Below are 288,358 nucleotides of genomic sequence, written 5' to 3'. Positions count from 1 at the left end.
CCCATCAGCACCCCCCGTAGCTGCTACTGGGGGCACGGTGGTGAACCCTGGGGTGCAGTAACGAGGGGGGATCCACCGGAGCTAGTCCAGGGGCTGAATGCAAAGGAACCTAGCAGCAGCGGTTGGATCTAGAGCACAAGATAATCATTCACAAGAAGTTGTTTCCCCAGTTTTCTCCCAAAAGGCTTACAAAGAGATCTGAGAGCATCCTCCACCCCTTCCCTTCTCTCTGTTCTCACAGAGCCTTCAGGGCTACCTGCCTCCAGCTTTTGGTCTAGTCCTGAACCCCTAAAATTCCTCTGAATTTAGGGAAACCCACTTTGGGGTGGGGGATGTCTGGGAAGCGCCCTTGACATACAACACTCACTGGAAGATCCATCTCCTCTTAGATCATAATCATAATCATTATATGTAGATAATACTTTAAAGCTTACAGATCCCTGTAATGTACAGTCTCAGGAGATCTGCTCAACAGCCTGAGAGGCAGGTGCTGTCCCCTTTCTCCTTTTAGAACTGAGAGTGAGCTGAGAGAGGCAGCTTTTGCTGCTCGGTTGTAAAGCTAGCAAGCTCCCCCAGTGACTAGCATAGTGCCTGTTTGTTGACTGACTAGTTGATTACATGAGATAAGATGCAAACACTATTTAGATGGGCCGGGAGCCACAGGGTGGGTATTCAAGGTCCCCAGCCCTTCAGGATTCACATGGAGAATCCAAAAGGCTTGTCCTGGGCACAAGGGACAAACAAGGCAGGGATTTTGGTGCTTGTCAGTCAGGGCTCAGTAGGGCCTGAGTCACAGAAGCACTGGAAATACTAAAAAAAAAAAAATCTCCAAAAAGAGAAATGTCCTCTGGGGTCCACAATGCCTGCGGGAAAGACTAACAGAAGGTCAGAGTTGGAAGGAGCCTCAGAGGTGCCCTCCACCAGGGCCTTGTACCTGAACAAGCATCTTTTCTCTACCTTACCAAGGTAGAGACAATAGTCACCATGTCTCCCTAAGTCATCTTAGAAAGGACGAATGTCACAACTTTCTTTAATGAATCTTCAACTGTGAGTTTTATTTTCTGAAACCCCAAAGTAAGATTCTCCATTGGGATCCATCCTGCTGCACAGGGGTTCTGAAAAGCCTTGGATCTCAGGCTCTCGCAAGCCCACAGGCCCACACTCACTTTGGGGGCTCTTCCTTCTCTAGTTCATGGTCCCAGCCAGGAAAATCTGGGGAAATGGTTCTGGTTCTGCTCTGAGACGCAGTACCAGCTCTCTTTGCCAGTGAGCAGCTCGCAAGAGACAAGTTTGACAGAGAGAGAAGGAAACCACTAGAACTGACCACAAAGTACCTAAAACCGGCCCTCTCTGAGGATGAGCCCTCCGCCATACCCTCTCTGGACCCCCAAAGACAAAACAGAAAGGCTGGTGGGCCGCTTCCAAAGAACTATCATCAACTGGAAATATTTCCAAAGTTTGTTGACTTTTATCAGAAATTTATGGAAAACTAAGACATCCAGAGGTGATAGAAAGATGGTCTCCAAATTTGGAAGATCCATAGTCCTATGACTCCCCTGGGTATGATCACAGATCATCTGCTCGTCATTCTGGGTGGAAGATGAGATCACCTGACTAGTGCCTTCATGTCTCTCTCTGACCGTGTCATCCTCAGGGCCCCTCAACCCTATCCCCTTCCCCAGGGAAAGACATTTTTATAAGGAATTAAAAGCAAAAGTGAGTAAGGTGAGACAAAGGGGGTAATGAGGACTTGGCCCCCCGTTGCCTCCTGGAGATGATGAAAATGAGCATGTGTGCCCCAGTCTCCCACGTTGGGTCTTTGCTGTTCCACACAGATGCCGACCTGGATGACTCGGGAGCAGTTTTGTTCCAGGAAAATGACAGCTCGATTCAATTCAACAAGCTACACCAGGAAAGGGAAAAGAAGGGGAAAAACTCACTAACAGGAGGCCCTGTCCTAGAGGACCTGCCATTTTGGAGGGATGACAGTCACTGGAAAACAACTAATTCACCAGCGGGGGGATTCGCCACCAGTTGTGGGATCATAACTCTAGAACTCAATGGGACCTTCATCTAGGTCATTTATGAAGGAGGAAATTGAGACCCAGACAGGCTATGGATGCTGTCCTAGGTCAGACAGGCAATTAGTGACAGAGGCAGGAATCAATCTGTTATTGAGGTCTTCCCATTCTAAATCCAGGGATGTTCCGGTTCTATCATGACCGAGAAAGGTCCTCGGGGCATCCAGGTAAGGAAGACCGGAGGGAAAGTGACTGGGGGCTGCCTCGGACTGCCTTGGCTACTGGTGGTAGTCCCTGAGCCCACTGGATCCTGCTTGTTCTCCCTCTCTGCAGCTGACTTGGGAGGGAGTTAGAATGGATCTGTGGAAAGCTGCGTTGGATCAGGAAACCGAGGATCCAGATGTGTTCATCTATGAGGGAGTAGGGCCGAGTCCCTACGAAGAAAACACATCTTCATTCCTTACTGCCTAGAGAGCAAGTGGTTGGACCACCCAGGGAACAGGGGAGTGTGGCTGCAGAAGTGTCTAGTCACCAGGCCCAGGCTGTATACCACCCCCCCCCCTCACAAATCACCCAGATGGCTAATCCTGGAGGAGATCCGGGGCAAGGATCTCCCAAGCTAGGGTTCTGACAGAGACTGAGCCTGGATGTGGGGGCCCCCTCGGGGTACGAATGCCTCTGCGCTTCCCTTGATCTGTTCTTGGGAGAAGAAAGAAACCGTACTGGGGGAGCCAGCTCCTTGTGCCCCAGCCCTCCTGGTCCCCCTGGACTGGAAGCAGCAGGGATGCTTGTGGGGTCCCGGGTGGCCCGGGAGTCTCTGGTATCTGTGGCTCCATCAGCCGCCGACCAGCTCAGTCAAGGAAGTAGAAAGGGAGCAAAAAGGCTCACTGTAAACCGGTTCTGCCAAACGGGCCCCAAGAAGAGCTGTGGCTCTAAAATAATGGCCAATGACTTAAAACGTTAACAAGAACTGGAGATGATTGGGGTGTGAGGGTCAGGGGATAGAAACAGCCAGGCTGTGTCTTTTGCCAACAAAATCCTGGTTTCCCTTCCATGATGGGCTGTCCAGTTCTTGTTAATGTTTTATGACAACTGACACAGTGAGGTCCTGGTCCCCAATGACATGGAGGTATGTCCAGCGAGGGAGAATTGGGGAAGAAGCCTGCCTTACACTCTTACCTACCATGTCACCCTGAGCCTGCTACCTAAGGGCCCAAAAGTGCAGTCTCCTTTTCTGTAAAATGGGGGTGATAATATCTATGCTGTTTACCTCATTTGAAATGATGATTATTAATTATCATCACTGTTGTAAGGTATGATGGGAGTTTAAAGGCATTCAGAGATGAACTCAAGTGCTTCTCCCAGGTCCGCACAGCTGGTAGCTGGGAGGCCGCTTTTCTGCTCCCCTAGAGTGGAAGGAGAGCAGTTTTAGGCCCAGCTGACTCAGGGTTAGTGAATTCTTTTTATCTCTTTCCCCATCCAGGAGACACAAAGTGATCCACATATCTCAGTCACATGACACAGAAAGTCAGAACCAACCACCAGAGTGTCTGAAACCCCAGCTAGGGAAGCCTTTGCTGGGAAGACAAAACTTTGTCTGTTTCTGTCTCTGTCTGTTTCTCCCTGTGTCTCTGTCTCTGTCTGTCTCTGTGTGTATATCTCTGTTTCTGTCTCTTTCTATGTGTCTCTGTCTCTCTATCTCTGTCTCTCTCTGTGTCTGTATCCATGTCTCTACATCTCTCTGTCTCTGTCTCTGTCTCTATGTGTCTCTCCCTCTTTCTCCTTTCTCTCTTTAAATGTACCCACACATATGTGTACGTGCACCTACATGTACCATACACACATGCATGTATCCATATATGTTATCAGAGTACGTTTTCCCCCCTACAAAATATCCACAACACTCCTCCGACCCCAAGAGGGAAGACAGGACAAGGGCTTTATGGCATTTCCAGATGAGGAACCAGGGCCTGAGTTCACTTAGCAAGTCATTAGTGGGACTGGGTTCAACCCCAAGCCCGCCCTCCCACTGGGAATCCAGATTCCTCCCCAGACCTGGCTGCATCCCCTCTGGCCCTGGGGCAGTGGAAGCCCCCCAGCCCCACGAGGAAAGGGGCCCGGCAGAACTGGGCCAGCAGCCCATCCCACTCAACCCACAAAGACCTTCGTATGCTAATTGGCAGACGAGGCACTAATGAGTCATAATTTACAAGAGGGGGATGTTGTTGTAATTATGATCCAATAAAAAAGCCGCGGTGGATTAATTGCCTGCCCAGCCCAGCCCAGCCTAGCTCGGACCCTCGGCGGCCGGGACTAGAAGCACGTGTGGTACACAGCACACATTTGCTCCCCATTGTCTCTGGGAAGCCCGGTTCTCCCGCCGACCTCCCAGGGGGATATCTCCCAGGAGGCAGATGGCTTTCTGGCAGTCTCCCTGCACCGATACCAACCCTACACACTGAAAATTAATAAACAAACACATTAGGAACATCCCTAGATCCTCTTATGCGTGATGCTCAAATCTGTTCGTTTAAGTCATTTATTAACAATTAATTTTGGGGGAAATGGAGATGGCCCCGAGTTCAAGGCCGGGGCCTCCGTCCTTCCAAAGGCAGCCCTTCCCGATGGGCCCTGTCATCCCCACCATGAGCGCCGGCAGCTCCCCCCTCCTTGGTGCATCAGAGCCCCACCCTTCCTTTCGGGGGCCCCCAAGCCATGTGGGAGCTGCCTGGGTGGTAGCTAGCCGTACATGTGGGATCACTGATTCCTCAAGTGGAGAGCGCTCCTTGGCAGGCTTTGAAGATAAAAATATACATCTCCGAGGACTCCGATTTAATAATTGGGAAAATTTCACAAGAACTTTTGGCAGACGAGTTGGGAGTCGACGTTAATAGATGGAGCCAATAATTTCCATGATGGACTGTAATGGCTTTGGGTCTCTATTCTACATATAGATATCCATGTATATGTTTTATTAAGGTGCCAAAAGAGAGATTTACAGACTAGAGAAGGAACCAATTATAATTTATTGAGCTAAGAAGCCTCAGCTCCAACATGCGTATGCATTCATTTCACAATATGGATTTCTCAAAGGACTTGTTACAGCCTATTAAGCCTAGAATAATAAATCCTTGTTTGGTTTGCACCAAATAGCTCATTTTTAAAACTCGGGGGCTTCCTTTTACCAGACAAACAAAAAGGGGGATGAGGGAACCATCTTGTTTCTCCTACTGAGAGCCAGAGAGGGCTCCTTGCTACCCGGAGAGCACAGGGAGCTTACCCAGGAGGAGTGGCCCTCAGGTAGTAAGCAGGCCTTCCCCAAGGCCGCTTCCGGTCCCAGATGTCTCCGGGGGTGCCGGAATTACCCCTAGCCTAGGAGGGAGCTCTCCGGTCAGGCCCAGGAGCCCGCGCGTGGCCCCCCCGAGGATCCCATGAATCACTGGTTATTCCCAGGTCCTGCTCCTGCTACTCTTCCCTTGGGTCCTCAGGTACCTTGGGAATCAGGAGGAGGAGAGATGGGCAGTGAGCTGCAGCCCTCTGCAGATTCCGCTCCACGAGCTGGGCAGGAATCACAGAACAAATGATAAAATAGTGAATCACAACATGCTCGCCAAGCAGAAGAAAGGGACCATCCAGGACAGCCGGGGGCTGAATGCTTAGCTCCTGGGCACAGCATCAGGCCCCCGGGGGGACAAGCAGGTCCCCTGAAACCCCACCCAGACAAGACTCAACTCCCTCCTCTGAGAGCAGGGAGGAGGTGAGGCAATAAACTCCCCCCAAAGCCTTGTTTCACAGAGAACTCTGGGAAGTGTCCATCTGCTGCAGACAGAGCCATTCCCTCCTCCCCCCAAAACGCTTTAATCCCTCCCTCTTTTCAGATCCCACGTTCAAAAGGAAGCCCCCGCCTTAATTCTAGTGCCTCCTTCTGGTTATCTGATAGTTTATTTTATAGACAATTATTTGCTTCCTGTCTTCCCCATTAGTTTGGGATCTCCCTGAGGGCAGGGACCCTCTGACCTCTTTTTGTATCTCTGGGGTACAAAGCTGGCATGGTGGAGCCTGAAGGTGCCTAATAAATGCTTATGAAATTGAATTGAAAAAGTACTCAATTGTTCTCTGCTCATCCTCTACCCCTACATAAGGAAAATCGAATGAATCATCTCCCATAGACCCCAGTGCCTAATTCTGTCTTTGCTTCCCAGGTGGAAGAGGTCTCCAGATGGTCCCTGACCTGCCCAGAGGTCACTCCCAAATCTCCCCTTTTGCTGCTGCTTAGTGCTCCCTACCACTAACTCCCCCAAGATGTGGTGCCGGCCTGGGCCTCCCTACCCAGGCCACTGCACCTCTACCCAGGCCAGTGCCATCCTGGGTCTCCCTACTCATGCTGCTGCCAGCCTGGGCCTCCTTTCTTGGGCTGTCCTGGGAAGCTCCTTTCTCACACTGATGCTCTGGGTAAGAGTCAGAAGAGTTTTTATTATTAACAAAGACAGCCAGGCCGGTGCTATTATCCACATCCCCCCTGGGAGTGCCCAGGGGGTACCTTGAGCGCTTTCCTTGCCCCCTCCCCTGGGGCACCCAGCCTTTACTACTGAGCACTCACACCCTCCCTTTCCTTGAGGAGAAGGGCCCACCCTCTGCATCTTTCACTGCAGTTTTCTGGGTTGGACAATCCCAAGAGCTCTTCCCCGGGTTCTCTTGACTTCTGTCACCTGTGTCTTCACCCTCCCTCAGCCAGATCCCTGTCACACACTAACTGCTTTGCAAAGAATTAAAAAGTTACCCACCTTCTTGGGGGAGCAGCAACAGGGAGGCACCGGCTGTTTAAAGGCACCCCCCATCATGAGGAGGAAGCTGCCCTAGAGCCCCCCCACCACAATTACACTATTAGAGCCCCAGGATCATCAGACTGGCCCTGCTCATTGGCTGTGGAGCCCAATTAGTGACATAATCTAAGGGCCTAGAGAGGTCTCCCTCATCCTGCCCATTGACCTGAAGCCAAGGTTTAAACATCCCCCATGAAACCCCTCCTGATGGCTTCCTTCCTGGGAAGGGTAACCGGTGAGCCATTCTCAGCCACCATCCCAACAAGGGAGTGGGTTTGTCTGCTCTTGAACTAGAGAAGCCCTTTATCCTGGGAGCTCTGAAGCCTATGGGAAGGGCTTTCCCTCCTCACTCCCTGACTCCTCCCCTCAGCACCCAGTCAGTGGTTTGGGGTCACCAACTCCATTGTCTCTGGTGGGATGGAGGGCCACTATTCCTTCCCATCTATACCCGAAGGTTCAAAACCTCCTCATCCCTGCCTCTAGACTCCCATCCAGTGCTTTAGGAGACTTCTGGAGGGACCCTGAGACCCCTGGGGCCTCGTTATCCACCCTGACCTTTTCATCTGCTCTTTGGGAACTGTCCTCCTCCAACTGGCGGCTACTTCTTAGAGCAAGGTCTATACTTTTATATTTCTAGCACTTAGCACAGCCCTAACAAATGCTTTTTCTTTTTTATTGAAGTTTTTTTTTTCATATGCAAGGGTAATTTTTCCAACATTGACCCTTGAAAAACCCTGTGTTCCAATCTCCTCTCTTCTCCTCTCCTAGATGGCCTGTAATCCAATATATGTTAAGCATGGTAAAAATATATTTTTGCATTCATTTCATTCATCCATTTGTTGATTAGGAAAATTGCTGAGAACAGGATTAAGAAGAGGACTGAGGCTCAGAGGGCCCTTCCTGGTCCAACTTAGAGAAGCCAGAGGGGGACCCTGGAGCCCAGAGTGAGAGCCGTCGGTGAACCCAACCCACTGGGGCCAGATTTGGACCCAGGCGCACTTTTATAGCAACTAATAAACAAACTCCTGGCTGATGAGTGTTATTTACAGTGTGCATACCCCTTTATATCTGTGGTTTCGAGGCTGTGAGATATCTGAGCATCTTTGTTACCTCGGACGAGGAGGAACCAGCCACGTGCTCACAGTGAGACTCAAACCCACCCGGGGAACCCACAAATGAGATGCAGAGTGAAGTGTCCTCCGTCCTCACCCCCTTCCACAAGGAAGCCCACTGGAGATCCGCGAGTTTGGGGCTGACGCCGGGGTCACCGTGCAGCCACATCCCCTTTTGATCACTTACCATTTACTTTCATTTTCCACAAATTTCCAATTTCCTGAGGATTCTGGGAATCGCCATGGATCATGCTATAGACGTGCTTAACAGCACCATCTCTCCTCCATGGTGGGTAATGATTCCAAGCCACACAGGGTAGATAAAACAGGCCCCAGAGATTTTCTGCGGAGGGGGATTCCCAACCAGTAGCAATGCTCTTTGTGAAGTGGAGTTCCCCGTGGTGAGAAGTGAGTGGGCTGCCGTATCTCCCGGTCTCAGGGGGGAGCAGCCACATGGATGAAGCTTCCCCAGGAGAATGGACCCTGCTAGCATCTCCCCACACTGTCCCCCCCAAATTGAATCCACAGGGAGTCTCTTTTCATAGTAATGAATGGTGGGACCCCCTCCCCTATCAACAGCTCCCATTTCCAGCCCCTCCCTACTAATGTCAGTAATGGGTGAAATAAGTCTATCCCAAGTTGGACCAAGGCCCAACTTCTGATTCTAATTATTTTTGCTAACTAGGTGCTAAATTTGATTTTTTCCAAGCAGCTGAAGGAACATAAAATGAAATCAATACTCGGCATCCAAATTTGGGCACCTTGGAGTCAACGTTTTAGTTACTCTTGGAGTACTAGGAGAGCAGCAGAGCTACAGATACTGGAGGCAAGTCAGGCCCCCAAGAATAGGACCCCCCCCCCAAGAATTAGACATGGCAGGGAGGGAGTGTGAGAACTCAGTCGCCCGTGGTGGCTCTGCTTGGGAACAGAGATGGAGTCAGAGTTGGAAGAACAGCTAGTCCTCCATTTTGGCTGAAATGCACTTTGGATCATGGGGAAGCAGCTAATGTGAAATGAGACAGGTGCAAGAATCCCATCAAGGAAGGTCTTAAATGTCAAGGGGAGAGGTTTGTATATCACACAGAGGGAACAGGGACCCCCATAGGCTTTTGAGTCAAGGATTAACTAAGAAGACTAAATAAAATTATATTATAAAATATTGTTAAGTATATAGAAAAATGTATATTTTATATACTTAAGATCTACATAAATATATTTAAATGTATTTATGTTTATATAGGACATGTATTATATTAGATATAATATATTACATGTATTGTAAAAGCTGGGCCTGTAGAATGTGCCTCTGCCAGGGGCATTCAGCAATATTGGGGGATGGCTAAAGTTCTGTGGGTGAACCTCTGCGACACATGTGTACTCTTTCTTTGTCTGTCTCTCTCTCTCTTCCTTTCTATCTCTCTTTTTTCTCTCTCCATCTCTCCCTCCCTTTTTCTCTCTCCCTCTGTTTTCCCTCTCTCTCTCTTTCTTCTTTCTCTCCCTCCCTCCCTCTCTCCATCTCTCTTTTTCTCTCCCTCCCTCCCTTTCTCTCTCAATCTTTCTTTCTTTCTCTCTCCATCTCTGTGTGTGTGTCTCTCTGTGTGTGTGTCTTTCTCACTTTCTCTTTCTCTCTGCCCACACTGGGACTTGAGCCTGCCCAGAATTCCTCTTTGTGACCCTGCCCAATCAGCCCTGAGTAGTTTCACTTTCTTGAAATCCACCCTTCCCACCCTAGCCCTCCAGCTCCAGTCTTATACCCATTTTTTCCAGCTCTCACTGAAGCACAAAGTCACAGAAATAGAGGCTTGAAGAACCCTCAGTGTTCTGTTAGGACCTAAGTGACAAATGCTGGCTGCCCACCCTTTGCTCAAAGACCTCCATGAGAGGAGCCCATTGCATTGTGGGGCAGCTCTAATTACCAGAAAATTTCCCCAGAATCAAACTTAAAATTGACTCTTTGCAAATGCAGTCCTTCACTCTGCCTTTGTGGCTAAATGGAAGCAGCCTAACCCTCATCCCTCCCAACCCCACCAGGCCTTCAGGAAGAGGACAAAAAGCTGTCGGGCCCCCATTTCTCTGATATGTGTGTTGTAGACATGGGATCCTGGCTGGACTCTCAGGACAAACGGCAGGTTATCCATGTCCTTCCCAACAGGGGCCACCCACAATGGGACCCCCGCACCTCTGCCTTTCTGGAAGCTCCGCCTCTCAATGCAGCCTGAGGTTGTGTTTGCATTTGTGCCAAGACCCACCTGGAGCTTGCACTCCACTGAGCCCCCCAGATCTCTTTTGGACAAATAGCTCGTTCACCAAGCCATCCGCATCTTCCATGTGTGAAGCTGAATTTTGTGTGTCCCAGCACAAGCCGTTAGACATGTATCCCCACTGGTGAGGTTCATCCTATAAGATTCAGTCCAATGTGCTCTCTCTTTCAGGATCCCACTGAAGGGAGCTTTACTGCACTGGTTCTGCCTCGGTATCATTTTTGATAAACAGGCCATCTATAACTTCAACCGAATCATCGATAAAATGTGCAAGCTGGCCCTGAAGTCAGGAGGACCCAAGTTCCAATCTGCCCTCAGATACTGAATCCTTCCTGGCTGTGTGACCCTGGGCAAGTCACTTAACCCCAATTGCCTCAGGAAAAAAAAAAAAAAAAATAAAAGTGTGTAAGCTGCCCAAGACCACCTCCAGATCCCTGTGACCCCAGAACCAAGACCTCCTTCCAAGGTGAATAACTACCAGGGCCACGGGACAGACCTCATTAAAAGATTGGCCCAAACCTAGGTAAATCCTATGATATTCCCCTCATCTGTAACCCACCCAAAGGGGTCACAGCTGTTCTCCATGCAGCCCAGGAGCTCGTGGCCGACTCTCTGACCCTTCTACCTGTTTCCCACCCATATCCCCAGTGATGAAGTCCAGTTCCAGGAATTGGAGGCAAGTGCTGGCCCACAGGATGCAGTCTGCTCTCTTCCCATTTCTGACAATCAGAACCCCGCTTATCAGTCCCTAGTCACGTGGTCCCTCCCCCATCTTGCCCAGTCTCCCCATCACACTGACGGCGGCTCTGCGGCCCTTCTGCCTGCCCTTTCAGGGGCTGACGGGGCTCCATCAGGGGCTCTCTCCTTTTAGGTCTCATGCTCATCCATTTTAGTTGGTCATTTTCCCTGCAAAGGGACCATTCTCCTGGACGAAGAAAACTGGGAAACAGAAGGAAAATAAATGAGGACTTCTGCCTTCCCTCCGTTGTCAGTTCACGTTCATTGATCCGTCCACATGGAACTGAGACTGGTCTCTTCCCTGCTCTTTCCTCCCAATACAGCACAAGAGTAGGAGTGCAGGGGACAAGGAGAAGGTCCCTCTGTTCTCCAGTCTCCTACCTCCACAAGGTAGGGAGACGGACTAGGGGGCCCACTTCCAAGGCCTTTGGAGCTCCCTGAAGAGCAAACTCCCCCTGTTAATAGCGGTCAGCACCTCGTCTGGCAAGGAGGCTCAGGCCCTTGAGTGACCTGTTGGGTCACATCGTCTATGCATCCCAGAGGGAACCTGGAGACTCGGCTGTAATCCACATCCCTTGTGGCTTGCCTGTCGCCTGCCAGAGATAGACTTTCCCAGCAGCCCTGGCCTCAAGGAACCTACTTACACTGGGAACAGAACTTCCCCATCCTATATTCCAAGTTAAGGCTCGTCGGTTGGATTCAATAAAAATCCACTTGTCAAACCTGATGAGTTTTGAAGAAGGGATATTTTCCCTTGGTATTGCAAATAAACCCAAAGTTCACAAGTGCACACACATGCATTCACACACTTACATGTGCACACACTTGTGCACACACTTACACATGTGTAGATACACTTATACACACATAAGTTCACGCAGTACATAAAGACGTCTATGCAGACATGTATATGCATGGGATAAAACGCATCCAGAGGGAGAGGCCCTTGGAAAGGCCTTTTTATCGGACCAAAAGCCTCTGTTGTGCAGAAGTGCCCTCCTGACTCAGCCCCTGATACGCATGGATGCCCCTGTGCATGCACTTACACACACATACTTGCACACTCACACATGTGTACACACGTACACCCTGATGTACTCCTAAGTGATGCTCAGGAATGATATTATCACCTCGGTACAGGATGGGGAGGCTGGGAAGGGAAATTTCTGAAGCGCATATTGTAGCCTGACCACATCCTGGCCCGGACGGCCGTGGGTGAGCCTCTGTCTGAAGCGCCCTGACACCCGGAACCCTCTCTGGTTGTTTACTTTACAAGGGGTTCCACCTTTGGACTTTTGAGAAAATTCTCTCCCCCTGCTATCAGGGCATCTCCAGTGAAGCCAGCGCCGGGAGTTTACAATCCCCACCCACACAGATACAGTGACTCAGCATGTGTGTGAGTTTGTGAGTGTGTGTGTGTGTGTGTGTGTGTGATTGTATATGAGTGTGTGTGCATCTGTGTGTTTGTGAGTATGTGTGTTTGTGAGTATGTGTGTGTGAGTGAGTGTATTTGTGAGTGTGTGTTTGTGAGTGTGTGTGTGTGTTTGTGTGTGTGAGAGAATGTAAGTGTGAGTGTGGGTGAGTGTGTCTGTGATTGTATATGAGTATGTGAGTGTGTGTGTCTATGTATGAGTGTGTGTGTTTGTGAGTGTGTGTATTTGTGAGTGTGTGTGTGTGTTTGTGAGTATGTGTGTGTGTGTGAGTGTGAGTGTGTGTAAATGTGTCTGTGTATATGTGTGAGTGTGAGTGTGAGTGTGTGCTGGGGGAGGACAGGCACCAACTCTGACAGGAGCACAGAGTTTGCCACGTGCAGCCCTGCTGCCAAAAGACCTACTTCCAGTTCGTGCCGCCTTCTCTGTAAGACCCAGGAACAAAGTCACGAGGGCATTTCCCTATCCCTGAGGCCTTTGGTCCAATAAAAAGGCCTCCTCAGGCCTCTTATTTTTTTCAATTCCATTCAGTCAGCATCATTTAAGCACCTATGAGATGCTTAAAGACACTGCAAGGAGCTGGGGATACATAGACAACAGTGGCAAAGAATTCCTGCCTCAAGAACTGCATGGAGGGGCCGCTGGATGGCACAGAGCATAGGGCGTAGAGCACTGGCCTTGGGATCAAAAGGGCCTGAGTTCAAATCCAGTGTCAGACACTTAACACTTCCTAGCTGTGTGACCTGGTTCAGTTATTTAATCAATCACCAAAAAAAGAAAAGAAACGAAATGTATTGAGTCTAAAAATAAAATTTATAATTCATTGCCAACATATGGGATGTATCCATGGACAGCTATGATTCAGGTCACGTATAAATGGGTTAGGGATATGTAAATGCTAAGAGGAGAATGGTGGTGGGCTTCCTGGAGGCCATGGCACTTGGGTTGTCCTTTAATGGCTGGGCAGAAATGGAGAAGATGCAGAGGGGAAGGCAGGGCATTCCAGGCACAGAGAACAGCACGGGCAAAGTAACAGAGGCAGGAAATCACCGGCTGTTTCCAGAGGGTGGCTGTGTTGTCCAGTTTAAGCACAGCACAGAATGGGGGGATCCCAGGCCACGAAGCATAGGAGTGCCCAGCTACTGTCTTCCCCTGGGGCTGTCAGCACCTCACAGCGTCCGCCCATGGCAGGGAAGGAGGCCCACTGCTTCCTCTCAGTCTCCAGATCTAATCATTGGGTCCTTCTAAACCCCCCCGTTTGCTGTGCTAAGGAAGTATCGGTCATTAGACCGGGAGCAGATGGGCCAGTCTAAACAGAGCGCCCTCCATTGACGTTCATTGATGAATCCCGGGTCATCTCATCCAGCACCTCCAGCCAACTCGGAATAATGAGCCCCTGGTCTCTTCTTGGGGCCCTTTGAGACAATATCAATGGCCCAGCCTTCTATTTAATTACCATATAATATTATTTACACAAAATAATGTATATTATTACATACTAAGGTATGGCTTATTACTGTGAAGATTCAAGATGTTTGTCTCTTCACAGCTATTATAACCTAGAAAAAGCCATCAGAGCTGCTCCTGAATCCAACATGATACTCTAATCTGTGTCACAGTATCAGGTGGAGGAACTTGGTTGGCTGAGGCTGGAGAGGAGAAGACAGTGGGGTGGCTGAAAATTGGCTGGGTGGATCTAGAGAGCTGATCTGAGGAGGGATTTGATTTCTTTTGTTTGACCCCAAAATGGCGGGGTCAGAATGGTGGGGAGGAAGTCACAGAGAGACAGACTAAGACTTAATGATATTAATGATCTTAATAATAAGACCATGTGGCTGAAAGTGATCCTTCGGGAGTGGGCAAGCCAGTTAGATCTTAAGGATCTGGGACCCTTGAGCACTCATTAGAGTGGGGAAGAAAAACCAGGAGAAGAGTATAATTCTTGCTCCAGCTCAAACCAATAGTCTAAATTGCTGATAATCTGATGAAGAAGAACCTTCCTTCAGAGTGTGCCTCAGACTTGGGGCAAGCAGGAACTTGAAGGATGTTTTGAGGGGATAATGAGGGAGATCAGGAGATAGGAGAATATAAGGTCTTTCAGGACAGGGACTCATTGACTTGTTTTTGTATCCCCAGTACCTTCTTTCACAATAGCCAAGAAATAGCAAGTCATTTATAAAGGTTTATTGAATTGAACTGGATTAAATTGGGTCAGGTGAGGGCAAGGATTGTGAAAATGCTCAGTCTGAGTCTCTCAACCATCAGAACTCTGAATTGGCAAAAGCCATTTATGTGTAAGACATACATCACTTCTCCCCTTTTATAGGCTGTGTTCCACTATCTTCCCAACACGATGGCCTGGTTAGCATTCAGAAAATGAGCAAATGGCCACAATTGGACTAGAACTCATAGAAGCGGCCTTAGAATCAACTAATTCAGCCTCATTTACCAAAGAGGAAATTGAGATCCGGAGTGAAGAAGTGACCTTTCCGGGGTCACACAAAAAAGGCCCCAAGCAAAGTCTCACAATTCATTAAAGTCAATAAGAGGTCCATCATCTACACCATTGAACAAGGTGGTGTCAAAAGCCACCTGAACATCAGAGAGCTGAATTCAAATACTGCCATGATCCTGGGCATTCTGGCTGAACCTTGTTCTCCATTTTTCCTGATCTGCCTTAATTTCTATTTTAAAAAACGAAGGCAGGTTAAATAAGATCCCTGACCTACTAAAGAAAATGATGGACAAATGATGAAAAGAAATATGATATAAACGGTTGGGAATATTGAATATTATAGTGACAAACTCAAAATCTCAGAGTGGGAAAGGCCTTCAGTGACCAATGAGCATTAACAATAATCTTCCCTTCATTATATCTGAGAGATGTTCACCCAGCTTCTGTTCCCATGAGGGTGAACTCAATGTTGTCTGAAGCACCCACTTGTCTTTTGGATCATCTGAATCATCAGAAAGTTCCTCCTGCTTTCAAAGTCTAACTCTTCTTCTTCATGACCCCAACCCCCCAAATTCCCCCTTACCCCAGGCCCTTCTGGAGCTAAACAGAACAAGCTTTAACCCTACTCCACAAGACAGGCCTTCCAATATCTGAGACAACTCATGTCTAAACATCCCTTTTTCCCTCAGCTGATCCTTAGAGGGTATGGAATAAGGGAAATTTCTCAACTATCTTGGGCATGCTGCTCTGGATGGTTTTGAATTTGTCAAATTACTTCCTGAAATGTGTCAAACAGCACTAAAAAGGGGGTGGAGGAGAGAGAGATACACACAGTCAGAGACATAAAGACAGAGAGATAGACACAAAGGGGAAGCGAGAAAAACAGAGAGGAGGGAGGAGATAGAGCAAATTACTTGTTCTACATTTCCTACTTTTTTTTTACTTCATGGAAAGGAAGCTGGCTCCTTTCTTCTTTCTCTGTCTTTCTCTGAATCTGCTCTGTCTCTTTTTGTTTCTCTATCTGTCTGACTGTCTGTCTCTGTCTCTTTCTCTCTCTCACCTAATCTACTTTCTCTCTATCTCTGTCTCTGTGTCTCTATCTCTGTCTCTGTCTTACTCTCTCATACCTAATGTATTTTCTGTCGCTATCTCTGTCTCTGTCTCTCTCTATCTCAGTCTCTCTCTCTCACACCTAATCTACTTTCTCTCTATCTCTATCTCTGTGTCTCTCTGTCTCTCTCTCTTTCTATCTATCTCTGTCTCTTTCACCTAATCTATTTTCTATCTCTGTATCTCTGTCTTTGTCTTTCTCACCTAAACTACTTTCTCTCTATCTCTGTATCTCTATCTTTGTTTCTGTCTCTGTCTCTCTCCCAGACATGCTCATACACATTCACTTTCAAAGTTACAATAGAGTTTGCATAAGATGGGAAATTTCTCTCCAACAGAACTGTCTGCACATTAGTCGGAGTCCAACAGGAGCCATGTCCTGCTCATACAGGCTATTTTTGGTCCTTCCTCATTCTTCCTTAATCATGTCCTTCTTCTGCTGTTGGCAAGAGAGAAAGTCGTTCTCGAAGCCATGCTTCCCCAGCCACAGAGCAGACCACAAGGTGTACTTTGCCCCTTTGGGGGATGTCAACGACTTCTCACTTCATTGGTAACAGCTCAGGACTTGGGTTAGAAAGACCCCACTTCTCTCTCCAGTTCTGTCCTGTAATCCCAGAGAAGCTACTTCACTTAAAAGCCTTCTGTTTCTCCCTATGTCAAATAGACAGAATAACTACAAAATCTTAGAACTGTACGAGACCTCAAAAGGCATTTGTTTGAACCCATATCTAAAGCATGAATCTCCCTTTTACCAAATTACCCACAAGTGATTGTCCAGCCTCTATTTGAAGAACCCCGATTACCCTTATCAGATCTCCTTCTCAGAGTTATGAGGATCCAGTGAGGGAAAAAAAAAGACATGAAAATGCTATAAAGTGATCACTATACATCAGCCCTGGGATGATACTTCCACAAAATCAAAAAAAAAAAAAAACTATAAAAGAAGCAAAAAAAAAAAAAAAACCTCACCCAAAAAACAGAGAGACTTGTTTGGGGAAGAGATCAAGAAAAACACAATTAAAGACCAATTTGAGACTCAGCATATTTGAGAAAACAAAGAGAGAAAACAAAATCTGTATAAGACAAAGATGACAAAGAAATGCAGAATGAGAAAGAGCCCACCACTCATCTAATGTGAACCATACATGAGAAAGATTCCCTGGTATTATGCATTTGACAAGTGGTTATCCAGCCCGTACTTGAAGACATGCTTTCCAACACATCTCACTCCCTTGTTCCAACAGATTGTGTCCAACGGATTCCCAGCATTTTCCTGGTGTTCATACATTTCAGTAGAATACAAATGACTTGAATCCAGAAACTAAAATTTTTCTTTGTATCCCCTTTGTATTACCTAAGAACACAGAATTGTGCACATATAAAATGTGTCTAATATTTGTTTTTTTCATTGCCATTTATGCTGGCGATCAAACATAGCTCTTCTCAGGACAGGATATAATGTAACAACACCAACAACATAATAAAATACAATAACCATTTATTAAGCACTAACTATATTCCAGACATTGTGCTAAAGGCTGGGGATAAAAAAAAAAGAGGCAAAAATCAATCCTTGTCCTCAAGGAGCATACGTTCTAATGGGGTAAACATTAAGATAAAACATTAATGGGAGAATAAGAGTCCTCAATTCATTTTTCCTATTGACAGTGCTAATGAGAAAATAAAGTAACAATGAATCAGAATCGAGAAGCATCTCAACAACTTTGAATCCATGGACAAATCTGAGATAAAGCCTTCTCAGCTATACAAGCAGAGGGTAGGAAAGGTACAAAAATAGCAGTTCATGGGAGTAAGACTGCAAAGTGCAACAAAGCAGCCCCAAACCCGAACCGGGTTGTATCAAGCACTGGACTCTGCCTTGGTCAGGCCACAGCTGGCGTCCTGGTCAGTTCTGGAAACCCTCTCTTAGGAAAGGCAGGTCATACCTGAGCCCCCTGAAGGAGGGAGATGTTTATCCCAGGAAAGAAGAGACATAGTCACTTAGGACATGACAGTCATCTCAGGAAACTGAAAGCTGTGGTGTGAAAAGTTACACTTGGTCTTCTTGGCCACAAAGGACAGAATGAGGAACAATGTTTATAAAGAAAGAGAGGTAGGTTTGATGTAAGGAACACCTCCCTAACAGCTAAGGAGGGCTAGCTAAAGAAAGAAGCCACCTGTGAAGTAAGAGTCTTCAAGCACACTACGGCTGTTTCATAAATGCTTGTTGACTGATTGATCCAAGTGGAGGCTGTATGACCGCTTGTCAGGGATATTGGAGAGGCATATTGTCCAGGCATGTGGAGAACTAGATGATAGTCAAAATTTGAGATTTGGGTATATAAGTTAGCTAAAGTTGCTACCAATGATTTAATTCCAAAGAGATCTTTTCAATGGAAGTGAGTTCAGAATTATAATTGTGGATAATTGCTGTTAAATATGAGTTGCCTGAGTAATGAGGCTAGATTGCTGGATAGACAGACAGGATAGATAGATTATAGATAGATAGACAGACAGACAGATAGGACAGATAGATACACAGAGAGATAGACAGACAGGATAGATAGACAGATAGATAGATAGACAGACAGATAGACAGATAGATACACAGAGAGATAAGCAGACAGATGGATAGATAGATAGATAGATAGATAGATAATAGATAGAAAGAAAGAAAGACAGATGGGTAGAGAGATAGATAGGTAGATAGATAGATAGATGATAGACAAGATAGATACACAGACAGACAAGCACACAGACAGATAGATAGATAGACAGGTAGACAAGTAGACAGATAGATAGACAGACAGACAAGTAGACAGATGGATAGATGGATAGATAGACAGAAAGAAAGATAGATGGACAGATAGACAGAGATAGATGGACTAACAGATAGCTAGACAGACAGATAGATAGATAGATGTCAAACACTTACTACATGCCAGGAACTGTGCTCTTTCATAATAATAATTAGCTTTGAGCTAGGGTCTACAGCTATTATTCCATTCAAACCTCACAACACCCCTTCCTTGTGTTAGTATAACAGGTCTTATCATACTCATTTCGCTTGGAAGGAAATGAAGCTAAGAATTTAAGTGAGTGAAGTTACCCTTCTTTATACAGTTAGTAAGTGTCAGAAGTGGAACACAGGATGTCTCTTCCTGACTCCAGGCAGACTCAGCTCTGCTGCCATTCACCTTCTGGACATTGGCTTCTCTCAGGGAACTTTAAAATTGCAACTCACTTGCCTTGACTGACATATCATACCATTGAGTCATATTGAGCTTGTGGGCCGCTGAAACCATTGAAACCACTGAAAAAAGTGTGTCTTTTTCAGACTAACTGTTGTCTAGCTATGACTCCCCCATCTTTCACATTTAAAAAAAATTCATACATAAGAATTCACTTTTAATGTCGAGTTCTAAGAGTCACATTTTAAGAAGGACACCAACAAGAGATAGTATTTGGGATAGCAAGAGACTCGTAATCTTATTGGAGAGGGATAAGTAGGAAGAACTGGTGATAGTGCACCTAGATTTCCAACAGCCATGTGGAAAAACAATCAGATCTATGTCACTTGAACCTCAGAGTACAGAGTAATGTGGGGAAGTGACAGAAGAGGCTTTCTCCGAGGCAAGACTTCCTAACACTCCACAAGCCACATGGGCTCCTCATAAGGAAGGAAAATCCTTTCTTACTAGAACTCTCCAAGCAAAGCCTAAATGACCAGATTTGGGGCCTGTTGCTGAGGGTGGGTGAGATTAAATGGTCCCTTCCAATTCTAAGGTTCATTGAATCTAAATTTCATCTACTTAAATTCAGCTCTATTGGGATCTGTTTAAATCCCAGTTCTACCTTCCAACTTTTAAACTGGAATCTTAACCAGTCCAGGACCACTTGGACTTTGCTCTAAATTACCACAATTGAGAGGCCACAAAAATTCAACAAATGCATTCTAATGTTTAGAAAGAGTAAACTTAACCCCTAATTAGCAAGACTAATTAGATAAAATAGGGACTTTTCAAATACCCAATTCCCCTTTTTGATCAACTGAAAGTGTCTTAATCACATATTATTTTCATATCACACATTATGAGGGTGCTTGTGGCAAAATTACTAGGTACAATTCTGGCTTTAATCATTTCTCCTAGCTTCACATCACCCACAAATCTTATGCAAATGTCATCTAAACCTTTGTCTAAATCGTTGATAACGTTACTCTTATTTTTGTGAACATGGTCAACTCATTTAATTTCTCTGAGTCTCAGTTTCCCCAGCTATAAAATGAATAAATTTAAGTCCCTTGCAGTTCTAGTTCTATGATACTATGTTAAATGGTACAGGGTCAAACATAGATCCTAGGACACTTGACTAAAAGATCACTTGATGTCATTCAGTTTCAATTTCATCTATAAAATGGGCATCATAATAGCCCATAACTCACATAGAGATTCCAAAGAATAATACGTACAAAGTACTTTGCAAATCTTAAAGTGCCATATAAATTCTAGCCATTATAATTTTTTAAGTTCAAAAATTAACACTCCAAATTGACATTCAGCCATTAATAAGAATCACTTAGGCTTGTCAAACTCAAAGCTTCTTAAACGGTGGGTCGCAACACCATAACTGAACGTGGGAGTCGCAAAATTTTGATTTATTATCAGTAAACCTTTGATTTGTATATCTAGTTTAAATACCTATATGCCCAGGGTTGCATAAAAATTTCCTGGGCAAAAAGGGGTCCTGAAGGGAAAGAACTTAAAAAGCTCCAATGTAGCCCATATCTCTTTACTATGAGACCAATAGGAGGAGCATTGAACATTAGGCCAAATGCTTTAGTAGAATTGAGATAGATGACATTCAGAGCACTCTCCTGATCTACCGGTCTAATTAACCCTCTTTAAAACACCCACCTGCGCACACACACATCAGTTAGCCCGGAATGACCTGGTCTTGTTGCTCACTATTGCTTTCTCGAGTGTCCCAGAGATCTGTCCAGGGCCATTATGGTATTGGCCATATAGTTTGGATCAATCAATCAGCAAATCTATAAGCATTTATTAAGTGCCCATTGGATGCTGGATGCTGGGAATATTGGCCATGTTGGCTCATTACTGCTTTCTTGAGATGCTCATCCAGCATCCTTTTAGTAATAAGGTTTTGGAATTTTGTCAGAAATGGAACTCAGTCAAGGAGTGTGTAGACCCCTCCTTCCCTGAGCAGGGGTTATCAAGAAGGGAGCTATGAGGTGCTAATCCCCTGGTTTCTCTACACTCCCCGGTTTCTCTAAAACCTCACAGGTAAGGGGGATACTATTGCTCCTTCCTTCCCAACTCCAGAACAAGGATCAAGCCACTGTTTTCTTCCCAGCATTCTTTTCTAAATGACTATTCCTTAAAACACTCACAGTCCACATGCCCTAGGTGCTAATCGTGTCCCTATACTTAGGCCAATCCTGAACTTGCCTCTCCACAACTTTCAGCCATTGTTCCTAGTGCTGTCCTCTGTAGCAAAGTCCAATAAATCAATTCCTCTTTCACATGAAAAATCCCTCAAACACAATTCTCGTGCTCCTTATGACTCTTTCAGTCTTTAGACAGAACATCCAGTTTCTTCTTCCCACACCCTTCCCCATCCTGGTTATTTTTCTCCAGACTTTCTCCAATCCACACTGGTCCATCTGATAATATTTCCAGAGCAGAACCCAATGTCTAGAGCTGCCATCATCTTCCAAGCTTCCAACATTCTCCCTGTCCAGCAGCGGTTATTTGTGTGTTATGGTTGCTGTATGATGGCCAGCCTGGAGTCCATGAAAACCCTCAGCTAGTTTTTCCCTACACTACTGCTGAAGTCCATTTTGAATGCAAGTGTAAGACTTGACATATTTTCATCTTGGCAGATTTGGACCCCTGCTCTGGCCCGCTGAACTTTTGGCTTTTGTTGTTTTAATCTTGGTTCTGGAATCAAACATGTTAGCCATTGCTCTTGTTTTGTGTCAATTCAAATTTGACATCTGTCCCTTCATATTTTGCTCCCCTTCCTGCTCCCCATGGTCCAGGCAAACTTTACCTCTCTCTGTTGTTCAGAAGTGAACCCTCTTCCCCAGCCTCTTTGCCTCTGCGCTGGCCGTCCCCCAAGCTTGGAATGGTCCTCCTTGGTTCTGCCTCATGGAATGCACCTCCTTCAAGCTGCAGCTCAAGAATCATATTTTACATGCTCCCTTTCCTGCTCCCCTAGCTGCTGATGACCTCTCTTCCTCCCTACCTTCTATTTTACTAATTAAAAAAAAATTATCCTGTATACATGTATTCTGTGTGCAACCAGGTCCCCAAATTTGTACAATGTAAAGTTCTAATAATGTAAAATATAATTATTGGTTGTAGTCTAATGGAAATAGGTATTGCATTGTTTGAATAAACAATGTTTATTGATCTAGATAGTGCATCCATTGATAAAACGGGCCTCCTCTGGTTTAGAGATGCTTTCCTAGTTCTGATTTTATATTCCCAGCATAGGTACTTATAATAGGTACTTAATAAATGCTGATAGATTTGCTGATTGACTGATCCAAGCTATTGGCAAAAATGTTCAATACCATATGGCCATGGACAGATAGATCCCTGGGACACTCATATAAAGTGACCTTCTATGGTGACCTTGAATCATCAAAGACTGTTCTTTGACTCCACCCACTGAACATTTCTGGATCCACCTAACTGCTATGATCCTAGTTTCCTATTGTCTTTTAGGATGAGAGCATCTGTCAAGTGCTTTGCTAAAATCAAAGCTCACCTACATCTACAGGACTTCCTCGATTTTCCAGTCTAGTAATTCTATCAAAAAAGGAATGTGGTAAATCTGGTAGGACTGATGCTTGATAAAGCCACTGGCTTTTTGTGATAATTGCTTCCTTTTCTAGAAGTTCACTAAGCATCCTTTTAATGATATACTTTGGAATTTTGCAGCAACTGAAGTCAAGCCCATTGGACTATGGGTTAGACTCCTACCTCTTCCCCTGATCCCTAAAGATATGGGTCCATATGCCCATCTGCAGGCTTGCAGCACCCTTCCCATTCTCCACTGAGAGGGGTCCACAATCATATCCACTAGTGCTTTCAGCCCTTCTGGCCCTGGTGACTTCTGGATGTCCCTACTGATCCTGGGCTTCAATTCCCATTTCTTTTCCATTCTTTCCAGCCCAAAGTCTTGGACGACTCACCACATGGAACTTGAGGGATTGTGGTTTGACTCAGTCCATGGTTAACTTGGGCAAAGCAGTCAAATTAGTTGCATGCAAGGACAAATGTGTTCACATTATCCTCCCCAGATGATTTATCCTGAAGCTGCTCTTGACACTGATCTTAGCAGATATACTAATTTGGGGGCCTGAGAATTTATTTCCTCTACCATTGATCTTCAGACAGTGCATCAAAATGACCAGATTTGAGGTTCTATCCTTCCCCCCACCCAGGAAGTGACCAGGGCCTCAGAATAAAAGTTTCCAACACTGCCCTGTTTTGAGTATTTTAAATGATTTTTGGTCCAGTTCCTCATTTAGTTTATAGGAAAGAATATTTCATAGGCTGTGATACAACCCTCTTCTTACACAATTTTCATGAGAGTTTTCATTTCCTTTATTTGCTGATTAACATTTCCTCATAAAGAGCTCTTTTGAAAATGTAATTTAGGGGGAGTTTTGATGTGGAAGTTCTGCATAATGGAAAAAAATTAGAATAGACAGGAAGAAGGCATATCAACTGGAAAACCACCATGCAGTGTGAAACTGTTAACCAAAGGAAAATATTCTTGCATGCTAAATTCAGTTGCATTCATGTAAGCTTGACCTGAACTCCCCAGGAAAGTAAATTCCATCTGGATGTTATAATAAAAGAAGGCAAAATGATATGGTGAAAAAAATCTTTGGATTGGAAAGAAGTCACAAGACTTGATTTTGAGTTTTGGTTCTTCTTAGATGTGTGAAAAATCTCAGTTTCCTAATTAAGTAACATAAGCATAATGTCCCTAATACTCAGAGACTCAACTAAGGCAAGTCAACTGGGGCTTTGCCTCTGGGTGCTGGAATTGAGAGGGGTGCTAAAAATCACTTTCAGTCACATAGAAACTACTGAGCTTAGCACCTAGCACCTAGCAAGAATAATTCATTAAATAGGAAGTGAGCTTCCTTCCCTTCCAACCTTGGCTGTGCCCTGTTGCTCTCTTCCCTTGCTCAGTTCCAATCCTGCTCTCCAAACCTCAAAGGCATACATAAGCATACATTTTTTGGCAGCACGATTTGCATTGACTGCTTCAAAAATTGCTAGTTGTCAATTCTACTTATACTATTTCCCTTCTAGAATCATTGTGAGGTCCAGGTGAAATAATGGACGCTAAGTGTCTTGCAACCAAAAACATGGAATATTTTCCTTATTCATGGTGATAAGCTAATGGTCTGAAGCCAGATTCTTATACTGGTACATTACTGTAGAGGAAATCCTTTTATTTCCCTCTGTCAATCAAGTCTCTCCTCATTATTCACCAGTGGAAAATTAGGGAAGATGGAGAATTGTTGAGTCTTAAGGCTGACCGGTCCTTAGGTCCTTAAAAGATCAGCTGGTCCATTTGGCTGCCATAAGGCAGATCAAGATCCAAGCTGGCTCTAGTTAAAACAGCAATAGAGAACCATCCCCCTCTATCACTTCTGTCTTTGTTTCCTTTCTCACTCCTACTGAAGAAGAGAACTTGATTTGACATGTTCTTAATCTAGTATCTATGAATGATGGGTTCAAGACATCCACAAACTTACATGGAGAAAAAGTTACATTTTAATTTAAGCATAATTATTTTCCTTACTAATTCTAGGTATTTTTTTAATTAGAAGCATCATTCTGGGAATGGGTGCACGGGCTTCATGGGATGGCCAGAATGACCCAAAAAAGCTTAAGCACCCCCGCCCTGGCTGTTCATCTTCAGAGCTTTTATGTGTGCACTTATTTTAATTTACATGTCAAACTCATTTCAGTGGAACTGTGATCTCATCAGTGGGATCCTTTTTGGACCAGCGGAGGTTGGTTATACCCCATTTACAACTTTCCATCAGTCTGGTTCTTAGCCGTGTCTTTCCACAGACTCACCACCAAGATTGTACAAAAATACTGGGAAGTTTTCCTCTGGTTCTTTTAATGTGTCACAGATACCTGTTAGCTCCGGCTCACCTTATCTGGCCTGCCCACTGCCTTTTCCAGCCACACATGTCCCGAGAAGTTCCCTTAGACAAGCCGTGGTGGGAACTAAAATCCAGCCTACACAACTCACAATACCACAGTGCCCTCTGCGTCACCTGCAATTTTAAAGAAAGACATACAGCAAAACAATGGGATTCTGTAAGCGTTGACACTGGTCAATCGCCTCCCCGTAAGATCTTTTCTCCCTCTCCTTCTTAAATCTTCTTCTGTCACACATACATATATCCTATTATTTTTCTGTCCATTCTGACTCCCAAAATCCTTCTCTTCCTTTGGGTTTCAATACCCTTTTCTCTCTGATGTCCTTTTCCCCTCTCCCAACTATTTCTTCCTCAAATAATTCGAGCAGAGTGATTAGGTGCCTCAGTGCTACTATTTGAGCTCCTCCACTCCATGTATTATATTGCTAGGAGAGCTTTTCTCATCATGGGCTTATTTCTTTGATTTTGGAAGCTTTACTCTTTGAAACTTCTGCAGAAAATACTTTTGTGGGGTCACCATCATAGGGTTCTTTTTATGCTCCCCCACCCCATTCCAAGGTATTCTTCCAAAGTGGCTGTGTGTCCTTTTCTTATGTTGTCAAGCTGGAAGGGTGCCAGAGAAAAGAAAGAGGTTTTTATTTTTTTTCTTTATTTAATAGCCTTTTATTTACAGGATATATACATGGGTAACTTTACAGCATTAACAATTGCCAAACCTCTTGTTCCAATTTTTCACCTCTTACCCCCCCACCCCCTCCCCTAGATGGCAGGATGACCAGTAGATGTTAAATATATTAAAATATAAATTAGATACAAAATAAGTATACCTGACCAAAACGTTATTTTGCTGTAGAAAAAGAATCAGACTCTGAAATATTATACAATTAGCTTGTGAAGGAAATCAAAAATGCAGGTGGGCATAAATATAGGGATTGGGAATTCAATGTAATGGTTTTTAGTCATCTCCCAGAGTTCTTTTTCTGGGCATAGCTAGTTCAGTTCATTACTGCTCCATTAGAAATGATTTGGTTGATCTCGTTGCTGAGGATGGCCTGATCCATCAGAACTGGTCATCATATAGTATTGTTGTTGAAGTATATAATGATCTCCTGGTCCTGCTCATTTCACTCAGCATCAGTTCGTGTAAGTCTCTCCAGGCCTTTCTGAAATTATCTTGTTGGTCATTTCTTACAGAACAGTAATATTCCATAATTTTCATATACCACAATTTATTCAACCATTCTCCAACTGATGGACATCCATTCAGTTTCAGTTTTAGCCACTACAAAAGGGCTGCCACAAACATTCGTGCACATAGGTCCCTTTCCCTTCTTTATAATCTCTTTGGGATATAATCCCAGTAGTAACACTGCTGGATCACAGTTTGATAACTATTTGGAGTTTGGAGTAGTTCCAAACTACTCTCCAAAATGGTTGGATTCGTTCACAACTCCACCAACAATGCATCAATGTCCCAGTTTTCCCGCATCCCCTCCAACAATCATCATTGTTTTTCCTGTCATCTTAGCCAATCTGACAGGTGTGTAGTAGTATCTTAGAGTTGTCTTAATTTGCATTTCTCTGATTAATAATGACTTGGAGCATCTTTTCATATGACTAGAAATAGTTTCAATTTCTTCATCTGAGTGTCTGTTCATATCCTTTGACCATTTTTCAATTGGAGAATGGCTTGATTTTTTATAAATTAGAGTTAATTCTCTATATATTTTGGAAATGAGGCCTTTATCAGAACCTTTGACTGTAAAATATTTTCCCATTTATTGCTTCCCTTCTAATCTTGTCTGCATTAGTTTTGTTTGTACAAAAACTTTTCAGTTTGGTATAATCGAAATTTTCTATTTTGTGATCAGTAATGATCTCTAATTCTGCTTTGGTCATAAAGACCATCCCCTTCCACAGGTCTGAGAGGTAAACTATCCTATGTTCCTCTAATTTATTAATAATTTCATTCTTATACCTAGGTCATGAACCCATTTGACCTTATCTTGGTATGCGTTAAGTATGAATCAATGCCTAGTTTCTGCCATATTAGTTTCAATTTTTTCCAGCAATTTTATCAAACAGTAGTTCTTATCCCAAAAGCTGGAATCTTTGGGTTTGTCAAAGACTAGGTTGCTATATTTGTTGACTGTTTTATCCCTGAACCTAATCTATTCCACGATCAACTAATCTATTCCTTAGCCATCAAATAGTTTTGTAACTGCTGCTCTATAATATAATTTTAGATCTAGTACAGCTAAGCCACCATCATTTGATTTTTCATTAATTCCCTTGAAATTCTTGACCTTTGTTTTCCATATGAACTTTGTTATTATTTTTCTGAGTCATTAAAATAGTTTTTGAAGTCTGATTTGTATAGCTAAATAAATAGATTAGTTTAGGTAATGTTGTCATCTTTATTATATTTGCTCGCCCTATCCAAGAGCATTTAATATTTTCAATTGGTTAGATCAGACTTAATTTGTGTGAAAAGTGGTCTGTAATTTTGCTCATAAAGTTTCTGATTTTCCCTTGGCAGATAGATTCCTAAATATTTTATATTATCAGTAGTTACTTTAAATGGAATTTCTCTTTGTAACTCTGACTGTTGGATTTTGTTAGTGATATATAAGAATGCTGATGACTTATGTGGGTTTATTTTATAACCAGCAACTTTGCTAAAGTTGTGGATTATTTCTAATAACTTTTTAGCAGAATCTCTGGGGTTCTCTAAGTATACCATCATGTCATCGGCAAAGAGTAATAATTTGTCTTCCTCATTGCCTATTCTTATTCCTTTAATCTCTTTCTCAGCTCTTATTGCTATAGCTAGCGTTTCTAATACAATATTAAATAGTAATGGTGATAGTGGGCAACCAAGAAAGAGGTTTTTAAAAAGAGAAAAGAAAGCCCTGCCCCATCCTCTTTTAGGTAGCCATTCCTAGGTTTAACCAGGCCCACTTACTCTCTGTCTGTGAAACATTTCATGGAGACTATGATGGAATCAAGATCCAAAAAGGTCACAAGTGATAGATGAATTGAATTAAATACTCAAATACAGCAGGAACAAATGTAAAATTCCCAACTGAAAAATCCAACAAGCCTTTTTACATATTTGGATGGTCAAAATGAATTCCCTTACCCCTGATCATGTTCAAAAACTGGCTGTCTCCTTCTGCACAGAGTCCATCGTCCCTTGATCAGGAGCTGGAGAGCAGACTTTATCAGACAGACTTGATTCTGAAATCACAGTTGGTCACTGCAGCAATTGGAGTTCTAAAGTCCTTTAAATGATTTGTCTTCTATCAAGCTGCAATACCACCACTAGGTTCATAAACCAAACGGATCAAAGAAAAGGGAAAAGGACCAATTTGTACAAACATATTTATAGTACATCTTTTTGTGATGGCAAAGAACTAGAAATTGAGAGGATGCACACCCATCAGAGAATGGCTGAACAAGTTGTGATATGTGATTGTGGTGGAATAGTGGTGTACCATAAGAAATGATGAGGGAGATGGTTCCAGAAAAACATGGATTTAAAGGAGAACATTGTACACAGTAACAGCAATGTTGTAAGGATGATCAATGAGGAAAGACTTGGTTACTCAGTCCAAGAGCCACAACAATTCCAAAGGACCCATGATGAAAAACATTATCCATCCCCAACTGAGAAATGGTCAAAAGATATGAAGAAACAATTATCAGATAATGAAATTAAATCCAACTATAGTCATATTAAAAAATGCTCTGAAATACTATTGATTAGAGAAATGCAAATTCAAATAATTGAGTTCCACCTCACACCTCTCAGATTGGCTGAGATGATAGGAAAAGATAATGACGAATGTTGGAGGGGATGTGGAAAAACTGAGACCGTAATACATTTTTGGTGGAGTTGTAAGCTGATCCAACCATTCTGGAGAGCAATTTGGAACGATGCTCAAAGGGTTATCAAACTGTGCATACCCTTTAACCAGCAGTGTCTCTACTGGGCGTATATCCCAAGAAGATCATAAAGGAGGGAAAAGGATCCCATGTGCAAAAATGTTTGTCAAAGCTCTTTTTTGTGGTGGCAAAGAATTGGAAAATGAGTAGCCCATCAATTGGGGAATGGTCTCCTCCAATAAGATGCTATATGAAAGTAATGGAACATTATTTTTCTGTAAAAAATGATGAACAAGCTGATTTTAGAAAGGCTTGGAAAGATTTACACAAACTGATCCTGAGTACAACAAGCAGAACCAGGAATACATTATACATAAAAACAGCAAGATTGTGAGATGATCAAGTATGAAAGACTTAGTTCTTCTCAGTGGTTCAATGACCCAAGACAATCTCAATAAACTTTGGATAGAAAACACCATCTGCATCCAGAAAAAGAACTGTGAAAATTGCATGTAAATCAAAACACTCAATGTTCATTTTCTTCTGTTTTTTTTTTCTTGTGGTTTTTCCCTTCTGTTCTGATTTTTCTCTCTCAACATGATTAATAAAGAAATGTACATGTATAGCCAAAAAAAAAAAAATTTAAAAGAAAAAAGAAAAACGTCACCGACTGCTTGTCTTCTCAATGGTTGGAGGAGATATGGGAGAGAGGGAGAGAATTTGAAATTTTAAAAAAAATTTTTAATGAACTTAAAAATGCTAATACTTCTTCCTCTATATCAGCTTTTCAGATGGATGGCTAGTTATGGTGGTGCAGTGAACTGAGTCCTGGATCAAGAGTCAGGAAGATCTGGATTCAAATCCAACTTTAGATACTTATGGCTATGTGTCCCTGGGCAGCTCTAATTGTCTCAGCTGCTTCAACTGTAAAAGGAGGATAATACCAGCACTAAACTCCCAATATTGCTGTAAAGACTACATGCTTGGCAAGCTTTGAATGTTTTATAGAGTGGCCCCTTGGAACCTAGCAGTCATTAGTTTTAGAAAGATGGGATTAAGGCTTTCTTTTCAATACTCACTTTTTTTTGTTTGGGAATGGAAAAGTCTCAGGAAGAAAAAAAAATGAAGCTCATTATTTGAAAAAAATAAAAAAAGTTATGATTTCACTCTTGTTGATAATAAAGAAAAATTTGTCATTTTTCCTGCCATTCATTACCCTCCTTCTGTGTTGCTTAAATTCAATGCTGCTCAGAATTATCCATTATTTTTCTTTGGAAGAGTTTACAAATGAGTTTATATTCTAACATGTCTTTGGCAGTCATTTCTCTATGCTTGATAAGTAAAATATTGGCTTACTAAGACCCTTCTGGGATGTTTTGCTTTTCTCATAAAGGCAATTTATAACAGACCTTTGCTAAACAAAAATGATTTTAATCAGTGTCAATATCATTTCTTTCATCCATTTCTTAGATTTGACTTTCAACTACTTGTTGAATAGTTTAAAACTACAGTCTGAATTGTACGCAGTGTCTTTTTTTCTCATTATTACTCTTTGTCCTTCCTTTTTACTAATTCTGATCATAGCTCTGACAAGTTGACAGTCTGTTAGCACACAGACAGCTGGTTCAGAGATAACTCCCACATCGATAACAAATCTTTTCCTGTTTGTTAAAATGTAATCTATTTAATTTTTTACCATGTTATCTGGTGCTTATCGTTTCCAGTGCCTATCAATTATTTTCTTCAAGAAAGTCCGTCACCAAGCATTTATAAGCACTTATGTGCCAAGCACCGAGTTGAGCATCAGCAATACAAAGAAAGGCACAAGTGTTCCCTTGCTATAAGGAGCTCACTGTTTAATGGAGATAAATAAGATTTCTGTTATAAATCAGAGCTAATTGCAAAGGAAGGCCCTAATATTAAGGGTAACAGGAAAGGGTAACCAGGCAGGTAAGATTCAAATTGAGATTTGGAGGAAGCTGGAAAAGCCAGAAGGGAAAGATGAAGGGGAAGATTCCAACAATGAGCAAAGGCTGAAAAGCAGAAAGGGATCATCAGGCAGGTGAAGGCCTTGACAAGCCAAACAGACATGTTTGATCCTCATCCTGGAGGAGACACAGGAGCCATGGGAGTTTTCTGAATAGGGAAGAGACGCGGTCAGTTCCTCACTTTGAGGACTGAGGAGACCAATCAGAAGGCTACTGTGATGGTCCAGAATGGTGGTGCTGAAAGGCAGAAGCAGTTTCAAAGCTTCCAAAAAGTGGGTTTTTAATCCAGTTCTCAAACACTTAGAGGGGCCCCTTGTCCTAGAAGAATTTGGAAACTTTTGATATCTAGTCTCCAAGTATGACAGTAAGACATTGTTTCCCCTTGAGATAAATACTTATATTTGAATCCTGGCTCCAAGGTTTCCCTGATGCATGATCTTAGACAAGCTACTTATGTTTCTAGAAAGGGGTCTCCATGTTTCCTTCAAATTGCTGAGAGTTCTTCTCAATCATCCTCAGGCCTGGACTTAATAAGAGCAATAAGCATAAGGGTTTATCATATCTGGGATATTAATGGTGCTTATCTTTCCCAGCACTGAAGTGAGGTTATAAATATAAAGAAATAAGAAATGATAAAAATTGCATTTTTGTGGTTAAAATATCCTCAGTGTCTGCATCTATAAAATGGATCTAACCAATACCAACACTCCTTAGAAGCCAGAGCTCTTGTGAGAGGAGCACATTGTAGACCATGAGCCACAGAAGCAGGAGCTGCTTTTATGTATCACCTCTGCACATGGTGTGAGCAAATGACTCCTGACTGGCTGAGAGAATGTGGAGCCAAGATACCGTGTGAAGGCAGAATCTGCTAAATTCCCTTTTATTGGATGGACTTCAGGACTTTGACAGAGATAGCTCAAGAGGGCAGCAAGGTTTGTACTTTTGAACGAAGGGCTAGACACCTGAGCATCGGGGAGCCAGGGTTTGAGACCTGCAGCCCAAATACTGAGGACAGCACAACACTCGGGGCAAGAGAATTAATTCTCTTGTCTTGGTGGAGCGAAAAATCTCTCCATCATGGCTAAAGCACTCCTATATTCTCAGGTGTTCTTTAGCACATACTCCTGTGGTTTCCTTTTGCTGCTTTCTTTAATAAAGAGGCTTCCCAGCTGTTCCCTAGGTGATAATCAAGCTACATAAGCTCAGATCCATAGACCTTCAGAGCGTACCTGAAGCCTTTGGGACACGCCATTAAGGAATCCAAATAACTTACCTATAAGCCAAGTCATAAGACTGAATTTCCAATCCCCTCTTTCCAGCCCTAGTTATTGTCATTTACTCACTGTGCAGCTTTGAAGGAGTGACTCTGTCAATCTGAAGCTCAAATTACTCATCTGTCAAATGAGAAAAGTGACTCTTGCATCCTGTTCCTCAAAGAACTTACAAGAGGAAAATACTTGGTAAACCTTAAATTTCTATAGAAATGAAGTTTGTTCCTATCAATCAGGATGAAGTGAGAAAGAGGCCCGTGAAATGATTTAAATCTGTAATTTAAAAAGTTTTTTAAATTGATTTTGGCTTAAGCCATTCTAAAGACAAGCGGAGTGCAAGAATGACACTTGAATTCTAAAACTGGCTTCATTGAGAAAATTTCCCTCTATTTGATACGTTTTATTTCATAATCCCAACGGAAAGGAAATTCTGAGATAGGACACTCACTGTAGTATTTCTCTTTCATTTTTTTGGCAGAGAAAGTATTTCAAAAGCCATGAAGCAAACAAACATTCCCCCCAAAAGCATGTGGTAGCCTGTCATGAAGGCATTCATTCCCCTTCAGAGAAAAGAGGTGACTTCAGGACAATCATAATCTTTCACACCGAGTTTAACAACTGCTGGCAAAAGTCAATGCTCAAGGTGGCTGACAAATCTCCTCTCCTGGATTTAGGTTTCCTTGTTTTTAGCTCTTAGCAAAGAAATACTGGCTACCTCTCACTTTGAAAAAGTGAACACCTAGACAAAGGAAAATGGAAACTGTTATTTCCTGAGGAAGGTTAGAAGTATGTTCATGCTCTTCAGGGTAATGAGCACTAGAGTCTCTAAGTCTTCTCTCCTGGCAGAAGGAAAATGAATCCTGGATAACCACAAAATATGGAACTCCTCACATAAAACTGGAGAACGGGGAGAGGGGTGATCCCTCCCTGGAGACGGGGCAAGGGCTGTTCTGCAAGGGCTGGGGAGCAGCAGAAAGCATTCTGACAAGAGAACAAGAGAAAAATCCATGGTGGTGGCCAGATTTGACCACAGTTAGACTGAGATGTATCTCAATGATCCATTAGAGTTATGGCATAATTGGGGGACCTCCCAGTGGAGGAGCTTGTGAGAAATAGGAAAAGTTGGATTCCCACAGATATTATTAAAACAGGAAAAGGGGAAAGGTGAACTATCTTGTTAAGATATTTCCAATCACCTGAAAATTAAGGAACCGGTTAGACAATTAAATTCTTCACAAAGGGGGTTTAGGGTTAAATTGACCCAAATCAACTATGGTCAGTGACAAGACATAAGACTTTTTGAGGGGAGTGTAAGCTAACCTAATGGCCATTGGGCTGGTAAATCTGACCAATTGTTACTTTGATTGTAATCCAACCTAGTAGTGATTGGGGTGGTGAATCTGACCAACTGTAACTTTGATTATAATCCAACCGAGTTGTGATTGGGATGGTGAATCTGACTAACTGTAACTTTGACTGTAATGCAACCTAATTGAAATTTGGATAGTAAATCTGACCAATTATAATCCAAATGCAATCTGGATAGTAAGTCGACCAGTTGTAGCCAATCTTGACTGTAAATCTGACCCATCTAAACCTTGAAGGGATGGGTAAAAAACCAAGCTACTAATATAAAGTTTGTTCCCTCAAAGTACTCTATGTGTCTCAGATGTGAGTATACCTACTTCTCATAAGAATAACTGAATATTAGAGTAAGAATCTCTTATTCTAAGGAGCACTGGTTGTAACACTACTTACTCCTGGACTAGCTTGCAAATGGGGGACCAATGGACAGTGGCAGGTGGTTCCAGGCTTACTCCCCTATCCTGCGGAGTTCCACAGAGTCTTTTGATAACAAGCTGGAGAAGTCTAGAAAAGACAGTCAGGATGATTTCCAGAAACTCAAGTTTCTGCCATATCAGAAGTTGAAGAAACTGGACAGGATCAGGATGAGGGATAGAGTGGCAGATATCTAAACTGAAAAGGGAAGACTTAAAGATGACATAATATTCATCTTCAAAGATTTGAAGGTCTATCCCATGAAACAGAGGCAGTTAAGTAATGCCAGAATTTCTAAAGGATAGGGTTTGGAGTCAAGAAAACTCTTCTTGATTTCAAATCGAGTCTCAGACACTAACTAGCTGTGTGATCCTGGGCAAGTCACTTCACCCAGTTTGCCTCAGTTTCCCCCTCTGTAAAGTGAGCTGGGGAAGGAAATGGCCAATCACTCCAATATCTCTGGTAAGAAAACTCCAAATGGGGTCACAAAGAGTTGGCCACATCTGAAAAATAACCAAACAAAAATACTTAATAAATGCTTTTAATTTCATTCATTCATTTTCTTCTAAGATTCTAAGATTCTGTAATTTGGGAGTTGTGAACACCCTGCCAAAGGAGCTAAGGGAAGGCCTGGAGTCTGACAAGATCTTTCCAAAAAAGGAAATTCTCACTAAAATTAGCATCAAAATACAGTTAGGTTTTAACTCTGCAAAGGGGGAGGAGGGAGGAAGGAGATTTAATTTCTGACTGCACCTGACTTGTCTCCAGGCTGTTTCCCGAAATTCCATCTTCTGAGACAAGAACAGAAGAAAGATATGAAAGAAGGGAGAAAGCTGGAGAGAGATCCACTTGGGTGTCTCTTTCCAGGCATTCAGAGATCGTACTAACAGAGTTTAATGGAAGCAACTGCCACGCACTTGGCCTTGTGTTTAGGAATTCAGTGTCTGATGAAGCAGACACTTAGTTAATAAGCATTTAGAAGACTGAAGCCCTATAAGGTAGCTATTCTAGGCTTTATTCCCATTTTACAGAGGAGAAGACAGAGGCTCAGCAAGGTAATGTGAGGTGTCCATCCTCACCCAGCTAGAAAGCATCAGATGAGGAATTTGAACCAGAGCCCTCTGCACTCCAAGAACAATACTCTATACATTGCATGATGTTCCCTACAAAGCATTTTTGCCTTTATTAATACCAGTCTGATGCAGAATTAAATGGCATTTATTGAGCACATACCCACACATGGCAGAGAAGGAGGTCAGGAGCTGGGGGGATGCTCGAAATAGAAAGGACACATCCTGTCTCTGAATTCAGCCAAAGAGTCACAATAGACAAGAATATCATGTCAACCAAAATCTGCAGCCATAAATAGACCCATTATTCATGGGTACTGAGATGGAGAAGCTGTGGAGTTATCAATTGCGTACGTGTGTTAGAAATCAGTCAGAACAGATGTGATTTAAACATGTGTTAAGTGCCTGCTGTTTGCTGAGCCCTGGGCCAGGCCGGAGAGAAGGAGATACCAGATTCCCACAAGCTGAAAGGATGCTGGGCTTGAAGAGGAAGACCTGGGCTAGAATTCACCCTTATCCATCATGTTGCTTTGCTTCTCCTGACTCAGTTGTCTCCCCCGTGAAAAGAACAATAAGAGTGTGGACCCCACATTGTGGTTAGGGATGTAGACTCAACCGATCCTTTCACTGATAAAGGTTCCTCCTGGATGAGGAATAATCACAGGGGTGCTTTCTCCACCACTCGGAGCCTGAGAGAATGGCCCAGTGCACCCCAGGAGGGCCACCCAGTCACTATGTATCAAAGGCAGGATAGGAACCAGGCTTATCATATCAAGAATCACTTAAAGTAAGGGGCAAGCTGGGAAATACCTAATGAGAGAGTGGGAGAGCCAGAGAAAGTTCCTATCATACACTTTTGAGCTTTAGCCGCATGGCTAACATTTTCCTCATCGCTTTCTCCAAACTGGACAATGAACAAAAAGACAAATCAAGCCCTAATTGGTGGCTTTTTCGTATACCCAAGATGTAAATGCTCACATTCAAAATTTAATAATAGGCTTGAAAACTGTTTGGAACTGGCTTTAGCAAAATTCCTGCTTCAAGCTCCATATAGCTGCTGACTATTAATATTACCATTATTATAGCATCTTTTCCCTAATGGACCTATTGGTCCTATAGACATATGGGTCTGTTAGAGAAGAGAGGTGTTAGGATTCGGGCCTAAAGGGACTCTAGAAACTGTTTCATCCAATTCCCTCGCTGCGCAAATGAGGAAACAGAAATCTATGGAAAGTAATTTAGCCAAGATTACGAATAGCAGTTAATGTTCGGATGGAGTTTGCTGATTCTGGATTTATGTTTTTCCCATGGATCCAAAATACATCACTCAATTTTCCTTTAGCTTCTTTAGCTCCATTTGGCCAAAAGAACAGCTTTCATTCCTTTCTTGCTCTTCTCACCATTTAAGTCACCTCTCTAGGTCAGGCCCTCACCACCTCTCACACTGATTGTGACAATGTCCTCCTAAATGGTCTCCCTGTCTCTAGCCTCTCCCCTTCAAGCCATCCTTCATACAACTTCCAAAGAGATCATCCCTAGATGTAGATCTGACAACATCTCTCTTCTAATCATTAAATTAGTGGTTCCCCATTGTTTTTTAAGATAAAATATAAAAACCTATATTTAGCCTACCATTTACCTTCTTAGCCTAATTTCATATTTTCCCCATTAATCCTTCGGATATAATCAAACTGACTTGCTGTTTCTCAACCTGTCACCTATAGGGCAGGCAAATCAGCATAGCATTCTGAAGGAGAGATGGAGGTAGTATGCTCCAGGGGTGTCAAAACACCCCATCTGTCTCCCACCATCCCCAAATAAAGACATCCCAGGGATTAGAGTCCTAGAATCCTGGGAACATCAATGCCTCCAATACAATGATCCTTGCTTCCATCCTAGCCATAAGAGCCATCATTAAGAGAGAATTCATCACAGAGGAGCCCACCTTCCTTGCCACCACAAAAATTAATCATTGACCAACTAGCACTGATGAAAAGGAAAGTCTGAGAGCCCTGGAAACTGTCTGTCTCCCCCAGATCACCGGCTTCCAGCCCAGCAATCACAGCCTCATCCTAGGAAGTAACCCCTATGGAGATGTGGCTTCTGTGGGTGCTGCAGCCACAGCTTCGGAGAAGAAAGTACTCACCACCACAAAAATCTTTGTCAACCAGTCCAAAACAGAAAGTGCCATGATTTTATCAATGGAAGGAAGATGGAAGAAAAATCTGCTTTTCTGCTGTCCCCCAAAGACCACCAGACTTTTCGATCTGATGTGCAGCAGAAGCTTCTTTGGGGTGCTAGCTCCTATTAGAAGTAGGAACTCTCTTGCTCTTCCATTTGGATCCCCAGTACTTAGTGCAGGCTTGGTATGTGGGAAGTACCTAATAAATGCCTTTTTATGCATTCATAAACTGTGTTACATCTTAGACCTCCATGTTTTGCTCAAGTGCAACTCACATGTTCCTCCTACCCATCAATCGGCAATTACTTCATAGATAGATAGATAAATAGATAGATAGATAGATGGATGGATGGATAGATGGATAGAAAGAGATTTATGTCTTAGTTCTCCCCACTAGAATGTAAGTTTCTTGAGGGTAGGGACTATTTCATTTCTGTCTTTGTGCTTGGAGAGCCAAAAATCTCTGACAATTTAGGAACTCAACAAATTCTGGTTTAGTTGAATTGGCTTGAATGAATTGGGCCAGTAATGAAGGGTCTCTAGATCCCACCCATCTTGGGTGTCAGAAGAAAAATAAACACAGGAATAACATGACCACCATATTCAAATCTCATCAGGACAGCCAGATGGGAGAGGAACAGATGGGAGTATTGGCCCCAGAGGATAGAATCAGGGGTAAAGGGTAAAATGTGCAGAAAGGTTGGTTTAGGCTTAGGGTAGGGAAGAACTTCCAAACCACTAGAGCCAGCCCAGTGTGGAATGAGTTGCCCCAAATGGAAAGCGTTCCCCCTCTTGGAGGTCTCCACACAAAGGCACGTAAGAGAGGGGAGACTTGTTCTGGCTTGGGGCGACCTTGAGTCTGGTTACATGAGGTTCCCGGAGGCATCAATAAGGAGTGCAATAATACACCCCATGTAGGGGTGAACTGACCTGAAAGCACTTCAGAGCAAATCTGCCAAGCGTCCTTTTCTGTTCCTGGTACTTGGAAGGATTTCAAGCAAGACTGTGTAGCACCCAGCATTTCCCTTCCTAGCTATAATGAAAGGAAAGACTATACACCATAAGAGGGAGGACGGCATAGTTCTATGCCCTCCTTCTGGCATATTCAATCAATAACATCCTGTCGGTAAGTTTCTGTGGTCTCACGTCAACTCTGGGAACCTGAATGAACGATCAAAAATATCACTTCCTTTCTTGTCGAACATGCTGATTTCTCTATTCCTTTGAAAGAATAAAAACAAAACAATTGCTCAATTTTTTCCTAGTTCAGAGAGGTTATATGTAAGTTGTGAAATACATGAAGTGTTGGGTAAAGAAGAGTATTTTTAGATTGTCTGCAGTGGGTCACTATCAGAAGGGGGAGGAATTGATTCATGCTGATGGGTAATTCTTCATAATTGCCCTTCATATCAGTAATGGGATTTCCAATCTGGACCCTTCCACGGAGCATATGGGTGATTTGGGGAAAGTAATTTCACTTCTTTGACCTTGAGAACCTTTTCTGTAAAAGGGACAGGTTGTAAATGGAGAACTTCAGGTCCCTTCCAGATCCCAACTGTGATCCAGAGCTAATGTAGCATTTGGCAAGTGACCTTTTCAGTCTTTTTTCCGGTAAGACAACAAAACAAAAGCTGGTTTGAGGGCTTGCTTGTGTTCACCGGAGAAAGGGGTCTCCACAGCTTCCAGAAGTCCAACGTGGGCTTTTTGCAGGATGTTTATAAAGTCTGCTTGGCCTTTGGAACTTTAATAAGTTGGGATATATACATACTGTTAAGAAAGCCACCTATGACTGTTTATTCATTAAAACCAAGCTCTTCAAAGGGATGTTGGCCAATGGAGGGAATTTACCAAATCGCTGCAGTTGGAGGACATTTTTGGCAAGTAGACAGCTTGGAGTAGCCAGAGATCCAGGACCGGAAATAAAATCTACTTGCAGTTTCCTACATTCCTTAGAGGGAAAAGATGCACGTTTCAACTTCCTCAAGGAGCTATTAATGAAATGACATTGCAGAGAAAAGGATCACTCTTTCCACGAGCTAAGCAGCCAGATGGGGAAATCTGAGAAACTTGGGGGAATGCAAAATTGGGTCACCAGCCCAAAGGAAGCCCCACCTCCTGGACCTGCATCTTGCTTGGGTCTTTCTAAACTCATCCACTTCTCTGACTAGTCTGCAGTCAAGAACCCTGCCTAATCCAGCAATGAATAAGCATTTATTCAGCACTTATTAGAGTCAGGCCCTGAGCTAGATACTGAGTACATAAAGGCAGAAATAAATGATTCCCTGCCCTTGAGGACCTTACTTTCTACTGGGGGACACAAGTACACTTATAAGTAAAAGGAACAAGGGAAGGAATGGCTTGTGATTTCAATGCTATTGACAGCTGCCAAAGAAAAAACAAAGCAGAATCAAATGTCTGTAATGGTTAGTAAGAACATTTTATTAGTGAGTCCCCATGAAAACAGCCAAAATGTTTTGAAAGACACGTGCTAGTCAATCCCAGCTGTTTTGTTGGAAGATGCTGCCCAGGAGGCTCATCCGTCTATCTGTGAAAGGAACACATACGAAGGACTCTCCTGAAGCAACTGATCTTGACATTTCTAAGAATTTTTTTTTCTTTTTTCTCTAATGGCCCAACATGAACTAAAAAATAAATAAATAAAGATGCATGAATAAGGATTCTGTGGTAATAAATTTTGGGCCTGCCAGGAGACTTGGTATCTGGTCTAGTTGGAAGGAACCTTAATGGCCATCTGTTTAATCCACGTGAGCATCTCATCTACGTCATGTTCAGCCTTTGTTGAAGGCCTCTAGTCAGAAGAAATACAGTGGCCTGTTGCTATTATTAGGTAGCTTTGATCACTGGGAAGTCTGTCCTCCCCTTAAAACTTATTTTGTCCACTGGCAATTTGTCCATTGACCCTAGTCCTGTATTGTACAGATGAACAGAAAAGGTCTCATTTCCCTTCCTCCTGAAGTTACAGGTCCCCACTAAATCTTCTCCAGGCTAAACATCTCCTGCCCTTGTGCCAAATAGGTCTGTAACCTGAAGCAAGTAATTTAATCTCTTTCTGCATTTTTTATTTGTACAGCAATGAAACTTGTGGACATCACAAGGTCTCTGTAAGAATCAAGTAAATTAGCTTCTGGGACCTTAAAAGCATTTGAGGGATCAAACACCAGGTTCCTGTGGGGAAGGGAACCCAAACTAAAAAGAACAATGCAAAAGCGAGCTAAAAGAGTGCAGAGAATGTTAGATTTGGGGCTGGGAAGATCCAAGTGTAGGGCCTGCCTCTGGATAACCAAGACTGAGCAGAGTCATACACATCAGATGCAAAGTCTCCAACTCTAAAGTCCCACACAGATGTGAAAAGTTCTTCTGCTAAGTTCACTTAGCCTAAGGAAGTCTCAATTTCTCATCTGTTAAATGGGTATAATAATGCCTCCTTTGCAAGGGATGGAAGCATTCATGGAAAGTGTTTTGCAAACGTTCGAATGGTCTAGACATGCAGCCTAAGCTCTGTCAAGTCCCATCAAGCTGGAGAGGCTGCCAGGAGGAGTCTGGCCACAGACTCTGTGTCTGCTCCTTTAATCAACGGAAAGGTAGAAATGAGGTGACGGGGGTTTGGGCAAGGTCAGGGAGGAAAATGTCTGCAGAGAGTCGAGGACCGTGACCTGCACAAGCAAAGGCCGAATCCCACCAGGCTGACATCTCCCAGACCACATGAAAATGTATCTGTGACATCCCAAAGGACTAAGATCACGGAGCTACTAGGTAAAGAGCCTAGCCTTGAGGGGGACAATGAGCTCACCATATAGGGAAAAGGGGGGAGAGCAGAATACTTCTGGGGTAACTGCCATCTGCATGTCAAAGAAAAATGGGGAAACTGATGCCCAGAAAGACTTAGGCAAGTAGAAGTCCCCCTGCCTCCAAATCCAGGATTCTTCCCACCATCTCAAAAGGAATCCTTGTATTATATATTTCTCTGTTAAATCTGTGTCATGAGGGGCCCAGACTCAGACTTGGAGTCTGCTATGGAGATCCCCATGCACACTGGACCTCAGGTGCCTTAGAACAGCTAGGTGGTACAGAGCACCAGACCCAGGGTTAGATCTATCTTCAAATCCAGCCTCAGTGCTTACTAACCTGATAATCCCAAGTCATTTTATCTGTTTGCCTCAGTTTCCTCATCTGTAAAAAAAAAAAAAAAAGGATAATCATAGTATTTGCCTCCCAGGCTTAGTATGAGGCTCAAACGAGATGCTATTTGTCAAGTGCCTGTCACACGGTAAGCTCTGTCAATGTTAGTTATCTGGCTATTGTTATGACTGTCCTCTGCATCTTAGGCACGGCAGTCCTGCAGCTACAACTGGACCATCCACTCCGGGAGGTGGAGAATCATGTCTCCTTAGGATCTCAAGAAGAATATTCCTTGTGCACTGTAGGGACTCAATAAAGCATCTGCTGAGAGGTAGATGGGCTAGACTCTACATCAAAGCACTCAATAAATTAAAGATTTCTGAAACTTTGGGGATAGAAAGTCTTAAAGGATCTGTAGTCCAGGTCTATGGGGAATGGTTTGGTTTTAATTAGCTGGCACCATTGGAATGCCGCGACCCCATTGTTAGAAAGACACTCTGGACCCTGAAAACCAGATTTTGAGGAAATTTTATTGAAGAAGAATCTTAAGGAATTGTCTTAAGATTTCTGGCCAGGAACAGAGTGACTCCTCTTTGGGAAGAGGGAGCTCCGGACCCAGAAGTGGGAGAACCTTTATATTTACTAATTTGGCACAGTCCCTCCCTTCAGAAAACGGCTTGGTCCGTTTCTTCTGGGTTCAAGTCTTTCTGATACACCTCCTACGTGTTTCCCCTAAATATGTGTAAACATGTCTCCCCTCCCTCCCGTGTTCAAAAATGGCAACATGTGGGGATATGAGGAACATGCGCTGGGCCTGCAAGAGCTTTCTCCTGCCATCAGGATCTGCCCACTGTTCCCCAGCATGCCCAGGCGCCCGGTATGATTCACGGCCCTGACTTCACGGCCGTGTTTATTCTCACCTTGTCAGCTGCTTTTGTGGCTGGTTAGGGCTTCCTTTGGGGACAGGTTGGGGTGATATTACACGGCTCTTTGTAAAATGGGTTGGTTGCTTTAAAAAAAAAAAAAGAGGGCAAGACTAGAGTGTAAAGGTGGTTTCCTTCTTTTTAAGATGATGAGGAAATTTTACTGTAATGGGGTGTCTGAACCATTAGTCAGTGGAGGATTTCTAGCCACAACTTATCTAGCCACAAGAAGCCAGTCCACAGGGGGAGGATGTTACATAGGATTTGGTTTGATTTGGTTTGGTTGTTTTTTTTTTTTTAAAGAAAAAGAAAAACCCTCAGAATTAATGTTTACAATCTCAATTCTTAGGGTTTTTTGAAGGCAACAATTACAATAGAATAGGAAAATTCTATATTTCTGGCATGAAGAGCCTAGTCCAATCTCCCATTCATCAACGAGCCCCGTGGAGTGCTCTGGATTGGATCATTATCCTGGGATTAAGGATTGTGGGTAGATGGGGGGGGGGGTCCCAGTGGTGAGATTTAAACCAACAGCCTCTGGATCAAAACCTGCTCCTCCTGCCACTGATCCAGGTTCCAGACTTCCCAAAGAGGCCGTTCTTCAGTTCTAATATGTGATGAGAACATCCCCTCCATCCCAGGACACAATATCTGTAAATCACTAAGCACAGTGCTGCACATAATGGGTGCTACAGACATGCTAATTGTTATTGTTAATGATTCCCAGGTCACAAAGTGTCTTTGAGATTCCTGCACGTTTTGGGGCTGAGGGAGGCAAGGATCCTTCATCTGATCTCCTCCATTTTTCAGCCACTGCAGGTCCAACTTCAAGTGACAGCATGGAATGAATTAAAGAGGTAAAACGAGGCTGGTTAACCATTATATTTCAAGGTCTAGGACCAGCCAACAGTTCTAACCAGCTTTCTAGGATTTCAAAATGGAAGAGACTCTGGGAATGATGCATCTGGGGAAAAACCCCACAAGCCCATAGATGGTTTAGAGCATTCTCAATGGAAGGAAATTATCCATATCATTTGGATATGGGTAAAAATCAAGATATCATTTTTTCCCAATCAATGCTCACAGACTCTTAGAAATCCAGCCAGAGTTCTTAATCCCATGACAAAATGATACAGCCAAGTAACTCCCTCACTATTTTTTTTACAGATCTCAGTATCATAGATTGACATGTGAAAACTCTGGGTTCTCATCCCAGACTTGTGTGACTTATCTCTTAATCTCAATGGGCCTGTTTCCTCATCCATATAATGAAAAGGTTATACCAGAGCAGAGCTTCTTAAACTTTTTTTTTTTTATTTGTGACCCTTTTTCCTCCCTGAGAAATTTTTACAGGACCTCAGTTATATTACAGGACCTTAGTTATATAAATAGGCAAACAAATCAAACATTTACCAATAATAAATCGTAATTTCACAACCCCCACATTCAGTTATTAGAACCCCATGCAACAAACTTTAGTTTAAGAAGCTGGGTACTAGATGGTCTCTCCTGTCTCCTTCACACAAATCTGGGATCCTAATTATCGGAAGGGATGATTGTGTAGGTGAAGTAACTGAGGCCTGGAAAGGAGGCTGTCAGGTGCTCTACAAAGGCCCTCAGTGGAGGAATTTAAGACTGAAAGTTGCTTGCTTCCTTCCAGCTGCTTCAGAAGCCATATTTCTTTCATTCAGGATTTGCAATTCAGTGGTTGCTTCTAGGAAGAATTCTTTCACCACCTCACAAATGTAGAACTGAAGGGATTAGTCCAGGCTCCTACCACAGCCCCCAAGTAATCCGGCTTTCCCAGGGTCGCCCAAGCAGAAAGAGGAACATTTGGGCTTTGAAATCATGTCCTCTGACGCTGGTTCCTGCATCCTGCCCACTTCCATTCGCACTGGGGTTCTATGAGGACCTGACAGAACCTGAGGAAATGGAACTTTTGTGCCCATTGGAACTCAAATGACCTCTGACTGTGAATTATTAGTATAAGTCCTTCCTGCCTTTTAGTTTGGTGAAAAAAGAAGGAAATCTCTTACTCTTTACTACCTTGTAACTAAAACACAGAAATCCCAAGACTTAGTGGGACATCTGGTGACTGTTCTATCTAGAGCCCTTTTACCCAGGGGTGATGGAGGAAAGGGAGAGCCCAGGATGGTGCCCTTCCATACCAAGGCTTAATCAATGTTTACAGAATTGAATTCAGTAGCAGTCTTTTGAGTTGAACATTCCCTTTCCCATCAGCCACTTGGGGTGGCTCTGATGGGGTCAGAGGCGCAAGTCATGGATTCCCTTGTCAAACACCTGGATCTTCTTCTGGCCTCAGATCCCAAACCACAGCTACAGGCTCACCTGGGAACTTCCCTCCCCCAAGCTGGCCTGGTTGGTGAGGATCCTGAGGTCCCCAAGCAGGGCAAGCTTCCTCCTTCTCCCTGCTCTGTTTCTCACTTCTGACTTTCGAGTCCTTCGCCCAGTCCAGATACTCCCCATCCCTTTTCCTTCCCTTTTTCTATACTGTCTTTCCACTTTAGATTCTAAACTCCCTGAAAGGAGGGCCAGGTTCTTGTTTATTAGACTTATATTTCCAGGGCTTAGAACGGCGATTGGCACAGAGTGAGCCTGGCATAAAGGCTTGCTGCTTTGCCACCTGTCCAGATGCTAGGGAGATGGAGACAAAAACCAAGAAGAACAATCATGGCCTTGGAGGACCTTACATTCTGCCATGCTGTTTTGGGACCCTTGGTGTCCCTCTTTATATCCTTGTGGCTCCTGGAATACAGCTGGCCCTGAATAAGTGCTTGATTACTGGCTCCTGGAAGGAAGTAGTAGGTATACAGATGACAATACAGAAAGGCAGCAGAATAAATTCTGGGGAGCTGGGGAACTAGCCCTAAAACACTGGGGAGATCAAGAAAGGCCAGACCCAGAAGGCAATATCTCCTGAAGGAAATCAGGGATTCCAAGAGGCAAAAGGGGGCATCCTTGCCTCTATAGTAACTCTCTGTAGGCTCATAGAAGCCAGAAATTTGTCCCCTTAAACAGCAGCTGAGGGATTTTCCCCCCTTCCTTCCTACAGTTTCTGGAGGGCGTCTCACTATGCCTTGGGGAGCCGGAAGGAGAAAGAAAATTGGGACTTTATCTGTTCTGTTCCCTTCATCCACTAATTTGGCCAAAAATAGCTCTCAGGTTTGTCCAGCACAATTTGACCATCATAATTATTCGTGTGATTATGGGGGCCCATTAGAGCCTTCAAAGCACTCTGAACCTAAGGGGGCCTTTAAACATTCTGCCACCATAAAAACCAGCTCATAAAAAGCCCACACATTTCACATAGGCCTTTGATAATCCATCACACGGTAATGACCTTGAGTAACTAACAGCCTGTACTACATTCAAACCAGTTGCCTGAAGGTAAGTTTTTGTATCTTATTATCATCAGTCAGAGTCATCGGGGCCCCAGAAGAAAACAACTTCTTTTCTTTTGGCTCCCGCTGACAAATTCCATGAGTCACTAGAAATGGCCTCTCTCCTCTCTGCCCATTGCTTTCTCCATGCCAGTTTGACAAGGCACCGTGGCACTTGTCTGGCACAGCACGGCTAGTACCTGGAGAGCTTATCTGGGAGACTAGGATGAGAGCAGCTTTGAGGGAAAGTCATGAGACTTAGGAACATAGCCCTCCCATCATTTTAAAAATAAGGAAACTAAGATAGAGAATTTGAGTCACTTCAGTCAGCTCTAAAACATTGGAGTTTTCCTTGGGAGAATGACAGTACCCAGCAAAGGCTATGTGTGGAATAGGCAGCTGTCAAGGGACTGATGTTTGGGGAGGGAAGACCTCACCCAACTGATAACTTGACAAGGTCTTTCCTTGGGCCCCGCACTTTCCTTGGGCCCCACGCTTCCCTTGTGGTACTCTATTGCCCACCTCATCTTAACCACCTTAAATCACTCATTCAAACAAAGCTGAAGGTCTTTTTCGATTGCACTGGAAAAGCTACAAGGGACAGCTGGTAAAAGGTGTTCATTTGGTGGCCACTAGCTAGGCTGTGACAAGCTTCCTTTACCAAAAGATTTCCTCTGTCAGGGAACCAATGGTTAACTCCCTTTGGGGCCCCCTTCCTTGTCCACTAAAGCAAAGGAAGGGAGGAAGGATATTTGGTCTTAGACGCAGCTGGTGTGGATTGCCTAGCTGAGTTGAACACCATGGATTGGATGGCTTTTCTGATTTGCCACCGTTACCGCACCAGAATTTCTGTGAGCTGATTCTCCTTGTCTATGGCAACCCAGTTTGGGGCCTTGTGCTGATTTCCTGGCCCTCTAGTTCTAACTGGACCACAGCCCACCATTACCCTTCCCACCAAGCACATCCTGGTACCCTCTGCTTCATCTCCTTATCCATCATGTGTTTGAACACTGAGAAATAAAGCTCTGAAAAGAAGCTGACCCTCATTCAGCCTCTAAGCCTCCAACAGTGGAGGCTTAGAGGAGAAAGGAGAAAGCCTTAGGGGCTTAAGAAAGGAGAAAAGCTTAAGGAGAAAGCCAGGAGAGGGAGGGAAAGGAGTGCTGAGCTTGACTGTGGCAGATCTGGAGCTGCCATTGATAGCTGCATTATCTCGGGGGCAAGTCCCTTTCCACTTCCCCATCTTCAAAAAGAGGCTTACTAAGATCCTTCATGGTTTTACAGCCTAAAATTTTCCCCGTCACCCACTCTAGGACCCAGCCCCCCCTGGCCTAGCAACAGTATGCCTGGAGCAACATGCCATCCCGCTCTGCAGCCTACTGGGTGGACCACACTCCCTTCCTTATTCATCTCCATCTCTTAAAATCCTGAAAGTTCCACCCAATCACCTTCTCCAACAGCCCTTCTCATGGTTTTTAGCACACCTCCCCTCTCTTTAAGTTAGAAGTAGAGGACAGCCAGGTGGTGCAGTGGAGAGAACACCAGGAGGACTCGAGTTCAGAATCTGGTCTCAGACACTTAACACTTCCTGGCTGTGCGACCCTGGGCAAGTCACTTAATCCCAGTTGCCTCAGCAAAAATAAATAAATAAATAAAATAAATTAGAAGCAGCCAGGTGGCAGCAAATATATTTTGAGGCAGGTGTCAGGAAGACCTGAACTCAAACCCAGCTTCAGATACTCATTAACTGTGTGACCCTGCATAAGTCAGTTAACCCTGCACATGGGTGTTCTCCCAATAGAATATAAGCTCTTTGAGATCAGGCACCTTTATATTTGATATTTCTATCCTCACCACTGAGTGCAGTACTCTGCAATTTAAACCAGCAAAAAGTGACCACCGGATTACTAAGGGACTGTGCTAGTCCATAAATGTTTATACAGAGTAGGTAGAACTTGGGATTCAAACCCAGATCCTCTGGCTCCAATCCTGGGTCCTTTATTTCGTGCCATGAAGACCTGGTAGGGAGGCTCCTCCTGGCTTAGAAGGAGATCCTCAGGCTGGGGACTAAATGAATGCATCTCATGGGTTTTGCTGGCTGTGACTATGGAGATTCCAATCTGTTAAGGGTTTTATTTTTATTTTTAATGGTATCTTTTATTCTGACATGTCGTTCACTTCCAAACACCCCCTCCCCAGCCCCGGATGTTGGGTGTGAGCCACAGAGGAAGCAGCTTCCAGAGGATGAAGGTTTCGGGGGCTCCGGCAGGGCCAGGAGCTCTCGGGGACACAGACACCATCCCAAAGCAGCAGGCAGTGCCCGCACTCTGAGGTACAGACTGTACAACCCTAGGCACCCAACCATGGCACATTATCTCTGAGCTCTTGGAAAAAAAGGTCTAAAAATAGCATTTTATAATTTCCAGAAATGTCCTGGGCGCACAGCAGTGGGAGTGCCCACAACCCCCCCCCCCCCAGGAACACCAGGCGACAGGTTGGGTGAGGGGAGACGCAGCTTTGCTAGAAAACAAGGCCTTGGAGATGGGAGATTGGCTTCCAGTCCTGACCCTCCCACAAACTAGCCGGGACTCTGGAGGGGCCATTTTTCTTCCCTTAAACTTCAATTTCTTCATCCCATTGTTTATATGTATCATGTGCCCAGGCCTGGGCAGTAGGGATACAGAGGCAAAAATAATGCCGTCCCTCCCATCGAGGAGCCTCCCTTCTCCTAGGGAGACATGGCAAGTCTGCAAATAAGTAAATACAAAGTGATTTGAAGAGGAAGAGAGAAATGGGGGTAGGAAAGGCACAAAGCTGTGCTTGGAAGGACTCTAAGGGCCCGGATAGACCTGGGACCCATTTACAAACCAGGAAGTTAGCCATATTTTCTGTCTTGGCCTTCCTAGAAGTCCATGGTACTCCACACCATGGTCAGAATTCAGTATTAGAGGATCCCAACTTAAGGCTGGCTCTGCAATTTACTGCTCGAGTCCCCTCAGATGGGGGCGGCTGGCTGGGCTCGTGGGCAGCCTACCGGGCTGGGAGTTAAGAAAACTCAGGTTCACATCCTGCCTCCGAGTGCTACTGGCTGGGTGACTGGGAAAGTGCTGACTCCCATGGAGAAGAACATGACATCACGGGGGGCGGGGAAGAGTGTTCAGGCATGCTATGGTCAAGGGTCATCTTACACAAGTCACCTGCCTGCCTGAACGTGTTTCCTCATCTACTTCATGAGGGCTTTGGCTAGTCCAGCCCCAAATCAAGCATCTCCTCTTCTGGCTGGCCCAGGGTCAGAGGGCTAAGGAGTCTTACCCAGGATTAAAGAGCTAAAAAGTCTCACCCAGAGTCAGAGGGCTAAGGGGTCTTACAGCTGCCATACTAGGCAATGAGGACAAGTCTCCATAGACAGCTAAGAGAATCATTTAATGTCGGCAAGTAGGATTAAAGAAATAATCCTAGGCTGGCCAATCCTCGCTCCCTGGAGCCAGGACCCTGAAATCCAAAGGGAGAAGCTCCAGAGCAGGTAAAGGAGCGTCTGCCCTGAAAGAATGGGCTTGTGGATCCCACGGTGAAGGTCTGGGCCGCCAGCCACACAGAACTCTTGTTTAAGTCTAGACCTGAAATCAGGGCTCTCTGGGATGGGATGTGAAGGCAGGTTCTGCTAGCACATAAGCAGCACCAGGAGTCACCTGGAGCTCCGGCTGCTGGACCTGGAAAGCTGAGACTGATGGAAAGACATAAGTCACCTCCTGCTTGGCCTATCTATCTCCTCCCTTGTTTATTTCCCAGTTGTGCTTTATGACACAAGCCTTAAAAAAAAATGGGAATGGCTGTGGTCTTCAAGGGAGCTTCTCTGATTCCCCTGTCATCTCTAGGGCAGGGCTTCTTCCCCTGGGCTCCATGAACTTCTGCATCTCATTATTGTGATAGCTACATTTCAATACCATTGGTTTCTCTTGTATTTTGATGTGCATTTAAAAATATTATTCTCAAAGGGAGTCTGTAGGTTTTATCAGCATGCCAAAGGAACCTAGGATGCACCAAAAAAACCTTTAAAATCCTTGTTTTGGAATAAAATCACGATTCCTCCTCCTTTCGACCTGTGAGGCTTTGCTATTTAGCTGCAGCCCTTTGCTCCAGCCCACTTTCATGCTACTCCTTCCATTCCAGCCCATAGATCCTATCTCCAGCCTCGGTACACCCTCCCTCCTTACCTCTGCCTCTCTTGGAGAGCTCCATCTCAAGGGCCACTTCTCTGGCTCCTCTGGAGCCACCATCCCCAATTAATAGACATTTTCTATTTACTTAGGCTTTATTTGTGCCCGGGAGAATGTAAGCCTCTCCTGGGCAAGGACCTATTTCATCTTTCCTTCATATCCCAGAAACTCCCACAGCAACTCTCTAACCCGTGGCAATAAGCGCTTGGGTAGAATCGAAGGGACGTTCAGCCCAGTGAGCATAATTATTCCCACCATGGCACCTAAAAACCTCATGCAGACGTCACAGGGCTGAGAGTGGGCTTACAGGTGGGAAGAGAGGGGGTGAGGGTTGCCTGGGGCTCTCGGGCTCCCCTTTCCCTGGCCTGGTTGGGCCTGAGTTAGGGATCGTGCTTGTTAGAAGCCAATTACCACAGCTGTCCCATTCCCTGCTCATCGTCAACATGACTGTCTGGTTCTTGACAAATTTGCTGTTAAATGAATCACCCTGACACCGAGAATAATGAGAAAAAGATTGATGTCCGTCACATAGGTTCACGTTGCCGTGGGAGAAAAGGAACCTGCCCTCCTAGTGTTGGCTGAGTTTGCCATTTTCCTGCGCCTTAGAGGCAGCAATAATTCATGGCAGCTTCTAGTTCCTTACACACAGTAGGGACTCTACTGAATGGTTGTCCTTCTGGCCATTTATTCACACACACACACACACACACACACACACACACACACACACACACACACACTTTTACCTCTGTTTCAGAATTTGAGACTGAACTACTCCAAAGGAATGAATCCAACTAAAGGAGCAAATCAGCTCTTCTAGGATCCAAATAAGACCTTAGTTCTACACTATCCTTTGGAGCCAGTCCCCTACCTCCCTTTCCCCCCCTCCCAATCGGAGGCTTTCACTTGAGCTGTGTCTTCATACAAGAAATTAGATCAACTGAATTTGCTTTTTAAAAAATGTTAAAAGTGGCTAAACTGACTCACACGGCCCCCGAAAATGGCCCGGCTTGCAAAGGAAGGTCACAGTGGGGAGCTTCAGAGAGGGCCGTCAGCTGAATGAGAAGAGCTGTGTCTAGGAGGATTCTATCCAACCGAGACTTGCTCCTGCAGTCCCCAACAGCCTCCAACACCCACTGTACCTTCAGAGCATTGTGGCCAACTCGTGAGGGTCAGAGGAAACAGCTCAATGGAACTGTTCTGGCAGGGAAGCTCTGAGGCGTCCGGAGATCCTTGTGCTGGGTAGGCTCACAGTGCTCCGGCATGCTCCCTCTGCATCCGTGTCTGGAAAACACCATCAGGCAGCTTCCCAATATGTTCCGTCTACCACCCCTGGATCCTACAGTTAATTACCCCCTAGCTAACATGGTATTTCCAGATGTGGCTTCCCGGGGTTAGAACCATGGGCTTCTCCTTGGTGGATGCTGTAAAGTGTCACTGGTGTTTACAATTTTAGAAAATTTGTGATTTGAACTGTGTAGCTAAAACATTCACAGGAGCTTGGAAACAAAAAGACCCCTGGCCTAACGTCCACCTTTTTGTTTTTAAACTGAGATGGGATTGACAGGGACCTTAAGATAACATCCGGCCGTTCACTTGCAGGTTTGCATCTTAAAATCACAGAACTTGAAAGTTAGGAGAATTGGAGAAGTCATCGGATCTCATCCCCTGATGAGTTTGAGAGGCTAAATGACTTGTCAAGGGCCCCCACCTGAGAAGCCCAAGTCCTGTCTCCTCCCCAAGGGTTTCGGCCCTCGTCCCTGTGGCTGGAAGGCCTGTGTCCCCATCCTTGGAGCACAAGAAGGGCAGTCGTGTCAAAGAGGGAAGAGATTTTTGTTCTGCTAAGGTCCAGAGGGCACAAGGAGAAACAATGAGGAAAAGGGGAAAGAGGGGTTTGGGTCTGAAGTAAACAAACCCTGAAAATCCAAGCTGCCCCTCAGGGGAGTGGGCTGCTCCAGAAGCTGCCAGGAAAGGCCTGTCCATCATCTGTCCAATACGATTATTCAGAGACAGCTCTGATTGGACAGCCACTGAGGGCCCTTCTACCTCAGAGGGCCCACAGAGTTTCACTTTCCTATTTAGCAAAAATAAATATATAAATAAATGAAATAAATCTATTCAGTGTGAGCCATGTTCCTTCTAACCCTCCTCCTGACCTGTTTACTCCTCCATCTCCAATCCCACATAAATAAGCCCTTGTTAAATTACAGTCTTCAAGCTCCACTTGAACCTACAGGGTTTCTTTGGAGGAGACAAGAGTGTGATCAGACAGCGGTTTTCCTGCTGAGAACAGGTCCCAGCATCTCTGGGGCCATAACGGAAGAGCCTGCATGGCTCTAAGGAGGCCAAACCCCCCTCGAGCTCCGAGGGGAGCAGACACAGGGACTCTGCCAGGAACCTGGCCCAAAGCTACCTGCAGGGAGCACCCCATACCCACAGGGAGCACCCCACACATAAGAGAAAAGCCCCACAAGCAGCAGGGAGCCAGAGCTGGGGGTCCCATCTCTGTCACCTCTGGCCTCCAAAGCTGAGCCTGCCTTGCTCTGGACTCTGAATGGGCTCCTCAGACTTGTGGGAGAGGTCTCATACCTGCCCCTTTTACTCTGCACACTAGTAAATACTCTTTTATAAAACCTGATTAAGTGTGGACAGCCACTGATAAATGTGGAGAGGAAGCGTACAGATGGGGCCTACCACCATCACAGAGCCACTCCCCAGAGACACTTCCAGAACCTGTGGGGAGGGAGCAGCCGTGCTTTGGAGACTGGGCCCACCAGGGAGACTGGAGGACAACCAGCATGACAAGAGAAAAGTGCTTGGTGACCCCACGTGGGGTCTGTTTGGCAAAGCTCCAGGAGTGACTTGCCATTTCCTTCTTTGGTTTTTTACAGATGAGGAAACTGAGGCAGGCAGGCTGGCTAAGTGACTTGCCCAGGCTCGCAGAGCTAGCTGAGGTCAGATGTGACTAGGTTTTCCCAACTCTGGTCCTGGCTGCCCAGGGATAAGGAGGAAGCAGGAGAAAACTGGGGGTGAAGAAAAGCCTCTGGCAAAAGGTGGGATCTGAGCTGACAAAGACACCAGGGCAGCCAGGAGGTAGAGGGGAAGGGGCAGCCCAGTCTGGGCCAGATCACTAAGGAGGCAGATGAAGGGCTGGGGGTCAAGGACCGAGGGCAGCCAGGGGAGCTCCCAGACCCAGGGACTGGAAGGACTTATGAAGGACTTGAGATACTCACAGAGGAGATTCTAGAGTATCCCAAGGCCTGGGTGGGGAGCCAGAGGCCACTTAGACAAGCCTGGGCTTTAGAAGCTGAGCCTTGGGAGCAGAGCAGGCTCTGGGGTACCCAGAGACGTGAAGGGGGAGAAAGCTACCCAGGGAAGAGAGGATCCCTCCTTGGGGCCCATCCCTGACCCTGGGGACTCTGGAGAGCCCAACCCCCTGGAAATCTGCTCACCCTGAACATCCCAACCATCTCCCACTGAGGAGCTGCCTTGGAAGAAGCAGATTGGCAGGTTTTCAATACCCTCCCAGCCCTGCCTTCTGTCCCTTCCTCGTGGGCAGCTGGGAGCTGCCCCAGTGGAGTCAGACCAACCAAGACGCTTACCTGCTGGGTGAGCCTGGGCAAGTCACTTCACACTGTTTGTCTCAGTTTCCTCATCTGACAATTCCGGTATCTTCACCAAGAAAACCCCAAATGAGATCAAAGAGCTGGACAAGTAAACTACTGAACAACAACCTTGAGATCCCTCTTCTATTCAGCTCTCCTTTGTGCCAGCCAGCTCCCAAGGGAATGTCAACTCCTAGAAGGCAGGAACTCGCTCTTTTTATTTATATTTGCATTCCTAGTACTGTTCCCAGCCTTAGGAAGCACTTAAATACTTCTTTTCTTCCTTCCTTCCTGTTTTTCAGGCTTCCTTCCTACCCTTTTTTCCTTTCTCTTTCTTTGGTCCCTTCTCCTTCCTTTTCTTTTCCCCTTTCTTCTTGCCATGGATATGACCGATCTTTCCTAGTAAAGAATGGACATTTCAGTTCCTAACCTGAAGGTCTAGTAGTCAATAAGCATTTACTAAGCCAGTAAAATAGAACTAACCAATCTGATGTTGCTGAGATGTTGAGAAAGAAACAATATTCAGAGGATGGGAAAAGGGGGAAAAAAAAAAAAAGAGCTGATCATCCAGGTAACATGAATAATGTGAAGGCAGTCAATTTGAGATGAGTGGAAGGATTTGGCCAAGCTGCAAAAACATTGGGATTTTGCTGGGGATTATATTTGTGGCTAATGAAGCTGCCTGATTGTGAGACTTTTGAGTACTGTAGAGTATTTTCACCAGTATTTAAGACAGTGTTTTATTTCAAGTCCCAAACAGCTTTATTAACCTATATTATTAATTATTATATATATTATTACATATATTATTAGGTGTATTTAGGTATATATCTATATATTTAATAATGTATTATATTAATATATTGTATTAATTATATTATTATATATGTTTACATATATTTATATGTAATATGTAAATATATTTTATTATATATATTATAATGTAATATATAACATTAAGTATATTGCTATATGATTATAATTGTTATAATATATAATAATAGATCATTAAATATGTATAGATATACACCTAAACATATACAGTTTACATATATGTGTATTTCTCCTCCTTACTCTCCAAATTCTCAGCTGAAACCCTGGCCTCTCACCTAACTGCAAAAATTGAGGTCATTAGCCAAGCATTCCCTCCCTCCTTCTGCTATCTTCTTCATTTCAAACTACCTTGACTATGTCCTCCTTTGTTGAAGGGACAGCCCTTCTCCTTGCTAAGATCAATCCTTCTCCATACACCTTCTGCATTGCCCCCCCTAATATTCAACCCCTCCCCACTTCCTATAAACAGGCCTCCCCTACGAACAGCCAGGCGCACTAGGGCTTGCTATCCCCTTAGCAAGCATCTAAACCATCTTCTTTCTCCTTTGACCAAACTCCCAAAGTGGTCTGCATCTCTGCTCCATTTGCTCTCTTCTAAACCCTCTACAATCTGGCTTCTGACCTCATCACTTAACTAAAACTGCTCTCTCCAGAGTTACAAATTATTTCCTAACTGCTAGGCTTTTCTCAGTTTTCCTCATTATTTAACTCACCGCCTCTCCTGAGCCTGCTCAGTGCTCCTGGATGCTGTCTCCTCCAGGTTTTTCTCCCATCTGAATTCCTCCTCAGTCTCCTTTGATAGTCTTCATCCATGTCACACTCTCAAACTGGGGCTGTGCTTCAAGGTTCTGAGCTGTACCCTCTTTTCTCTATCATTTGGTGACCACACCAAGTTTCCTGGGTTGATTAGATCATTTCAGATGACTGCCCTAGCTCTAGAGCTCCAGCTTCTCATCACCAAATGCCTATTGGACATTTAAAACTGGATGTTCCACAGGCATCTCCAACTCGATATTTGCAAAATAAACTCATTATCTTTCTCTGAAAACTTTCCTCTTTCAAACTTCCCTGTTCCAAGGGCACCTGTATCCTTCTAGTCCCCCCAGGTTCACCACATTGGTGTTATCCCTAACTCTTCAATATCACTCATTCTCAGAGCAAATCAGACGCCAAATCTTGTTTCTGTCTGTCCAATAACTTTGGCAAATGTCCCCTACTTTATCCTCCCACAGACACCACCCTAGCTCAGAGCCAAATCGCTTCTCTTCTGGACTACAACAGCTGCCTAACAGACCTCCCTTCTCCAATTCTTCCTCTTTCAGCTGCCATGGTGAAGTTACTAAAATTCATGTCTGATCATAGCATGTCTCTGCTTCCTATGACCCCTAGGGTCAAATAGAAGGTCAGCTGTTTAGCATCTGGACCCTTCCTACCTTTCCAGATTCTACATAAACCTCACTCCTCTCCACACACTTCTCAGTCCATCTATCCTAACCTAGACCTCCTTCATACAAGATACCCTTATTTCCCTTCTCCATTTTAAACTTTTAAATAATTTTTATTTCTATAATTTATAATAATTATTTAAAATAATTTAAAGTAAATTGTCCCCCATCTTGGCATTGTTCTTCACTGCATCTGGAACCTTTGATTTTCTTCAAGATTCAACTAACTCCAATGTCATCTTCATGAGGAGATTCAGCACTTCAAGGAACTGATGTCTTCCTCAGAGGTTGTTTTGTGTCTGTTTCATGTGGATTTTTAATATACCTATATATGAACGTGCTGTCTCCTCCATGAGAATGTTAGCTCCGTGAGGACACATTCTGTCTCATTTTTGTCTTTTGTATCCTTAGCACCCAGCTCACTGTAGGTGGTTAATAATTGCTTATGTATCCCTAGCACCTGGCTCACTATAGGTGGCTAATAATTGCTAATTGATTATCAGCTATTATTTTTCCTGCAAATGACATTTTTTAAACTGTGCTGTTATTTATGTGATTTGCTTATAATTGAGAACTCATCTTATGCTGTCCCAACCCTCAAATATATCTTTGACATAATAATGGAAACTGGAATGCAGAAAATTGTCCATAAATTGCTTCCAAGTCGGCTTTAAGGTATATAGTTGTTTAGTTGAGGGGTACCTGAAATCCATATGTAATCATAATAACTGACATTTATAAAGCATCTTAAAATATATAAAGTACTTTGCAAGCATCTTACTAAAATCTTATAATGGCTCTATGAAGTAGATTTTTATCCTCATTTTATAAATGGGAAGACTAAGGTTCTTTACAGAAGTTATAAAACTAGCCCATGATGACCTAGCCAGTAAACATCAAAGGCAGAATTCAAACTCAGCTCTTTCTTGCTCCAGTCCAGCAACGTTACCACAAGGCCATGCTTACTCTCTCAAGCCAAAGTTCTGAAGCTGCCCCCCAAGAGTAACATGTGCATTATTCCTGTCTGGGGCCAGGAACCTTGTATCACATTGTGTTTATAATATAACAATGTTTGTTCTTTTGTGACAACTTACTTGCAATATTTAGTTTTTAGAAAGAACAGAATAAGCAATGGGATATTGTTACACCATAAGAAATGACAAACGTGAGGAATACAGAAATACCCAGAAGACCCTTGTATGAACTGATGCAGAGCGAGAAAGCAGAACCAGAGGAATGGTACATGGAATAACTAACTACAATGATACAGACAAAAAAATTACTGAACACCAAGGAATTCATAGTAAGTGTTGAGCACAAAGAAATAAAACCCTCTTTTGCTTTAGTTAAAAGACAGGCAATTATAAATATAGACGTTGCATATACAGACACTTGAAGTGGCTATGTTGGGTTATCAGGAGGATTCAGTAGCAGAGGATGATTTTTAAAAAGATTATGACGTAAAAACAAAAGGCTCCCCAACTTTAAAGAGGAACAGAATATCAGTGTGTAAGCGTTTCAGTGAAAGATCCTTCAATCAATCAGCAAATTTTTCTGATCAAATTAATGGCTACTAGCAGTTGCTGCTGAGAAACTGTTGCATTCTTATTTAGATTTGAAAACCATTTCACTACCATAATCCCTAACTTGTAAATGAGCCATAAAAGGGAAAAACAAGGGTCCCAAAATTAGTGGAGAAAAGAGGATGAAAGTCCCCATTTCTAAACCAATCCCATCTTTGCTAACGCATTATCTCTTTCATAACTGTCATACTATTTGCTGGTACTGAGGCCCTTCTTTCCAGAGGGCAAGAGGTCCTTTTTATCCCAAGAATATAAAAATTCTCTTTCATGACCTTTCTTGGGTAAATGGGAGAGCCTTCCCACCTTTTATTTCAATCCCATACACAAATAACTTCTATAGAGATCAATAAATTTCTAACCTAATTCTATGGAGGAGGAAGAAGGGGGAGGGGGAAGGGGAGGGGGAAGGGGAAGGGGAGGGGAAGGGGAGGGGGGGGAGAGGGAGAGAGGGAGATAAATTTAAATATTCACTATGTTCTAGGCAACTATCTAAACTAGAAGATATTAAAAAAACAACTAACAGTGTTGTTTCCCCTCTACTCACCCAGAGGGTTTCCAACTTGGTTCCTTACCATACCAGGTCTTCCGATGTCTTGGGCACAGCTTACCACCCTGCTGCGTTTTTCCTCACAGAACACCCATCACACCAGATTGTTAAGCACAGCAAGCGTTTATTGCCACTTCATCCTTTTTCTCTCTCTTGCAATTCCTCCTCCTCCTCCTCTCTCCCTTCTTCTATATCCTCCCCATGGCATGGTTACAATTACTTATATAGACCCCATCTGTGTTATTCCCCACCTGAATTGCCTTGATAAGTTACAGGCCACTCGGAGTTAATCATCAATTTCTGTCTTTACTTAATACACATCTCCTGGCCCTCTGGCCCCTCCATGCCATGTACATAACACAACAGAAACCCAAGTCCACCCCTACCCTCAAGGAGCTTTCATTCTGAGAAGGGAAAATAAAACCTAAGGGAGTTAGAAGGGAAGTGGGGTGGAGGGTGCCCCAGGGTGTAGAGATAGATGGAGCAGACAGGAGGAAGAGATGAAAATGGAAGGTGAGCAGCACAACCTAGACTTCTCGTGATAAATGGCGGCTGCAGACAGGACCTGAATCACTGAATCCTCATCCAAGCAGAATTGCCCCCAGGGAGCCGGAGGGCCTGTCCAGAGGTGGAGCAGGTAGAAGCAGGAAGTACACGTATGTCCCTGTGGATGGTTCTCTGAGAAAGTCCCTCAGCTAATAACAGAGTCAGGGTTCTTCCTACAGACTACAGATTCCAGAGTCCTTCTTCAATTTGATTGGTTATAACACGAGGTAGGAAAGCTTTTGTCCACAGATGCCCAAATGTTTGATCTGGAAACAACAGATGGTGCATTGGACTTGGTGCTTGGCCATCTCTTGTTTTAGGAGAGACATTTCAAAACTAGAAAATGTCCAGTGGAGGCAATCAGCATGGTAAGGGGGGTCAAATCATAGCATAAGAAGAAGGAACAGGGCATGATTAGGCAAGGGAAGAGAAGAGCTGAGGAGAAGGGTGAAGTGGTGGCTGTTATGAAATACTTAATAGGTTAACAAGTTGAAGAGATCAGACTTGTTCTTCTTGGAGCCTGAAAGTAGAATTAGAAATAATATCAGCAGGAAAAAGACTTTGGACCTTGGACAAGGAGCCATGGATTCTCCCCCTGTAACTGACCAAATTCCCCTTTATAGCCGCCATGATGAGAGGACATCCAGTCTCTGTTCGAGGCCCTTCAAGGAGGGGAATATACTACCCACCTCTTGAAGCTCCCACTCCATTTTTGTCCAGCTCTGAATCTATTAGGAAGATTCCCTGCACATAAAGCCACATAAGGTTTGCCTTCAACATTGCTCCCAGTATGGTATGACAAGTCTTGAAGAATCAATCTAATTCTTCCAACTTTGTTCTAGTAGTTTATATGTGTTCATATGTTTTATGTGCTTTATCCTTTGGCTTTTATATAGATTAATACGTGTGTGTGTTTGTGTGTGTGTGTGTGTGTGTGTGTGTGTGTGTGTGTGTGTGTTTTATCTATAGGTTTTATCCTTGGGCAGAAGTCCAGTTGATTCAAGATCTGTCTCAAAGGTTATCTCATATCTGGCAAGACTACTTAAGATTCTTTTACCAAAAGCAGTGGCTGATGGCCACATTAATTCAAAAGTCATTCTCTCTGTGAATTAGATGTCATTATATGTAGCATCTGGGGGATAGAGCTTTTGATGGAGAAATGTCAGAGAAATAAACAGCTTATACTCAGACAATGTGACTCAGACAAATTTCTTCTTTCTGGGTCTCAGTTTCCTCTGTGTGAAAAGAAGAAATTGGTCTAGATTGCCTAGAAGAGCTCTTCCAGCTTTAAGTCTCAGAGAACAGACAATACATCTCTGTTCTTGGTCATGACCAAAACCCCTGGTCCTGGGAGGGACCCACAAATTCACATGAGGGGTAGATGCAAAACAAAACACACAATTGTTGCAAAAAAGGGTCACCCCTAGTGGTCATACCCACCACTCTGCCATCTAAAATCCATAGTGCCAGCAATGTAGGCAGTAGGCCGGTCTGAAATGCAAATGACTATTCATATTCTCCCAGCTACCTGTCTAATAGATGGGCATCAGGCTCCAAGTACCGAACTGAGAAAGCGAGCACCAGGGCCTTCTGCAGTGCTTAGAGATGACAAGCTGTCACTCTGTGGGCCAAGGGCTGCCATGGATTGATTCATTCACTCATTTACAACCATTTATTAAGTGTTCCAGACACAAAGCACCATTGAGTCAGGTGACCAACCACTGCCCCCTCAGCAAAAGTCTCCATTATGGACCCTGGCCACAAGGAGAATCATAAACTCAGCCTTAGAGATGGTTGAGTTCACGATCCCCCACTTGAGGGAGTTTGGGCCTGGGATTTCATTGTGTAGGGAACCCCTGATGTGAAAAATTCCTCTCTTTCAGGACAGTCTGGCCACTCCTTCATAACCCTGAGCCTCAGAGAGTCTCCTGGCCCACTGAGATGTTGTGAGTTAAGTGTAAGGGTTCCACAGCTAGTGAGTTTCAGAAACAGAATTGAACCCAGATGGTCCTGACTTTAAAGCTGGCCTTCTAGACACTTCGCCATGTTGCCCCTCATTATACTGATGAGAAAAGGGCAGATCGTACAGAGGAAATGTCCTGCCTGAGCTAACATATTAAATAAAACCTATACCAGACTGCTGTTTCCTGATGGGAGACTTGGCTCGCTCTCCCTTAGGCTTGGGAATGCTAGACCTCTCGAAAAGACATACATGAGGTCCATAAATCAACTGGAGAATGGAAAGGTCTCCTTCAGACTTCAGGCCATCTTCCAATGCCTTTCTCTATTCTTTCTCTTAGGCCTTCCCTAGATTTTTAGCATCTCACTCTTAGCATGTACAAAATCTGTCAACGTATCAGCCGATATTTCCAGGAAAACAAACAACAAACATGTGAGTGTCAAGAAACAAAGGTGACCCTTGAAGGTGATAGGCTGAAAATTTTGGAATCTCTTTTCACCTGCAAATATTATAGCTGAGGACAACAGGGCAAGTATAATGACTTCGGTTTGGGAGGGCAACTTGTATACCATCACAGGGAATGTCGCTCTCAAATATTCCAGCACAGGGACAACTTTTTTTGACTTCCTGCAAAAGCTTCTGGGACTACACCCCTATCCCATGAGTTATAATGTCCAACCTCATGAGTTAACTGGATCTTATAGTAGTCGTGACATTTAACTTTTGGCGTCATTCAAAACGGAGAAGTGGCTAATTCCAATGCCATCCAATGAACCCAATTTAAATAAGAGGGCCTTTTGGAAAACCAAAGCTCACCCCTAAATGCACAGAGCAAACATTTGCATTACCTATTTATATTAAAATATGCAGAAATTTCCCAAGCATTCAGCCAACTTATAAATTTTTATAACTTCTCTGAATTGTTAGCATTTTTTTAACACACAGCATTATTTCAGCTTTGTGCCGAGCTCAATAACAATCTTTCTGGTCAGGAAAAAGGAAAAGAACATTAGAATAAAGAATGCCGAATAAATAAAAACAAAACAGAACAGCCCGTACATCCCGACATACAAAGACAACTTTCATGGTGAGCTATAAGCAATTATAATAACACAATGAGCTGCATGTTGATTTCACCAGTGAAAAGAATTTCTCAAGTTATTGAAGACTTTCCTGGCGGAGTTTCCAAAAACAAATCGGACTCTGTCCCAATCTGACTTCTAGGCAATGCGAATCATGCACATTTTAGGCACTGATAAAGAATGTGGCCATTCTTCTCTGAACTGTTAACAGCTGTAGAAACTATTATAAACCGCATCAAAACATGTCTGTGTAGTCGATATTCTCCAGACACTTAGCAAGCCCAAAGCTATTCCTGGACCTCGGCTCCAAGAGCCCCGTGGACACAAAGTTTTGATTTATCCTGGGAAGGAAACAACAAACTTCTGATCTTTCCTCTAAATGGCCCTTCAGATGACATGAACACTGCGTGCTTCAGGGAAGAGCAGAGGACAGAATTTACAGAAAGGAAAAGGAGAGAAAAACTTGGTGTGGCCACCCACAGCTGCCTTAAGGGGAAGGGTCCTGGAGACCTCCGGAAGCAGAGAGAGCAAGACAAATAGCAAAGGCATGGAGTAGGGCCTCGGGCAGTCCAAGTCAATCCAACCAGATTGGGGATCTGGGGATGGGGAGATCTGGGATTACAAAATTCCAAATTTCAGAAAGCAGAGGATAGTCACTACCGGGATCCCGACTCTGTTACTGTGATGTGTGTGCATGGGGATGCTGTGGGACATATGGCATTGCAGTGTTCCATCCTACCTGTTAGAGAGAGGCTTCCTCTCAATAAGTCTTCTCAGCTGAACTCTTTGAAATAACCCCCCATTTTCTCTTCTTTCATTCTCTTCCACAATCCTAGCCATATGCCTTCCACTCCTACTCTCCAATGCTACCAGAGATCTCTGGATCATCAAGTTTAATGGGTCTTTCTCAGGTCCTTCTAGACCGTAGCATGAGACTGTTGTTCACATTCTAGTCCTGAAATCTCTCTCCTTACTAGATTTTCACCATCCTTCTTTCTCCTGGTTTTCCTCCTATTTTCATGGCCATTCCTTCTCAGTCTCCTCCCTTGTTCTCCTTTTCTGCCAGCTCATTAAACACAGATATCCCCTAAGAATCCGCCCTGACACCTCTTCTCTTTTCCCTCAATCTGAGGTCCAGGAACTTGTTTTCTAAAAATGTCTTGATCATTACTGTTTGACTTAATTGCTTCCTTTGTCATCTCATGTATTTTATTTTATGAGCTGAAACACAATTATTCCCAAAGGAGCTGCTAGGAGTCACCAGCTGCCAAAGGGGTCCATGAAAGAGAACAAGATAAAAGCACTATTGCACTATCTAACTTGGTGATCGATCAGCTGCCAGGAGTTCAATTGTCAACTCTATGCACACAGTTACCAGAACTATATTCTTAGCTCTAGTCTCTCTCCTAAGTTCTAGTCCTATGTCACCAAGTATCTTCTGGACATCTTAAACTGGATGTCACGTAGGTGGCTCAGACTTAACAGAAATCATTCCCTTCCTCCCAAACCCTTCCTTCTTCTAAATTTCCCTCTTACTGTCTAAAGCCCCATCATCCCCATCACTCCCGCCCAGGATCCCAGCCTCAAGTCCATCCTGGACTCCTGGTTCTTACTCATCCCTCTCCTTGTCATTTCTCCCTTCACAACATCCCTCATATGAAACCCCTTCTCTCCACTCCCATAGTCATCACCTAGTTCAGGCTCACACACACACACACAACATACAATGTGAGGTCCTTGAGAGTAGGGTCTGTTTCCTGTGCTATCCTCTGCACTTAGTATGGTCCTTGGGACATCATAAGGGCTTAATAAAGGCTTGTTCACTGACCAACTGACTGCAGTCCTTTGAAAGAATTGTCCCTGCCCAGGCAGCAGGGTGCAAGTGGAGCCGGCTTAGGCTTTGGTCAGCAGAGCTGAGTCTGAGTCCCAGATTGGCCACTTCCTGACCCAGCGCTTGTGGGGGAATCCTCTCTCTCTGATAAAGGAGCTGACAAGGTGGACTCTCACTTTTGCCTCTAGATCCTATAAAACCATATTGTGCCTCATATGCTTTTATGGGAAAAGATGATAATAACTGTAATGATAGCCAAGATTTATGCAGCCCTTTAACATTTGCAAAGCATGCTCCACTCAGGGAATAGTAGGTACTTGATGGATATTTGGCAGATGCCAGGTCTGGGCTTCTTGCTGGGCTAACTAGAGGAAGCTTGTGATACTCCTTCAATCCATCCCTGCCTTCTGTGTGTCTGGTGCCAGAGAGGGAAACAAAGGAAATGAGATCTACTACCCCCTTTGCCATCTGCCTTGAGGAGGTTCCCAGGCTAATGGGGCTTCATGTGGAAAGGAAAGAACATGAGATTTGGAAACCAAAAACTTGGGATCAAATGTTAGCTGGGCTTTTCACCCCTCGAGTGATCACGAACAAATCCCTCAGCCTTTCTGGGCCTCAGTGTGCTCCTCTGTAAAACCAGGGGGTTGGGTCACATGTAGGGCCCTTCCAGCCCTCGCACGCTGGATCTGATGCTCATCAGCATATCAGTTTTGGCCGGGTCTGAAGGGCCAGCACCAACGGCAGCACATTCACTGAGGGCAGCCCGGGCTGTGAGCACACACCATACACAACCTTCCACAGGTTGCCTGTGGTCACAGGTCACAACCTGACCACAGGAGCCATCAGAACACCCGATGCAACCTTAGGTGTGGTAGAAACCACCTCAGAAGCCTCTCCAGGCTCACCATTGTGAGGCCTCCAGTTTCCACCCCACCTCCCACACCCACCGCCAACTGTCTCATTAACCTTTGAAATGCTCTGCATTGCTCTGCTCACCAAGTCACAGATGGCAATACAGCCTGGGGGCCTTGAAAAAGATGTTCCGTGAAAACGGAGGACGCCTTCATTGAATATCTTAAACAAGTGATTGAAAAATGTCAAAATACAAAATTATGGTGTCAAAACATGGATCCACATTACAGGACTCCCTCTGATTGTTCCAGAGGGCTACGTGCAACCTTTCTGGGGGTGCTCCACTAAGGGTCTGCCCCAGGAGAGAGTTGGGGGATAGACGTGGACACAAGGAGACCTGCCTTCCAATCTTACCCCTACACTGAACTAGCTATGGGACCCTGGGATCTACAAGCCTGACTCACCTGCTTTTGCCTCATCTGTAAGATGGGGTTACTGATACCTCTAGTGCCAAGAGAATATGCATCAAGGGCTCATAGGAGGGATTTTACTTCTGTCTCATGGAGGTCCACTACTGATTCTGGACACGACAACCCAGAGCAGACTCTGGGCAAACTTAGGAAGCTGGAAAGGCTTTGAATATAATCCAACTTCAGATACTTACCAGGCTGCATGATTCTAGACAAGTCATTTAACGTCTGCTTATATTGTGTGTCTACACATTACTCCCATTATGCTTATAAAATGGGAATAAAAGCAGCCCCTATCTCAGAGGGTTGTTGTAAGGCCCAAATGACATAATATTTGTAAAGTGCTTTGGAAATCTTAAAGCCCTCTATCTGTAACTAACTCTTATGATGATGAATATATCAAGTGAGTTAGACACTCCTGCGTGTTCATGAAGAGATACATGTATCCAAAATTTGTATAAATTATACCTCGGTGTGGTTACTGTTTCATAAAAGGTTTCATTCCAGATTTCCTTTAACCTGGGATCAATGAACTTAAAAAAAACTATTGTGATAACGGGCTTCCTTTTTAACCCTTTGAGAGAAGGGAGTCACCCAGACCATGTGCCCCAAGGCATCCTGGTACCCAGTGGGTTCAGAGTCCACCCACCCCCAGCTTTAGCATAACATAGGAGCACCCTACTCTGGAAAGCTATTAGGAAAAGGTAGTTGGATTCCCAAGCTTGAGGAGATGGGCGAAACAGTGCCAGAGGAGGAGGAGGCCCTGGGTTCAAGTTTCCCCTCTGACCTTTTCTGACCCTCTGACCAACTCTCTACCTGTGTGTCAGGGATTTAGCTTATCTGAGCCTTGGGCAACTCTTTAAGACAGTCAATTATACAGAGGCTGTGATCTGCCTCAGGGGAGACAGCTCTGTTCCCACACCAAGGAAACCACAGGTCTTTGATGCACCAATTCACAAAACTTCAACATGCACACGTTTTTTAGGAACAAAGTTATCATATACAGTCGGGGCATGTCTGCTTGCTTATTAAGTGGGGGAAGTGTTACAAAGGGGAATCAGAGGCCATCCTTGAAAAAAAAATTTGTTTTAAAAGAAGCTCCCCCCCCTTTCTAACCAGAAAACTTTTGGAATAATAAAAATAATTAAGTAAAACTTACTTGATAATAAATTAAGTAAATATTTTTAAATTATTAAATAATTAACTAAATAATTAAGTAAAAATGCTTGGAAACAAGAACTCTGGGAAGGAACGTGTTAGCAAGAAACTGGTCAAGGCCCAGTTTGACCAGGACAAGTCTCAGGTTCCTATGGCTGGGATGAGACCTTGAATTAAATAAAAAATGGGACAGAAAGAAATTCAGGTAATTTGTGTTGCTCTATTGGCTCTTTAGCATCACATTTTCTTTCTAAGCTAATATGAACTTTTGATGAGAGGCAATGTGAGATAGCCAGTCCAATCAGGTGTAAAGCAGTGATGGAGGGGCTGGCTTAGGAATTAGGAAAAGCTGGGTTCCAGGCCTGCCTATGAACTCTACAAACTAGACAACCATGGACAAGCCACCCAAACTCTCAGCACCCAGAAGCCACTCTTTAAAGCTACAACCTCAAACTTACAATGGGGTCACCAAATTATCTCAGCAAAGGGAAGTCCACACTGGAAGTGTCCTACACTGATAAATACAGTGTATCTGCACCCAAAAACGTATGTAAGGTAGTGGGGACACAAAACCAAAATCAAAAATGGTCCCTGAGCTCAAAGGGCTTACAAAGTATTGGAGGAGGCAATATGTAATAGAATCGGAAAGGATCTTGGGACCCATGTGATGAGCTGACAATGACTGACTAATTCTTATGGATGATACCACTTGTTTGTGGGATTCCAGTGCCTTCACTTCTGTGAGCCTTTGTTTTCTCCTCTATAAAATGGCGGCATAAGTCTCAGAGTATCCAATCATAGGGTGGTTGTAAAACCCCATAACAGATGTAAAACACTTTCGGACTCAACAGCACTAGGTACATTTTAACCCTTGCCATTGTGAGGATGAGAGCAGATGGAATAAATCTATCCATCACCCCGGCCCACCTAAAGTAACTCACAAAATGCTTTAGGCCCGGCACCTTTGTCAAGTGAGAACATCGCAATTGAATCAACTAAGCAAGGGCCTGAATCAAGTGCAAAGAATCCAGTTAATCAAGTTGGGAATGCTTCTAGCCACTGAATGAAACGAAATGACTGTTTTGGGATTAGCCAAGCAGGCACAATCATATGCTCTATGGAACTGCTATAAAACAGCAAGCCAGTTCATGACCCAGCATGACCCAGAATGTCAGACCAGTCGTTCCAGTGCATGGGGAAAGGGGAACAAGGTCAAGTCCCTGTCTCCTCCACCACCTTATTAATTTTGAAAGTTCTGGAAGGTTTCAGGCTGCCCATGGGCAGCCCAGCAATATCCACAGTGATGGCAGGATTTATATGGGAAGCTGGGGATACATCAGATAGATGGATGAAAGACAGCTTTAGGATTCTACAAGGAACCCAGCAAAAGCTAGACCATGACAGGGGAGGTTCATAAAAGGAGAAAAGAACTACAAGTTTATTCCTTTACCACGTCATGTACACTACACCCGGGCCCACTTTCCCTTGGACTTCACATGTTCTTGGGAAAGTGTTCTCTTAGCTTGTTCTTAATATGCCATGTTAATAAGCATTAATAATGTCTAGCTCACTGACTGATATCAACTAACAATTAATGGGAGAAGCATACGAGAGCCAGGACTAGAAGGAACACCCTTAATTACTCAAGGTTTGCCCCTGGAACCAGTGAGACCCAACACACCCATGTGAATGAAATTGGGACAGTTGTTCCAGACCCGGTGTCACATTGTTAAGGAAGAATAAGGGAGTATTTGGACTTGAGAGTTTGCAGGTTAAGACATATTGATATAGAAGCCAAGTCAGAGAACCTGAGTTTGGCTTACTACCCAGGTAATCTTAAATAAATCACTGAATGTTCTCAGAGCTCCATGTTCTTGTCTTTAAGATAAAGGGTCACTGCTCTGGAGAGCTCCCTAAATCAACTACAGAAATATGATCCCGTGATATAAGGTCTGGCCTCCTATGTAGTTCCTGTTGTTTTAAAACAAATTTACCAAATGTCAAGAGCCAAATGAATCCTGGGTTTCCCCATCACCTGGGGAAATGATGCATTTATCCACACAAGCCACTGTTGCTTGGATCATTTTAGGAAGTTCTCCATTTGGAACTGCCTTACCTGCCAGTAGAACCATTTTCTGTAACTACTCTTAATGGTCACAAACCTTTGTCCTTTGAGAATGAATTTGATACAACATTCTATGGACAAGAAAAGAAATGTGTAATGAATGATGTGGGTGATCATGCTAAGTAATGCTGTTTGTTTCTATATTCTATAAATGTAGAAATATAAACATAGAGAGAAAGAAATATAAAGAAAGAAAACCATCATCTACCTAGAAGAAGTAGGGAAAGGATCACTAATAAGAAACTGAAACTCAAACTAGTGAAGAGTGCAAGAAAAAACAACAACAACAACAACAACACTACTTTCAATGAGATGAAATTATCAGTTCAGATGAATTACTTCCTAAGGCAGATGTGACTGAACAATGTCAATTAGTAACCTTTAAATAGACGTGCAATATGGACCAGATATCAGAAGAATGGAGATGGTGGAATGTTAGGAGTTTCAAAATTCAGGAAACTATATGGAACAATAAACTATAGGCAACCTTGACATTAGCTCTCTAGCAGAATTCTAAAATGGGTTTTTAAGTAGGTGACTTCTACACACTTAGTCAAAAAGTAAGTGATTCTCAGGAGCCAGCATCAATACATTATAATTAAATCATGATTTACAAACTATATATCCCTTATTGATGGTCCCCTGGCTAAAGTAGGGAAATAAATACCTTATATGAACTTAGCATTATTTTAATTCATCAAATATGTGACATCTGGACTCATGATATCTTTCTATATAAAATAAAGAACAAGGGTCAGTTGTTATTGTTGTTCAGTCATTCTCCAATCAGGTCCAAGTCTTCATAACCCTATTTGGTGTTCTTGGAAAAGATACTAGAGGAGGTTGTCATTTCCTTTGGTGAGGCACCTGAGGCAAACAGGATTAAGTGACTTGGCCAGAGTTACATTATTAGTAAGCATGTAAAGCCAGATTTGAACTCAAACAGATAAGCCTTCCTGACTCCAAGCTTCGATCTTTATCCCTTCACCACCTAGCTGCCCCAGGGCCAGTTAGATGAATTTACAACCATTGAAACACAGAGAATTGGTTAATAAATAAGTCAGTATTAGCCTATTTCATTATAAACTTCTTGAGGGTAAGAGTCAAAGATAATTTTTGTATACCCTACAGGATGTATCATATAGAGTCAGATAGATAGATAGATGGGTAGATAGATAGACAGAAAGATGATTGATAGATAAAGTATATAGATATATATGTAAGAACTCAATAAATGTTTGTTTAATGAATGAAACCTGGAATGAAGTTATTCATGAACCAAAAGTCTCCCATTGTACTTCTTCTATTAAAACATTATCAACTAGAAAATATAGATTAAACATATATTGTGTGCAAAGTGTCATGCCAGGAATTGGAGTAGATATAACAAGGAGACAAGGTAAAATCTCCTCATGAAACTCACAGTTCAGAATGGAAAAACATCCTTAACAAATCTTGAGATGATACAAAATGCAGAAAGGGAACCGACACTCTGGATAGCTGGATGGACTCAAATTATTTTCAACAGAGTGGCCATGTCACATAAGAATAAGAGACAGAGGGGGAGGAAGGGGAAGACAGAGAGACTGCAAGAGACAGAAGGAGAGAAAGAGGGAGAGAGACAGAGAGACACACATAGAGAAGAGAGAACTGGAGGTGTAAAAGCTAGTGAAAGAAAGAAGCATCAGCAAGGTAATGATAGTTTTCAAATATCTGAATGTCAGTGATAGAGGAGCCTTTTTTTACTTCTATAGAGGACATAATAAAAATTGGAAGGCAGATTCTGAGCAATATAAGCCGAAATGATAGCTGTAGCAGAATAGAACAGGTTACCTCAGAAAATAAGAAGCTCCTCGTCGTCCTAAGAATTCCCAGTCTAGGTTACCTTCTCTCAAGGATTCTGTAAAGAAAGTTACTGCATCATATAGGTTGTTGGATCCACTCACAGCTATCCCTCACAATGCCACAATTTTGTGCTTAGTAGCAAAAACTGAGATGACTAAATATAAAATCAGGGGGATGGTTTTCTCCTTTGGTTGGTGAACTGGTTTTGAAGGCAAATGCAGTAGGAGTTCCAGAAATATTGGAACAATGACAGTAAGATTAAAGTGTGTAGCTCCCCAAGTAATTCTGAAACCACTACTAGGCCTATCTGAAAAAATAAATAAATAAAGCCAAAAGGAACCCATATGTATAAACATTTTATAGCAGCTTTTTGTGGTGGCAAAGAATTAGAAAGTGGGGGGGTGTTCATCAACCAGGGAATGGCCAAACAGATTACGGTCTATGAATTTAATGGAATACTATTGTGCTATCATAAGGAATGATGAAAAAGAAAGTTTCAGAGAAACCTGTGATGACTTGAATGAACTGATGCATAGGGGAGGGAGTCGAACTTAGAGGATAATTATACAGTAGCTAAGGCATTGTAAAAATGAATAATTGTAAAAAGACTAAATGACAGATCAATGTACTGGCCAACCACAATAGCAGAGGTCTCCTAATGTTCTCCATCTCCTAACAGAGGCGATGGATTCAGGATGTAGATTGAGGCATCTTTATGGGATATGCTCAATGATAGAATTTGTTTTGTTTGATTATGCATATTTGTTATGAAGACCTGTTTGTCTGTTTCCAATGGAGACAGTGGCAGAGGTGAAGAAGAAAGAAAATAGATTAGTGTTCTTTGAAAAAATAAAATTCAAGACGTGCATTTTCAGATATCAGGGATTTGTTTTGTTTGAATATATATATATATATATATATATATATATATATATATATATGTATTTGTTAAAAGTGGTTTTTAAAAGAAATTTTTTTCTTTCCCAGTAAGGGTGCAGGAGGTAAGACAAAAAATAAATACTTGATAACTGAAAAGAGAAAATTGAATTTTAAAAAAAGAAAAGCTCATTTGAATGTTTGTCTCGTGACTTTAGAGTCATGTCTCACGGGTTTAGAATCATGTCTCACATGATGTGCCATTCATAAATTTATCACCTTTCTTATTACCCTTTAATACTAAGTTGGCCTTACAGGATGTTTTAAAGTTCAGGAAGTGCTTTATACCCATTACCTCATTTTACCCTTACAATAACCTTGGGAGGTAGGACAATTGTATTTTCCCCCATTTTTCAGATAAGGAAATTAAGTTTATAATCATTAAGTAACTTGTTCAGAGAAATACAGCTATTAAGCACCAAGCAGAACCAAAATTCAAAGCCAGGTCTCTGCAGCTATGGTCACCCAGAGTTCCTTCAACCTTATCACATAGCTACTTTTCTTCCCTCCTATGGTTCCAGCCCATAAGTTCTTCTCTAAGTTCTTTTTGATCTTCTCTAAGTTCCTTTTACTCATATGCCAGTCCTAAGACTCCTACCTACAGAAATCCTTGCTGGCATGAAGTCTCTTTCCAGTTTTTCAGCCCTCTCTTACCCCTTCCAAAATTTTTCTTAAAAGTGTCTTTACCTGAGCTCTTCTGTGTTTAAAATTGGCAATACTGACCAATTTGGGCATTTGGGGTGGTTTCAACATTCTCATATTCCTTAATCTTCCCCAAGTTGCCTCTTTATAGTTCATTAGATGCTCAGCTGATTCTAGAATTGGCACTGTGCCCAAGCTGGGGTTTCCCCAGACCCAAGGTGTGAAAAGCTGTATCACATATTGTGGCACTGGGGAAATCCCAGGGCCCCCAGGGACTTGAACCAAAATTGAAAAGGAAGAGAAGCTTGGCTAGTGGGTGTGCAAGAAAGGGGGATTTTCAGTTTTAAATATTATCAGAATTTGGCTTCCTATTGAGATACTTTGCCTCTGGAAAAATGGAGAGGGGAGAAGAAGAGAAGGGTGAGCCAGTGAGAGAGACAGAGACAAAGAGACAGAAAGAGATGGGAGATGGGGATGGTCCAAAAGAAAACTTTATTGCTGTGTTCTTCAGTGAATCCTAAAAATCTCTGGCTGCCTACGGGACTAAACTGTTCTCTTCTGCTTTTTCAAAGTCCTATAATGGCTAGTTATTATATAGTGCTTTAAAGTCTCCAACTTCTGAAATATTTTCATTACCCCATCTTGCAAATGAGAAAACAGGCAGAGATAAGAGGAGGGATTCTTCCTCAGCTGCCAAGCTGTAAGCATCATGTAAGCATCTGAACCCAGGCTTCCCTCGTTCCCAGTCCAGCACTCTTCTCTGTGGGGCAACAAGCAAAAGGCCAGTTGCCTAGATTTCTCCAAACTCTAATAGATATAGCTCTGGTCTATATAGTGATGGCAAACCTAAAATTTGGCAAAATCCCAAATCAATTCCATCCATAGAAGTTTCATGAGAAAATGTCCACACACACGTGCGCGCGCGCACACACACACACACACACACACACACACACACTGGGGTAACCATCTAGGGTATTCAGTCTATGTCTCAGGAAAACCAGTGCATCCACATGGATCATTCTATTGACTTCCAATAGTTTGTGCTTCATTCCGACTTTCTCCATTAGCTATAATGAAACTGAAACAATTATCAGAGGCAGACTTATTTCAACTGTCAACCCGTGGGGGACCAAAAGACAAAACAAAGCAAAAAAGAGGTTTAGGTCATTAGCAAACACAAGGAAGGTTCTGGAAGGAAGGAATGGGAGAGAGGAGAAGACCAGAGATGGAAGAAGGCAGAAATAGACTCTGAATACCAGATTCAGCTCCCACGAGGACGCACAGGCTAAGATATCAGACACTGCTAGGTACCAAGCCAGTGTCCAAAATCTTCCAACTTCCTCTTTGCTTTTCTCTCTACCCTTTGTTACACGTAAATGAAAATCATTGATTTAATAAAGTTGGCTCACTGCTTTTTACTCCAAATCTTTCTGGGTTAAAGCAACAATGGGAAAAGGGGATTTCCTTGAAGCTGACACATTGAATAGTGAGGGCTAACAGAAGGAAGAGGTAACAGTCACCAACGGAAGTCTGGGAGCATTTATTAAAGGAACCGTCAGTCCCATACAGTTTAGACAACAAGAAAACGTTCAGTTATATTCAGTGAATCTATTTAATAAGGGAAAGATGGATATAACACGATTTTTAGACTAATTTCTGCCAAGTTGAGTGTTGGCTCAGGAGCCAGAGGGAGTGAGTTCAAATCCAGCTCCCATATTTATTAGGTGTGTGGCTTCTGGGACTGTTTCTTCATCTATAAATAAAAGGCTGGATTATAGGCGTCTCCTTCAGCTCTAAGTCTAAGGACCCGTGAAGTAAAGCTAGGTGAGAACGCATATATTTCATTTACATGGTACTCATGGCAGCAAACATCTGCAAAGCCAGCTACGAGAAAACTGCTTCGGCTCAGGAGGTCTGAATTGCGGTAGGCTGGGTGGGACCAGCGGGTGTCCACACCAAATCTGGGCATTTTTTCAAAGATGACAGGAAGTTCTGAGTTCAAATCCTGCCTCGTGGACTGTGAGACCTTGGGCTAGTTAGTCATTTACCTTATTTGCCTCAGTTTCTTCAACAATAAAATGGGTATAATAACAGCATCTCCCTCCCTGGGTTGTTGTTAAAGATAGAATTTTTTTTCCTTCCTTCCTATCTTCTTTTTTCTTCAAATATGTCATGAACATCCGAGCAGTATCCAGCTGTCCTTCCGCATTGCTGCATGACTGGCCTACTTTCTTCTTCAACCAAACATAGCTTTATCTCCTACAGGTAGCAAGGGGGTACAAGGAACAGAACCAGAAAGACCAGAGTCTGGATCCGGCCAACTGCCCATGCTGGGCTTTGGACAAACCAGTCAGTCTCTCTGAGAGCCTCAGGTTCCTCATCTGGCCTAAGAGCACTTCCCTCCCAAGTTCATTGCAAGGATCAAAGGAGATAGCATGTGTAGAGCACTCTGCACTTTTAAGTTATACACACACATTGACACATATGTGCACATATACATTGTAATTCAGGCATGTACACATACAATCACATACATGTACATATCATATATGTGCAACACATGTGCATATACATGTATGCATATGCGCAAGTCCACACATGTGTGTGTTGTGAACTCCCTGACATGGTTTGTTCTGGTTCCTGAGAAGGAGCACACAACTGCCCCAATTCTAACTCAACTGTTGTACCTCTTTATTGGTGTTTTCCTTGGACATGTGCAAAGTCATCTTGGATATTACAGCTCCCCAGCGAAGCCCATTCCCTGTCAGTCAGAATTCCAGACCACTAATTCCACCCCAGGGAGCCATTTTCTGCAAAGACCATAGGCAACTGAGCCTTACTTCAATAAAATCCAATATTTTTAAGTTAAAACTAGAAAAAGCTTCCCAAAGTCCACAAAGCCTTTTCTTTTTTTACTCCAAGCATCTCATCCACCCACCTTCATATGCTAAGAGTTCATTTCCCCCTTGAAATTGTACATTGGCCCATCAGTCCTCAGGAGTCATGCCCTGAATATACTGCCTGGGACCCTAAAGTAACCACTTGCCATCAACAGCATTTCTGGGGTCCAGCAGGGAGGATATTTCCTTCCACTAGAGTCATTACCTGTCTAATTCCAAACCAACTCCATCATCACACACACACACACACACACACACACACACACACAAAACAAACACTGCCCTGTGAACCGTACTTTGTGAATTAAATAATTAGGAGCCGGATACTGAAGAGCCAAGATAAAAATAGCAGCCTCAGTGGAGCTGCCCACGTTCTTTATGGTAGACTAAGTAGTACAATCTGTGTTTGACTCCAACTTAATGGAAAATTCATTTTCACCAACCCTGCTCAGTTGGGCAGAAAAAAAAACCTCCTTATCTTAGCCGTAGAAGCTCTGAACCTGCACATTATCTGCCATCTCCTTTCCCTGTCACCGAATATAGCTTGCCAAACAGGGACTCGATGATTGCTCTTGTCTTTCACCTGCAATAGGTGTTTGTGTGTGTTGCTCTTGGAACAAAGACCTGAATGGGAGAGTCCATACAAACTGCTTTAAAACAAGAGCATGCTGGGAAAACTAAGGTAGATTTGGCTGAATGACAAAGTTCACTAGGTGACAAGATAATGAGCAAATCTATTTCCTCCTGGCTGCTAACTAGAGATAAATTCAACTTAGAATAGGGGGTCTGAAGCTGCAATCCACAGATTCCCACTGATACACTTGAGGGATAGAAAAAAAAAGATTCCACTTTTATTTTCACTAACCACTAACTGAAACTTAATATTTCTTTCAGTTATTTAAAAGCATGATTCCAAGAAGGATCTGTAGTAAGAGATCTTAACTAAGATGGCTGAGAATCCATGGGCCTAAAGAGATAGTATGCTCTCACAAACACGTGAAACTTCCCAAGATCAGTCAAATCTACCAGACTTTTATTAGGTACAACTATATAGATTAGACATTGTGCTAGAATTGAGAACCAAAGACAAAAAAAATTCAGTCCCTGTCCTTAAGGTGGAAGACAACATTTATACAGATCAGTAAAAAATAAAATGTACATTTTCATGACATTCACCTATAGTGAGAAACATTTAAAGAAATCTAGCAAGTCTTTATGGCAAAGGGCAGGTACTACTGTATCCAAGAAAGACCAAGGGCCCACATTCTTATTGGAACCTTTTCCTAGAAAAGTCATTGCCCTTGAGACCTCAAGGAGTGCCACTGTAGCAGAAGCCCAAGGCAAAGAGGGCTAATGGGCAAGCAAGAGAGGGGTTTTGCTGCCTGTCAGAGAGGATGCTGGGAAGGGACTGGCCAATTGTACCAAAACAAGTGAAGGCATCCAAAAGGCCCAAGATAGAGAACTGTCCCTTGGAATTCACAAAAGCCATTGTAGACATTTCATAGAATCACAGAATTTCAAAGCTGGAAGGAATAGGTGAAATGCTTTTCCAACTCCTTTTCACCAACTCATGCCAACTACTTCTTTTAAGAGCTAGAACAAGACTGAGCTCTGCTGGGAAGTCAGCCTTAACTAACCTGACCCTGGTCAATTTATTAGAATTCACTTCCTCCCCTGTTCCACTGGCATAGCCATGGAAATACCAGCCTCACCTTTCAGGCCAGAAATGAGAGGGAGGCTTATGGAGGAAATGGCTCTATATGGAACTGCCTTAGCCTTGCCATCACCTTTGAAGGACTTTTGAAAGATGTCCTATTTTTACTTTTACTAAGTTCTTGCCTTTTTTGTCTTAACCCCCAATCATATACTCCTACACTCCTAAAAGCAAAAGCTGCCTCTTACTAATGACTCTTTTTTGTAGTTTCCACAGAACCTACTCATTGATTGATTGGAGGGGGGATTTAATGGATGTTTGTTGAAAGACTGAATGAATGAGAAGCTCTTCTGAATTTTGGAAGAAAAAATGGCTGAGCAATTTCACCATTGAAAAGCCAGCAATCCTTTTAATAATCTAAAATCAGAGTTGACAGTTTGGGGAAATTAACTAAAACATAGAGTATATACAAAGGGGACCAGCACACATCTTTCTTGAGGCCAAAGGGCTTAAAACTACTTCAGCCATCTGTGTACCAAGATAGCAAGTGACCTCACAGTAATGTCCCTTCCTATTCTTCTCATGTCCACAACTCTGGGCCATACATAACCATTTTATGTCTCAATTATAGAATAATTCCCAAGCTAGCTTCTCTCTGATCCTTTCTACACCGTGTGAGATTCAATTTGTGCAAATCAAAACATAACAAAGGGCTCATCCAACTCTAACCCCGACAGCCTGTCACTTCTATTTATTTGGTATAAGGTGCTTGGTTCTCTCTCCAAAGCAGCAGAGGTGAGGGAGCACAAGGCTGAGCAGCTCATCAGTCATGGAGAAGAAATAGGGCAAAGGCCCTGGACAGATGGCACAGGTGTAGGTGAGAAGAGGCAACACTAAATGTTCCTGAAGTCTCCTCTGAGGTCAGCTGTGGCAATAGCAAAGCCCAGGGCAGGGCCTGGGGTAGAAATCAATCTCTATTGAGAACAATGAGCCTCGGCCCAGGGCAGAGCCTTGCTCTTTGGCTGTGTCTTGCCAAATGGCTTCCCCTCAGTTTACTTCCATGACCCAAATTCAGACCTCAGATTGTACCTTGCAGATCAGCTCATCTCTAACCATCTCTAACCAGTATTTACAAGGCTGTCAAAGGATATTTACATTCATTTCCATGCTGATATTTGGTAGCGATTTATGTTGCCACCTGCTAAAGATAATATAAAGCCTATGATAGAAGACTCCAAAAATATAACTCAGAAAATGCTATGAAAATCAAAATTGTTTTTACTGGGCTTAGTTCTTCCCTTGCTATGAAGGGAAGAGGTCAAAAGAAGAGTGGACTGATCATTCCCAACCATGATGGGTGAGAGGTATTCTCTATACAGGGCCCTTCACAGGACCAGAAGGGAGACAGAGGGTCGATTCCACCCTGATCCTCCCCCACTCCCAAGACAGAGGGCAAATGCATTCCCCTCTCAGCCTTCTGTCTTGTTTTCAGGTTGGGCAGTGACAGTACTCATATCAAAGATGGCTCTGAGTGTAATTCTCGACCAACACCCACTAAATTTCAGCTAGCACCACCAGAAATTAGGGATGCTATTGCTGTTCACAAATTCTCCTATTAACATTTCTTTGAAGTTCCATATGATTTTATCCCCTTCCCCCCAACCTAAGGCTCCACAGCTGACTTTCAGGAATCTAAGATGAATCATTTCTAATCCTTCTTTTTCTGGAAGAGAAAGGGAAGTAGAAAGGGGGGGAAAGGGAAAGTCATACATAGTTTATACTATATCAGGGTAGCATTTTCTCATCTCTCTGGCTAAGCATATTTTCATCCTGGCGATGGATCACAGCTGTATCTAGGAGCCCATTTTCTCATCTCTGTGACATTCTCCCCAGCCTCCCGAGCTGTCCCGTAGTACAGTAACCATTCTCTATACTAAGAATCTATCCCGGAGGATGTACTGGAAACATTCAATGAGATATACTTGTCAAAGACATTGATGAAAGGACTATATGCATATGGCTCCCATCCTAAATTGTGTACAATGCAAGTTAAACAGATGCAAACCCTGTTGCTCCCAATCCGAGATATGACTTTTGTCTTCTCTGTCTTTGCTGCCTCTGATGGGGAGAGATGCTTACAGCTGTCCTATCTACGTCCCTCCCAAATACTATCTGCCCCAAATCACAATTTTGGCCAGATCCCTGCATAGCCTCTAATTTCTGTAGGCTCAGTAAAATCTCCCCAGCTTGACCACAAAATCACAGGGCTGAGAGCTACAAATGATTTTACATATCTTATCTATCAACTATTTCATTTCACCAATTAAGAAACTAAAATCAGGCTACCAGCCTGAGATGGGGAAAGAGATTAAATGAGGGCCACTGAGGGCTCCTCCCATCTACCCCAGTGGGTGAAAAAAAAAAAGACAGTTTCCTTTTATCTCAGCCAAGACAAAGCTAAAAAAATTTTGGTTTTTTGTTTTTCTTAATAGTATTTTATTTTTCAAAATACATGTAAAGATAATTTTCAACATTAATTTGTGTACGATTTATTGTTCCAAATTTTTTCTCCCTCCCTCCTTTACTTTTCCCCTCCCCAAGACAGCAAGAAATCTGATATAGGTTCCTCATGCATAATCATTTTAAACACATTACCACATTTGTCATATTGTGCAAGAAAAATCAGACCAAAGGGGAAAAAACACAAGAAGAAAAAGCAAACAAACAAAAAAGGTGAAAATACTATGCTTCAATCCACATTCGGTCTCCATAATTCCATCTAGATGCAAATGGCATTTTCCATCCCAAGTATATTGGAATTGTTTGGGATCTCTGCATTGCTGAGAAGAGCTAAATCTATCATAATTGATCATCATATAATCTTGATGTTATCATGTACAATGTTCTTCTGGTTCTGCTCACTTCACTCAGCATCAGTTCATGTAAGTACTTAAGGGGTTTTTTTAAAAAAATAAACAACTAGGAAACCAAGAAAATAAAAACATATAAAGAATGAAAAGAGGTTAAGTTTACAGAATATAATATGGTGATTCAAATTTAGCTAAAATTTAGACACTGATGAGACTTTCCATCCCAGTAGAGTGTGTCACCATGCACTGAGGTTTGGAGAACCCCACCTCAAAGTCCCCCTTTTCTTATTTACAGTGGTCTCTCCTCCCACTCCTGTGGTTCTGCTCTCCGTTCTTCATGTAGGCCACTGTATTTTAGCGATTCAAAACAATACACTATTAATTGTTCATGGGCCATCCCCACTGAAAAAAAGAAGTCATGACATGTCAATAGCTAAATATTTTAAATATGGAGATAAGCTGGTTGTAGGTGCTTAGGCAGGAGGTTCTTTGGGTCTCAATAAAGGATACAGGAGTCATTTTCTAGGAATCTGATAGCCTAAAATTCTTTTTATTTATTAATTTTTTACATATTTTTCCCAATTACATGTGAAACCAACTTTAAACATTGTTTTTTTTTTTAATTCTGGGTTCAAATTCTCTCTTCCTCTTTCCCCTCTCCCCTCCTTGAAAAGACCAGCAATTTGATGTAGACTATCTATATGCAATTAAGCAAAACATATTTCCATATCAGGCATATTGTAAATATATACACACATATGCACAGTTTTTTTTAAAACTATACTTCAATCTATATCCAGACTCCATCAGTTCTTTCTCTGGAGGTAGGTATCATTTTTCATCTGTCTGTTCTCCTGGTTCTGCTCACTTCATTTTGCATTAATTTATAAAAGACTTTCCAGGTTTTTCTGAAACCATCCTGCTCATCATTTCTTATAGCACAATAGTATTCCATCATAATCATATACCACTTGTTAAGCTAATCATCAATTGGTGGGCATCCCTTCCATTCCCAATTCTTTCCTACTACAAAAATATCTGCTATAAATAGCTTTGTGTATATATATATGACCTTTTCTTTTTTTTTTATCTGGGATATAGTAGTAGTAGTAGTAGTAGTACCTAGCCTCCAATATAATAGCATTATATCCATACTTCTTTTCATGACTATATGAGCCTTCAAACTTTAAGAAATTCAGTTTTTCTATGCATACTCTTTGATCCAGCAATGCTGCTGCTGCTACTGCTACTACTACTACTACTACTACTACTACTACTACTACTACTACTACTACTACTACTACTACTATTGTAAGTGTCCCAAGCAGGATTTGAACTATTTTTTTCTTTTTTTACTTTCAGGTAGGACACTTAATAACTAAGTTACCCTAGGTAAGTGACTTTAACATACTTGGCTATAGTTTCTTCATCAATAAAATGGGAATAATAGTATCTATATCCCAAAGTTATAAGGATAAAATAAACATTGTAAGGCATTTTGCAAATCTTAAATGCTTATTAAAATTAATAACATATTAATATTTAAATAATTAATATTACAGGCCATTATTACTATTGCCATGAAATGGAGAATATACAAAATTGAAAAGGAAAAACTTGGTAAAGAACAATTATTTAACACAATAAGAAATAGTTCAGTTATGTACCCTGCCCAAAAGGATTCTCAAGTAAGAATCAGTCCCATGGTCCAAGAAGGAATCCTATTTTAACAAAGATCTTCACTGAGGGCTAGGAAGGCCCTCAGAGGTCATTGAGTTGAACTCTCTGGGCTTACAGATACACAATTTGGCTAGTCGTACTGATAACAAGAAGCAGGCCAGGATCTATACCCAAGCTTCAGAAACTCCCCAAATTCAGCAATGAAAGCAATCTCAGACATCCACCGGGCCAGCCGATATTTGAACTAGCATCACATCTACGACACCAGAATGAAATTTGCCTCTGTGGTTTCTACTTGTGCTCCAAACTGAATAAATCTCACCTCCCTTCTCCCCAACTGCCCTTCACACACCATGTTATAATAACTCTTCCGTTCTGCCTCAGTCTTGTCCTCTGCAGGCTAAGGCAATTGTCACAGGGAATGAAGGTCCTGTTAACCACAGGCCTAGCTACCCTTCTCAGGTCACTCTGCAGCTTCTGAAAGGCCTGCCTAAATTGTGACAGCCAGAAGCAAGCCCATTGTTGCAGATGGGGCAGGCTTGCCTGTCACCTCCCTGGGGCTCAAGGGCCTTTTTAGATTGTGCCAATCTCCCCATCACTCTATCACTCTCTTGACTCATATCAAGCTTGCAATTTGCTAAAAACACTCAGATCATTATCAGATAAACTATTTTCTAGCCATGCCTTTCTCCATCTTGTACCTGTTAAGAAATTTTTTTAACCCAAGTAAAAAAGAAAAAATTTTAACCCAAATTAAAATAAAGGGCTTTACATTTTTCCTACTAAATTTCCTCATCTTAGATAACTTACATTCTATATGGTTGAGATGCGTTTCAGTCCTGAATCTATCATCTGATATGTTAGCTACATCTCCCAGAGCACTATATTCAGGAAGACCTGAGTCAAATACAGCCTCAGATACTTACTACATGTGTGACCCTGAGTAAGTCATTTAACCACTGCCTTTCTCAGTTTCCCTAACTGTATAATGGTGATAATAGCACCTAACTCCCAGAAATGTTGTGAGAATTAAATGAAATAAACTGTTAAGCACTGTATCTGACACACAGTAAGTACTTAACAAATTCTTGTTCCCTCTCCCACCCCAATTTGCTAAGCATTTTACCAGTGTCTTTATTCAAGTTATTGGTAAAAGTATAAAATAACAAGATGAAGAACGAATTCCTGGGATACATTGATTGCATCTCAAATATATTATCATTTTGCCCATATCTCTTGATCTTTTCCACAAGACTAGAATGAGAAGCTATTAAATGCTTGGCAAAAATCAAGACAAAATCTGCCTATACGTTTCCCATGATCTCTCAGTCCCATGACACAGGAAAAAAACAAAGGGCTGTGGTGAAAATGAGGTTATTCTGCCATTATTTGTTCTCAATAAAGTCAGACTGGCTCTTTAAGATTATTAGAATTTAGAGTAAGGAATAGAAAAGCTGTCAAGAAAATTCAAGCAAGAATTAGAGATGTCCTAAAAGGGAACATCCCTGCTTCGGGAGATGATGGGTTCCCCCTCAGTAGATGTCTTTAAGAAGAACCTGGTTGCCCTCATATTGGGTATGAGAGGAATGGAATTCTTTTTACATATGGGCCGGATTAGATGGCCTCCAAGCTAAAGGAAGTTCTCCCTACCAAGTCCTTGGTGTGATCAAGTGGTTTAATATTAGAATTAGATTAAAATTAGAAGTGGTTTAATATTAGAACAGAAATGATGTCTTCAGTGGAAATGACATTAAAGAAGATGCAGTGCCATCTGCTTTGCTACTGCCCCGTAAGGGACACAGGACCTTTCCATCTGACTTGTAGCTGAAACTTTCTCTAACTGTTGTCTTCCTCTATTAGAATGGAGGATTCTTGAGATTAGAAACTATCTTGTTTTTTAATTTCTATTCCCATAGTTTAACACAGTGCTGTGCATACAGTAAGCACTTAATGCTTTTTCATTCATTCATTCATCCATTCTCTTCCAAATCTGGGATTTTGCTATTCTGCAATTACCCAACAGGTTATAAAAGAGCTCTGTATACTCAGTGGAGTGGGTGTAGTTGGAAGCTTATCCTTCAGTGCCTATGATGGAATATATTTTGAGCACAGTTTGAATCTGAAGAGGATGGTATGTGAAAGCAGGGAGAGTGATTAGTTCATTAACTTGAATGTGTGCAAGTAGTGGGGGCATGAGTCAGTGCACTGTCAGTGGGGTGTGAGTCAGTATATGTGGGTGAGTGGGGGACGTTTTGGGTGCAGAGCTCAGAGCAATCCAAGGGTACATTTCAGCTTTTTATGTATGGATCTCCAAAGAGTTTACATTTCCTATGGTAAATCTCCATTTCAGGAATATGGAGGTAAATGAGATATTAAGGCCGGTGCCCCTCAGCTGAGTCCAATCAATGAAATAGAGAACATATTGAATATCTCTATAAAGCAATCCATGGACAGATTTCAGGGAATCCATGAAATGACATATTTATTTTAATTTTTCCCAAAAAAACCCTCCAATTTATTTTTTTCAGCTCCATATTCTTTTCCTTACCTTCATCCACTGAGAAGATAAGAAAAACAGAACCCATTACAAACAGGCATATTCATGTAAAACAAATTCCCACATTAGCCAAAGGAAGAGAAACACACATGTGCACACACATAGAGTGGGGGAGGAGAAGAGATGGAGAGACAGAAAGAAAAAGAAAGAGAGAAAAATATACTTCAATCTGGACTGAATATATTTCATCATGCAACATTTGGAACTGTGTTGATCAGTTACTAAGTGTTTCATAGGTGATTATAATATTGCTGGTACTGTATAAATTGTTCTCTTGGTTCTGCTAACTTCATTTTGTATCAGTTTATACTAATCTTATCAGGTTTTTCTGATATCACTTCCTTTATCATTTCTTACAACACAACACTATTCCATTACATTTATATATCATAACTTGTTCTACCATTTCCCAACTGATGAGCAACCTTTAAGTTTTCATTTCTTTGTCACCACAAAAAGAACTGTTAGAAATTATTTGTGTGTATATATTTGTTCTTTTCCTTTTCCTTTGATCTCAATGAGTCAAAGGGTAGGCACAATTTAATAGCTCCTAGGACAGTTTCAAATTGCTTTCCAGAAGGGTTGGCCTAGCTCACAGCTCTATCAACACTGAATTACTGTATCTGTTTTTTCATATCCCCTACAGTATATTGCTTTTCTTTTTTGTCCCTTATTCAATCTGATGGTTGTGAAGTGATATCTCACTTATTTTAATTTGCATTTTCTAATTAATACCAATTAAGATAATTTTTTTCAGATGGCCATTGGTAGCTTAGAGTAATCCTCTGAAAACTGCCTATTCATATCCTTTGACCATTAATCAATTGAGAAATGACTCTTGCTCTTATAAATTTGACAGTTTCTTATATATCTCAGAAAAATACCTTCATCAGAGAAACTTGTTGCAAAGTTTTTTTGAGGTTTTTTTCCCCCAATTCTCTGCTAATTTTAGCAGTACTGGTTTTGTTTATGCAAAACTTTTTCCATTTTATATAATTAAAACTATTCATTTTACTACCCAGAATTTTTCTATCTCTTGTTTAGTCAAGAACCCTTATCCACAGATCTTATAGGTAAAATTCTCCCATGCTCTAATAATTTGCTTATGATATCACCCTTTATATTTTTATCAGAACATTTTGAGCTTATCTCAGTATATGATATGAGTAGTTGGGTTAACCCTAGTTTCTCCTAGACTACCTTCCAGTTTTTCCAAGAGTTTTTGTTGAACAATGAGGTCCTTGTACCAAAAGCTTAGATCTTTGGAATTCTCAAACACTAAGGAACTGTGCTTATTTGCTTCTGTGTACTGCATACCTGATCTATTGCACAATCAACCTCTCTATTTCTTAAGCAGTAGCAAATTATTTTTGACAATTACACTTTTATAGTATAGTTTGAGATCTGTACTTGGAAAACCTAGGAGTACAGATCTCAAACTATACTATAAAAGTATTTTAATTTTTTCAATAATTCCTTTGATATTTCATTTTTTATTCCTCTTGATGAATTTTATGACTTTTCTATTTCTACAAAATAATTTTTGGGAGTTTGAGATGACACCAAATAAGTAAATTAACTTAAATAGAATAGTCATTTTTATTATATTGTCTTGGTCTACCAATGACCAATTAACGTTTCTCCAGTTATTTAGATTTGGCTCCATTTGCGTGAAGTGTTTTGTAATTGTGTTCATATGGCTCTTATGACTATCCAAGTAGATAAACAGATACTCAAGCATTTCAAACTGTCATAGTTACTGTAAATGGAGTTACTCTTTCTTTTGTTGGTGATATATAGAAATACTAATGATTTATATGAATTTCTTCTAAATCCTACACTTTTGCTTAACTGTTTCAGTTAATTCAACTCAACTTTCTAGCTGATTCTCTAGAATTCTCTAAGTAAACCACTGTATCGACTGCAAAAAAAAAAAAAGTGATAGCTTTGTTTTTTTCTTTCTCTACACTTATTAATTCAATTTCTTTTTCTGTTCTAACTGCTAGCTAGAATGGTCAGTACAACACTGAATAGCAGTGGTGATAATAGACATCATTGCTTCATTCCTGATTTTACAAGTAAGGCTTCTAGTTTATCTCCATCACAAAAAAAGTTCTTAGTTCAATCAATTAATAAACATTTATTAGAAGCTTAGAAGCTTAGTATGTGCCAGGCATGTGCTAAGCAAAAAAAAAAAAAAAAAAAAAAAAAAGTCTCTATCCTCAAGATTATAATCTAATATTTTAAAGAAATGTTTCTTACTATATTTTGTGGATGTTTCATTATACTTTCTAGTATTTTTTTTTATCAGGAATGGGTGCTGCATTTTGTCAGAAACTTTTTCTGCATCTGTCAAAATAATCTTATGCTTTTGTTGTTTTACTAATACGGCCAATTATGCTTATCCTTGTCCTAATATTGAACAGTTCTCTATTTCTGGCATAAATTCAGCCTGGATCATGGTGTATGATCTTTATATTATTGTAATCTTATTGTTAATGTTTTATTTAAGTTTTTTTGCACCAACATTCATTAAAGAAATTGTTCTATAGTTTTCTTCTTCTGGTTTGACTCTCCTCTATGGCTTATCTATCAAGAAAATATTAATGCCATAGAAGGAAATTGATAAGAAAAATTTTTTACTATTTTTTCAAATAGTGTATGTAGTATCAGAATTCATTGCTCTTTAACTGTTTGGTAAAATTAATGTTTAAATCAATCTATCTTCTGGTCCTCCTCACCCCCTTTGGCAGTTCATTTACTATTATTGAGTCATTCTATTCATGACTCTTAATGACCCCAGTTAGAATTTTCTTGCCAATGATATTGGAGCACTTTGCCATTTTCAATTCCATTTTACAGATGAGGTGCTAAAGAAATAAGGGCAAATGACTTACCTAGAGTCACAGAGCTACTTAAGTGTCAAAGGCCAGATTTGAACTTAGGGAGATGAGTCTCCCTAATTCCAAGTCCAGCACTCTATCCACTACCTTATTTAGTTGTCCAGTTTATTTATGGTTTGTCTAATTTGTTTTCCTAAGTTAGAGTTTTTTAATACTTTATTTTCTGTTTCTCTGAGCAACTAGTCTTATAAACACTCATCCATTTCATTTAGATTGTCAGTTTTATTTGCATATGGTTGGACAAAATCATTTTTAATAATTGTTTTTATTTCTTTTCCAGTGGCTCTAAATTCATCTTTTTAAAAAAATTGATACTGGTAATTTGGTCATCTTTCTTTTACTAAACCAAAATAGCCAATGGCTTATGTATTATTCCCCACCCCAACCCCCCCAAAAAAGCCCCAGCAGTTTTTAATTTTATTAGTTCTGAGAGTTTTTTTTTTAACTTATTTGGTTAATCTCTCCTTTGCTTTTGAGGATTTCTATTTTGGTGTTTAATTTCGGTTTTTACTTAGTTGGTTTTCTAGGGGTTTCTGGTACAATTTACTGATCTGCTCTTTTTCTCTTTTACTTATATGAGCACAGGTGATATAAATTGTCCTCTAAGTACTGGTCTAGCTATGTCACACAAATTTTAGAATAGTTACATTTTTGTTCTTATCTTTAATGAAATTATTATTTCTATGATTTGTTCATAGAACCATTCATTTCTAGGGTTACTTAATTTCAAATTAAATTTTTTAACTTCTGCTTCAAAAATATTTTATTGACTATAATTTTTATTGCATTCTGGTTAGCAAAGGATATACATGATATTTCTACATTTGTTTGTGAGGCTTTTAATGCCCTAATATGTGGTTAATTTTTATGAAGGTGACATCTACAGCTAAGAAATAGGTGTGTTCCTTTCTCTTCCCTTCAGTATTTTCTTGGTTTATTATATGTAACTTTTCTGAAATTCTATTCCTTTCCTTAACTTTCTGATGTATTTTGTGGCTTGATTTATCTAGCTCTAAGAGAGGTAAATTGGGGTCCCCCAGTTATATTATCATGCTATTATTATGGTTTTACCACATATTTCGTCCTGTGATATATTTAACTTATTCTTTAAGAATTTAGATGCTATGTCATTTGGTGCCCTCAGTATTGATATTAATTCATTGCCTATGGTCCCTTTTAGCAAAATATATCTTCTGTTTATCTCTTTTAATTAGATCTAATTTTGTTTTTGCTTTGTCTAAATTCATGACTACTACTCCTGCTTTTTTTTTTTTTTTTTACTTCAGTTGAAGCATAAGAGTCTATTCCAGACTCTTAATTTAACTCCATATGTATTTCTATTTCAGGTGTGTTTCTTGTAAACATATTATTGGATTATAGTTTCTACTCCATTCTACTATCTTCTTCTGTTTTATGGGTAAGTTAATTTCATTTAAATTGACAGTTATGATTGCTGTTTTTCTCCATTTTATTCTTTTTTTTTTTCCTTTTCACCTTTAGGAGTCTTTTTCTTTCCACTAATGCCTCCCTTACTCTACCCTCCCTCTGTTATTCTCTCTCATTTCTCTTAACACTTTTCCTTCCTACTTCTCCATTGGATAAAATGAATTTATGCATGTGTGTATATGTATACACTGCTCCTCAAAGCAGTTCAAATTACAATGAGGATCAAGCACTGTCTGCTCTTGACTGCTCCCCACCTTGTATAAACTTTTCCTGTGCAACCCATTAATATGAGGCAATTTTTCCTATTCTTCCTCTCACTTATCTCCTTTCCACTCCTCTAGTTTTCTTTTGAGATCATCCCAACATAAAAGAATCTTTCTAATTAGACTTCTTCTAAGACCCTTGCTGATGATAAAGTTCTGAGGAATTACACATCTCATCTCCCCATAATGTAAATGTAAATAGCTTAACCTCATTTAGTCCCCTATGATTTCTCATTCATGTTTACCTTGTTATCCTTTTCTCAAGTCTTGTGTTTAAATGCCAGATTTTCTACTTGGTCCCAATCTTCTCAACATAAATGCTTGAAAATCCTCTATTTCATTAAAAATCCATTTCCCCCCTCCCATAGAATAATACTCCATTTTACTGGACAGGTTATTTTTGATTAAAATCCTTGATGTTTTATATCTTAAAATATCATAATCAAAGTGTCCCTCTCCTTAAAAATAGTGGCTGCCAAATCCTTATTGTGATGATATAGTACTTGAATCCTTTCTTTTTGATTATTTTCAGTATTTTTTTCACTGACCTGAAAGATCTAGAATTTATCTATAATTTTCCTGGAAGTTTTCATTTTGAAGATTCTTTCATGAAGTAACCAGCAGATTTATTCTCCTTATTTCTTGAATTATGCTGTCCAAGCTCCTTTTTTTGTTATTGTTCATGGCTTTCAAGTAGTCCAATGATACTTCGCATTTCCTCTTATTGTTCTTCAGCATTTCTACTTTATTTTGTTATTTCTTGATATTTATAGTATTATCGGGTCCATTTGAACAATTCTAATTTTCAAGGAATTATTTTCCTCAGCAAAGTTTTGTACCTTTTCTTACTATGCTTGTTAATTGTCTTTTCATATCATTTTGGCATAGTTCTCATTTTTTCCTTCTATTATTCTTTTTTGGTTGTAACGATAATTTTTTTGCCATTTTTTTACTTTTTCCTTAATGACTTGGGAACTTTTATTGGCTTTGTTTCCAATATACTTTTTCTTTAAGATTTTGCCTATAGATTTTTTTTTCAAGTCATTGCATTCTGTGTTTGTCTTGAGATTCCCTTTCATTATTCTGGTTCTTTATATTTGGGTTCTTTTTTTGTTACTCACTATTCCAGGATACTTGTTGATTTTAGACTTAATGTTAGTGCTGAGGTTCTACGCAGTCGGAGATGTATCTGAGCTTCTGTCTTTTGATGTCTTAATGCTCTCCAGATTAGCCTAGAAGGCCTACAAATTTTCAGTCCTAACAAAGTGGTGTGACCTAGGGAGAAATGTGTTCACCTCCCTCCTGGTCTAAGTTTTGAAAGTTTCTAACACAAGTTTGGAGTCTTTTGATTTTTTTTTACTTTTCTTTTTTTGGTTATACATGTACATTAATTTTTTAAAATATGCATTTCTTTATGAATCATGTTGGGAGAGAAAAATCAGAACAAAAGGGAAAAACCATGAAAAAAAAAAAACAAGAAAAAGAAAAATATGAATATAGCATGTGTTGATTTACATTCAATCTCCATAGTTCTCTCTCTGAATGCAGATAGCATTTTCTATCCAAAGTTATTGGAATTGCCTTGGATCACTGAATTGCTGAGAACCAAGACTTTCATAGTTGAGCATCACACAATCTTGCTGTTACTGTGTACACTGTATTCCTGATTCTACTTGTTTTGCAAAGCATTAGTTTGTACGAATCTTTCCAGGTCTTTCTAAAATCAGTTTGTCCATCATTTTTATAGAACAATAATATTCCACAACATTCATATACCACAACTTATTTAGCCATTTCTCAATTGATGGGCATCTACTCATTTTCCAATTCTATGCCACCACAAAAAGGGCTACTCTCCAACATTTATCATTATCTTTTCCTATCATTTTAGCCAATTTGGGAGGTATGAGGTGGTACCTCAGAGTTCCTTTAATTTTTATTTCTCTAATCAATAACAATTTAGAACATCTTTTCACATAATTAGAGATGGCTTTATTTCATCATCTGAAAATTGTCTGTTTATATCCTTTGACCATTTATCAACTGGGGAATGACTTGTGCTCTTATAAATTTGATACAGTTCTTTATATATTTTAGAAATGAGGCTTTTATCAGAAACATTGGTTGTAAAAATGTTTTCCCACCTTTGCACTTTTAAGTCTTGTTTGTGTTGGTTTTGTTTGTGCAGAAACTTCTTAATTTAATGTAATCAAAGTTGTACGTTTTGCATTTCATAATGTTCTCTAGTTCTTCTTTGGTCATAAATTCCTCCCTTCTTAAAGATCTAATATCTCAACTATACCTTGTTCTCCTAATTTGCTTATGGTATCACTCTGCCTAAATCATGGACCTAGTTTGACTTTATTTTGGTTTGGCATGTGAAATGTAGGTCTATGCCAAATTTTAAACATTATTTTCCAGTTTTCTCAGCAATTTTTGTGAAATAGTGAGTTCTTTTCTCAAAAACTGGAATTACCAAACTCCATCACATCACAGAAGAAAGATATTCATGACAATATTCAAAACTAGATTAAACTTTGCACTAGGAGAGTTAGGGATAAAGGCAGTCGTTACCACTAAAAGCTCAACATGAATAGAATACCTAGTTTTCTAGGTGTTAGGAAGACCTACATCTAAATCCTGCCACAAACACATACTAGTTGTGATGCTGGGTAAGTTATAAGATCAAAAAGAGAAAATGAAGGGAACTGAAAAGTTATCCAGTCCAACCCCCTCATTTCGCAGATGAACCTTGTGGGAGTGAAAGTGTAGGTGGCAGAGAAAGGATTCAAACAGCTTTCTGATACCTATTATTTCCCAATGACAACTCCTCTCTCAATCGATCAATAAACATTTATTAAGTGTCTAATACATTTCAGGCACTGTGTTAAGTGTTAAGCTTACAAAAAGAAGAATAAGAAACCCTGCCCCCAAATAGCTTACAATCTAATAGAGAAGATAACATACAAACAAACATATACAAAGCAAGTTGTTACAGGATAAATTGAAAATAATTAACAAAGGAAAAGTAATGGAATTGAGGGGTTGGGGAAGGTTTCCTAAAAAAAAGAAGGGATTTTAGGTGGAACTCAAAGGAAGCCAGGAAGGTCAGTAGGGAGAGATAAGGAGTTAAAGCATTCCAGCAAGGGAGATAGCCACAGAAAATCCCTAGAGTCAATAGATGAGGTACCTTTCAAACAGGTAGATCAGGGTTATTGAATCTAAAAGTACGTATAAAAAGACTGGAAATAAAGCAGGTTAGGTTATAATGGGCTTTGAATGCCAAACACAGCACTTGTTATTTGACCCTGGAGGCAACAGGAAGTCAATGGAGTTTATGAAGAATGGACTGGAGTGGGGAGAAATTTAAGGTAGGCAGATAGACCCAACAGCAGGACACTGAAAGAATCTAAATGTGACTAATGCATTGTTAGTAGAGTTGTGAACTGATCTGACCATTCTGGAGAGCATTTTAGAACTAAGCCCAAAGAGCTATCAAACTGTGCCTATCTTTTGATCCCATAGTGTCACTACTGGGTTTATATCCCAAAGAGACAATAAAAAAGAGAAAAGGGCCCACATGTGCAAGAATGTTTGTAGCAGCCCTTTTTATAGTGACAAGGAACTGGAAACTTATTGGATACCCATCACTTGGGAAGTGGCTGAATTGTTCTATAAGAAACGACCAGCAGGATGATTTCAGAGAGGCCTAGAGAGACTTACATGAACTGATACTCATTGACGTGAGTAGAACTAGGAGATCATTATACAAGGCAACAACAAGACTATATGATGATCAATTCTGACAGACATGGCTCTTTTAAACAGTGAGGTGATTCAGGCCAGTTCCAATGGTCTTTTGATGGAGAGAACCATCTGCAAACCAGAGTGGATCACAACATAGTATTTTTACCCTTTTTGTTGTTAAGCTTTTGGTTTTTTTCTCATTTTTTTCCCTTTTTGATCTGATTTTTCTTGTACAGCATGATACATGTAAAAATACATATAGAATTGCACATGTTTAACCTGTATTGGATTACTTGCTATCTAAAGGAAGGGGTAGAGGGGAGAGAGGGACAAAAAAAATTGGGACACAAAGTTTTGCAAGGGTGAATGTTGGAAATTACCTATGCATATATTTTGTATTAAAAGCTTACAAAATAAAAAATAAAATAAAATGATTGTATATTATAATCTATATCAAATTGCTTGCTATTTTGGAAAGGGAAAATGTAAGAGGGGGGAGAGAAAAAATTTGGAACTCAGTAACATACAGAAATAAATGTTGAAAACTATCTTTTTCATAAAATAAATATACTATTTATATTATGTTGTATATAAAATAAAATACTATTGAAATGAAAACAAATATATATATATATATATATATATATATATATATAAAATCTAGATGTGAGATGATGAGGGCCTCCATCAGAGGGGTAAGGGAGCAATATCAACAGAGAAAAGAGGATATATTCAAGAAATGTTGACAATGGTATAATCAAAAGACTTTAGCAAAATATTGGATATGGGGGTCAGGAAGACCCCTACGTTATAAGCCTGAGGGACTAGGAGATTGGTGTTGCCTTCTACAGTAATAGGAAAGGGGGGAGCAAAGAGAAAAAGGGAATGAGTTCTATTTTGGAAATAGTGAATTTAAACCATCTGCCAGACTCTAATTCAAGGTATCTGAAAGGTAGTTGGAAATGTGAACTTTGATGTCATTAAATCCATTGATGCTGATGATTTCACCAAATAAAATAATATAGAGGGAGAAGAAAGGTAGATCCAGGATAGAAGCCTAAGAAATATGTAAGATCAGAGGGTATGATAGAAGAGGAACCAGCAAAGAATATGGAGAGGAAGAAGTCAAATGGGAAGGAGGAGACCCAGGAGAGAACGATGTCACAAAAACTTAGGGAGAAAAGACATTGAGGATGAGAGAGGAAACAGTAGCGTCAAGGGCTGTAGAGAGGACAAGTAGAATGTGGATAGAGAAAAGGTCATTGGATTTGACAAGTAAGAGATTATTAATAACTTTAGAGAAATTTATTTCAGATGAATAAGGTCAGAAACCAGACTGTCAGAAGGAAGTGAGAAAAGGAAAGTGAAAGTACATATAGAAAAAGAGCAGAAGAAATCTGGGACAATAGTCAGCAGAGATGGAAGAATCAAGTGGAAGTTTTTTCAGGATAAGGGAGATACAGGAATGTATGTAGGCAGTAGGGAATGAATCAGTAGAGAAAGACTAAAAATAAGTGAAAAAATGAGAATAACAGGAGAGCAACCTGTTGAAGGAAATGGGATGGACTGAGATCACTTGAACACATAGAGAAATTAACCTTGGTAAAGAAAGACCACTTCATAGTGTGAGATAGGTGTGAGGGACGAGTGACAGAAGGTACCTGTTGGGTATGAGGAAAAGGGGGGAAGAGGGAGCTCAAGGTGAATAGCTTCCATTTTTTTCTGTAAAATATGAGGCATAGTTTTCAAGTGAGAGAGTGAAAAGGAATGGAAAGATTTGAAAGGACCATTGTGTGAAATGCTATAGTGAGATGACAAGGATGGCATTGTAGGCTTGCTTCACAGTAGTAAGGGCCCACTTGTAGTTATGTAGTGGGCCCAGTCAGAACTGTTGCATGATTTTCTCCATCTTCATTTAAGAACTCACATACAAGAGAAAAGGTAGCCAATGGTAGGAGTGGACTGGGTGCCCTAATATGACAAAGGGACTAGAGATTCAAAAGAAGAGGACATCATAGAGTTCAAGTGGTTCACCAAGTTGTCAAAATGGCAAGAAGAGAATGGTAATGCTGGAGAGATAGCCTAAGAAAGAACTAAAGAGTCAAGGGACTGCTATCATGACATGTAACCTGGGTTATTCAAGAGAAGGCAGAGGGAGAGATGAAAATCTCTTGATTGAATTGACTTGACTATTGACTGAAAAGTCAACAGACCATGGCTGGAGAATGTTGTTTCAGAGCCCTTGAACACAATAGCGACCCCAATGGCGGCAAGAGCAAGATGACCGTATCTGGGTGTGGCTGGGGAGACAAAGGAGCACTTGTGGGGAGTAACTGTGTAGCCAGGGCATCTGAGAGAGTCGGCTACAAGGGCTGGAGTCAGGGAAGAAAGAAAAATAGTTGTGCACTAGTACATTGAGGAAGTCTGCCTTAGGCGGTTGGTGGATATGAACAGCGTGAGCCTCAGGAGCGGACATCCAGACAGCACAGAGCTCAGGCCTGGAGTCCTGGATGCTCAAACAGGCCTCAGACCCTTTGCAGCGTCGCCCCGTCCGCCTCAGCACACCTCATCTCTGCCGAGGAAACCCTGAGCCTGGTCTTGAAGAGCCTGAAACAACAGGACAACAACAAAGGAAGAGAGGTTGGCCAGGGATACCAGGTAGCACCTTCCCTCAGATCTGAGGCTAACTCAGGACCAGCGTTTTACAATTATAGTCTCCTTTGATCTTTACAACGATCCTTACAGATTATGATCCCTATTTTACAGATAAGGAAACTGAGGCAAAGAGGTTAAATGACTTATCTAGGATCACACACTTAACATCTGGGACAGGATTTGAACTCGGATCTTCCCGATTTCCAGTCCACCCTCCATCCACTGCCTAACCATATGAGACAACAGTGATTGTAAAGCGTTTTTCAAACCTGAGAGAACTACATAAATGCCAGGCTGCCGTCCTGGTCAGTCAAGGCTAAACTAGGGAAATGAAGGCATCCTGGGCCCAGAGAGCCTCAGGACTCCACCACCACCAGGAGCTAGGAAGCAGCAGAGCTAGGATTCAGAACCGGCTCCACAGCTTTCCACACATAGCCTCTCCAGGCTCTTCCTAGTCCGGAGCTGCCTTGTTCTTCCCCAGCTGCTCTCCTCATGGCCAAGCTCAGCCTTGTCAATGTTCTTCCTCAAGTGCGGCCTCCTGAACTTCCTCACTCTATAAACTTTGTCTCTGAGGTGGGCAGACTCCTCACCCCCAGACTCCCATTTCCTTCATTACAGTGACTATACTTCTATCTGTGCCTTGATGGCTACCTATCAAAAGCTACAGGAATTCCAACAGCCCATGAACTTATTTATTCATGTGCATTTTCTTGAGAGTGGGCTTCTATCCTCAACTATTACACTCAATCTAATTAAGTAAAAACAGATTGGGCCTTGGGAAAAAAGTAGAATATCAAAGAGATAAGTTCACCATAAAGGAGAAAAATCATAGCACAGCCAGAATCTCATTAATGTGGAAACATTCCTTCTAATGTGTGGAGAAGGAAATGGCCAAACACTCGGTATCTTTGCCAATAAAAGCTCATAGACAGCACTGGTGCAGCCTTGGTCCAGGGAGCCATGAAGAGTCAGAGACCAGTGGACAGCAATATTCCTTCCAATGAATGAGTGTGCAACCTTCTGTGAGGAGAAATACAAATGAAAACAGTTCTGAGGTACTGCCTCATACCTATTCTATCCAATAAGTGTGTGGCTGGGGGAGATCATCTACTGATAACCATGATCTCACAGAGAACTCTTGCTCCAACTCCTGGAGATATTTATAGGGAGATCATTTCCTTCTACATCTCAGAGAAGAGGGTAGGGAGGAACAGACTAGGGCCTACCAGTGCCTAATCACAAATAGGATAGAATTTGGTCAATGGAACCTGGGCATATATACATTTTAAAAATTAAAGTTTTCTAAGTTTAATGATTTTTGAAATTTATTTTCAAGACTCTGATTCTGAAGAAATTAACTCTTTAATAAAATAAGATTTTGGATTGGAAAAGGAGTGGCTCAACTGTGGAACATGAAAGTAATGGAATATTTTTGTTCTACAAAAAATGATGAAAAAGCTGATTATATTTCTATACCATATAGGCCTTTTGGCCTGGAAAGATTTACATGAATTGATGCTGAACGAAACAAGCAGAACCAGGAATACATTGTACACAATAACAGCAAGAATGTGCAATGATCAACGATGAAAGGCTTGGTTCTTCTCAGTGGTTCAGTGATCCAAAGCAATACCAATAGACTGGGGACAGAAAATGCCATCTGCATCCAGAAAAAGAACTAAGGAGACTGAATGTAAATCAGTCCATGCTATGCTCACTTTTTTTTGTTTGTTTTTTGTTTTTATCTCTCCCATGGTTTTTCTCTTTTGCTCTTATTTTTCTCTCCCAACATGATTCACAAAACAATGCGTATTACAAATAAATAAAATAAAATAAAGACAACTCTATCAGAGAAGAATTGGGGCTAATAAAATATGAGTTTTTAAAAATCTTATGACAATATTTGACTAGTTTTAGTTATCTAGCATCTTTATTATAGAACTTGTGATCAAACTATTGTGTGGCTCACTTGAAAATTATCAGGACTCCCAAATACAGTTAGCAATTCTTTTCTATACTGTAAAATTTCTGAGTGAGAGAAAGTTCTAGAAGGTAGATCTTGGTATGATATAAACAACAATAATAGTAAAGATGTGTGTATCAGAGTTTTTGGAGTAAAAATAACTGCATTTCAGAAGTTAAGCTATTTTCTTACCATTTCTGGGACATCTTAATCCTCTGTGAATCATTTAAACTGTTTTTTAAAAAGATATAAGTGAATAAAATGGAGATGCAGTTTATAATTAAGTTTTTCTTTTGTTGAAATCTAAATTTTCATTAAAATTGGCATTTCTAGAATTCTAATTGCAGTTACTATGGTGTAAAAAATGAACTTACTTCCAAGACCAGCCATATGGGGAATCTCAAGATAAGAACTGCAAACCAATGTTCATCTTCCGGTCAAAGAAGATATTCCAATTTAACATTTAACATTTTGGTTGTATTCATTAAACTAATTTTTAACCTGACATTATGGAGCAAGATGGAAATTAGCTAATGCCTTGTTTTCCAACAAGGGACCTGATTTCTCAGACCGATCATAATACATACAGATACAACATAATTTCAAAATGAGTTTTATATACAGTCAGGGCCCTATAAGTTCCAAAGGGATCAGCTGGTAGCAAATGCTATTCAAATAGTATTTCAGATTCAAGTCTAAGGAGCTCTTTAGGATGATCTAAGCTTTTCTAATGCTTCAAAAGCAAAGGAATCAATCAATCAGCAAGCATTTCTTAAATACCCACAAAGATAAACATTACTCCTTGCCTAGAAGGAGCAAACATTTTTGAGGGGAGAGACAGCATGTTCATAAAGCAGCCAAAATAAAACCTATACAATATAAATACAATATAATTGAGAGGTGACTCAGGAAAGACTTCATGCCCAAGGGTCAAGGAAGGAGCAGACTCCAGGCATGGCAGGGCAGTGTGGGCAAAGCACAGAGACTGGATATGGGGGTCACGGGTGAGGAACCACATCAGCTAACAATAACAGTGGTTAAGACATAAAGGAAGCCAAGGAAAATAACACACGCTGGCCCCAGAAAGGCTGGATGAACGGAGCCAGCTTGTAAAGGGCTTGGTATTCCAAACAGAGGAGGTTGTAGCAGACCTGAAAGGCAATAGTTCTTTTGCTTTTTGGCCATGATTGTAAGACATTTTGCTTTCTTCTGAACTGGATTTCTAGTGGATGGTATATTTTGAACACAGAGGGATAAAGGGATTCTTAAAACAGTGTTTTAAGAATGTCATGTCAACAGCTGAGTGAAGGATGAATTGGTGAGAAGGCAGACTATGGTAATACTCTGGAAAGAGGCAAGGAGGACTTGAACTTGGACAAGGACCATGTGCACAGAGGAGAAAGAATGGATGTGAAAGGTGGTATCAAGGCACAATGTCTGGAGAGGAAGAATGAGAAACAGAGAATGGTAGTCAGATTACCATGGTAGAGCATGGCAGAGCTCTGGACAAAAAAGCAAGAGGTCTTGGGGAAGATAATGAGTGTAGTTTGGGGCATGCTAAGTTAGTGTTTTCCCCACTTAATATTATATATAATTACATGTAAAGATAGTTTTCTTTTTTAATCATCAATATTTTTTAAAATTTGAATAATTTTTTTTATTTTCAAAATACACACAGATAGTTTTCAACATTCACCATTGTAAAATCTTGTGTTCCAATTTTTTTCTCCTTTCCTGTTCCCCATCTCCCCTCCCTAAACAGCAAGTAATTCAATCAATACATGTTAATTAAACATGTACAATTTAAAGATGATTTTCAACATTCACTTTTATAAGATTTTAAGTTCCAAATTTTTTTCTCCCTCCCTTCTTTCCTTGCTTCCCTTCTCCTTCCCTTCTTTCTGATATGGATTATACATGCATAATCATATTAAACCTATTTCCACATTAGGCATATTATGAAAGAATAAAAGTGAAAAACCACAAGAAAAAAAAAGTAGGACTAATATGTTTTGATCCATCGTTCTTCATAATATGCTTCAGACTTCATAGTTCTTCTCTGGATGTGGAGAGCATTTCCCATCATAAGTCTTTAAATTGCCTTGGATCACTGTATTGTTGAGAAGAACTAAGTCCATCACAGTTAATCATCACATAGTCTCACTGTTACTAATGGTCTCCTGGTTCTGCTCACTTCACTCAGCATCAGTTCATCTAAGTCTTTCCAGATTTTTCTGAAATTGTCCAGCTCATCATTTCTTTTAGCACTATAGTATCCATTACATTCATATACCACAACTTGATGGGAGGGCATGCTAAGTTAAAGATGCATAAAGGGCATTCAGTTCAAAATCTCCAGTAGGCAATCGATGTTGCAAAGCTAAAGCTCAAGAGAGAGATGACGACCAGGAGTCATCTGATGATCATTAACTCCATGGAATCTGATGATATCATTAAAAGGACATAAACAGGGAAGAGAAAAAGGGACAGATGAGAGCCTTTAAAAAACCCACAGGTTCTAGGGATGATCTTGCTGATAATGCAGGAAAGGAGATGGAGAAGAAGTCACAGGAGAGGAAGAGAACAGAAACCCAGAGAAGAGAGAGGATCTGGCAGAAGAGCTTGGGCAAGAGCCAGAGACTACTGCTATGAAAAAGGATGAGAAGATCTGAGAAAGTCTCTTGGATTCAATAGTTACGAGCTCATCTGCTAACTGATGAGGTCAGAAGCCAGAGTTGCAAAGAGTTGAAAAATAAAAGGAGAGGAAGTGGAAAGTAGACAACTCTTTCTAGAAGTCTGGCTTCGAAAGCAAGCATCACAGGACAGCTGTGTAAGGGATACAAGAGTCAAGTAAAGGTTTTCTTAGAAGAGAGACCAGAGTGCTTGTGTAGGCAGCAGAGAAAGAAAAAGAGATCAAAACTGAAGAGTCTAAGAAAAGGGACGGTCATGGGGAAAGGTGACCGACAGAAGATGAGGAGATGGAGCTCCAAGGAGACAGGAGAAGGGTCAGCTCTTCATCAGGGTCCCAGCAGGGGAGGTGACACCAGGAGGTTTTCAGAAAGAACCTAACTCCACATGGTACAGACTTAAGAGTATGGCTACTTATGAAAGAAGGAAGTTTTTCTTTGGAGACTGTAGTTCTGTCCCCTCGCCTCTGCTCCTTTCCCCTTCCTTCTTTCTGATTCCCTTTTTTTATTTCCAAAATGACAGGGAGATGGAAGGAGCTGTGGGTGGAGAACACTCCCCTTTTAAATTTCTTTTAAATTTAAATTAAATTTTTCTGGCCTGGATCCCCTTTGTCTTCATCCCATGACAGCGGACCACGTCCTGTCCCACAGGCCCCAATCCCCAAGTGGACCACAGGCTACTCCAGGATGAATGGGGTTAAGAATCAGGGGGCATTCTTTTTTCTTTTTTTTTTTTTATTCTTTGTGCCCACTGTGCCTAATACTGTGGCTTGTCTGTAGAAGAGGCTTAATACTCATTCAATTGAAATGAAACCAGTCTGGTGATTTCCTACCTCCTCTCCAAACTGAAGGCCTAAATTTCAATAATAATGAAAGTGTTCTTTAAAAAAGGAAAGGAAGCTTATTTAGTTAAGGGCTGTCATCTATTAAACTGGACTCATTTTGTGACTTCCCATGGTTAAGAGCACTTAAGAGTCGGTAAGAGACACATCATGAAAGCCAGAAAGCTTCTCCAAAAGCCTCCAATTGTAATAGACTTTGGGGGCTTTTTCAGTTTTCAGCAGCCAAAGCTAAGCCTTAGAAAATGAGGCAAATGGTACAAAAGGAAGAGTGCTGGGTTTGCAGCCAAAGGACCCTCCCCTTTATCCCTTCTGTGTGACCTTAAGTAAACCACATCACCAAACATGGATCCTGGCTTCCTCATCTGAAAAATTAAAAGGCTGGACTAGAAGCCTCTGATTGACTCCCCTTCTAGTTTGACATCGAGGAAACATATGTGAGGAATAATCCCTTTCTAGGTTTACCCACAAAATAAGCCTATTATACCAGTATAAATAAGTAACTACTATGGTTTTACCAAATTTAAAACACATTTGGGGAGACAGAGGAAGGGAGTGGGTATCTTATTTTTTAAATTAATATCACACTCTATGAAAAATAAATGCCATGATGCAATATAATCATTTAATATATCTCCCAAAGTCCTGGGTTCCTTAATCTGGCATCTGGGTCTTATCACTTCCAGAATTTGTTCTAATGAGTCGCTACTGTGAAGGCCTAAACTGTCCAGCAGAGACAGGGTAAAGATAGCAAAAGATCCATAAAAGAAGAGAAATTGATATAATAACCCCCAAATCTTCTTAATTTCCTGGACATTTATTATCAGCTAATCTTGGCTAATCATCTAGTTGAACCAGGTCCTTTTACTGTAGGATTATTATTTCATGATGCAGGGATATTGGTTCCAAAAATCTGGCTGAAAAGCATAGACCTTATTCTGCACCAGGACTTATATTAGGTGCTGGAAATACAAGATAAAAAAGGACATCCTCCTGATCCTTATCCTTTTTCTCAAATAACTCAAGAAGCACAAAAACTGGGAAAATCAAGAGAGAATATTTATGAAGTACTTAACATAGAATAAGTGCTATCCAAAAATTGGCTAACATTTGTTGTAAGTAACTTAACCACCCCAACAGACCAGGTATTTTTCTGGTTTTATATTCCTGATACCTGGAACACAGTAAGTGCTAAATAAATGCTCACAGTTTGTGAGTTTGGTTTTTGCTTTGTCCAATGGCAGTTTAAGATAGTCTCAATATAAAACAATGCACTGGGTTAATGGAATCAAAGTTGCCACTAAAATCTACTACAACCTAACTTAAGAAACAGTCATTTTGTGGAGAAGGCAATGTCTGCTTGATTTGTTTTCCCTAGAGTCAGGGAAAATCAATGTCAAAGAATCACAAAATGTCCAAGTTGGAAAAGATTTTAGTCAAATTAAGAGTAAGCAAATAGAGTTGCTGGAGAGAGAGAATGTGTGTGTGTGTGTGTGTGTGTGTGTGTGTGTATACACACATACATACATATGTGTATGTATATATGCATATGTATATAAATGTATATATGTGTATGTATATAAATATATATATATAATTGATTGTACTTTCTCATAGTGTTTTTAAGACTAAAGACAAATGGCTACCACTTTTTAGGAACCACTATTTTAGGAAATAGAACTATTTTTCAATAGGAACTGATTTAATTATTTAAAATTACAGTGATAGCTTTATAAATTTCTTGAAGCTCATTTTTTAAAGACCGAAAACAAAGATATTATATAGTTCAAAGTCCTCATCAGACAAATGAAGAAACCAAGGACTCGAGAATTTTATCCTTCAGTCACTGCTCATTAGTAGCAGTGTGACATCAGCACCCAGACTGGCTGGCTCGCCTGGCTTCCCTGGCTGGTACTTTTCTCTAAGTGGTACATGAATTCCCTTGATATTCCTACTATGATAATTAAATACAATAGAAAAAAAAGATACATTTTATATACCAAAGTGTTCCTGCCACTATACTTGGAAACTGCACTGTTATTCCTCATATTTTCATAACACTTTAGGCCTAGAAAACTGGAACAGAGGAGATTTCAACGTAAATATCCAAAACAGCAGGGTTGATTTTTTTTTTTACTTCAGTTAGAATTATTTCAGGGATACGCATGTAAAAATGTTCTCTTTAAAGCCACTATTACATAACCTCTGACTTATTTTATATGGGCCACCTTAGACACTGGTAAAATTAAGTTTCTATGAACATAACCAGGAGAACAGGGCAATCCTACTATTAAAGCAAGAAGATTGCAAGGGCCTTCAGAAACCACCAAAGGCTCTAAAGATCTCTCCCCACTTCCAAGGAGGTCTAAGAACAGCATGTAGTAGTAGGGTCAGAAGTCTGTAAACTGGCCTTCATGTTGCAGTTCTGTTGTTAACCTAGACTGTGTAAACAGAAGGACCAGGCAGGAGTTAAGTTACCTGGAGGGTCTGTGTTCACCTTGGGCTCTTCTGTAAGACGCTGGAGGTGGCAGGCATGGGATGCACCAAGACCAAGAGACTGAGCCCAGGCCGAAGTCTCTGACAACTCCACCTTTGTAAACACTGCTGGGTCCTCATTTTGGTTGTGGGAAAAACTCCTCTCCTGTTTATCCAGCTAGTTTTTCTCTTGTCATTCTTCCAGGACTAAAGTATTATAAAAGGTATAGTCTTTGGGGCATAAAATATATCTTTTTTTAAAATTTCTATTGTTTCTATTGGAGTCTTGGCAATCAAAAGGGATTCTTACAGACCTTTAGTTTTGAAAAACTGAGATTAATTATTTGCTGTGAATTCCATAAATCAGAAAGATAGGAAACTCAAGATACTTTGATTCTCCAAAAGGTTCAGCAATTAAACTGGATACTAACTATCCAATGTAGACATTTCAATCAATAAGTTCACTCTAATTACTTCCCCTGGTGATATAAAGATGGCTTTCCCCCTTCCTACTGTTGTCATGCCATGATAGTATGGGCCTCCTCCACAGTTCATCTACCCTGGCCACCGTCAGACTTCCAACAAGCAAGTGCAGATCAATATATAACACAACTCTTCTCTGTCCAGCATAAAAGGGGCAGCCCAGTTCTCTCCTGTAACTGCCTGCTGAAGCTGAATGTCAACTGTTTCACCATTTGTGATTCAACTCGATTAATTAAATTAAATATAAAGCAAAAAGAAAAAAAAAAAAACTCTCTCCTAGCCAGGAGGGATGGACAGATGGGAAAGCGGGGGAGGTGGAGAGAGATGGCTGATGTCTTCTAGAAGGAAAAGAAAAAACAAGAAGCACAAAACAGGGAAAAAAATAAAGTTAATTAAGAGAAGTAAAGGGTGTTTGAATTTAATTTACAGTTCAAAACTATTTATGGCTGAATAATTATTGCATTGCTTAACGGAAAAGAGAGAAGGGAAGCCTCTCTAATACTAAAACTGTGTGGATTATTCAGATTCCACAAAGAGTTATTAAGTACCTGCTGGGGACCTAGATCTATACTGGGCACTGGGGGGAGACAAAAAGTTTAGATAAGATGAAGTCCTTCTAAGGGCTTCCGACTGAGAGAACATATATATCAACATACTACAAAACAGGATTTCAGCAGGGCTCTGTGTTTATATCTCTTAGTGCTTAGGGCTCAAGATGTCTAATAAAGTGGGGGGATAGGAAGTAGAAGGTATGGGAAAAGTGAGGAGGAGCAATGATAGAATAGGTAATAATGGACATTAAAATGTTTATAAGAATTCAAAAGGCTGAGTAAGGAGGAGGGCAATCTAGGTATAGGGAACCATTAGAGTGAAGGTACAAGGTTACAATCCAGGTTAATATAATGAATGTGTAGCCAAGAGGAGCAAAATCTAAGGCTGGAAAAGTAGGAACATGGATTTGAAGCTGGAAGGAAACCTAGAGGCTAACCCAAGTTCCCTGAAGTAGCTTGCCCAAAGCTACTCTGTAGGTGGCTGAATCCAGACTTAAACCCAGGTATTGACTCCATTATGTCTGTATAGAGACACTGTGAATGTCAAGCCAAGGAATTGAAGTGTATTCATTAATAAAAGAAAAGCACTGAAGAAATGATTTCATAAAGGAGATAAGTATGACAGCCAAGCAAAGAAAAAATTGGAGAAAAAAGAAAAGAAAGGTGGGAAGGCTTGTTAGAAATTCAGGAGTACAGTAATGAGTCTGTTACTAAGGTGCTGGCAATGGAAATAGAAAAGAGACAAATTCAATTGCTCTGACAGAGGGAGAACTGATAGGGCTCAGGAGCTAACTAGATGTGAGTAATAGCCCAGAAGGAGGAGCCCAAAATAAAACCAAGTAGAGGAGGAGAGGTACAAGCTCAAGGGGGAGGCGGGGGGTAGGGGGTGCTCCAAGCAGAACTATCTCAGAGGCAGCCCCAGGTAGTCATGGGCAGGTAGAGACCTCCCACAAGGACCTCTAGCTGAACTTCAGTCTCAATCAAGGCTGCTGGTCTGAGTAGATTTCAGTCTCTTCCCCACTTTATAAGTGGAATTTCTGAACACACAAGGTTGTTCTCCCTGGCTTTCTCTCCCTAATGTTCTTGTCTGCCTTTTTTTTCCCAAATCCTCCAGTGGGAGACAGATGGGAATGGACAGAACTATTTTAGGTCTTTCCAACCCCACCCTTCCAACCCACTACAAATACAAATGTTTGGAATTGTCATTGCAGTTTAGCGCTAGGCTCTGCTAGTTATGCTGCCTTAAACCCAGCCCTTATCTTTGAGCTTACCGAATAGCTTATAAAACACTTATCACTTCTGAGATGGAAGGGGATCCAGTGATCACTTCTTCTAATTCATACCTAAACAGGAATGACTTCTCTATCATTGTGGAAGTGTCAACCAGCCTCTGCTTGAGGGTCACTTCCAAAGAGGGACAAGTCACTATTTCCCAAAGCAACCCATTTTATAGTTTTGTTAGGAAGACTTTTCTTACATCCAGTCGAAATTTGCTTGTCTACAACTGTGACCTCCTGCTCCCAATTCTGTGTCCCAAGCCCAAGCACAATAAAAGTAATCCCTTGTTCACATGGCACTTCTTCAAATTCCTAATGGCAGCTAATCTGCAAAGGGGTAGGAAGAGCACATCCCAACTCCCATTATCAGGTTTTCTCCCGTCCAATATCACTGGTTTCCTCAACTGATGGTCTCTCTGTATATGTTCTAGATGGCTATGTTCTTTCCAAAATGACACCCCAAATGGAATGTGTTCAATCAATGGACAAGCATTTATTAAACATTTACTAAAGTGCAGGGAATACAAAGAAAGAGCAAAAATATTCTAGTAGAGGAGACATGTATATAAATAGATCCATAAAAGATCCACACATATAATAGTTGTTCTTCGTTCTTGAAGAGGACCAAAATGACATCACTGTTAGTGTTGAGTTACAGTGTGTCCAACTGTGGCTGATCGAATTGCTCTGCCAGAGGTCAGACACAAAAGTCCCTATGAATATTTGGGATGGCTTCTCTAATTTTGCATATTTTGTGTTTCTTTTGGGCTAATTCAGTTCTGCTTTTCTCCTACAGCACAGCCCCTTCTCTGATGAGGGCACACCTTGGGTCCTGTGCCAGTGTCTCCCATGTCATACAATCGATTCTAAAGTTTTTAAGATATCACTTCAGAATGTCCTTGTATGGCTTTTTCTGACCATCTGGTGAATGGATTCTAAAGGCCTAGGTGTCTGGTACCTTATCCTGCCAGGTGATTTTCAGAATCTTCCTGAGACAATTCAAATGGAAGCGTTTCCATTTCCTGGCATGGCACCGGGATGACATCCAGGTTTCACAGGCACATAACAATGAATGGTCAGCACAATGGCTCTGTACACCTTCAGTTTGGAAGCCACTTTAATACCTCTCACTGTCCCACACTTGGTCTCAGAGTCAGATGTGGCCTTACTCAGCAGAGTACAGCCAAGGGACTGCCTCTTCCCAAGTTCTGCAATGCCTTGAATAATGCAACCTAAAATCAGGTTAGCTTGGTGGGGAAGGGAGCGCACTGGGCTGTCATATCACACTGTTGACTCATTCTTAACCTACTGTACATTAAAATTCATCACCAAAAAAAGTCAAAATAATTGTTTAAGCAAAAAGATCAGGATCTAAGCCCATGGACAAAAAAAGAAATGGGGGAAATCTATTTACATATGATTATCTGAGTTCTTTTTGGCCTACGTTGTCCATAAAAATAAATTGATTTTTTTATTTTGGACTAAGGGTACCTGGTTTCTTTGGCCTCCTGAGAAAGGTTCTCCTCTAAAAGGATAAAGACACTGGCATCTTCTCTTTAGAACTTGAAGGGATCTTACATATTAATCTAAATTAGATGAGCAAATTAAAGTACAAAGAAATCATCATTTGCCCAAGTTTGCAATTAGTGGCAGAGCTGAAAAGAGTCCAGGTCTTTTCTTGGTGTGTTTTACCTCCTAAAAACTTAATCTGCAGTATACCCTGATAATCATATAATATGCCTAAAACTTGGAACTATTCAGGCAAAAGGCTTTTTGGAATAATGACACTGCATCATTAAAAGTATTGATTATAGAGCATCAGCTCTGAAGTCAGGAGGACACTTAACATTTCCTAGCTCTGTGACCCTGGGCAAGTTGCTTAACCCCAATTGCCTCAGGGGAAAAAAAAAAGGATTATAATTAGCACTTTAAAAAATAAAAGTTTCTTCTTTATGTTCATTCCACTGTTTAAAAAAAAAGTTAGCCAGAGCAAAGCCTTGGCATATGAGGATTCCCAAGAAATCTAAAGATGGGGAAATTGGAACCTTCACTCTCCCTCAAAAGGAAAAGAAATTGTCTATCAGTAAGAGTTCACAAACATTTATCTATTTCTAATCAGTTTATAAAGGACTTGTGTTCCCAGTAGAGCTTGCTAGATCAAATGAATTTTAAGAAAGGATTTGAACAAGTTAGCAGCTTTGCCTGGTGAAAAGAGGGAAATTAGCCCGCATGAAGATGAGGTGGAGCCAGGGTAGAGGATGAAGGAGGAAAGAAGCTAGACGATAATCTTATAAAGAATGAAGAGCACATAAGAGAGTAGGTGGAGGTGAGAAAAGCGATGTAGGCAGGGGGCTATTCCAGTCCTCCCCGGTTCCTGGATAATTAAACAACTATAAGAAAATCTCAGCTTTTCTCATTCTTCAATGTGCTTCCCCCACTGCTAAATGTAATACTTCAGCGTGGGTGGGAGGTGGGATTAATTTCTATCAGTATTACCTATCACCATATAACTGTCAGCTTGTGAAATAGAAAATGTAGGGGGAATAAATATAGTTTATAGGAATAAAAGATTTCAGAAGGAATAGCTCACAGCTGTCTGTTCTCATCTCTTCCCTCCGTGTTTTCCCACTGTTTTCCTGACTCTAGTAAATCCCTTCTATGTCTTCTTCTTCCCTTCCCTGAACATTCCCAGTGTTCCCTCCTACTCAGCAACAGCTGAACCTAGTGGAGGCTGGAGTGAGGAGGAAGTCGGTAGTAATCTCAGCCCACTCCTTGTGGGGCATCTGCAGAGGAAGCCCCACCATGATCCAGCTTCCATGAAGGTTTCCTGTTTCCCCAGGGGAAGATTGTCGGACCACATGCAGAGAGGAGCAACTCCCAGTATACAGCAGCCCACTCTACTTACTATAAAACCCTTTCACACATTCCATGGCCAAACAGTTGGGAAATATTCATGAATGATCCATGAGAGAGGAGAATATGGTGTCAATGGAAGAGAAAAGTTATCTCAATTTCCATTTTCTCCATACTCTGAAGGCAGGATTTGGCTTCAAGAATGGTACTCATTACAAATAAATGTAAGTTAGAAGAAAGGAAGTTAAATCAAAAATCCATTACCAAGCTGGCCTAATAAATAAGCTACTTATGAGATTATGCTCTGCTTTAAGTTAAAAAAACAAAAACAAAACAAAACAAAAAAAAACCAAAAACCTAAACCCAGGAGAATGAGAAGTTGCTTGAAGACAATATTTATTTCTCCCATTACCTGTCTTCACATTTCAGGTTACAGTAGCAAACTGCACAAAGGACACTTATTATCTGCTGAGTAGATTTTTAAAACAGATGAGGTTATTTTTTTCCTTAATACAGGTTTTGTAAAGGGATTTGTCATTTTAGGGCTTCATAGAATGTACTAGAGCATTTATTAAAGCCTGACTCCCCTGACTAGCAACATGTAGATTTTAGCAGGAAACACCAAAATGCTTGGATAAAGGTCTTTGTACAGCACTTCTTCCTTGACTGTCAGATTGTTAAGGATCATGCCTAAGTGTGAACGGGTGAGTCTGTTCTCCCAAAGCCCCCACCACTGTGAATCATAACACACTTCAAAGAATTTCAGATCAGATCAGCCTTGTGATTGGGAAAGAAATAAATTGGAGGCAAGAGGGAAGAGGAAAGAGGTCAGCGAATGCAAAGGCCTCTCAGTCTCCTTGTATCGTTATCATCCTCTCACACAAAGGGATCTACTCTGATGGCTAGAAGTAGATTCCCAGCAGCCATTAGCAGGTGACTCCCATCACAAGAAATCATGTTTTGGGCTTGGTTTAAAGACTCATCTGTTTTTATAGGATTTGACCTTTAGAATTCATTCCCTAAAGTTGTGGAGGACTCTGCTGTATTCAAAAAGATACACCTACTCAACTAATCTCAAAGAAGACTTCCCTAAAAACGGCTGCTCCTCTCATATGTCTAGAGCATCTTTCTAACTTTCAAGTTCTTAAAAAAAAAAAAAAAAAAAAAAAAAAAGTATGTCTTCATTTCCAAACAAGTTACTCATTACTCTGTTCCTTACACTTGGTCTCTGAACCCCTCCACCCCCACCACTCTAACTGAAGTTTTCTAGAGATCCCATCCTTAATCCTCATCCTCCTAGACTTGGCTGTTCCACCAAACACCCTTAAGATACTTACCACTATGCTCCTTTTGCCTTTCACAACATTGCAGTTTCACAGTTTCTGTCTAGCCTCTCTCACTTTCTACAATGGGACCACTTAGCAGTTCTAAAACACATCTTTTAAAAGATACTTTTATTTTTAAAAATTACATATAAAAACCAATTTAATTTTTAAAAATACATGTTGAATTCCAAATCCCATCCCTCCCCCATTCCCTGAGAAGGCAAACATTTTGATATATTCAGATTATACATGTGCAGTCATGCAAAAGGTATTTCCATATTAGCCATGTTGCAAGAGAACAGACCAAAACACAAAGTTTAAAAAGCATGATTTAATCTGCATTCAGACTCCATCGTTTCTTTCTCTGGAGGCAGACAGCATTTTTCCTGCTAAGTCCTACAAAATTGTCTTGGATCATTACTGAATTGCTGATCATCCTATAATGTTACTATGTATAATGTAAAATGATCTCCTGGCACTTCTCACTTCACTTTACATCTGTTCATAAAAACCTTCCTAACATTTTTCTGAATGCAAACACAGTGTGAGTTTCTCAGGTCAATTCACTGGTGTATATATAGTTAGAAAGCAAGCTTGGAGGTCCTTTACCTCACCACCTATTGAAACTCTTCCCATCCTTTTAAGACCCAGCAACTGTAACACTCTCCCCTCTAACAAAAGCAATCTTTCCCTCTTTCCTCTGGACAGACCTTCACACCTCTCTTAGGTCTCTTCTACTTCCCTCCATCCCCATAACTTATTTGTGCGTTCTAACTATTCCAGTAAACGGTAAATTCTTTGGGGGTAAAAATGTCCACTCATCTGCATGTTCCTCCCACCCTCTACAAACTCAAAGCATGTTTTCATTTTAAATCATTGAACTGAGGAGGAGTGTGGCTGGGAACCACCTCTTCGTGCTTGTGAATAACCAGGCAACCATATTATCGGAAGGCCGCCTGGGGGGCACAGCGTTTACGGGGTCCCGGGTCTGGCCCTGGTAGTTAGGAGTTAGCCTCTCCGCTCCGGACACTCGGAACCCGGGACAGAACGCGTAACGCCGCCTCGGAAACCTACCCCTCTCTGACAAGGCCGGCAGGGTTCGGTGGGAAGCTGATGCACAAGGGAAGAGGCCCAGAATCCAAGTCCAGTCCCGCTCTAACGGTGCCGCCCTGGACGGATCATCCCTTCTTCCGGGACCCGGAGGATTGTCAGCGCGCTGGCCAGCGCTAAGATGCACTGAGTCACTGGGGGGGAGGCAGGTGGAGGAAGGAAAGCACGGGGGTCCTCAGGCAGGAGTGGGGGCGCTCTTACTGAGGAGGGAAGCAAAGGGCCTCGGAGAGCAAGGGGAACAATCCGTCTCCACGGGTGGGGGAGGGGCGGGAGGCGGAGAGAGAACTTCCAACTCTGACTTCCCGGGGAAAGGAGAGTTATTGATCCAGGATCTCACAGGGGTCCGGGCGCCAGCGCAGGGCCTCTGAGCAGATGCGTGGTCGCTGCGGACCGCGGGGCTCACCCCCCGATCCCCAGGGCCTTTGCCAACGCTAGCGCTGTGCCAGGCACACGGGAAGCTCGTTGTAAAGGCTTCCTTAGTTTATTCCGGGCCGCCTCCCGGTTGTGGCGAGGCGGGATGCCGGGGTGCGCTCTTTCCCCGAGGAGAGCTCCGAACCAGGAGCGGAATGGAGCTGGACGGGGCCCACGGCCGGCGCTTGGTACCCTGGGAGGCGGCCCAACTAGAGCGCGCGCTCCCCGAGGGCAGGGCCTGCCCCACGGCACCGGGCACCGGGCACCCAGCAGCCGCTTAACAAATGCTGAGAGACCCGCCTCCTCGACGGGTGGGGGAGGGGCAGGAGGCGAGAACTTGGAACGCAAAATCGTTAAAAACAATTATTCAAGTTGTTAAAATCAAACGTGAAATGCCAGCAGCCAGACGCTCGGGAGGCGGGAAGGCTGGGGCTGAGCTGGGCCGGTGCCCGGGCCCTCAGCCCCTCCCCACCTCCCAGGTCAGGGCGCTCCCTACACGCCCTCCGGGCCCAGCCAGGGTCGACCTTCCGCAGTCGCCCGGCTCAGGAGGTCATCCACCCTCGGGCCTTTTCCTTTTCCCGGCCACCTCCGCGCCGATTCCTCCGGCCGCCCGCCGGAAGCGCGCGTCGATCGGCGCCGCGCGGGGCGAACCGGGAGTTGTAGTGTCTCTCTCTTCCCCCCCTCCTCCCCGGAGCGGGGCGACGAGAGGGAACACGGGGCCTCTGCTCCCTGGGTCCGCTCGGGGAGGGACGGGAGCGGCGGACTACAAGTCCCAGCAGGCGCCGCAGTCGGCCCGAGTCTGCTGGCCCGGAGCGACATGAATGGAGTAACGGGCTCGAGGTGAGAAGCTCGGCCCGCGCGGCCCGCTAGTCCGCCCGGTGGCCGCGCGCCCCTCCCCCACGGCTGGGGGGGGGGCCTTCGTGCGCCTGCGCGTGCGCGTGCGCGACGGCGTGAGCGTGGGAGCCGTTGAGGCCGTTGCGGCGCGGCGGCGGCGGCGGAGGTGGCGGCCGGCGGGCCCGGGCGGCGGCATGCCGCGGGACAACATGGCCACGCTCATCCAGCGCATCGCCCGCCAGGCGCGGCTAACCTTCTGCCGCGGCGGAGGCGGGGGCGGCGCGCCCGAGGCCGGCTTCCCCGAGAACCTGCAGCAGCTGCAACAGCTGCTGAGCCAGCTCCGCGCCGAAGACCTGAACATCAGCCCGCGGCGCACCGCGCTGCCCTCGCCGCCGGCCCGGCCGCCCCACCTGCCTCCAGTCACCTACATGCACATCTGCGAGACGCCCGACTTCAGCCTGGGCGTGTTTCTACTCAAGAGCGGTACGTCCATCCCGCTGCACGACCACCCCGGCATGCACGGCGTGCTCAAGGTGCTCTACGGCACGCTGCGCATCAGCTGCCTGGACCCGCTGCCCCCCGGGGCGCCGGGAGAGCCCAGCGCGCCGGGGGAGGGGCCGCCGCCCCCGCCGTCTGCCCCGCCGCGCTTCGAGCCGCCGCTGCGCCCCGGCCAGCGCGCCGTCGTGCGGCGGGCGCTGTTGCGCTCCCGCGCCGAGTACACCGAGGCCAGCGCGCCCTGCCTGCTCAGCCCGCAGCGCGACAACCTGCACCAGATCGACGCCGTGGACGGGCCCGCCGCCTTCCTCGACATCCTCGCTCCGCCCTACGACCCCGACGACGGCCGCGACTGCCACTACTACCGGCTGCTGGAGCCCGCCGCGCCTGCCTGCGCCGGCGCTCCCGGGCCCGGGCCCGCACCCGCTCCCGGCCCGGCCGCGCCTCCGCCCGTGCCCCGGGAAGTGTGGCTCCTGGAAACGCCCCAGGCCGCCGACTTCTGGTGCGAAGGCGAGCCCTACCCGGGCCCCCGGGTCACGCCGTGAGCCGCCCGCCCCGGCGCAGCGTCCGCGCGCCCGCCCCTCGCAAGCCATGTGCCCCGCTGTCCCTCCTCCGCGGGCCGCGGGGTCCGATAACCTAGGTGCCAGTAAATCCGTTGCGGAAGCAGCCTCCTTTTTTTCCTTTTCGTTCAACGGGACGGGGAGCAGCCCGCTCTCGGCCGCGGGGTGCCGAGGGGTGGGCGGCGCGCGTCCGTCCCCCTGGCCCCGCCGCGTCTCTTAGGCTCCCGGGCGACTGAATGTAGTTCTCGGCCTCCCCCTCCCCCCCACGCCGGAGCCGGGGGGGGGTGGGGGCCGGGGCCGGGCTCCGGGAGAGGGCCCCGGGCGGGGAGCGCCGGGCCGCGCCGGGGCCTCTGGGCTCGGGGGATTTTTTTTAAACTGGGCTACTGAGCAGCTTCTTTGTTATTCCGATGTCGGAGACGTAGCTCGGGGCGTCTGGAGCCCTGTTGTTTCTCTCTTTATACTATTTATAGAGTTTACTTTTTCATAAAACTTTTAATAAAAACGAGTTGTAGAAATAAACTCCTTACAAACCTGCCCGGCTGTCGTGTAAGCAGTCTTGATTGACTTGCCCACGTGGGGATGTGCGAGTTCCAGCCTTGCTAATAGGGGAAATATTTTGTAGTGGGTGAAAGCTGGTGTTCATCCTGCAGGGAAACTCTGTGCCTATACCTCCCTATGCATACCGGCTCACCCAGGCCCAAGTGCGGGGTCCCGATTCCAAAGGGATCCCCTTATTTCTTACCTTTTAATGCCTGCTGAACTTGGCGGCATGCTACTGCTCTGGGACTCGGACACATCCCCACGTCTTCTTTCCCATGAGGACTAACTGTGGCGGGGGAGCTCACGTTGTGTTCAGATCTTTTTTATTGTAGTCTGATACCCTAGTGTGTGATTTAGGACACCTTTCGACCATTCGGGGCAGCTCTTTACTTAGCTCAGAAAGCTCAACTATTAAGTACAATAACTGCTATATATGCAACTCAATTTACTTAACAGAAGCATTAACATAACAAAAACGTGTTCATTTGGTATTTTTTGGGCACAGTGATGAATGTATTATGGTATGATGATGGCATACCTCCTTTTGGAAATACATTGTAGAACAGAAGCCATTAACTTAGACAAAGTGTTACTCGTAATTTATGTCACGTTTTACGGTAATTCAACTGATTGTTTAAAAGTGACTTTCGCTAACAACTTCTGCTGTGGGACTGTTGTGACGGCTGGGTTCTGCCTTATTCTTCAGAATTCCATTCAGTAAATGAATAATAAGGTTTTTTGACAAGCAGCAGCTTTTGGAAAGGCTTGAGTGTTTTCCCTAAAATTGCCATTGGCCAGAAAAGGATGAGTATTGCTTGTTTTGGGTTTTTGGTGGATGATTGTTCTATGAGATGGACACGGCTTGCCCTTGGTCCTCTAGAGCAGTGAGTGCTTCAGGTGTGGTCAGCAGCAATGACAACCAAATGTACCTTTCTAGAGCTTCCTGGGACTGAGCAGGCCACTGAGGAAGAGAATCCTTCCTTCACTGAAGACTTGAGGGCCAAAGGATTGGGCTGACACCTTGAGGCACTGAACTGACTCCAGATGCTGCTAATTCGTGCTCCCTCCAACCACATGGACCGTTTTAACAACCAGACAGAAGCTTAAATGTGGTATCGTGGACAACACCTACCCCTCAGAAGACAGGGTGTTTCTTGTTCATTAAAACATAAGGGACAATGAGCACACAGAAATGAATCGTTAAAACTTTTTTCTGTTTAATACAAAAATGCAATAATTTCCTCTTACGGGTGAGAAGTATTCAATATAAATGTTTCAAAAGTTCTTCCTCTTGAGTGAAAGAGCATATGTATACTTAATCTTTTGCAAGAACTGTCTTTAATAAGCATGCTTTGCATGGATTAAAATGTGCCTGAGTTGCTATTTGTTCATGAAAGTGCAGTATATTCAAGTAGCATGAATGTTCTCTGTAGAGTGGATTCCTTGAACTTTGATATTAACAGTTGTAACTTCCTTGAGTCCACCTGTTTGATCTCTTTGACATTCATTTTCCTTAAAACTGCTTCAGCCATGTCAGTACTTGCTGATCCATTCCTCTTGGTTCTGTGACATGTTGTGCTAGTTCTACTGCCCAGAAAAGAAGCAATATTTTATTTAATTTAGAACATTTTAGCCTCCAATGTTCCACTGTGATCACACAGTGGAAGCTGATGCTACTCCACTTTAATGATCTAGGAATGAGAGCTTGGAGATTCCAACCATTTCAAGAGTAGGTGACAATTAGGATAGAGTGATTGATTATTTACAATACACTGAAGCATCTGGTATCAAACACAAACTGCTGAGTCCATCCTAGATTCTACTGCTTCTAATGGGACTGTTTGGAGTTTCTGGATTTAAGTGTTAGAATAAATACTCACCATATCTTTTGGCAAATAGAGATGTAAAATGTTTGACTTGTACATTTTAATTGCTTATTAAAGAATGCTTAGACCAAGGGTTCTTAACCTTTTCTTTTCCTGTCTTGGACTCCACACAATAATGTTTTTGAATGCATAAGATAGATAATGTTATGACCAAAAAAAAAAAAAAAAAAAAAACGTGATCAGTTGACAAAATTTTTTTTAAAGTTCAGGGATACCAGGTTAAGAACCCTTAGCATAGAACATAACTTCATGTGGGAAAACCATTTCCCTGCCCAAATAACATCAGCTTCCATAAAACCCATCAGACAAATCCTTCAAACTCTAGCTTTAAGATATCAGATGAAAACCAGCTTAGACTGCAATTTAAAAGCACAATTATTTGCCTCAACAGATGAGACTTCTTTTTTTTCTTTCTATTTAACAAGAAATCTGTGTATCATTGAAGAAAGAAAATGACTTAAGTTTCTTTCCTTCTCTCATTTTGCGCCGTACTCCTCCTGAGACCAGGCTGGCTCTTTGCATCTCCCGCAGCATAGTGCTTCCTGCTGACCAGCTTTCCCACTCCCTCCCCCCATCTCCCTTAAAATGGCCATCAGCTGGCATGCCAGTGTGAATATTTACATGCCAGTTTAATTTCTTCCCTTTTCCCCAGCTGTTGGGATGCTGAAATAAAGGAGCATACTGGTTTCAACTCTTCAAAGCTTTTATGTTTTTTTTAATGGGTGGGTTCTTCATGTGCACTGAACCATCTCCGGAGCGGTGTAAACGTTCTAAGGGGCTTATTGTCTGGAAGCAACATCAGCAATCATATTCGATAAAACATTTACAAGTTAGCAGAAAAAGAAAAAGTCATCTTTAATGGTCTTCGAAAGCTAAATAGAATCCAAAATCCTAGTAAGGCTTATTTGCTCCCATGAAAACCAAATGTGATTAAGTTAATAGCTAGATACAGTGTAATTAGAAAATTTGGAAAAGTGCCTTTAAGAAGTCTACAGATGTGGGGGGGGGGGAGGGGGAGAGGGTTACATTGGACATGAATTCAAACTCAGATATTACCTTGATGTGGAAGTTGAAGTCACTTTTATTTTGTGGTGGGGTTTTTTTTTAATTACCTATTTGAACATTTTTTTAAATTTTATTTTGATTAGAGTTGCCGACCTAGGTTGAAATTGCGTGCCCTAATTACATTGTAAAATCATACGAGACTCATTTTATAGTTCTAATTTAGTTGTCATAGAAAGCGTATACTATTATTTTGGGAACAGAATTTTTAAATTTATGTTTTTAATTTTAAAAGAATATTTGACATGATCAAATTACCCCCAAAACAGAAGAAATGAGAGACCAGTAGACGAGGCAAAGGCAGCAGGCCAGGGTTGCCTTTTCCTATTGGGAAAGTATCCCATATGCTGGCCACCCTAGGAGCCACCAAGAGAATGATGCTGTTCATCCTTGAGGAGACCTCCCTAGGAGGAAGGCCAGATAAGGAAACCAAAGGATTATATTGCTAAAAAATGGTTTGTAGAAGCTGTAGACTCCAGTCCGTCCCTTTAGGAATACAGCTAAGATGAACCAGAAATAAGAATTTGAATTCTTTGGCTGACAATTGTATCGGACTTTGAGTAGTAATGGTAGAGCCCCGGACCAAATTACCTGTTTGTGAAAACACACTGTAAACTGCTATTTTTTGGAAATGGAGTTGTATTTAAAATTCACGAGGAAGTCCCCAATTTAAAGAAACCCAGCGGTGAATCCTTTTGAATGGCAAAGAGTCCTTTAGCAATATGAATAACACCCCTAATGGGTTCCAATCCTGGGGTTTTGTTGGGATGGTGGTGGTTTTCTTGAAAGTGCACACCTGTAATATCCTCGGGGTACTAAGTACTCAGCTACTCCTCCCAGAGCCCCATTAACCTCTATGACCTTGAGCCGGGGCTTCGTTCCCCCATAGCCCCCGTTTTCCACATCTGAAAAGGGATCAGACCGAAGTGTGGCCCCTTCCAGCGCTCCTGCGTTCAGAGGAGCGGCCTCGTCCCTTCCCAGCTCCGACTCCTGTGCTCCCTGGGAAGCACGAGTAGCTGGTGATGGCCAAGGGATGCCTCCCGCAGGAGGACAGAGCCCTCGAACGGGGAGGGGGGAGGGCGTAATTAATTGATGACTGAAAGACAGAGAAATGAGTGCTGGGGTAATTCCTGTGGCAGCCCACTGATGCTGTCACTGGCAGTGTCTGAGCACGCTGATCTAAATAGCAGATAAGCATTTTTCAAAAAAGTTTTCTGTGGTTGTAAAAAGACTAATCCTGGAAACTGAAAGTTGTTTCCAGCCTGCCCTGGCCACAACACTTTCCACAAAGGCGCATCTCTGAGCTCCAGCCTCTAAGGGATCATGGTTTTGAAAGTGTCTCCAATGGAGTGGGCACTTGTTTGTAAGTATTTATTTTCCGGGGCCCACTCAGGCAGGGGGGGGAAGCTATAAACTGTTTTAGAGCACGGAACAATGAGTCAAAACGCCCGCCTCCCCATTTTGACACTAATGCATAGGGGAAATACCCACAGCCCTAACACTTGATTATGAATGGAGATTACTTTGGGGTGAGAGGGCAATTACGTCCTGGAAAGGAAAACTTTGGGGTCTTAGGCTGGGCTCAGCAATTTCACTATTTTGAGGAAATAGCTAGTCCATTTACCCCAGAAGAGAAAACTGTTTCGGGCCTTCACCAAAAAAAAAAAAAAAAAAAAAAAAAAAAATGCTTTTCTGTCTTAAGCACACGAATAGCCTCAAGATGCCAGAGGCTAATGGGGGATAATATTGACTACAGCAACCCTCCCGACCCCTACACCACCTCCACCTCCCTCTTCACCTTCCTGTCTGAAAAGATTTGTGCAGCAAAGCTATTGTTGAAAAGTATTTATTTACACTAGGATCACAAACCATCCATTATCCAAATTCCAGTTAGTGGTTGTGTATTATGGTGATGAACAATTTATCACTCCACAGCTATAGGGAAGCTTATAACCGAAGGAGTCAGCTCTTTGAATGTTATTTACATCTGTATTTGACATTTTACTCCAAAAGTAACACTTTAAAGTCACAAAACAGCGTACAAAAATATAGTTTCTAAAAAAAAAAAAAATCCAAATATTAATAGGCAGAAATGTACAGGCATATACTAAAACCAGGGAGTGATTTTTCAGTAATTAATAAGGCAACCCATTTACATGCAGACACTGCAACATTGTCTACATCACACAAGGCACCGAGGACACGTCAACACAATCGCATGCATCCTAATTCAGAGAATATATGTACATCCCCCCCCCCCCTTTTAAATAAACTATCCTCTGATTCTTGGTCCAATAGATCATAAACGTTTTCCTTTTTCTTTCCCAAAAGTTGAGATCTTGGAGAACAGTGCACATAAAAAAAATACACTAATATCTGAGTGAATATACACTGGAAAAATAGCCATTTACAATTTCCAACTAACTACTGAAAAAGCATCAGTTGCCAAGTCAGTCTATCTCATCAGATTGCACTTCTGTTCTCTGTTAGTTTATACTACATATTGCTCAAAGGGCTGAAACCAGATGAGCTCTGATCACTGTTCAAGGCTCCCAGAACTGGATTTTGAGTCTGTGTTTGGCTCACCATACAGCCCCCCCCAAAGCAGCCACCATGCTAGATAAAGTGCACATCAGTTTGGGTCTTTCGGGTGACCCCACTTTTCTAAGGCATCAGCATCTCCCAACCTACTTCAATGGGGTCCCACATCAACTCCGATGCCCACAGTCAAGATGCCCTCACGGATGCATCAAAGCAAAGGGGAGAACAGAGAGGGGGGCAGGGGGTCCAAACTCCAGTTCAACAACCCTTGTGAAAGGAGGATAGGAAACCCCAGCTTCCGGAGGCCACCGATCCTCCTTCCCACCCCTTCAGATCCACCCTTGTACCTTTTGGTCAGAGTCATCCCATCTAAGGAGAGACCCAAATGAGCCCAGTTTCAAGAAGGACCTGTTTCTCAGCTAAAAGGGGAGCAGCGATGGGATCCCCACCCCCCAGACCCTTCCAGATTGTTTTGAAGGGAGAAGTGAGGAACCAATGGTAGTGTTTGTGCAGCTCAGGTTGGAAAGGGCCCAATGGCCCCTCAAGGAGCTGGTCAGGTCAAGAGTCTCTACTCAGGGTGTCCGGGTCCGAGAACCACAAGAGGTCAGGGGACCCCCACCCAGAAGGCTGCTGCCACTGCTACTGCCCAAGACCCCCCCAGACTGGGTCCCTCCTGGGCAGGAGGAGGTGGAAGAGGTTCCTGGCCCCGAAGAAGAAGGGGGGGCGCTGCTCTTTCTCTCCTTCTGCCGGAGATGGATCTTGGTGTGGCGTTTGCGTTCGTCACTGCGGGCAAACTTTCTGCCACAGTAGTCACAAGCAAAGGGCTTCTCTCCAGTGTGGGTTCGGATGTGGGTGGTGAGGTGGTCACTGCGGCTAAAGTTCCGCATGCAGATCCGACACTGGAAGGGCTTGTGTCCGGTGTGGATTCGGATATGTCTGGTCAGTTCATCGCTCCTGGAGAAGCGCCGGTCACAGCCCTCGGCCGGGCACGGGTACGGTCGTTCGTGAACCGGTGTCTTGCTAGGCCGGTTCGGGTACTTTCTCGGGCGAAGTATGGGACGAAGAGGCAAGTGGTGGGGGTTGTAGGCGGCGGCGGCGGTGCTCCCGGAGAGCCGGGGACCACCCTCACCGCCGCTGCTGCCCCCGGGTCCGGCAGCCCCAGCACTGGGGCCTCCCAGAGTAAAGTTACGGATGGTGGAGAGTGGGGTGAGTGGTGGTGGGACCCGCAGAGAATCCAGGGGGCAGGAGAAAGGCTTTCGGTCTGGGCCTCCTGCCCCGTGAAAGTCCCGCTGGCACTGAGGCGGGAAGAAGCCCGGGTAGTCTGGGATCATGGGGAAGAGGCCTGGGTCTGTGGCAGGCTTGGGAGAAGGATAGGAAGGGGGCGGCGGATAGGCCAGGGCAGAAGAGGCAGTGGAAGTGGTGGCGGAAGGCAGGAAAGCCGAGGGGTCCTGATAGAGGTCTCCTGTGCAGCCTGTGTAAGGAGGGGGAGGGGGAGGCGAGTAGAGGTGGTCCAGGTCAGACTGGGTCTGGGACATGGTGCACACACCCAGAGGCGCCCCCGCCAGGGGGTTGGGAGAGGCGGAGGACGCGCTGGACGAGGTGGTGGTCGAGGCTGGGGCTGTCACCCCCTGCAGAATGCCCGCACTCACGATGTTGATGATGCCCTCTGGGTAGCAGCTAGCACCAGGGTACTGAGGGTCGATGGAGAACTTGCCCATGTAAGTGAAGGTCTGATTGCGAGGGGCGGAGACCGGAGCGAAGCTGCTGGGATAGGGCAGATCCAGGGACCTCTTCTCTCCAGTCATGTCAATGTTGATCATGCCATCTGGAAGCAGAAGGGGACAGTGAAGAGGAGGGCTCCAGGGAAACGGGCTCATCCCCAGGGGGTCCCCCCAGGGAAGGGAAGCCGGCCGTCCAGTATCCCTACTTCCTAAGCCCCCTCTGCAATCAGAAACAGCCCTCGTCAGCCACAAACTTTCTGGAGCTTCTCCTTCACCTGTGGGACACGTAAGTGGGCGCTTCAGAGCGATATGCCCAACAGCTGATCAGAGAGGAAGCCGCCAGAGCCGGCTGGAAGGGGCTGGGGCAAAGGGGAAGAGCCTTAGATACTTCCCCGCTCCGGGGACGCCCCAATCGCTCCCAGCCTGTCTCCTTTGCCTCATCCCTCCCTCTCCTACTGAGGATCAGCGATGAACCAGGGAGGGAGCAGGGGTACCGCAGGAAGAGAAATTCTACAGGTCTCTCCCCCTCTCCCTCTTCCCTTCCTCCAGTCCCCAGTCCCCAGCATCCCCGACCTTGCCCTACAGGCACTTGCGGAGGTGAAAAGAAATTCGGGTGCCTGGAGGAGCCACTGGTTTCCTCTCATTGCCTGGGAAACCAGCCCAGCGCCGGCCTCCAGAGGCAGCCTCCTTACCCCCCTTTCCCTCCGCCTTTTCTTCTTACACCTCCACGTCTGTCTCCCCAAAGCCGCAATCTCACTAATTCGCCAGGACTCGGCGGCCCCAGCGCCCAGCCGCGGAAAGGATCCCTGAGAGCGCAGGATCCTTCGGGCCGCTAGGCTGATCGCTCGGCACCCTGCTTCTCTCCCCAAGGCTGGAAAAGCTTTGATTCTCATCCTCTCTGGGGTTCTCCTCCCCCTTTCTCCCCCAGCCCCTAAATTTCCCATCACTTTGCGCCTCGACTCCAGGGGAGTGGTGGCTAAGGGTACTGAGTGCAGGGAGGGTCTGGGAGGCTGAAAAAGCCTCCGGGACTCTTGCATCCCGACTCCCCGCGCAAGGTAGGTACACTCTAACGCCGGAAACCGCTTAGCCCGGTACCTGGCACACGGCAAGCCCTAAATAAACGTAACCTATCCTCCGGTGCTACAGCACATCTCTCCTAAATCCACTCCCGCGGTGAGGGGCAGGGCTGCCGGGCCGCACCTCCACCCAGCCGGGCTCCCCTGCCTCTCCCCAGTGTTCCCCAAATCCACTGTCCCCCTGAACAGCCACTTCCTCCCACTTCCACACAGACGCCCAGCCCCTCCATCTACTAGCCCCAAAGCGCGCCGCTCCCGGAGGCAGAGCCGGAAAGGATGAAGGCGCCGTCCTTACCTCCCGTCACCCCGTTCATCTGGTCAAAGGGTCCTCCTAGATCGGCATTAGGAAAGATGGACACCGAAGTGGCTGCAGTGGCGGCGAGGTCCTCCACCGGGTAGATGTTGTCGGACAGCTGGTGCACAAAGCCACTGAGAGTTACTGGGATTTTGTCTACGGTCTTGGCGGTCATCATTTGCTCCAACTCACAACCTGGAGACCCAACTCCCTTGCTACCTGGATTGCCAAAGAAGCCGTTTTGGTGATGGGGCAGCCCCGGGGATCCTCCGTCGGTCTCTCCCCCCTGCTACTCTTCAAACACCCCCTCCGGAAAAAAAAAAAAAAAAAAAAAAGCAAAAGCCCCAATAAAAACCGGCCAGCAAGTTTCTGTCTGTCTGTCTGCTCCAAGTGAAAAAAATAGGTGCCGGCCCCCGCTGTCCTGCCCGCCCTGGCTGCCTGCCTGCCTGCGGCCCCGCCGCTGAGCCCGGGAGGTGCCGGTGTGGTGTGGTTGTAACAGTCAGTGGGTCCCCTTGCCGAGCTATTAATCAACTGCAGCTCGCTCAGTTAGACGGAAAGTGTGGCTCTAAGTATTTATGGGCAGGCCTTGAATACCCGTGACGTCGCTGCCCATATATGGACTGAGGAACAGGGCCGGGCAAGGAGGCTTTGCAGTCACATGGCTCATTTGCATACGGGCTCCGCTCGCTCTCCCGGGCGTCCCCGGCTCCACCGGCCGCTGCGGGGCCCGGGAGGGCTCGGAGGGCTAGGGGGGGGGCGGCCCGCGGGCAGCGTGGGGGAGGGTGGGCTCGGCGCCCCCCCCTCGCCCGACCTGGAGGCGGGGAAGATGGGCCGGGCAGCCTGCGCTCGCCGGCCTCCCCGCAGCCAGCCGGGAGGAATTCCGGTTCCCGGGGCCTTTCCAAAAAAGGCGAGGATCCGGCGGCAGCCGCCCCGCCCCCGGCCCTTGTTTGGGAGCCATTCCGGAAAATTAAACTTCGGAAAGAAGCCGAGCGCCGCCGAGACGCGGCCGCCGGGCCAAGCCCCGCTCCTCCCGGGCCGCGCGAAACCGCGAAGTGCCCGGCCGGCCGGGGCGGCGCACCTGGCGCGGGCTGCGCGGACCCCGGCCGGACGCGCCCTCGGGGGGGGCGGGGGGGGGAGAGGAGCCCGGCCGAACGCGCCCCCGGGGGCGCCCCCTCCGGGAGGGAGCCCCCGGCGGCTGCGGCGGGCGGGCGCCCTGCCCGGGACATCTGGGCGGTCGGCTGCGTGGGGGTGGCTGTCCAGATGGCTGCTTGGACACCGAGCCGGCCCCAGCGCGCGCGCGCGGGAGCACACACCCTCACTCACTCACACACTTCCGCTACACACTCCACGCACAACCGCACGCCTCCAGTCTCTCCCGACCCACTCCCGCCCTGGGCGCCCACGGCCTCCCCGGAGTAGGCAGCCCGCGTCGCCGCGAGCTTCCCTTCTCGCCGTCATTCACCCCGAGCCAGGCCCGCCACGCACGCGGGACGGCGGTGCCAAGCCCGGGGAGCTCGAGCTCGCCTTCACGCGCGCGCTCCCACGCCCGCACCCCGATCTCCTCGGGAGCCTCCCGGACAGGCGCTCGCGGCCGGCTCGGCCCTCGGGTTTCGGCCCTTGGACCGCAGCCGGCCCCTTTCCTCTGAGAAGCTGAAACGCCCCGGTGGAAAACCTTTCGGATTCGTTCCCAAAACAGTTTTAGAAACGTCCCGCCCCATACACACACACACACACACACACACACAATCGCCCTCACGCACTCACACACAACCTCACACGCACACTCACGCACCCACTTGTTGCCTTCTCTAGCTCCGCGAGCGCCCCAGGCCCCGCACCCCCAGCCCCCGCACCTGGCCCTCACTTGCTCGCTCTCCCGGAGCGAGCGGGGCCGCACGCACGCCGCGGCCAACGTTGGGGCGGCCCGAGCCGCGCGCCACCGGGAGGTCCCGGGGGCCGCCGGACCAGCCCGGCGCAGGGAGCTGTCATCCTCCCGCTCAGCCCGGAGCCCCCGCGCGGACGCGCAGGCCGGGCAGGTGGCATCTCGCCGGGCCTCTCGGGGCCGGACCCCGGCGCTCTGTCCCGCGGCGCCCGCTCCCCGCGGGGGATCCCCGCGCCACCGCTCCCCGGAGTCTGGGCCATCCGCAGCCCCCCAGGGCCCGGAGCCCGGAGGCCGGGGCGCCACGCCGTGGAGGGAGCGCGGCGCTGCAGGCGGCTCCGGGGCTCACCTGCACGCCGCCAGCCCCGCAGCGCCCAGCGTCGGCCAACTCGCCGAGTCCCCAGCGCGGGCACATGGGGGGCTGGGACCCCTCGGAGCCCGGGGGCTAGCTGCTCCCCCGCTCCTGCCCAGGCGCGGGCGCCGTCCTCCTTGTGCCCGCGGGGAAGGCGGCGCCCGCCGCGGGCCGGTTCCCCGCTCGGACCCAATGGGAAAAAGAACTAAGGCAGGGATCGGGATGGGGATGTGCGCCGGGCCCGGCCCCCTACGCACCCCTCAGCTCCCCGAGCCGCCGGCGCCTTCGGAGCCCCCGCCAAGTCCGCTGCGGAAGGAAAAGCACTTACCCCACGTGCCGCCCGGCCCCGGCGGCGCTGGAACCGGCCGAGCCCAAGTCCCGGGGGTGACCGCGGGCTCGACGGGGCGCGGACGGCACCCCGAGCCTCCAGGCCGGCCTGGAGCCCCGCCGCGGAGTCCGAGGCGGCTTAAGCAAAGGCGGGAGGGCGCACACAAGGGGGGGCTCGGGTTACCGCCCGGAGCCCCGGACTCCGACGCCCCCGCAGGGAGGGAGAGGGAGGCAGCGGGGCGCGAGCGCGGGCGCGCAGCCGGCCCGGCCTTCGCTCCTCTGCACACACGTGGGCGGCTGCTCGGTCCGGCCTCGCCCGCGGGCCCCGGCGGCCGCCGCTCCGGAGGGGGCTCCACGGGAGGGGGCGGCCCCGTGCAGGGCACCAGAGAGCTCTCCCCTGGCAGACCTGGGGACAGCGTCGGCCCTGGAGCAACGGGACCGTCCGGAGGCCCCCTCCGCGGCGGCGGGGGCTGCAGTGGGGGAAGGGCCGGCCCCACCGATCCACGGAGGAGACTGGGGGCTCGGGAGAGGAGAGGGAAACGAAGGGGACTCGGAAGGCGAAATCCTGACCTTTCCAAAGCCTGAGCAGGTTCCCGGAAAACCTCGCCTCAAGCCCGCACAGGCTTTTCGGGCCGTTTGCCACCGCGCTGGGGCTGGGTCCGACTCCTGCCCTCCCTAGCGCAGCCTAAGGCAGGAGGCGGGGGCTGTGCCTGTATGAGGGCCCTCTGGCCGGAGCGGGGCTCCCCCAGGGAGCGTGCAGACACGGGGGGGGGGGGGGGGGGGGGGGGGGGGGGGGGGGGGGGGGGGGGGCTGGCGAGGCTTCCCAGAAGCCTTGTTGGACGGAGCCCAACCGAGACAATAAAAACATCTCTAAAAAAGTAAAAAGAGGTCAAGGGGCCTTTTGACTAACCAAGTAAAGATCGCCTCCTTGGAGACCGCAGCAGCCGTTTCTTCGATTCCTGCCCCGCGAGGAAGCTCCTGAGGATGCAGAGCCCGAGGTGCCCGGGAGTTTGGCACAAGCTAGGCGGCAGGAAAAGGCCCCTCTCCGGTTGCATCACCCGGCTGGGTTGATGGAAAGCGGCAGACTTGCCTTCCCCCCCAAGGTGCCTATGCGAGTGAAGACTTAGACCTTGCAGGAACCCTCAGTGCCGAGAGAGCACCATCTTCGGGGTTTCCAGAAGCATCGAGGGAATGAATGAACCAACAAAGGAACGATTTTGTTTTTTTGTTTTCTTGTTTTGTTTTGTTTTTAATCAAACGCTAACTACGTCCGGGATTAGCTAGACAGTCCCAGAGGTAGAGAAAAAGAAGGTGGGAAAGTATGGTTGGGGAGGGTGGGGATCATGCCTAAGGGGAAGGACAACACCAGAAGGCTGGTTACATTGAAAGTTCACTTATCCGAAGCCAGAGTAACCAAGAACAAAGTCCGGCTTCTAGTGGGAGGGAAATGAGGAGGACAGTCCTTAAGACTCTAGAGTATCAATGGTGGGGGCTTTAAAAAAAAAAAAACTTAGGAAATAGATACTTTATAAACGAGCAGGAACCTACTAATCAGAGGTAGGAGAAAGGAAGACCCCCGTACAGGATTATACATTTAGAACTGGAAGAGTTCAAAGAGGTTGGGCTACTCCCCCTTATTTTATATTAAGGAAATAGAGGCAGAGAGGTTGTCTGAGGAGTTTGAGGTGGAATTGGAACTCTGGTCTTCTGGGTTCTCAGCCAGGATTCCTGTGTGTGTGTGTGTGTGTAAATTTATATCATTCTATCTCCCCTGAATGAAAGTGGGGCGGGGAAAGGAGTCCCAGAGAGAACTGAATGAAGAATTCAGTTAAATCTCTTTGCACCTACTAGGTGCAGGGAGCTGTGGCCAGATATGATGGATTCAAGGAGTTTATAATGTTATCTAAAAAATTCAATGAATCTTTCCCCTAGAGATGTAATGTGGCTTGTCAAAATGGCCACTGGATGGGCTCTTCAAGATTGTGTGCATCTATCAGTTTCAATACTTTCTCTTGAATTGAGAAAACCCCGACAGGATACTATCTTCCATCCCAATTCAGCATAGCCTGAATGCTAATGATTTCCAGTATTTGGGGGATTCCTACTTCTGTCATTCCTACTCTGTCTGAATCCATCATTCTCAAAAGCCCCTTTAACTATCCTTCCTTGGCCTTTGACTTCCTAAAGCAAGTTAGAACTCACTGTGTTGTTTTTCCAACTTTTGTTTACATTTATTTCATTATGTCACCTTTAGCAATCTTTGAAGCCTGCTGTACCAGTGATAAAAGTGGTTCAAGTCAGGCAACATAATAGCTTCCGAAGTATTAAAAATGATATCACTCGACAATGGAGAGCCACATGAGGAGGGTGAACAGGCTGTGACATTTAACTAAACAATGAGCAAGCATTGATTAAGCACCAGCCATGTGCTCAGAACTTGGGAGACAGCGATCAAAAACCTGAAATAATAATCCCTGCTCTTAAGAAGCTTGTCTTTGATCTAGACAGGCAATCTATCAAACAAGGAACCCCAACGGAATTCTTCAGGGAAATATGGGATTGAAAAAAAAAAAAAAAAAGATGGGGTTGATCAGGTAGTAAGTATTGAGGCTAACTAATGTGTTATCCTTAGCATGGAGGAGTGAACAGGGAAGGTCCTCATTTATGGGAAAAACTGACAAGACTTGTACATGGTGTGCAGGTGTGGAGTAGTGCTCACCTACACCATTTCAGAAAATATCACAATGATTAGATCACATCCATTTTCAGCTTGAAAAGACAGCCCCCTTAATATTAATGTGCTACCTCCTTTCCTCCAGCTGCAGAATGTAATAGCAGAGCTGGAAAAAAGTGACTGATTCCTATCAGGTAACACAAAACAGCTCCTAACATCTCCTACTTGACAAATCTTCTAAGTGGAGGAGGAAGGCTGCCTTTCTCATCTTTGATTCTTCCAATCTTCAGCTTCCTTCACCTATCCTGACTTCTCTAGCTGGATCACTCCTGCCCCACCAGCCCCCTATTTTGGATTGTTTTATGTAGGTTTTGCACTTACCTTGTAAGTGTGGAGTCTCACCCACCTCCCTTCTCCCTAGGATATTGGCTCATTGAAGGCAGAGCTTATTTTTTTTTAATTATTATTTTTACCTTTGTATAACCAGCACCTGATACAGAAGAAGGCCTGAAAAAGCAAATACTTGTTGAATGAATGAAGAAGCACATTCAAAGATCTTGCATGGAAGTCCCTTTACTGAGCCTCTCATCTTCAGGTCCTAGCCTGTTAACAATGGCTAAAACTGATGGCAATTGTAACCTTCATTTATTTCTGAGTCCATTTGGAGACTTATTTCGAGGTAGGAAGTTAAGGTTATATAGTCTCCAAAGCAACCTCCTTCTGTTACCCTTCTCACCCCACCTTAATCTACAACCATTTAACCCAGTCTAATCACCCAGGCAATGTAGCTCAAGCTTTCCCCTCCCCGGTGCAATCTAGTTGTTTCAGCCATGCAGCTAATTCAAATGGGTAAAGGGAAAATGCTGGCCAAGTTTCAGCAAAAAGCAGGAGAGAAAGCATGCAGAAACAGTTATTGTATCTTACTGACAGCTATAATGAAATAAGTCTTTATTTGTGGTTTCTCAAGCAGGAAATGGCAGAAAATGTTTAGGAAGAGTGGATAGTATCCATTTAAAATGAATAAAATGCAAAAGAACTACCTTGCCAGAAAAAAAAATCACCATGTCAAACCTGCTGATTATTTTATGCCACATTTAAAAAAACAAAAGATAAATCAGAATGGGGAGAGCGATGAAAATAAATAAATAAATAACTAAAGAATACTGGGCCTTGAGTCCAAAGTCCTGAGTTCAAATCCTCTTTCTAAAGGTTACTTCCTGTGTAACCCTGGATCAGTTAATTATTTTCCAGTTTCTTCATCTCCAAAGGGGAGTGGGGTACAGATTGGGTGGCCTCTGAGGTCCATCACCATTCTGAATCTGGGATCCTATGAATAGATCCTCTATTATTATTGAATTCCAAAGCCTGTCAGCTCAAGCTTCACATTGTTAAGTGTTGGCCCATTTAGTTGGAAGCTGCACACTTGTAAAAATACGTCGTGTCAAAAATACATTTTTAATGAAATCTTTACATTTTCTCTCCTTTTCAGCATAAGGAAGTGGCTCATCATTTGAAAGAGGAAGGCTCTTCTACTCTGAGAACACTTGAACTTATTTCTTTGAACATCTTCATTGACTCCTTGTTGCCTCCATGACAAAATTCAAGCGCCCTCCCTAATTCAGACCTTTCACAGATTGGCTCCATCCTAACCTTCCAAATGACTTCTGGTGGCTTTTCTTTACACACTCTAGGCCCAGGCAAATCCACCTAATTGCTTGTCCCCAGACTCTGCATCCCATCTTCTGTGTTTGCCTAGTCTGGAATATTACTGTTATGACTCCAGAGAAGCATGGGAAGACTCATATGAACTGATGCAAATGAAGTCGGCAGAGCCAGAAAACAACATACAAAAGGACCGCAATAATCTTAGTAGAAGAACAAAACAACTAAAATTGAATGTTGCCAAATTATAAGGAGGAAGGTTAGGATACATGAGTATAGAACAATGGATATAAATGAGACCTTTTGGATACCTTGATGGATGGTGCTGATTTTTTTTTCTCTTCCTCTTTCTTTTTAAAATTCTTTATTAAAGGGGGTGTTTCTCTGGGAGGGAGAGGGCAAGAATACTGGGAGAATATAAACAGTATAAAAACAAAAAGCTATAAAAATTATATTTTAATTAAGATAATAAATAAAAATACGTCCAAAAACCTGGAAAAATGGACTGGAACCAATTTGTGAAGGGATTTAAATGCCAAATAGGAATTTATATTAGATTCTAGAATAAAAAGAGAGCCTCTGGGGTTTATGGAGTAGTTTATTGCACAAGTACTTAACACTTGCTGAAAGGAAGTGGATGAATTAGACTGACTAAAGTTCAGTGTAAGATATAACATTTCTTTATCCAAATACTGACTAAGCTAAAGAAAACTTTTTTCCACAGCCAGACAACCATTCAATCACTAAAAAGATCCATCAATCCAGACTAATTTAGATCTGTCCAGTGTTTAGAAATAGGTAGAAATACAGAGGAAGAAATGCATGGCAATTAATTAATCAGGTAAGTAATTAGATTTTCTTTTTTGCCTGGTGTTATAACCCTGTGCAGATTCAGTCTAAATCTCTGCATCAAAGACAAAATTTTGCTATGGTTAAAATTCAGTTGCATTTTTATTTGGAAACTTTTGCCTTAGGAGTCCAAGAATCCCCTCAGAAAGCTAATATGAGAATGCATTTGGATTATCTCTTTTTGTATAAGTCTTATAAGATCTTCTAAGTCTAAATACATGAAATTCTATAGAGAACTAGTTAAATAGATTCATATAGGAGGATGTTGGAACTGGAAAGGACATTTTACAAATAGGAAAACTGAGTCCCACAGATGTAGGACAGATTGACTGAAGTCACACAGCTAAAGCCTGAGCTCGGGATGGGAGAGAGAAGTCAGAGGGAGGAATTAGATAGACCTTGGTTTTGCTGAACACTGCTATGGACAAAGCAAGCCCAAAAGGCACAAGGATGCCTATTCAGCAACCCCAAAGTGAGTTTCCCTTCTTGAGGGAGCCCCAACCATAGAATGGGAGAACTCTGTGTTTAAAATCCAGGTCTTTTGCCTAGAGAGACTTACACGAACTGATGCTGAGTGAAATGAGCAGGACCAGGAGATCATTATACACTTCAACAACAATACTATATGATGACCAGTTCTGATGGACCTGGCCATCCTCAGCAGCGAGATCAACCAAATCATTTCCAATGGAGCAGTAATGAACTGAACCAGCTACGCCCAGAGAAAGAACTCTGGGAGATGACTAAAAACCATTACATTGAATTCCCAATCCCTATATTTATGCCCACCTGCATTTCTGATTTCCTTCACAAGCTAATTGTACAATATTTCAGATTCTGATTCTTTTTGTACAGCAAAATAACAGTTTGGTCATGTATACTTATTGTGTATCTAATTTATATTTTAATATATTTAACATCTACTGGTCATCCTGCCATCTGGGGGAAGGGGTAGGGAGTAAGAGGTGAAAAATTGGAACAAGAGGTTTGGCAATTGTTAATGCTGTAAAGTTACCCATACATATAACCTGTAAATAAAAGGCTATTAAATAAAAAAAGAAAAAAAGAAATCAGGTTTTATTCACCTGGACTAATTTGAATTTAATTATGTTAATTTAATTGCTGTAATCAATTTTTTAAAATTTTTAATTTATTTAATATTTTCCTCAAGTACATTTAAACAAAAAAAAAAATTACATTTGTTTAAAAAAATAAAATAAAATCCAGGTCTTTTAATTATGTTGTTCTTTCCTCTACTAAAGGAAGGAAGGAGTTTATAGTCCGAAAATGGAGACAATGTATAAACAATGTACTTACAGAGCAAACTCTGTACAGGACAAGTAAGAAATTATTAAAAGAGGGAAGGCCAGAGAATTAAGAAGGGTGGGGGAGGGCTTCCTGTTAAAGCTGGGACTTAGTTCAGAAAGGCCAAGGAGGTGGATAGAGTGGAGGAAGGAGAGTGTTCCAAGCATGGGAATGATCAGAGAGAGTTCCCTAAGAGGGAATGTCGCAAAATGTAAGAAGACACGAAAGATAGGAGGAGGCCTGGTGAAGGAGGACTTTGAAGTCAGAGACAGCATTTTATATTTGCTCCTGGAGGCAATAGGGAGCCATTGGATGGGGATGGGAGGTGGGAGGTCAGCATGGTCAGTGCTAAATTTTAGAAGAATCACTTCAGTGACTGCTTGGAAGCTGGCCTGGAGTGGGGAGAGAGATGAAGGGTGATAGGCTGCCACCAGCATTAAGAAGAATCAGGACTGAGAAATGGCCACTGGATTTGGCCACATTGATGAAGACACAGTAGGAGCCAGATGTAGAGACTGTCCAAAGCCAATCTCGGTGACTACCGTGTGGGGCCGAAGAAAGCAATCTGGAGGAGGAGAGGAGGGTTAGCTGGTAGGACTGGGGCAGACTCCAATTCTGGCCATTCCTGTAGGGGCTGCCATTCCTCAGATCTCCATCATGGTCATTCTTCTTATCCTGAAAGTGGTTCAAGTGACCCCATTCCATCTGTTGGCCCTTTTCAGATTCAACAGGATTCAGAGATCTGCGTTGTAGCCCCAGAATTCTATCTTATTCAGTGTATGTGGGGGGGGCTGTTCTCACATAGACTCAATGTGTTCCTTTGATGGGATCTTAACCCAAGCATGCTCTCCCCTGTTCTCAGACAGATGAGATCCGTCTGCCTCTGCTCAGTGCAGCCTACTCAACACCCTTCTCAATCTGCTTAACAAGAACCTCCATCCTCCTATCACAATGCCCCATGTCTCAGGACAGGGTTCTTAACCGGTCCACCTGAAAACTGGCTCGGGCTGGTTCCCAGGTAACTTAGGTTCAATGGTGGGACAAAATGAGACACTTGGAAGTTATTTCACAGTTGGCAAAGGAGATTTACTTAGCAATGGCCGGGAAAGGAGAACCAATAAGGCCACTTTACTCCATCCAGTTGAGCTAAGCTCTTTTGCCTGCATTTCTCATAACCTCAAGACTCCCCTGCTTTCCACCTTCATCCCACTCCTTCATCTTCATCAATTAGCATCTATTAACTAATTATCACGGACCAGACACTGTGTATTGGGTATTAGACATAAAAGACAAAATTAAACAGTCCTGGCTCTGGAGGAGCTTCCATTCTATGGAGGAAGACATCTTCTACATATATGGTTACAGCTGGCTGAGAGAGATCCAGATTTTTCCCCTTTACCCCCTCCCTACTCCTGATTCTTGGCATAGAAAGATTTCCTCTATATAATAGAGTTCCCAGCCAGAGACTGCTTCTCTCAAAGCCTCAGTTTCCTGATCTGTGAAATTGGTGGGGAGGGGATTGTTATGAAGAAAAGGCTTTAGAATTCCAGTCCTTATTCATTCTCAAGATGCTTTATCCATAGCCGTTCCTTCAACCTCACCCCTATTGGGTACCCCTCACCTTTGTTTTGTAGTTGGTGAGGTGTGTGTGTGTGTGTGTGTGTGTGTGTGTGTGTGTGAGAGAGAGAGAGAGAGAGAGAGAGAGAGAGAGATTTCAGTGTGAGATGACAGCCTCTAACTCTTCTTGAAGATGATTCTCCCCTCAGTCTTGCTGCCTCCAACTAGAATCCCAATAAGTAAAATACCAATTATCAGTTGCTAGTGGTTAGTGGTATTTATACAAAATAAAACAGTCACTTTGCCCCACACCCCAGCTTTTAGACTCAGATGGGAAATAGACTCAGATTTCACATAAATGATTTCTGCTTTGGGGTCTTCGGTCTGGAGGGACAGGGGTTGGGCCACTCAGATGCCACCATGCAATGCCTCCCACCAGCCTTGCCCTCCAGGCTGAGCCCTTGGCTTTGGGGTTGTTACTTTCTGCTCCTCTGCCCAAGATATCCTGCATCTCTCCTCTCTCCACCTCCATGGAGCTTCTGCTTGAGCTGCTGGGAGCTGGGTCTCTTTTGAGTCTTTCTCCTAGATTCAAGGAAAAGTGACTTTCATAGATCACCTTGTCATTCATGGCCCAACACAGATTTTTTTTTTTTTTTAATTTCAGGTGCCTCGTAGAAGGATCATTGGACACGGCTCCATTTTACTGTGAACATAGCTTCTCATCTGTCCCTCGTCTGTGATTAGGTTGACTCTTACATGGATGTATAGCACATACATTCAGGGAGATGGGAGGCCCTGTCTCCTGACAACAACTTTTCTCATCGCTATGGTTGGAAAGGAAGCCCGCTGTGCTGATTGTGTACTTCACACATGCCCCATTGGGAGAACCCCGAGAACCCAAGGGCTGATTCATACCAACCACCGGCCAAGAGGGCAGGAGACTGCCACCTTTTGAGAGAACCAGCCAACTGGCTAGAGTAGGCAGGAGGTGAGATGCGCTACAGCCAGAGGAAGAGGAAAGAGATTCAGCCCCGTGGGGAGGAGGCTGGGCTGTGGCTGAGTAGATAGGGGATGAGGAAGAAAAAGAGAGGTTTTAAAGAGAGGGTGATGAAGCATTAATATTAATAGCCCTCATTTCCACCTTGCTTTGAGGTTACAAATCACTTTCCCTGTTGGTATAGAGTAGGTGTTTAATAAGTGCTTGACTGATGAGTAAGTGATACACTATACTGGCTTAAAATGGCTAAGGAAGATGTGGTAAGGATCAGGAGTCTCAGATCATATTATCTCCATTTTACAGATAAAGAAATTGAGCATCCCTTTAAGATCCCTCAGCTAGTAAACAGAGAAGCAAAGAATTTGAATGGGGGCTGCCTAGGTCAGAAAAAGCCAGGGAGGCAACCAGGTAACCCCGGAAAAGACATTTAATGCACCATCTAACTTCTCTGGGGACAAGTTCTCTAGGAACCAAGTGTCCAAGGACTTTCTGGAAGCCTTCTGGGCCTGAGTGAATCTGGCCCGTTGAGCTCCAAGCCAGGGGCAATGTACTTCATGTTCTAAGCAGTGTGACAGAGAAGGACCTCAGAGCTAGCGCTGAAAGGAATTCTAATCTATTCCCTGAGACATTGGTGCAGTGTGGCCATGGGCAGTTTACCTAACCTATCTAAGCCTCAGTTTCCTGATCTGTGAAATTGGGGGAGAGGGGATTGTTATGAAGAAAAGGCTTTAGAATTCCAGTCCCTCGGACCCCATCTCTATTGGGTCCCCCTCACCTTTGTTTTGTTGTTGGTTCTGAGGTGTGTGTTTGTGTATGTGTGTTTATCTGTGTGTGTGTGTTTGTGTTTGTGTGTGTGTATCTGTGTGTGTGTGCTGGAGCACTGGATGCCTACAGAGGGTTTGGGAGCATGAGGGCTGAGGGAGTTGGATCGGCCCTTCTACAACTCGTGGGGTTAATAACAATCCTGCCTCCCGGGCCAGGTTCCTTTTTGAATGAGCTCAATTAGCTAGAAAGTGCTTCTGCCTGAAGTGTGCTTGTGCTGGGGAGCTATTGGTATGTGGCCACTCCTGGCTAATACAGCAATTTCAATCAACAACCTCGTAGGCACACAATCAGAAACACCCCAGAGATTTGGCTACTTGCAGCCTCTTGAAATTATAAAGTTGGTTTTTAAAAATAATGACTCACAAAACAGCATGGGTTAAGCTCACTTGGGCTACAGAGACCATTCTCTCCAGAAGGAAGGAAGGTCAACATGAATTTCCCCTGGAGGGTTACATTAAGCACAACCAAGGAATCCCTAGCCCACTTGGCCCCACCCCTAACCCATCTGCTATCGGTAAAGAGGGGGACCAGATAAGGGAATTCTAAGGAATTCCCTCGGATTCATCTGGGAGATGTCCTGAGGTTTCACACAAACCTGTGGGAGTTGTTGAACTCAGGGTGGATGGAATAAAGAGGGAGAGTAGTTAGAGCATCATCTGGAGAGTTCTTTTATAAAACCCACCAGAGCCCACCCAACACATCCGAGCCCTTGGCTAACATAGTTTAGGTCTTCGTCTCTCCCTTTAATATTGTACTTGATATTTATCGTTTTATCTCCTTATCTGTTAATATATTGTTTCTTCCTCCACTCCCTACCCTGTAAACTCCTTGAGAGTAAATCTTTTTGGGTTTATTTTCATACCCCTAGAGCCTAGTCCAGGGCCTGTAAAAAGTAGAAACTTAATAAATCCTTGTTGAATGAACAAATGACTAAATGAAGAATATCTCAGAGGAAAGAAGAGTCTTCCTTTTTGTAGGTCTGGGAGAATTCACTGAAAAGAGCCTCGTTTCTGGGTCTGTTCTCTGGGTGTCCAGTAGAATCAGTCACCTTTTAGTTACTAGACAGAGAAAATCTCTTGATACCACTGGGGGGAAAATATTTCTCAAACATCCTGAGACTTTTTACACAACTATCCTGTGGGGTAGGGATTTTGACTATTATTACTCTGGTTTCACAGGTAGAGAAAATCAAGTTACAAGGAGGTGAAATGGTTTTTCTATAAGCTATTTCAAGAGCCTCCAAATTGACCTCCCTTCTCCCATCTAGCCTCCACGGTCTCCAAGATAATTTTTCTAAAACCTGGGGCTGAGCAGGCTGCTACCTTGCTCCTATTATGTTCAGGATAAAATTCTCAGCCTCCACAAACGTTCCTGGTCTGGCTGCAGATGCTCTATTCTGATGGATTTCCTATCACCGAGGACTCTCTGGCCCCTGCTGGCCCACTTGCATTGCCCAAACTGAGCCTTCGGGCCTTTGCCCAGGCTGCCCCCCCACCAGCCTAGGATGGACGCCTTCTTCGCTTACCCTTCTTAGAATCCTTAGCTTCCCGTAAGATCCCCTCCTAAGAGAAACCTTTCTGGCCCCCCAGCTATCCCCATACACTTGTTAATGACTACATCTTTCTCTTGTATTTCCATAACTTTTCACAAAGCTTGTTCCCCACCCCCACCCTCCAATTTAAGCTCCTACAAGCTAGGCTTTCTTTTTCATTTTGTCTTTGGAGGCCCGGTACTTGGCCCATAGTGCAAAGCATAGCGCTTAACATTTGTTTGCTGGAGAGGATTGGATTGGATTGAATTGTCCCCATCCCTCTGTAGCTGTAAAGCCCTTTCTTGGGATGGGAGAATCCTGCCTCCTTCACTGCTGGGCCATCCTGATGACTTATGGTCAGCCACAACTGGAGTTGTCTTTACTGTCTGGACACATGGACCCCAGCCCTTGCCCTTTACCCCATCATACATTTTTATTTGCTTTATCTCCAGTTACTTTGGTCCTTTGCCCTAGTCAGAGGGAGCTCTGCACTTGTCCCTCCAAAGGAGCAGCAACTCAGAGCATTCCCTCAATTTGGTCAAGTGTGGGTCAAGGTGGAAGCTCAGATATCCTCATCTCAGCCCACTTCCCCCCGGCTGATACTGGCTTGTGGATACATATTCCTAGGGCCATTAGACTTTCTTGGGTGGCAGCCTGAGAGTAGAAGTTTGCTCTAGAGAAGCTGTGGCCAGCCCGACTCTGGTAGGGACCAGAATTTGACAGCTTCATTGGGAAGAGGATGCTATATAGGTAAAGAATAAGGGGGGAGGGAGAGAGAGGAAGAGAGAGGGAAAGAGAGGAAGACAAAAACAGAAAGAGGTAGAGAAGGGAGAGAGACAGAGAAAGACAGAAAGAGACAGACAGACAGAAAATTAGAAGAATGGACAGAGAGGGGAGAGGAGGGGAAAAGGAAGGAAAAGAAAGAGATAGAGAAAAACATTTCTGAAGCACTTAACTGGAATACAAATAAAAGCAAACAAGACTGTCTTGTCTCCCTACCTTGTTAAACAATGTTTAATTGACTCCCAGTCAGTGGTTCAGTGATTAAGAAGAGAAGAAAAAGGAAAGGAGAAGGAGGAGGAAGAAGAAAGGAAGAGAGGAAGAAAAAAAGATGGAAAAGAAGAGAGGGAGGGAGAAAGAATAAATATTTTTCTTCATAAGGCTTTAAGTTTTTATTATGAGGCTTTGTGGTTTTAGTTGTCACTTTAAACAATTTGGGCTTCATGTCGATTTTTGAATAAATACCATTAAATTTCTGTAAGTAAATACCATTATTACTAGAATTTGGCTTGGAAAGTCTCTTCATGGTGTTCCTATAGGCTTATGTTAATTTCAATGACGGTTAATTTGGACCATAGAAATCCAACTAGAGTTTGTATAATTTCTATGCAATCAAGACTAACTTATTTTGGCTTAATTGTGTCCGGCTGTAAACAGTACCAATCAACAAGTGCACAGAAGGTGCAAATGGAAGTGGGGGGAAAGAAGTGAATTTTGGTCTCCTTCCAGAAGTATTTGGATTCCAAGTGCAGAATGTAACTGTCATTTCCTGGGAGACTACAAATGTTGGAGCTGGATACCACCCCCACCCCTCTTAGAAATTATCGGGTCCTACCCACTCATTTTACAGAAGAAAAACTTTGACACTCCGAGATACTCATTGGCCTAATTAACAACGTTCCCAGTGAAGGTGTAGACAAGGTCCGAACTCGTGGAGGGTTGGGCCCCTATTGTTCAAATTGCAAAGTACTCCGGACAAAGGCAAATTGACTCCAAGCTTTAAGAGGTCAAGGACCAGCAGCACTCAACCTGGGCTGTTTTAATTCATTAGCTACACCCATAGGCTTTGCCCCGAGGGTACCAGAGAAGAGGATGCAGAAGTCCGGGACAGACCTCTTGCAAAAGAATCAGCAGAGCTTAGTACCCGACTAGTCAGAGCAATAAGAAGTAACCAGCCGGTCAATTCCCTTCTCTTCCTGGTAGTCACATCCCTGGGGTCTTCCCCCCATCCCCCGTCTCCCAGCTGTCACAAACCTCCCTCTGTACCCAGGTCTCCTGGGGTGTTTCCCCTAGGCATTGCTCAGGCTGTCCCAGAGGCCCCCATCCCCACCAGTTTTATCCATTTCTGCTACCAATTTTTAACAATTCACATTTTAAACTGAGCCGGTGTGACCCTAGTTCTAAAAGCTCAGAAGGTTTTTCCTATAATCAAGTCTCAATTTATCTCCACCACATCCATCCCCTGCTTGGTTCCCCTTAGGAGGGCCAGAGGGAGCCAGGCTCATGGTTCTGTGTGTCCGCCCTGTCCCCAGAAGTCTGCTTCTCCCAGGGTGAGACTCCCTGCTTCCTTCAACTCACCCTCGACATCATGGGGGCCCTGCTCTGAATACCTCCCCTCTTCTCTAAAATGAGTTGTTGGCAACTGAAAACAAAAGGGCAGACATTATTCCACCAGGGCAGCCTATGGGAAACCATCGCCTCTTTAATCAGGTCCTGATGCCTCTGTTGATGCAATCTAGGAATGCATTAGCTTTTCTGCCTGCTTTATTACCTGCTGGCTTTTCTTAAGCTTGCAATCCACCTAAACATACAGATCTTGTCCCCACAAATTCTGATTGCCTCATTTACCTCGTCCCCATGAAGGGAGTTTTTATTAGAATCCGGAATCCATTGTTCTTGGCTTATTTTGTTATGTCTTTGCGATGTTCAGCTATAGAAAGGGAAGGATCAGTGAACCAGTTCCCATGGGGAGAGAGACAGAAACAGAGAGAGGAGAGAGAGAAATGAGACAAAGATAAAGAGGAGGCAGAAAGGGAGAGGGAGAGAGACAGAGAGAGGAGCGAGAGACAAAGAAAGACAGAAATAGAGGCAGAGACAGAGAAGGCAGACAGACACAAGAGAGATGGAGAGGGGGAGAGACACAGAAAAACAGAAATAGAGACAAAGAGTGAGAGACAGAAGAAGAAGAATTAGAAGATAGACACAGACACGGAAAGAAGGAGATGGACAGGGAGTGAGAGGGAAAGGGAGAGAAAGAGACAAAGAGAGAAAAGACAGACAGAGAGGCAGAGAAAGAGAGGAGGAGAGATAGAGATGGGGAGAGAGAAAAGAAGAAAGGAAGGAAGGAAGGAAGGAAGGAAGGAAGGAAGGAAGGAAGGAAGAAAGAAAGAAAGAAAGAAAGAAAAGAAAGAAAGAAAGAAAGAGAGAGAGAGAGAGAGAAAGAAAGAAAGAAAGAAAGAAAGAAAGAAAGAAAGAAAGAAAGAGAGAGAGAGAGAGAGAGAAAGGAAGGAAGAAAGAAAAAAGAAAGAGAAAAGAGAGAAAAAAAGAAGATAGAAAGGAGGAGAAAAAGGAGACAGACAGACAGACCCAGAGACACAGAGATACAGAGAGAAAGAATGAATCTGCTCAAAGCCTTTTGGGCTTCTCGGCTCCTTGAGGAGCATCTAAGAATCCCAGACCTTCGGTGTCCGGCCCCTGGCATTTATGCACGCTTGAGCTTTCTTCCCCTAAATTAGGTTCGAACCAGGTGCGTAACAAATGCAAAGGAGCCCGATCCCCGGCTGAGGCAGGGAGGGCAGAGCCGGGGGAGCCCCAGGACGGTTGGCTCCTCGGTGACCCCCAAAATTACGGGCACCTTTCCCCGCGCTCCCCCCGAAGTGCGAGGGGAGGGGGACACTTTTCCGAGGAGAAGCCAGGGCGGGCCCAGAGCAGCCGGCATTTACATAAGGCTCCTCTCTGGAGCGGGTCTCAGTCAATGGGCCGAAGCCCCCCGGGAGCTCCTTAGTTCCCCTTCTGGAAAACTGAGGAAATGAGGGTTTTGCGAAAGGCCGGGAATTTGCCCAGAGTCACACAGCTTTGGAAGGAGCAGGAATATTGAAACGAGCTCCCTCCCGACCCTAAAGGCCCGGCTCTGTCCGGGTCAGCGGAACCTTGCCCTCCCTCCCGTGCGGAGCCAGCCCTACGACCCCCAAGTCGCCCCCCTCAGATTTCTCAAATGCGAAGGCGGGGCAGTCACCCATCCTTCGAAGCTTGCAAACCCTTTGCATAGTCACCTCCTCTGATGCTCAGAGAACTCGGGGAGGCCTGAGCTCCTGCTTCTCCCTAATTGGATGTTATTAAGTCTTCTTTCGGCCCTCGGGCTCTTTGGGATTTTCCCGTCAGCGGCACTGGACTGGTTGGCCATTGGCCATTTCCTTTTCCAACTCATTTTACAGATGGGGAAACTGAGGTACACAGGATTAAGTGACTGGCCCAGGATCACACAGCTAGGAAGAATCTGAGGCTGAATTTGAATTCAGATCTTCCAGACTTGATGCTTCTAAGCCCAATGGTCTACCCACCGTACCACCTATTACAGAAGCTGAAAAAGGGTAAACAATTTGTTCAGCAGTTCTTATCTCATAAGGGGATGGAGCAGATTTTGAATTCAGGTCTTTCAAACTCCAAGACTTTAACCATTTGATCACACTGCCTGTCGGGTTTATATCCCATATATTGTTTAATATTATCATCTATTTGTGGAGCCAATGAGGGCAGGGAGTCTGTCTTATGGAAACTTTACATCTCACTCTAGTCCTCTGTTCCTAGGATTTCCTTGAATTTTGTCCAATTAGCTCATACATTTAAGATCACTCATTGGGAGCAGCAAGAAATTCTCTAAGGACCTAATCCCCTTATTCTATAGATGAGGACACAGACTGGAAGAAGGTAAGGGTTTAGAGTCACACAGATAACTAGGGGCAGAGACAGGCAGAAATAGCCCCAGTGCAGGGCTGTTTCCCAGCTGTGTCATTAAAATGGGTTCAATGTCAAGTCTCTGTAGACCCATCCGGCCCAAATCCTAGGGCCTTTCTGAGCCACCATGAGCAGGAACTGAGAAACTTCCACAGCCAATTCTGCTGTGGACAAAGCTGCCCTAAAAAAGTCATTCCTAGCTTTCTACCAAGGATTTCAGGCCCCCCCAAAGGGAACGGAATTCGAGTTTCAATCCTGGAGGCCGCCTCTTCTGTCCTCAGAATGAGTCTACACTGGGATCCCATATTTTACCCAAACTAAAGTCTACTATTGGACTATTTTCAGAGTTTGAATTTCATCTTCTATAAATACTCTTGTGAGAATGCTGATCTATGGGGAGATGTATCCTTTTGTCCTTTAAACTGGCTATCGGGCCAGTGTAGACCCTGACTCAGTACCCAAACCAGATCTCATTTGTACATAGTTGAACATCATCCACCCCACCCCCTACTAGACTGTCAGCTCCCCCGAGGGTAAGATAGTAGTTATTTATTCCAGCTCTTCTCACTGCACCTTGCACTTAGTAGGCATTTAATTAGCGTCTGTTGACTTGACTTATTAAAACAGAGCCAGACACCAGGGACAGGAAGGAAGTAAAGAAGTTGATTGGCAAAGTAAAGGAGCAAGACTTGGGCCCCGGGCGGCAAAGTTTCTGTCTGGATTAAGTCAGAGAGAGGAGAAAATGGCTAATTTCGATTAGACGAGAAAAGGACAAAATTATAGATTTCTTTCTGTTCTGTCTCAGTGGTTTTAATTAACTTTCCAAGATTTAGAACCAGACCTATTACCTGTGATTCAGCTCGGATAAAAGATTATGGGACTAGATAACAGTAATTGCTTGAGTTGCAGGATTTTAGGGCTCACCTCCTTCAGGCCCGCTGAAGAGGCCTCCCCATCCTCGCCTCATTGTTCATCTCCCAGCTCAATGTATAATTCTTCTTTTTCTTCTTTTAATGACACCATCGATACATTCTCTTACTACCCCATTGAGTTATTTTCTTACTATGGGTTTGTCAGTTATTAGTCATCAGAGATAATAATATTTTTTCTTAAAGTGCAGGTTGCATCTGAGAATTTCCAACTGCCTTCCTTATGAGTCATCCCTGGAGTAGCTGAGTAGCTAAGTCATATTCGGAAAGCCACAAAAAATGAGGTGCTGTGCCAGGAAGATGATCCAAGATTCCCCATCCCTGACTCTGAGTTCCAGACATCACTCCCTGGTTTCCCTGGTCTGGACGCTCTGGTCGGCTCGCACTCTCCCTGCAGGGAGCCTTCAAGTAGCCTCGGGGTTCCTTTTATGTGAACCTTGCTGGGGACTGGAAAGAAGTGGGGGAGGTCTTTCCCTCAGAACTTCCAGAACCCCCGGAGGCAATGAGAAGGCTTTGTAAACTGGAAAGTACCATGGAAATGTAAGAGATTGTTATTGTTATCTTGAAGAAGAAGGAGAAAGAGAAGAAGAAAGAGGAGGAGGAAGAGAAAGAGAAGAACAAGTAGGAAGGAGGAAGAGGAGGAGGAGGAGGAGAAAGAGGAGGAGGAGGAGGAGGGGAGAAGAGGAAGAAAAAGAAAGAAGAAGAAGGAGAAGGAGGAGGAGGAGGAGGAGGAGGAGGAGGAGGAGGAGGAGGAGTGGAAGGAGAAGGAGAAAGAGGAGTGGAAGGAGAAGGAGAAAAAGAAAGAGGACAAGGAAGGAGGAGGAGGAAGGAGAAGGAGGAGAAGGAGAAGGAGAAGGAAAAGAAGAAAGAGGAGTGGAAGGAAAAGGAGAAAAAGGAGTAGAAGGAGAAGAAGAAAGAGGAGGAGGAGGAGGAGGAGGAGGAGAAAGAGAAAGAAGAGGAGGAGAGGAAGAAGAAGAGAAAGAAGGAGAAAAAGAAGAAGGAGAAGGAGGAAGAGAGGAAAAGGAGGAGGAGGAGAAATAGAGGAAGAGGAAGAGCCAATCTGAGTAGTACTTTGAAATGGAAAATCCTATCTACACCTACAAGTCTTCTTTGGCTCTCTCAAAAACCCTGTGAGAAAAGTGCTACTTTTAACTCCATTTTACAGATGCAAGACACGGGAAGGGAAATGACTGGGTCAGATTTAAATCAGGAAGATCTGTGTTTGAATCCCATAATCTCTATGTGGTCATCACTTGGTCAGTGATTTCCCCTCTCAGATCTATTTCCTCATCTGTAAAATGGGCGTGATAATATCTGCAGTAACTATTTCACAGGGTTGTGGTGACTCCCTAGTGAGATAATACAAGCAAAATCTGTTGCTCTTTAGAGTAGTGTAGAGAAATCATTTCCACTAACTGCCCCTCATCATTTTGTGGGAAGGTATAAAATCATTCTACTGGCTATTAAGTTTAAAAGTTGATGACTTAAAAAAAAAAACCACATTCAAAGGTTTATACTTTCTCTCCTTCTCCCCAGGGTCCTGGTCTAGTGAGAATTCCCTGATATCTCTGAGTGAGGAACATTTAGCCCTTGGCTCTTAGAACCTCAGGATCAATAAGTCTGATCTCCTACAAACTTTCCTTTCTTGGTTGAGGGGCCCCCAGTCTCCCAAAGTCACCCCAGTTTGCAATAGATTTGGAGAAGAAAAGATGTGATTTCAAATCTTATTTCAGATACTTTTGCCTCAGTCTCCTCATCTGTAAAATGGGAATAATAACAATACTGCCTTGACTGGCCCACCATGAGGATCAATGGGGTAACATCTGTAAGACACTTTGCAAACTTTAGAGAGAAAGATAAATGTTTGCTACTATTATTAATGTTAATAATAATCCCTTACGTGTCAGGCACTGGTTAAGTGCTGTCCCACAACAAAACAGTGGTTTCCCTTCAATAACTTAGTTTACAAAATATACCAAAAAGTGAAAACAGTTCCTGTTTTCAAGGATCCTACATCGTACTTCAAGACTGAACCTTAAATGATTCATTGTTGTCATCATTCTAAAAACCCGTTACACAACAATTAAAATAGAAAATGTAATGGGGGACCATTAGTACCACAATTATTGGTTTCATAGAATAATTTTCATGTATGTCTCAGTTATTCTTACTGACTAGACCTCTGGCTTGCAAGCCACTGAGAGCCAGAAAGCCATATTTGTTCTAACATTAACATGTATGACTGACTTTCACAAACTCCCATGCCCCACAGCCAAACAGGTGTTGGTGTTCCATAATAGGTCATGAAATAAGGCATAAGTCATCGTGCAAGCTTGGACTAGTGGAAAGAGCCCAAGAGGAAAAGTCAAGAGACCCGTTTCAAGACCCTGCTTTGGTCCCTTTGAGCTGTGTGAACCAGTTTCCCATCATTGGTACGGGGGGAAAGGAACCCCAATTTTCCTCCCTTACAAGGTGTGTAGGAGTGTGAAACAGAGGAAGCAGTGTTGTTGACAAGCTGAAAGATGCTGTCCAAACATGAACCATTTTAAGATGATAGAAAATTGGAAGGTAAGAGAGGGGACTTAGAAGCCATTGAGTCCAACACTCTCGTTACAACTAGGGAAACTGAGGTCTAGAGAGTTAAATCAACATGTCCAAGACCAAACAAGTAAGAAGTAACAGAACCAAGTTATGAATCTAGGTCCTCTGACTTCAGCTAGGACTCCCAGCGGTTTCTGCATCCCTCCCTTTCTTATTTGATAGGCAAGGAAACTGAGGCTAGCCTACAGTATTAAGGCAATAAAGGGTAGAACAGGGATTCATAGGAGCACAGGAACAGGGATTTGAACAGAGGCTAATAGACTCTCTACGTCCAAAAGTCAGAAGGGACTACTGTCTAGCCCAACCTATACCTATGGACCAAGCACAGAACATTCTTGACAACTGGTCATCCATTTCTGCTTGAAAGCTTCCAGTGAGGGAAGTCCACCCTTTCCCAAGAAAACTCATTCTCCCTTTGGACAGCTATAGATTAGGAAGGTTTTAGGATTGGTTTGATTACCCTCCTCCCAAATATCAAGCCTAAATCTGGCTTTGTAACTTGGACCAACCCATCAGTCAGTGGTACTCCCAGCTCTGCCCTCAGGGACCAAAGAGAACAGGACGATCTCTCTCCCTTAGGACCTCCAAAGCCAGCATCCTCCTCACTGAGCCACCAGATTTATTTTCAAAAAATGGGGATGTGCTGATCTATTTTGTGCTGTGGAAGATTCTTTGAACTTTTGTTGGACTAGAACTGGGCTAAGCAAAATTTGGTTTCTTTCACCCCTTTTATGAGAAACATGCTTTCAAGGAAACTTTGCTTTTTGTTGGTTTGGGCTTTTTTTTTCTATTGGAAACAGACACTTCCCAATCTGCAGGGATGAAGGCAGTAGGTCTCCCCATTTCCCATTGTCTGCATTTTCCTTGTCAGCAAGTGGAAGGAATGGGGATCTCTGAGCACAGTCCCCTGCAGCACTGAGAACTGCTTCATGGATCACAGAGTGAGATCTCCAGGGGATTGGAATGGGGGTGGGAAGAGAGCCACCGGGATTTGGTGTGGAGGAAAAGAATGACATGTGGGGGGCTGCGGCCTGAGAGGAGATGGCTGGGGCTTAAGAAAGAGTGACTATTGTGTGGGAAGCCCCCATTGGTGGAGGTGCTGACTCCACATTCCCAAGGGCCAGGGGCTAAACATTGCTTATGCTCGAACCTTTTTTCCGGCTGGGAACCAAGAGAGAAGAAAAAAAGAGAGGACAGATCCTAAATGCTGACCTTCCTGTTTATAAGAAATTATTATCCCCTTCTTAATTACATGCCAGAAAAAGCAAATGGGCAGTTTTTGTCCTTTTTTACATACTGATGATGGCTTTCCCAGCTCCCCTCAAGATCCAGTTCCACTCCTAGCTTCTTCAGGAGGCCCTTTCTGTCACCCCCCCCCCAAATCCTTGTGTCTCAGCTAGGAAATTCTTTCCTATTAAAATCGGATTATTAAATAAATAAATTATAAATTTATATATAAATATGTATTTATATATAATAATATAATAGAAAACTAAATAAGTAATAAATAAAATTAGAATTAAAAAATTAAAATACACTGTATTTTGTATGTAGGCATTTGTCTCCCCCCTTAGATTCTCAACTCCTTAAAAGCAAAGACTGTATTTTCCCCTTTGTATCCTCAGCACTTACCCCAATGTCTGCACATAGGAGGTGGTTAATAAATGCCTCTTGTTATCATGAAGGAAAAATTAATCAAGAAATGGGAATCATCCTGACTTGTAAGCTCCAGGGCTCGATGGTGGGGTCATAAAGAGGGAAAGAACCATATTCTCTATCCTTACTGGCCATAGAATAAGAGGGATTGGACATAAACAAAGGACTGGAATGGGATAATAGGTTTTAGAGCTGAGAGGGACATCAGAGGTCCCATCAATGCCCTAATTTGAATTATAAATTTTTATGAATTATGAAGAAACTGAAGTGGAAGTTAAATAATTTCATCTGAATTACAGAGCTAGCAGGTGGGCTCTTTGGGATTTGAACCCAGTTGTTTATGTCAGATACACCATCTGCCTTCTCCTCTAGTGGAATTGCCAGCTACCTTCCCTTCCTCCTCCAACCTGCTCTGGATAACTCCTATTATTCTGCTGAGCTTTATACTATGTTGAAAATGTGATCCATAGGGATTTTAACCTCAAGGTTGAGGGAAATACACTTACATGGTTTATTTGTTTCTCTTATGTCTTTGAAGTGTGATGAATCCTTGTAGAGAGAAGGGGAACCTGAATGATAACTCTCACTGTCAATGATGTTTTGGTTCAGCAAAGAATGGAAACTGAGTGGGTGCCCATCAGTTGGGGAATGGATGAATAAATCGTGGTATATAAATGTTATAGAATATTATTGTTCTGTAAGAAATAACCAGCAGGAGGATTTCAGAGAGGCCTGGAGAGACTTACAGGAACTCATGCTGAGTGAAGTGAGCAGAACCAAGAGAATATTGGACCCGACAAGATTATATGATGATCAGTTCTGATGAATGTTGCTCTTTTCTTTTTTATTATTATTAAAGCTTTTTAATATACAAAACATATGCGTGGGTAATTTTTCAACACTGACCCTTGCAAAACCTTGTGTTCCAAATTATCTCTTCTTCCCCCCACCCCTTCCCCTAGATGGCAGGTAGTCGCAGACATGTTAAATATGTTATACAGTCATCTTGCTGCACAAGAAAAATCAGATCAAGAAGGAAAAAAAAAATTGGGAAAGAAAACAAAATGCAAGACAACAAAAAAAAAAGAGTGAGAATGCTAGGTTGTGGACCACACTCTGTTCCCCTGGCTCTCTCCCTGGGTGTAGCTGGTTCTCTCCATCACTGAATAATCAGAATTGGTTTGAATCATCTCATTGTTGAAGAGGGCCACGTCCATCAGAATTGTTCATTGTATAGTCTTGTTGTTGCCATGTACAATGATTTCCTGGTTCTGTTCATTTCACTCAGCATCAGTTCGTGTAAGTCTCTCCAGGCCTTTCTGAAATCATCCTGCTGGTCATTTCTTACAGAACAATAATATTCCATAATATTCATATACCACAATTTATTCAGCCATTCTCCAATTGATGGACATCCATTCAGTTTCCAGTGTCTGGCCACTACAAAGAGACTTGCCACAAACACTTTGGCCCTTTCCCTTCTGTAGTATCTCTTTGGGATATAAGCCCAGTAGAAACACTGCTGGGTAAAGGGGATGCGCAGTTTGATAGCCCTTTGGGCATAGTTCCAAATTGCTCTCCAGAATGGTTGGATCCATTCACAACTCCACCCACAATGTATCATGTCCCAGTTTTCCCACATCCTCTCCAACATTTGTCATCTTTTTCTGTGGATGTGGTTCTTTTCAACAGTGAAGTGATTTGGGCCAGTTCCAATAGACTTGTGATGGAGAGAGCAATCTTGAACTCAGAAGAGAACTATGAGGACTGAGTGTGGATTATAACATAGCATTTTCACCTTTTTTGTTGTTGTTTGGTTTTTTTTTTTTGTTTTCTTTCTCATTTTTTTCCCTTTTTGATCTGATTTTTCTGGTACACCATGATAATTGTGGAAATATGTATAGAAAAATTGCCCATTTAACATAATGGATTACTTGCTATCTAGGGGAGGGAATGAGGGGAAGAGAGGGAAAAGGTTGGAACACAAGGTTCTGCAGGGATGGATGTTAAAAATTATCTGTATATATATTTTGAAAATAAAAAACTTTAATAAAAAAAGAAAAATGTAATATTAAAAAATAAATTAAATTTCAAAAAGAGGAAAAATGCCAGCCTTCACAAGCACACCATAGAGATAGGTTTGCCTAGTTCCTTGATATCCAGGGACTCTTCCAAGAAGAGCGATCCTGACTCCGAGGTAATTTTCAGGCCTGTAGTCCAATAGAAGGCGAAGTTCTATTTTAAGAAAAAGAATAAGGAAGAGGGTCTCAGAGTCTTTAATAGTCCATCTAGTACTTGAGCAGTACCCCCTCCCCACCCCACACCCCAAATCTCCAGGAAGTGGCTCATACAGCCGCCCCCTGTGGACCTCCAGGGATGGGGACTCTGCCACCTTCCAGGGCAGCCGTTCCCTCTGGTGCAGTTCTGAGTGTCAGGAAGTTCTCTCCCACCCCAATGTCAAGTCGAGCTGTCTGCTTATTCCAACTGGATGCTAGTTCTGCCCTCTGGGGCCGAGTAAAACAATCCCTCTGGGATGGGCCAGCCACGCTGTCCCATCGCCACTGCCAGGTCTTCTCCCCTTCAGGTTTGTTGTTGTTGTCCCATCACTGCAGTCGGGTTCAAGTCTTCAGGACCCCATCGGACAGGCCTGATTCCTTTGGCCAAGATGGACTCTCAGGGAATGAAATAAAGATTTGCTCCTCTGGATGCCCTGGAGCTTCTTTCTCAAATGTGGCAGCCAGCACGGAGCACTGACCCCGGCTGAGGATGGGGCAGTGATCACCCACAGGGTCCTGGACGGATGCAGCCCATCAGCAGTTTCACCACTGAGAGGCTCAGACTGTGTGCAAAGCAGCGTGCAAAACACTGGTGATACAGACAAAGGGACATGGCTCCTTGTTGCAGCCCACACAGAGGGCTTGCCTGCCGAAAGTCTGGGAGCAGTGCAGAGAGCAGGAAATGCTCCTCCTCTCTCACTGCCAGGCTCTTCATGGGAGACTACCTGGTGATGAGGGGATGGATGTATCCTAAAGGGTCTGGGCCAACAGCCCCTGGGGAGGGGAGGCTGGGCTAGAAAGCTGGAGAGCAGCAGATCCTCTGGACTTGCTGGGCATGGGTTTGGCAGACAGACAGGAATGAGAAAGGGGAAAGAGGACATTGGCAGCAAAGGGAAATCCTGGTGGGATCTGGGTAAAGGGGAAGCTCCTTATGGGGCCTGTTCTACCTGTCTTCCCCCCAGAGCCTCACCTGGTGGGAAGTGGGCCAGGACAGGAGGGAACAGGGGAACTGAAGGGTGCTTAGGTAACTAGGTGGGGGGTGATAGATAGAATACTAGACTTGGAATGAACAAGACCTGTGAATCCTGACATAGATCCTTACCAGATCAGGTCATCTAACTTGTGTCTGCCTCAGTTTCTCCAGTGCTAATTACAGTAGTTAATGCAACTCTGCTAATAACTGCCCCTACCTCCCAGCGTGGTTGTGGGGATCGAGGAAGAAAAGATATTGTGTACAAGGTATGCTTGCTTTGCAAAACTTGGAGCTCTCTATAAATGCTGCCTTTCTTGCAGCTCTTTCTAGGACTGATAGTGGGAGAAATCTAGGAGAGCCTCTTGTAGGAGGTGGCCCCTTAGATGAGCCTTAAAGGGAGTAAGGACTCCCAGAGGACAAGGTGACCAGGCAGGCAAGATAGACTGGAGTGAGATGATGAGAGTTTTCAAAGCTGAGCAGGAATTAATTGCCAGGGACTCAATAAAGCTTTTTCTTTCTTTGTTTCTTCCTTCCTTCCTTCCTTCCTTCCTTCCTTCCTTCCTTCCTTCCTTCCTTCCTTCCTTCCTTCCTTCCTTTTTCTTTCTTTCTTTCTTCCTTTCTTTTTCCTTCTTTCCTCCTTTCTTTCTTTCTTTCTTTCTTTCTTTCTTTCTTTCTTTCTTTCTTTCTTTCTTTCTTTCTTTTTCTTTCTTTACTTTCTTTCTTTTTCTTTCTTTTTTTCTTCCTTTCTCTTTCTTTCTTTTTTTCTTCCTTTCTTTTTCTTTCTTTCTTTCTTTCTTTCTTTCTTTCTTTCTTTCTTTCTTTCTTTCCCTTCCTTCCTTCCTTCCTTCCTTCCTTCCTTCCTTCCTTCCTTCCTTCCTTCCTTCCTTCCTTCCTTCTTCTTTTTTTCTTTCTTTCTTTCTTTCTTTCTTTCTTAGGCAATTGGGGTTAAATGACTTGCCCAGGGTTACCCAGCCAGGAAGTCAAGGAAGCTTTTTCAAGAAGGCTTTTCTGTATCATTTCCAGATCAATTTTCCTAACAGAGAGATTGGATCATATCAGAAACCTTCAGAAGCTTCAGAATATCGTGCAGAGGCCTTAACCTGGTATTAAAAGGCCTTCCACATGCAATCTGTCTGCAACCTTCTTTTCCTTGTGGGTCATGGAGAGACATTTCTTAAAGTTAATTGCCCTCTTGCTGGCATAGAAGCGCTAGTCAAAATAATCTGATTATTCATCTCCATAATTCGGTAGGAAAAATCCATCTGTTCAATTCCACAGATTTCAAAAGCTTTTGAAGGTAAGGGGCTTATCTTGAAGTAGCTTATAGGCCCTGGCAAGAATTCTCCTCAAAGGCCCTCAGAGCCTTCCCTGGAGACTGAAACTTCTGTCTCATCTACCCCAAGGTCACCTCTGTTTCCCATGAGCCCATCTCCCAGCTCAGTCAAAGAGGGACTGCCCAGCTCAGGAATGCTGACTGCCTAAATGAAAACCCTTGATAACAGAGTTGCGACATCCAGCCGGGGCCTACTGAGACTCGAGCACTGAACTTCCTTCTGAGGAGGGAGAAGAAGAGTCCCCGGGGGACACAAAAGCCACCTTCCAATATTTCAAACCTGGTCCTATGGAAGGGGGATTAGACAGCTTTCTCTTGGCTCAGCGAGCAGAACCAGGAGCGGTGGGTGGAAGTCCCAGGGCCGCAGCTCTGAGAGCCCTGTAGACATGTAAGTCATGTATCCTCTCACAGGCCAGCTGGTCCAACCCAGGCCTGCCAGTCTAGAGGGCAACAAGCCCATCAGAAGCACCCGCCAGGCACTAAGCAGCTGGGGATGCTTAGAAAGGTAATGACCCCCGTCCTCAAGGAGCTCCCAGTCTAAAGAGGGATACACTAGGAGTGAGGGACAGCAGGGAAGCCTTCAACAGGGAAGGAAGATGAGGGGCTTTTAGGGAGCCTGGCAAGCCAGGGGGGGAGATGAGGAAGAAGGGTACTGGGAGATGGATGGAAAACTCCACTGAATCAAAGTGAGGTAAGAGAGGCTGGAAAGGCAGAAAGGGCCTTGAGGGCCAGGGGAGTTTACATTTAGTCCTGGGGAGGATGGAGTTCATTGATGATGGTCAGACTTGCACTTTAGGAAGAGTAATTCGATAGTCCAGTAAAGGATGCCGTGACCTGACATGGGGAGATCCAATGGCAACAGTGCGGGCCTGAAGGGATGAGGCAAGTGTTAGATCAAAGAAGGGGGCACATTGGAGAGATGGTGGGAAAATAAAATCCATGGGATGTGACATGAACAATACTGGGGGGGGGGGCGGAGAAATGGGAGAACCTGAGAGATGGGAGAGCCTGAGGGGTCAAGGAAGATGCTTCCAGTTCCCTTTCCTTCCCAACCCCTTCCCCCATGGCCAGAAACTCTTTTTGTCCTTTTAAAATATTATTTATATTACATCTATTTTATTATCTATTTATTTATATATTAATCTAATATATTATTAGTTATTTATATTTTACTTTTTATAATTATCATTGATATATTTAAATATATATTTATATTATCATATATAACATTATAAAAACTAAAAATATAAATAACTAATCATATATTTTTACTTCTTATAATTATTTATTATTCATATTATATTAATTTTATATGTATTTAAATACACAAATATATATGCTATATAATATTATTAATTATTTATGTTTTAAACTTTTTTTATATTTTTACAATATATCTTTCACATGCTCCCTCCTCTCCACTCAGGCAGCCCCCAGCCTTGTTCAAGCTCTCATGACTTTTGTTCAAGCTCTCATGACTTTTCATGAGCCTCCTGATTGGTCTCCTTGTCTCAAGTATGTTCCCTTTCTAATCTTCCAAAGTGATATTCATGAAGCTTGGGCCTGACCACACCATCCCCTCTTGCATCCAGGATAGAACCTCTATTGCATAGACAACAATTTTCCTTATTCCAGGCCACTCTCTCTCTCATTTCTTACCTAGCTTTAATCCCTTGGATGGGTGTTGCCTCAGGCAAAGCTGAAAAAGGCCGAGGTCTCCCCCTGCACAGGGCCATCTCGAGGGATCTGATGTCCATCGGGCCCCTGGACTCAGATGGTTCTGGAGGAGAAAATGAGGCAGGTGACCCTCCCTCAAGTCCAAGGGCATCACTTCCAATGGCGTCACTTCTCTGATGTCATGGCTGTCTTTGGAAGGAAAGATAAACAATGGCAGCCAGCGCCTCTGGGCTAGACAGTACAAGGAATTTCAGAGGGGGGAGGGATTGGGAGGAAAGGGGAGTTTGGCTGTCCTACCCACCCCTCACAGGGCTCTCCAGCCTTGTCTGAGGAGTCCAGTGCAAAGGAACCACCACCTTCTGGGGCCATTTTTAGGTGGAGCTGGAACCTAACTCTTCATTTCCCTCCTTCACCCCCAAGTGTGCTGGGTGCTTCCTCCTAGGGCCAAGCAGAACAATTCAAATCCCACTTTTAATTCCCTTCAACTGGGAATGAGAGGAAATAGGTGCAAAGCATTGCTAGGATCAAAGCAGAGACTCATTGAAAAGCCCTTCACACAGTGCCTGACACATAGTAGGTATTGTATAAATGTTAAATATCCTTATTATGATCATCTCCTCCTCCCATGTTACATCCCCCCCAAGCCCAGATCTTCATTTCTCCAGGTTAAATATCCCCTGTTCTTTCAAATAACCCTCCCCATCATGCTCTTGCTCTACGGACAACAGCTAGCAGCAGGTCTTGATGCTATTGTTTTTTACCATTGAATTTCTCTTCTTCAGTTGAGGAGAAACTTTACCCTAATCCAAGGTATCTAGGAATGGAAGGGGCTGAGACTTCCCTCAGAGATTTTTCAAGCAAAGAGAAAGGAAAGGAAATAAGCATTTATATAGTACCTACTGTGTGCCAGATGTGATTCTAGGTAGTTTCACAAATATTATGTCATTTAAATCTCACAAAAACCTTGAAAAGTAGATATTGTTATTATTCCCATTTTACAGATGAGGAAACTGAGGCCCAATGAGGTTAAGGGTCTTGCCTAGGGTCACATAGCTAGGGAGTATCTGAGGTAGATACTGTCACACTGTCCGATGGCTGGTCTACCTGCATATGACATGTGTATATGTGTATAAGCATAGCTATTTGTACATGTTATTTCCCTGTTAGAAAATAAGCTCCCTCAGGATTTCATTTTTGTCCACGTATACCTAATTCCTAGAAGAGTATTTGGTATACAGTAAGTGCTCAATAAATATTTATTGATTGGAAAAGAAGATAGTAGGGAGGGAATTCAATCAAATTCCACAGTTGAAACATACTATTTTCACGTTTTATTATTGTTATTGTTTGTTTACTCATTTTATTTTTCTTTCTCAGGCTTTTTCTCTACTTTTGATCTGATTTTTCTTGACGAATATGGAAATATGTTTAGAAAAGTTGCACATGTTTAACCCATATGGGATTGCTTCCTGTGGGGGGAGGAAGAAAAGGGGATAGGAGGAGAGAGGAAGAAAAATTGGGGACACAAGGTTTGGCAAGGGTGAATTTTGAAAGCTATCTTTGCATGTATTTAGAAAAATAAAATATTATTTAAAAAATAAAGAAAACTCTTTGTAAAATTCTATGATCCTATAAAATTAAATCCCACAAACACTGTGATATATAAGCTATTTCTGGGAGCCAAGGAATACAAAGATCAGAAAATGAAATGGTCCCACAGTCTGGGAGCTTCCATTCCATTGGGAAGGACCACGCTTGATCCCAACAGGGTTCATTGATCCTGGTGGCTTCAAACTGAGCCAAGGGGGATATTTGAGAACAAGGAGGTTCCTCGGAAGCCCCTCAGATCATACCGTGTGGGTGGCTGCCTACTCCCCCTATGCATAGGGCCAGCCACGGGCCTACACACCCGAGAGCAGAACAAAAGATGGGCTTCAGCCAAAATCTCCATGCTCCAGCTGTTGTTCCTCAGAAGCATCTACTGATAAGGAAGGCTGGTGTTTTGCCTAAAGTGTTCATTCTGGCATGGTGGAGCCTCCTACCCACCTATCATGCCCATTTTCTGCTCTCATCCTCTGCCTCGGGGCCTGAGCCCAAACCAAAAAGCAGAAAAATAAAACCCCATTGAGCCCAAGTCACCCGTCCCTTCTGTTCTGAATCAGCCATTCACCGGGGCTTCCTCTAAAGGGTCATTATGGTGGGAAGGTGACAGTGCTTTGGAGCTCCAGGAGATCCCAAAAGCTGGATAAAGCTCCGAGTGTGGTTTCCTGGAGATGGAGTTTCTCTGTGATCCCAGAACTGCCTCACAAGCGCAGCAAGATCCACCTCCAGAGACCTGGTGGCCATCATGGCGGCTGAACCTCGGGACTAGCTCCTAAGGGATGGGAAGAAGGCTAATTTTTGGTGACGGGACCCTCAAGCCTGTGGCTCTTTACAGGACACCCAGCCTCGTGGGAGCCTTTTTGAGGGTCCGGAGAAGGACCCCGACTTCTCCTCAGAGTCCCTTTCTCTTCTCAGCTTGACCCGAGCCCTGCTCCTCCTGGTCCAGGTAACTCTATCTAACCCCCCAGGGCTCCCACCCACTTCTCAGAGCATCATTCCAAGTATTACAGTGATGTCAGGGCCTTCTGGCTCCCGGCCCACAGCCCACGCTTTCCTCCATGGACAAAAATGCTTCAATTCTTTAATCCCGGCCCCTTTCAAGTCCACGGTTTCTCCCCAGCCCAGCTTCCGGTTTCTGCTTGCCGGCTGTCTGCTTTGCATGGGCTGGAGACCGAACCGGAAGATGGCCGGCCTCGGTCCACGTGGAATCCAGCATTTTAGAGCTGGGAGGGACCCCAGCTCTAACCCCCTGTTTTCACGGAGCTGAGAGAGACTAAAGATCATTCGTACATGGCAGAACGCCTTTATTTTTACAAATGAGGAAGCTGAGAGGTTCCATGACCTCCTAAGGTCATAGATTAAGAGCCAGAAGGGAGCTTTCAGGAGTCAGAGACTCATCTGCCGAATGTCACACAGCTAAGGTAGTCCAGTGGTTAGAGCACTGGGCCTGAAGCCAGGAAGAACCGAGTTCAAATTCCTCCTCAGTCAATTTACCCTGTTTGCCTCAATTCCCTTGTCTGTCAAATGAGTGGGAGAAGGGAATAAAAATGACCACTCCAATAACTGCCAAGAAACCCCCCAAACGGGGTCACGGAGAGTCGGCCGTGACTGAAAAACGATTGAAGGGCTTTGTAGATCTCAGCTTAGCCTTTCGTGGGCTCCCCCAAGATGCCATCTTTGTGTGGGGAATTATGGGCCTTAAAGTGTGACATAAAGGTGAGCGATTATCATTCTCATTCTTCACATGTTTAGATTTTTTAAAAATAAAGATGACGCCTTCTCCTCTGCCCCTCCTGCTCCCGCCCTCCCTCCAAGGACCGGGGACTGAGGGGAAAGGGCTGTACCTCCTCAGAAAGTCTGGGGTGCCCCAGCTGGGGCAGGCAGGTGTGCCGGGGAAGGGGCGCCTCTCCCTTAAGCAGCTGGGTCACATACCTCCGGGATCCGTCTCCTCTGATGACACTATTTGTTAGTTTTGATTTTTCCTTTCCCACACTGAGGGTTTCAGTGCCCCCCCTTTGGGAACCGGGCGCGGAGATGAGGAGACTTTCCTGCTAATTCAAGTTTCCCATATTTTGGATTTTGGGTGGGGGAGAGAGGAGAAGGAGGGGAAAGACCCAGGGAGGGATGGGAAAAAGCACCCCCTCTTCATGAAATGCCCGGGTTATCTGATGAGGGATGTCAGCACGTGAGCAATGGGAGAGGAGGAGGAGGAGGAGGGAGGGTTTGGCGTACTGAGTTCAAATCCTGCCCCCCCTGTTCACAGAACCTTTTCTGGACCTCAATTTTCCCTCCTATAAAATGAGAAGCCTCGGATGAGGTGGTCTCAGTTCTAAAGCTATGATGCTCCAATTTTAGGGTCCGTCCAATTGATGGATTGAGTAAGCCGGCCTTTGACATGAGGCAGCTGAAGGATGCACAGGATAGTGTGCCGGGTCTGGAGTCAGGAAGATTGAATTCAAAACCAGTCACTTACCAGCGGGACTCTGGGCAAGGAACTTAAGGCCTATTTCCCTCATCTGTAAAATGGGACTAAGGAGAGGGCCTCCCTTGCAAGAAGATTATGAGGATCAAATGAGATGATAATAAGGCTTTGCAAACCTTAACATGCTTATATAAATAAATGCTAGCTAGCCAGGATCATCTTTTGGGAACTTTCCTTTTTATTTTAAAGCCTTTATTTTTATTATTTATTCATTTATATTTATTATAGATTTATATTACATATAAATATATTTATATTATTATTATTTATATCAAATTCTTTAAATAGACTTGGACTCAATGTCCCTCAGGACATAATAGAGCCTTTATAAAGAGTCAGAACACAAATTAAAAATAAAATTAGTTTTTTTAAAAGAGTCAGAAGACAGAGTGTGGAGTCATGAAGAAGAATGAGAGATGTCACCGGATCACTTAATGTCTGGGTCTCAGTTTCCTCATTTGTAAAATGGAGGCGTTCCTGGAGGACAGAGCTCTTAGGAGCGGGAGATTTGAATGAGAAAAGGGATGTACGATACTTTGAAAACTTAGTGCCTTATAGAAGTGGGATTACTGTTCATTATAATCAATCGCATTTGAGAAATGTTTATTAAGTGCCTACTGTGTGTAGGATTGGGGACAGGCCTTTACCCTCCCTGAGAGGATGTGACCTGAAACCCAGACTGATGGAGGGCAAAGTTAGGGGATGGGGTATAAAGGAGCTACCTAGGGATATTGGGAAGGGGGAAAGGTGCCCTTCACCTGAAGGGGGGCTGGGTCAGGAAAGACACAGCCTCATCATGGCAGCCAGGCCTGGAGGAAGGGCCGGGAGCTGACCACACTCCAGGTAATGGGAAGTTCCTGAAGGGGAAACAAGACTAGGGGAAGAACACTTTGGAGTTGGTTCCATCCCTAAGGCAAGTCAGGGGAAGCTTGGGGAGCACTAGGGAGCCAGAGAAGGTTTTTTATTATGGAAGGGTCTGTGCCTTAGGAAGTTTATTTTGACAGGTGTGAGGGTGAGGAGAGAGACTGGAGTGAGAGGTGAGGAAGGCATAAATCAGGGTGGTGGCTCTGGAGTGGAGATAAGGGAACAGATGCAGAGATAACCTGGAAGCACGAGACTTGGCAATTGGAGGTAAGGGAGGGAGAAGAATGAACAATAACAAGGAGGTTTTGAGCCTTCAGGAAGATAGTCCTGGTGTCCTCTCCCTCCCTCCCTCGGTTTTTGACCACCTTGTATTTGTTTGATTGCATGGGATGTTCCCAAAGTCTTAGTGTGATTTTAACCTGAGCACTGCTTGCTTCCTCCCCAAAGGCTGGAGTTTCTGGATTCCTTGAGTCTGGATTACACTGGAAAATGCCCAAGTTAGCCTCTTCCTGGCCATGGGATAACCTTCTGGCTTCAGTATCTCCCCTGCAGAATGATGGGACTGGGCAGTCCCTAAGCTCCCTGCCAGATCTAACACCTGTGAGCCTGTCATCCAAAAGGCTCATTGGACGATGGAGAGGCTGCCCTGTAGAATGAGATGATCTTTGGAGGGGGCAGCCCTGGCCTTTGTCTGGGCCAGGATTGATGGGAACCCATTTAGCCAGCTTGTTCTCTATGTCGGACCTGAGTAAGGAAGGGAAACTCCACCCCAAAGGACAGCTCTGATGAAGGACTCCGGGCAAACCTGAGTCCTAATCCCCAAACTGATGACTCCTAGGAATGGCCTCCCCTTGGCCAGTCCCCCATCACACTTAGATTTGTAGAGAGACTGTTTCCCCTGAGAGAATGCAAGGGATGGATGTCTCAATTTTATCTTGTATCTCCAGCGTCCATCACAAGGTCTAACAAGGAGTAGGTGCTTAATAAATGCTCCTGGACTCATTAAGTGACATATTAGCTGTGTGTTCTTGTGCGATTCCCTTATTTTCTCAGAGATTAGGTTCCTCCTCTTCTATAAAATGGGGGTGATGACACTTAGGTGGGGATCTAGACTCAGTCCCCCAATCCCCATTTGGACTAGCCTGTGAAGTACTCTGAGGGCAGATGGCTGCATCTTCTTGTCTAGGGGAAAGCCTGAAGAATTTCTCTAGTCCCATCACTCTTGAGCTCCCATCCCATATGATCTCCAGTGATTACCTTCCCAATAGAATTTTAATCAGTTGTTATCTCTTAAATATCAATTAAGCAATTAACATCAATTAGCCTTTGCAAATGGATATTTGCTAAGAAAATATAGCAAGGAGAGAAACAAAGTCTCCCAAGCTGGGACACTCTCTCCTCTCCTCACCCACTGGGTCCCTGAGGAGAGTAGACTCAGGGAAGGAGGTTGCTGCCATCATTTCCTCCCAACTCCCACCTTCTAGGCCACTAATAATAAATAATATTTATTATTATATATTATTAAAATTTATTATTTATAAATAAATAATATTTATTATTATATTATAATATATTTTATTATTAAAGTTAATAATAAATTATTTGCCCCCTTGCAGACAGGATTCGGAGCTTTGTCTATTTATTGGTTGTTCTCTGCTGTCCCTCCTCAGAGCTGGCTCCTAGGCCACGACTGGAGGACTCTGCTATGGACCCCAGTTGCTGAACCTCTGGTGGTTCTTTCAAGTCACAAAATCAGCATCCAGTCCATTCTATTTCTGATGCTCATTCACCTAAGGTTAGAAAAAAATAAACACATTCAAAGAAACACAGCAGAGCCATGTGTTCATGGCCACATGGCGACCCAGTGAGAGAAAATGCTCAAGGATCCTCCTTTAATGGGTCCTTACTCCTCCTCCTCACTCAGAAGTCATGGGGAAGAAGGAGAGCTTTTCTCCTTTCAAGTTCTTTGTAGATATACTCCATTCTGATTCAACAGAACCAAGAAGGGCGGTGTTCAAACACTGAAAATGCCTGGAAGGAGTCTCCATTTCTGGAAGCAGACACATCACATTTCAGGTGAATGGAGACTAAGCAGAGAATGCCGGACAGGGCTTTATGGACTGGGCTTTGATTGACTGATCAATTATTCTCACATGACCCACCTCATAGGATTGAAGTGAAAAAAGCCTTTTTTCATCATAAAGCACTATGTAAAGGTGAGATATTGGAATAAGCAATTCTCTTCTCATTGTTCATCGCAAAAATCCTAAATGAAGCCCAACAGGGCATCAAACCCCTGGGTTTCTATAGCTCACACTTACCTTGCTCCACCCTCCAACAGCCCAGTGCAATATGGATCCTTTTCCTCTTTCTTGGATCCCTTCAAGGAACAGGTTTAGTAAGGGTTTGCAGGGTCAAAGCACATGCAGATTTTAGTGAGTTTGGAGGTAAAATTCCAAATGGTTTTTCAGGGCAGCTAGACAAATTCTCAGCTCTACCAATTATTGTGCTTGTTTTCTCGTGGCCCCTCCAACATTTTTGTCTCATCTTTTTTTCCTAATTTGATGGGACTGAAGTAGAACTTCAGAATTGCTTTAATATGCATTTCTCTAATTATTAGTGATGTGGAGCATTTTTTATCTTTTTTATTTTTTATTTTTGGAGTATTTCTTAAAATAGAGCTATTGATTCAATTTCTTCTCCATTAATCGACTAGGGAATGATGTTATAAATTTGAATCAGTTCTTTGAATATCTTCAATAAGAGACCTTTACCACAGAAACTTGATGCAAATACTGTTCCCTAAGTTATGTTTTCCTCGTAATTTTAACTGCACAAATTTTCTTTATGTAAAAACTTTTAAATTTTATATTTTAAAAATTGTCCATTTTCCCCTGTGATCATTTTCATCCTTTGGAACTGAACTTGTCTACCCATTGATCAAGGAAGAGCATTCATTCTTTATTCTCTATTTCTTTTTTTGTTTTGTTAATTTTTTTTTAATGTCTAAATTCTGTATCAATTTGGAGCTTCTTTTGGCAGATGATGTATTAGTTCATAACTAATTTCTTCCATGCTACTATGTTCATTTGCATGTTATATACCTAATCTGTTCTACTAATCAGCTAATCTATTTTTATAATGGCTTTTTATTTTTCAAAATACATGCAAAAATAGTTTTCAACATCCACACTTGTAAAACCTTGTGTAAAATTTTTCTCCTTCCCTTCTCCCCCCTTCCCCTAGATAGCAGGTAATCGAATATAGATTACACATATACAATTCTTCTAAACATATTTCCACATGTATCATACTGCACAAGAAAAATCAGATCAAAAGAGGAAAAAATGAGAAAGAAAAAAAAAGCAAAGAAACAACCTACAATCAAAAAGGTCGAAATACTATACTTCAATTCACATTTAGTCTCCATAATTCTCTCTCTGGGTACAGATGGCTCTTTCCATCATATGTCTATTGGAATTGCCTCAAATCATTTCATTGTTGGAAAGAGCCCCGTCCATCAGAATTGATCATCATATAGTATTATTGTTGAAGTATATAATGATCTCCTGGTCCTGCTCATTTCCCTCAGCATCAGTTCATGTCAGTCTCTCCGGGCCTTTCTGAAATTATCCTGTTGGTCATTTCTTACAGAACAATAATATTCCATAACATTCATATACCACAATTTATTCAGCTTTTCTCCAGCTAATGGGCCACCACAAAAAGCAGCCTCTCTATTTTTTAGCCAGTCCCAAGTAATTTTCCTGATTATTACTTTGTAGCCAAAACATATCTTAATAATGCCAGATTAAACCTGCCCTTCTTTACCTAATTATATTGGTCATAAAGCCACAGACAAAGCGGGAGTTCAAATAATAAAGCCTCTTGCATGGTGCCATTTGACTTTCTCCATTGGTCCAACTCACTGGATGCCTCTCGGCTTCTCTTTGGTTTATACCGACAAGGCCAAAGGGACAGTGGGAGAGGCAGGAGCCCAGCCGTGTGACCTCAGGGAGACCCGCCATACTCTTAGGCTCTGGCCACTCATATGATAGACTTCTCATTGCCAGTCATGCACGTGTTACTCTCCAGGTCTCATTGTGACTCCTAGGGCACCTCCCTTCCCTGTAGACATCATCCGGAGCTCAGAAAGTTGCGTTCAGTTTCCCTGTGCATTATGAATGCCTCCGGGATGCTCATTGTAGCACCTCAAAACTGATTCCCCTCTTGGAGATGTAGTGAGACCCAGAAAACAGTCCAGACCCTCCGTGCACCCAGGAGTCATACAGTGAGTCCTCCCAGTCCTCCTCAGAACCTCTGAACACCGACCTCACACAGAATTCTCCAGTGCACTCTCCCAGGAGTGTCATCTGCCAAAGCTCTCTGTCTCTGCCTCTCTGTATCTGTTTCTGTGTGAGAGGCTGCCTGTCTCTGTCTCTCTCTGTCTCTGTCTCTGTCTGTCTCTCCGCATTCCATCTCAGTTTCCTCATGTGTACAATCTGGCCTCTGGGGCTGCTCTGGCTCTGGGTCTGGGAGCCTGCCTCCTGCTCCTTCAGGCTCGGCACCTTGTCTGACTCCCCCCTGCCCCAGCCTTGCACTTGGACCTCAGCTTCTCATCCCTGCTCCCGCTTGGGCATCTCATGGCCACCGCACCTGGCTTCCCCCTCAGTGGCCACGGCCATGGATGGGACACAGCCCTCAATGCTCTTTCCTTCCTAAAGCAGGGAGAACCCCGGCAGGGCCAGTTATGGTCTTTTTGTCTTGGGGTCGCCAGGGCGTTGAGGTCCAGCCCCTTCCTCTCAGGGCAGGCTGGTACCGAGAGGGAGGGGCCTTGCCTCACATCCTCCCTTCTCATCCCAAGCCACCCCCCCTTCCAGGGAAGGAGATCTCACTGAGACGATGGCTGATACCTGTGCTGGCTCCAACCAGTGGGGGCTCGCACCTCAGACTACGAAGGCAGCGGAAGCTGGCCCACAAAGAGAGCCTGAATGTGGAGGCCGGAGATCTGGGTTAGAATCCATCTGGGCTACAAGCTTGGAGAGCTTGCTCCGGTCACTTCTTGCTCAGGGCCTTTATTTGCTCATCTTTACAATGAAGGGCTCGGAATAGACGAGATCGAAGGCCCTTCCAACTCCAACCCTGAAAGTCCTACAGCAAAATCCCACACTGTGGTCCAGGGATCATCATTTCCATTCAATTCAACAAACCTTTATTAGGTGCCTACTGTATACAAGGCACTAGGCTAGGGACTACTTGGGACATATCTCTATTCACACCAAGTCCTAGGAAGCTTCAAAACTCACTCTTTGAATGTGAAAATCCAGAGACATCTAATAGTGAATTATATTTTTGAACATCAGCTAGGATTTTCAACATCACCTGTTTTTGCATAAATTTAGAAATTTCACTTCAGTCACTTTTCTTTCCCAAAGCAGTTAAAAAAAAACATAATGCAATTAAAATCTCAACCTCCCCTCACCCCAACTTGTGTCTCAGCCTCCCAAAGAACCAGAGAGCGTGGGACAGCATTTGGGGTGTCCCAAAAGTCTTAGTGCAGGTCAAAGTGATTGAGCGCTTAAAAAGTCTTAATGTAATTCCAATTGATCAAAATCCCAAGACTTCAGGGACACGTTCTGCATTTATTTCCTAAATTCCTTGAAAGTATCATTCCACTTCGGTATCTGGTACATGGTAGGTGCTTAATAAATGCTCATTTAATGTTGATTGATTGGGATTCAGAGCTTCAGTCCTTCCTCTATCACCGCCTTGCTGTGTGACCTTCAGTTCAGACCAGACTATAAACTCATATAGAAACAGGGGCTATTAACCCACACATAAGGATCCCCACAACTTCCCCATTGGCAATTTTAAAATGTCATATTATCCACGTTTTGTAGTATTTTTTTACTTGTTTAAATATTTTCCAATTATATTTAATCTTTTCTGGGCCACACACTTGGAGTATTGTGGGCCAACTTATCTCTGATATTGTAGCCTTTGGAGCTGCAAGGGGCTTTGGAGATCATCTCTCTGTGTTTTTTTCTTGTTCTGTCTCTCTGTGTCTCTATATATGTCTCTCTCTTTCTTGTTGTGACTGTCTCCCTCTTTCTGTTTGTTCTGTCTCTGTCGCTTTCTCTCTGTCTCTCTCTGTGTGTATTTCTCTTTGTCTCTTTCTCTCTCTCTCTCTCTCTCTCTCTCTCTCTCTCTCTCTATCTCTATCTCTCTTTGTCTCTCTGTCTGTCTGTCTCTGTCTGTCTCTGTGTCTCTCTCTGTATCTCTCTTTGTCTCTCAGTCTCTGTCTCTCTCTCTCTCACACACACACACACACATACCCATTAATATCACAATCTCCACTCCCAATAATGCTAAACAGAGGAGCCTCCAAAGCCTGGGTTCTGGCTATATCAGGTGACAGCAGCTGCCCTAAAGCCCTCTCTGTTCCAGCATGTAAAGAATCAGGAACCCCTGTTCCCATCAGCCTTATAGGTTCAAGGATCCATTTCTAGGGGAAATAATGAGCTTTTGCTATTTGTCATTTCTTAGACGAGCAGATGTTACCTTCACATGACCGAGTAATCCTGGATGAGCCAGGGTATGCCCAGGAACATGATAACTCAGTTCTCCTTTGTGGTGAGACCTCAGCTGCTTCCCCCTGCCCCGACTCCCCTCCTACCCCTGCAGAAATGACCTCAGAACATTAGTTGAACTCTGTGATTACCTTCTAGGGGATCATGGGAGGAACTGGACTTTTTCTTCTGCCCAGAGTTGTGGAGTAGCAGGAGAGCTTCCTACATCTCAAAATGAGAGAAGGACCATTGGAAGAATTGTTAGAAAAAGGATGAAGGAGATCTTTAAAGACAGACCCTTGAAGTGGATTTCTTTTACTCTCCAGTGTAGACAAAAGGGGATCCTGGAATTTGAGATATGATAGCTGAGAGTAGAGAACTCAGTCAGAACTCTTCCTTCTCTTCCTTCTTTCCCTCCTTCCCTCCTTCCTTCTTTCACTTCTCCTTTCCTCCATTCTTTTCGTAAACATTCATTAAGCCTCTACTGGGTACAGAGCATTGATTGGTGTGTGAGGACATGGGAAATTGAGATAAGATATGGTCCCTTCCCTCAGGAAGCTTATACTCTAGGACAAGATCTCTGCAAATGAGATGCAAATAACTATAACATTCTGATTGGTCTGCTGATTTCATCAGCATACGGAATTCTCAGTGTGGAAATGCCCTCTACCAATACAGATCAACTAATGACTCAATTTGCCATCACCCCAGTCTTCCATCATCCCAGTATCTTCCTTCCCTTTCTTTCTTTTTCTTTTGTTTTCTTCCTTCCTTCCTTTTTCCTTCTTCTTCTTCTTCTTCTTCTTCTTCTTCTTCTTCTTCTTCTTCTTCTTCGTCTTCGTCTTCGTCTTCGTCTTCGTCTTCGTCTTCTTCTTCTCTCTCTCTCTCTCTTTCTTTCTCTTTCTTTTTCTCTCACTCTTTCCTAACCCTCCAATTGTGCCCCTTGAAGTGCCTGCTCCATTATGAACAAACTATCCTTTATAACATATCTCTCCCCAGAAATCACATTAGTGATATCCGGTGTTTACTTATATCAATACACATTGTTATTCTCTAAAGATCAAGTAAGTCTGTTGAGGGCAGGAACCATCTTACCTGTACCTGGGTACCCTCCTTCCCTTTCCTGCCTCCACAGGTAGCAGACTATAAAGAACCGGGAGCCAGTCTTGGAGGCAAACATTTCATATCATTTAACAGGCATGGGGTAGGCATTTAATGAAGCTTGTTGAATTGAATTAAATTCCACGTCTTTACAGCCACCTGAAACTTTAAATCCAAACCTAATTTCTGAGTTTAATTGTATTAAACTCACCTGGAAAGTATTGTCTGCAGGGCCTGGCGCACTGAGGTTATTGCCTTGCCCAGGATCCCCTTGCTGACCCTGAGGGGGTCCTCCAACACTAGCCACCCACCTTTTGAATGTCTTCCCTTTCTGGTCCAGCCCTGTGTGGGGCTTTGGGGCTACAAGGACAGAGTGGGGCCATCTCTAGTGGAAATGAGCTTCCAAATGTCTGTAGGATAAATATAAAATAATTAAACACATACACATATATGAACAAAGGTTGAACACAAAGCAGCTTGGGAAGAAACTTATGTGGGGTCCCCGGTTCCCTACAGAAGATGGCACCTGAGGTGCATCTGGAGTCCAGGAGTGGGGAGTGAGGAGGGAGTTCCTTCCAGACACAAGATGTGGCTTCCGTACAAACGTGAACGCCATGGGTGCCATGAGTAACAGAAAGCCCAGTGTGGTTGGATTGCAGTGTGTGTGTGTGTGTGTGTAGGATTAATGTCTAAGGAGGCTGGACAGGTAAGTTAGGGCTTTATTGGGCTTTAAAAACTTATCAGAGAAGTTTATACTTTATTCTAGGGCCCAGCTGATGGAACTGGAATTCTTTCTTTCTTTTTTCTTTTTCTTTCGTTTTCTTCCTTCCTTCCTTTTTCTTTCTTTCTCTTTCTTTCTTTCTTTCTTTCTTTCTTTCTTTCTTTCTTTCTTTCTTTCTTTCTTTCTTTCTTTCTTTCTTTCTTTCTTTCTTTCTTTCTTTCTTTCTTTCTTTCTTTCTTTCCTTCCTCTTTCCTTCCTTCCTTCCTTCCTTCCTTCCTTCCTTCCTTCCTTCCTTCCTTCCTTCCTTCCTTCCTTCCTTCCTTTCTCTTTCTCTTTCTTTTTATCTCACTCTTTCCTAACCCTCCAATTGTGCCCCTTCAAGTGCCTGCTCCATTATGAACAAACTGTTCTTTCTAACAAACTCCTAGTTTGACTCCTAGTAGGGAGTCAAAACAACAGGCAAGATTTTGGTTTTTCTTCCCAGGCTATTTTTACCTTCTGAATCCAATTCTCCTTCCGCAACAAGAGAATTGTTCGGTTCTACAAACATATATTGTATCTAGGATATACTGTGACATATTTAACATGTATAGGACTGCTTGCCATCTGGGGGAGGGGGTGGAGGGAGGGAGGGGAAAAATTGGAACAGAAGTGAGTGCAAGGGATAATGTTGTAAAAAATTACCCTGGTATGGGCTCTGTCAATAAAAAGTTATTATTAAAAAAAAAAACAGGCAAGGATACCAATTAAGAGGATGTTTCAATAATCTAGGTCTGAGGGGACAAGAGCCTAGTCTCAGAGTAGAGACTGAATGAAGAGAAGGGGTCAGAGGTGAGGGATTCTGGGAGACAACCCTGCAGGTGCAGAAGTTCCATGTGGCCAGCCCAAGAGGTACCAGTCAGTGACAGCCTAGAACGGCTCCCTGGATGAAAGGACCTTGGATCCAGCCCCTCCTTCAACAGTTAATGAACTCAAGAGACTAAATAATAGTAGCCCAGGGGAAAATAAAAGCTCCAATGAAAGAGGAAGGGCAGCCAATTTGACCTCAGAGCGTTATTTTATTTAAAAAAAAAAAAAAAAAAAAACAGGCAATGGGGATGGAGGGAAAGAGCATTGGAGGGAGTATCTGTATCCAGTGAAGGTCTTTAGCTTCCTTGTAGAAAATCACAGAATTGGATGACAGTTTTTTATCCAATAGTGAGGACCCTTCTAGGATGTTTTGATCTCCAATACCCCCTTCTCATTGTAACATTCCAGGTTTGAGTATTATCTATACAAAGAAGGACAGATGATGAAATTCTCAGTAATATTAATATCCCACCAGAAAAAAGGCAAGTGTGTTTAAGATCATTCTTCAAGAATGAGAGAGGAAGATTCCTTCTTTCTTTCTTTCTTTTTCTTCCTTCCTTCCTTTCTTTCTCTTTCTTTTTCTTTCTTTATTTCTTCTTTTTTCTTTCTTTTTTCTCCTTTCTTTCCTCCTTCCTCCCTTCCTTCCTTTCTTTCCTCCCTTTCTTTTTCCCTCTCTTCCTCTCTCCCCCTTCCTCTTTTTCTTTCTTCCTTCAGCTTTCTTTCTTTCTTTCTTTCTTTCTTTCTTTCTTTCTTTCTTTCTTTCTTTCTTTCTTTCTTTCTTTCTTTCTTTCTTTCTTTCTTTCTTTCTTTCTTTCTTTCTTTCTTTTTCTTTCTCCTTTCTTGCTAAGCCTGTCTGCCAATGGGTCTGCCAATGGCCATCCACCCATGGGAACAGAAGTCAAGCCCTCTACCTTCCTTGCAAGGAGACTCTTGCTTGGCTGGGGAGAGGCCAGCTGTGCCTTTTAATCTTTTGGTGACAACAAGTGGTTGTTTGGGTCCCCAGACCGCCATGGAGCCCATGAATAGTGCCACAGTCTTTGAAAAGATAGGGCTGGTCTTTTGATCTGTAGCTTCATGTGCTTTAGTCAGTCCAAAGCTGCCCCGCCACCCCCTCCCCATGTCCCCTCCACTGAGCGCTGACTGGGGCTTGGGCTCTCGGCCAATACGAAGACAATAACTACCCAAGTCAGAAATAAAGGCAGAACACCCCGCCATTTGATGGTCAGGGACTCCGGAAACATAATGAATCTCTTCATTATCCAAATGTTGCTTTCAAACAAGAGATTAATTGCATCCTTAAAAAGATCCTTAGGAAACCCGAAAGGAGGCAGTTTTGTCCCATCCAGACCTGTGATTTCATCGGTGTGGGAAACTCCTAGTGTGGAAATGCTCTCCACTTTTGCAGATGGGGGAATCCTCCACAATTTATCATGTTAGAGACTTACCTGAGTCACTGAGAAGTGAGATAACTCGACCAGTCACACAGCTAGAAAATCTTAGGATTTGAACTTAAATGTTTCTGACTTCAAATCCAATAGGGGTTGGGAGTGGGGGGCTGGGAAAGGCCTCTTGCAGAAGGTAGGATTTCAGGGTCTTAAGGGAGACCACGGAGGGTCAAGGCTCAGGCAAGCAGACCCCCCACATCTGCCAAGGCTTTATCATCCAGCTCCCAAATGGTAGACTCTCTCTGTGGGATGACCATGAGCCTCCAATACACATGCTGTCTCTCACTACTGAGGAGCTGTGTCTTGATGCTCTATTTCACCTCTCCCCTGCTTTCTAACTACTTAAAGGGCTGGCACCCCAAATCCTTTACACATCTGAGTCACAACTCCCCAAATACTCCCTCAGATTGCCCAGGGCTCCACACCTGAACACATTCCCATGACCATAAGTGCTCAAGTATCAAGTCTTCCACAGGGTCTCAGCTTCCACAAATTTGTGGAATCGCTCAAGCCAGGCCCTGAGTGTCCATCCTCCACCCTGGGACTTCATGGGAACAGTAAGAGGTCTGCTTCTTAACACACCTACTCCCCCCGATTACCAGTGGCAGGAGAATAACCAGATACTCCTGTATAGCCTGGGGCATGGTAGTGGAAAGTAATTTCCAGGGCTCCCAGAAGCCCCAGCGGTTAACTCATTTAGTCTCAGATCTACAGCTGCTGGCTCCGGAGGGAATCGATAGGATTAGGACAGCAAGTGGCTAATTGTGGGAACCGAGTGATCACACTGACTCCATCTTGTGATTCCGTTCTGGAGCTAGCTCAGTTCCCTTTCTATTCGATTATGGGGCTGGTCCAATCTCTGTCTTGTGAGAAAACTTTTGTGGGAATCGGGAGAAAACCTTATTTAAACGTAGCCCAGTATGGCTGGGAAGCTGGACCAATTCCCCCTGATGCTTAGAGACCCTTAACCAGGGACCTCAGTTATACTGACCTCATATACGAAGATTGATGGCAGGAGTTTTCTCACAGTTGTACATCTCAAGCAACCAACATGTCTTATTTGAAAACTGGCCCCATGCTCATCAATTATTCTTCGCTTTTATTGCTTACAGAAACTTGGAATTCAGGATGTTAATACCTGTTTGCTCTCCCCCCCTCCAAAAAAAGAAAAATTCCTATTCTTTCAACCAATTAGAAGTCATATTACTTAACGTTTCCTTTTAATTAATTTGCCTTATTTGATTAGTTGTTTTTAATGTATAAAAGTCTGTTTCCCCTTGCATCTGGGGTTCAGCCCTAACTGGTCCCAATTTTTCAGAAAGTTGGTGTACATTGCTTAATAAAACAGTATATTTGGAAGAGTGAACCTTTGTTTTCTCAATCATTTCATCTTTTATTTGCCACACTCCTCAAAGACAGTGAAACATGATGAGTAGGACTTTTCTCCTTTTCCTTCTCCTTCTTCTTCTCCTTCTCCTTCTCTTTCTCCCTCTTCTTCTCCTTCTCCTTCTCTTTCTCCTTCTCCTCTTTCTTCTCCTCCTCCTTCTCCTCTTTCTTCTCCTCCTCCTCCTCCTCCTTCTCCTCTTCTTCTTCCTCCTTCTTCTTCTCCTCCTTCTTCTCCTCCTCCTCTTCCTTCTCCTCCTCCTCTTCTTCCTCCTCCTCTTTCTCCTTCTCCTTTTCCCATATTATTTTTCATTTTATAAAATTTCCTCACTTAATAATATTTTATTTTTTCCAATTACATATACATATATAGTTTTGAATATTTACTTTTATAAGATTTTTATTTCCATTTTTTCTCCCTCTCTTCCATCCCCTCTCCCCAAGACACAAGCAATGTTAGTAACACAATCATATTAAATGGATTTCTACGTTAGTCATATTGTGGACAAAAATCAGAACAAAAGGGAAAAAACACAAGAAAGAAAAAAAAAGTGAAAATATGCTTTGATCAACATTCAGACTCCACAGTTCTTTTTCTGGATTGTAGATGGCATTTTCCATCATGAGTCTTTTGGCATTGGTCATTGTATTGCTGAGAAAAGTTGTCTCTAAAAGTCATCATCACATAATGTTGCTGTTACTGTGTACAATGTTCTCTTGGTTCTGCTCATTTCCCTTAGCATCGGTCCATGCAAGTCTTTCCAGGTTTTTCTGAAATCCACCTGCTCATCATTTCTTATAGAATGTTCGGCCATTCCCCAACTGATGGGTATCCCCTCAGTCTCCAATTCTTTCCACCACAAAGAGAGCTGCTATAAACACTTTTTGTACATGTTTAACCTGATTTTCAGTCTTTATCTGTAAAATGTGACTAATTCTATGTTTAGTGCCTATCTCAGTCAGAAAGAATTTATTAAGCAATGTTATTAATTTAATGTTATTAAGCAATTAAGCACTGGGGATACAAGGAAAAAAAAAATAAACTTAATCTCTCTCTTCAGGGACTTTAAATTCTAGTGCTGCCATATATGCAAAGTTACTTTTCAAATTTTTAAAGCTTTAGAAATGTTGATTATTTTCCAAAGTCAACTGCCCAGGCACAATGTAAGCTTCTTGAGGGCTGGAACTGTTCTGCCTGTCTCTGTATCCCCAGCACTTATAAAGAGTGCTTAGAGCGTAATAGGTGCTCAATAAATGTTTGCTGATCTACGAACCTGAGGCTGCACCCTAAATCTTCCCAGAATCTGGAAATTCCCACCTTTAAAGTCTCCTAGTTTTCAAAAGCTTCTGGAAAGCACCAGATCAATATATGAATACCATTGGGAGATAATGAGGGGTAAGAAGGGTAAACTTGGCAGCAGCCAGGATTTCCTTAACTGGATCCCAGCCCTGTAGCTGCATAAATCCCTCTAGGTTCCCTAAGTCTTTGCCCATGGGCCAATGGAGACTGCACTTTAGGGCTAGCAGTAGAGGCTCTCTATTGAGGAATAGCCCAGCAACATTCACAGAGACTTTGAAGGCTGGCTACCAGGTAACTGATTCTTTCAGCCCCAGCAACTCAGGAAGACCATCAACTACAGAAAGAATTAAATCCTAGCTCTCCCTGGCTTCCTTGGAGATTTCCCTCAAGCATTTATATAGTGCTTTGAGGTTCTCATTTGATCCTTACAACAATCTTAGCAAGCAGATGCTATTAGGATGTTATGCATTTTACAGATAAGGAAACCGAGGCAGATAGAGGTTAAGGGACTTCCCAGAATCACAGAGCCAATAAGTAGGATTTGTATATAGGTGTCTTCTTGAGTCCAAGTCCCACACTCTATCCACTGAGCCACCCATGTGAACAATTTTCTTTTCACCTTGTTTTCTAGGCCCTTCCCTCTCGATCCACCTTGTATTGAACCTTTACTCTAGGTTTATTATTTATTATTTAATCACTAGGTGTTTTATTAAAAGGAACAAAAAGAGCTTCCAAATTCTATTTCATATTAGAAGTCACTTTCTAAGTCTTAAAATCTGGAAAGATACAGTTATTAATACAGTAAAAATCTCTTTACAGCACTGATTAATCAAATAATCATCAATCATTAATCTATATATTCTTATATAGAAACACATTATCTCATATTATTATCTCATATGTCAGACTCTTGAGAATAAGAGCAGCTCAGGGCCTTGGATGTTATTTGGTTGATAATTGACCCATTGACAGCATGAGGCTAGATTGGGCATCAGAAGGAGATACCTGAGGGATTAGGACACAGGATGGGTAAAGTGTAATGGTCAAGGACAGTGGAAGCCTAGGAGGGCTACTAGGGAGGCAGTCCTGGCTGGAGCCCTGAATAATTGGAGGGAGTTCTGGGCAACCTGATGAGACCAAGGACATGTGGGAAACAGTTATTCCCTACTTGACCTTGGGAAGTTCACCAAATTCTGGGATCCTAGGCTTAAAATGAGAGAGTTGAGCTAAATGGCCTCTCAAATCTCTTACACTTCAAAACTGATGAAACTTCTTACCGTCTCTCCTAAATCTGTGAATCCATACACGGTCCTGTGCAGGACACTCATTTGCATCCATGAAGCCCTGAAGACGTGGATACTGAGCTGTAGCTCCATTGATTCCATCTCTATGTATTGGAGTTCAATGTTTCCAGTCCAAACTTTAACCACGCAGAGTTTCCTTATTTGGGAAGAATTGCTCCACTTTGGGCAATCCACTCAAATTAGTTTTCAAAGGATTGTCTTCTGGGTGACCCAGTTTTCAGACTCAGAATCTGACAGGTTTCCCGATCCATATGCTAGTGCCAAATGGGATTCAGGGAGCCTGGTTTGACAGGCTGAGTAGAGTAAGTGATTCATTCCCCCCACCTCGAACAATCAATCGTTTTGGTAACTGGCACTGGCATGAGTACTTACGCTTACTAACGGGGTCTAACAATAGCAGCCCATGTGGCTCCTTGTTTCGGGTGCTGGGATTTGGGAAGGCTGTGTGGGAGAGTACATGAAGCAATGGTTTGGGAGTCAGAGGGTCCAGGTTCAAATTCTGATCCCGGGTCCTCTTAGCCGGGTCAGATTTCCTCTAGGGATCTCATGTTTCTCATTTGTAAAATGTTGGACAAGATGGTCTCTGAAGTCCCTGTTCCCTCTGGAGCAGGATCCCGGGAACAGCCAGTAGGATGTTTCAGTGGGTCCTGAGATTCCTGATTATGCAATCTCCAATTTATATAATTCCAAGAAAAAAGCGAGGGAAAGTAACACCTTACTGCCTGGAAGTTGATCATTTACATGAACAAACGCAGCGACCAAATGACTAACCCCGGTGCCATCTGCTCGTACACAGTGCTGCCATTTGGGGTATTTTACCTAATGTGTCTGAAGTAGTTGTGAATAAACAAAAGACAGTTTTCTAGAGAGCTGCACATGAAGTTAGTCTGGCTTCAATCTTTCCTTTCTGAATTTGAGGCAAAAAAAAAAAAATACAGTTTTGGCTCCTTCTTGTTTAGCCAGATTTGCAATGGCACCTCCACTGATCCAGCAGAGGACGGGTCCTGCCCTCCAGTAACACAACATCCAATTGAGGAGATAAAATAAAAATAACTCAGAAGCTAAGCAAAAGTTTCTGCTCGGTTCTTTTTAGTCGGGTCTGGTTCTTTGTGGCCCCATTTGGGGTTTTCTTAGCAGAGACACTGGACATTTCCTTCTCCAGCTCATCTAACAGATGAGGAAACTGAGGCACCAGTAAGTAACTTGCTCAGGGTCACACAGCTAGTGTCTGAGGCCAGATTTGAACTCAAGAAGATGAGTTTTTCAGGCTCCGGGGCAGAGGAATCTTCAAGAGTCTTTAAAGTTTCTGAGGCTAGAGAGTGACAGAGTCAGACCATGTACTTTAAGAACATCAATTTGGCTGTGAAAGGGAAAAAAGAGCCTGGATGATAGATTGAGGAGCCTTTAGAAACAAGTCAAAGTTTGTTTTTTAAAGATCCAGGAAATCTGAGCACATTTATAGAGAGTGGGAAGAGAGTCAAGGATAAGGAGAATGGAAAGGTTGAGGAGAGAGAAGGGATTAGAGACAATAAATCACCAAATCAACAAACCTTTATTAAGAACCTATAACTTGGAGGCAGAACCAAGATGACAGAGTAAATGTAGGGACTTGCCCAAGCTCTTCCTTAAATCCCTCCAAATATCTTTAAAAATGATGACTCTAAACAAATTCTATAGGGGCAGAAGCCACGAAAAGATGGAGTGAAATAATTTTCTAGTCCAAGACAACTTTAAAGGTCCACTGCACCCTAGTGAGAGAGGACCAAAGTCCAGTGTAGACCATGCCAGTGTAGACTAAGGCCAGCAAACCAGGAGCAAACCTGGGACAATGGAATCCATGGCAGCACTGGCAATTTCCAGACCTCTCAGCCCACAAATGGTAAGAGAGACAACTGGTCAGAAGGAGAGTATGGGTTTCCTTTGCAGGCACCAGGGGTCTGGATCATAATAATAGGTTGTAGTCCCAGAGAGAGAAGAAGCACCAGCACAACAGAGCTTCCAGTCTCAGGGAAACAAGAACTTGTCACAATTACAGTGTTGAAAGTGTTTGTGATCACTCACAGATCACTTATAGGTTCCCAGAATTACCTCTGAAAACAGTCCTGAAGCTTGGGACAGTGCCCCTTCCACTTGAGAAGCAGAACTCTACTTCAGCAAAAAGTTAAAAGTCAAGAAATAGACTGGAAAATGAGCAAATAACAACAAAAAAAAAAAAAGTCTGACGATAGAAAGTTACTAGGTTGACAAAGAAAATCAAAATACACACTTAGAAGAGAGCAAAATCAAAATTCCTGCATCCAAAGCCTCAAAGAAAAATATGAATTAGTCTCAAGCTACAGGAGAACTCAAAAAGGACTTTTAAAACCAAGTAAAAGAGGAAAAATTGGGAAGAGAAATGAGAGAGATGCAAGAAAATCATGAAAAAAAAAAGTTAACAGTTTGGTAAAGGAGGCACAAAAAAACACTGAAGAAAATAACACTCTAAAATACAAAATTGGCCAAATGGTAAAAGAGACTCAAAAACCCAATGAAGAGAAGAATGTCTTGAAAAGCAGAATTGGACATATGGAAAAGGAGATACAAAAGGTCGTTGAAGAAAATAATTCCTTAAAAGTTAGAACTGGGCAAATGGAAGCTAATGACTATGAAACATCAAGAAACAAACAAAATTTAAAAAATGATAAAATAGAAAAGAATGTGAAATATCTCCCTGCAAAAACAACTGATCTGGAAAATAGATGATTTTAGAATTATTGGACTACTTGAAAGTCATGATCAAAAACAAAAAAGCATTTTTCAGTATTTTTCAAAAAGTTGTCATAGAAAACTGTCTTGATATTCTAGAACCAGAGGGTAAAATAAAAACTGAAAAAAGTCACCAATCACCTCCAAAAATAGATCCCAAAGTGAAAACTCACAGGGATGTTATACCCAAATTCTAGTTCTCCTGGGTCAAGGAGAAAATACTGCAAGCAGCCAAAAAGAAAAAAATTCAAGTATCATGGAGCCAGAGTCAAGACAGCACAAGATTTAAGTCTCTATATATTCTGAAGGACAGAAGAGTTAGAATTACAACTAAGAATCATTTACCCAGCAAAACTGAGTATAATCATTGAGGAGGGAAAATGGAAATTCAATGAAACAGAGGACTTTCAAGCATTCCTGATGAAAAGACTAGAGCTAAATAAAAATGTTGATTATCAAACAAAAGATATAAAAGAAGTATAAAGATGTCAGCAGGAAAGAGAAATTATAAGCAATTATATAAGGTTAAACTATTTATATTCCTTGTTTCTGCATGGGAAAATTATATTTATAATTCCTAAAATTTTTCTCATTATTAGTGCACTTAGAAGGAATATATATAGACAGAAAGAAGAGGTGTGAGTTGAACATGATGGTATGATTATCTAAAAAAATTAAATCAAGGAATGAGAAAGAAGAATTCACTGGGAGAAGAGGAAAAGGAAAATAAGAATAGGATAACTTATCTGATATAAAATAGATCTGAAATAGATTTTACAGCATGTTTTGAGGGGGAAGGAAGTAGGGAGAGGGCACACGAACCTTACTCTGATTGGAAATGGCTCAAAAAGAGAATAATATATCCACTCAATTGGATATAGAAATATCTTACCATACAGGAAAGCAGGAAAGGAAGAAGATGGGGTAGGGGGGGCAGTTGATAGAAGAAAGGGCAGTTGGGAGAGGTAAAAGAAGTAAAATATTTTTGAGAGAGTAGGATAAAGGGAAATAGGATGTACGGAAATATACAATCATTTCTGTGAGAGAATTTTACAATGAGTTTTTCTGATAAAGACTTCATTTCTCAAACATATAGAAAATCAAGTCAAATTTATAGAAATGAGTCATTCCTCAAATGATGAATTGATAAAAAAGGATATATATAACCAGGTAGTTTTCAGACAATATAATCAAAGCTGTCTATAGTCATATTAAAAAAATGTTCCGAGCATTGTTGATGGGAGAAATGCAAATTAAAACAATTTGGAACTATCACCTCACACCTGTCAGATTGATTAATGTTATAGAAAAGGGAAATGTCAAATATTGAAAGGGGTATGGGAAAATTAAAACACTATTGAGGAAGTTGTATACTGATTCAACCATTTTGGAGAGCAATTTGCAATTATGTCCAAAGGGCCTTAAACTATACCCTCTGACCAAGCAATACTACTACTAGGTCTATATCCCAAAGATATAAAACAAAAAGAAAAAGGATTAATGTGGACAAAATTATAAAATATTCGTTTAGTGAGTGATATCAAAGAATTGGAAATTGAGGGGATGTCCATCAATTAGCTGAACAAGTCGTTGTATATAATTGTGATAGAATACTGTTGTGCTTTAAGAAATGATGAGAAGGATGCTTTCAGAAAAATCAGGAAAAATTTACAAAAGTTGATGCAAAGTCAAACGAGCAGTACCAGAACATTGTACGCAGTTACAGCAATATTTTCTGATAATTTACCATGAGTAACTTAGTTCTTCTCAGCAATATAATGATCTAAGATAATTCTGTAGGACTTACGATGAAAGGTGCTATCCATCTCCAGAGAAGGAGGTAGTAAAGCCTGAACACAGATCAAAGATACTTTTTCTTTCCTTTCCTCATTTTTTTCATCTTGTGTTTTCTTTCCCAGAATGATTTACATGTAAATATGTTTTGAATGATTACACTTTTATAACCTATGCCAAACTGTTTGCCTTCTCAATGGGAGTGGGGAGAGGGAAGGATTTGGAACTCAAAATTATGGGGGGAAATGTCAAAATTGTTTTTACGTGTAATTGAAAAAAATAAAATATTAAATAAGATGGAAAAAAGAACCTATGTACTTGGGAAGGGGATACAAAAGAAGACAATGTTCATAGGCGCTTAATAAATGCTTAGAGAGTTTCTATGAATTTTAATTAATCAATGGACAGAAAAATTCTAATGATGAGGCAAGTATATTGGAGCCAGAATTTGGAAGGCTTTGAATGCCAGGCTGAAGAGTTTCATTCATTTATTCAATGAGCATAAACCTAATACATTAATACAAGGGAGAGGCAACAGAGATATAAAATCCAGAAATAAATAAGGACTCCTCAAGGAGCTGAAGTGATCACAAATCACATCTCATATAGAGGATGGAAATTATGGGGAGCCTGAAGGAAGCCTGGTATAGGCTGCCATTTTCCTGTCCAGGAGTGAACCATTAAAGGTTGTTTTGGGATATTTGAACATGTTGGCTGCATAAAATGCAAATGGCATCAATAAAACTATAATGAAATAACGACAATCTGTCCGGGGTTTTGAGATTCAGGCGTTGCAGATCTTAAAATGAGATAGAAACATGGAGTTTTTATAAAAATGAAAAAAAAAAGAGCTATTAATTAGGGAACGACTTGGCATCTGAAGTATCAGTGTTGGGGGAAGCTGGCCATGGTAGGTGTGCCACAGAATTTGTACCCTGGCGCACACTTGAAGGCAGGAAACTTTAAGAGGTGAATCCAGCCTTCAGAATTTAATAATCATGTGCCCTTGGTCTGGGGATTTCACGGCTCAATGTCTCAGTTCCTTCATCTGTAAAATGTGGATAACATTTTTCTGAGAGCAACTTATTGCTCTGGAATAATTCCTGCCCTGGAATTCACTCATACCCCTTGGACCTCTTCCTCTTATTGGATGGCTCTTCCCCAAACCTCCATTTAAAGAGACCACCCAAGTCAACCCAATTCCCCAACAATCCCCTCCCCCAATATAGTCCCTCCACCCATTGAGAGCTTCCTTTTGTGTGATATTCTCCCCAATTAGAATGTAAGCTCCTGGAGGGAGGATGTTTTTCATTCTCCTTGTATTGACCAGCTCTTAGCACAGAGGTTGGCACATGGTAAACCCTCCATCGTAAAGGCTGGTGAATTGGGGAACCCGGGGTAATGAGGATGGAACGAGGCTCACCTCTTAAACAGCCACCTGAATATTGATACCAATTGTCTCTCCTATTTTGTTTATGAAAACTGGAGAACGCCCAAGACAGAGGTTGACACATACACTCGGAGGTGTTCTGCTCTGTCTCTCCCATCACCTGCATCACCTCGGGTGAGTCATTTAACTTCCCTATCGGAAACATGACTCGGTTGGCCCGTGGGTCTCTGAGGGCCTTTTATGACCCTTCCTCATTTACGTTCTTCTTCACAGCTCTCCACTATTGGGTCTCCATCTCTCCACTGCTGGGTCTTGCAGAAGTTTTGCATTATCAGGTGGCCTGGATTCAATCTGGGACCAGTCACAGAGTCCTAGATTTGACGCTAGAAGGAGCCCTGAAGCTCATCTTGTTCAACCCCCTAATTTTACAGGTGAAAAAATAGAGTTTTTGCAAGAGCCTTAGAATGGACAGCAATAACAGCCGACATTGTATACTTTGTAAATCACCCTATATAAATTACATCGTTTAATCCTCAGAACAACTCTGGGAGCCAGATGCTATTAGTATGCCCATTTTACGGATGGAAAGCTGAGACTAAGACAAATCAGTCACAATGGAAAGAAGATCTGGATTGCAAGGATCTGAGTTCAAATGTTGCCAATGATGTTTCCCCAACTATAAGGATTTTAAGATCCCTCTCAGGCCCCTATGGATGATCAGATGACCTGTCCAGAGTTACCCAGCTTTTAAGTGTCAGAGATGAGAGCTGAATCTACCCCTTCTTAATAAAAAGTCCAGGACTCTCTGAACCTGGGAAACAAAAATCACGCTCAGAACGATCAGCATCCAGACAGCTGAGAGCAATCCAGTCTTGTCAATATGGCTATACAATGTCTGTGAAGAGAAAATAATGCGTCAAGGAACGTTCCCGATGGCTGTCTGAGACAGGAGCATGTGCATTTGTTGGCAACGGCCACATTTTTTACAAGAATGGAACAAGCTGAAATAAATATCCCCTCCGTTTGTGAGCCAAGCTTCTGATAGAGAGAGCTGGATACGTGTTCAGACACTAATAATGGGGAAATCCCTTTCAGGGATGTCACAGCCTCTGAATAATCATGAGAGACTGACTTAATGGGCCTCCTCTTGTACAAAATGCTCATTACAATCTTGACACATAAGAAAAAGGGAAGAAAAGAAGAAAAGTTCAAATGTATAAGTAGGTTCTTGCATATTTGTCCTGTATATTTACTCATTTCTCACTTAAGATTGTCCATACGTTGTTGGTGAAGTTGAGAATTGTTCCAACCATTCTGGAAGAGTTTGGAATTAGATGAGAAAACTGAAGAAAATGTTTGTATCCTCTGATCCACTACTGGACTTATTTTAGGTCTGACTCAAAGAAAGAGCTCTAGAATGAATGGATGAATGAATATTTGTTAAGATTTTATCTACTCATTTATCTGTCTATCTACAAATCTATCATATCTGTGTCTGTCTGCTTGTCTGTCTGTCACATCTATCTGTCTGTCTGTTTATTTAGACTAGTCTATCTCTAATGTACCCTTTACATAGCTGCCAAAATAATTTTCCAAAGACATAGATCTGACTGTACCATCTTCTTCATCAGAAACCTTCAGTGGCTCCCAATCTCATCCAAGACAAAATACCAACATGGAAGTATTGATAAAATTACTCCCTGAGGCAAGCAGGGAAGGGTGCTGATGGGGATCCATGTGACTTTAGAGTCTCCCCCTCTTTGGAGGTCATGAGCAGCCCCACTTTGCTGCGTCCAGTCAGAAATCCAACTCTTGAGGTTAAAGTTTCCCTACAAAGCTGGCCATGGCTCATGCCGTCTTTGCCAATGAATGACCTGTTGGTACCTATTTCCCAAATCTCCTTTCCCTAATTCTAGATTCTGGATGCTAGTTCCCAACCAGAAGTCCATCTCCCACCTCTAGGCTGGATTGTAATTCACTTCCTCTGCTTTCTGCCCCTCGAGAGGTCTTCTTTTTCTTCCACTCTCACCTCAGGGATCACTGCTCACGTAAAGCCTTTCTGTGGTTTTCCCAATGATTAGGGCTTCCTTCCATCTCAATTTTCCTTGAATTTTATTTATGTGTGATACGTTATATTTCCCTCTCCATTCCCATCAGTCCCCATAGAATAACTGCCAAGAGAGAACAGAAAATTTCATTTGGATTTTTGTATCCCCAATACTCACTCAGCCCTTGGCACATAGTAAGTGCTTAATAATTTTAATTGAATTAAATTGCTAAAGAATTGAATTTCTTTAGGGAAATTTTAATGTGTTCAATTTGTGGGATGATAGAGGTCCAGTTTGGGAGGCAGGAAACTCTGGGCCCAGCTCTGGCCTTAGTGACCAGACTCCAGCTACTGTCCTCTCTTCCCCACCTCTGTGCACTTGGTCACACTGTTCCCCATCCCTGGGCTGCCCTCCCTCATTTTCTGGCTAATTTCTATACCTCTTGAAAGCCCAGGTCCAACGACCCTTCTATAGAAAGTCCTCCCTGATTGATCCCCAGCAATAGTGGCCTTTTCCCCCAAATCCCGCTCAATTTTTTGTTTTGAATGTCCCCACATCCATGCAATTCAACGGACAAATTTTTGTGGATTATAATTAGCCATGGTAATTATATGGAGCCATGCTCCATAAGGTCAGATACTATGTTATCTAAAACTGAGCTGCAAGGGCCATGGTGAGCCATGGCCAGCTTTGTAGGGAAATTTTAACCTCAAGTTGGATTTCTGACTGGACGTGGCAAAGTGGGGCTGCTCATGACCCCCACAGAGGGGGGACTCATATGGATCCCCATCAGCGCCCTTCCCTGCTTGCATCAAGGAGTAATTTTATCTATACTTCCAGCTCTCTGCCAACCCCACCTAGGGACCCAGGATCTCATGGCCTTCGTTTGGACTCAGTTTCCTCATCTGAACAAAAATGAGGGGGAAGGAATCTGCTCAAGGGTGAGTCTGAGCAAATTTTCCTCTTATCCATTTCTATGTTTGGGAAACGGCCCCCCCTTTCCCGGCCCCTCCTTGATGACCCTTAAGGCCCATCAGGCTGTGTAAGGACCAAGTGTGGTGTGGATGGAAGGAGCTCCTGGGGAAACCCGCCAGCTGCTGCTATTACTCCTGGTGGAGTGATTTCCATACTGTAGGAGGGGATCCCCAGGGAACCATGGAGCTATTCATGCCAAGGGCTCCTCCAGTCCCTCTGAGTCCCAGCATTCTTGTTTGGGCCTTTATTTAGCTCCATCAAATCATGCAGTACGTCGCTGTAAGAAATAATACAGAAAATAAAAGGGCAGCTGGGTAAGACAGGGAAACTGAATTCAAATCTGGCCTCAGATACTAGCTGTGTGGCTAATGGCAAGTTACTTAACCCCCATTGACTCCTCCTAAAAACTTCAGTTAAAAACATTAATTGGAGCTTTACTCCACGCCAGACACTGTGCTAGTTGCTGGGGGATAGAAAGGCCAGAACAAGGATCTTATGGGGGAAAAATAATATCTACGCAATAGGACAATTAGAAGATAAACTGAGGAAGGAGAGTGTATTAGCACCAAGGAAAGGCTGGTATAACAGAACACTGGATTTGCAAGGGTCTTGAGTTGCAAGGAGTTGAGTTCACCCCAACCTACCTCTGAGGCTTGCTGAGGTGTGACTTTGGACGCACCAGCCCTAAAAGAATGTTGTAAGGATCAGACATGGCAATAGACAGACAAGGGCGCCTACACATGCAGGTACCTGCAACAGCTTCAGCTGCTGGGGTCTCGGGTGCTAAATCCTGGACTCTCACACTTGGCACAAAGAATCACAGAAAACCTAAAGCTCTTTCTTGGACTCCTTTTTGCCTCCTCTGCCTCTTTCTGGCTTGTATTTTCACTTACTTAGCATAGTGCCTGACTTCTTGCTGTATGTATGTATGTATATACATGTTTCTTTTTTTCTTTCTTCCTTCCTCCCTTCTTCCCTTCCTCCTTCCTTTCTTCCTTCCTCCCTTTCTCCCTTTCTCTTTCCTTCTTTCTTTCTTTCTTTCTTTCTTTCTTTCTTTCTTTCTTTCTTTCTTTCTTTCTCTCTCTTTTTTTATCTCTCTATTTCTTTTTCTCTCTTTCTTTCTCTCTTCCTCTTTCTCTCTGTCTTTCTCTCTGTCTTTCTCTCTGTCTTTCTCTCTTTCTTCCTTCCTTCCTTCCTTCCTTCCTTCCTTCCTTCCTTCCTTCCTTCCTTCCTTTCTTTCTTTCTTTCTTTCTTTCTTTCTTTCTTTCTTTCTTTCTTTCTTTCTTTCTTTCTTTCTTTCTTCTTTCTTCCTTCTTCCTTCCTTCCTTCCTTCCTTCCTTCCTTCCTTCCTTTCCTTCCTTCCTTCCTTCCTTCCTTCCTTCCTTCCTTCCTTCCTTCCTTCCTTCCTTCCTTCCTTCCTTCCTTCCTTCCTTTCTTTCTTCTTCTCTTCCTTCCTTCCTTCCTTCCTTCCTTCCTTCCTTCCTTCCTTCCTTTCTTTCTTTCTTTCTTTCCTCAACCCTAGTTCAAATCCCACTCCTGACGCTTACAACCTGTATGAGCAACATACAGGAATGTATTTCCATATAGGGACAAGGACTTCAAGATCGCACAGCTGCTTGAGTTACTTGTGCCAAACAAGATATTGAGCCACCGAACTGATAAACTCATAAAAATCACCCCAAACAAGAAGTGGGTGAAAGATAATTGCAAGCTCAGAGTGCACATGTTTAATGAGGACCAGGAAGTCCCCCGCCATGGGGATGGGCAGGGGAACCTTTTGCTTCAGGATAGGAAATAAGCAGGATATGTTGGTGTCTATAAGCACAGCTCCGCCCAGAGACTGCCTCTGGGTGGATCACTCATTTCTTGCAAGAACCATAAATAACCCACATACTTCATATACTCCAGAGTCCTTTTTATCTTCGCAGCATCTTTCTTTCTTTCTTTTTAATTAAAGCTTTTTATTTTCTAAACATATGCATGGATAATTGGCAACATTGGCCCCTGCAAACCTTGGGTTCCAAATTTCCTTCCTTTCTCCCACCTAGACAGCAAGTAATCCACTATATGTGAAACATGTGCAATTTTTCTATACATATTTCTTTTTTTAATTTTTAAATTTTATTTTTTATTATAGTTTTTTATTTATAAAACATGCATGGATAATTTTCAGGATTGATCTTTGCAAAACTTTCTGTTCCAACTTTTCCCTCCTTCCCCCCAACCCCTCCCCCAAATGGCAGGTAGTCTCGTACATGTTAAATATGTTAAAGTCTATACATATTTCTACAAATATCATGCAGCTTTCTAACATCTGTGTGATCTTAACCTGCTTGGGACTCGGTTTCCTCCTCTGTGATTACATTAGTCCATCTCCCCTCACTGAGCTGCCATTTTATAAATGCACCGTAACCCTTGGGGATATGCCAAAGAACACTGGATATTCAATAACAATTTGGTGCTGATTGTCCAGCTCAGAACAAGCCCCATCTGTAAGGTCTGCACCTGGCTTTGGAAACGCTCAGGAAGTGCCCAAAGTGGGCAAGGACGGGGCAGGTGACAGCAATATCCCAGAAAGGAACAGCACTGGGGGGGGGGGGGGGGGGGTCAGTGAAAGCAGCCCCTCCCTCCAAGGCCTGGGGAAGACTTTAGGAAGGAGGACCATGGCAGGCAGGGAGTAGCAGAGGGTAAGAGGGCCAGGAAACAACAACTCTGTGGGGACCGGAAGGAGATCACTCCCCTGGCCTGGGCCCTGTCCTGGGCAGGGCTGCAAGTCATCACAGCTGCACAGGTTTCTGGAAAGAAAAGCCGCTCCTTCCAAATGCATTCGTTAGTCAAATTTTGTCCTGTTTCCAATAACTTATACACAGAGGTTGTAAAAGGGAGGTCATTTGGATGACTAGATAGTAGCTTTTTGTTGCTATCACTCTGTATAAATGGACATTTTAAAGACAAAGAAGTTATGGAAAACACCATAAAAGCAAAGCATTTTGTTTTGACCTCGATAGGAGTGCACGCGACAGGGCCGCTTTCTCAAGGCCCACTCCTGCCGTCCTTTCATGCATACACTTATCTGATTTTATTTGACATTATTGACAGCAAAGGTTTTCACGTCTGGTCCTTTCTGACTTTCAAAGCCCTGTTTGAACATGAAGGATTCTATCTTTTTTTTGAGTGGATGAACAACGAAGTTGTATTTTAAATATCAAAAGTTATTAAATAAAGAGAATTCAGCTTTTTTTTTAAGGTAGAAGTGGGAGGCTGAGAACTTGACTTGAGGGCCAAGGTGGGCAGTGGCAGATGCTGACATTCTCTGATCACCTGGGATGCAGTGGGGGTGGCAGGGAGCAGCCAGCCAGAAACGGGAGGAGCCTCCAAAGTTTGCTGATCCTGCTTGCTACGAGAGACCTAAGGGTTTCATAACATGTATTAAGTTCAACAAAGTCAGAACAAAAACATCCCATCTACCCTTCTCATTTCCTTTTCATCGCTGTGTAGTTTTCCAGATTTTGTTGCTCCTATTTTTTTTCCCTGAGGCAATTGGGGTTAAGTAACTTGCCCAGGGTCACACAGCCAGGACATGTTAAGTGTCCGAGATCACATTTGAACTCAGGTCCCATGACTTCAGGGCTGGTGATCTATCCAGTGCACCACCCAGCTGCCCCAATCCTATTTTTTTTTTACATTAATAATGTAATAATATTATGTAAAATAATGTAGAAATAATAATTAGACCCCATGCATTTATTGCAGTTGTGCTTTCTTCACTTACATCATTCTTTTAGCCTTCCTTCCCATTTTTCTTTGTGGTCTTCATCTTTTTTAATTTCTTGTGGTATAATTATGGCGGAGAAGGAAATGACAAACCACTCCAGTATCCAAACACCCCAAAACAAATGGGATCCTGATGTATCAGATGTGACTAAAATAAAGGTGAACAGCAAAGTTCATTCTGGGATTTTGGCTAATCTCATGACATTGGAGAATAGTGGCCTTCATCCGGGGGCATCTGCAGGCACAGCTGCTGTGTGGTGTGGGCATCCCCACTGGCATCTTGTGAAAATGGAATGGTTGACTGGATGCGGCTCTGGGGGACAGACTTCTCTCCCAGCAGGAGGGCCCCTCTTGGGGGATATAAAAGGGTAGGGTGACAGGCTGATTTTCTCATCTTGACCTTCCCCTTTCACTTACACACACCCGAGGAATACCTGGGGGAGCTAGGAGGAATAAAGTCTGAGCCTCTGATAATGGCACCTGCCAACAATCAGGGAGACCCTGAACCTGCCTCTGACTCGCTGCCTGGAGAAGCTCCCCAGCCTTTTATAAAATGAAGGAGTTGATTTGCAGAGCTGGCGTCTTCTTGTGCCCCTTCCATTCCTCCATCTCTTTGCTGAGCCTTTTCAGTCATGAGCCTATTTTAGGATTTCTTGGCAGAGGGTTTTGCCATTTACTTCTCTTGTTCATTTTACAACTGAGCAAACTGAGGCAGACAGGGTGAAGTGACTTGCCCAGGATAACACAGATAATATGACTTGAGGTCACATTTGAATTCAGGTCTTGCTGACTCCAATCCCAGTGGTCTATCCCACTGCCCCAACCCTAGATCTACAATCCTATGAAGTCAAGCCCATGGAGAACAGGATTTCTGACTAAGCTTGGTTCTCTGATTTTATAGAAATCTTTAAAAAATCTTTTAATATTATATATATATATAATATATACATATACATAAAATATAATATGTATATTATATTTTATAGAAAGAGACTGGCTTTAAAATTGCATAAGGCTCTTTGCAACAGTGATCTCTTTAAGAGATAATAGCCTATCCAAGATCAAGGAGTTCTTTGCTGTGGGAACTCTCTATTCTATTGCAGATAGCACCTCATTTATAAAGTAGTAGACAGTCAGTGGCTCCCCCAAAGTCACACAGATGGCAAGATTTGAAATTCTGCCCCATGATTCCATGGAGGATCCTCAAAGGAATAAGCAAAATGTTTCCTTTTCTTAACATTCTGGACCATTGTTAAGAAATTGAAGGACCATAAGTCAGTTCAAGCAACATTTATTAGGCACTTATTGTGTGCAGATCAGTATGTTCCACGCTAAGACAGAGGTGGTCTTTGTAAGACAAAGTATTTTCAAGGGGTTTAGAGTCTAGTAGGGGAGACTATGACATATGTAAATAAGTAAAATAAACAATATTATATAAGAAATACAATAGAGACGTACAAAACCAAACAAAAAAAATTCAAGGTCAAGAAATAATGGGGGACTGAAGTTAAGCTAAGGAGTGAAGGAAAGTTTTGTGGAAGAGATGACATTTCACATAATGACATTATTTCAGAGTTGAAAGAGACCTTGGGGCTGTCTTTTGAAATCCACAGGGAATCCCCCCAAAGCCTTCACCGGAGATTTCCCAAGAGGGGCAGCCCATTCCACTTTGGGGTGACTCCAACTGGTAGAAAGTTTGTCTTGACATCTACCCTAAATTGACATCACCAACGTTCACCCATTTCCCCAAGTGCTGCCCTCTGGGGCCACATGCCCCAGATAATACATCTTCAGTCATGAACTCCTCAGCTAGTTTCTTCCCATCTTTTCCTTTTGAGATGGATTAAATGGTTGTTGCAGTTCCTCATAGCTCTCAAATCCTGGGATTCTGGGAATCGATCTCAAGTCCTTTCAACCAACTGGCCATCCCCCAACTTCCCAAGGTCCTACCTAAAAGGAAATAGCCAAAACTGAATAAATGTTCCAGGTGTCTTTTGCGCTTTATTTGGCAGGTAATAAGGAGGAGCAAAGGAGTAATGATACCTCAATCTTCTAAATAGAAGAGACTTTAAAGATGACCTACTCCAGTTCTCTCACCCCTGCCCAGTTTCATGAGGTGCTCCAATGGAGCCGATGGGGACCCTGATTGCCCCCGCTATATTTGTCTTTACATTCTAAAGACTATGAGAAATAAAATAATTTAAGATGCATAATTCTCCAGGGCTACTCCTATGACATCGCCTTTCATAATGTGGAGGCTCCCCAAACATTTGCCAGTTGATTAAACTCGTTTGGGTTATGAAACACCAGTGAAGAAATAGACCACTTTCTTTTTGTTGGTTAAACCTTTGATCCCCGCTCCCAGGCTAAGAACACACTTTATTCCATATCAGAAGCCAGGGCAGCCCTCCAGTCCCCCCGAGGGACCAAAGTAACCGGTCTGGAACAAAAATGGTCAGTGAGGAATGACCGGCGTAGCCAACAGCCTATCCAAGACCAAGGAGGTCTTTGCTGTGGAAATTCTATCCTAACGCTGATCTATAGAGCAGTAGAATCACTGGTGGAAGGGACTCAGGAGGCAGGGGAGATTAGATCAGTCAGTCACTTGGCCCAGGGATAAGCCCAGAAATTTTCTACTGAACATTCAAGACTGGATGAGCAGGCATGTGACTGTTACCGTAGCAATGCCCTCCCTACCTCTCCCCCATCCCCATCCCCACTCGATCTGAAGTGGTCACGATCCTCAGGATGATTAGTTAAGGGTTTCTTTTGGGAAAGAGTCAGAGAATAATATCTTGAGCCATCTTCTTTCAGAGACTCAGTGCTTCCATTTGAATGAGTCCTGGCGGTCTTGCCACCCAAGCTCTGCCAACTTTTCTAAATAAGAACTCAAACTTAGCTCTGAAACTTCATCTCAACAAGTCACTTCCCATTCATGAGACTGAGAACAAGGAAAAAGTAGTTTTTTTCTCCTAAATCTTAGCACGGTTTTAAGCTTGAAAAATCTCAAGTACCCTGAAAAAGTAGCTCTTTTCTCCTAAATCTTAGGACAGTTTTAAACTTGAAAAGTCTCAAGCATCCTTAGGGATCCTTTGTGTATTTGGTGTGAGAGGCAGGATGGGGTGGTCGGTACGTGGCTGACCTTGAAGAAAGGCACTTGTTCTTAGCCTTCTCTAAACAAACTCTCTAAGATTTGCAGGGAAGGTCTACCCTGAATTGGGAGAGGGAGTTTCCTAAACCAGTGGAATAGCACAGCCAGTAGTTAGAACATATTAAATATGTGCACCCTGTTTCCCCCGAGAAGAGTGTAAGCTCTCAGAGCCTTGGAGTGGTTTTCTTTTTGTCTTTTCATCTGGAGACCCCAGCATAATGCCTGGAATATAGAAGATGACTATTAAATGCTTGTCAATTGATGATTGATTAAGGAGCAATGAAAGGGATCTCTGACTCAGGGAAGAAAGAATTGATGATCTTCCCACCATCAGTGGTGAATTATTTGAATCATTCATGTCCGATGGGAAGGAGATCGCTTGTCCAACATTTCAAAACCGTGCTTGCCTTCTTCAGGGGGTGTAATCCACACAACGGCACCCCAAAGTCTAGGAGGACCTGGCTAGGACTTGGTGAGGAGGGATTAAACAGAATATTCAAGGTTTGCCAGCAGCACAACCCCACAGGTCATTGATCCCAAGAGAAATTATAATGCATCTTTTATGGGCTCTTGGGCGTCTTTGGACACCTTCTGTTCAATTTAATTCAATAAGCATTTATTAAGCACTTACTGTGTGTGAGGCACTGTGTAAACACTAAGTGTTTTCTGTGCAGTGAACTAGATACTGTCCTGCCTGATTTGTATTACCTTAAGTGCTTATATAGAACCCGGGGACCCTGTATTCCAGATAGACATTATCCTGGAGTTACTTCCAGGGAGGTTCATCATAAAGAACCATGGGAGAGTCCCAAAACCCCATGGAGAGACCCTTAAAGGAATAAACAAAATACCTCCTTTTCTTAACATGCTGGATCTTTGTTTAGGAATTAAAGGACCATAAAACAGTTCAAGCAACATTTATTAAGCACTTACTGTATATAGAGTAGTGTGCTACATGCTAAAGCAAAGCGGCTTTTATAGGACATAATCTTTATTTTGAAGAGGCTTACAATCCAAGAGGGGAAGTTCTGTGTGAGCCCAGCAGCCTGTAGGGCCCAGGGCCATAACTTACATAAGATACCAGCATTTTTTGACTGTCCTTTTGAAGAAAACAATTTCCTCAGGCCCAGCTATAAAGTTTCCAAGGAGTCTATAATCCCCTGTTTTCTTTTATTTCTTGAACCTGAACGCTGTTTTCCAATGTTATTTTTGCCATCTTCGCTTTGCCCAGTTTTGCCTCATGATGATTTAGTTCAGAGGATCTTGTGACTGTCATATATTATTCTCTCTTTCTTGATTTGCCAATATTCTCTTTTTAAAACAAGGGTTTTATTAACACTGCTGTTCTTTCTGAATATTTCCCCATGCACTTCCACACCTAAACAAAGAACACTCCTCCCTTGTAACAAAGAGAATATCAGCATATCAGAATTAGAAGGATGTTCAGTGACCATCTCTCCAACCATACCCAGAAAGACTCCCCACTACACAAGCAGTCATTCAACTTTTTCTTGGATACCTCCAGTGACAGCAAACTCCCTCCCTCCTGAGTAAGGACCTTATTCTGTCTTGGGGTAGGTCAGATTATTAGTGGGTTTGTCCTGATGTCACCAAGATTGTCTCCTTTACTTTTGCTTCCAGTTCCACTCTTCATGGCTGCTGGGCGGTGCAAGGTAGGAAGCTGAGCCCAAATCCAGCATCACTTACTAGCTGTGTGACCTTAAGCCCCTGCTTGCTTCAGCTCCCTCATCTCCCAGAGGAGTTGAAAGGACCAAATGAGAAAAAGCACTTTGCGAACCATAAGATGCCCTATGTGGAACAGCTCCACCTCTTTTAAAGCCTCTCGAGATAAGACATCATGTTGTAAGGTCGTCCCAAGATCCTCTCCCAAAACAAAAGCAGTTGTCCCATGATCCTTGAGCCTTCTCCTCTCCAGGTCCTTTGAAGGATGCTCGTGCGGTGCTCACTTGAGGCTCTTCTCTGGATCTCTTAGGCTGATAAACACATTAGTCCCCCCCGAAGCACATGCCACTGTCAGTCCTTTGTTCAGTCTGTGTTCAGAGAAAACACATTTGGAATCAAGACTGGCCGGATCATGGTGGTTCCCAAGGCAAGGCCACGAGCCTCCCAAGTCACGCTGCTTCTGGTCACCACCGGACACGTATAAAATCAACCCTGGCTGGCTTAAGGAAACCTGCAGGAATCCGTTCTCCTGGCTGTGGTTCTGGAGGTATCATGAGAAAGTCAGGGGATGTGCCTTAGCTCCTCCCAAATAAAGGATCATTTTAAGAAATCAAGGTCAGAGAAACATGGCGCTAAAATAAGAGTGAAAAGGTCCATCAAATTGGTAACTTGATGTCATAGAGATGGGGAACAACCATTAAGTGAAGGAGATAGGATTTTTTTTTCTCCTCTTATTTTAGCCTTAGGAACAGTTAAGAAAGCTTTGTCCTGATTCTAATAATAACTGGTATTTTTATGTACTACTATTACCTATAAATAATAGCAAAATCCCACTACTAGCTGGCCTTATAAAACACATTATTGTTTGCATATCCCTTTTCTGGTGTTATTTTATTTGATCCTCACCACAGCCATGAGAGAAAGGGGCTAGTGTTTTCTCCATTTTACATATGGGGAAACTGAGACTGAGGGATGTGAAGTGACAGCTCCTAAGCGTATGAGGCCAGAGTTGAACTTGGGTCTTGGCTACAAGTCCGGCACTGGAGTTAGTGCATCAGTCAGCTGCCTTCTTAAGGGGTGGAATTCAAAACCACATTTCCTAATGCTCTCTCCATTGGGATGCTGCTTCAATGAGCCTCTCGAGAGTGGGGGCCATCTTTGCCTTTCCTAATGCCCCCAATACTTAGCACATAGTAGGGGGACTGGCCCATAGTAGGTACCTAATAAATGTTTTTTGATTGATGATAAGTGGCAGAGCCTGGGAGTCCCAGAAGCAGATCCAAAATAGACTCCATCACATTTCTGATTCCAAATCAAGGGTCCTTTCTAAGACTCTATACTTCATTATAATACCCATTTTACATATGAGGAAAGTAAGGTTCTGATTTGCCCAGAGGCCCATGGCTGGCCCAGCTGAGATTCAAATCCAGGGCTTCTGACTCTGAAGGCCTGTCCTTTTTCTCTAAGGGCTCAGTCCATGCTGAAGCAAAGAGGCTCCCCTCTGAGATTTTGGACAAAAAGACTTCCCTGCACATCCTGCTAGTCTGCACTAGTGGGCCTCCCACCCGCCGGCTGCTCCTGTTGGGTAATTCAGCACCCAGGTGCCGCATCAGGAGCTGAGTCACCCTGATTGTACCGAATGTAATTCCTTCCATAATTATATTCACACAGCTCGTGGATTTGGATCCATGGTCATGGGGCCCATTGCCAAACAGCTGGCTGCTCTCCCAACAGCCTGACCCAATTCCAAGGCTGCTGGTTCTGCTCGGCACCCCAGAGCTGAAGTCTCGGGTGTCAGGCAGATGGAGGAGGCCCCTCAGTGGCTGCCCTCAATTATTCCTTCACTTTATTGCCTCCCCCACCTCTATTACGCCCCATTTATCTTGAACATTTTATTTATTTGAGCACATGTTGTTTTCCTAATAGAAGTAAACTTATTGAGGGCAGGACTGGCTCCTTAAATGTTTGCTTTGTGTCTAATAAATAGCACTGTCTGATAGATAATACTGTTGAGTAGTGTCTGACTCCCCATGGCCCCATTTTGGGGCTTTCTTGGCAAAGATACTGGGAGGATTTGTCATTTCCTTCTCCAGCTGATTTGACAAGTGAGGAAACTGAGGCAGACCAAGTTAAATGACTTGCCTAGGGTCACACAGCTAGGGTAGTGAGGCTGGATTTGAATCCAGCTCTGACTCTGGATTCTATAATCTACTGTAGCTGCCTCTGGCTGTCTGGTATATAGAAGGCATTTAATTCTCCCTTGTTGATGAATTGATAGAATCAAATTTACCCTTAGGAGTGTTTCTTGGATCAGGGCTTCTTTTTTCACCCAAGAAATTTTTATACAAGCTGGAGTATATATAATAGGTAAACAATCTAAATAGGTATACAAATCAAATATTTACTGCTAATAAATAATATTTATAAATAGGCTTACAGATCCAACTTATTGATAATAAATAATATTTATAAAATAGGTTTACAGATCAAACTTTAATTGTTAATAAATATTATGTATAAAATAGGCCTAGAAATCATTTACTGCTAATAAATAATATATATAAAATAGGTATACAAATCAAACATTTATTGATAATAAATAATATTTATAAAATAGGCTTATAGATCAAACTTTTATTGTTAATAAATAATACAAATCAAACATTTACAGCTAAAAATATATGTATAAAATAGTTATATAAATCAAACATTTACTGCTAATAAATAATATGTGTAAAATAGGTTTACAGATCAAACTTTTATTGTTAATTAACACTGTATAAAATAGGTATACAGATCAAACATTTACTGATAATAAAAACATGTAGAAAATAGATATGCAAATCAAACATTGATAATAAATAATAAGTATAAAATAGGTATATAAATCATTTACTGATAATAAAAATATGTATAAAATAGATGTACAAATCAAACATTTACTGATAATAAATCATAGAAAATTTTATTTTAAAACAATTTTTTGGTATACCTATAATTTTATCCTTCATTAAAGACAAATACAAATTTGCATACAAATGGGAGGGATTGCTTGTTTATTTTGACATAAAGAATTAAATCTTGGCAGAATATTTGCTCTCTTTTACTGTTGTCAAATTTTTCATAATCCCCACGTTCAGTTACACTACCCCATATGGGGTTAACAACCCACAGTTTAAGAAGTTTTGTCCTAGACTAGTTAGATCATAAACAAAGGCCCAGAGGTTCATAGATTTAAAGAGTAACATCCTTTAAGGTCACCAATTAAAATTCTTTTATTTTACACAAGAGGAAACTGAGACCCAGATTTGGCCAGTAGTCTCTGGCAGCTGGTGCTGAGTCAGCTTTCAAACTTGGCTTTTCCTAAATCCAAGTCAAGCTTTCTGTCTGTTGCAGCACAATATAAATAGAAAAAAAAGAGATAGCACGATGCTTCTCTGGAGTGGAGAACATCAGGAAAAGGACTAGATCAAGAGCTAGGAAATCAGAATTTTGATCCTTGTGGCCCCTACTCAAATCCCTGCTTCTCTCTAAACTTCTCTTTCCTGCCATTGGAGTAGGTGGTTGGCCCAGGGATTTCTAAAGTTCCTTCCAGCTTTAGCATCCTGTGTTCTAGAGTCTAAATTGCTTTCTAATTCTGACATTCTGACTCTTAGTTCCAAAGTCCCTTCCAGCTCAGGATTGTGTTTTATGTTCCAAGGTGCTTTATAGCTCCTCCCGTGGTCTAAGGTCCATTCCTTATATTCTGTATCCTAAGACAAAACTATTTTGGATGCATTTGAAAAGTATAAAAATATTTTTATTCTATATGTAGTATATGTAGACATATATATATATATTACACATATAGGTAAAGATGTATGCATTTATGTACCTATATACATATACATACATTTGTTGTCTCCACCACTTTTTCAGTAGAGATTTTTTAAGTCTTTATACTTGTACTCTTAGTGTCTGATATATATATATATATATATATATATATATATATATATATACATACATACATATATATATATGTATGTGTATATGTGCATGTATGTGTGTATATGAATTTAGTAAATGCTTGTTGTTGAATAGGTTTAAGGCTCTTCCCAGTTTTGATATTCTATCTTATAGGATTCCTCTCTAATTCTGATTTTGTGTTCTAAGGATCCATTCAGCCTTGACATTCTAAGTTCTAGGGTTCTCTCCAACTCTGATATTCTAAGTTTTAAGTCCCTTTCAACTTTGTCATTCTAAACTCTAAGGTCCCTTCCAACTCTGACAATCTAAGTTCTCGGTCCCTTCCAACTCTGATTCTGACATTCTAAGTTCTAGGTCCCTTCCAACTCTGACATTCTAAGTTCTAGGTTCCTTCCAATTATGGTACCATATTCCAGAGTCCTTTGTAGTTCTGTCATTCTATGACTTGCTGTGATATGATTACTTCATTAATAGTGAATTCACTAATATTCACTAATTCAGGAATCTGGTGGGGTGTTCAAAGGTGTCCAAATTTCCCTCCAAACAGCAGCCAGCCTTCTCTGCTCCACACTGGCCCTTCATGCTCTGCTCTCATGCAAACACTGCCTCACACCAGGCAAAGAAGTTTGAGAATCCCCTCTCGGGGGCTCAGTAACCCCCAGGTCCCTGCTGGGCAGGCTTGATTCTCTCTGGCTTGTGAATTTAGCCTCGTGCACCCACACAGGCCACAGCTTCTGCTGAGCATCCCTTTGTCTTGGTGACCTGAGTGTCACAGAGGGAAAGGCTCCTGGTCCATGGCAATTAATCAAGTGTTCGGCATCAACCTTTGATCTGAGGGAAGTGGTTGGTATCAACCAGACCAGAGGCTAGGGGAGAAGGGGAAAAGGAGATCAGGCTTGTAGGGATGGAGAGAGGAGAGAGGGAGAGAAGTGGGAAGGGAAGAGCTTAGGCTGTCTTCCATTCTCCCACTCCAGTTGGAAAGGTCCTGGCATTCCCCGTTAGTCCTTCAAGCAAGCTTCCTTGTTTAAAATTTTAACACACATTGCTTTATGAATCATGTTCGGAGAGAAATATTAGAACAAAAGGGAAAAAAACGTCCTGGAAAGATTTACGTGAACTGATGTTGAGTGAAACAAGCAGAACCAGAAATACATTGTACACAATAACAGCAAGAATGTGCGATGATCAACTCTAAAAGACTTGGTTCTTCTCAGTGGTTCAATGATCCAAGGCAATCCTAATAGACTTTGGACAGAAACTACCACCTGCTCCAGAAAATAGGAGAGAAAACATCAAAAAAAAGACCTTTGCAAAATTTTGCGTTCCAATTTTTCCCCCTTTCCCCCCATTCCCTCCCCTAGATGGCAAGTAATCCAATATATGTTAAACATGGTAAAATATATATGTTAAATCCAATATATCTATACATATTTATACAATTATCTTGTTGCATCAAAAAAATCAGATCAAAAAGGAAAAAAATGAGAAAAAAATAAAATGCGAGCAGACAACAACAAAAAGCATGAAAATACTATGTTGTGATCCATACTTAGTACCCACAGTCCTCTCTCTGGATGTAGGTGGCTCTCTTCATTAACAGATCATTGGAACTGATCCAGGCCTTTCTAAAATCAGGTGATCTTTCTTTTCAACAACCAAGGCTTCATATCTTACACAATCTGACTCAGCCCCTGAGAAGGCAGAGACCCCACAAATGATAAAGAGGAAAAAGGGCTCTGGATTGGGTTCTACTTCCAGTTTTACTGTTTATGTAACTGACACAGATATCACTATGATCTTGGATAAATCACTTCCTTTTTCTGATTGAAAATGGAAGATCAGCATTAGATTCAAGGGGTCTATGAACAGAGTTCAGGGGAATCTGTACATTTAAAAAGGAAATGGATTACATTTTTATTTTGACTGTTCTCTAAGAGAAATTTAGTATTTCCTGCAAACATGAATACAGAGAACCAAGTTTTTGTGAGAGGGAATCTAGCAACTTCTCTAGATTTCTAGAGGGCTTCATAATTCAAAAAAAGGTTAAGAATCCCTCCATTTAGATGGGATATAAGATTCCTTCCAGCTCCAAAGTGCCACGATTTTCATACATGTTATTTAATCTCTTACCTCCTTGTACCTTTGCATAATCTGTTCTTCAATGCATCTAGTTTTCATCTTCCCTTCTTGGAACCCCAACTTCCTTCAGAGCCTGGCTCAGGTACCACAAACAATAGGAATCATTTTCTGATTTTCCCACCTCCTAGCATCTCCTACTCCCACCCTCCCAATGAAAATTACTTTAGTTTTGCTTTATATATATATATATATTTTGGATAAAACACTAACTCCTGGTGGGCAGGTCTCTATCCTGAGTGTCCAGGACAGTGGTTGGAATAAATACCCATTGATTGAGCTTGTGATAATAACTAGGATCTCTTGGGAAATCCTTTCCCTCAATTCCCACTGATTTCAACCGGAATTAGGGATACTGAGGCTGAAAAAGAGAAGGTTGAGGGAGTCATGAGAAGGGTCTTCCAGTACTTGAAAGTCTGTCCTAGAAAAGGCCACTGGACTTGCTCTGTTGGCCTCCAAAGGGCAAAAGCAGGAGCAGAGAAGGCACAGAAGTTATAAAGAGGGTAGTCCTGAGAGTTAGGGCTGTCTCAGAGTAGAAGGAGCTGCTTCAATAGAAAGTGATTTGGGGCCCCCACCCCAACCCGAGGCTTTCAGGGAAAGACTAAGCCAGTGGGTTGGTCTTGGCTGAAGTAAATGGCCACTCAGGGCCTTTCCAGCTCGGAGAGCCTGTGAGATGCATCTGAGGGCAGAATTGGGAAAGATGCTCTCTTCAGGTCTGTATTCCAAGAAAAATATTATTGTAAGTTATCGTGCCTCTGGGGACTCCTACAGAGACAGAAACTTTCTTTATCCTGCCTGGAAACCAGCGCCGGGTGATTGACTGCAGAGAAGCAGAGAGTGGGGAGGATGTGATTAAATACAATGGCCTGGTACACGCACTGGATTTCTCAAATTCTGACGGTGTTTAAATTGGAACTGAAACGCTTAGAAGCAGGGTGGGGTGGGAGTGGGGTTAATCCTCAGCTAGAGCCCAGAAAAAGAAGCGTTCTCCCCGGCTGCCAAGTTCCTGTGTCTGATCGTGCCCCCCACCCCAATCCTGGATGGTGACTCTCAAGGCTGCCCTGTTTCCCATAGGATGAAATGCAAACTCCCTAGCCCAGCATTCAAAGCCTTCCAAGAACTGGGCTAATCCACCTTCCCAGGCTATTCCACCATCACTTCACTTTGGTCAAACTTCCCTACAACCCAGTGCAAGCCTTCTATCCTGATGCCTTTGTCCAGACTGTGGCCCCCAATCCCCTCATAGGAGGCACATAAATATTTACTATGATTTACTTTATACTTTTCAAATTGACACTCACTCTCTCCTTCCCCCCCTTCTTCCTCCTCCTTCTCTTCCCCTTCCCCCTTCTCCTCCTCTTCTTCTTTCTTTCTTTTTTCTTTTTCTCTTTCTTTCTTCCTTTCTCCTCTTCCTCTTTCTCCTCCTCTTCCTTTTTCTCTTCCTCCTCCTTCTCTTTCTCCTCCTCCTCCTTCTAGTTCTCTTCCTCCTCCTCTCCTTCTCTTTGTTCTTTTCCTTCTCTTCTTCCTCCTCTTCTTCCTCTTCCTCTTCCTTCTCCTCCTCCTCCGTCTCTCTGTCTCTGTCTCTCTGTCTGTCTGTCTGTCTGTCTCTCCTTCCCTCTCTTCTCTCCCCCTTAGAATTTCCAACTTCCTTCAAGGCTCCGCTTTTGCCCCATCTTCTATAGGAAGCCTTTCACAAGGCTCTTCTTACTCAGACAGACTATATTTAATAATCTCTCTAAGTCTAGTATCTCTTTCCCTCCAGCCTCCCTTTGTCCACCTCCACCTCTGAGGACTACAACATGGACCGTTTGTACTTTATTTTAGTTTGTTTTGGGGGTGGAGAGCTGTCTCTGCATCCTTTCCCTCAAACTCCACTCGATAAATGCTAAATTAATTTGAAAAGCACCGGCCAGACGAGCACTGGGTGGGCATTTCAGCAGGGGGGCTCCTGTTTGGGTGTGACTTGGACTAAATGACCACTGAGATCACTCTGAGACGGTGATTTAACAACCGAGAAGGGGGTTTTATTGGGAAATCGCTTTACCCAATATTAATCAAAAGCACTTTCAGAGCATCTTCCTGCAAACAGCCCTTGATGTAGGTGGTGGAAATCTCACTGGGTTCATTTTCCAGCCTGAGGCTCACAGAAGTGGGAGGCCAGTCCCACGTGTCAGTGTTAATGTTCCAGCTGCAGGCCCGAACAAAATAGAGGTAACAACAGCTGGACCAAAGTAAGCAAGGGATTCTTTTTCTGACCAGATCTGTGATTTCTCTGATGTAGGAAACCCAGGGAGGAAACGCCTTTTATCATGGCAGGTCTGCCTCTGTTCAGCAATTTCTAATTTAATTCTTAAAGTGTTGCCTAAAGACACAGAGAAGTTGAGTCATTTGCACAGCATCACACAGCGAGTATTTTAGGGGAATTGTATTTTAGGGCTGAAAGGAACTTTAAAGGTCTTCTAATCCACAGGTGGTTCCAGCCACACTCAGGAGTGAGAAATGGCAACAAAATATGATTAATGAAAAATGTCAACAACACAATAAAACAAAGATAATCTTAATTTGTGGTTTTCTAAGTCAGGTTGCAGCCCATAGGGTTTGATATTTATTTGATCTATTGATACCACCGATCCTCATTGTACAGATGAGTAAACTGAGGTTTAAAGAGAGAAGTGACTTGCCTAAGTTCCCACAGGCATTATTTAAGTGACCAAACTGGATTTCGTACCCACTTCCTCAGTGGCAAGACTTAAATCTAGCTCTTCTTGCTACCAGTGCACCATAATACCTCATGGTGAAGGGATGGAGATGAATAATTCTGCGTATTCTGTTCACTTGTTAAACATGAATGTTCTCAGCCCTTGTAACTTAAACATTTCCTGCTCAATCAATTCTCATCAAGTCTTTAATTTTTTTTTTTTCAAATGGAGATTCCTCACAAGATGATTCATAGAGAAAGTTTATTTATCCAGTAGAAACCAAGAAAAGTTAGGTTAGGACTAATCACTTAGGCTTTTTGATGAGGTTAACATCTGGCATTTACGTGGAAAATTATTCAGATATGCAGCAACCCAAGCTAGTCTTTCTCTAGAATACAGATTTGGTGACGTCACCGGATCGCACACACACATTCAGATTTCACATGAGTCACCCTCCCTTCTCCGGCCTGACATCTGCTCGACTGGGACCCAAGCTGGTCATTTTCCCAACAAGCCCAAATCTCTTGCCGTATCTATTATTTTCTATAATGTGACTTTGGAATCACAGTCCATTAGCACACAGATGAATATTTCAAGGTCTTCCTATCCTCCTCTGAAGCCCTAGAAAATTCTTTGAAAACTAAAGGTCGTTGCTTTTTGCTTGATTTTAAAATGAGATTTGTGGATGACTTAGTGGGAAGGGAGGGGTGAGCGATGGCTCTCTTCAGGTCTCAATGAAAAAGGCATAAAGAAGGATGAGATTTATTCTCCTCGGTCCCAAAGGATAGAAGTACAGTTTGGGAAGGGACAAATTTAGGTTTTAAATAAGGAAAAATTTCTTAACTGTTAGAGCTGTTCCAAAGAGGAACAGGCAGCTTAGAGAGGGGGCAGATTTTCCTTCATTTGATGGTTTTTTGAGCAAACATTGATGACCACTTGACATATATATATTTGATATTATATATAGAATTATATTTATATACTTGATATAATATATGTATACTTGATATTATATATCTATCTGTATGTTTATATATTTATACATATACAATAAATATTTATATGTATATGTGTATGTTTATATATTCATATATATAATAAATATATATGTTTATATGTATCTTTATAGATTTATACATATAATATTCATAATAAATGTATAACTATTATATACAATAAATATTTATATATGTATCTACATATTTATGCATATATAATAAATATTTATGTGTATCATTTATACATATATGTATAAATATTTATAATAAATGTAATAACTATTATATAATAAACATTTATATATGTATCTATATATTTATGCATATATAATAAATACTTTATGTGTATTGTGTGTATATATTTATATATACAATACATATTATATATTTATACATATATAATACATATTTATATGTATATATGTATCTTTATATAGTTATATGTATATAAAATAAATACATATATGTACTATATTTGGGATATAAATTGCTCAACGAGGTCCTTCACAGTTGAGATCGTGTTGATTGATTGACCAAATAAAGCTAAGATTCCCCTTTTGAATTTGGGCTCCATGAGGGCAGGGATAATATCATTCTTGGTCTTTGGATTCCTAGGAGAGTGCCCAGTATATAGTAGGCACTTAATAAATGCTCCTTGACTGATTGAGTCCATGAGTTTTCTACTGAAATATACTCCCAGTGAGAGGCTGGTGTTGTAGCAGAAGGCACATCCTTGTCATTAAACTTGACATCCTTTGAGCTTCTGACATGGGCTCGCCACTTTGCAGAGTGGAGAATCTGGGTCCACCTGAAAAAGCTTCTGGTTACCCCAGCTTCTGGTAGGGAGGTCAGCTGCAGGACAGAGCAGCCATCAGGAGATGTTTTCTGTCCTCAGTTGGGATGCATTTTCTGTCTGGCCCAGAGATCCTTTCCTGGGAGTATAGTGAAAAGCAGGGTTTGGGGCCTGACTGAATAACAGACCCGTTTCCAGGCACTTCCAGCGGTAGGGAAGTCCCACAAACCCACCTGAGTCTTCTTCAGGGTACAGAGATGGGCTGATGTCGCTGTCCCAGCGCCAGCTGACTGGGGATGCTCGGGCCTTCTCAGGGGCCTGTTTCGGAACAGCTGCCTCAGCTCGGGATGCTGGCTCCGAGGGCTCGCCACAATGGCCCGAGATGGAACCACAAAGCATGTCCCCGTCCATTTATCCAGGCTGTCACTGGCTGCATTGGGGACAGAATGCAGCCTGTCAGAGGTCCACCCACAGCCTCTTCTGAGGACCATGGGGGGCCATGGCTGGGGGGCCGGGTCTTCCTGCGCCTTCGCCGGTTCTCAGGACAAAGCCCCTAAACCTCCAGGGTCATAGACTCCCAGCCCGCTCTCCTCACCTCCCCCAGAACCATTTTGGCCTGATCTCCCTATGAAACAACCCACAAGACCAGTTTTGGATCAGCCATTCTCTGTTCTGTTTCACTTGTGGGGTCATGAGGTCCAGTCCCTGGGAAAGGGGAAAGACAGTCCAGGGGAAAGAGCTGGGAAGAATTGCCCAATAAATGTATCTTTCCCCTCCTCCCATCCCCCCTCGGAATCCTTTGCTTGATTCAAAGTACAACGTGGGGGCCACGCAGGGCAGATGGAGCTGGCCAAAGGGCCTGGGCTCATAGTCCCACCGCAACAGTTACAGTAAGCTCGTTACCCTGCTCTCTGCCTCAGTTTCCCTCTCTAGAAAGAATCTAGAAAGATTATTCACTAAAATAATATCAACTCTTGCTCTAGGCTTCCAGACACCTTTCTCCTTCCAAATTATTTTATATCTGCTTTGTATTTATCTGGGTACGTGCCATGTCCTCCCAGAAGCCCGATGAGCTCGGTGAAGGCAAAGATAGTTTGATTTTTCCTTTTTGTCATCGCCTTGTAGAGGGGCAACCAAGGGAGCCCAGTGGATAGAATGTTGGTCCCGAGATCGGGAAGACACTTATTTACTAGCTGGATGACGCACCACAACCTTGTCTGGAAAAGGAGAATAAAAATGAAAAGCTCCCTTATGGAGTTGTTTTGAAAATCAAATGAGGTCATAATACACATAAAGCACTTTGTAGGCTTTACTTCCTGTGGCATATAAGGGCTAGCTGTTTTTAATTGTTATTAGTAGTAGTCGTAATTATGTACTAGTTATTATTAGTTATTTCATCACATAAAAAGGGGATACTGGGCAACTTCCCTCTCAACTTCCCTATGATTTTTAGTCTGTTATTATTATTATTGTTATTATTAATTATTATTGCTTATTATTAATGGGTTTTTATTATTAATTATTGTTGCTTATTATTAATGCTTAGCACAGTTCTAGGCCCAAATGAGGGAATAGAGATCCTGGACTTATTATTTCATCACATAAAAAAAAGGAATTTTTCTCTCAACTTGCCTGTAACTTTTAATCTGCTATTATTATTATCATTAGGGAAAGGAGCCACAGCCCAGGGGAGGACACAAACCCAGGTGTCTATAACACATCAGGGGGCTCGATGGTGTAGCCCTCCCACAAGCCTTGCTCCAAAGTCCCATTGCAGCCTGGTTTCTTGAAGGAATTGTAGACCAGTGAAGCACCATGAGACTCTTTGGAATTGAATGGCTCACAGAAGGCAAAGAGAACAGTTCGCTGGAAAGGATGCTAGATTTTGAGTTCAAGTTTGGCTTTGTTGGATGCTGTGTCTGTAGCCATGAGCCAACCTCTTAGTTCCTCAAGACTCAGGGCAGATCCTACCATGCCAGAAAGGTTTTGTTGAGGGTCCCAAATGCAGCCAGACTTGCTGTCTGAGGATCAACCTAATTTAGTTCAAAGAGACTCATCACCATAATAAATTGGCTATGGCTACTCATGAAGGGAAGAAAAATGCAAAATAGCCTTCAGGCCTATGCTCTCCCCATCTGCTTCTTCAATAACAACAATGAATGGAAGATAATAAACATTTACATAGTGCCTACTATATGCCAGGTATTGTGCTACATGCCTTATAAATATCTCATTTGGATCATAAAAAAGGACAAGGGACCTACATGTGCCAAAATGTTTGTGGCGGCCCTTTTTGCAGTGGCAAAAAACTGGAAACTGAGTGGATGCTCATCAATTGGAGAATAAAGTGAATAAATTATGGTATATGAATGTTATGGAATATTATTGTTTGGTAAGAAATGACCAGCAGGAGGATTTCAGAAAGGCGTGGAGAGACTTACAGGAACTGATGCTGAATGAAATGAGCAGATCAAGAGATCATTCTACATGGCAGCAATAAGATTATGTGATGATCAATTCTGATGGACCTGGCTCTTTTTAACAATGAGGTGATTCAAGGCAATTCCAATGATCTTGTGATGGAGAGAGCCACCTGCACCCAGAGAAAGAACTACTAGACTGAGTGTGTGGATCACACCACAGTATTCACCTTTTTGTTGCTTACTTGCTTAGTTTTTCTTTTCCTTTTTGATCTGATTTTCCTTGTGCAACATTATAAATGTGGAAATACATTTAGAAGAATTGTACATGTTTAATATATATTGGATTCCTTGCTGTCTAGGGGAGGGGGTTGGGGATAAGAGAGGGAGAAATATTTGGAACACAGGATTTTCAAGGGTGAATGTTGATAACTATTTTTGCATGTATTTTGAAAATAAAAAGCTATTTTTAAAAAAAGAAATGCAAAAAAAGAGAAATAAATCTCAAAAAACCCCCACAAATTTATTGTCTCATTTGATCCTCACAACAGTCTTGTAGGTAGGTGCTATTATTATCACCATTTTTCAGCTGAGGAAATGAGGCAGGCAGAGATTATGGGACTTGTTCAAGATCACATCGCTAATAAGTGCTAGCTGTTTCTGAACTTAAGACTTTTTGGTTCCAGATCATGGGTTCTATCCAGCATCACTCAGCTGACAAAGGGAACAGAAAGTTCAAAGACTCACACATGATTTGTTTCTTACTGAAAAGCTCAGCTATAGCAGTACATGCTCTTAATGATAAAGGCAAAAGTCAAAAGGAAATCGTCACTAAGGGGGAAGAAGGCTTGTGGGTAAGGGGTAAGGAAAGGAGTTGGTGCAGTTGGTTTTCCCACATGTTGAAATGCAACAAGAGTCACCATCTCACTGGACATTTTGGCCATCTTGTCTTGCAGGACTCAGGACAATGAAGTGACCACGTTCGTGACTAAACCTGTACTTGGTACATCAATGTCTGTTGAAGAAGATGAGGAATTTAAAAAGAGATGCAGCAAGTGAGGTCGGTGTGTACGTGGATGTCTCAAAGCATGGATGGGCATAGGGAAGGATGCTGAGAAACAGGGCTTGGGTTTGAGATTCAGAAGAGACCAAAGGCTTATGGGCTGAGGAACAGCTTTGCCCTTGGGCATCAAGAGAGTTTCTTCAATAAGAGAATCAGACTCACAGACATGGAAAACACCAATTATCCAGCAAAAAAGTGAAACGGACTCTGTTAACGGGCAGGACTGAAGTGGCCCTGAGTGTCAGCCTGGAAACCTGAATTCAGACACTTTCCATCAGTGTGATCCTGGACACTTAATTTCAGCTTTATTTGCACCAGGTTCCTCATCTGTCAAATGGGAACGGTCCTAAGAGCACCAAGCTCCCAGGGCTACTGGGGAGATCAAATGAGGTGATAACTGTAAGGTGCCAGGCACCTGGGAAGTGCTACGTAAAACAGTTGTTATTAGGGAGTCACATCACATTCAGTCGCCTATGTTGGGTTGCGCCATTGACTAGTTAGAGATCAAAATCCAATTAGAGAAGAGAACAAAATAGGAGAGAAGGCAGCACAGAGAGCCGCCTCCAGTCCTGGAAACAGGAAAAAGCCATGATGTTGACCCTGATGGTCACCATTTCCTGAAAAGGTTTAATTGACATGAAGCAGTTGCCACAAGGAGGGAGCACAAAGACAGCAGAAACCACCTCAGCCAGCAAATGCAGGTCCTCCTTGCCAAGCCAAGAGAGAAGGTGGCCAAGGATGACAAGGATTTAGAATACAAACTCATTTGTAAACCACTCTGGAGGAGGAAGAATGAAGAAGGATGGCAGATGATTACAAGCAGCGTCACCTCGTAAAACAGGGAAAAGCAGCAGAGGTGAAAACAAGCTGGCATGAAATTTGGCAAGAGATCCGATTAAGGCAGCTCAACCCCGAAGCCCATAAATGGAGCTGGCGAGACTACAGCAGATGCACGGAACACAGAGCACGTTTGTCTCTGTTTCCACAACAATCTGTTTTTGTTATGGGTAGAGGATAACGGTACTACGGGATTCAGATTCTAACACGTGAGTCCAAAATAATGACTGGACCAGATCAAGCTCGTCCTTGGGCAACGGCCATCTTTTTAACAACCCTGGAAACATCGAACGATCAGTTTTTAAAAAGGTGTCTCAGAGAGGAGGAGATGCTGAGAGAATGAGGAAATAGTGGGTGAAATTATTATCCAAATAAGGTGATTGGAGAACCAATTAATCGATCAACTAGCATTTATTAAGTGCCTACTATATGCCATACACTGTGGCAGGTTTCAGGGATGCAAGCATAAAGAATGAAACAATTGGAAATGTTTATAATCCAATAGAAAATAATCAGTGAAGAATATTGATAATTACCCATCGATACGGCAACTTTCTTATCTTTATAAAGTCTTATTAGACACACATATTGAGCAAATCTTTGATGAGTAAACATGGTGGAGTATGGTCTCTCTCCATTCTATCGTCTCCTGGAGAAAACGTGAATCCTTTGGTTCCTCCTTGCTCCCACATCCATAGTTTTGGCTTTCAATGATTCAAGTCCTGGTTTCATAACTATAGCAGCAGTGAAGATGACCAAAGCAATAATAGAGCTCACACGCTTAAGCCAGACCTTTCCCCGGTTCTTTTAAAGAGAGACAGAAAGGATCTGGGAGATTCATTGGCTGACAGAGACAATGCAGGCAGGTTGGGGACCTGAGAGAGACCCGAATATCCACACAACTTTCCTGGGGGACCATAGGCTTCTAGGGATCAATACCAGCTATAGATCCGAAAAGGAATTTCTATGAGGGAAAGTAAAAAGGGAGGTGGAGACTCCTAGTTTCATTTAGATTTGGAGAGAGGCTTTCAGGTATTACATATAACTGTCTGTCTATCTATCTGTCTGTCTGTCTGTCTGTCTGACTATCTATCTATCTGTCTGTCTGTCTGTCTATCTATCTATCTATCTACCTGTCTGTCTATCTATCTATCTGTCTATCTACCTGTCTGTCTATCTGTCTGTCTGTCTATCTATCTACCTACCTGTCTGTCTGTCTGTCTATCTATCTACCTGTCTGTCTGTCTATCTATCTGTCTGTCTGTCTGTCTATCTATCTATCTACCTGTTTGTCTATCATCTATTTATATATATTCTCAGAAGGGAAGAGGAACATAAGGCTAGGAGCAACCCAGAATCCCCCCCTTACTAGTACTTTATAGAGGTCCCTGGGAAAGGCAAGAGAACTCGGTTACAAGTGCATTTCATGCTTTCTGTTGAATAAAATCTATCTTGTATCTAATGCCTTATTAGCTTGAGAACTTTCAGGGTGAACTGAGGGAATTTTTAGGCAGGAAGTACATGCTGGATTTCCATGTTCCCAGGAGAAACCTTAGATGGAGACACAAGCCAAAGAGATTTTCTGAAAGATCTCAGATTTGACCCAATTAAGTTCTGGCCATGGGTTACAAAATAAAAGACTGGAGTTTTCAGATTTTCACTAATGCAATCAACCACATGCTCTTAGTCAAACAGTATGAAATCTCACTGTATTTCTTGGTTGTTTAAAAAAACAATAATCCCCTGACTCACTTGGGCAAAAGATAATTTTAAATGTTCTTTCAAGCTTTCTCGTACAAGAATAACATTTATTAAGTTCACAGGGGATTCCATTATAAATGCAACCCCAAAGATGATGCTTTTCTCTATCCTCTGATTATTGCAGGCAAAAAGACATATGGCAAAGGGGTGCATGTCTAGCATATTTCATGCTTCCCCCTCAAAGGTCACTAGTAACCTTTTTTCAGCTCCTTCTGCCATTTGCCATCGGTGACCAACACCACCTTCACAACACAGCTGATTCTCGCCAAAAGTACCTCCCGGCATCTCATATCCCTCTATCTTCTCACTCTGTGGTCTCAGAGTGAGACCACATCTCCTCTTGCTCTCACTACTGAAATTTGGTTCCTTCCTCCCCATTGCCTCAAGTTCTCTCCTCTTTGATCCAAACACCACAAAGTGACCAGAGTGATTTTCTTAAAGCTCAGACCCAATCACACCATTGCTCCCTGAGCTTTAGTGGCTCCCTATTGCTCTACGGTGAAAAATGAACTCTTCTGCATGGCATTTAAAGCCCTTCCCAAGCTCCACGTACCCTTTCAGCCTGTCTCTCCTTCCTGATCCAGACATATTGACTTTTCTGCCATGTTGGAGGCATGGTGTTCCACTTCTATGCCTTTGTACATCCGCCTGAGCTCCCCTTCTTATAATCCTTGGTTTCATTTAAGGGTCACCCCAACAGCCACTTCCTACACGACCCCCGTTCTGCTCCCCAACATTTCTCCCCAGCTACTAACCCCTTCTACCAAAATGACCTTGTATTCCCTTCCCATTTTGCACCTATACCTAGATGTGCCCATATCATCTCTCCCGATAAATATAAATTCCCCAAAGTCAGAGGCTTTTTTATTTTCATTTTTGAATCCCTGTCCTGAACTCAGCACCTGCCACACTGTAGACACTCCACAAATGCCTGATTGATCAATGGATGAAATATCCTATGGCTATTTCCTCGAGTGACAGGTTCCAACTTCCAATTCTGAAAGTCGCCCAAAGAGTTTCACTGATGTTGCTGAAAGTCTCATTGACACTGGAGAGACTTCCTCTGTGGTCACATTCTTCCCAATAATGAGAAGAATAAAGATTTCCTAGGAAGCAAAGTCATCTCACATTCCTATCGGGTAGACAGGCCCTCTCTAATCGTACAGGGGGGAGAAAGGGACCTTCTCCTGAAACAGGCGAATTAAGCAGATGGATTTTGACAGGAGCTGCATAATTAAAGCTCTTGTACCTTTAGAACCTCTGGTTCAGAAATCCATTTTGTCAGACGGTGCAAAGGGAGGTGGTTTCCTCCCCCTAGCTCCCACTTGTATGATCTAAATAGTGGCAGAGGGAAAGAAGGAACAGTCTCTTCTCTTGAAAGAGAGCTCACTTCTGTCTGGACACTGACATTGTCATGTTAATTGGCCAAATTCAGACACAAGTGCTCACCTTGAACCCGGGCCAGAAAAAACTATTGCTTTAGGGTGCCTACTTTAAATTCTCAAGGTAGGGATGTGCTAGGTTTTAAAAAGCCAACTTTTTAGTTCCCAAGAACTAAAAGAAAAGTATGGAAATGGGTGAAAATTGGGTTTCTCCTGGGTATCTTCAGCATCACCCCCCTTTCTCTGTATCATTATTTGTCACCCCTCCCCCATGCCTTGATTGCATTTCCTCCTCCCCATTGCTTCCAAAATCCTAAATTTTCTTCAGATTTCCATTGGGATTCTGCCCTCTACATGAGGCCATTCTTGAGCCCCCACCCCAAATGGCGAGCATGTTCTCCAACAAAATCGTTTTATATTTTCTATATATTTTGTACGTACTCATACATGTACATGATGTCTCCCCTGACAGAGCAAAAGCTTTTTGAGGGGAGGGAGCGATTCATTTTTGTCTTCCTATCTCCAGAAACTAGCACATAATAGCTTCTTAACAAATTTGTTTTATTTGATTGTTTGTTTGATTGATTGGGATCCTTCCATCTCAATGTTCTAATATTCTCCATCCTCAGGAGCCTTCTATCTTTATTAAATTTTGCTCTCTGTCCCAACATCCTATATTCTAAGATTCTAAGACCTGTTCTTTTTGGCAAAAAGAAAATATAATTTGAACAATCCCCATTACAAGAGAACAGACTAATATTCTTCCTAGCAATCATTAGATAATCCAAGAATCTTAGGCCAGTTTTTATTTTTTCCCTCTCCTTTGAGCTGCTAACAATAACTGATATTTCTGCAGCTCGTTGAAATGTACAAACATAATAAGTATTCTCCCATCTCACTCTTGAGATGTGAACCTGGCTATATTTCCCCCACAAGATTCTATGGGTACCCCTGAGGGGTTGACTTAATCCTTCTCTAATGCTATTGGCTTAGCCCCTATTCAAGGGTATTCTTCCCGCTTCTCCTTGCTGCCAGTAATGAGCACCCCACTTCCATCTAACTTTAATGAACACACAGTAGCTTTGACAAAGAGCACAGACATTTCCTCCCCCTCTGACACCTTGGGGAGGGTATATTCTTCCCTGTACCTCTTCAATGTCTGGGGTGAACAGACCCAAGAATTGACACAGTTTCTAGGTTGCCTTGGTCTCATCCAGGTCATGGCTAAACACGACATTGCCTATTTGTGATAAACCCTTATTCCAAGTACCACTGGCCTGGATCCTGAAAGTCAACTGGGGATATTGATGCTGGGCTTGCTGTAAACATGGACTCGGGTGGCTCACGCTTCTGACTTCTCAAAGCTCTGGTCTCCTTTATCTAAAATGAAAGAACAAACCCGAAGGCCCTTCTCATCGACAGGACACAACTGCCACGAATGGGAAAACCCAAGATCTCTCTCCTAACCACATTGTCTCTCCTCTCATGGTGATAACATCAGGATGGAAGAAGTATAACCACAGAGAGGAGACCTGGTTGTGGTCACTAAGTCATAGCCAGTCCAAAAAGCTCCTGGTTACCCCGTGGCTAGCAGACCAGAAAATGGGAATATCCAAGCATCTTTTAAATCTTTTCCAGATACTTTCATGACATATCACTATATCACTGGAAAATGAGGGCCCAGCATCTTCCATGTGGAGAATTAAATTAACAGCACTCTGAATACATTAATAAGGACTGGGATCAGTGCTGAGTAGACCCTGTTATTCAAAATACTTTCCTCCCAACAACCTTGTGACATAGGTAGTGGAGCAGGAACGGTTATCCTCATGTTGTAGTTGGCTCTAAATGGTTTAAATAGATTCCCAAGGGACCCACTCATTATTGGATCCAGGATTTCTAGTCTCAGAGAACCACAAATTTAGAACCAGAATGGATCTTGGTCATTTTCAGATGAAGAAACTGTGGCCCAAAGAGATTGTGTGATTTGTCCAGACTCACCCAGCTGGTAAGTATCTAAGTCAGAATTTGCCCCCAGATATTCCTGACTTCAGTCTAGCAAAGATTTTCCTCTTCCTTTCTCTGATAAAGCTCCAAGGAGCAGCACAGTGTCTAAAAAACAATTCAGAGCCTGAAGGAACAATAAAAGGGACTGGATAATTCTCACCTGCATCATCACTTGGATTCTACCCCACCTTTCCCCAATTTGCTCAGCTGGGGCAAGCGCCCACTTGGAATGACTGCTATTAATCTTGGACATACGGCCAGTCAACCACTAGCCAACAGAGGTGCCCAGCTTCCCTATGTCTCCCTTTCCCACCCTCCCACATATATATACCTTTATTTGGGGGCAAATTTTGGCAGCTGGGTAAAAGCTAGAATTTTCTTTCACTCTTATCATTTTTTTTTCTCTTTGAAACACTTTCTGCTTAAAAATGATGCAAGCAAAGAGTTCATGGTTCCATAAAATGGAGCATGTCTGGGGAAAAACTCATTCCTGGGAGCCAAGATAGTGGGGTTCTTGGTGTCTGAAAGGAGGCTGTGGTTAGGCAGGAAAAGGGAGGCTTCATTGATTTTGCTTGTTTATAGAGGGGAAAACTGGATGTAGTCCATCAACATATAGAGTCAGATAGCAGCTTGACATAGGAAACGTCAGAGCTAGCAGAATGGACCACTAAGGGGTCCCCACTTTTTGAGGTCTCCAATCAGAGGCTGGATGACTCCTTGTCAGAAATAGCAGAGGGAAATCCTGCTCAAGCCACGAGGCCTCAGAGGTCCATGTCACCTTGAAGATTGTGGCTTTCCAGGGTCCCTTTCTGTGGTGACTAAGTTGGAGTTGGTTCAATGCAGTGTGATTTCTGTAGCAATGAACTGGGAAGCCAGGAGGGGCTTGATTCAGAGATCTTTTGCCAGACAAATGTGTAGAGATCAAAGACAGAAAATAAATATACCATTACTAGGGATAGGAGCCAGTCCTATGATTTATTATTTTAGGAAACTTCCTGTATCAATGCAGCTTGGTACCTTCTCTTCACTTTACAATCTGAGAGTTGTCTATAAAGTAATCAAGGATCAGATATCAGAAATAGGACTGGAACCCAGGCCCTTCTGCCTACAAGGTGAACTATCAATCGCCTCTCCCATATTGTCTTCATGTAAAACTATTTTGGGCACTTTTTGTGGTAGCACACGTCACAGTCACTTGGCCTCCATCTAGGATCCCTGGTAAAAATGTCCCAGTGACTTCAAGGTTGGTTTGGCTTAACCAGGTTTGGTTTTTGGTTTGTTTTTTTCTGTTACACAGGATCATGAAGTTTATCTGGAAATTATTATATTGTAGAAACCAGAGCCATTAGTACAGCTTTTTCTCAATAGTGGAAAGAGCACTATTTCTGAACTTTGTAACATCTGGATTCAAACCCCAGCTCTACTCCTTATGGAACTTTGGTCAACACACTCGCCTCTCTGGGTCTCAGTTTACTCATCTATAAAATGGAATTGCCTAAGCCTGTGTTTCAGCTCTAAAGTCTACATCCTGTGGGTCAGTAAAATGTTATTTCACTTCAACGAACTTGTCTTAAAATGCTCTGTTCGGGGTCGGGGTTACAGAGCTCAGAATGGCCCTGGCCCTGAAGGAGCCTCAGATTCTCCTGAGGGGCCACCCCTGAGGACTGACCAGAAAGGATGGGCAAAGGAATTTCTAAGGGGAAAGAGGCGTCCCAACATGAGGGGTTGGGGGTCAGGAAGGGCCCTTCAGGGGAGGCAGCCTCAACTGGGCTGGAAGTGAGCGAGGGAATGTTGGGAAGAACTCTGCCCAAAATGAAGATTCCAAAACCTGAGTATGTGTAAGTAACCTTTGGCTGGATTAGCATGGAAGGAAACCACCTGCCAGGGCTCTGGGTTCTGACAAACAGGGCCTGGAACTCCAGAGCTGGGCTGGAAGCTTCGCTGGCAGACGCCCTATTGCCCAACAATTTGTGAGGACGTCAACTTGGCAGAACCACAAGGTGAGTGTAGAAATGAGCTTCCACTGAGCCACTTGTTCTTGTGAAACTCTTTCATGAGGTGAGACAGGGAGAGATAGAGACAGAGAGACCAAGAGAGAGAGAGAGAGACAGAGAGAGAGAGAGAGAAGGAGGAGGAGGAGGAGGAGGAGGAGGAGGAAAGGAAGAGACAGACGGGCAGAGACAGACAGAGAGACAGAGATGGAGAGACAGAGAGAGACAGAATCAGAGAGAGACAGAGAAGAGAAATAGAAGGGAGGGGAGGAGAGGAAGAGAAGACAGACAAATGTTAGCGCTTCCAGGGACCTTAGAAAAAATACAACCCCTCATTTTACAGATGTGTCAACTTGGGTTCCCACTTAAGAAGTCACATGGGTCTGTAAGTGGCAGCGGAAGCTCTTGAACCCAGATTTTTCATTTCAAATCCAGTGAGTTTTTTCCCATTATGTCACACTTCCTGATTGAATGAATGGTCTCCCCCGTCCTTCCAGTTCACCTGCCCCTTAGGAGGAGTCACAAGATCAGGTTTTAAAGTAAAAGAGACCTTAGAAGACCATGTTCTGGACAAGACCATGGCCCGGGGAGGTGGGGATGGGCCTGAGGACACCCAGGGAGTGCGGACCCCCCTTGTGTGTGACTCAGACCCAGGCCCTCCAGCTTCCGTCCAGTGCCGTTTCCGTGGTCGGGGTGAATGTTGAGACTACCCATGTCCAAGAGGACGAAGGGAATCACAGCCCCGCCTGAAGGGAAGGGAAACGAACATGCAGCTTTGCACAGTGACTCAAAGCCCCATGGAACCAGCCACTGCCTGATCCTTGAGAGCCGAGAGAGCTGAGAGTTGGGGGTGATGGTGGAAAGGGCTGGATTTCAAAGATGAAGAACCGGGCGCAAATCCAGGCTCAAGTCATCATTCTGGGACTCAGTTTACTTTTCTGTGACACAAGACTTAGCAAAACTGGCACGAGCTACCTCCCTGGGCAGTCGGGAAGAGAAAAGTTTTGTAAAAACTTGGAGTTGTTATTCTCCCCTCTGACCTGTCAACTTTTCACTTTGGAAGCTTCATTCCTGCCAAGGCACTGAACCCAATTAAAATGCAAATCTTTCCAGGAAGAAGTTCACTGAGTGACACATTGCCCTTCATGTGTGAATGGGCTAATGAAGTCCTTTCTGGGTAACAGTCGACTGGGGTGAGTTATGTTCCCAAAGAAGGCAGTCCCCTGTTGTGGAGCAGGAATTGGGGGGTAAGGGGTTTGGGTCCCAAGCTTGGCTTTGACATTTGCTTCCAATGTGTTGACCTCCAATGTGTTGGGTTCCAGCATTTCTCATACAAAACGAGGTGCTTGGAAGAAATGGCCTCTAATGTTTTTCTGGCTCTAAATCATGGGGTTCCAAGGGTCTCCCTTTCCCTCACCCCTACATTTTAATCAAGGGAAAATTGGGGGGCTCCCAATCCTTCAGTATCTAAGGCCATCACTTGAATCCAACAAACCCCCTTCTCGTTTGCTGATTCTAAGCATGAATGTGATGGGGATGGGGAAGGGCAGAAGGGGGGGCAATCCCTTGGGTGGCCAGAAGCCATTACTGGGGGCACAGGCCCCTCTGAAAGGGAAATGAGGAGACAGAAAAGGGACATGTCATCTCTACTGGTCCGGAGGTTCCACCCACAGACATTCTATGTGTTCTGAGTTCTAAGGTCCCTTTCAGACGTGCTGTTCCGGGTTCTAGCGTTCTCTACCCATCCCTCTCCCTCGCAGCCCTGACGTTCCATGTTCTAAGCCAACCCTCCTCCCGTCCCCGCGGCCCAGCCACGTCCAGCTCCAACGGCCATCCTCACGCTCCCAGGGAAGAAGCTGTTTTTCCTCCAAGTCTCGTCTCTGACTCACTTGTGGCCAGGGCCAAGACCTTTACCTCTCCAAGCCTTGTTTTTACTCTATGTAAATAGAGACGATAACAATAGCGGCTCCTCCCTCCCTCGCAGGGATGTTCTGGGGATCAGGGGAGATGGTATCTGGGGAGTGATTAGAGCCGCACAGGGGCCCCCTGTCTACAGAGAGCCGCGTTGTTCTCAGGGGCGCTCCAGCTGCCGCTCTCTGCCCATGAAAGGTGGTATTGTGAGGCACCCTTGGCACCCGGAGCGGCGCGCCGTTGCTATGTATTGACACAATAATACAGGAGGCAGGAAAGCAGCCTCCCGCCCCAGCCCCCATTCTCCTTTTCTCTTGGCAGTTAGGGAAGAAAAAGGGAGGGAGGGAGGGAGAGAGGGAGGGAGGGAGAAAAGGAGAGAAAGAAGAAAGGAAGGAAGGAAGGAAGGAAGGAAGGAAGGAAGGAAGGAAGGAAGGAAGGAAGGAGAGAGGGACGGAGGGATGGAGGGAAGGGAGGGAGGGATGGAGAGAAGGAAGAAGGAAGGAAAGAAGGGAGAGAAGAAGGAAGGAAGGAGGGAGGAAGGAAGGAAGCAAGGAAGGAAAGAGAGAAAGGAAAGGAGGAAGGGAAGGAGGAAGGAAGAAAGGGAGGGAGGGAGGGAGGAAAGGAAAAGAAAGGAAAGTGAAAGAAAGAAAAGAAAGATTTAGTGTTCTTTTCCCCAGACTCAGAAAAGTCATAGGATTTAGAGCAGGGAAGGACCTTAGACACTATCTAGTCCAACTCCCCTAATTCAATCAACCAGCAGTTATTAAGCACCTGTGGTGTGCCCAGCACTCTGCTAGGTACTAAAGATAAAAAGATAAAATGAGATTATGCCGGGACTCAAGGAATTTACATTAAATTAGAATAAATTCTGAGGACAAATATAAATAATCAATTATTAGGCACCTACTGTGTGCCAGGTAGTCTGCTAGAGATAAAAAGACAGTTATGAGACCCTTCCTGGACTCAAGGAACTAACATCTGATCAAAGTAGACTCTGAATACACATATAAATGTACAATTAATCAAAGGATTTTTATTAAGTACCTATTCTGTGCTAGACACAGGAAACAAAAACAGACTGGACTCAAAGACTTGACAATTTATATCATAAAAAAGATAATCAATTAATGAATAAGATTTAATTATGCATCCACTAGGTTTTAGATACTGTGATAGGTGCTGGAGATTCTAAGGAAAAAACACTCATAAATCAGAGCACCCAAGAAGACAAATCCAGAGTAAAAGGAAGGCTGCCTTTGAGAATATGGTATTGAGAGCTGGGGTGGGAGAAGACTCCCTTTGCTCATATGGAACCTTAAAGGAAACCTGGCATTGGAAGAGTGGACAATGGAAAGATGGCAACCAGATGGAGGATCCATGGGTTCAGCAGCCAGCCTTTTGCTGCTGCTTTTTTTTATAGAGGAGGAAAAAGGGTTAGACACTGGAGAAGGTGGGAAGGGCCTTGTGATCCCGGAGGGGAAGGGGAGGAACCAGCAAGTGGGAGGAGGCTCAGACCAGAAAACAGCAGAGGCCGGGAGAATTAAGGGACTTGCTTCTTGGGTAGTAAGTGGAAGGTCCCATAGGATGGTGAATTTTTCTGTTGATGAATGAATGAATGAGTGTTTATTAAGCATTTACACTCTTCTAAGTCATGTGGGAAGAGCCAGGAGCTTGCAATCTAATGGGGAGAGATAACATAAGGGAGGTTCCAGCTGCAAGGCTGATGGGTCCTGAGGGTGCATGGGTAAAGTAGATGAGAATGGTTCTTCCAAGTTGAACACCATTTCTATTCATAAATCCACATTTTTTTAAGGTTGAACCAAGTGATAGTATCAAGGACTTTCGAGACAAGGGCTCTTTGTTCCAAGTCCTCAGTAGCTGTGGGTACTGGGGTGGGGGGAGAGAGGAAGGGAGCTCAGCAGTTTCAGAGACAATTGCTGGATTGACCGCCACAGGGGTGGGCCCTTCTGAAGGCAGGGCCGGGGGTCTGGGGGCGTTGACGTTCTGGACTCTTTGCCTTAGCTGCCCATCTGTGCCCAGCTGTTGGTCAGTGGCTAGTCGGTGGCCCACAGAGAGTGGGGGTGACAGCGCGGTAATGGCTCCTCTGTACTTGGGCTGTGGGGACCCATCCATCGCTGAGCCACGCTCCAGGTGGTGGAGGAAGCAGCGTCCCCGCAGTCAAAACCTGACTTGGAATCTCAATTCATTTATTAGCTTTGTAATCCTGGGCAGATCCCTTTTCCCCTCTGAGCGTCTGCTTCCTCTTTTGCAAAATATAGGGTTTCGACCAAATGATTTCTAAAGTGATTTCCAACTCTAAATCAATGATATCGCTGTTCATCTTCAACTCTCCCCAGCATGGAACCTTAGACAATAATAGGAAAGTTCAAAAGAGGGAAGAATTTTGGTGAAAAGATAATGAGTTCAGTTATGGGCATGAACTATTCATTCTAAGATTACCACTAGGATGTTAGAGATAGACAGGGAAATGAACAGAGAGGTTAGAGCTAGATAGGAAAATGTGGGAATCATCAGAAACGAGATGATGACTGAAGTCATGGGAGCTGAGGAGATCCCCCATAAAACAACGACCTAGGATGGAGCCTTGGGGGCACCCATGGTTAATGAGTGCAACTTAGATGGAGCTGGAGAAGGACCGGACAGAAAGGGCCCTGGATTGGGTAACTTGGAGAGAAAACTTGAATGGTGAGATCAGAAGGCAGACTACAGAGAGTCAAGAGGAGAGAGAGAAAAGGAAATAGAAGCCTGATGGCAGACGGCTTTTCCAGTGAAGTTGGCCAGCAGAGGAGAAATCTAAGACAATAATCAGGGAGGATAGATGGATCGAGCATGGGGGAGAGATGGGCATTTTGTGGGCAGTGGAGATTAAAGATTAGAGAGAGTGGGGATAATAGAAGAGGTATTATTTGTCCTTCATTTTCTTTTTTTTTGGGGGGGGGTAATTGTGGTTAAGGGACTTATCTAGGGTCACACAGCTAATAACTCTCTAAGGCCAGATTTGAATTCCAGTCCTACTGACTGCAGAGCTGATGCTTTATCCACTGCCCCTCTTCATTTTTGAATAGGACCCATGACATCACTGGGTGACTAATAGATAAATTGAATTTTAATGAAGCAGAGTTGCACTAACTATCAACCTCACACCATTTTCCGGGAAAGTCCAGTGACAGGACAAAAGTCAAGGTAACCGGCTGTGGCCCAGGATGCAGAAGATGACCTTGGCATTTCTGAGCTCTGAACAAGCGGTAAGCATTCCCAGAATCCGCTTCAGCTGCCTTCGTGGCTGTCGGAACAAACTCATCCACCCGTTCTGCTGAGAGAAGTCTTCAAATGCTTGGGGCAACCCCCCCCCCAACTCACCAACGGGTCTCAGGCCTGTTCCTTACCCTCAGCTTGGTTGAACCTGTCTGCCAGGATGATTTGCCAGGGTGTGGTCACCGAACATTCTACAATTCCCGAAGCTGCAGGTAAGAGTTGAGTGCCAGGTGGCTGCCGAAAGTGGATGAGCCACCCTGAAAAGAGCTCAGTGAGCCCTCACACCCGAGAAACTCCTTGCACCCCCCAAACACCCAACAGAGGGGGTGTCTGATGGAGGAGACAAGGGCTTGCACATGGGGAAGGGTTTAACTTGGCAAGGAGAAGGATTCCTACTTATGTAATCGGGGGAAGGAAGAAGTCATAACAGAAGGTATCTGAAGGCCGGGAGATAAGGAGAGGAGAAAAAAAGGGAATTCTAAGGGAATGGCTTGGTTATTTCCCAGTAAAAGATGAGGTTCTCAGCTGAGAGGAGGGGAAGAGGAGGAGCTTGATAAGGGAGTTAATTTGAGGAGGTTTGGACTGTGCTGAGTGGGATGGTGAGTTGGGTAGAGAGGTATCAAAGGATTGCCATAACGAGGGCTCAGATGGAATTATGTAACGTAAGTTTGCAGTGGACTCGGTCAACGTGATTCTGTGTTCTCCATCTCTAGAGGGAAGGTGGAGCACGGTAGGAATAAGCCAGGGCTGGGATTAGGCAGGGAAAGACATTGACAGGTTGAGGAAGGCAAAGGACTGGAGGGAAGAAGAGTAGAAGGGGAAAGGGGGAAAAAGGAAGAAAAAGAAAAGGGTTAACACGATCATGTCAAGCTCTGTGTCCTAAGAATTCATCACCCAGTGGCCAGTGTCTGTGTGATGAGCCTCTGGGCTGTTCCTCAGTTAACAGATTACTTCTATAGCCAGAACTGAGACTGTCTAGCTCAGAGAACCCTCCCAAATAACCTCCATAAGCCCAGATTGCAAGACCCTGGGATCATCTTCTCTCTTCCACCAAGGAGCGGGTAAAATCTTACTACTTCCTGCCTTGAATACCACACAGTGACATACAAGATGGCAGGTGGCCTTCTCAAGGCTGAGAGCCACAAGGATGAGAGGTTCAGAGTGATAGCTGGAAGGACTTTAGAGATAATTTAATTTCATCTGCTCATTTTACAGAAGAAACGGAGCCCCAGAAAGTGATGGCACTGGTCCAAGCTCACATGAATGGCATAATAACTGAAACGCCAACTTCTGATTGTTGAGTTTCTTTTCTTTCTCTGACCATATCGCAGGGTAATATAGCCTTGAAAATAAGCACTAACCATTTATCAGCCTGTAGACACTTTTACCAGCCCTTCCTTTCTTCCCCCTCAAAAATATATATAAGCTCCACAAGGTAAGAAACTATTGTTGTTTGTTGTTTTTGCATCACCATCTCTTAGCACAGTGACTGATTTTATTATTAAGTGGGAGCTCAGTAGGTGTTTGTTAAATGAGTGAGGAGACTGAGAAGAAAGGAAGTAGCTCAATTGCTTATAGATGGCTTTCTCAAGAAATTTAGGCCACAGAAGGGAAATATAGAACAAAAGCCAAGGGGGATGGATGGGTCCAGTGAGGGTGGATGAATGAATGAAACGCCAAAGATGTATTCCCATTTCTGCTGTAGGATTAGAGAGAAAACTGCTGTTCTTAGCCCCTCAATGAATTAAAGCACTTGGATGCAGCAGCAAGACTGTAAATCATGAGGAAGACCTGGGGAAGGAGACACCCCACTCGCTCCTTTGCCATCCCTCTGGGAGATTGTTCGCAGTTCACTCTTAGGGTATTTCTTTAGTCCCACATTTGTAGGGTCATACTGCTTGAAAAGGGCTTAGAGGTCATTTTAGCCTCTGTCTGAAGTAGCCTTAATGGTCTCTTTCTGCCCCAAGTCTTATGATGCTTTTGCAACTTAAAGCTATAGGGTTCTCTTAAGGAAAGGTAGTGATTTCTCCATTCTTCCTCCAGAAAAGTACAGAAAAGGCACAAGTCATTTTCTTAATTCAAACCAAATCATACACTTTGGACATCAACTGTTAAAGGACGAACTTTGAACTGGGATGGGGAAGATCCCTTTTAGGTCCGACCTAACAAATCCAGCTAAATTCTGAACTTGAGAAGAGCATCATGCCCAGGTCTTTGAGGCCTTTTCCAATTCACTGAGTCGAGAAGCCCGGAACCAAAAGGTGTGTCTCTGACGCTGCACACCTGGAGAGCTGTCAGGGCCCCTCTTGCCTTTTCAGGACACTCGCTGCTTTATGGACGGCTCCTGGGGACATGGGGCCTGGGTTCTGATATCAGAAGGGCCTCTGACTCTCCTGTTTCACATGCATGAAGGGCAACCCTGGAGGCAGCCGAGCCATTGAAAACCATTTATGTGGCTCAGAGAATGTATTTTAAAGGCTTTGTCTAAAGGTCACTGGAGGCAGGAAGCAACAGCTCAGTGGGGTAATGGAGCACGAAGGACCGGCCCCTCTCACCTGAGGGAGCCGTCTCACCTGTGGGTGCAGCACCCGGCCCCATGGAGAAAACCTCGTTGGTCCTTCCATGTTTATGTTCGTTGAGATAAGGCTTTTCCTGCTAGAAACAATATTACTCTTGGCTCTGGGTTATCACAGCTTCCATTCTGGGAGAGGCTGGGGACGGCTATCAGCAGGAAGAATGAGTGAGGGGGCTAAACACAAACAGGAGCCCCAGATCTGGAGGGCAGGAGGAGTCTGGAGCCCCGGGACAACCATGGAGAGCTCAGACAAGAAGCTGCAGTCCAGATCCAGTGTGTGTGTGCTCCCACATCAACATATATGTATACAGTACTATAAATATGTATGTCTACAGAGAGATGAATGGATGAGAAGATAGTAGATAGAAGGATACAGTGACAGAGATGAGGGAGAAGGATATATAGATAAGAAACGAGATATAGGCTACTTATTAAGCACTTACTGTGTACCAAGTACTGTGCTAAGTATTAGAAATACATTTATAACCCCAAAAAGCACACCCTACCCTTGTGAGAAACTAATAATTTAAATATGGGAAGGGAATTGGAAAAGGGAAGACATGAAAAGGAGTAGCAAAAGGGTAAGGCTGTTGGAGAGGTGAAAAAGTCTAGAACAGGTTTAGGTGACAGTGGCCTGAGCACTGTGTGAAAAGTCTGGACCAGACTGTTTAATCAGAGGAGAGAGCTGCAGAATCTCTCTCTGTCTCTCTCTCTCTGTCTCTCTCTCTCTGCCTCTCTCTCTCTGTCTCGCTATCTCTCTGTCTCTCTCTGTCTCTCTTCTCTCTGTCTATCTCTGTCTCTGTCTCTGTCTCTCTGACTCTCTCCCTCTCTCTCTCTCTCTCTCTGTTTCTCTCTCTCTCTGCTTTTTTCTTTCTTTCTTTCTCTCTCTCTCTCTCTCTCTCTCTCTCTCTCTCTCTCTCTCTCTCTCTGTCTCTCTCTGTATCTCTGTCTCTGTCTCTGTCTGTCTCTCTCTCTCTCTATTTCTCTCTCCCCCCATCACTCTGCTTTTTGTGGATGTTGTAGACTAATATTATCAAATCAACTACAGCATTAATTAAATTAACAAAAAGGATTCAATCAATTAAATGTAAATTAGTTGAATAATTATTGAAGCTAACCTTTATAGAGCATCTACTATGTGCATTGCCCTACATGCTTTTTATAAGTATGATTTCATTTGATTCCAACAACCCTGGAAAGTAGGTGGTATAAGCACACCCATTTACAGATGAGGAAACTAAGGCAAGCAGTGGTGAAATGCCCATGATCTGGGGCCATATTTGCACCAAGATCTTCTTGATTCCAGGCCCAGCTGGAATCAACGTCACCATTTCATTCTGTGAGGTTCTTTCTGAGATGCTGTGGTTGTTCTCAGTCTCTCCAAATCCTTCCCATTCTTCCAGGATGACATCATAGGATCACAGAAACTAAGGGCTTGAGGAATCTTGGAGTCCAGCATCCATAACCTAGGATGAGGAAACCCAGAGAAATTAAGGGATTTGCTCACCCTAGCACTGATCTAGGATTTGAACCCATTGTTGCTGTGCCGTTCAGTCATGTCTGGTGCTCCATGATCCCATGGGGGTTTTCTTGGCAAAGATACTGGAATGGTTTGTCATTCCTTTTCTAGCTCATTTTACAGATGAGGAAACTGAGGCAAAAAGGGTAAAGCTTCTGAGGCTGGATTTGTCCTTAGGGAGAGTTGTTTTCTTGACTGTATCCATTCTGCCAATTAGCTGTCCTGAAGGAGGAGAGGAATATGGAAAGATAGAGAACAATTGCAGGGAAAGAACACAACTCCCCTCTCTGAGACTTATCAGCTGGGTGATCCTGGGCAGGTCATTCAGTGTCTCCATGCCTTAGGAACCTGCCAAGGTTATTAGTAATGATGGAGGGAATGTCCTCACACAGGAGTCCTCCATAACAGGGAAATTGCAGGTCCAGCATCTGTATCCATGTAGACAGATCAATATCCATGACACGTGCACATGCACATGTATGCACGGACCTGGTGCATTACGTGTGTGCATATGTGTGCAAGTATGTGTGGTGCCTTGTGCTGGTGAGTCATTTCCTCCTCTTACAGTTGCTCAGAGCCCCAAGAGCTGAATTAATGGGCTCAGGGCTCCAAGGTTCTACAATCAGGGTGTATCAGCAGCAGGATTTGAATCCAGTTCTTCCTGGCCTTGGGGCTGCTCTCTATGGTTGCTCTTCATCTCCTCAAAAATGCCAATGTGCACATTTCTGAGGGGCTCTAGATATAGGGAACTGGTGGGCTGATTCATACTTAGGGAAATGATGCTGTTCTCCCCCATCTTTGGTACCATAAACCCCAAATTTTTACCCTCCATATTCTCCCTGGGATTTTATGTGATGGCTAATTGCAAGCCAAAAGAACTTTGGGGTAGCCTTTGTGTCCAGTGAGCCTGGATCCTAGTACCAGCAACAGCTCCTAACAATGGGTCACTGCCACATGGTCCAACACTCTAAGCATTGATCTTTATGGATGGCGAGAGGCTCTCACGGAGAATCTCCACAGAAGAAATGAATCGTCCAAACCAATTTTAGAATAATCATCAGAATGTCAGCTCTTTGAAGAGAGGCCCTATTCTGGTATTTGTATTTGTAGTGTGAGACATACAGCAGGTGCTAAATAAATGCTTGCTTATTGATTGAGTCTGAAATTGCAAGTATCCCTGATGAAAGATGGAGCTAGATGTGCCCCTGGAGATGCCTTGTGTGTGAGAAGTGACCTGGCGGACATCAGAATGGACACAGGACCACAGAGTATGGCTGTGGTCTAGATCAATCCTTCTAAAGACCAGATGCTAAGGACCAGAACCAATATTTAAATGCAGGATCTCTGATTCCTTACTTCATGGGCTTTCTACTGTATTTAATGGACAGTACTTGTGTTCAAAACACTAAGACTTGTATGACTATAAAAAGAGGTGGGATCGTCTTATAACCAGAGTAAAAGACCACAGGTTAGTCAATCGATGGGAGAGTATTTATTAGGCACTTACCATATCTCGGACTCCATGAGGTACATGAGCAGCTATAGAGCTGACCCGGAATCAGGAAGATTTGGGTACAAGTCTTACGCACCTACATGCTAGGTGACTCCGGGCAAGTCTTTTGATCTCCCAGAATTCCAGGCAACATTCTAAGATTATGGGTCTCAGAACAGGAACTCATTGGCTTGAGTAGAGTTTACCTATAGGGACTTCCTTCTATCAATGAAATCACAGACTTGGTTTTAAAAAGAAATGGGGCAGACATTGTTCCAGGTGCTGGGAATATAAAGACAAAGCCAATCTCTCTCCTCTTTTTCCTAGTTTACATTCTACTTGACTCTAAATGTGTGATCTTTTGGGGTGAATGAATGGATAAATGGATGGATGGACAGATGGATGGACAGATGGATGGATGGATGGACAGATGCTTGGGTGTACAAGTAGATAAATGGATAGATGGACAGAAAGATGGATGGATCGATGAATGGATAGATGGATGGATGAATAGATGGTTGTATGAATAAATGCTAGAATAGCAGCCAGTCTCTAACAGCATTTTGGGGTTATCTTTCAACCAGGTAACAAGGAAATGCTGATCCAGTCAGGTAACTTTGCCAAAAGGTGATACAATTGAAAAGCAATTTCTCACCACCTCCTCTCATGTAGATGAGAGTAGTCCAATGGCTCATTCTGTGTTCCAGGGCAATATTTTTTCCTTGGGTTGGAGTAAAAAATAAAAGAGAATGTGGCCCTGTGACCCAGTACACCTCCACTCTACTGGCAGCCCTACCTGAGGCCCTCACAATAAAAGCAAGTCCAAGTTTATTTTTACACCATCAAGTGGGAGGGCAGAGGAAGCTTTTCATTCACTTTCTATTTCTTCTTTTAGCCCTTCAGTCTCTGGTTCCCAAGGCTTCTATTTCAGACCATCTGGGGCATGCATGGGCCTCTCTGTGGTTTCTGAGAAGCCTTCTCTGTAGCTTTCCCATCTTCCCCTTGGCCCTTCTCAGGTGGCTGCTTAAGGAAATTTTCAGCTCAAGACATTTTTTCTCAGATGCAAAACATTAGTGACAGTCTTTGGTGGGTCAGGAGCTACTTTTTGCTCCTAAGTTTCTCAGCACAAGAGCTAACTATACAAGATTCTTGTTCAGGCTCCAGGCAGACCGCAAGGCCTCTGGGGCCTGTTCCATTTCTGAGATGCTGCCGTTCACTTCAGACAAAGGTAGGATGCCCCCGTATTCTGGAGATTGGGATGAAGAAAGGGAATTCTCCCTCCCTGAAGGTGGAGGCTGGATGACTACTGGAATGCTTGCTCCCATCCAGCCGGCCTAGAAGGCCTCTGAATCGCCTTGTAATTTCTACTTTTTGTATTCTTTGACAATAAAAATGTCCCTGTCCCCTGTTTTTTCTTTGGTCCAGTTGACATCCTCCCACTACCACTATTTTACCCAGAATGTTCTGAATAAACATTCCCCCCATTCCCTCTCCCATTTTACAGGGGATGAAGTTGGGGGCTAGAGAGGGCTCGTCAGGCGGCATCAGGGGGCCTGCAGTCGCTGCCCCCTCCCTCCAGAGCCTGGAGTTTGGCGATGGCTGCCCCCAAAAGGCAGAGAACTCCATGTGGCCACAGGGTGACCCGCAGCCAGCCTATGGCCCGCCGGCCAAGAGTCGGCTTGTTTTCAATGGCAGGCTGCGGGAGGGACCCTCCCTCCCCATCCGGATAAGGCACCGAACGCAGGTGCAGGCTCCCCAGGGGGAAATGTCATCCTCCACGGGCTCCAACGTAAACAGGCCCGGGCCACGTCTGCCAAGACGGGGAGATGTTTGCAGCTCGTTTCTGAGCCTGACACGGGTGGGGCACCTGCCCGAGATGCCCAGACCCAGATAAGGTGACAACAGCCTGAAGGTGGAGGGACCGGCTGCAGGGCGAAGGTCTGGCTGCCCCCGCACCTCCAGCCCGGCGGGGGACCCTTCTGCCTTTGCAATGGGCCGCTGGTCCGGACCCAAGTTAGTGAGGAGGCGTGAGGGGCTGGCCCGAGGCCAGATGGGCGAGCTGCTGAAGTCAACACAAGGCTGTTGTGTCATCCGGGTGATGTCAGAGCTGGGCAGGCTCCTGACCTCAGACCCGGGGGCTCTCCAGGTGAGGCAGCGGAGGCCCAGGAAGGCTGGAAGCAAAGAAAGAAACACTGATTAGCCTCCTGTGTGCCGGCCCGTCCCCAGCACTCAACAGCGACTCCCAAGGCTCCACAGTCCGCCGCCCCTTGCACCTCCAAAGCGAGTCCCTCTCCCTGAGACCCACAGGGCTAAGGCTTTGGGGATGACGGGCCCTGGGGGGGGGGTGTCCGAGGCCAGAGCTCGTTGCCTCATCTCATGTACAGGAACCGATGAATGGCCCCCATTGAGACGAGACCAGTCCCGGCCGGCAATTGCTCATGCAATCCCCCTGAGCTCATTCCGGCTTCCTTTGTGAGCCGGCTACCAAGAATATGAGATCGCCGGAGGAAGTAGGAACAGATGAGGAGGGCGACCCAGGAGCGAGTGACCCCGGTCAGCGGCCCCCCGACTCGGGCCTGACACAGAGGCCGCTCCGGGAGCGCAGGCTGACTCAGAGTGAGTCACCCAGCAGTGGGTGTCGGGCAGGAAGCAGCGGCCCGTTCCACAGACCCCGGGCACCTGGAGACTGGCCCTGCTGGAGGAACCCCAAGGAAGAGCAGATTTAAGGTCCCCTCACTGGCCCCTGTGCCGTCGTTCAGAGGACTAAAGATCTAGGAGTGGCAGGGGCCTCCGAGGCACCAGGTCCGATGCTCTTCCAGAAATGAGGGGGCTGCTTGGACCCCCAAGTCTGTCCCCCCAAAGCCACCACCTTCCCAAGAGCACCCAATCAGGTCTGGCCGGTGTAGGTTTTTAATAAGCATTTGTTAAATTGAACAATTCTACTCACCCAGCCCTCAGTACCTGGAGCCTTCCTTCCAAAGGGAGATGGTGTCAAAGGTCCCCTATTCACTTCCCAGGTCTGCCACAGATTAGCTGTGGGACACAGTACTGTGGTCTCGTTGCCTCATCGCTCAAATGTGGGACTTGGGAAAGATGGCCCCTAAGTGTCTATCTGGTCTACACTGTGGCTAGCCAGCTTCTCTCGGCCAAAGGCTCAGGCAAGATGGTGGCTGATGTGGACAAAGCCAAATGGCCCACGAGGGGATCAGACCCTCGTCCCACTTAGCCTGTGTTCTAAACTGAAACTGGAAAGATATAGGCTGGAGGGTGGGGTTGGACAGGACTGATGTGGATGGATAAGAGGGAGAAGGGTGTAGTGACCAAAGAAAGGAACTTTGGTACAGGCTAGGGGTTCTTGGGGCAGCTAGATCATGCCGTGGACAGCTCTGGTGTCAGGGAACCCAAGTTCTGACTCAGCCTCAAACACTCACCAGCCGTGGGACCCTGGGCAAATCATTTAACTCTGCCTCAGTTTCCTCATCTGTAAAATGAGCTGGAGAAGGAAATGGCTCAAGCACTGTGTATTGCTCTCTTTGAGTTAGTGAGTAAAGTCTAAACTCCTCAAGCTGACATTCAAGGCTCTCTACAATCAGGCTCACATTTAGCTTTCCCCACGTTATTCCCTTTTATGTATTCTATGCTCTGAAAATGCAGATTCTTCCTTGCTTCTCAGACTCATCCGTCCCTTTCTTCCCTCCGTGCGTGTGCTCTCACCATCCCCTATATATGGAATAAACTGCCATTACCCTCATTGTCCTATTTTGGAGACCTACATCCTCTGGGATCCAGCTGCATTGAGATCTCTCAGGGCCACAGATTTAGTTTCAAAGGGACCATTGTATCCAAACCCCATTTTTAAAAGATGAGAAAACTCCAGGCCAATAGAACTAATAAGTGTCTGAGGCAGGATTTGAACTCAGGGTCAGCCTCCACCATCCCCCTCAGATCTCTTCCCAAGTAGAAGCAAGCTCTCTCCTTTGGGATCTCTTTGAGCACTTTGCACCATTTCTATCCATGTGATAATCTAATTATTGCTAGCAAAGCATTGCTATTGCTCCATGAAAGATCTAGATCTGATTACATGATTCATCTCATGTAATTAATTATCTCAGAAACCCAATCCCTTCATCTTACAGATGAGGCAACTGAGGCTCATGGTAAGGGCTGGGTAATTTACCCAAGGACGTACAGGTGTTAAGTGACAGGACAGGGATTTGAATGCAGGTCTTCTGCTTCAAAAGCCAGTTCTCTTCCCTGGTGTGGGTCTCTCCCCAGACAGACTAGCACTGTCCCCCCTTCAGAGAAGGCACCTCCTCGGAGCTGGTGGCCATCCCCCTCGGCTGCCTCTTTCTCAGGACTTAAATGAGGTTTCCTTGTAGGAGCTAGACAGACTTCTCTTGGCAGGCTGTCCCTTGTGGTCTAACCTGAGGGACAGAGGCATGTAGGGACAGGGGAAAGGGGAGAGGGCCTCAAGGGGGAAAATAACCACATTAAGGATCTCAGCATCCACAAGAAGGACAAGGTTGGGTCTCAGGTTAAGGGGGTCACAGTGATCCTCATTCCACAGCAGGAGAGAGTTGGTCAGACAGGCTGCTCCTCCAACCTGGCCTGGGAAGCCCCTTCTCCACCAAGCTCTCCTCTCAGGTGAGATGGGGATTGCTGGGGCCTTGACCACCACGGCACCTTGGCAATTCCATGAGAAGCTGACGTCTCCATTCTGACCTCAGGGATTGACTCCATCGGAATTGGGCCTGGAAATTATCAGCATGGAGGGAGCCAGTAAAGTACAGAGTAGGTGGTCCTGGGGAGGGGGTGTAGCTGTCCTGGCCTAGGAGAGGTCAAGCCCCAATCCCAGAGAAGGCCTTTGGGCTACCGCCCTCACGGTGAGCTGACCTTGCCTTAAGACATCTGCACAATAAATGAAACTAAATTTGATATTTCAATCTAGTTTAACAGCATTTATTAACTTTGTTAGACACAGGAGGCCTTGTCCTCAAGGTGCTTCCAATTTTGGAGGGGAGGTCACGTTTCCCCACATATATAGCTAAATAGATAAAAGATCTCAAGTAGTGTTGTTGGGGGAATAAAAGGGGAACACCAACTGTTGTCTTGTACAACTACACAACATAATATGGTAAGAGTCACTCTCATTTCATAGGATCACAGATTGAGATGTGGAAAGGACCTTTAATTCCTTAATTTTACAGATAAGGAAACTGAGGCACCAAGAAGCTAAATGCTGTGTTTTGGCTCAGAGGACTATAATATCAGCTAATAAATAAGGCTGTTGAGATAATAGCTAGAAAGGGTCCAAACCAGGACTTAAACTGAGGCTGGCATTCAGCCCCCTCAGAAGCTAAGTCCATTGTCTCCAGTTCAGCCAGATATATGGCAGGGTTTGGGAAAATGGGACTGGTCCAAGTTTTGCATCTCTTTTTGCCCACCTCTGTCCAAACTATAAAAATAATAGAAAGGGTCTGAACCAAACTGAGGTCCGGCACTCAGATCCTTCAGAAGGTCGGCCCATTGTCTCCTGTCAGAGCCAGATATGTGGCAGGGTTCAGGCCCCAAGTTTTGCACCTCTTTTTGCCCATCTCTATCCAAATTAAAAGTGGCAAAGGGCCAGCTAGTTAAAGTTGATAAAGTATGACACCCAGCACAATTCCTTCCCCCGAGACGGCAGCCGAGTCCCTTTGTGCTGGGTTTTCTCTCCCTTGTCAGCTCACCTCTCACTGTTTTCCCTTTAAGATCGCGGAAGGGGTTGATGTCCTTGTGAAGGCCCTGTGGCCGTGCTGGGAGTCTCTTGGAGGATTTTTTGGTCCTTTGGGAACATGAAGCTGCCACCTCCCATCAAGGCTGCCATTTGTTCAGCGTGCTTTTCAGATCATTTGCAATTGGGAAGTACTTACCACCAGCCAAAGTTTCTGCTCAGGAGCACAGCACCAATTAGCGGATTGAGATATAGTTTGGTTTCTACATTGCTGGAAATTGAAATAATCTCCAAGATGAAAAAACTCAAAGTGGAGAAAGGGGGCCCCAGCAATGAGTTATTAAGGGGCCGGTAAAGGCACTGAAATGAGAATTCTTGGGCGTTAATGAGTTATGCAAATTCCTCAAAGAGCCCTGGCAGACACTGGGAGCATGTCCTGATGGGCCCCAAACTGGTAGCCAGCGAATGGCTTCTGTGAGCTGTGCTCCCCCGAACTTGGGTCTTGGCAAGTTCTTGACCATTGCTCTACTTGGTTCTCCCTTGATTTAAAGAACTGTTGTTCAATGGGACTTATACCTGGGGGAGGAGATGGGGGAAAGGGCAGGTGTTTTCGGGGACCAGGAGGCAGCCAATTCTCTGGCAATTTCTTACCAGAAATCACCTTGAGCGTTCAAATCTGCTTGAAACATAGGGTTTCATCCCCCCTTTCTGGGTCTCAGCTTCCTTAAGGGAGATCTACTAGGTGATCTTTAAGCTGCCTCAGTGGTATTTCCAGATGCTGCTAAGAGCAATCTAAGACCCCCGTGTTAACAACCAGCATTCTTCAGGGCATGGGGGAGAGAACTAAGTGAAGACCCTCTCTGGACATAAATGCACAGACCTCAAGCTGCAAGGAGGCTACCTTTTGTGGAATAGAATGAATGTTTGTGGAATAGTATAGAACCCAGATGTTCATTCTGGGTAGCGAGCATCTCCTTTTTGTCTGTGCATCCCTAGCACAGGCCTAGTGGGCATTTAATGGGTTCTTAAATTGTCAGTCCAACTTTTCTCCTTTAAGGCTCTTCCTGATGTTCCATTTGGGCTGATTTAACCTGAGCCACAGTACCAGAGATTAATGTTGCCTGATAATTGTGCAAATAGGTATAGAAGAACTGCACATGTTTAACATATATTGGATCACTTGCCATCTAGGATTGGGGGGAAGAGGGAGAAAAAAATTGGAACACAAGGTTTTACAAGGGTGAAAGTTGAAAATTATCTATGCCTATGTTTTGAAAATAAAAAGTTTTAATTAATTTAATTAAGAATGATGTTGCCCCTAGCATTCCTTGGCAAGGACTTTGGTCCCTCCCAGGAGGGTTGCCATGGACTTTGGCCACTGTACTTAGAAGGCAACCCCTAATGAGTTCTAATTCGGGCTTTGAATTAGGATTATTATTAGCATCTCACATTTACCCCCTACTCCCACCCTCCTTCCCCATACTCACTTCTGAGCAAACCTTCCCTGGATATATTTCCATTTATTTTTCACACCATGAGCAGTCTCAAAAGTACTTTTCCAGCTTTATATATCATAGCCTTTGCACCCCCAGACTCACATTTCCTTCTTGACACCCACTTAGTGAAGGTATTCCTTCTCCCCTTATACCTAATAAGTATCTGGCACGTAGTAGGTCCTAATAAATGTTTACTGATTGACTGACTCAGATGTTCCACCCATTTCTAAACTCTGAGCCATGTTCAGATCACTTTTACTGTTCCTGGATGGGTTGGGTCAATCTTCTCCCCAGAGGCTCCACTCCTGTTCCCTGTAACTTTCTAGACCAGGATGCTCAGACCCTATGTGCTTTGTCTCTTCCTTTACAATAGAATTCAATAATAATTGCAGAGCAGGGACTTCTCTCTACCTTTGAATTTATTTCCCCAGCTCTCAGCCCAGTGATCACATAGCCAGTGTTTAATAAAGGTTTTCTCTTCATTCACGGCAGCACCCTTCACACACATCAAGATTTGTGGTCACAGGGCTTGGGTTCAGATATCACAATTTTGGCACTTACTACATGCGTGTCCTTGGGGGGAAAAATCTCTTAATTTCTCAGGACCTCAGTTTCCCCATCTGTAAAATGAAGTGATTGGCTAGATGACCTTTAAGGTCCCTTCCAGTTCTGGATCCATGATCCTGCAGCTATGTTTCAAGCAGATTTGAATGCTGGCCTTTTGCCCATCTTCTTCTACGATCTGGATTTTGATATACACCATTTTTTCCTTCCAGGCATGTATCACTTCCTCATGTCTGCCTTTAGAACATCTTCCTCATCAGCCAAGGCTCTCTTCAAGTGTCATCTTCTCCACGAAACCTTCCCAGATCTCCCCACTTCTCTCCTGTCCCATGACCCTGGTCTCTCCTGGAAGCTTTTTCTAATTTCAGTTCTGTTCCCAGCTTCTAACCTTAGACATCATGATTGCTTGTATACTGATGCTATCCCTTCTCCTATTTGATTAGAATCTCCCCAAGGGCAAAGACCATGTCATTTTCTCATTTTTGAACCTGGAAGGATTCAGTGTCTTGCACATGATTTTATTTTATAAATTTACAAAATCACAAAAATACAAATTTTACAAAATCTTTTACAACACAAAGATTTTTTAAAAAAATTAATTCCTCATTGCACATGTTTAACATATATTGGATCTTTGTCAACTGGAGGAGGAGGGAAAGGGAACAAAGGTTTTTGCAGGGGTAAATAGCAAAAATTATCCAATTATATATTTTAAAAATACAAAGCTATAAATAAAAAATAATTCCTTATCTGGACCCTGTGTCAGATGGAAAATTATCCTTCCCTTCTTTTAGAGAAAGGAAAAGATGGCCACTGAACTGATCAAATAACAGAGACCCCCCAAAAAAATCTGCTTAAAATAATTAGGATTAGAATAGAATTTTTGGCTCCTATTCTTACGTAAACTTTCTGATTCATGGGTGACGCCAGTGGAATATCTTTCTGGTATTTTCTCTCATTTTTTTCTCTGCCTAATTCCATCTCATTTTCCCCGAAATGCTTTATCTTGCCCCCTGTTCCTCGTGAGCCAACATGATGTAGTGGAAAGAATACTGGCTGTGGTTTTGAAGACCTTGACTCTGCTCCCAGCTATATCACTGGTGGCTATGTGACTGAACTAGTGGCTTCCTCTTTCAGGGTCTCAGCTTCCCTATCTAGAAAATGAAGGGATGGAACTACATCAAAGTTTCTTAACTTGAGGTCCATGAATTTGCTTTTAAAAAAAATTACTAAAGTTTTTTTTCCCAAAACATATGCACAGATAATTTTTCAACATTGATCCTTGCATAACTTTGTGTTCCAAATTTTCCCCTCCTTTCCCCCACTCTCTCCCCTAGATGGAAAGCAATCCAACATATGTTATACATGTCAAAATATGTTAGATTCAACGTATGTAAACATTTATACAATTCTCTTGTACAAGAAAAATCAGATCAAAAAAGAAAGAAAATGAATAAGAAAACAAAATGCAAACGAACAACAACAAAAAAATTGAAAATATAATGTTGTGATCCACCCTGAGTTTCCACAGTCCTCTCTCTGGGTATAGATGGCTCTCTTTATCACAAGATCATTGAAACTGGCCTCCATCATCTCATTGTCGGAAAAAGCCACGTCCATCAGAATGGATCATCGTGTAATCTTATTGCCATGTACAATGATCTCTTGGTTCTGCTCATTTCACTTAGTATCAGTTCCTGCAAGTTTCTCCAGATTGCTCTAAAATCATCCTCCTGATTTTTTCTTATAGAACAATAATATTCCATAACATTCATATATCATCACTTATTCGGCCATTCTCCAAGTGATGGGCATCCACTCAGCTTCTGCTTCCTTGCTACCACAAACATTTTTTGCACATGTGGGTCCCTTTCCCTTCTCTTTGGATAAAAGCCCAGTAAAAACACTGCTAGAACAAAGGGTATGCACTATTTGATAGTCCTTCGGGGATAGTTCCAAACTGCTCTCCAGAATGGCTGGATCTGTCATGAACTTGCTTTTAAAAATGGCCTTGATAATCATATTTCAATTTAAATAATTTCCTCTAGAACTCTATATGACTTATTTTCTGCATCTAAAAACAAGATTCTGAGAAGTTACCCATAGGCCTCCCCTTCTACCAACTTCCAGAGGGGTCCAGGACACAAACATGGCTAAGAAACCCTGGATTCAACGATTCCTAAGAGTCCTTCCAGATCTTAGTCCTAAGCTTCTCTGTGGTGGGAACATTCAGAATTGTCAACAACTTGATAAAACTGGGATTTTATTAATCTTTCCATTGACTTTGGGGGAAAAAAGATAAGGTAAGGAAATTCAGGTAAATTCAGATTACAGGAGTAATGTCTGAATTTTTCAGATAACTGTTTCCAAGCACTTTCATCAAATCCCATCGTTTCAATGTGGAAGGCACCTTCAAGATGATCCCGTCATATTGTGTTATATTATTCTTACCTTCATGGTGAGGAAACTGAGGTTCAGAGAGCTAAGATCATTTGTCCAGGTCACACCTAGATCTTGACCCCAGAGCCCCACTGTACCACCCACCTACTTGTAGCAGAGACAATGCCACTATAATTAAGAGTAATAGCAACCTGTGAAAGGCTGCCTGGCAGGGAAAGAGTTGTCAAATATGTTCCACATAAAGCATCTCTCCTTTACATATTCCTTTTCTTTCACTGACACAACCAGCAGCTCTGCCTAGACTACTGAACAGCCTCTTAATTGGTCTCCATGGCGCAAGCTTTTCCCTACTCCAACCTATTTTCCACTCAAAGGGGTTCTCCTAAATATGGAACCGACCATGTTACTATCCCCCTCAAAGAACTCCATAGCTCCCTACTACTTCTGGGTCTGTCTTTGGAGGCGCTTCACAGTCTGGCTCCATCCCTTGATTTTCCAGCACTTAGCACCATGCCATTTAGCACATAGAACCCTGGGCTTGTCAACTGGTTGATAAAGAGTTGGCTTTGGAAACAGTAGGTCTGGATTCAAGTCCCACCTCTGACATTTATGACTTCAGTCCTTTTATTTAATTAAGGACCAGTCCTTTAGCCTCTTAGAACAACCCTAGAAGGACTAAGGAGATCCCAGAGCTTTCTGGTGGTTTCCTTTTGTAGCTACCATTTTATAGCCCCTGGCTCTGGAGTTCAAATTCTGCCTCTGATGTGAGTTGGACAAATCGGGTGGTCTGCCCGGACTCATTTTCTTATTTAGCAGAAAAGGACTTGATGGTCCAGGTCTCCTTAGCCCTGCAAACTCTGCTCCTAAGAGCTTAGAATTCAGTTGTAGAAATAGGACAGATAGATCAGAGAATAAGGCTAGAGCTAGAAGAGGCTTTAGAGGTGCCCTCCTCCAAGGGATGTAACTAGTGATGGTAACCGGGGTTTTGGCTCAGGGCACTAACATCCAGCAGGGCATCTTTCCTTCCGAGTAACAGCCATTTTGCCTGAGTACAAAAATAACCACTAATTCCATCTTTGCCCAAACATGGGTTCTTAATTTTTATATGTCAGAGACCCCTCTGGCAATCTGATAAAACTCATGAGCCATTTCTCATGAGCCAAAGGAACTGCTACATTTTGAGAGATCTTTGTGAAAACAGAGATATCAATTTTCTCCACCCAAGTTCATGGATCTTCGGCTTCTCTCTGGAGCTCCGTTATCTGACAGTTGCACATCCCCAGAGGAAGTTTCCACACTGAAAACTCTCTGCAATAAGGAAGTCACAAGTTCAGCCCCTCTCCTCCCTCCCTCTGCCCCAAACAAAAAATCTTCTCTTAGAAAAATAAAACTCTATTTCAAATGAAGAAAAAAAGATTTGCAAGCATACATTATGAAATATGAAGAATCGAGGGAGTAACTGACCACTCTAGTGATTATGAAAATGGCAGACTATTTTTAAAAGGGGGGATTTTTCACCATCCTTCATTAGGATCTGATTGCCTCGCCCATTAGCATTTGCCTCTTTGATTATCTTGCTTGCGAAATGCTGGGAATGTTCACACTAATGGACAAAGAAAGTGGACGTGGCGATCTTGATTAACTCATCCATAATCATTTGGAATAATTCTTCTTCATTCACAGAGTGAATCGTTCCTATGCCCTCAAATAATAATAATGTACATTGAGGTTCAGGAAATTAGCATGAATATTATCCACTCTGGGGATGAGCTTCCACTTTGAAGACCAGCGGAAAAACTCCGATCCAGTTACAAAGGCTCAAGTGAGTGATTGGGAAGAAAGATAACTTCTTGGCACATTTCAGCATAATGTTCTAACATTACCCTCCATTCCCAAGTTCAAATAATTGTAAATACAGACATAAACAGGAATAAAGCGGCTTCTTCTGTCTCCCTCCAAGGCAATTTTGCTGGAGGTCAGGGGAAAAGTCTAGCTTACCAAGTTAAAAAGGTGCTAGTTATTTAATGTGAAACCAGAAAATCCGGTTCCAAGGTCGTCTTCTTCCAATAGATTCAGTATTAGAACACCCCTGAACTTGGAGTTCAAATTCTAGCTTTCTTTTCTCTACAATCCAGTTTTCTCTTCAGGGAAATAGGGGAGTTGGGCCCAGAGACCCATCAATCTGACATTCTGTGATCTATGGTTCTGCTGCTGTGTTGTCCCGGGGCCCGTCCGGCTCTTGAGAGATGGCGATTCTGTGATGATGAGGAGAGAAATGTTGATTTAATCGGCCAGTCTACAGAACACAGTCTGAGGTCCAGCTTCTCGATGAAGACCGCAGAGCTGGTGATGCTTGCTGGTCCTTCTCCTTTGGCATTCCCAGATGCCATCAGCAAACCGGAAACCCTGAAGCTGGAAAGAGAGCTTGGGTTCATCCATCCTCTTCCTGTGATGGAGGAGGAAACTCAGGGACCGGTCCAGGGACAGAGCTGGGGCTTGGAGCGTTTAACCTGGGGAAGCTCACAGCCATCTTCCAGTATTTATTGTCGTGGTAGTTGTTCATTATTCAGTTTGACGGGTTGTGGCTTGTGGACCATAGCACGTCAATATTGTCTGGGGCGATTTCTTGGCAAGATACAGGACTGGTTGGCCATTTCCTGCTCCTGATTAAGGCAGACAAAAGTTAAGTTCCTTATTCCGGGCCGCTAGGAAGCAGAATTCAGGTGTTCCTGAGCCCAGGGACTCTAGCTACCTCATGTTTCAGGACAAGAAGGTCCACCTCTCCAAGAGGCTTTTCTCAGAAGAGATGCTCTTGGTTCTGTTTGGCCCTAGAGGAAGAACTTGGATGGAAATGAAAGGAGCCCGTTTGGCCAAACTGTGTCCGTTCCCCAAGCCCACCATTCTGTCCCCTGCTTTCCCACATGCGATGTCACACACACAGTCCCTGACACGCACACACTCATACACAAACACACACATATAAACCACACACCGCGCTACAGCTACACCCTCCCCTGCCCATAATGATTCAAAAAACCCAACACAAAAAACGATTCATTTAACTTCTTAAAGGAACCAGATCCTTCTTTCTGACTCCTGGGAACTGTCAAACGTCACCGTGGCATAAAGCCCGCTGCAATGTGCCTTAGGTCATCAGAAGCTGATGTATCTCTTAAGCCAGAGCTACCTCTTACCAAGAAGTCATGATTGATAGAGTGCTGGACCACAACAGGAAGAGCTAGCATTGGAATCACCCTTTTGGCCCTATCAGCTATGTTCTTTTAGATGAGTCATTTAGCATCCCTGACCCTCAGTTTCCCCATCTGTAAAATAGGAGTGATTACAATAGGCCCATCTACACAGGCTCGTTGAGAGTAACAGATGACCTAATGTATGTGAAGTAGTTTACAACTCTTAAAGTGCTATGTAAACTCTAGGATTTCATCATTATTATTACAAAGCAAAGGAGGAAGTTTTAGGATCATCCAAGTGATTCAGCCCCCCCATTTCCGTTCTCAGGGAAGCTCCATGTGACGTCTCCAGAGGAGAATGTCCCCATCGCTGGGCATTGCCACCCATTCCTTCTACCTCCCTACCCTGGCATTCTTCTTCCTGTGCTGTGGTTTGTGAAGAGCCTTCCAAAAATCGCTGGCTGTGGAGCTGGACGGGGCCTTTGAGATTCTCTAGGCTGCCCCCAGCCCCTAATTTCGCAGATGAGGAAATTGAGGACCTGTTTTGTCATCTGTGACATTTGTCTAAGTTAAAAATCAGATTCTAGGTCCCTCTCTATTCTACTGCCTCTTGGTTTTCCCTCAGAGAAGTTATGCAACATGAAGCATTTATTAGAGAAAGTTACAAGTGGAAATTGCCTGTGTCGCTGTCAGAGGGAGCCCTAGATGGTGATGGAACGCTCTTGGATGATGAGGCTCTCTGGTAGGGTCCCTCTTTTTCCTACCAACTTTCTCAGCCCCTGTGTGTTCTGTAAATAATCACTGTAAAAAGCTTGCCCTTCAGACATTTCTATTGCAAATGGCTCCCCATTTATCAAGGCAAAGATAGGGCCCAATAGTTACTGGACTCCTGGCTCAATCCCCTCCCTGTGCCTGGGTACCCAGGAGGGACCAGATGCTGCTTCTCCAGCTCCATAAAGAGATAGGCATGGCCACTGTGGAGAAAGGGACTGAGCTGTTGTGAGGAAGACAAAGGACCCAGGGGTGTGTCACGACATATGGCGGAGAAAGAGTTGGGCAGAACAGGGGCTTGGCTGGTCCAAGGGTAATATCTCTGGAGGACCGACTCTGCTCCTTATCGTGATGCTTTTATCAGCCTAAAGTCCAATTTATCTGACGCTCTGGTAACTCTGGGACTGAATCTTAAATGTTTCCTGTGCCCTAAGCCCCTCTTCTCTTGTTTCCCCTGCTCAGGACTTCCGCCTTTCTGTTCTAACCTTGTCTGTGATGATGTTTAAAATGTTGTTGAACTTTATGGTACTAATTAATCAACAAGTCATTCAACAAGTATTTAATAAATGCCTACTGTGTGCTTAGTACTGTGCTAGAGATGCAAAGAAAAACCCCAAAATATCCCTGTTCTCAAGGTCATGGTTCAATGAGAGACAGTTGGGAGGGAGAGGAGAGACAAACATGCAGCCAGATACAGTGTTTACAGGACAAACTGGAGATAATCTACAGAGAGAAGGGAGGTTGGAAAAGGCTTTCTGTAGAAAGAGGGAGTTTAGCTGGGACTTGACCACAAAGCCATGGAGGTGAGAGATGGAGATTAGGAGGGAAAGAGTTATAAACCAATGGCCAAAACCCAATCAGGAGATAGAGTGTTTTGTGCAAGAAACAGCCAAAAAACAGTAACAGTAGATTACAAAGGGGAGGGTTCAGTGGCAAAGATATAAGAATATCAATTTTGGGATACATGAGACATCTAATTTGAGATGTCCAATAGGCAATTAAAGATATGAGGTTGGAGGTCAACAGGCACATTTGAGCCAGAGAAATAAGAGTGAGAATCACCAGCATAGAAATGATCCTCGAACCCATGAGAGCTAATGAGATCACCTAGTAAAATGTCATAGATGAAGCCCAGGACAGAGGCTTTGAGAACACTCATGGGAGAACAGAACGGTTCCACAAAATCCTAAAGAGAGGAGGAACATCAATGTGAAGAGGGTGAGGGGCAGTGGCAAAAGCTGATGAATATGGAGAAAGGGCCGCTAGATTTGGTAACTGAATCAAAAGAGCAGTTACCCCCCAAATTAGGAAGCTACAAATACCCTTTGCCTTGTTCACAATTTTGCTCAGTGGCAACCTCAGAAATGATGGATGTGGACAGATGGGGAGGGAATGAGGACAGCAATGGAGAGCAAAGGCCAGAGGAGATCCAGAGGACCAATGGGGAAGTCTCCCATCCCACCTCCTGAAATGGAGGTGATGGATTCTGGGCCCAGAATAAGACATCAATTTTTGACATTTCCAGTGCAGGAATTTGTTTTGCTTGGCTACGTACATTTTTTTTTGTTTTGTTTTTCTTTATTTTCATTGGGAAATGGAGAAAGGAGGAAGGAAAGATTTTTTATTAATTGAAAAGATTATTTTTTTAAAGGGAGTAAGTGAAGAGAATAGTTACTATAAAGACCCCAAATTCAATTTTTCAAACTCCAGCCTGCTGAAAGAGTCTTGGAGTAAGTAAAACCACTCAAGTCCCTCCCCCCATGTTCAGGCCTCTTGAACTTCTGGCCACACTGTGGGGTCTTGGACAGAGGGGGCTTTGTTGATCCTTGTCCCAGGCCTGAAGAGCAGCTGCAAGTGAGCCAACTTCCTGGATGTAACACTTCCCTACTGTGCCTGTCACTGGGACCTCTTGGCCCCAAAGGCCTTTTGTTTTCTGTGTTTAATTCTATTCCCACTGAGCTGATTCCCTAATTTGCTTTGTCAACAGCCGCTCTCAAGGAATCAACCCTCCCTGATCTCCTGATCCTGGATTCCTTTGCTAGCCTGGTTTATTATTCCCTGCTCCACTCCAAAATGGCAGCCTCAACTTGTTGAAAAAGCAAGGGATGGGCTATCAGAAGACCTGGATTCAAGTGCTGACTTTTTGCTTGCTTCCTGTTGTCAAGTAACAACTTCCTTGCTTCTTTGGCGAGTCACTTGAGGTTTCTAGGTCTCATCTATTTTTTAAAAAGGTCATTGTAACTTTTAAGGTCCTTTCCAGCTCTCAGGTTGTGTTCCCAAGAGAAACTAAACTGTAGGCCCAGAGGATCTGGATTATCCCACAGGACAATGACTGATGAGTTTATACAATGGAACTGAGTCATAAAGAAAAGATGCTTGAGACAGAATTAGCTTGAGAGTCCTCCCAGTGACAATATGAGTGTGTGTGTGTGTGTGTGTTTGTGTATGACATATGAGAACTAGCCTAAAAGGTGTCCTCACACAAACAAACAAGTCTAACAGACCAACCAAGGATGAAGTGCTTACAGTCCAGTATGGAAGGATGATGTTCCCCGTGATAAGAAATCATCAGAATCTGAGGGATTCTTGGAAGTGCTTCTGCCCCATCTTGAAGACCTTAAGTGAAGAATGGAAGTGGAAGGGAAAAGGAACACACCGGTTTGGGGACAGGGAAGAAAAAGGAAGGTTTGGGGAAATTAACTCACATAATCAGTAGACACCTATACAAATAAAGAAGGATGGAGAAAGTAGCTGAAACTCAGATTTCACTCTTATCTGAACTGATCAAAGGAGGGAAGAATATCTATCTCTATGGATATATATGGGGGGGGACACAAAAATACATTTCATTCAATAGGGAAATAAGAAGAAAAAGGGGAAAGAGAGAAAGAAGAATTAGAGGAAGGGAAGGATTATTCCTAAGCAAAATAAACTCTATCCAAAAATATATAAAAGTATTTATGCTCTTTTTGAGGTGACAAAGAATGAGAATCTAAGTTAAGAGGAACATCAATTGGTTGAATAAGTTATGCTTTATTAATGTGATGGAATATTATTGTGTTGTAAAAAACAACAAGGGGGTAGTTTTAGAAAAACATGGGAAGATTTATATGAACTGATGCAGAGTGAAAGAACCAGGAGAATAAATTTATATATATATATATAAAATGATGACTTTATATATATATGTATATATATATTAAAAGTCATCATCAATCAACAAGAATTAAATATTAAGCACTAATGTTCCAAGAACCACAAGACAACCCTTGCTCTCCAAGTGCTTTCATTCTATAGGGACAAAATGGCATGTACACATAGAAGTAAACGCACTGTACATGCAAGGTCATTATAAGGTAGACAGCATGGTATAGTGGATAGAGAGCTGCCCTCAGAGCCAGGGTTCAAGTCCTGCCTCTGACATATGATGGTGTTATGACTCTGGCAAATTATTCCATCTCTCAATGCTCTAAGCAATTCTCCAAGATTCCAAATTGCAGATAAGATTGGCCAGGCCGGAGAACAACAATCACACTCAAAGCAAGTCTGCAAATTCTACCTGTTCTCCATTCTTATCAGTATTTTGCACCTTCTCCTCCCCTCTTCATTCTTTCATCACCTTTGCAGATTTACCCCTTTTATTCCCTTTTAACAGCTTGATAGCCACACCTGCCTTCCTTTGTCTTTTCTCATTAAATTTAGAAATACCTATTCATTTAGTTTACATGTCCTTACTAACTGCCTTTTCCTAGAGATCTCCTCCTCCTTCTCCCCTTTTTTCCTTTTCCTCATTCCTCTTCCTCTCCTTTTTCCCTGCTTCTTGAGGTCAGGGGCTAGTCTTATTTACAGTCCTAGGGCTTGGTACATTGTGAGCTTTGATAAAGATTTCTGATGAATCCTCTTTCAGTTCAAATCAATCTCCTTCCTTTTTTCTTCAAGTTATCCCAAATTTCTCTTTCTGACATTCAGTCTTTTTTTTTCCTTTCAAGTCCAAAGCCCTCCAAATCATCTTCAAATTGTTCTTCTTCCCTTTATTCATCTCAAGTCTCTATCTTTGCCCGGCTCCTTTTGTTACCCAGACTTCTTTGGAAGCCAGAAGTAGAAAATCGGACTTTTGACACCATGGTAGACTCAGGGGCTGCTTTTATTTTTGTGCTGTGTTCCTACAAGACTCCAAAGATTATAGGATCGAGAGTCAGAAGGTGTCTTAGAGAGCATCTATTCCAGCTCCTTTCCTTTAGCACATGAGAAAACTGAGGCTTATAGAGAAGTGATTGCCCCAGCATCACTCCTTAATACCCAGCGGCTGTTTAGACCGCCATTGTACCAGAAATCTTGTTCTGGGGTCCTAAGTCTTTCTAATCATCTTTCTAATAACTCTTTATTGTGATTATTTACCACTAAATGTTCTGCAATAACACAATCCCCAGATGTGGCTTTGTAAATACCTCATTAACCATAAAGGTTCACAAATCATTAGTGTATCCAAAGGAAACCAAATACAAAGGTCCTGTAAAACACTGTCGGGAATCACGGAAGGAGAGAACATTTGGTGATAATCAGGATTAATTTCAGAGAAGGCAATCCTGCTGGGTTTAGGAATGAATAAACATGGAATGTAATGAAATATTTGCAGCATCTTTCTCATTTTGTGTGGAGGGAGCTATTTTCCCTCCAAGATGTGAAGATCTCTTACAGAAATATTAAATAGTATTCTTATAATTGCAATGGGGAGCAAATCTTTCTACAGCCTAGGGTTTAAATTGAGTTTTACTCTCCTCCTTTCCTCCCTTCTCGCTTGCAAGGTATGGAAATGATAGCTTTGGCAGCCTTCAAAAAATGGGAATATAATAATTGCTCAGGAAGCTGCTTAGCTGCCATTCAATCCAATTCATTTCAACTAGCATTTATTAGGTATCTACTCTGTGGCAAGGCACGGTATTAGGCACTGAGGATGCAAAGACAAAACCGACATAATCCCTGCCTTCTGATACTTACATTCTACTGGGTGGAAACAAGGTGATGCTTCATATCTATGTGACCTTGCAAAGGATGCTCCCTGTTAATGTCCACATCTGTAAAAGCTGCTGCTTGGACCGGATGGCCCCTGCGGTCTTTCCAGGCCTAAAGCTGTGATTCTATGATCCCAAGGACACAGGTAAATAAATACAAAACATAAACAAAATTTAACGCAATTTCGGTTGCAGGGAGAGAACTCTCAAGGGGACCAGGAGGGGATCTGAGGCAAACTTTGAAAGCAGAGATGAGGGCATCGGGTAGGGAACACAGCCTGTAGGAGGACCCAGAGATGGGAGAGATAATGCCATAAAAGATGCACAGACAAACATCCACTGCGTGAAGGAGACTGGGAGATCAGACCTTAGAGACAAGTTTGCCTCGGATTGTGAAGGACTGATGTCAAAAGTCAGATTTATAGTTTACTCTGGAAGCGACAGGGAGACTTTGGGAACTTTAGGCTCACCCCAATAGAGAAAAAAGGGCCCTCATTAAGAGTCAGCACACTCGTGTGCAAATCTGACTTTTATTTACCACCTCTATGGTGGACTTGAGTAAAATTATCTGTAAAATTGGGGGCTTGAGCTAGATGACTTCTAAGGGCCCTCCCTCAGAATCCTGGGATGTTATTTAAACCTCATCTACTCCATCTATGTTACAAACTGATGGGCTTGTTTTCCCCCTCATTCAGGTGCCTTAAAAGCAGGCAAAGACTGCAGGTTGCTAAGAGATTTCCAGCAACCCCTTTGGTTAATGAAGGCAGCAGAAATTGAAGTCTGGCTCTGCTTCCTGCATGCATCTCCTTTTCCCACGGGGCAGTAGGTGTTCCACGTTCTGCCAACTTGCCAGCCTAGCTCCGTGTCGAGGGCGATACTGTGCTGACCACACGAAACTATCAGAGCTTTAATTTGAGCAGAAAAGTGGACTCCATTGCAAAGAGTTGGGGAGATGAAGGCAGTCTTCCTTCCTTTTTAGTAACTTTCCAATGCTGCCTGACAATCAATCCAATTTAATATAGTCCCCTGAGAAATGCACTTTCCTTCTGAGAAGGGAGCTGCTGAATGTCAGAAATGTTTTAAAGGCAGCTTCCATCTGAGGGTGGGAAAGAAGAGACAGCCATCCCCAGCTACTTAGGGGGTCTTGCTTCACAATAGAGCTGCTCCTCAAAGACATGTGTCTTTCTAATGTTTCATGAAATGTTCTGGACACAATCTTGTTTACCAAAGAGAAAAGTGAAAATAAAACGAGGAAAGCTCAGCATTTGGAAGTCAGAGAAACTGGATTTAAATTTAGCTTCTGCTGTTTGTGTGATCGTTGGGTCTCTTTACCTCTCTGGGTCTCAAGTGAGAGACTAGGACAAAGGTCCCTTCTATGACATTCTGGTCTGGACATTCTGATCCCATCTGTTTCCCCTCGACCCCCCTAAAATTTATTTCTACTTAATAACAATAATAATAATAACATTCATATGATACTTGAATTTACTCATCTTTGTACATTTTACTTTCTCTAATAGAGTGTAAGCTTCTCGAGGGCAAAAACAATTGTCATTTTTGTTGCCATAGCCTCACGGTGGTTGGCTTGCTGAATTAAAATGGAATTAAATTGTTCCCTCTTAGGTTCATAGAGATGATGATAATAATCACTAATATGCATAGCATTGTATATGATAGATGTTTCAGATTTTCAAAGCACTTTAGTAATATTATCTTGTTTGATCCTCACAACAATGCTATGAGGAAAATACTGTAATTGTTCCCATTTCACAGATGAGGAAACTGAGGCAAAAAAAGGGTGCCTTGGGTCACCCACGCTAGTAAGTATCTGTAGTCTTCCTCAGTTCTCTAGTTCTAAGGGTAGGCTTCTGGTCTGTGCATTGTAAAGCCTTAGGTTGCAAGAACTGAGGAAAAGGAGAGATGCGATCCTTTGTTTGTCCTAGTTGTGAAGCCAGGGTGGGTTATTACAAAGCCTTGCCCAGTGAGGGCTCTGGTGGTCCTTACAGGCTGAAGGTGTCGTGCAGACCACCGCTCGCTAGGAGTCTAGAAGCGTTCAGCTCTTCACATCACAGTCCCCATCACCTTACCTTGTGCATTTCTCTGGGTTTGGACCTATGGTTTCTCCTGGATAGGGAACTTTAGATACAGACAGGCAGATTCCTCCCAGTAGGGTTGTCCTGCTTCCAGAAAACTTCCATTTGGGGAATGTCCTGGAGAACAGAGAGGGACGTCTCAATGCTCAGCATGAGTTCTTTTGGGTTCTGTTGGCAGCTCTCTGGCCCCCCACACCATCAGCTTTTTCTGCGAGACTCAAGAGCTCGAGATGTGAGGATTTCTTGAGGTTTTGCCACTGGTGACATTTTATATATTTAAAAATAAATAAGTGGTCATGCTTGTGAGATAGATACATGTGTGGGTACATAAATGCAAGTACATTTGTATTGTATATATCATACACACTTGTGTTCTATTGTATGGCACATATACACATGCACATGTGTGTGCATGGGAATGTACAGAGATACAGGTATATGTATTATAAGTGTATGTAAATATTTCTATGTATGTTCACATTTGCAGGTAAATGCAGGAATCAAGGCAAATGCAGATTGTAGCTGTTTCTGTATTGTGCAGTGCACAGGAGCATGAAACTGCATGTACATTTGCACATGTATGTATACTATTTGTGTATGTGCATGTATGTACATGTGCTTAAATATACATGTTCCCATACATACGCATCTGTGTGTATATGTTTATATGGTGCATATGTAGCTGTGTCAGTGCGTGTATGTGTACACATGTCCATCTGAATGCTCTAGACATGTGTTTGCACATATATGTAATAGGAACGGCCACATTTCCAAGGGTCTCTCCCTTTGAGGAGCAGCTGGAGCCTGCTTCCAGGAGACTGGTGGCACTCTGCAATTGGTCCCAGTCTGCTACCCACTTGTTGAATGGCAGTCTCTGTAGCTGTAAAACTAAATTGGGAGGGCCTTCAGCAGGTACCCATCTGATCACTTCTGATGGATGTGGCTCTTTCCAACAATGAGATGATTCAGACCAGTTCCAACGATCTTGTGATGAAGAGAGCCATCTGTACCCAGAGAGAGGATTGTGGGAACTGAGTCTAGACCACAACAAAGCATTTTTACTCTTTCTATTGTTGTTTGTTTGCATTTTCTTTTCTTTCTCAGTTTTTTTTCTTTTTGATCTGATTTTTCTTGTGCAGCAAGATAACTGTATAAATATGTGCGTGTATGCATTGGATTTAACATATATTTTAACATAATTAACATGCCTTGGATTACCTGCCATCTAGGGAAGAGGGTGAGGGGAAGGAGGGGAATATTTGGAACAAAAGGTTTTGCAAGGGTCAATGTTGAAAAAATTACCCATGCATATATCTTGTAAATAAAAAACTATGATAATAAATAAAAACAAAACCCAACAGGTACCCATCAGCCTCTTCCATCCTCACCATTTTCTATCTCAGTTTGAGAGTGCCATGGGGAGATAAGCCTTGGGCTTTCTGCCCTCTGCAGACTCACCTTGGCCCTTTTACATTGCCCTTTGCTTCTTTCCATTTTGGGTAAAGGATATGGGCCTGGAGGCTCCAATCTGAAGAGTTCTGGAAGGTCTGGAGTCAGAGCCCTCTGGGCTCTGAGAGCAGGATGCATGCTGCGGCTACAGTCAGGTCTATGTTGCTGTCCCAGTGCAATTCCTCACCTTTGACATTTATGATTTGAGAATGTTGCCCGAGTTTCTGGGAACTTCAGCCATAGTCCATATTCACCCAATCACTCTGTATCAAGGTGGGACTTGAATCCAGACCTCCCTGAGGTCAAGCTGGCTGTCTCTGCACACATTCTTACCGGAAGCATCATTATTCTGGATTTGTGAAGCAGAGACTGGAAACTGAGCTCCGTCCCTGGGAGAGAATTACAGAGACAAGTCATTTGTCCTTCCTTCCCAAGGAAGACCATGATATCGGAAGGTGATGTCACGACTTGCAAGTGAATTGAATTTACGTGAGGTTGGGCTGTGCTGAGTCCCCATCCTTTCTCTCCTCTGGAGCCATCTGGGTCCGAAGCCCAGCTATGGATCAGAACAAATAGAGAGGCAAGTGGCAGCAGGTAAAATGACGGTGTCTGGCCCCCAAGAAACTCACCCGTTGGAGAGAATTTCTCGTCTCCAGTGAGAGTAAATTATTGAATGTTCTGCCACAAGAAAGACTGGCAGCTCAAATGGGGATGCAACAGCATTATTGGACATTAATGATTTCCCAGCCTGAGAAATGGATCTGAGAATTTTCTCTGCTGAGTTTGTCTTATTATGAGTCAAGGGAGAATTTTTCAAATCGGCTTTTTCCCTGCACGGGTGAAAATCTCACTTCCTTCTGATATCCTCTCTTCTGCAGGAGAGCAGGGAGCCCTAAAAGTGGGGGCTCTGAACTCCCTGCCTGTGCTGGGCTATCTCTGGCAAGCTGAGGGGAGGCAGACACAGCCCCCATCTGAGCGTGAAGCCGGCTCTTCTAGGTTCCTATGGAAGGAGCTGTTCCCCAAATCATGGTTCCATGTGAGTGGAGAAGGTTGGAACTCCAGGACCCCTTCAGCATCACAGGCTCTTTGACCAATGAAGCAAGATGCATTAATTAAGCACTTTGTGAAGGGCAGCTAAGGCAGGCCTGGAGTCAGGAAGTCCTGGATTCAAATCTGGTCTCAGATACTTGCTAGCTGCATGAGCATGGGCAAGTTTACCTCAGTTTCCTATTCTGTAAAATGAGCTGGAGAAAGAAATGGCAAAATATTCTAGTATCTTTGCCAAGAAAACCCCAAATAAGATCACAGAGAACAATGGTTCAAGTCACTTCGTTTCTGTGGAAAGAACTATAATTATGAAGGGGCAGCAGTCGTCTGAGAGTCCCAGAATGCCCTTGAACAATAACATACTTATTACTGACTCTCTTCCTCTCAAGGAGTTTATATTCAACTGGGGAGGCGATCGAGACATAATCTAAGCAAATACAGAATAAATATGTGGAACAGTAAGAGTGAGCATTCACAGAGCACTTTATAGAGATGATTCATCTCTTTGGAACCTCCCCACAGCCCTGGGGAGAGAGGTGCTGTTCTTCAGCCTCATTTTACAGAAGATAAACTCTAGTTTGGAGAGATTGTGACTTGTCCAAAGTCATATAGCCAGAAGGCATCTGAGGTAGAATCTGAACACAGGTTTCCCTGACTCAGGGTCTAGGCTCTATCCAGGGTATCACCTAGTTTCTTGCCTGCTAAAATAAATGCAAAATATAGAAGATTCAAAGACAAGTAGTTAAAATACAAATATCATTCACTCTTCGAGAGAAGGGACTATTTCTTTAGGCTTTCGTAGTCCCAGCACACAAAGTTCTAATAGTTTACTTAAATTCTAGTAACTTAAATGTTTTTTGATTGACTTCTCTAGAGTCCAAGGGACCTCTGAGGACAGACTAATTCACTTTAGTGAAGCACGTCTGGGAAAGTAAAGGGATGTGTCCAACATCGCACAGGCAGTCACTATCAGACCCCAGCTCTTGGATGCCACAGCTGGTGCTCTTTCTTTCCACAGCGCCTCAGTTTCCCCCAATCTGCCTCCCACTGGAAGAAAAGGAGACCCAGAGACAGTCATAATTAGCAATTTGGGGGCCCATGGCAGGGGAGGAAGGGAAAAGAAGGGCAGGGCAGGACAGGGAGGAGCCCCCCTTGACAAGCATCTCCCAGCTTCTGATCTTAACTAAGTCTTCTCCCCAGTTATTTGCTAAATTCAACTGTTTCTATGCTGCTGAAGAAGCACAAGCGCTGCGAGACCCCTTTGCATTCTGGGACTCTCAGGCAATACCCCTACTGCCCCTTCCCAGTTACAGCTCTTCCCACAGAAATGGAGAGGCGCGAATCAAGTTCATACAAAACTTAGCAGGGGAGGAATTCGGAACAGGTCTTTCTGGCTTCGTATCTCAGCGTTCTTTCCACTAGACTTCACTACTAAAGTTGACTTGAGAATGTGAAGTTACTTCAGTTGACCATAGATCAGTAAGGTGGGAGGGAGAGGAGGGAAGACTCATATTGAGATGCTGAGAGAGACAGAGACAGAAATAGAGACACAGAGACAGAGAGAGAGAGAGAGAGACAGAGACAGAAATAGACACACACACACAGAGACAGAGACAGAGACAGATAAAGAGAGAGAGAAAAAAAAAAAACAGAGAAACAGAGACAAAAAGAGAAGAGGGGAAATGGGAGGAGAAGAAGGAAGGACAAAGAGTTGGGAGAAGAAAGGGAGTGTTCCCAAATGCAAAGTTTCCCCCACAGGAGGTCAAGGCTGGCCCTGGGCCATGAGACTCTCTGTGGGGAGAAGTCAACTGGGGTCAATCTAATGGTCTTGTTCTTAAAGAGCACCATGACCTCGGGGAGGTGATGCTAAAATATGCAAGTGAATTGGATTGGGGGAGGGAGGGCCGGGCAAGGTCATCTGCCTCACTTTCCCCTCCAGAGCCAGCTGGGTCCAGGGGCCAGAGAGATCAGGATGGCAGGAGATGGCCCTGGATGCAATGGGAGACCTCGGCCTTCAGCAAGTCCCCATTTGAGAGGCAGCACCCATTCAGTGCTTAAAAGTAGGGAGTAATAGAGGTAAGGAATCTCCCCTTTCACCTAGTCCAAAAAAACCTAAATGAATGAATGAATGAATCTGGGAGGGGAAGGCTCAGGCTTGCTGGCCCAAGCATAAATGCCTGCTATTTACATTCAATCTGAGTCCATGGAGCAAGCACTGGCCCCAAAGGGGCTTGGCTTGAGACCTTCTGGTGGTCAATGAGAATCAGATTGAGTTTGCTTTAAGGCCTGGTCCTTAAGAAAGAAATCTAGGCAATAAACCCAAAAAAAGGCAGATACAAAAGACAGAAAACAACAGCACCATTTTTGCTATTGTGAATTACAAAGCTTAGCCCAATCGACATCTTCACGTCCATCCCCTTGATTTTGTAAAATAGGCTGTCCCTCATTTCCCCCATCTTTTTTTTTTCTAAGTTGAGGCGATTGGGGTTAAGTGACTTGCCCAGGGTCCCGCCGCTAGGGTCAAATTTGAACTCATGTTCTCCTGACTTCAGGGCTGGTGCTCTATCCACTGAGCCACCTAGCTGCTCCTCATTTCCCCCACCTTGACCCTGAGGAGATTGTACTTTTCTCCAAATTGCCCTCCAGGTTCACTCATCCACCCAATTAACTGAGAGTCCCCTGAAGAGATGGCTGCCCTGACCTCCAAGATTCTTTGAAGGACGAAGGACGCAGGGTGTTGGCTGGATGGCTCATTCCTCTGGGCTGAGCCAGGGTCTCAAGCTCTTGGGGACTGCCCATGCTGGACTGTAGTAGACAGCCCACAACTGGCCAGGGGCTGCCGGACAGCTGGACGGCATTGCCCCTGAGCCCCCTGGGAAAGCTGGGCTCCTTCCCTGGACTTTCTCAGATCCAGGACGTGCAGGACAGTTGGTCAGCTGAACCTCCCGGGCTCCCTCCTCTGGGTGGCCACAGTCTGTTTCTAGCTTGGCTGGGGGAATATGCTCATAGTGAGCAGAGTGCTTTCTCCAGCACCCACTTGACTTGGGATCAGCTGAGAGTCTGGGCTTAGGATCTTCCCTTGGACTTACTCAGGGTCACCATCTTGCAGCTGCCAGTCACCTTTAGGCAGGAATGGAGGCTCCGAAAGCCGCTCATCTGCCTTAGGTGAAAGGCACTAATAATCAATGTGATCTCTCTTACTGCTTTAAAGACAAAGCTATTTTCCCAGTCCTCAGCCTGGGAGCAACTTTATCTCCCGGGTCTCTTCATATGCAATTAGGCTATTCAAAAGTCTGGTCCTTCCCTGGCGGAGGAATGATTTTGCATTTGAAGGCCTTTCTCCGCACACTTCTCTGTCCTTTGAGCCTCTTAGACCTTCAGCTTTTATGGAAATCTCACCTGGAAACTCCTCACTTGTATGCATTTTGAATCTACTTACTTATGGACGCACTTTCCCTCAGTTAAACTCTTTGAGGGCAAAGGACCGCCCCAGGGAGGGGGACCACGTTTCCCATTTGGGGAGTCCTTATGCCCCCAAAGCCCAGAGCAGCATCTGGTACATAATGAGTCATTAATAAATCCTGGCCGGCTGATTTCCTTAACAGATCTTAATAGGAAACAACAGCCAGGAGCTAATCAGGGCAATATCTTTGCCTTCCATATTCTGCCTTTGATAGTGACGTTAATTTTTATTTATTTGCTGACTTTGTCTCCCACTGTAGCATCTAAGGGTATATGGCTACAATTGTACCGGGCCAAAGAGACAAATTAATAGGCACTTTTCATTTCTGCATAGTCCCGGGGGAAATTCTCACTCAGGCAAGATTCATAGCTGTGCTCCCTTTCTGCTTAAACCATCCCAAACCCAACTCCCACTGAAAACTTAACCTACCCTGAATTGATGAAAGAATCTCGGAACCCGCCCTTCTCCAGAAAGTCCTTGTCAAATACCGAGTCAGGTCTGAATAAGGGCTTATGCAAAGCATTAAGCTTGAGCACAGCTTGTAAGAGTTTAGACATTAGAGGCCGAAAGTACAAATTATCTGATAGTGAAAATAATTGTCTATAATGAACAGTAAGATTAATTATAAAGGACCATATTACTTAGCCCATTGACCTAAAACATTAACTGGCTTGAGGGTCAAACAAAGCATAAGCCCCCTTTTGTCCTTCTCGATGTTTAAAATGACCTAGAAGCATCCATTATTATCGCCAGGATCTCTTTTGCAGCACACAGAATATGTATAATTTGATAAGATTGGTTTCAAGGTCCTTGGAAGAAAGAGGCTCCATCAAATAGCTAAGAACCAAGGGAAGCCCATTGCTTGGAGAATAGCTGAACAGATTGTGCTATATGAATGTAATGGAATAGGATTTTGTCCTGAGAGATGAAAAGCAGACAGATGCAGTGGGCAGAGAGCTGGCCAAAAAGGTAGGAAGAGCTGGGCTTAAGAAAAACCCTCTGCTCCCTCAGCTTTTGGGATAAGAACTCACTGTTTGACAAAAACTGCTGGGAAAATTGGAAACTAGTATGGCAGAAATTTGGCATTGATCCACATTTCACACCATATACCAAGATAAGATCAAAATGGGTTCATGATCTAGACATAAAAAATGAGATTATAAATAAATTGGAAGAACATAGGATAGTTTACCTCTCAGATCTGTGGAGGAGGAAGGGATTTGTGACTAAAGAAGAACTAGAGATCATTATTGATCACAAAATAGATAATTTGGATTATATTAAGTTAAAAAGTTTTTATACAAACAAAACTAATGCAGACAAGATTAGAAGGAAAGCAATAAACTGGGAAAACATTTTTAACTGTAAAAAGGAAGGAAGGAAAGAAGGACGGAAGGAAAGGAGGACGGGAGGGAGAAAAGAAAATGAGAAATAGATCACAAGATTTTCATGAACTGATTCAGAGCTTAAAAAAAAAAAAAAGTAAAATTAGGAAAGCAATGTCCAAGTATATTTTTCATAGCATCTTCTTCAGTTTATTTGTATTTTCAGCCTTACACAGCATCTGGTAAAAACATCTCAGCAGATAGGCTTACACCAGATTGACAGTTACCACCAATCCCATCAGTGAATTCGGGGAGTATCTGCCCCAAGTATGGGAAGGTTTCCTCTGGTGGAATGGGCAGATGAGAACAATCTGTTCTGACAGCCATGAGGATGAGGGCTTGGACAAACCTCAAAGATTCTGAAATCCTACTCTGTCATCTTGTCTTTTGTCTCACCACTGGACTTCTATGGCTCTGGAGGAGAGAGTGAAACTGGTGACCTGGTGCAATTCTGCCTCACTTCAATCCATTTCACCCGGAAGTCCAGACTTTGCCCCATTCAAAATGAAGGACAAATAGTCACAAAGAACACATCTGCAGCCTCATCCAGCCAGTGGTACCCATAGTGCATAGAGAGATCATGGTCTGGAGTTGGGGAGACCTCAGATACTTACTAGCTGCAAGACCCTGCCTGAATCCTCTATTTGTTTTAGCTTCCTTAACTCTAAAAAAGGGGTAATAAAATGTTTACCTCACAGGGTGGTTGTAAGAATCAGATAAGACAATATTTAGTTTTTTGTTGTTATTGTGTTTTTTTTTTTTTTTTGATTCATGTCCAATGAGCTTTTTTTTTTTAATAGCTTTTTATTTACAAAACATATGCATGGGTAATTTTTCAACACTGATCCTTGTGAAACCTTCTCTTCCAAATTTTCTCCTCCTTCCCTCCAATCCCTCCCCTAGATGGCAGGTATTCCAATACATATTAAAATATATGTTAAATCCAATATATGTATACATATTTATACAGTTATCTTGCTGAACAAGAAAAATCAGATCTAAAAAGAAAAAAAAAATAACCTTGAGAAGGAAAACAAAAATGCAAGCAAATAGCACCAGAAAGAATGAAAATGCTATGTTGTGGTCCACACTCAGTTCCCACAGTCTTCTCCCTGGGTGTAGATTGCTCTCTTCATTACTGAACAATTGAAACTGGTCTAAATCAATTCAGACAATATTTGTTTAAAAAATAATAATAATGTTTAGAATGGCCTGGGACCTAGCAGGCACTCTATAATGATTATTTTTTATTTATTTGTTTTTTGTAAGACCAGGGTCCACCTCCTGATGGGCTCAGACCCTAATTGATCCATCCTGACTTGGTCCAGCTACCCATCACTAGCTTCTACCCACCTTGATGGTTTTAAATTCAGATTACACAGAGATTTCAGTGTTCCAGGTCTGTGAGACTGTCTGTGGCTAAATGTGCTGGGTAAAAGCACTACCATGGACTTCTGAGCTGTTCGCTAACTTTTGCTGGCTTTCCTGGAGGGATACCTCTCCCAGAGCTCATAGCATCTGCCTTCTTTGTAGTCCTGGGATGGATGAGGGAGCATACTAATGTTTTTGTTGGGATTTCTTGATCACTGTTATACCTGGTGTCTTTTTAAAATTATTGATGAAGTATATATGAGAGTGATGGACTCCTCCCTGACTCATGGTGTCATCTTACATGAAATTTGATGCTGATTGTTTCAATGGAGCAGCGGTTTCCTAAACAATGATGGATTATTACTAGTTAACATACCTAATAATTTTATCCTACTTCAGTACATCCACGCTCTCATCTGTGTGGGTACAGCCTCCTCTAGTGCAGCTCACAACCTAGCTATGCCTTCCATTTTCTGTTTATATTTATAGAACTTTGTATAAAATTTCCATTTTTTTAAAACCTGTGAACCTGTTATATCCTCCCAGGAGGCTATTAATGAGGATCAAATAAAATAGCATATGTAAAGTTCCTTGCACACTTAAAATGCTATGTAAACAGTAGCAATTGTTATTATTGCTGGTGCTAATTTTTTAATGTTCTCTCAAAAAATTATTTTGGTATGTATTTTGCATATCCTTTGTATTTATTTATGCCAGTATATATTGTACTCACTCAGTGTTTTATGCACTTCTGGAGAACAGGAGTTGTTTGATTTCTTAAGTATCCCCAGAACCTAGCACAGTAAATGTCATTTACCTAGGACAGAGAATGACACATAGTAGGAGCTTAATAAATTTCTGTTGAATAAGTGAATGAATAAATGAAAAATAGATGTCACTGAGATATGAGAGTGGGGACTTTTGTTTAATTGAAATTGGGTAATACTCATCAATCAATCAATCCACAAGTACTTATTAAGTATCTAATATTTAGCAGGCACTATCTTTCTGTGAATTCTCCATTGAAGAGCTCCACAGAACGCTGAATGTCTCCTTCAGAGTCTATTAAGACTCTGCTATAATTGTGCTATTATTTATTATTATTATTATTATCCTGACCAATCCCCTACACTAACATTGTAAATATATTGTGTATATTTAAATATATTTTAATTGGTTCATATTTACTCCATACTTTTCCCATTCAAACCAAATCGGATGACTAATTGTTCCACGTTCTCATACTGGCTGCTCTATTTCTATACCTTTGTACTGGCCAGCTCCCATACCTAGAAGATACTTTCTGGAATCTCCATTTGTTGAAATCTTTTTCTTCAGTTAAAGCTGAGATCAGGGGATACTTGCTTTTTGGAGCTCTCACTGATCTCTCCTCCTCTAAGTCAAAGGGTTTTCTCTCATAGTTTTCTAAAGCAATTTATTTTTTTTTCCTTTTCCCAAAATGCTCTACTTTATTTTGTACTCTTTTAGGTCTGTTTCATATCCCCTTTAGTAAATATCATCTCATTGGGAGCGAGGGCTAGATAAATTTTGAGCTTTGTATTCTTTCATCCATCCATCCATCCATCCGTCCATCTATCCATCTATCAACAAACTTATATTAAGTAGTTATTATGTGTCAAGACAAAGGGGTACAAAATCACAAACAAGACAGACCCTGCCCTTAAGTAGTTTATATCTTACTGACTGGAAACCACCTATGCATAGACACAAAAATATAAAATATTCCCAGTCATTTCAAAAAGCATCAACAGGCTTTGGAGGAAGGGGAGGGGAAGAGACTTTGTGCTAGAAGTGACATCTGGGCCAAGTTTTGAAAGAAGTTCAGAAGCAGAAATAAGGATGAAGAATATTGCAGGTCCCCAAAGGGCTTTACAAGAACGGCACTTAATGCATGCTGATTGAATTACATATGTGCAGAGGACTGGAATCAGGAAGATCTTTAGTGAAATCTCCAACACTAATTATGTGATCATGGGAAAGTTATTTCACAGTTCCAAACCCAAGTTTCATCCTCATGAAATGGAGACAATAATAATATCAGAGCATCATGACATAATAGGACCTTGACTCTAGAGTTAAAAGGGTACTTAATCCAATTTATTCCTGTCTTACAAATGAAGAAACTGATTTTCAGAAAATTTAAGTTGCTTTCTCATGGGCACCCAACGGGTAAGGAGCAGGAGTCCTTACGTAGACATGATGAAATATGGTCTCTCACAGAAGTATAACATTTTTGTTATTTTTTGTCAGTGGAGATATCTTGTTTAGATCCCTGACAATATAAAAATGTCACATATATCATGTAATAATAATCATGAGTGTCATTTCCAAATCATGTTAAGTTTGGCAAATTGTCTTATATTTGTCAACTCGTTTGACACAACAAAGCTGCTAGGTGGGTTCTATTATTATCTTCATTCGTAAATGAAGAAACTGAGAAGGATACCCAGAATCCCACAGCAAGTAAATGTCTTTGTCAAGATTGATTCCAAGGCCCACCCTCAGCCACTGTGCCATATGGCTGAATGACATTAATATTGATATGATATGATTGGATATGACACTACTGGGTATGATGTGATTAGATATGTGTGATATGTATGACATAATAGTATAAGCTGTGAAATAATATTATCATGATTCCATTTTCTAGAGGAACTCTCAATATGGAAACTCCCTCCACCAATGCAGATCAACAATTGATCCCAAGTTTTAGTTTGGGAGAAGTTAGGTAGCTTGTCATAGTCACACAGCTGGTCTGGGTCAGTAGCAGGACGTAAGCCCCCACCAGGTCTACTCTGGAGCATAAGTGTCCCAAAGATGCCTCGTTCCTCTTTCCTGGTGAGTCATTTTGTCTAACTGAGCCTGAGGACTCGGCTTTGTCCCCAGCCATACATAGATTCTTTGTAATTTCTGTCTTGTTTTCCCATACTTTGGAGTTCTGAGTAATCTCTGTTGTCCTAATCCCCAGAGTACAAACGAGTTCAGGGCAGGCAACCTCGGCTCAGAAGAGAGACAGCTGGCTGACACTCCACGGAAGAGAGGGGAAAACCATTACACAAGGAACTGAAAGTTAAGGGGAGCTCTCCAGCTGGTTCCAGAAAACCCAGGCAAGGAAGGGAAGAGCTCAGCTGACTTGCCTTGCCTTAACTGAGCCTTCAGAAAGACAAGGGTTGATCACAGAATCTTGGACCTATATGATCTCAAAGATCTTAAAGTCTGAACCCCCTCATTTTAAAAAAGTTTTTTATTTTCAAAATATATGCATAGATAGTTTTCAACATTCACCCTTTCAAAACCTTATGTTCCAATTTTTTTTTCCTTCCCTTCCCCTATCCCTTCCTTTAGATGGCAAGTAATCCAATATATGTTAAACATGTATAATTCTTCTACACGTATTTCTAATTATTGCACAGCACAAGAAAAATCAGATCAAAAAAGAAAGAAAACAAAAAGCAAGAAAACATCAACAAAAAAGTGAAAATTCTATGCTGTGATTCATGCTCAGTCCTCTCTCTGGATGCAGAGGGCTCTCGCCATCACCAGTCCATTGGAACTGGCTTGAATCACATCATTATTGAAAAGAGCCACATCCATCAGAATTGATCATTATACAATCTTGTTGTTGTGTACCATGTTCTCTTGGTTCTATTCACTTCATTCATGTAAGTCTCTCCAGGGCTTTTGAGCCCCCTCATTTTGCATATGAGAAAACCAAGACCCAGAAGTCATAGAACATGGGTGCCTGGATGGAGAACCCAACAGGCAAATAGTTTCTCTTTGAAGAAAGCCATTATGGTATGATTGAGTGGGTCAGGAGACCTGGACTCCGATTCTGCTTCTGCCATTTATACTAATTCTATGACTTGAAGCAAGTCACTTAAACTCTTAACTGGATCTCAGTTTCCTGATCTGTTAAATGAGGGAGTTGGATTGGATGATTCCCTAGACACTTTCAGCTCTCATCCATTAATCTCCAATGACTACAAACTCATATTTTCAGCTCTCATCCATTAATCTCCAATAACTACAAACTCACTGTCTCATAAGACACTCGTCCACAACCTGTCCTTGAGAAGTTATGAAATGTGCCCGTCACACAGGTGCTAAGTAATAGAGGTGGGATTTGAACCCAAGGCCGCTGCCTCCAAACCCAGCCTTCTTTCCACTGCTCTTTACTGGCTGCCTTATTGTTAGGCAGTGAGCAACAATCAGCCCTTTGAGGTTTCTTCCCCTCATCCTAGGAACAAGACCCATCCCTCACCACTATTCCTAAGCGTGAAAGACTGATTTGTATGACAAGGCTTATAGACTAAAAACAAGCAAACCTGAACAGCAAATGGTTTCCCACTTATTGAAGAATGTCTGGACAAATGGCTGTATGTGATTGTCATAGAATATTGCACTATAAGAAACGAGGAGTATAAGGAGTTCAAAGCAACGTGTGAAACATCTAAACTGATACAGAGCAAAAAAAGCAACAGAGAGCAAAGTACGTAATGATAACAGAGCAAATGAAGATGGCACTAAAGGCAACTGAATTCAGGTTAAAGACAGCAACCAGTATTGGTGCCACATGACAGATCGTGAAACATACATCCCTCTTCTTCATAGAGAGATGGGTAAATATGGCAGCCAAAAGTTGCAGTTGGTTTTACTCAAGCATTTTTCTTTGTTTAAAAGAGAAGGTTCGATACAAAGGAAAAATCTAGGAAGTGTTATGGGGTTAAAAAAAACAAAAAGAAGCAATAAGATTTTTAAAAAATAAATCAATGGTAGTAATTATACTTCTAAAAATAGCTACCTTTCAATTCCAATAGACTTGTGATGGAACGTGCCATCCACATCCAGAGAAAGAACTCTAGAGACTGGATGTGGATCAGAGCATAGTATTTTCACCTTTTGTTGTTGTTTATTTGTTTGTTTGTTTTCCCTTTTTGATTTGATCTTTCTTGCATAGTATGATGAATATGGAAATATGTTTAGAAGATTTGCAAATGTTTAACCTATATGGGATTGGTGCTATCTTAGAAGAGGAGGGGGGAAAGGGGAAAAAATTTGGAGCACAATGTTTTGCAAAGATGAATGTTGAAAACTATCTTTGCATGTATTGGGAAAAATTAAATACTATTAAAAATAGCTACCTTTTAATGTGTTTGAGGTTCATAAACTAAGAAGGTAAACCACTTTTGGGGCATGAAAGTGAAATTGGTTGCTTTGTCTATTATTTCGTGATAAATTTGGAAAGACTTGGCTAATGTTTTTAACCAATTAGTTAAATCTGGAAAGAACTGGCTAGTGAGGGATTTCCTTTATCACAATGAAATCACAAGTCTAGTCCCTTTCCCTCTTCTTCTTCCTCTCTTCCATCTTAAAAGGGTTTATATTGGTTGAAGGAATTGAGAATGTTTAATTTGGAGAAGAAAAAAACAAAACAAAACAATGGTTGCATTTTACAAGGTCATCATGGGAAAGTATAATTAGACTTTCTTTGTTTTGCTTAGCCCTAGAAGGCAGATAGAGAAAGAATCAGTGGAATGGTTGAGGGACATTCCGGTTTGATGTAATAGGAAGCTCACAGATAATTAGAGTTTTCCACAACCCAAATGGGCTGCTTTGGGAGGCAATGGTTTTTCTCTCCCTGGAGATCTCCAAGCAAAGGCTAGACAACCATCTAGACAATCATCATCTTGGGATGCTCGAAAGGATGCTTCTGTTTGAACTGGATGACTTCTGAGATTTCTTCCAACTCTGAAATACTGTTTAAAGTATTTTCAAATAGGTGTGGTTTTAAGTTTGGAGAGTCTCATTGCTAGGGGGAATCACAGAATACATATTTTTCCAGTTGTAACAACTCTCAAAGACCATCTACTGATGCACATGACATGTGACCTTGATTAGTGGAGAGGCACTCGCACCAAGGAAAGCACTGACCTTGGAAATATTAGCAGGATGGGGCAGCTAGGTGATGTGGGGGATAGAGCACTGGCCCTGAGTTCAGGAGGACCTGAGTTCAAATAGGACCTCAGACACTTAACACTTCCTAGCTTGTGAGCCTGGGCAAGTCACATAACCCTGATTGCCTCAGCAAAAAAAAAAAAGAAAAGAAAAAAAAAAAGAAATAGTAGTAGGAAACATTTTCATGATTTCTTGGGAATGTAAAATCTTGTATTTGTTTTTTATTTATTTCATTCACACCTCTGTATACATATTAGTTCCTCTCCATAGAATGGAAGCTTCTTGAAGGCAGACACCATTTCATTTGGGTTTTTATTCTGTGTTTTTATTTCTTCCCCTCTCATTTTCTTCTAAACCCTTTGTAATCTGACTTTCAGGCTCACAGCCCCAAAATTATCAGTGGTCTTTTAATTGACACATTGAATAGACTTTTTTTCAACTCTAATCTTTCTTTCAGTATTTGATTCTGTTGACAACTCTCTCCTCCTAGATACTCTCCTCTTTGACTTTTAGAGACTCTACTGGTTCTCCCCGCACCTATCTGCCCTCCTGCTTTGCTGGATGTTATACCTTCTAATTCTAAGCATCCTTCAAGGCTCTGATCTGACTCCTCTTCTCTTTTCTGTCAATACTTTCTCGGTGACTTAATCAACTTCCATGGTTTTGATTTTCAATTCTCTGCAGGTTATTCTTGGATTTATATGTCTACCTCTGCTTTCTCTCTTGCGTAGACCAAGGTGGTGCAGTGGATAGAATGCCAGGTTTGGAGTCAGGAAGACTCAACTTGTTGAGTCCAAGTCTGGCCTCAGACATTTATTAGCTATGTAATCACTCTAGAATCTTTGCCAAGAAAACCCCAAATGATCTTATGAAGAGTGGAACAGGGCTGAGCATTCTGTGAAAGGTTTATACGTGAGGTTTGGGGAATGTGAGTCAATCAGAAAGTGTTCATTAAGCATCTACTACATTCAAGGCATTTTGCTAAGCAATAGGGAGACAAAAACAAGTGGTTTGCTCTCAAGGAAATTACATTTGAACAGGCAAGATTACATGGATATAAACACATATATATATATATATAATATATATATACATAAAAATGCAAATATATACAAAACAAATACAAGATAATCATGGAGGAGTGTGTAGTAGCTGTGGTTGGAAGGGGGCAATAGGAAGAGATCAGGATAGACAATTTAGAAAGTGATCTTTGAACTGAATCTTGAAAGAAACCAGGAACACAAAAGGCAGAGGTGAGAAAAGACTGTATTTCAGATATTTTCTCTGGTGTTCCTTAGGCCTAAAGTGCTCATCCTGTCAATGTGGCCCACTGACTTCCCTGGCTGCCTTAAGTGCTAACTAAAATCCCATCTTCTACAGGAAGCTTTTCCCATCATCTCAATTCCAGTGCTTTCCCTCTCTTCTTTATTTCCTGTTTCTCCTGTGAATAGCTTGACATAGAAATATATATCAATATATCTATAACTATCTATCATCCATCAATCCATCTATCTATCTATCTGTCTATCTGTCTACCTCCCTTCTTTATCTACCTATCTCATCTATCTTTCTATCTTTCTGTCTATTTATCTCCTTCCTCTATCTACCTATCTCATCTATCTATCTACCTATTTGTCTGTCATCTGTCTGTCTATCTCCCTCCTCTATCTACCTATCTCATCTATCTATCTATCTGTCATCTATCTATCTTTTTATCTGTCTATCTGTCTACCTCCTCTATCTACCTATCTCATCTATCTATCTACTTAACTCTATCTAGATATCTTTCTATCTATCTCTGTCTATCTAGCTATCTCTAGATATCTATTTTTCTGTCTGTTTTTTTTTTTTGAAGATCTACTAGGCACTTTATTTTTTGTCTTTCTTTTTTCTATTTATTTATCTTTCTATCTTTCTATTTGTCTTTCTATCTATCCATTTATCTATCTATCCATTTGTTTGTCCATATGTCTATCTATACATCTATCTATCTCTCTCTTATCTATCTATCTACCTATTTTGATGTCATTAAATTGTAAGCTCCTTGAGGAGTAGGGACTGTCTTTTGCTTCTTTTTGTACCCTTAGTACCAGCACAGTGCCTGACAATAAATAATTTAACAAATGTTTATTGATTGATTCATTGATGAGGGAAAGTGAATTGAAACTCAAATGAGAAATAAAGTGATTTTGTGTGTGTGTGTTCACAGACACATGTGTGTATGTGTAACAGGGAGTCAGTCAGTATGGCAGGATTACAGAATCTGGAGGTGAATAATGTTTAAGAAAGCCTGGATAGAAGGAGTCAGCTTGTGAAGTGATTTAAATGTCAAAGAACTTTGTATTTGATCTTCAAGTCAACGGGAAGCCACTGGAGTTTTTTGGGAGCTTGGGGGAGGGGGAGCAGGGTGACATGGTGCAGGAAAATCATTTGGAAAGTTGTAGCTTTTTTGTTTGTTTTGGAATGTCTTTATTTAAAAACTTTGTCAAATATTCTTGCTATTTTGATTAGTTTTTTAAATGAGGGAAGGGAAGGTGGTAGACAAAACCAGCTCCTTTGAAGAAACCACAGCTATATTCTTTTCATTTTCATTCACTTAAATGATGTGTTTGAAGCTGAAGATGCTGTTTCAGGAGATGCATTTGCCTTTTTGTCTTCCGCAAAAATCCTGCAAATGGGTTTGGGGGAAGATCCACATGATGAAATTTCACTGGAAAGGAGCATCTTGTCTATTTACAACTCTGACAGGCGAGATCCACCTCAGTCAGTATGGGTTGTAAGTTGCAAGTCAAATAAGAGTCTTATTTCATTATTTTAGGCAAGAAGCATTGGAGATCTGAACTAGCATGGTGACTGGGTGAATGCAGAGGGAATGCAAGAGTTGTTGAAGTAATAATGGCAAGGTTTAGAAATTGATTGGAATTGTAGAGTCAGTAATAATGAAGATGTGAGCATGACATCTTGCTCATGATGTGAATGAAGCATAATGGGTGTGAAAACTTGGGTGAATGAAGATAATGTTGTCCTCCATATTAATAGGGAAGGGCCCTCATAGGAAGTCTCAAACCCTAGCTTAAGAAACACTTTTATATAATATATTAAATATAATATAAATATATTATATATATTATATAATATATATAATAAATCTTATATATATATATGTATGTGTGTGTGTGTGTGTGTGTTTTGGCCATTGACAAAAGAAGATAAAATAGTAATAATAATTTCATCACTTTTTGAATTTTTTAAAGTTTAAAAACACTAAGCAACATCTTTCATTTTCAACCTGATCTTCTCATTTTCAGAAAAAATAAAGGATATATTTTCCAGGGCCCCTCACCCTATAAATTTGATATCTCCAGAGAATGTGCCTTAATCATTCCTGAAGGGTAAATATTCAGTAAACTCTAGTTAGTCACCCACTTTTCATTAATAACATGAAAGCTAATACTGTGCTTGACCCAACTAAAGTCCATTCTATTTTATGACTTAATTATCTGTAGTAAAAATTTACTGCCACATTTAACAGGTATTAAACTAATTCTTTTTCAGCTAAAGTAATATTTAAGTGGAAGTGAAAAAACAATTAAAAAAAAAAAACAAAAAGCCAATGCCTGAAAATATCTCCTTAATATTTTATTTTTCACAAAAGGTCAACTAAGTTAATGCAGGGGTTTAGTTGCCATCTTATTTGTGTTATCTAGACATTTTTAAGAAAGACAATTTGTTACTATGGTTTTCAATTTTCACCCCACTGTGAAATAGGCCAGCATCAGGAAGGTAAAACCAATGGTGAGCTGGGAAATAATGAAGTTTCACCAATTGCCCTCATCATAATACATTTATCTCCTCCAATTCATTTTTTAAAACCCAGGCAATCAATGGAAAAGATGAATCCTTTGGTTGGATTAATGCCTGGTTATTCAGCGGAGGAGGTATCCTTTCCTTTTAGAGGAATTAGGAAACTGAAAAAAATCTTTTATCAATACCCTTCAACACAGTCTCCTTTTCATCTTCAATATACTACACACACACAGAATGACATTTTGGGAGAATGGCCTTTTTATTTAACCGTTTACCAAATAATATATTCATTCCTTAAATTTCTCAATAAGGAGTCACAGAGCCATATTTATTTATTTTTGTTTGGCTTATCAATGGACCTTTGACCTCATAAATATAAATAGTCTCTTTACTAGTACAGATTACAACTCCTCCAAAGCTTCTCATCCTCTTCAATTCTTCTTTTACATCCTTCCATGAAACTTTCATAAAGAATGCAACCCAATACAACTAGAGACCTTCTTCTGGTTGCTTCAATATTTTATAGATATCAGTGCAATATTAATAAGCTATAATCCCTTGATACACACATATACATATATCTATAAAACACACACATATATATATATAGATATATATACACATATCACATATAGACACATACATGTATGTAAATCCATACATATTGAAATATATGCCTATATAAATACACATACATGCAATACTCTACAACATATATACAAATAGATACATACATATATAATACATATCTATAAATAGAAAACATACATATATAATATGGATTAAATATAAAACATACATATATAAAATGTATAATAATATAAATATACATATATAAATACATATACATACATATATAAATTCACACATATATATGTACACACACACACACACACATATATATATATATATACATATACATATACACACACACACACACATATATATCTATACATATATATATGTGTGTGTGTGTGTGTGTGTATGGAATCTCAGGGTTTGAAAGATCCCCAAGTGACCATCTTGCCTAACTCACACTTAAGCAGGAATCCTCTCTACAACATACCCAGCAGGAAGTCCTCCAGCCTTCCCTGAAACAGCTTCAGCATAGTGTCTAGTATATAACAGGTGTTTAATAAAGTCTGAATGCATTTATTCTTGTACCTACTGATTCCCAAGGCAGCTCATTTAGTAGTTCCGGTAAGCAGAAGACCTTTGTTCCATCCATTCTAAACGGGCCCCTCTGAAGCATTTACCCAGGATTCCCACCCAACTCTGCCCTCAAAGACCAAGAAAAACAACCTCACTACCCTTGCACGACCAACCCAATGTTACTCCTTCCTCAGTTTCCTCATCTGTAAAATAAAGGTACTGGGCTCAATGGAGTCTCGAGTCCTTGTCACTCTACGTAGTCCTTGAGAGAGTAAAAGCCTTGCTCAAAGTCACCCCACTGACCTCCTAAGTGACGGTTTTGAAGGCAGTAAGACTATCAAGTTGTCTGCTTACCTTATCAATGGATACCTTATCAATTTCCCTGCATAAATTTTTGTAGACTTATCCTCTATAGTCAGAGGCCAGGCTGGCTGTTCTGACTCTGTGTGTAGGACCATGTATACAGTAATATCATTAATGAAAAGTTCCTCACCCTGAAGTCAAGAGAGCAAGGGACATAAATCCTTTTCTACTGGGTATTACCTGTGTGACCTCAGGCTAATCATTTCTACTCTCTGAGTCTATTTCCTCATCTGTAAAATGGAACAATAATATTTACCTAGAGTCATTTTACAGATGAGAAAACTGAGCCCCTAAGACATGAAATAGTTTGTGTCAGGTAACAAAGGTAGGAAGAGACAGAGCAGAGATTTAAATCCATCTCTTTTTTCCAGTATTCCATGAACTCAACTGGGCCAACTTGTTGGGAACAAAGCACTTTGTAAACTAGAAACTCCATTAGTGTAGGAGCTCACCAAGGAAGGACAGAGTGCTTCGTTGGCCCCATTTAACTAGGAGAATGGTACGAGATAGAATTAGGGAGCCCCAAGCTGAGAGGACGCGGAGATCCGGAAGCCGATGAGGGTCCTGATCTAGCATCTCCACAGTTTGCAAAGGGCCTTACATCCTCTCCTATGACCCTTATGTTTTTCTTCATGCTTCTCCTACAGCAATCCAACAAGGTCCTGGTTGGTGCAAATAGTGAATTTCCAGAAGTGACAGCATGTATCAGAGTTATAATTAAGTAAAATATTGATTCTACCCTGGTGGAAATTTGCAGTGTGAATTGGGATATTGCACCCACTTCAAGGGCTTTATTATTTGTACCAATATGGAACTCAGCTGAAGAGAATGAAAAGGACTTGCCTGATTCAGACTGACCTAGCAGTTCAGGCTCAGGATTTTAATCAATCAATTAACATTTATTAAACACCTTCTCTGTGCTGGGCGCAGTGCTGATGAAATGAGATACTCATGGATCATTTAACAATGAACAAAAGGAGGTTTATTTAGCCACGGTGTGAAAAGAATAGTCAGCAAGGATACAGCCTTGGCTCACACAAACAGCTCCTGTTGACTCCATATAGAAACAGGTCAGGAGGGTTGGGTGGGGTGACTTCCAAGGAAGCAGGTTGTCGGTCAACTGAGGGGCACTCAACCCTTAGGAATAGGCCTTTTTAGGCCCTTATGTCCCCAGGAGGCTCAGACCTCAGTCTTTCCAGGTCAAGAAGGGAGGAAAACTTCCTCATCTTTTAGGGGAACCTAATCTGCATCTTGAGGGATGCTGATATATATTTTTTTACTCAAGATGGTGACAGAACTCTAGATCAGAGCTTCTTAAACTTTTTTCCCTCACAACCCCTTTATATTCAAGAATTTTTCACATAATCTCAGATATATAAGTATATAAAATAGATATACAAATCAAACACATGCTGATAATAAATCACAATTTCCTGCCCCTCCTCCTCACATTTACTTAAGAGACCAAAATGGGATAGAGACTGTTTAAGTTTAAGAAGCGAGGTTGTAAATCATAGGAGGATGTGGAGGATAATTAGCCTTGAAAAGGGGAGGAGATATTCAAGTGTTTGAAGACCTCCCATCTGCCCCAGGTTAGACCCCTGCTTAGTCCCAGAGATAGACCTAAAAGCAACAAGTGGTAGTGACAGAGAGGCAGGTCTAGTTTGGTGTTGGGAGAAACTTTCAATCCACTGGAGCTGCCCATGGGTCATATGGGATACGGCTTCGGGGATATCTCAGTGGTCTCCTTCACTGGAAAAGCTATGATCACAACTGTTGGGGGAAATTTCAGGGAAAAAGATTCTTGTTCAGGTGCAGGTGGTCTCTGACTACCTCCAGCCCTGAGACTGAGTCAGTGAAGTACTATTGACTTTTAATGTATAAAAAGGGGGGAGGGGGACTCAAATAGAAGATGTCAAGAAATTTTCTCATGTCCATTGGCTTAGAGTCAGGGTGGGGTATTGGATTTTGTTTTTCAGAGTTTTCAGTCATGGTTTTTTCATTCAGGGATGATTTTTTTTTTTTTTTTTTGCACTATTGAAATTTCAAAAGGCCTTAGTGCAAACCTAACTTCCGGCCACTTTGAGCCTTGAGAAACAGTAAGTGCTTTGTCGTTTGGGGGGCAACCCCCCTGATGTACAGGCCATGGCTTTGTTTCTGAAGCTTTAATTCTCTAAGAAATAAAGAGGAGGCTGAGCTCCAGCCACAGAAGCCTCTTAGAGCTATGTGCACCATGGGCATGAAAGACCATCTCTCTCAGGGAGTTCTTACTCCTTTGTTATTTTCATGCGGATCTGAGATTGACAATGGTCACTTCAAGGAGCCCAACTTTGGGGAGAGATGGACCCAAGGTCATCTAGTCTAACCATGGCCTTTTCAGGGCTGCGGAAGGGAGTGACTTGCCTATAGTTACATAAGTAGCACATGGCAGCGCCGGGATTTGAATCCAGAATTCCAGTCTCCAAATCCAGGATTCTTTGTATAATTTATCCAATCTAATCATTTATCAGCACTCACTGTGTGTCACCCACATAGGAATTCCACTTGGTTCCACCGTCATGACCCTTGGCTGCTGTGTCTGGAGCAAAACTGACTGAAGGCAATGCACAAATTATAATAATGATGATGATTACTAACGTTCAGATAATGCTTTAATCTTTGCAAAATGCTATACATTTGAAATTTTATTTTAAATTCACAGCAGTTCTTGAACCTGGATTCTAGTCCAACTTCAGAAATAGCCTGGTTGTGTGATCCTGAGCAAGTCACGTAATCTCTCGATGCTCTCTGGAAAACGTTCTGAGACTGTCAGTTGTAGAGAAAGAGCCAAGGGTCCTCTCATAGGCTTTTAAAGCCCCTCCCAATTGGCTGCCATCTCTCTTCTCTTGCAGCTGCACCTCATTTTGACTCTCCTTGTCGGCTCCCCCTCTTTGTTTTCTCAGGGGTGACTTCAGTGAGTTCCTTGAAAGCCTTTCTTTGTAACCCAGTGTCCAGCACATTGCCTGGCTTACAGTAGGTGCTTAATAAATGCTTGCTAGTTGAATGTACTCCCCTATTGTTGCAGTGGCAGTGGGCAGAAGAAATCATGGGTACTTGGGAATAACTACCTGCTGTCCACCTTCCTTCATGGGCCCAAGGAAGGGATTCTGGCGTTTGGTGGTAGTGATAGTTTTCAACATTCATTTTTGTAAGACAGTTCCACCTTTTTCTCCCTCCCTCTCTTATCTCTCTCTTCCCCAAGACAGCAAGGAACCTGATATAGGTTAAATATGTGCAATTCTCTTAAACATATTTCCATATTTGTCACATTGTGTAAGAAAAATCAGACTAAAAGGAAAAAAAACACAAGAAAGAAAAAGCAAATGAACAAACAAAAAAGATGAAAATATTGTCTTCAATCCACATTCAGTCTCCATTCTCTCTCTGGATGCAGACGGCTCTCTCCATCACAAGTCTATTGGAATTACCTTGAATCACTGCATTGCTGAGAAGAGCCAAGTCATCACAGTTGATTAACATGATACAAATGTAATATTAAGGGTCTACTATGTGACTGGCAATGGACTAGATGAGGAGATAAGGGCAGAAATGTCAGTCTCTGCCCTCAATGAGCTTATACTCTATGGAGGGACGCAATCTCTGCCCAGATAAGCAAATACAAAGCAACCTCAAATGTCTGACAAAAGTGGGCAATACAAATAACTGGAGAGATAAGTGTGGGAGTGGCTTCTGAGCAGTCCCATTCAAAGGAAACTCTGTAAGATGAAATGGGGGAAAGAGTGCTTTCCATATGTGAGATATCACTTATGCAAAGGTACAGAGATGGCAGATGGGGGTGTTATGCACAGGTAGGAATCTAGCTAGGAAGTGACTGCACTTCTGAACAGCCTAGCAAGCATTCCTTCAGATTAAAATACAAGACTATGACCCATCTTTTTCCATGACAATCCAAACGCTTAATGTATTTCTTTGTTAATCGAGGCATTTTTGCTATTTGGTTCTATTCTGTTCATATTTGTGGTGTACTCATCACTATAGCAACTAAGTGCTTTCCATAGAGAATTTATAAAATTATTAAAATGAGGTAGGTATGAGGAGAGTCAGGGTTCGTAGATTCGATGCTTATGAGAGGGTCTGCAAAACCATCCAATCCTCTTACAGATGAAGAAACAAGGTCCGTGACCTGTCCACAGTCAGAAAGGCAATAAATGGCAGAACCAGAATCTCAGTTAAAGAGTCCTTGGATTCCAAATCCAGAGCTTTTCCCACTGTGCCAAACTGTTGGAAATGATATGGCATCATTTCCATTCTATACCCAATATGGTTCTCCTGATTTCTTCTCCTGGGAAATAAAAAAAAGGATGAAATCCTTACATAAGATCAGCCACTGGCTACACCTGGTCCATCCAGAGCCCCTGCCAATCTCAGACCATTTGGAGTCCTGATGGAGACCCAGATGTAACAGCCAATCGTGAGTGGTCTTGCTTTGGAAAGACTCCATTGCAGGAGAAATTTGTCCTCAGCCTTGAAACTTATTTTTTTCTGCACTTTGTACCCTTTTTGCACACACCCTAATTTTATTCTGGGCTAGCCTTGACACAGAAAAATCAGGCTTTAAACTAATTCTCACTAAGGTATTATTGACTTACTGTGACGCCTCTCTTTTTCTTTATCTTAAAAGATAATAGTTTTAGTACCATTGTCAGAGATAGAATACCAGGTCAGATAGATTGTTTATCACTGCAGTGGGGGCATTTTTTTTATACTTGTATGCTCTCTCTTAACCTTTCAAATAGGTTTTGGAAAGGAAAGATCAGTTAAAGCTTTGCCCAGTTCAGGAATATCCTCTACAACAGTGATGTCAAACTCCAATAGAAAAAGGGGGCCCTCCAACCATACATAAGAGATCCCTTCAGGCTACACATTTACTCAGAAAACTACATAACAAGGTTCTATTAAATTTTATTAAATATTTCCTAATTACCCATTTTATTCTGAGTCTGGTGGTCGAATCAAGTGTTGTTCTCAGACTACTTGACACCTCAGCTCTGCAACCTTTCCGACAAGCGATCATTCCATCTGTGCCTGTATACCTCCTGTATGGGAAACTTATTACCTTGGACAGTTCTAAATGTTAAGAGTTAAGTCTTTGGACTCATTACCTTAGACAACTCTAACTGTTAGGAGTTAAGTCCTTGGACTCATTACCTTGGACAGTTCTAACTGTTAGGAGTCAAGTACTTGGACTTATACAACTCTATTAGGAGTTAACAGTTAAGTGCTTTTAATGACCACTGTCATCATCATCATCATCATCATCATCATTATTATTAAAAGCAATAACTTTTAATAATAAACTACTGGCATTTATACCTAACACTTTAAAATTTGCAGAGTGCTTTACATATGTCAACCCATTTGCTCATGAGATAGGTGCTATTATTATTCCCATTTTACAGATGAGGAAAATGAGCAGAGGGATTAAATGACTACTCAATGGTGAGGTAGGATTCAGACTCAGGTTTTCCTGATCCTAAATCCAGAGCTCTAGACAACTTGCTACCTAATCATATCTCTCTCCTTATATATTCTGAGAGAGAGAGAGAGAGAGAGAGAGAGAGAGAGAGAGAGAGAGAGAGAGAGAGAGAAGGAGAAGAAGGGAGGGAGGGAGGAAGGAAAAGAGAGGGAGGGAGGGAGGAAGGGAGGGAAGGAGGGAGAGAAAGAGAGAGAGAATCAATTATTCCAGCGTATTCAAACCATTTTGAACTGCTATCCAATAAATTAACTCTACTTTCTAGCCTTCTCTAGTTATTGAGTTCTCACCTCTGAATTCAATAAGCATATCATCTATGTCATCATGCAAATCACTGATAATAATGTGGAATTTTTCTAGTGTAGGAACTGAGCCCTATGAAGGCATCCAGGCTAAACCAGTCCAACATTATTAAGACCCATGTCATTTGTTTGAGGGTCGAAAAAGCCAAGGAAGTTCATCCTGGAGAAAAGAAGACTGAGGGATGTGAGAATTCTCTTTTCAAGTATTTGAAAGGCTATCATGAGAAAAAAGATTAGACTTTTCTCTTTGGCCTCAGAGGATAGAGCCTAAAACAATGGGTTTGAGCTGGAAAAGTAAAAGGCTTAATATCAGGGGAAAAAAAGAAGAAGAAACCTTTCTAACAATTAGGATGGTTCCAAATTGGAGTGGGCTATTTATGATAGTAAATAGTGAGCTCCACCTCATCGGAACTCTTCAAGCAGAGGTTGGATGACTTACCTGGTGGGGATATTATAGAAAGGACTCCTTTTCTGTTTGAATTTTATAGTTATATCTCTTCCAAATCTAAAATTCTGTAATTCAATGACTAAAATAAACAGACTCAGGGTAGCAGTCCCTCTTCCTTACTTCCTCTTTTTTCTGAGAGATGAAATTCAGGAAAGTTTCAAGGGATGGTTCTCTGAAGAGGGAAGTGGCAAGAGATGTGTTCAGAAATGAAAGTGAAATTAAAACCCCCCAAAAAGTCATTGACTTTTTAAAAAATGATCTATAAATAATTAATCCGTCAGTTGTTCTGATTTTTGAGGAATAAGATTTCTCTCTCTTTTTTTTTTTTTTTATTGAGGCAATTGAGGTTAAGTGACTTGCCAGGGTCACACAGCTAGAGGAATGAGATCACCAATGGATGTCTTTATTAACTACTGTAGTTGGCCTTTGTGCCACTATTGAGTCAGACCTCTCACTCTATCATCCACGTCTTCCATTCCACCAACTAGCCTCTCTCTTTTGCATCCCACAGAATGAGTGCTTGTTGGATACATGGATAGATGGATGGCTGGATGGGTGGCTGGATGAGTGGATGGATGGATAGATGGATAGATAAGTGGATAAATGAATGAAGAGACTTCAGTCTTCCACAATTCAGCTATGTTGCCATTAGAAAATCCAATGTTAGTTTTCAGATGTGGAATAGAGATGGGAGAGGGATTATTTTATCATCTTCTCCTGAGATCCTATTTATCCAGAGATATATGAGATATATTTCTCCCTAGCCCCTTACCATTCTAATTGATATGGCTAGTTTTAGTCAACTTAACAAGCATTAATTAAGTACCTACTGTGTGCTAGGAATTGTACTAAGTACTGGAGGGGGGTTTTAAGGCAAAAATAGTTCCTGTTTTCAAGGAATTCACATTATAACAGAAGAGAAAATATGCAGACTAGATAAACTGAAGATGATACTAGAGAAAAACTTTGCATTAAGGGAGATTGGGAAGGTCTTCTTAGAGAAGGTTTTACTTTGTTAACTGTCTAGCTCCTATGGAGAGTTCTTTACCCATAGGTGAGATAGGTGACAACCCACAAAAAGTGATTATTGATACACAGATATCAGACACACACACACACACACACACACCCCACAGTTTTCAATCCCTTCAGATTTCTCTCCAGGCTACTTGAGGTCTGATATCCCTCTGAATCCTAAAACTTTGTTTTTGCTAAAACCCATGGGGATTAGCAATCCTTAACAGACTCACCATCTCTGATCATAAGATTTGGAATTGCAAGTTAACTTAGAGATGATCTATTCCAAACTCTTTTATACAGATATGGAAACTGAGGCTCAGAAAATCTAAGCCATTGGGTCAAAATCACACATGTAGTAACAAGTTTGAATCAAACTCAGAAGGTAGGGAGGTGGAGTGGTAGATAGAGCCTTGGCAGACCTGAGTTCAAATCCAACCTCAGACATTTAGTAGTTACATGACCGTGGATAAGTCACTTAATCCAATTGCCTTCCAGGGGAAAAGGAATTAAAATTAATTTTTTTTAAAGAATTCAAAATCATAGGGCAATGAGGTGGTTTAAATCCAGTTTCAGACACTTACTAATGTCTGGACAAGTTACTTAATTGTCTCCCTGAGGAAAAAGAGTTTTAAAAATGTTTTAATTAAAAATAAATTCAAACCTAGACTTCCTGACTCTAATTTGCTGCTCTCTCCACTTTATCACATGATCTTTCTCACCCAGTAACTGGACTCTAACATGGTGATGCCATTTTGATCCTCTTTGAGAATGAAGGACAACAACCCATGGAGATCTGAGAGTGGACTTTGACTGGGAAACAGCAAGGAGGCAAGAGAGGCAATGAGGTAGAGTGAAGAGAATACTGAGTTTGGAGGCCGAGGACCTGGGTTCAGATGCCGGCTCTGCGGCTAATTACCTCGTGACTGTGGAGAGATTTCTGGACCTGTTTCCTCCCGTATGACATGAGAGCATTTCTGACTGAGAAGGTCTCCAGGATCCTTCCCAGCTCTCGAACCTGATCATACAGAAGCAGGGGCTCGTTGGTGCAGGACTGGGGAGGCCAGGAATTCTACAGGCCAACTGGAGTGTCTGTCTCCTGACTCTTCCTGGCCGAGGGGCCGTTCCCTGGGTAGACGGGGAGCTCAGCTGTCAGCCCTGCCAATCCACTTGTCAGGTCCCAGCTGCTCTTGCCTGGGATCCTGTCATGGAGTGACTGGCTGGGGCTCTGAATTGCAAATCACCCTGTGATCGCCCCAACTCTTCGGAGTGGCAGCTGCCAGCCCTGAGCCCGGAAACAGCAGGAGGCTTTCAGGGACCACAGCTTCCTCCGCCCTCGCAAAGCTCCCTCTCCTTTTGCCAATCTCAAGCCACTGCGGCCTCAGACCGGGAAAGGAGAGGCCAGACAAGACATCTGAGACTCCCTCACAGGGGGTGGGAGGGAAGGGAAGGGGATGGGAAGCTCAAAGGGAATCCTAGGTCTTAGCTCTGGAATCCGGCCATGTGATGTGCTCCGACCCCTCTCTTAGCCCCAGCTAAAGAGGAAATTGCCATCCAGGAAAAAGCTTGGGCTCCCGGGGCTGAGACAGTCTGGTGAAAATACAAAAGTGGCTGGATCAGGGGGCCGGCATGGGAATCCCAGCTGTGAGTGACTGGGGAAAGCCCTTACTCTCTCCCGGCCTCAGTTTCTCCCTCTCCAGAAGGATGGGTTTGGATTAGATCAGGGGTTCTTAGCCTTCTTTGCATCTCAAGCCACTTTGCTCAGATCCTTTTTCAGAATAAGATTTTAAAATGCCTACAGTAAAAGAAATAGGCTTGCAAAGGAAATTCTAACAAAATAGATATCGAAATCTATTGTCAATCACATTAGTTACAGTTATCAAATTCAAAAAGACTTTTCAAAATCCAGTTCACGGACCTCAAGTTAAGAAACCTGGGAGATGATGGCTAAGACATCTCCCAACTGGAAGTCTAAGCTTCTTTATCCACACAACGATGGTCCAGGTATGTAAAAAAGGGCTTCAAGCATGGGTTTGTCCACGAGAAAGAGGATGCCCAGTTCTGTCCATATGGTCCATTTTTTATCCTCCGAACATCTTCCTTGGAACCGAGTCCTGTGCACACACTCACACCTCATGACTGTTCACACTCAGCAGTCGAACTAGAAAATCCTCATTTGGGAAACCCTGATTGCTTTGCGAGGGAATTATGAATATTGAGAAATGATTTAGATGTTGGTGGGGCTGGGAGTCGGCCCAAACTCTATTCCCACACCCCTCCCTTTCTCTCCCTAAAAGTCCATGTAGATGTCGGCTAGGAGCTTTAATTGACTTGGTATTTTTTCCCTCCCTTCAGCTTCGACTTCACCCCCCAAATATACTAACTTTTACTATTTCGTATGATTGTTGTTGTTTTTATCACATCTGATTCTCCATGACTCCATCTGGGGTCTTCTTGACATTTCTTTCTCATTATTTGCCTCTTCTTTCTCCAGATAATTTTACAGATTAAAAAAAACTGGGGCAAACAGGGTGGCTCCTGGGCTGGCACTCTATCTCCTGTACCACCTAGTACAGTAGTTACACTTAGAGTGGTAAACTTAATAAGTGGCACTAATTCTGCTAAAAATGTTCCTTTCTTAGTGGAGGCAGTTATCTCTGAGTCACAGGCTGAAACCAGAGTGGGTAAGGAATATATAGATATATACTAGAAGGTAATATAGGTATAACTTGGAGATTTTGCAAGCTTGATTCCAGACCAGTACAATAAAAATTGAGATAAAGTGAGTCACACCAATGTTTTGGTTTCTCAATGCACTTAAAGTTGTGTATCTATTATACTTTCATCTATTAAGTGTGCAACAACATTATAGCTTTTCAAAAGTTCATATCTTAATTAAAAAATGCTTTATTGCTTTAAAAAAGATGCTAACTACAATCTGAGCCTTGAGTGCATTGTAATCTTTTTGCTGGAGGTTTTGCCTCAGTGTTGACTGAAGCTGAACAATCAGGACAATGATTACAGAGGGATGGGAAGCCATGGCACTTTTAAAAAATAAGACAATAATGAAAATTTGCCCAGCTATTGATTCTTTCCTTCACTTAAACACTTAGAGACCTTCATAGAGTTATTAATTGGTCTAATTTCAATATTGTTATGTCTCGGGGAATAGAGCAACCTGAGGAGAGGGAGAGACACGGAGCTTCAGCCCGCTGGTAGAGCAATCAGAATACACACAACCTTTATCAATTGGCTACTTTATATGGACACAGTTTGTGGTACCCTAAAATGATTCCAAGAGTAATATCAAAGATCACTCATCACAGATTATCACAACCGATATAATCAAAATGAAAAAGCTTGAAATATTGTTAGAATTACCAAAATGTGATACAGAGAAGATGTGAGCAGATGCTATTGGAAAAATGGAAAATAGATTTGTTGGATGCAGTGTTACCACAAACCTTCAATTTGTTTAAAAAATAATTCAATATCTGCTAAGTGTCATAAAGTAAAGCACAATAAAGTGAGGTAAACCTGTATGTAGTTCTTTCTTTCAGGTAGCTATGCTGAGATGGAGGAGGGAAGAAGGAGATAGATTGAGAGATACTAAGAGAGAAGGAGAACAAGAGGAGGAGGAAGAGGAGAAGGAGAAGCAGAGAAGAAGAAGAGAAAAAGGAAGAAAAAGGAGAAGGAGGAGGAGGAGAAGGAAGAAGAAGAGGATGAGGAAGGGAAGAAGGGAGGAGAAGGAAGCTAAAAAGGTAGCAAAATAGTAGAAAGAAGGTTTACCTCATAGTCAAGGAGATTTGAAGTCCTATTTTTGATACCTACTGGCCATGTAACTTTGAGCAAGTCATTTTTCAGTGTCCCAGAGAATTAAGATAATAGCTTCCAGGTTTTAGAGAAAACACTGTCTTGCATCTGTAGAAGGGGCTTCCTTATTTAGGAACTCCCCATATCAATGAAATTATAAACCCAATCTCAACCCATATACATATAAATAAATAAATAAAATAGATATATAAGGTATCCCCAAAGTCTTAGCACAGTCTTAAGCTTTTTCATTAATTTCTATTTCTATTTATATAAAATTTAATTAATACATTTTTAACATTCACTTTAAAATTTTGAATTCCAAACTCCTTCCCTGCCTCCAGTTGGGGTTCCCCCCCCAGGAAAAGGCAAACAATATGATACCCATTGTACATGCAAAGTCATATAAGCTTTTTAATAGCTTAAAGCTTAATAGCAATATAAGCTCCTCATAAAGTGGGTCTATTGTCATTTTTCTTTGTTTTTCCAGTACTTGACACAAAACAGGTACTTAAGAAATGCTTGGCAATATATGGAGGAAAGATGACGATAGAGACAGGAATAGAAAGACAGAAAAAGACCAAGGTATGGACTATGTATAATATGTATATTATTTATATTGTACATACAACTGTGACGACACAATGGTTAGAGCATCAGGTCTGGAGTCAGGAGGATCTGAATTAAAATCTGATCTCATATACTTTCTAGCTAGGAGACCCTGGATAAGTCACTTCACTGTTTGCCTCAGTTTCCTCCTCTGTAAAATGAGCTGGAGAAGGAAATGGAAGAGTATTTTTGCTAAGAAAACTCCAGCTGGGGTTACAAAGAGTTAGACATGACTGTACAATAAAAATATTGTGTGTATTATATACATATTATGAGAGTATTTGTTTTGCCTGCAAATATACACAATCACATTGTATAGACAGTTTATTTCAGACAAACAGAACAAAAGAGAGTCACTCTCCAGATTTAAATACTAACATTCTCTAATCACTTCATAGTATCATAGCTTTAAAAAGAAAATAGAAGAGACTTTAGCAGTCATTCTGTCTACTTCAGAGGAGGTAGTACAGACTCCCTGACTGCCAGCTCAGCCTTCCATACATTTCTCTACTCTTCCTTCCTATCCTACTCCAATGTAAGCTCCTTGAGAGCAGGGACTATTTCGTTTTTGTCCAATTCAGTGCCTGGCACATAGTAGGAGCTTACTAAATGCATGCTGACTGATTTTGCAGTCGCAGCTCTCATCTGCTGCAGGATTGTTTTTTTTTTAGCAGTTACCTTGACACATTGGAGCATCTTCACATCCAAAGCTGCTAATGCTATGTGTATATCAAGATAATGGTGACAGATGGGGAGCTGGCAAAGATGGGGTGGATTCTAAGCACTGGCTGTGTGGTCATGGGAAAGTATTTTCTCTCTCTGACCCAGGGTTTCCACATCTACAAAATGGAGGTGTTTGCTTCCCAGGCTTGTTGCTTAAAAACCTCAAAATATTATAGAAAATACTGTCGATTTTCTTGTGTAGCAAGACAACTGTATAAATATATATATACATATATTGTATTTAATCTATACTTTAACATGTTTAACATGTATGGGACTACCTGCCATCTAGGGGAGGAGGTGGAGGGAAGGAGGGGAAAAGTTGGAACAAGTTTTGCAAGAATAAATGTTGAAAAATTACCCATGCATATGTTTTGTCAATAAAGAGCTATAATAAAAATTAAAAAAGAAAATACTATCGAAAGCTCTTCATGAAATTGTCTGCAGGTGAAACAGATTCTCCCAAGTGATTTTGCTTAAATGAGCTAAAAATAAAAAACAACCCTGCCCCCATTCCCTATGAGATCAGCTTTCTTTCCTGGATTTATGAAATGCAATAGAGTTCCCTAAGAAGAAGAGGGGGAAAAAAAAGTTGGGATTCTCCCAACAAAACCTCAGCAGTCAGGCTTTATCCCTCTGGGCGAATCAGAGGGAAACCACCTGCGGGAATAGAGCCCTCTCTGGTCCCTCGCAGAAGATCCTTAAGAATGATGATTAATCACTGAATAAACACAGGAGCTGACAACTACATAATGACCCAGAGAAAGGCAGCCGAGGGGCCGGAGCATGGGTGCATGTGGTCCAGCCCCAGTGGGTGGAAGGGACGAAGAAGATGGATGAGCCTGGGAATAAGTGACACTTGAGTGTCTTGTCTCTTTCAAACCCCCCACCCGGCTCCTCCCAGATTCAACAAATAGCCCCCACGTACATCAAGTGGACATGCTCCCCACGGTTGTCAGAGCCCGCCCCTCCCCACCCGGAGCAGCTTCATAAAAATTAAACTAATGAGTCTTTAAATTGGCATTCTATGCTCAGACGCTGCCCGAAATCGGAGCCCCCTGAAAGTGACAGCCTAATCCATTACAGCGAGAGGCGGCCCTGGGAAGGTTGGGCTGATTACAGCCCCAGATTACCCCAACTACGTCCTGACTAATTTGAAAAATGATGAATCACCAAATTTACATGGGGCTCCGATGAGTCAATTATACTAAGCAGTGATATCAAAAGCTCATATTTTTCGACGCCGAGGACTGGAGCAGAGTCTGTGTAATAATAAACAAAATTGAGGTCTATTAGCCACTCTCAGATGACCAAATCATTAGCAGCCAGAATGTTTCTCTCATTTTTCAATATATTTTCTTTACCAGGATGCGCTTCCTTGCCCCAAGGAATCCCTGTTAGCCCAAGTTTATTAACATGGAGAAAAAAAAAGGCTGCAGGAAATGAAATATGAGTTTGGAGCTATCGAGACCCTGGGCAGAAGCTCTCCCTGAAGATGACCTTCCTAAAGCAGAAGTCAGACCATGTCACGCCCCTGTCCAAAAGCCTCCAGAGCCTCCCTTGTCTAGAAGACAAAGTCCAGCCTCATTTGTCTGGCATTTCAGACCTTCCACAGTCTGACTCCGGCCTCCATTTCCGATCTAATTTCATCCAGTTCAGTTTTGTCCATTCCTGGTTCTAGACAAAAGGGGCTGTAGCCATTTCCTGAGCTCAGCTCTCCATCACTGACCTCTGTAAATTTGCACAAGTCAATCCATGGGCTTAACATGGACTTCCTCTTCATCTCTGCTTCTCCAAATTTGAGTCTCGTTAACAAGAGGACTTCAGGTTGCTGAGGTAAAGGTGATGGGGACCTCGTGGTGTCACTGCATCCTAGTGCCAGGAACTCTCTATCATAAGGAGGAGAAATCTGAGCAGAATCTGATAAACAACCTAGACACGTGAAGAAAGGAGATTTTAGTGGGTGCTGGGGAAAAATTTGTAGGATCCCTTGGAATAAAGTGTTTTAGAAAAAACTGAACCCAGAAGATATGGGAGATGCTCAAAAGAATGGGATTCTGAAACCAGAATTCATTGAGGAGGGAAAATGGAATCTGTTTGAAGAGATCAATGGAGAGGAATAGAGAATTCAGCAATCTATTCAGATTTTTCTTAATGTACAGAAGAGAAAACAAAAGTAGATGTTTATTCATTATAATAATGTTCCGTGGTCTTAGGAAGAGGAAGCTGGGTGGTACAATGAATAGAATGCCAGGTCTGGAATCAAATTCAGGCTCAGACGCCAGCTAGATGACCCAGAGCAAATCACTTTTATCCTGTCTGCCTCCATTTCCTCATCTGTAAAATGAGCTGCAGAGAAAAAATGGAAAACCATTCCAGGGTATTTGCCAAGAAAACCACAAAGCCGACCATTACTGAAAATGACTAAACAACAAATAGTCTTTAAAAAATAGTGTCCACAGGCTAATAGTACACTATTTCAAAGTCCGACTCTTTTTGTACAGCAAAATAACTGTTTGGACATGTATATGTATATTGTATTTAACTTATACTTTAACATATTTAACATGTATTGGTCAACCTGCCATCTGGGGGAGGGGATGGGGGGAAAGGAAGGAAAAAGTTGGAACAAAAGGATTTGCAACTGTCAATGCTGAAAAATTACCCATGCATATAACTTCTAAATAAAAAGCTATAATAAAAAAATAAAAATAAAAAATAGTGTCGAGTGCTAAAGTTCAGGATGACCTGAAGTAAAAAAGCCTTTTCTTCTTTCTATTATTATTATTATTATTATGTTAGAAGAGAATTTATTATTACTACATTAGAAATAAAAGGCAGATTAAAGAAAGGATAGGATCTTTGCTTGGGGTGGACTATACAATCCTTACTGACAGCACAGAAAAATCAAAGCTGCCTAGTTCCTGATTTGTTCTGCTTTCTCTACAAAGGAGATGTTTACACTGGAAATAACCAAACAAAAAATGACTATAGGGAGATGCTACCCAAGGAGCCAGTGAGGGAGCATTGAGCTGCTCTGGATGAAGGCACACCACCTGGCCCAGATGAATTCCAACCGTGGGTCTGTAACTGGCGGTTGTGATATGGACCCTCTGGCAGTGAGATATGAGAGAGTATGGAAAATGGGAGAGAGACTACAAGACTGGAAAGTAATTGTCTCGGTTTTCGGTGGGAGGGAAGGAAAAACAAAAAGGGAAGAGAATAGATCCTACAAGGATGATTTTGGAGAGACTTACATGAACCGATGCTGAGTGAAACGAACAGAACCAGGAGATCATTGTACACGGCAACAACAAGATTATATAAATATCAATTCTGATGGACGTGGCTCACATCAACAATGGGTGATTCAGACCAGTTCCAATGATCTTGTGATGAAGAGAGCCATCTCCACCCAGAGAGAGAGAACCGTGGGAACTGAGTGTGGCTCACAATAGAGTATTTCTACTCTTTTTGTTGCTGTTTACTTGCCTTGTTTTCTTTCTCGTCGTTTTCCTTTTTGATCTGATTTTTCTTGTGCCGCATGATATTTATGGAAATATGTGTAAAGGAATTGCACATGTTTAATATCTATTGGATCACTTACCAAGTGGGGGAAGAGGTGGGGGAAAGGGAGGGGGAAAATTAGAACACAAGGTTTTGTAGGTGTGAAGATTGAAAATTATCCATGTATATATTTTGAAAATAAAAAGCTTTAATTAAAAAAAAGGAGAATAGATCCTGCAAATTAGAGACTAATGAGCTTGATTTCAATTCCTGGGAAAATCTTGAAGGTATTAGTGGCTTCCTGGTGGACAGTGTAAAAATGAGAAATAGCACTAAATAGTCTAGAGGCTCAGATATAGGCAGTTCAGTGGTCAAAAGCATCGGACTGGAAATTCCCAACTCATTGTTCTCTTTCCAATTCTGTATTTGCTGTGTGACAATAGATGATGTACTTAACCTCTCTGTGCCTTTGCTGAGGCTTTCTGATTTAGGCTAGGACAGCCTTTCAGTTCAGAATCACAGGGATGAACCTTAAAGATCATTCAGTTATATATATATAAAAAAAAGGGTTATCCCACAGAAGACAGGTTTGCTCTACTTGCCCCCAAAGGCAGAACAAGAAAAGATAAGGTAAAAGTTACAATGATAAGAGCAGCTAGTTAATGTAGTAGATAGAGCACTGGATCTGAAGTCAGGAGGACCTGAGTTCAAATCTGGCCTCAGACACTTAACACTTCCTGGCTGTGTGACCCTGGGCAAGTCACTTAAATCCAATTTCCTCAGGGAAAAAAAAGTCACCATGATGCAGATTTTGGCTTGATGTCAGGAATATCACCCTGGAGATAAAAGCTATTAAAAGATGGGATCCACTGACTTTGAAGGGGGTGAGTTCTCTGTCACTGGATGGAAAGCCTGGATGACCATTTTGTCCACTTTGTACATTGCACAGAAAGGATTTGAGGCAGGACTTAGACTTCTAACACTGAGAGTCCATAATCCTGTAAATCTCAGAGTATACAGGGCTTCCGTGAGTGCTGTAGACATGCATCCAAGAAGGAGGCTCCAGCCTCTGTGTGAAGACCTGAAGGAGGTGGAGGTGAACCATTCCCTTCGGTGATCAGTCCACTTGTTTGGGAGTTCTTTCTCCTACATGGGATTGGGTCCTTACCCAGCGGAGGCAGCCGTCCACATGGAAAATGCTGTGAGATGGCGTCTGAGGGAGTCAGATGCAGTAGTAAGAGAAGGGCCTTAGAAAGCCTGTAGAGCATCTGTGGACAGTCTGTAGGTGGTTCCAGTTAACGAGTCACATGGTTAGGAAGAGCCTTTTTCAGCTGGCTCCGTAGCCAGAACCGTCAGCATTTCCACAAAGGTCCCCATCCGCTTTGGCCCCCTATTTGTTCATCAGGGTCATCACTCACTTTGTGGCTTTAAGGCCCTGAGAAATGGCCTTTGGAGTTTGTCCTCTCCTATTTCTGATGAAGGGTCTAAAGCAGGGGTCCTCAAACTATGGCCCTCGGGCCAGATGCGGTAGCTTAGGACAATTATTCCCCTCACCCAGGGCTATGAAGTTTCTTTATTTAAAGGCCCATGAAACAAAGCTTTTGTTTTTACTATAGTCTGGCCCTCCAACAGTCTGAGGGACAGTGAACTGGCCCTCTATTTAAAAAGTTTGAGGATCCTTGGACTCTAAAGTCTCCAATCTCTGAGGGCAGAGGGCAGACCGCAGGAATCTAGAAATCGGAAATCCAGACCTGATGTTGTGGCCAGCCTGGCATCTCCTCCCAGGAGCAAGGTGTGATCTGGGAGTGACCTTCTGGAGCCGGACCAGAGAAAGGGAAACAAAGACTCATTCAGTTGAAGCCACATCTGGACATGGGTTTGGTGGAACCAGGGCTATGCTGCTGGGACCAAGCTCCTCCAGAGAGTAAAGCGCTATAGGAGAAAGTGTACCTCAGGGTACCAGGGGGAGAAAGATTTACGGATTTGTTCTTGCTATATCTTTGATTAGCCATTTGAAAATGTTATCTATTGTTATGTGGTTAAGTAGAACTGAGATGCTACTTATTGGCTGTCTAAAATGGAGGGAACATCACCAGTGGGCTCTCAAGCCCATGACAATGGAGACACCCTCCTTGACCCCTCAGGTTTCCAGAGAACTGAGGAGGAATACAGGGAAGGGCACCCAGCAAAAGTAAGCAACCTTGGGCAAAGTCACACAGCACAAGGACTGTTGACTCCCAGACCGTCTCTCCTCATGCTATCTCCTGCTCCCTTTGTGGTCTCCCTAGCACTTAGCACAGCACCTGTCACATAGTAGGTCTTTAATAAATATTGATTGATTGATTTCCAATCTCTCTGAATAAATTGCACAGTGCTAGAAAATGGAGGGCAAGTGTGCGCTCTGATTTCCTTTACAATCCCAAATGAGCTGCTCCGACGGATGGCTTTCCTGTTTGAATGGACTCACAATACTTGGGTTGATCATTTGGGGCAAGCTTACATGCAAGGATTGGAACACAATAGGGTCTGGGCTAAGGTAGGAAGGCGATATCTTTCCTCCTAGGAAAATGCTTTGGACCTGGAGCCAGAGTAACTGGGTTCAAATGATGCCTTTTCTATTACTCCATATGTAAGCTTGAACAAGTCCCTTGAGTTCCCTGACCCTCCATTTCCTCGTTTATAAAATGAGGGGGATCTATTAGATAATTTATAAGATCCCATCTAGCTCCCAATCCATGATTCTATAATCCAAAGGATGGCAAAACTGCAGAACCACCTTATTTAATCAAGAATCCCTACTAATAATAGCTAATAATTTTTTGGTTTTCAGGTTTACAAAGTTCTTTATATCCATTATCTTATTTCATCCTCACAATTTTATGAAGTAGTGCTATAAGTATTATTATGCCATTTTACAGATGGAAAAACTGAGATTGAGCCATTGTGACTTGAGCAGCTGGCAACTATCAAACTCAGAATTTGAATACAAGTCTTTTTGACTCGAGTTCAGCCTGCTTTTCACTCTGCCACAATGTATCTGAAGTCCTTTCTGGCTCTAGAACTATGTTCCTTGGGGCTAGTAAGAAGAAAAAGGGCTGGACTTCCTCTGCTTGGCCCAAAAGGGCAAGACCAGGATCACTGAGGAAAGCCATAGAGTCTCTGCCTTTCGGTTATAATGGGTATTCCTTCAGCAGAACCATTCCCTCCCCGGAGAGCCCTTTGCACATTTGGACAGCGCCCATTGTGGGGAAGACTTTTTCCTCCTCAGGACTCAATGGCCTCTCAGAAACTTCCTCTCTCTACTTAGTCCTGACCTCTGGAGAGAAACCGAGGGCCCAGGCCTTCCACACATCAGCCCTTCAGCTACTTGAACCTAGTATGTCTTCACCTTCTCCAAATTAAACATCCCCAATGCCTTCAATCAAACTTCATACAATGAAATAACAATAACTTATTACTAAGCACCTAATATATTCCAGACAAAGTGCTAGCCAATGAGGATCCAAAGAAAAAATGCATCCATTCCTGTCCTGAATTCCTAGATAACATGGAGGGAGGGAGACAGACAGACAAACAGACACACAAAGACAGAGCCAGAGACACACACAGAGACAGACAAACACAGACACACACAGGGAGACAGAGAGAAAGATTCACACACAGAGACACACACAGAAACAGAGACAGAGACAGAAAAAGACAAACACAGAGAGACACAGGCAGACAGACAAATGGCTTTTCTTAAGTGTTTGCTATACCCCAGGTTCAGTAATGATTCCTAGGAAACACTACCAAAAAGAAAGCCCTTGTTCTCAAATGGCTTATATTCAAATAGAAAATAAAACATAAAAGGAGTAAAAGTGGAGTGGGAAAAGAAGTAAAAGTGGAGTGGGAAAAGGAGTAAAAGTAGAGTGGGAAAAGAAGTAAAAGTAGAGTAGGAAAAGGAATAAAAGTAGAGTGGGAAAAGGAACAAAAGTAGAGTGGGAAAAGGAGTAAAAGTGGAGTGGGAAAAGGAGTAAAAGTAGAGTGGGAAAAGGAGTAAAAGTGGAGTGGGAAAAGGAGTAAAAGTGGAGTGGGAAAAGAAGTAAAAGTGGAGTGGGAAAAGGAGTAAAAGTAGAGTGGGAAAAGGAGTAAAAGTGGAGTGGGAAAAGGAGTAAAAGTGGAGTGGGAAAAGAAGTAAAAGTGGAGTGGGAAAAGGAGTAAAAGTAGAGTGGGAAAAGGAGTAAAAGTAGAGTGGGAAAAGGAGTAAAAGTGGAGTGGGAAAAGAAGTAAAAGTGGAGTGGGAAAAGGAATAAAAGTAGAGTGGGAAAAGGAATAAAAGTAGAGTAGGAAAAGGAGTAAAAGTGGATTGGGAAAAGGAGTAAAAGTGGAGTGGGAAAAGGAGTAAGACGGCTGGCGCTTGTAATCACTAGCAATAGTTAGCATGTCTATGGCATTGGACAAACATTATCCTATTGGTCTTCCCAACAACTCAGTGAGCTGGGTGTTATTATCATCCCCATTCTACAGAATGAAGCCGAGAGGGAATGAATGACTCACTCAAGATCCCACCGCTAGTAAATATCTGGGCTCCAATTGAACCAGGTGAAGATAGTTCCTATGACATGAAAATCGGATAGAAAACCAGAGAGAGAGGGATGTCCGTGCTGCTTTGAACCCTAAAGTTCTGCAATTCTCTGACTGAAATTCTTATTTCTCCTTCTCTCTACTTTCTTTTTAAGCGACCCCCCCACCCCCAAATCAGTGGAAAGCTTCAGTCTGAGGATTAGGGCAAGGGCGGGCTGGGGTCCATTCAGTCTGAATCAATGGGCCCTCACCCCTCACTTCCCAACCTAATTCTCCAGTAATTGGCGAACGCCGATCTTTGCAAATGTCACAGTATAACAAGCACCAGGTATTTACTTCTGGGTGGATTAGCATGAATGGGTCGATTGTATTGGATTGCCAATTTTGTGGGCGGGGATTTGAAAGCCTGCACAATAAACGGTTATTTAACTTGGTGAAATGGGAAGGAAAAAAAAAATGACAGTATTCTGAGGTTCACTTCCTTCTGTTCCCGATCTGCATGCAATCTGCATAACCGGAGGCCCCTGGGAGCCTGCTCTAATGATAACATTGGCGTTAGGAGGCTGCTACCTGGAAAGAAGGTGGGGCATGTGTGGGAGGCAATTTTTTCCATGCAGATGTGAAACAGAAAAAAATATTTATTAGGAGAAATTATAGATTGAGATTTACAAAGAAAAACAATCAAAGGGGTTTGTGTTTCGGGAGTTGTGTTCGCTGACTGTCCTAAAAATATGTTTCTGCCCAGCTTTCCCTAACCCTTTGGCTTCCAAGTAAGGGTAAAAGTCCTCCTGCCCGGATTTAAGGGTCCACCAGTTCCTTTTCTTTGGGGGTTCCAGAGAACCAGCTCCCTTTGGGGCTAATCTGATAATTAGGTTAATTACGGTAATCAGCTTCCCTAGTCTGTGGTGGGAAAGGTCTCCTCTTTTAACAAAATCACCATGATCAAGGCAAGATCATTAATGGGGTACCATTAGAGCCTTAGGTTTCCCACCATAGCCAGACACCTCTAGCTATGGTCTGACCACTCTTGGTTTCTGAACCCTGTTCTCCCTCTTTCCTGACCAGTCTGCTCCCTGGTACAATAGAATGAGAACTAACTTTGAAACCAGAGGGCCTGAATTCAAATCCTCCCCCTGCAGTCCACTCCTTGGATGGAACCGGGTCAATCGCTTCAGTTCTCTAACTTCAGTTTCCTCATTCATGAAATGAAGGGAGTGGGCTCGATGGCCTCCAAGATGGATTCTGGATCTAAATTTATGACCTTATGATGCTCTGATTCTCAAACACCTAGCACATAGTAGGCACTTTAAAAGGGTGAGTTTGAATGGAGTGATAGCCCTCCAGACTGCAGTTACCTAAAGCACATTTTCACTGGGTTTCAAATCAGAGATCTCATGAAGCAGATGCCCCACGAATGTCTGCTTAACTGATTAAGTGATCCTGCTCAATTGAAGCTCTGGTTTTCCTGGTTTACCACTTTCTAAAGGAGGGAGGGGGCCTGCGACTCATTCAGCCACAGCTATCTCACAGGCAGAAAGAATGAATGAGATGAGAGAGAGAGAGAGAGAGAGAGAGAGAGAGAGAGAGAGAGAGAGAGAGAGAGAGAGAGAGAGAGAGAGAGAGAGAGAGAGAGAGAGAGAGAGAGAGAGAAACAGAGAGAGAGAGAGAGACACAGAGAGAGACAGAGAGTCAGAGACAGAGACATAAACAGAGACAGAGACAGACAGACAGACAGAAAGACAGAGACAGACAGAGAGACAGAGAGAAAGACAGAGACAGATAGAGATTTTCTTGGAAGAGCTGCCCTGTGCAATCCTCCAGGATTGCTATTCTTTAGCAAGTCAGCCCAAAGCAGTCTGTTCTGTCTGTTATTCACTTCCCCCCAGTCCCAGTTCTTATCACCTTCCCTAATAATACCTCAGAATGTAGCCTAGGATGGAATCATGGGAAGATAGTACTGAAAGAGGACTTCTACATCACTTCATCCAGCTCCCTACTTTATTTTCAGATATTTATTTATTTATTATACTGAAGTTAACAAACAGCAAACAAAATAGGTATTTTCTTACCTATTTTGTTTGCTGTTTGTTAACTCTAACATAATAGAAGAGGACTGCACACAGAACACGATGTATAGTTGTTATTTTTTTTTTAAATAATAGGTTCAGCATCTTTTGGACTTTTTTATTGTCTTCTCATTTTATTTTAAAAAGTTCTTCAAACAGATCTTTATTTACTTTATTTACTTTTTTTTCTTGCTATCCTGATCCTATCCCCTCCTTCCCACTTACCTATTCACTCTGTAAGAAAAAAGAAAAAGAAAAACAAAACCCAATAACAAAGATTCTTTGTCAGATAAAACATATTCTTACATTGGTCTTGTCTACATATACCAGCCTTGGATCCCTTATCCCTCCATCAGGTGAGAACAAACTTGATCAGGAGTCTTCTGAAAATAAACTGATCGATTCATTGATCAGTTCTCAAGTCTTTCAAAGTTGTCTAAATTGTTCTTTGCTCCATTCACCCTCTTCTGAATCATTTTGTACACATCTCCCCAAGTTTCTTCAAAACTGTCCATTTTGTCATTTCTTATGGCACAATAATATTCCAGTGCAAGAATACATCACAATTTATTCAACTGTTTCCCTTTCGATGGAGTCCATCTTCATTTCTAGATTTTTGCTACAACAAAAAGAGTTGCTATAAATCTGTATAAATGGGGACTCTTCCTCTTTCTTTGATTTTGGGGGGGGATAGACACGGCTAAGAGAGTTATCCCTGGATCAAGAAACATGCACAGTCTAGCAACTTTGGGAACTTAGTTCTAAATTGCTTTGCATAATGGCTAAATCAGTTCCAGGTTCCACCAATGGTCCATTTATGTCCTTTAGTATCCTAGTCCTCCAGTCATTGATATTTGCCTTTTTGTCATCTTTGCCAGTCTGATGAGTGAGAAAGGCAACCTCAGAGTTGCTTTAATTTGTATGTTTCCAAACATTGGTGATCTGGAGCATTTTTAAAAAATCTAGTTATTCATAGTTTGGCGTTCTTCCTTTGAAAACTATCTATTCGGGGGCAGTGAGGTGGTACAGTAGGTAGAGCATCAGCCCTAAAGTCAGGAGGACCCGAGTTCAAATCTGGCCTCAGACACTTAACACTTCTAGCTGTGTGACCCTGGGCAAGTCACTTAACCCCAATTGCCTCAGCAAAAAACAAACAAACAAAAACTATGTATTCTTGTTGTTTGATTATCTACTGGGGACAGACTGGGAACTCATTTTAAAGATGAGGAAACTGAAACCAAGAAAGGGAAGAGAACATGGCAAAAAGAAAGGCCCATGTTGTCAGTTAGTGACTGGACCACAAACAGGGCCTGGAAGTTCAGGTTCCTGGTCCACTCATCTTTTTTTTTTTTTTTTTTTTTTTTTTCCAGTGTTCCTCCTTACTCAAATAGATCCCAACTTACTAGAATTATTAAGAATCTACCAAGCAGATAGGAACAGCCATAGTGCACAGGAGTCAGAAAATCTCATCTTTCTGAGTTCAAATCCCACCTCAGATATTTACTTAGCTGTGTGTGACTCTAAGCAAGTCACTTAACCCCATTTGCCTCAGTTTACTCAAAAATAAAGGGCCTTTCAGATTTTGAACCTTGATCTACGCTCCTTCTGACATCAGCCAGACATGGCTCTTGAATGATTAAGAGTTCTTTTCTGCCTTTGGGGGAAAAAATAAGTAAATGATTTATTACTATTGTGTGTGTATTTATGACTTCCAAATAATCCCCAACAGACTGAGCCAATAAATAATTACTAATCAAAACCTCTCCACCCCTCTAATCTGCATCCCCCAGCCCCACCTCCTTCCGGAGAAGAGCAGGGAGGGGCCTTTGCAGATCTCCCTAAATCCTAGCACCTTCCCCTCGGCATTATCTCCAATCTATGAGGCAGGTGATTTCTTTGAACCTGGTGGTTTGCACTCGCTCCCCACCCGTTAGACTGGCAGCTCCTTGAGGGCAGGGGCTTCTGTCTCTCTTAGTATTCCAAGGGTTTAGCCCAATGCCCGGCGCATGTAGATAAATGCTCCCCAAGCAGAGGCAGCTAATTACTAACAAGCGAATTAGATGCTGCTAATTAGCGGCAAGCTGATCCTCCTGTCGCAGCTAATTATCAGCAGAGCCAGGACTTTTTCCCTTACGCCGTTGCTGCTTCTCTGAAATTAGACCTTAACAGAATCCTCCCTGAAAGTACTAGGAAAGGCTGAGAATTTGCTGTTGCTGTTCTGTCATTTGGGGGTTTCTTGGCAAAGAGACCGGAGTAATTTTTCATTTCTTTCTGCTCATTTCATGGATGAGGAAACTGAGGCAAACATCAGGCTGAGGGACTTGCCTAGGGTCATACAGCTAGTGAGTGGATGAGGCTGGATTTGAATTCGGGTCTCCCTGACTCCAGACCCAGCCTCTCTGCACTATAGTGCCACCTAGCTGCCTAAAATGGAGACTACAACTCATAATGCTGACTTCTGAGGTCTTCAATTTCCTATGATAACAGATATAGAATCTCAAACAGTTCATTTTAAAAATAAAGAAACAGGCCCAGAGACTGATTTCCCATGATCACACAAGTAGAAATATCAAAGGCAGGATTTGAACCCATGCTTTCTGCTTTCCTTTCCATGCAAAAGTGTTCCACTAGGGCCACTTGCTCCCTTTCTAGCCAATTGTAATCAATTAGCAAGCAGGGATTAAGAGGATTTAAATACCTAACAAGTCATTTTAAACTCATTTCCTTCCATGGATATCATTTTGTTCTTTTTTTTGTCCTCATTGATGATTTTCACCCAATCAGGAAAATCTGAGCATCGATAGTCATTCCTTCTCTCCAGATTGACAATTCTTCCATAATCCATGGTCTTGCACCAGCAGTTTAGCAAATGGTCCAGCCCACAGGGCAGCTGGGTGGCTGCCCTGTGCTAGATCTGAAATCAGGAAGACTCATGTTCCAGGGTTCAAATCCAGCCTCAGACACTTTACTAGCTGGGAGACTCTGGGCAAGTCCCTTAACTTTGTTTGCCTCAGTTTCCCCATCTGGAAAATGAACAGGAGAACGAAAGGACAAATGGGGTCAGAAAGAATCAGACGTGGCTAAAAAAAAAAAAAAAAAGCCCAAAACAGTTTAACAGCAACACAGGCTTCTACCTTTCAATTGCCAACTACAGGCAAAGATGGTTTTTATCTTTAAACTGAAGATCAATAAATTTTCACTTAATGATCTTGTTCAAAGT

General features: G+C 43.0%; 2 protein-coding genes across 2 annotated transcripts; one reads left to right on the top strand and one right to left on the bottom strand.

The window, feature by feature from the left end:
- The first annotated feature begins 110,466 nt into the window (after nt 1-110,466).
- ADO (2-aminoethanethiol dioxygenase) lies at nt 110,467-115,160 on the top strand. The gene has a single exon (XM_031956898.1). It carries the CDS (start codon nt 111,174-111,176, stop codon nt 112,017-112,019), a length of 846 nt encoding a protein of 281 aa, XP_031812758.1. The 5' UTR covers nt 110,467-111,173; the 3' UTR covers nt 112,020-115,160.
- Nucleotides 115,161-117,337: 2,177 nt separating this feature from the next.
- On the bottom strand, nt 117,338-122,063 carry EGR2 (early growth response 2). The gene is made up of 2 exons (XM_031956897.1): nt 121,156-122,063; nt 117,338-119,888 (listed from the first exon to the last, which is right to left on the bottom strand). The coding sequence occupies exons 1-2, from the start codon at nt 121,331-121,333 to the stop codon at nt 118,636-118,638; spliced, it is 1,431 nt and encodes a 476-aa protein (XP_031812757.1). The 5' UTR covers nt 121,334-122,063; the 3' UTR covers nt 117,338-118,635.
- Between the last annotated feature and the right edge of the window lie 166,295 nt (nt 122,064-288,358).

The sequence above is a fragment of the Sarcophilus harrisii genome, chromosome 2, assembly GCF_902635505.1.
Source record: "Sarcophilus harrisii chromosome 2, mSarHar1.11, whole genome shotgun sequence".
NCBI lineage: Eukaryota > Metazoa > Chordata > Mammalia > Dasyuromorphia > Dasyuridae > Sarcophilus > Sarcophilus harrisii.
The sequence above is the reverse complement of the archived record's forward strand: the minus strand, read 5'-3'. Positions and strand labels throughout refer to the sequence as shown.

Bases quoted from the DNA above. Each gene is read 5' to 3' on its own strand.
- ADO (XM_031956898.1), top strand. From the start codon at position 111,174: ATGCCGCGGGACAACATGGCCACGCTCATCCAGCGCATCGCCCGCCAG.
- EGR2 (XM_031956897.1), bottom strand. From the start codon at position 121,333: ATGATGACCGCCAAGACCGTAGACAAAATCCCAGTAACTCTCAGTGGC. The intron at 119,889-121,155 runs GTAAGGACGGCG...TTCTGCTTCCAG, and splicing joins GATGAACGGGGTGACGGGAG to ATGGCATGATCAACATTGAC.